Here is a 288358-nt window from a genome sequence, read left to right as displayed (position 1 = left end):
TATTTGGGGATGAGGACTGACAAGGATGAAGCTCAAATCTAGAATGACTAGAATAGTGCCTTATCCATTGGGCTATAGAGTCACCTAAGGGATCACATTGCAAAAGGGGGGAAACTAGCACCAAAAACTAGACACAACCAAAACTCCTAACTAGACTATATACAAGGCAAGTTTCCCTACCTCTAGTGACTCAGAATCTAATCATGCAATCCATTCATTGGTTGGGGGAAATAAATATCATGGTGTGCTAACATGTGGCAAATTTTAGGTTCCTATGGACTCAAGTATGAGGTTTCTCTTTGAATTCCAATTTTGAGATTCTTAGCATGCTTCACATCACTTGATAAAGGAATGTATCCAAATAACCATGTCTCATTAAAAATATCTAACTTCAAAATGAACTGAGCTTCTTGTTGCATGTCATTGATGAGTTCATTTTGAAAGAATTTGATGTAGAGTTAGCTTTTTGGAAGCACCAAACAAATCTAAGCACCTTGGAGCTATCAAGAAAAATCAAGTTGCTTATCCAAATTTCTCTAACACCACAGGGTTATTCAATGTTTGACTCACATCAAAAGGAACTATACTATTTTTTACCATTGTCCAACAAGTTTCACAACCTAATACTTCACACCAGGTTGAATCCCAACTTCTTCTCCCTTGTACCAATCAATACTCCCTACACACCCAACTTAAAACAAAGTGGTTTCAAATGCCTTCTAACATCAGCAAGGGCCTAGAAAACATCCAACACAATGCAAACTATACCAAAAAGTGGTCAGATTTATGAGCAGATTAACTATTATCAGCACCAATTAAGAATGCAGCATTTAGCCTTGTTTCACACAAAGTAACAAAAGTGGGATTTTGAGACTTCACGACTCCCAAACACCAGAGAAGGTTTAAGACATCTCCATAATGATCAAAACAAGGGATACCACTAATTAGAACCTCTTCAAATAGAAAATAATGAAAATTGGTACCACAGACCTAGTAGGTAATTAGGTCTCTCAACATTGTTTTTCACCACCAACTTAAATTTGTTACAAAGGAATTCAAAATCTAAGACCAGTTTCAAATACCCTTTTCAAAGTGCTAAAAGAGTCCAAAGTTTGAAAACCTGACTCCACTCCAACATGCCTCAACCTCAACCATGCACCCAAGCCTAATTAGCAATTTTAGGCTTGGTCTACAAGGAAATGGCCAAAGTATGGGTTCATGGATCAAACCTCCAACTTTAGAGTGTCCTCCTAGCCCAACTAAATATGCTTTGTCTTCACACCAAGTCCCAACTTCCCTCCTTCACTACAATTCATCAAATTGCAACAAGTAAGGTCTAATACATGGGAAATATTAGACCTAGGGCTTGCTCCTAAAAATATCTGTTGCAACCGCCTACTTCTAGGCCTTTTTAATATGAAATTACATTGACCTAGCTTGCCCCATACAAATTTGGAAGAATTTTGAACAGTAGGAGTTCAAACTAGGGCCATTTCTTTGGCCAAACCCTTGTTTTGAGGGTTTCACAGGGCAGTGAGAGAAAAAAATGTGTAACTTTCAAATGGAGATTCATCTCCCCTTCAAACCAATGCCAAAATTCCTTAAAATACAACCTCCAACTGATCAATGCAAAACAACAACCTTACAGCCAATAAAATCTGTACAATACGGAAAAATAGGATGAAAATGTTGTAATAGTAGGTTCTCTATTAGATTTTGGAAGCAAAATACATTTGAAACTTCTCTTCTTCCTCTCATTTGAGTGCATAGGCCCTATAAAGGAATTTTCAAATATTTTTAATTGACCAATGATAGTTTTATGGTTATTTGCAAAAAGTTGCTAATTTGTTGGAAAAATTGCTAATGCAATTTTGCAATTTTTTGGACTTTTTTGGACTTTCACTAACCTCCAACCTAAATGAGTTCTAACCATTCCAAGTGATTATTCTAAGACTCAAAACTACTAAACCAACCTAGAAAACAAAATCTAAATCAAATTCCACCTTTGGACCAATCGATGCCTAGGTTCATATTGTCACCTTGGGGTCTTGTGTCCATCACAAATGGTGGATGGCCTTGAGGAGATTTTTGTCAATCCTAAGGCCTTATTACATTGCATAAAAAAAACTAATTGATTAGGTTCTTTGCACTAGAATTGAAGGATAAGGCTCTATTGTTCCTGAATGCATTTATGATCTTTTTCTCTATTTGACAAGCCCTGTACTTGAAATTCTAGTGATTGGTCATCATGAATTCCTAAACTTATTTTTGACACCAGACACTCTTTTCCACAAGAATGATTTTGTTTGTATTCTCTATGAAATTAATCCAACATGAATGCACATTCTTGTCATATTGAATCTTCCCATAATGTATTTCTTCCTCTTCTCCCATCAGATTTCTCGAAGAAGAAAAATCATCTTTTCCATTTTGAAGTGCACATTCTCTAATGAGCCTATTTGATTAGGAGAATTAATCATCAGTTGATATTGATGTAAGGGAAATTATTTTAAAAGAGAATCATCATCTATGTCTTCGTCTTCACATTTTTCAATCATTAGATCACAACATATTTCTTCAAGGCCAAGCACTTCTTTAGTGTGAGATACCATCACAATGTTTTCTACATTGTAGTTTCCACTTGTGAACTTGAATGCTTCAAATTCAAGTTTCATGCATGAGGAAGAGTGAGAACTTGATATGTCATCTTCTCTTACTTGAAACTTATCTTTAATTTCCATGTCCATTATACTTGTAATTAAATATTTATCAATGTTTACACAAGCTTGGTTCATTAATTTTTCTCGATGACCATCTTCACAAAATGGGAAAACTTCATATTCCACTTTCATGTAACTTTGAATAGGATTTCTTGAGAATTCATCATCTTTCTCTTGATAAAGATCTTATACTCTTGTGATGATCATATCACTTCTTGAAAACTCTTCAACATCGTCAAAAGTAAAGACTTCCATCTCAAGAATTAATGGAGATGTCTACAGGATTCACTTGAGGTTATTTCTACATCAATGGTGTTAGAAGATTGCAAAAAATATTCTAAAGAGTTGACTTCATAAATAGAGTCTTCATCATTAATGATTAGGGGTAAATTAATAGGAAGGTCTTCTCCATAGAGAAAGTCATCATCTAAAGCATTTAGGCACCTAGTAGGAATAAAAGTAGTATAAAATTCATCTTAATCTGCATTTCCCTCATCTTTAATCATATCTTCTATAGTACCTTGAGAAATATTTGATATTTCTTTTTCTTTCTCATTAGGATTGAGATGATTTAATATGTTCTCTTGGGTTTTGGAGTTTTCACAATGATGCCTTAATTCATCAATAGACCCTTCTTCTTCCATAGACATCATTTCTTGACCATCTCCTTGATTAGACATAGAATCCCCATCTTCTTTCATGCATGAAGATTTAGATGAGACATTTGGATTTTGTGATGTTGTCTTATCAAGAAAATAATTCTTGCATGGGTTTTCTTTCTCAAGTTCTCACATTGTTTGAAGTAAAGAAGGATGTACATTGTCAAGATCTAGGCATGCATTTCCATAGAATCTTTTTAAAAATTCAACCTGATTAGGATCAATGGAAGCATGATTTTGATGAGCAATAGGTGCAAGAATTGAGGCACCTTTTTGACCACCATTGTCCATATTCAATTCACATGAATCACTTTTCTGATCAAGTTCTTCCTTATGCTGGCATGTGGAACTTCTTTTTGAAAATGATTTTGGCATGTGAGAGAAAAATTAATTATCTTTACCATCTTCTTCATCTATCTTTTGCAAAGCCCAAAGTAAATATGGATGAATCCCTCCTAGGTCTAGTTTTCTTCCACCATAGAAACTCTTCAAGAAGCTTGCCTACTTAGGATCAATATAAATTTGATTTTACTGAGATACTGGTGCATAAGAGACATTTTTAGTATTCTTCATTGTTGATTTAGATGAAGCACATTTTTCAGCAAAGCCTTATTTATCTTTATATGCTAAATCTTTTTCAAATAAAGCCTATTGATCATGAGAAAGAAACACATAATATTCTCCATCATCCTCTTTGATCCTTTGGAAAATTTGCACCAAGCAAGGATGAACCATTCTAGGATCTAGCCTCCTACTACCATAGAAATTCTTTAAGAATTCAACTTGTAGAGGCTCACTGGGAATCTATTTCTTTGAGTATAAAAATTATTCCTCATCACTATTGCTATCACTCTCACTTTCAACCTTTCCATTGTACCAAACCATGATTCTAAATTTTTTCCTTCCAATAGAGTCCCAAATAATCAATCTTTAAAATAGAGTCACCAACCTTCATTCCAAGAAAGGTACCTTTTATCAATCATGTTATTGATTAGTGTTCACTTGGTTTTGGATGTGACCAAGATTTTGCCTATTTCTCCTTGGGATAACTACTATTCTTTCAACAATTACAATGTTTTGACCAATAGGAGCTCTTTGCAAGATTTTCCCGAACTCTTCTTCTTCTTCAAGAACTTGATTTACTTGATGCTATTGATGTGCACTTCATCTACACCTCTAGGCTAGTGTTCAAGTCTGAAATAATATCCTCTTGGGTATCTTGGAAGCCAAGGTTTGGTTGGAGAATTGGAAAAATTTTCTCATGGGGTAGCACCATCCTGCTTCATTATAGGCAACTATTAATCTTTTCTCATTTAGTTTCCCAAGTAGAGTCACCAAAAATTTGTTGGTAAACAGATTTGTCACTATAAAATTTTCCCAACAGAGTGTGAGTGGCAAACCATTCACAACAATTTGATAGGCCCTTGGTATGTGGCCTTCCTCTGTGTTTAGAGGGGCAACTCCCTTGTATGATATGATTTTTAAAGGGTTTTTTGAATAAATAATCTAAAACTTCAAAAATTGAGAGAAAGCCATTCAAGACGAATACACCACATGGCCTCACAACTTTCTTGGGTAAACAAGAATGATAACAAAGGTGATCAAGAACTACGCTTGAAAATAACTAGTATTTCCATACAAATTCATGATTCATAAACACTCACAAAATACCATGAGAATGCTTACTACAACTATAACAATTTTGATTTTAGAACAAGAAATCAAAAGCACATCTCATTTCATTTCCTTGCACAAAGAACATAATAGAGATTTTTTATTTTAGAGATAAAAAATGTACATACTTTCCAAAATTTATCTCTTGATCAAAATTTCAGTATAGTGTTCCCTTATTTTAAAACCAAAAAGTCCCTTTACAAAGCCCAAAAGAGCCCTTATATAGACACAAAGGTTAATAACTACCCTTCTGTGGTTAATAACTATCTCCCAAATACATGAGTTGGGTGAGGTTAATTAACCTCAACAAAATTAAACAAGAATGACTTGAAACTTAGACCTTACACCTTTTGAGAGGAGGATTGAATAATTAATCCTTGCTAATCTCCTTTTGATATTTGAATGATTCATTCAACTTACATCACTTTATTAATAAATTCATATCCTCCTTCTTATGAAGAGATCAAGAGCATGTGGTGTTTACAAGTGCACTAAATACTAACTTAATGTTTATGATCTCTCTGATTGTGCTTATCTCTACCAAATGTGCTTTTCTTCCATGATATCTATTGAAGGGTTGGCCCTTGTATAGACACAAGCACCAAAATTCTCATCTGTCTTGCAATTATCACATATTATGTGAGAGTATCACATAGCATTCCATTGAAAAAATTAGGTACCCAGTCTATAATTTGATTCATGCCCCTACAAATATTTGATAAAAGTTGACAAACTTTATGATTCATGCAATTACTGCATCCCCAAGAGATAACATTTTATTGACTGATTCCAATGCATTGACTTCAGCTACTTGTGCATGTAAGAAATGTGCACTTCAAATATATGATGCTATAAATTATGATATATGTTTTTCGTTGACCTTCCTTAAGGTGGCTCTATTAACAAAATGTCCATCTTTCCAAGTCTTGTCTTCACCAAGATCCACAACTATAGTGGCAGCTAGCTTGAGTTCTCTGAGGTATGTCCCTCCTTCTACAGTTGCATTTGAGAGATCTCAATATCTATTCAAACATTCACATATCACTTCATTATAATATTTTAGGAGTCACTTTTTATTGGAGCATTTTGAAAAACAATTACTTGACGCATTTCTCTATCAACATGTTCACTGCTCCAATGAGGATGCTCCATCTACACTCACCAAAAAAGGAAGAATGATATGTATGAGTTGATCTTCTTTCAATGCCTAGGTTTCAAATTGCTCTGTAAATTTGGTGAAGGTGATTCTTCCTAACGGACATGGAGGGTCTATAAGATATTTTGAAAAGTAACAAAGCACAACTGGGAAAGCCCATTATTTATATAGTGGCTTGAGTACTTGAATCTTGTCCCAATAATATCTTGGGCTTCATCAATTTTGCACTATAGACTATAAGGAGTTAGAAAATTCTATAAAACACTTATTGTGCATCATCACCTTTGTTATATCAACTCTCAAGAACAACTTCCAAATGCTTGGGACAACAAATTCAATGCAAATATGAGTGATCAATCAACCAATATTCTTGGAGAAGACTTTTGATATAGTTCATGCAAGGCCTTGAAGATTCTATCCGCACATAGACATCAAGAGAAACACACCATATGCAACTTTGTTCTAATTTAGTGGACCAATAAACATTCTCTTTTTACACATGAGCTCTAATTCATCAAGAAATCTCATATCACTGGCTGGAGATAAGATGAGATCATTTGGCCATGAAGATTTTGAATCCCCCTATCACCTACTTTGGAACATTATATATTGGGTGAAATGCGATGAGAAAATGTTTTGGTTTGTCTTCTTTTCTCTTGCAATGTTATCCCAGCATTCACGAGTTCCAAGGATATGAAGCAATATGATAAAGGTGGTAGAGTGACATGTTTTACTTTGCATTTTATTAGACAATTTGAGAAACACTTCATTGTCTGTGCTTCCATGCTGCATTCAAATGGAATGGGTGATTCAACATCACCCATTTTATGCATTCAACACCCTCAAATGTCATGCTTTCCATATTCAAGTCCACAACTGCATTGTGAGCTCAAGTAGAGATGACATCTTTGTCAAATGAATCACAGAGAAAATATGTTGTGAATGTGCCATATATTTTCTAAAGCATCCATTTCTATAGAGAAGTTTTCACAACTGAAGTATCTCATTTCATCGTTTGGGGTAGTGCTACTACTAATGTCACATGCTTTCTCTTTCATGTTGAGGTAATATGTCATTCTAGGCATTGGTGAGAGAGAATAAGTGATTTTGGAGAGGTTAATTAACCTCCTCCAAAATATGTAATTTGAATCTTATCATTAACCTTTTTGTGAGGTTAATGGTTAATGATAAACTTGAAAACACATAATTTGGGTCTCTCCATTAACCTACAATAACTTGGGGCTCAGAAGCTAGATTTTGAAAATTTCATGTACTGGGCAGAGCTAGGAATGAACCGGAGATATGAAGATTCAAAAATTCACAAAAACTCAGAGATAAAATAATCATTTCAATGATTAAAAGTAGATATATTTCACAAATAACCATAGTATCAACAAGGTCAAAATTGAGACATTTTGATAACCAGGTAACAGATCTCAATGGGAAAAGTTGGTAAAAGAGTAAGGAAGGAAAAATATAGTTTAAAAGAAGAATTGATGAGTATCAAAGAGTCTATTTCATAATTGATAAAAAGTTTCAAAGAAGTTGGAAAACAAAACTATGAGTATTTATGTCAAGTTCATGATTTAGAAAAATAATTGATCAAAGTGAAAGAGAAAAATTAGAAGAAATGTTAAAGTTGTGTGATGATGTCAAATATAAAAATGAGAATTTAGAAGAGAGGTTAAAGTTGTTTAATAATATTGAGAAAAAGAACAACGTTTTAGAAAAAAAGATGAAGAAATTGGAAAAGGAGAATAGTATGTTGAAGAAGGAAATGTCTAATCTAAAACAAAAGAATGAATGTTTGAAGTAAAAATCATTTATATATGATGCATCATGTGACAAAAATGATTTGTGTGATTATTTAAATGAAAAATGTGATTCTATTGAAGCTACAAGTGTTTGTGATAAAGAGTGTAAGCAAGAAAATGACAAGGAGTTTGCATATTTTGTTTGTTATGATAATAAGAGTGTTGTCTTGAAGATAATGAAGAAGATGGGCTATGAAGGAAAAGAATTGGGAAAGTATGAATGAAGGAATGAGAGAGCCTATTGAGACCATTTGGAGAGAAAAAAATGTGGGTCTTGGATATAATAATGCTGATAATAATGCTCAATATGATGTATATGTGAAAAAATCAGCACAAGGAAAGAAAGAAATCAAATGTTCTCATTGTACTAGAGAAGGCCATAGTAAAGATATGTGTTGGGACTTGCACCCATGCAAAAATTATGGTTTGAAAAATCATTCTAAAAAGATGTGCTAGAATAGAGAATGGAAGAAAGAGTCAATGGAAGAGTGTGTAAAAATGAACTGTGGATGGATTGATGAATCTAATTGGACAAGGATTATAGAAAAGTTCAAAAGGTTATATAAATTTTCATGTGTGAAAAATGTCATCAATTATAAAAATTTTGAAGGACTACCACAACAATTGGAAGATTGGATGTTTTAAAAATGGAAGAAAAGATGATGGAAAATGAAGATACAATGATAGAAAATAAAGAAGTTTGTTTGGGTGCGTCAATGGTTGAGTGAGAAATGAAAAATTGTAAATGTACAATGTATAATGGATTAATAAAAAAAGGCTACAAAAATCTATGGAAGTGAGGTCATAGAAATGATAAGGTGCACGAAGAATGTGTCTAGAAAAAAAAAGTTGAAGAAGAAGAAGAAGAAAATATAGTGTATAAGATTATAAAGAAAAAATGGCAAGTGAAAGTGAAAGAATACAAAAGTAAAGAGAGAAAATATGACAAGGTGGATCAGAAAGGAGATATAGTAGAAGGATGTGATGACAAGAAAGAAATTGATGAAAATGGAAGAGGAAAAGAAAAATATATTTTTTAAATGATCAAGTAGATTGGTTTGATGATAAATAAGATGATATAGAATTTAATCAATACTATGATATTGGAGGAAATATATAAAAATACACAAATGGATGGAGAAGATGTTATTGAAGAAGATGAAAAAAATGAATCAAAGGTATGCTCATTGAATGGCTAAGAGAAAGAAAATGATTGTAGAAATAGAGAGAAAATCATTCATGTTTGCACCCTATAAAAATAAAAAAACAAGAGGATTTGGGTGAACCAATCACATTCCACCCTACAAAAAAAGAAGCTAGTGGATTTGGGAGAACTACTCATGTTCTACTCTACATATATAAAAAGGAGAATCATTTGCATTCTTCCTTGCACCAACAAAAGGAGAACCAATCATGTTCTACCTTGCTGATATAAAAGACGGTAAACTAGTCATGTTTACCATGCTGAGCCAAGAAAATACTATAGAAAAAAAATCAAAGTGGACACATCTCTCTCAGCAAAAAGGAAGCAATTGTTGACATTATGGTTAAATTTGTTTATTAGTGACTCACACTTAGTCAATTGGTTAAGCTACTACTAAGCTTATCTTTCAGTTTATAGTGTTAACTAAGTGCTACAGTTACTACTGAGCAATATAGTTGTTACCGAGTTATACAGTTGCTACTGAATTCCAAAATTAGTATTCAGTTTACACTGTGCAATATCTACTGATTTGATCAGTGACAGTGCAAACTAAGCATTACAGTATTAACCAAGTTGCACAGTGTCAATTATGGTCTCCAGTATCTACCAAGCTTGCAATGTCAATGATGTGAATCCAGTGTTGACCAAGCCAAGGAGGGTCAACCAAGTAATTTAGTTTATACTGAGCTCATAGTGTTAGTGTTAACTGAGCTATGGAATGTCAACCAAGTGATTTAGTTTATGTTGATTTTCACAGTGTTCACCAATTCACCAGTGCTAACCTAGTTTAGACTCTTTGAAGTGATTATTATGAATTGAGCTTCTACGTCTACCAAGTGCATAATGATGCTAAGTGTTGACAATAGTTTTCGATTATCAAAACCTCACTAAGTTTGTCTTCAAAACCCAAGTGCCAACAGTTGATCCAACTTTGTGATTTTATTGGAAATCTATGTTGTAGTCGACTTTGATGAATTGTGTTTTAGATTGGTATATATGAAATATATTGTATCATATCCATATAATATGTAATTATGAAGCGAATATAAAGAGAAGTGTGAGTCAAGAAGGCTACAAGTAGTATAAGGGACCACAAAGATTTATCCATCACAACAAGGTGATCATTACATTTCAAAGGAATCTCAAGCAGCAAATTAGAGTTGTCAATTAGAGATCAGCCACTAGTTCGTCCTAATAGGTGTATCAGTGAAATCCTTTAACAAGGTAGATTTAATATTCTTTTGCAAATCTCTTTACCGAGTGCATACTTCATTGTATATTTTGTAAATCCTTTAAGAAGGTGGACCTAGCAATCCTTATTGCTCCTAATAGGGTAGATCATCAAAAGTGATTTATTGTAAGCCTTAATTGGCCAACTTTATATTGTAGTACTAAAGCTTGTGGGTATCATCCCCACCCCCTTTTACTTTCTATTTGGAAGGTTTCTAGGTCATCGTATCTTGTGTCAAAGTGTTATGAATGTTTTACTACTCTCAGTCTTTCGTGCATGTAACTAGATCAGAATATACATGAAGGATTAATTGGTAAATTAAGATTAAGTTTTATTGGTTCCTAATTCACCCCTCCCCTCTTAATAACCTTTCCTATCTAATATTTCCAACAACAATATGGGATTGCAAAGTTTCAAGAAAAAGGAAGAAATTTTGAAAATGTAGCAACATTGGTGGAGTCAAAATTAAATGGGAGTGTTAGAAGTAATTATTGAATCCAACTGTCATTTGTTAGGTTGGTTAACCAATCATGTTAACCATACACAAAATAATTGTTACAGAATTTGAAATGAGGAAACTTCTAGATGATAGCACCTAGTTTTTATTTTGAAATAGAGCTTTGGCTCTCATCTTTATTGCCCTATTTTATATATATCTAATGTAACTCTTTAAATGATATGGTTCAATAGTTAAATACAATGAATATTTTCCTTCTTGTCTACTATGTTATGCTTTAGCATTCATGTTTTTTGTAACATGGTATCACGACATTCTAGATTTCTAACATGTTAACTTTAAAAGGGAGCCAATGTCATGGGTGGGCAGGTGGGGTATTTTAGACTTGATACAAGAATAAGAGGTTGTCCTACAAAAAGAGATTGGAATATGTTGTAGTGTTGAGAAAGTATCTGCTATATTCTATGAAGGTTGCATGTTATTTAAAGTACAACATGATCTTTTGGTGTATTTTTTTCTAGTGTTTTGTTTTGAATACTAATGGCAAAGTGATAGTTTCTCTTCATTCAAAGGTATGGAACTAAATTGGGTTCATGTCTCAAACAAAATAAGAAGAATTTCACAAAGTAGAGTCTATGAGTTAATCCAATAAATGGAACTCATATATACAAGGGATGTTTTATTGTTGCAGCAATTAAAGAATAATTATATCTTCTCATTGGATATTTTATCAATTCTTGGCAAAATGGTAATTTGAACTAGGTTCATAATATTGTTACCATATTACTAAATGGTGTGGGTAGGATCTATTTCAAGGATGATTGTAGGTAGTAATCCATTTTGTTGGAGTTTATTGATATTGTGGTTTTTACCCAAAAGGGTTACCATGAGACAATTTTTGTGTTCTTGTATTCCTTTCTTAACATTTAGTTATTTAACTATTTTAAAGTTGTTAAAATACTAATTCATCCCTCACCTCTTAGTATTTTTTAAAAATTTTAAATTGGTATCATAGCTAGGTTCTCTCTTTGTAAGGCTTAAAATCTTGAAATTAGGTTTGTTATGTGTCACCATGAGTGCCTTATAAGGTCTAGCCTCAAATTATGCTCCATATTTTGATGGGACTAACTATGCCTTTTGGAGTGTTTGTATGAAAACCTACATTATGTCATTAGGATTTGATGTGTACATGAGTGTAGTGAATGGATACATTGTTCTAGCTCAACTCCCTACTAGTTCTAATGCAAAAAAGGATTTTGAAAATAATAACAAAGCTATGAATGAATTATTGTGTGGTCTCTCTAAATCTAAATTTGTCAAAGTTATGCATTGTGACTTGGCCAGAAAACTATGGGATAAGTTTTTCAATGATTATCATGGTGATGATAAAGTTTGGAAGGAAAACATTCAAACTTATAGAACAATTTTTTAAGGCACCTACATGAAGGAGAATGAGAGTGTTGAAACCTACTTCTTAAGAGTTGATGAAGTTGTGAATGTATTAAAAGGTCTAAGTGAGACTATTGATGAGAATACTAATGTTGAAAATATTTTATGTACTCTTCCCATCAAATTTGATGCCAAGGTTTCATCTATTGAAGAAATGTCATATTTGGGCACTCATGCTATGGAAAAATTGCATGGTATTCTAATTACCTATGATATGAGAAATAATGTTGAAGGGACTTTTTAAAAGTGAGATGGAATTTAAGGCTACTAAGATTATTAAGTACAAGGAGAAAAGGAAAAGTGAACACTTAGATGAAGGTTCAAATGAGGAAATTGTTGGCCTTGTTAGGAAGCTAAAAAAGGGCCTTAGTAAGAGAAAATGCAAGATCAATTTGAAGTACTTCAATTGTGGAAAAATCAGTCATTTTGGATCAAAGTTTCCCTATGATAGAGAAGATGACAACCAAGATGAACAGAATACAAAACTACAAGGAAAATAATATTTTCCAAACATTATTGGAAAGTTGATAAATTAAAAAGAGTGTTGTGTTATAAAGATGGTAGAAAAGATACTTCCAGCAATGAGGATGATCTTCAAAATAATACAATTTTATTCATGGGTGTGTATTACGTAAACATAGAAGAGTGTGAAAATTGTGAGGTTCTCAAATTTAATAGCTTGAATTTCACTATTTCAATTTTTAGATTATTTGTATCAAGGATCTTGAACTTGATGTTTAGGAATGCATTTTAGTTGAATATGTTCCTCCCATTCATCTTCCAATTTCTAAAAAGGAAGTGACAACAAATGCAATGGCAATGATTTCCATCATAGTTTATTATCCAATTCTCACTATGGAAAAATCTACATCTCAATACAACTAAAGGAATTTGGGATTAATTACATGCTACATATGGAAAATATATTCAAAAGGATATGGATCGTATATGTTAATCTTAGATTGATTTTGACAAGACAATGACAAAACACTTAATCATTATCTAGCACTATTATAGGGCATGCTAAGTGATCAAAGAAAGCCAAGGAATTAGTGCAAGTTGAGTGATCAAATCATGTTGAGCATTAATTGTTAGAGTATACATGCTAAGAAATATACCTAGTATGTGTCAAGACACTAATGAGCCGAGCAGACTATACATGTTGAGTGATTGAGGAGTCAAGTAAACAATGTATGTCAAACCATTCAAAAGCCAAGTTACAGAATTGAGAATATAGCGATGGACAAGCATCAAAGCCTTTAGATTTCAAGTGAACAATTTTGGACATAGTTGTTTGTAATGGAACAAACTTCTATGTAAACCATTTTTGGGCCAACTTAATGATATTTTATGATTCTAGAAGATATGTATGGAGGTATTTTATGAATCCCTATGTAGTACATGCAACAATTAAAATTAAGGAATGTTTATGTGGCAATATGGATCAACCTTAGTCATTGATTCCTACCTAACTCTAGCCCACCTATGTTTTTTTAAGGAGGAAAACCCTAAGTAGTTTGTAAGTAAGAGTGCATGCATGGAAGGAGATGAATACTAAGTGAAGAGAGAGCATTCATGGTGGCTATGGAGGCCTTGGGGAGGTGGCATCCACATAGGTGCCACAAGGGAGACACATGGGCTAAGGAAACAAGCCATGCAAAGGTCAACATAATACTTTTTGGTGAAAGAGATGGCTCAAGGTTTGCTCACACATGTGAGTAACCATGGAGAAAGAAAAGGGGGAAAAGTGTGTAAGAGTGTAAGAATTTTTGGACAAATTAATAAAAAAGGGGGTTTCCTGGATCCTGAGTTGCTCACACATGTGTGAGAAAACACTTAGGAGCTAAAAAGTGTTTATGAAGGTGTTTAGGATAAATAAGTGGGATTAACTAGTGGATAGGCTTAGAAGGATGAGAGTGATGGGTTGTAGACTAGGTTTTAGGATTAACTTAAATAGGATTTAACTTAATCATAGGATTATAGAATTTAATAAAGTAGAGGGAATTAAATAAATTAGAATTTATTTAAAAGGGGATTTATGGAGCACTATGCATTAAATAAATTTAACACATTAGAGGGGAAATATTGAAATTAAATTTAAATACATTAGGGAAGTGACCCTATTTAATTAAATAAGTAGAAGAATGTGACAAATATAATTAATTAATAATTAATTAATTATAGTGTCAAGGGAGATATTAAATCAATTAATATAGTGTTTAGGATGATTTTAAGTGTCTATAAAGGGTTTCTGGGTAACAAATTTATTATGTTATGTGTTGTTTGTTTCATGCTATGGATGAACATGTGTAGTTAGCTATTTCAATTTACATGCTAAATTTTGAGATGGATGTGTGGTGAATGTTTTATGGTTAAAGTTTTGAAGTGTTGATTCACCCCCACCCCCACCCCCCCCCCCCCGCCCAACCCCAAGTTTAATTTCCCATTGTTATTTCCAACAATCGGTATCAGAGCCTTATTCTCTAACAAGAAATTTTTATAGCTTTGGAGGAAAGATCTTGAAGATGGAAGTCTACAAGTTGGGAAAGGTTATTGATAACTAGAAGCTTGAAGTAAAAATTTCCCTACACCAACTCAATGAAGCAAGAGATGAACTGCAACATTCATTGAAGAGAAGAAAGGAACTGTTTATTGACCTAAATGACACTCATTACCAAGAAGAAGACACTATTGAATTATTTAAGGATGGAAACTCAAGTGAGTTTGATGCAGTTGTTGCAGATCTGATGAAAAAGAATAATGCCCTAACTGAAGAGGTTAGAAATCTTAAAATAGAACAAGAAGTTCATTCAATATTACTATATGAGGGGACAAAATAGAAAAAGAAATTTGAGATAGGAAAAGTCATGATTAAAGATTAAAAAAGAACACTGACCAAAAAACTAGAACAAAAGATGTCAGATGTGCAAAAGCTTGCTAACATGCAACTGGATACAATGAATCAATTGATGATTGCATATAATAAATTGAATAGAAAGGACATTGAGATCACTATTGATCTCATATTGGTTTTGACTAATGAGTGTCTCTACACTTAAGTCATTTTCTTAGTTCATGTCAAACAAGTAGTACATGTCAAGCACAAAATGTATAAAATAGAGCATGTCAAGTCCATAGTGAGTGTCAAGTCACTCAAGTGTCAAGAAAATAGTGTATGCTGAGTGATATAGGAGCTGAGTAAGAAATGCATGCCAAGTCATTAAGATGCTAAGTCACAATACAAAAAATAGTAAATGCTAAGAATTACAATATTTTGATAATAAGGATGAATCTTAAGTTGGAATCCCTATGAACTGCATGCATCCAATTAGGAAAAGGGAAGATTTAAGTGGCAAAATAGATGAATCACAGCTATTGATTCATCCCTAACCCTAAGTCACCTAGATCTTCTTAAGGAGGACAAACCAAACTTCATATGCATGTAGAAGAAGTGAAGAGAGAAGTTTTCATGCACAAATAGAGCATTCATGGCGCCTAAGGAATTGTGAAGTGAAATTGCATTGCAAAATTAGTTAAAGGAGAACATAGGAAGGGAATAGTATACAATAGAGGGACATTTGATCAAGAAGGATCAAGACTATATCAGTTTAAAGGTGATCTATCATCAAGAAACAAAGTACCAACCACAAGATCAATGTTGAGTCATTCTAATAGGTGAATCAGTTAAATCTCTTAACAGAGTAGTCCTAATAGGTTGTATTGAAATCCTCTAATAAGGTTCTTACTTAATTGTGAGTTAAAGTTCTTTAACAAGGCACACTTCTAACAGGGTGTTGAAATCCTTTAATAGGGTAAGACCTAATAGTCTTTGTAAACCTTTAACAAGGTAGACCTTTCACTAGGTAGATCATGTTTCATGATCAAAAATTGTAACCTTCATTAGATACACTTTATTACTATAGTAGTGAAGATTTGTGGGTGTCATTCCCACCCTAGTTTTACCTTCTCATTGGAGGGTTTCTAGGAAATCATATATGTGTGAATTCTTACTTGTTTACATGACTTAGATGTACATACTTTACATGGTATTTCAATTTACTTATTGAATGTATGAGATGGATGTGTGGTGAATGTTTTATGGGTCAAAGTTTAAACTATTGGTTCACCCCCCCCCCCCGAAGTTTACCTTTCTTATTGTAATTCCAACAATTGGTATCAAAGCCTTGATCTCTAAAAGATAAGCTTTGCAAATTTCAGGAAAGATCTTGAAAATGGAAGTCTACAAGTTGGAAAAGATCATTGAGAATCAAGGAATTGAAATACAACTCATTCTACATCAACTGAATGAAGCAAGAGAAGATCTAAAGAAATATTTAAGGAGAAGGAAGGAAATTTCTATTGAGGAGAATGAAATAGAATATAGAGAGATGGAAACTACTAAGATATTTGCTAATAGAGACTTCAATGAATTTGATGCAGCTGATGCAAATCTAATGGAAAAGAACAGAGCCCAAGTTGAAGAAATTGGAAATCTCAAGTTAGAGAAAGAATCATAAGCCATACTACTATGTGAGGTGACTAAATAGAAAAAGAAAGATATGGAAGAAAAAGCCATGATTGAAGATTACAAAAGAATTTTGATCAATAGACTAGAGGAGAAATAATTAGAGCTAACTAAGATTTCTAACATGCAATTGGATACTTTGATTCAAATGATGAATGCCAACTATGAATTGAATGTCAAGGACATTGAGATAACAACATTGAAATTGTAGAATTAGCAATTGCATAATGAAATAAGAAGGGGAAAGGAATTTTTTGAAAGTTTCAATAAACCAAGTGAAGCCATGAAATACTTTCAGCAATTATTGAAATCCCCTAGATCCAATAATGATACATCTGGACTGGGATATACAAGTACTAAAGAAAGGAGCAAAAAAGGTAAGAATTTCAAGGCCACTTATCATAATTGTGGTAAGAGAGGACATACTGCTTGTAGAAGTTGAGAAAACCAACTTCATAATTCACCAAGAATACCTACATGCAAAAATAACCTGTTGCTGGAAGGAAACCAAAGAGGAAAAAGAAAAGCTTGAAAATCTCAATGGAGTGAGAGGAAAATGTATTCCAAGATTTCAAACAATAATTACAAGAGTTCAACCTTAAAGGTGAACAAAACCCTAAAGCCTAAAAAAGCTAGGTTGTACATTAATAATTAATAAAAGAATTATTTATCAATGCACCTAAGAGAAAGCTTAAGAACTAAAGAGTAATAACTTAACTAATTAAATCAATATGATTTAAATAGTAAGAAAACAAAATATTACTCTAACACCCCCCTTAAGCTAAGCACAGGGGTAAAGCTAACCTAGCACAATTATGAAAGCAAGAAATGGGTCATAAAAATAAGGCCTAGCCAGGTACCCAATATAAGGAAATCTCTATAAACTAGAGACGAAGGAAAAAACCCAGTGGGGAAAACTCCTCTCCAAAAAGAGATAGAAAAAAGCTAAAAAAGCAAATGGCTAAAGAGACTCTCTCAAAACCATAAGTACAACTAGCCTCCCCATGAGAGAGAGAAGAGACACCAAAGCCCCCCCTAGAATGATGGAGCCCTTGTAGAAATGATCGAACCAATGGAACTCCAATGCACAAGAAACAAAGGCACAGAACAAGGAAACCCTTGAATGAGAGGTGAAACTAGAAGGCCTAACTGATGCTCAAAGGAGAAAACATGAGGATCCTAAAATGGAATCCTCAATGTAGGTGGGGTGATAGGTGTGCTGACATTGTCATGAAAGAAGAGATGAATGTCCTCTTTAGAATCCTCAACAAGTGCACCTGGTGGCTTAATGAATGGAGCTGAAGGGTTAGGTAGAGCTGAAGAAGAATCATGCTAAGGAGAAAAGACCTCAATAGGATGTGGTGTGGTATTCAAATCGGTGATCTTGAGAACAATACAAAGGTTTAAGTGTCTTGACTATACCACATGATGCTCTCATGAAAGAGAAGAGCTATGATCTAACAATGGAGATGGTGGACCAAAGTGTGAGAAGGTGTAGAGATGGGTGGTATGATCAGTTGTCCCTTTAGCAATAAGGCCTCCTATTGCACTATCTCAAATGAAGATTGAATATGTAGTGAACTCAATTGTCTTCATTGTTCCACTGTGTGTAATTTGATAAATCAAGAGAAGGTTTATAGACAGAGATGGAACATATAATACATCATTGAACATACCATCCTAAATTCCTACTAAACCTTTCTCATAGATTTTTAGGGAAATGTTATTCCCCATGAGAATATGAGGAATGGGAGAAGCCTCAACAATAGAGAAGACCCCTTGAGAAGATGCCATATGGTGAGAAGCACCTGAATCCAATATCCAAGGGACCTAGGAAGGGGATGCAATGGATGCCTATAATGCATGAACCTATCCAAAATCCTTGATATCAAAGATATGGAAGAAAATTCAAAAGCAAACCCCTGTGAGGTAGAAGAGGATGGAGAGGAAATAGTGCTCTTCTGAAGAAGAGCTTGAAAATCTACAATCTATTTCTCATAGCCATCAAATCTCTTCCAAAAATAATGTGACTCATCATGAGGTCCCTTCCAACAATATGAACATGTAGGAATCTTAGTATTCTATTTCTCCTTATTAGAAGAAGATGATGGGCCAGTAGAGTGCTAAGAAGAGGAATCAGATATCTACTTCAGCTTTTGCTTCTATGCACCTTGAGGTGTCTTGGCAAGAAATGCCTATGACTATGAACCTATAAGTGAATCCATTTGAGTGAGCTTGGACTACTCACAAGTCAACCTATCACAAAATGTCTCAAAATATGGAACACCATGTCATGCACCTAGTGTTGTTGGAATTCTTTTAGAATAACTGAGAGGCGGGGGAGAATCAGTTATTCAAGGTCCAGATGTACAAATAATTTTTTTCACAATTTAGTGAACCCTTAAAACTTTCTCAACCATGCATGCATTCATTGTGTATTAAACAAAATTGATATGTTACTATAACATTAACATGTAGAAGTATAAAGCATAAAACACAACATATCCATCAACACACTTGTCACAATGATTTAATGTGGAAACTCTATTTGGGAAAAACCACCAGTAAAATGCTACTCATTTTTTACTCTTCTAAAGTGATGCCCTATTAAAGGCCAACCCTATTAAAGGTTACAAAATACACTATTAAATGTGACTCTATTAAGAGATTTCAATCACCCTATTAAAAGTGAGCCTTGTTAGAGGACTTTAGGCCATTCACTTGGAATGCCACCCTATTAAAGGATTTTCCAATGATTGTTAAGTCAACCTTTCTCCAAAGAATTTACCCTAATCTGATACAATTGTTAGAAAGTAATAGTAGAGATTTGATCTGATACAACTTACAACCTTACTTGTAAATTTTAGATCACTATTTAGGCCTCAACTCTACTTGGTTTCCAATTTTTGTAGTTCTGACAGCTTGTTCACCCTTCAAGCATTCATCCTCTTTAAGCCTTCTTGCTTAGTTTGTCATTGCAGACTTCTTTTCTTATGTCATTTGATGAATCAAGCCCTCTTCCTTCACCTTGTTAGATTTTTGCATCCAAAAACTCTCTAACCTCTATCCAACCTTACTTCAAGACCAAACATCCCTTCATATAGGAAATTAGAACTCTTTTCCCACTTATTATCCATCTCAAAAATGAGGGTTTTTGATGGATCAGGTAGGATACAATGTATCTACCCCATATCTTGTCGTCTCTAGAAACTTCTCCTAAAATCCATTTGAATTTGCCTCCAAAATAGTTTACATAAGATTTTGTGCCTCTAGCTCATTAATCTTATCTTCCTCCTGATTCACAAGTTCCAAGAAAACAAACTTGTCAGCTTTTATTTGGTGAATCTTTGATCTTTTCATAATGCAGTAGCTTGACATTATCAATTTATTGATGCTCGACACATACTGTGTTACTCAACTTCTACTTTAAAATCAATTGGCATCAACTAGATTTTACTGGTGCTCAGCATCAACTAAAAATCACTTAGCTTCAACTATCTTGTTCAACATCCACTAGAAATTGCTTTCGCTTGGCTCCAACTAAATTTTTGCTCATCTTGCACTACCTTTTCTCGACACCTTCCATCAACTTGGTCAAGCTTAACAAATGATCTTTGTCCAACCTTTTTCCTCTAAACTTTCAAAGTGTAGCCAATCATTTTGTAACCTCAAAGTAGATCATGAATATATTATGTTATCACCATCTTAACTAATTCATGCACTTCAATACATAATCATAACTCAACCTTTCCTCTACGTACTTTTTTTATATCTTGTTGATGAAATCCTCCTCATCAATCAACTAAGTGATAGTGATTGAAACATATAAGCAATTTTCTTACCAACATGTAGCAGGTTTGACATTAGTGACAAAAAAATGATTGAAAACACTTCTTCAATAGTTCTCTAGCTCAAATGATCTTTTCAATCATATATCAACAATCTCCCTCTTTGGCATTGATGGAAAACCAAACGGATCAACCAGTCAAAAAAATGATGAACATCTTGTTCTATCAAACTAACTAGGTTAAAATAGTAAGGCAATACCAAAAAGAAATCTTGTGAATAACACTTCTCCCTCTATCGGCAACTCCTTATGTTACAAAATATCCTTCTAATCTGATTCTCTTCTATCATGGATCAATAGAATATCAGAATATCTCCCTCTTTTATTTTCTACTTTCTCCCTTGTTATTGCTTTCAGTCTTCTGATCTTCTGATGATGAACTCTTCTTTACTCCTCTTGTGCATTGTACTTTATTTGTACTTTCTCCCTTGATTATCTACTTTGATCATCTCCCTCTTGCTTAATAAGCACTTGATTAGTTTATCTTCTTTGTCTCCCTCTTTGACAACAATGCCAAAGACATATACTCAATACTTGACATCTTAATATATGCAAATATAAGCCTTTGCAGGTTCGTCAATTTTACTCCCTCTGTCACCTTGCTTGTGACTAATTTGAAATTCTAGCTCTTTTGATTACTTTGGGCAATTTCCTAAAGTAAGATCCACTACATCAATGTATATGAAATGAATATCAGCTTGTTTGATATAAGGTACTCCCTCTATCTTTTAAATAGCCTTTGATAGGGGTATCACCCCTAATTTACCTCTTAGATACTCATAAGCATCCTTAGATAATGCTTTGGTGAAGATATCAGCAATTTGTTCCTTGGTGTTAATATATTCCATCTTCACGTCTTTGTCTTGAACCAACTCCCTTACATAATGATACTTTATTGCAATGTGCTTTGCCTTTGTATGCATTATAGGATTCTTTGATATATTTATAGCACTTGTATTATCACAATAAAGTGTCATTGGTTTAGTGATTTCTTCCTTCATTCTCTTTAGTAGCTATTTGATCCATACAATGTTTGTGCAATTGTTAGCAGCAACAACGTACTCTGCTTCAACAATAGATTGGAAAGTACAACTTTTATTTTTTCTTGTCCATGTAATAAGTCTTTTTCCTAAGAAAAATGCTCCTCCACTAGTGCTCTTTTTGTCATCAATATTTCTAGCCCAATTAGCATCAGTGTAGGCTTTCAGTTCAAACTTTTCATTCTTCTTATAGTATAAGCCATACTCTTCTATTCCTGCCATACTCTTCTATTCCTTTCAAGTATCTCATTATTCTTTTTACTGCCATCAAATGATTCTCTCTAGGATTAGTAGAGAATCTAACAACTATCCCCACATCTAATGCAATATCAGGTTTTTTGTGTACTACATATTGCAACTTTCCAATCATGGATCTGTATAATGTTTGATTGACCTCAGTTGATTCATCATTCTTTGATAGTGTGAGTTTTTTTACCATAGGTGTACTTACTGATTTTGAATCCTCAAGCCCACATGTCTTCAATATCTCTTTGACATACTTTGACTGAATGATATATACACCATATTTCATTTGATGGACTTGTAATCCCACAAAGAATTTGATCTCACAAAACATTGACATTTCAAACTCCTATTTCATCTAATTTGCAAAATCTTTACACAAAGCATATTGTCCTCCAAATATAATGTCATCAACAAATATTTTAGATAATAGTATACCTTTTTCTTCATTTGTCTTCATTTACAAATTGCTATTATCATCTATCCTTTCAAATCCAATCTTTACAAGATAAGTATGAAGTCTCTCATACCATGCTCTTGGTGCTTGTTTCAATCCATATAGGGCTTTGTGCAGTTTACATACCATGTTCTTATTGTTTTTATCCACAAATCCTTCTAGCTATTCTATGTAGACCTCTTCTTCTAATATTTCATTTAGAAATGTAGACTTAACATCCATTTGATAGACTTTAAAACTTTTGTATGCAGCATAAGCAAGCAGAATTCTTACTCCTTCCATTCTTGCAATAGGGGCAAATGTTTCACCATAGTCAATTCCTTCTTCTTGTGCATACCCTTTGCAAACTAGTCTTTCTTTGTTTCTTGTCACTTCACCATTCTCATCTAGCTTGTTCCTAAATACCCATTTTGTACCAATCACATTCTTATGTTTTGGTCTAGGAACTAGGCTCCAAGTCTTGTTCTTTTCTATCTGCTAAATTTCCTCTTCCATAGCCTAGTACCAACCATCATCTTCCAATGCATCTCTCACTATCTTAGGTTCCTTCATGCTTAACAAACATGCTTCACTTCTCAACCTATTTCTTGTTATTGGCCTTATATCTTTGTCTTCAATGATTTGATCTATAGGATGGTTTCTTTTAACTTATTTGGATAATCTTGGCTCAATTCTTGTTGTTGCATTCTATCTCTTAGCTTTAGTATCACTATGTGCATCTTTGTTAGGTGTTTCAACATTTCTTTCATGTATGCTAATCTTAGAGTTAGTTTGTGCATTCTCCTCATTTTTCAACTTGGCATCTAAATGAACTCAACATTCATAGGATGTGGCTTGGCAGTTGTTGAAACTTGCTATTGACTTGTTGCATGATTTGTAGCATCTTCTTTAGTAGGCATTCCTCCATAATAGTATGCAAATGTCTTGTAGTCTTCTGATTCTCTCATAGCTTCAGCCTCATGTGCTTTTATAATCTCATAAAAATTCATATTTGCACTTTCCACAATTTTTTTAATGTTAGTAATTAAATACTTATAATCTTTACTTCTTGTGAAGTAACCAAGGAATATACCTTCTTCACTCTTAGCATCAAACTTTCCACTCCTAACATCTTTAAGAATATAGCATTTGCTTCCAAATACTTTAAAATATTTCACATTAGGTGAATTACGATACCATAGTTCAAAAGGTGTTGAGTGAGTACCTTTCTTTACTTGTACACGGTTCAAAGTGTATACTACAGTACTTACAATTTGTCTCTAGTATTTTAGAGCAACATTTTTCTCTATCATCAGTGTTTTAGCACAATCCATTATTGACCTATTTCTTCTTTCAACAATTCCATTTTTTGGAGGGGTCCTAGGTGTTGATGTCTGTCTCTTGATTCCTCTATCATTGTAGAACATCTTAAATTCATGTGAAGTGAATTCACCTCCTCTATCTAATCTCAAACATTTCAAGCTCTTGCTTGTTTATTTCTCAACTCTTGCCAAGTACCATTTAAACATTTGAAAAGCATCTAATTCTTGTTTTAGAAATATGGCTGTCATCATTCTAGAGTAATCATCAACAAGTAACATAATATACCTGTCTCCTTTGTAGCTTTGCACTTCAATAGGTCTACACATGTCAGTATGAACAATTTCTAGTATTTTCTTAGAGGTATAAGCCTTACTTTTAAAGCTTGACTTTGTCATCTTTCCTAGTTGACATTGTTTGCACATTACATTTTTTGGTTTTTTCAACTTAGGCAAACCTCTAACTCTTTTCATGTTACTGATACTAATCAGATTATCAACGTTAACATGACATAATCTTTTGTGCTAAAGCCATACATCATCAAATTTTGCAATAAGACAAGTAGCATCTTCTATATCCAAATAGAACAAATTACTCCTAATTTGATCACCTTTTCCAATTAAATTTCTATTTGTATCATATATCTTGGCTGATTTGTTTTCAAACTCAACTTTACATCCCAAATTATTCAATTGTGACACACTTAACAAGTTAGAATTCAGTCCTTCAACATAGTAAGCATTGTCACATGAGATCCTATCTATAAGCTTAATAGACCCTTTTCCTTTTATTGAACATGGTGCATCATTACCAAATCTTACACTATTTCCATCATAACAAGTTAAGGTAATGGACTTACTTTTGTCTCCATTCATGTGATGCAAGCCTCCACTATCAATGATCCATTTGTCATTCTTGTTTGCACAAGTAATAAGTGCAGTAGCTTCATCCTCATCTGATTCATCCTTCATAGCAACATATACCACTTCATCATTATTTTCATCAGAGTTATGTTCATCAAAAATGTAGCATGACTTCTTACCTTTATCTTTGTAGTCTCTTCCATCATCTTCTCTTCTATTTTTGTGCTTGTTCCCTTCTCTAAAGTTTTTCTTCTATGTACATCTTGCTACAATATGATCAACTTCATTGCAATTAAAAAAAATGATAGGCAACTGACCTTTAAATTTACCTTTTCCTTTGTGAAATATTCTAGCCAAAAATGCTTCCAATTGTTCAATGTCCTCTTCATATGTATTTTTTTCATTGGATGCATATTTTATCTTTCTTTTCTTCTTCTTTGGCTTTACCTCCTCAAAATCCTTCAGTAGCAATTTTTCTTTGAAAGTTGATTCAATACTTTCTAGTCTACAGTTGTCAAAATTAGATAACTCAAAATTAGTAAGTCTTCCTACCAAAAATTTAAGCATTAGATCATTCCTTGGCATGCATCTTAACTCTTGGATTGCAAACACTCTAATTTCATACATAGGCAACAATGTTCTTAAGAATTTACTTAACATAGTATCATCATCTATTTTACTAGATGCATCTTTTATTGCACTAAAAACTTCTTTTATTCTAGCAACATATTGAGCAATATTTTCACCTTCTTCCATTCTCATGTCATCAAATTGACCTCTTAGGCTCTTTGACTTGGCTCTTTGAACATTTTTGTCTCCTCCATAGATTGTGGCTAGGGAATCCAACATCTACTTTACACTTTTAAGGTCTTTGATATCATCAAACTCAACATAGCTTAGGGCAAAGGAAATCTCCAACATTGTCTAATTGTGTTCTTTTTTTTCCTTCAAATATTTAGTAGTTAGGGTTCCTATTGGATCAACATATTCTACTATAATGCAAGTTTTTGCATAATCTCTGAGTCCTCTAAGGTGTAGCTTCATCAAACTTTTCCATGTAGAAAATTTATCTCTATTCAGCTTGGGTAATGCTCTTTTTGACATCTTGATCTTTGTGCTTTTAGTACCTTAAAACTAATCCTCTTAAGCAACTATGCTCTGATATGAATTTTTGGAATTCTTTTAGAATAACTAAGAGGAGGGGTGAATCGGCTATTCAAGTTCTAGATGTACAAATAAAAAATTTCACAATTTAGTGAACCTTTAAAACTTTCTCAACCATGCATGCATTCATTGTTTATTAACCAAAATTGATATGTTACTATAACATTAACATGCAAAAGTATAAAGTATAAAACACAACATATCCATCAACATACTTGACACAACAATTTAATGTGGAAACCCAATTTGGGAAAAATCACCAGTAACATGCTACTCATTTTTCACTCTTCTAAAGTGATGCCCTGTTAAAGGCCAACCATGTTAAAGGTTACAACACGCACTATTAAATGTGACCTTGTTAAGGGATTTCAATCACCCTATTAAAAGTAAGCTTTTTTAGAGGACTCTAGGCCATTCACTTGGAATGCCACCCTATTAAAGGATTTTCTAATGACTGTTAAGTCAACCTGTCCACAAAGGATTTACCCTAATATGATACAATTTTTAGAAAGTAACAGTAGAGCTTTGATCTAATGCAACTTATAACCTTACTTGTAGATTTTAGATCACTATTCAATCCCCAACTCTGCTTGGCTTCCAATCTTTGAAATTCTAATAGCTTGTTCACCCTTCAAGCATTCATCCTATTTAAGCCTTCTTGCTTAGTTCACCATTGCAGACTTCTTTTCTTGGGTCATTTGATGAAGCAAACCCTCTTCCTTCACCTTGCCAAATTTTTGCATCCAAAAATTCTCTGACCTCTATCCAACCTTTCTTCATGACCATAAATCCCTTCATATAGGAAATTAGAACTCTTTTCCTACTCATTATCCATCTCAAAAATTAGGATTTTTGATGGATTAGGTAGGATACAATGTATTTATCCCATATCTTGTCTTCTCTAGAAACTTCTCCTAAAATCCATTTGAATTTGCCTCCAAAATGGTTTACATAAGATTCTATGCCTCCAGCTCATCAATCTTATCTTCCTCCTGATTCACAAGTTCCAAGACAACAAACTTGTCAACTTTTATTTAGCAAATCTTTGATCTTTTCATAATGCAGTAGCTTGACATTATCAATTTACTGATGCTTGGCACATACTGTGTTACTTAGCTTCTACTGTAAAATCACTTAGCATCAACTAGATTTTATTGATGCTCGACATTAATTGAAAATCACTCGACTTCAACTATGTTGCTTGGCACCTATTAACTTGCTCAACATCCACTAGAAATTACTTTCACTTGGCTCCAACTGACTTTTTTCTTAGCTTGCACTACTTTTTCTCGACACCTTCTATCAACTTGGTCAAGCTTAACAAATGATCTTTGTCCAACCTTTTTCTTCTAAACTTTCAAAGTGTAGCCAATCATTTTGTAACCTCAAAGTAGATCATCAATACATTATGTTATCATTATTGATTCTTGCACTTCAATACATAATCATAACTCAACCTTTCCTCTATGTACTTTTGTTACATCTTGTTGATCAAATCCTCTTCATCAATCAACTAAGTGATAGTGCTTGAAACATATAAGCAATTTTCTTACTAACATGTAGCAGGTTTGACATCAATGATAAGTCAATGATTGAAAACACTTATTCAACAATTCTCTTACTCAAATGATCTTTTCAATCATATATCAACAAGTACATCCATAGTGGAGTAGAAGGTAGAAGTAAAAATCTGATAAGGACCTAAAATCTTTAAGAGTATCAAAAAGATACACTCATCATCTGACTTTGTCTTTCTAGCAACCTATAAAATAGATCGAAGGGACTTGAACTTCATCAAGAATCCCACAATGCTAGTGAATAATTCAAGTACCAAGGAGGTGAACTCTATATCTATCTATAGAACCCTAAATTGATTCATTGTGCCAAACAAGGTGGAAAACTTGTCCTGCATAGCCCCGGATGTGGTCAAACCATCCAAGTGAAATAGTAACCCATCTAAAATATTTAGTGCAATGAGGCCTATTGCCTCATCCATCTTATTTCTTTGCATAAGAATCTCATAAGGCCTCTGTAGAACTAGCAGAGCTACATCGAGGCATGGTCGTAACCCCTTTGCCATAAGTAATCTGGTCATCTGTCCTTTCCAAGTGTGGTAGTTGTAAGGTCTAAGGCAGGTGATAGAAGAGTCCACCATTGAGATAAAGTAGACAAAAGTAGAAGGATCTCTTTAAAATAAATGATAGAAAGAGAATTTTTACCCCCCACAAAATATTATAGTATCTCTCATAAACTAAAGAAACAACTAAGGAAAGCACAAGGAAAATTAGAAGAAAACCTAAACACTAGATGCAAAGATGTAGGAAACTAAAGCCTCTACTTCAACACAAAAAATAGGAGCTTAAATGGCCAAATAATAAAATAAAACTAGCATCATCATCTCCAACTTGGAAATAGCTTTCTGATGATATTTTTTTTCAAAAAATGGACATTGTATTCAAAAGATATGGCTAAAAAACCAAATACACCTCCAAACAATAAGCTTATTGGAAAAATACAAAGACAAGAAAAAATTTGACGGTCGCATGACTGTCAAATGACTGTCTACCAGAAAAATATTTTAGCTACCTGAAAAAAATTTTGATCACTAAAAAATTTCAAATATTGCCAATAAAATGACATCAGTAGCCAAATTGCTAATTTCACTTGTCAGCAATCGGTGGGCAGTGACTAGGTGACATTGGTAGATAGAGGTGGCACTCGGTTGGTGTTGTGGTGGCAATAATGGTGGGCACGACTAAGCAGTGGCATGTTAGTGGGGGTAGAGTGGGAGCTGGGCCACAATGTTGCACTGGTGCCACAATGGTGACGCGTTGACTACATGTTGTTGACATCCAAAAACTTAAAAAATGGTGCTTTTTTTTATTTTTTTCAATTTGTGTGTTGTACAGCCTAGGGTAGAGAATATTTTTATCCTATCAGTCACTATGGCCAAAAAATGCAAGTTTTATATGGATTTTGATTGTACTGGGCCTTCCGAGCATAATGGTGGCATCCATTTTTTCCTCAAAATGCACCAAAAATAGTGCCTCCTTCATATTGAAGAGAAACAACCATGAAAAGCTAGGTTTTTCATCTTCAAATCATGGTTTCAAGATCTCCAAACCAGGCAGCAATAGTAAGGCTCTAATACCATGTAAAAGTTGAGAAAACCAACTTCATAGTTTGCCAAGAACATTTGTACACAAAATAACCTATCACTAGAAGGAAACCAAAGACGAAAAAGAAAAGATTGGAAATCTCAGTGAAGTGAAAGAAAAATGTATTCCAAGATGTCAGACAATAATTACAAGAGTTCAACCTTAAAGGTGAACAAAACCCTAAAGCCTAAAAAAGCTATGTTGCACATTAATAATTAATAAAAGAATTAATTATTAATGTACCTAAGAGAAAGCTTAAGCACTAAAGAGTAATAACTTAACTAATTAAATCAATATGATTTAAGTAGTAAGAAAACAAAATATTACTCTAACACTACTAATGTGTGTAGGAGCAAGCCTGTAAATCAGAATGTCAAGCATAAGAGTATGATTCACTGTCATAAGTGCAACACACAAGGGCAACAGAAACATGAATGCATAAATAAGACCATGCACACTCAAAGATTTGAAGGATATTGGTATAACTACTAGAAGTATGGACATAGAATTTTGAGTACAGATCCAAACCCATGTGGTCATCAAATAGAAAAACAAAGGTAAAGAACAATGGCAACTCCTATGACTAGGATTATAATACAAGATATAACGATCATTATTGTCAAGATTGTGGACATTTTGTTTATAATTGTATTAGAACACACTTCATAAGTGACTACAAAAGGTGTTTGAGTCAAACCACATGTTTTAGTTGTTTGAAGATTGGTCACATCAGTTAATATTGTCCAACAAGGTCAAAGGCACCAAGTTGTGAGTTCAATCAAGATAAAGGCAAAGGCAAGGTAGATATTGAAAATGTCAAAAATGAAATGAACAAGACATGGAAGAAAAAGGAGGATTGCAGCACATCAAGTGGAGAAGGGATCACTTCACCCAATGGGTCAAGCAATCACACCTCATCAAACTAAGAAATCAAGAGGTATGTTGGACTAATATTCAAGAGTCATATCATACATCAGTTCCAAAGGATTTAGCACTAAAAATCCTACATAATCATGAACAAAGGTGAAAGAAGTTATTAGGAACCAAAAAAAATCTTAAAATTTTCATGTTACTGTAGACACCTAAATTTGATTACACTGCTTTGGTAATCTAATTTAGCCATCTCTAAAGGCATCATTAATTAAATTCTTATTTAATTAATCCTTTGCCATCCCTAGTTGATTAATTTAATTAATCATCTATAGTCCTAATTGATAAATCAAATAATCTATTATTTATCAATTAAATCCTATTCTTCTATCTAATTCCAAAAATCTCCATTTATTAAATAAATCTATTTGATAAATGAAATCCTCAAATTCAAAAACCCCTAACCTATCTCTAATCCTCCATTTAGCCTAATCCACCCCATCCACCCATACTAACCAAGCTTAGCCACTAACTCACCCACCCTCATTAATGCCATCCACTTGTACATCTCTAACATCCCTAATCTAATCCTAAACCCAAGCCTAATCCACCCCCTAATGTTGTCACATTCCCTAAACAAGTTTAAGACTTCCCTAATTCAAACCAAAGTCTCCCCTCAAAAATCCCAACCACTAAGTCATGAGTGCTCTTACAAAACATAAAAGACTCTTACAAGCCCACTCATGACTCTTACACCCATCTTCTACACTCTTTCCTCTTCCACACTCATTCCTCTTACATCCCTCTTACATACTCAACCCCACTCATCATGCCTTTAACCAACCCTTTACCCTACCCTCTCACACTCATCCTCCTTGTGACAAGTTTCACCTTCCCATTGGTGCTAAACAAGCACAATCCATGTGCTCCCCTTTGAGTGCATCTTAGCCCTCCTTAAGCCTTCATCCATCCTTGCATCTAAGCCCTCCATCCCTCTACCCCTTAGCCTATAAATTGAATCTCATCCCAAGCCATTTCATCAACAATCTTTGAGCTAAATTTACCATGCCCTTTTGAGAGAAAAAAGCCATACCCATACCCTTATAATGCCAAATTGAGAGCTCACAAAGCTACCAATTTTCCATTACCCATCTCCATTGAAGCAGCTTTTGAGCATCTTGAGCATACATCCACAGCAAAAGGACACATCTACAGAATCAAGAAAGCATGGAGTGTTTTCTCTTGTGAGGTTTGCACTTCTTGTTTTCTTTCTTTGTCTAAGCATATATGTGAATTTAGTTTTTGGTTTGTGAATGTTTACTTTATTTGTTAATGTTCTTTGCATACTAATTCTTGTTCTACATTTTGGCACGCCCGGTGGGACCCCACTATGGGTCATTTAATCATCTATTTTCATCTATATGTCATTTTTTCTAACCATCTAATGTTTGTTGTTGTTTGAGTGTGTTGTAGGGTGTTTTGCTTGTTTTTGCAGGTTAAAGAACGCACTTAGGAAGAAGAAATACCATCTAAAAATCCAAAATAAGCAAAAAAATTTAAAAATTCTGAAAAAAAAATTTGCATTTTTCAACTTTTTTTGCGCAGTGTTGTCTCTGTAGTTTTGGCGTCTGCGCCTGCAACCTGTTCTGTCGTCTCCGCCACCGCCAATCCAAATCGTCGTCTGTGAAAATTTGCATCTGCACAAATTGGCGTCTCTGCTTGTCACCTATTTTCTGCACCGCAAATCTGTTCTATCGTCTTCGAATACTAGTGTCTCTGTATTTCAGCGTCTTTGTATTTTGGCGTCTCCGCTTGATAGACTGTCATCTCTACCTGCTTATGTTTCATTTAGACCATTTTAAGCATTTTTACGCGTAGAAAAAATAGCAAAAAAAGTTTTTAAAAAAATTTCCATAGTTAAGCTCTCATTTTTGAAGATTTTGGCTAACTAACTAAATTGCTTTTTTTTTTTTGTCTCATTGCAGGTTGGAGCACATATGGAACAACTAACCATGTTTCTTGCAGGTTTTCATGTTGCTAAAAAATGAACTTGAATGTTTAACCATTTGTCTTTGAATGCATGTTGCTAAAAAAATGAACTTGAATGGTTAAACACATTTTCCATTGAATGAATGTTGCTCAAAACACACTCTTGAATGTCATGGATTAAAATCAACTTTCCTTGGAATGCATGCTTAAAACAACAAATCCAATCTTGAATGCCAAGGATCAATTAACCATTGCAATATCAAACACTTCATTTGGAGCTTCTAAAATTGAACAAAACAAATCTCTTTTCCACATGCAATCTAGGTAAAGTTTGATTTTTGGACATTTAAGAAACTTTGTTAAGTTAAAATACAAATTTAAAAAAATCAATTTGAGTAGTTCCTTGGACTCACCTCTTTTCTAATCACCCATCAAATATTAACCATTGGTTGCAATCTCAGTACCATTTATGGGGATTGGTCTACTTGAAAAAGGTGTTAAATGTTCCACAATCTAACTCACTCACTTGGTCTTTGAACGTTTTCTTTAACTTTATCAAAATTCTTAAATGGCCAAAACTCTAGATTAAATCGATCACAATTCAAGTTTGGGCACTAAAATTGAGCAACAACTGACGTGGAGAGCCTCTGGGTGCGCGCTTAAAATTTAATCTCACACACTTTGGTTTTGGGCTTAAAAAAAACTCACACTCAATCTTGAATGCCTTAAAGAAAATTAATCGATACTTGACGTGGAGGGCCTCCGAGCGCGCGAGTTTGATTTTGTTGACCCTAACTCTTCTTATTGTTTGCATTCTTCGATCGATTTACTTTTGTTGGCACTTCAAGTTGGAATTGAACATCGTCTCTTAAACATGAGTGCTTGCAAAGTCTAGATTAGCACACATAAGAGTCAGTTGGTAAAAGAACAAGCGTGTTTTTTAGCCCAAGGTCATCCAAGTCTTCTCTCCCCTTGTCATCTTTCGAGGCCATCTTGGGTGCATAAGATTAGGATCCAAAACCTTGTTTCTTTTTAGGAGGCCTGCTTGGGGATTTCATCACCCCTTGGATGACCTCAACTCCAGCGTTCCAGCGGAGTATAAGAATCGGGAGGTGAATCGAAAGACACCTCTCTTGGGATCAAGATTTTTTCATTCGGGCTAAGCCTCAAGGAACTTTATACCCTTGAGTAGTGAAAGAGGAGAAGTGGGTTACCACTCCTCTCGGCTGTGTGACATCCTTTTGGTCTCATCTATGGATTTGGGCCTCACGTACCTTGCATATATCAAGGACTCCCTAGCTAAACCAATTGTCAGCCTTGCAGAAAATCATCTAGGATGTTAATGTGTTTGGAGTGACTGATCGAAACATTTGTAGAACATACACACTCCTCGGCGCAGGTATCACATTCTGAGAACCACAAACTTCTATCTAGGTGTTCCTATCTATTGCTTGTTTTTATTTATTGAATGAATGTTTGCCAAACTTGGTCAATCCTAGCTTAGGGCACACTTAGCATAGTCACTGCCTATTTTAGAAGTTGAACAGGTTGAAGCAAAACAACCAGAATCTCCCAAAGCCAAGCAAATTCAGGAATTTATGTCAGAACAACCCAAACCCAAACAGAAGTTTCACAAAGTCAAACTCAAGCCATCTCTAGCATACCAAGAACTTTCAGCCAAGAGAAAAGAAATAACACCAAGCCCACGAATTTCCAAACTCCACAAAGCAAAAGAAAAAGCTACTGATGAAGCACTTCAAGAGGCCTAGTTAGAGCGCACCATCAAATTTAGCCAACATCCAAGAGTTAATACTACTTATGCCTTACCAACTAGGCATAATTTCTATGATTAGACACCCTTGTTTCTCCACATCTTCTTGGATAAGCTTCACTTTAGAGTCATCTTTGTAGAAAAGCCAGCCATCTTAGGTTATCCCCTTAAGCATTATTAGCTCATCCATCTCATTTAGAATCAAACCATCTAGCCAGCAATCAAAAATCTGCACATCTAAGCTTTCAAAATTGTTGTCACCTTGCTAAAAGTTTGCCATTCCTAAAATCTTCCAAATCCACCAATCTCACCAAGGTTATCCCTTTGACAGAGCTTTGTCTAGGGTAATCTAGCTTTGTCACTTGTTATCCCTCATCACCTTGAGCTAAAGGTTGGGATCCGCCTTAAGTTGACACAATCACCACCAAGCTTGCACATAGGAAAGTAGACCTTTTGTGCTTTGACAACATATCTTTGAAGTTAGAATCCCCAACCCAATCCTCCTTAGGTTTTTTCATATAGCTTTGCCTCAACCTAGGAAATCATTTGCATAGAAAAGCCTTCCCCCTTTTGCATCCATTAGCATTATTGCATCTCATCCCTAGGAGCATTTTTCATGCCACCTGTCACTCGCTTAGCCAAGAAGAAAGAAACAATGGAGCCCTATCATTTGGATCGAACAGCCTCACCCCCCTTGAGCACTTAGCCATCCTTCAGCCCAGAGCCAGCTATGCCATCACCTACTAAAATTGAAGCTTTCATGAACCAACCAGGAAATGCAGTATTGGTAAATGCCATTATAGACAAAAACAAAGAGACAATCATGGCTAATTTTCAAAGGGACAATGTAGGAACCTTTGACTTTGGAAGACCCCCTCCATTATCAGATCCATCTCACCCATTGTTTGGGCAACTGCCACCACCCATAGGCTCTTATGATCCAAATTATCCTCAATATATTCCAAAAGAAGAGCCTCCAGCCAATCCATATGACCCAACAGACCCAAACATACCATCATCCACCCAAGTTGAAATCTCCATGCCGCAAGCCAACCCAGCCACCACCACTCCATCCTTGGTTCATACCTCTCTGCTCTAAACCCCCTTTACCCAAAACATCTCACCGTTCACCCCCTTCACTATTGCTGCTGCTCCCCAACCCAGCCTTCCAAATCCACCCATCTCCCAAATCAGTGCTAGCATCTTTGGCCAACCTCAGCAATATACAACAGGGATGCCACCCATGGGGCCAAGTAATCAACCTTTCATCGCCCCCAACTTGTTCACCATAGCCCAAAGCACAATCCCATCATTTCCATTAGGTCTTGGGAGCTCAATACCACCAGCCACAAATCCACAAGCTACTACCTTCACTCCACAAAGCTATCAAATCCCACAAGCTACTGCCAATCTTCTACCAAGCTCCCAAGTGACCCCAGCTCCCGCCACCACTATACCAAGCTTCCAAATCCAGCCACCAAGCTATCAAACCCCATCAATTCCATTCCCAAGCTTTCAATTCCCACCACCTCCACCACCAACTAATCCATTACCTCCTATTACCAACTACTTTTCAATGCCATTTCTAGGAGGTAATCCACCACCCCAGCCAACCACCAATTATTTGCAGATACCATCCCAAATGGGGGCACAACCCACATATATTGGTCAAACCCCACAAGCCCCCTGATCCTTTCCTCAAGCCTCACAACCATCTTATACCTTACCTCCACAAAGAAATCCATTTATCCCATAGCCAGCTTATGTTCCTCAATCCCAACCTCAAATCCCATATCAACAGCAAGCCTCGCAGCACATGCAACAATATGTGCCACCTCCCCCTCAACAACCCATCATCCACCATGCAGCTGCCCAAACAATGTATAATCCCTATCAGCAAATCCCTCATAACCATCCATATTCAATGGCCCCATCTAGCACATACCTACCTCAAGGCACTCCTACATTGGGGGCACCCCAGCCATCACCTATTAATTCAGAATGGGAGCAAATGAAGACAGCTCTGAAAGCCATCCAAGAAGGGAATGATCCAAAGACATTCAAGTTTAAGAATGTGTGTCCTTACCCATTTGACAGAGCCATTACCATGACACCATTTCCCAAACACTTTGAGGTACCTAAATTTGACAAATTTAGAGGAAAAGGAGACCCTGTCACACATATCAAAGAATTTTACATGCACTGCAAGGACATGGCATACAATGATGTCTTCCTCTTGCGCCTTTTTCCCAAAAGCTTGGCTGGACCAGCTCTTGAATGGTTTTATAGAATCCCCTATGGCACAATTAAAAACTTTGCTGAATTATCTGAGGCATTTGTAGCCCAATATGCCCATCTTGTTGAAATAGAGCTATCAATAGTTGATCTTGTCCACACCAAGAAAAAAGGTGGAGAAAGCCTTGCCAAATACCTGCAAAGATGGCAAACCCTTACCACCCGCATATCCTACACCTTGCCAGAACGCCATGTGGTGAAAATGTTTATTGATAATGCACATCCCAGCTTGGCTCACCACATGACCATGAACTGTTTGCAGACCTATAAGGATATCAAAGAGAAAGGAATGATCCTTGAGCAAGGACTCATCAAAGATGGTGTGGTAAAAATTAACAAAGAGGCCAACCAAAATCAATCACATTCCAATGACAGGTCTAGGTATTGGAACAAAAACAAGCATGTTACAATAGATGGGGTTACTGACACCAGACATGTGAATATTGTTGGTCCTTCTCAAAACCAGTCTAACCCACCCTATCAAACAAACAACCAACAAGCTATCAATTACCAACAACGAAATAACCAAAGCTATCAAAACCACAATACAAGACCCAACTTTCAAGGGTCTAACAATCAAGCTAATGCCATCAATGTAGCTGCAGGGCAAAAGCCCAGATTCCAACCTGCACCTAGAAACTATACACCCCTTGGTGAGCCATTGGATGTTATTTTTGAGAAATTGGCTAAGGAAAACCTCATCAAATTTCCTCCTACCTAGCAAATTGATCCAAGCCAATCCAAAGCTGCATGGTACAAGGACAATGAGTATTGCAAGTTCCATAGGGTAAATGGTCACACCACCTTCAGATGCATGAAACTGAAAGACTATGTACAAGACTTTATTGATCGGAAGGAAATCACTGTTGGTGCCCAAACCTCTCCCAATGCAGGCTTACAGATTTATCAAAATGCTTTTCCTCCACACAACAACCAAAATCCTGGAAAAGCACCTATCCAAAACAACACCAACAACTGCCAGCCAAACCAACAGTATGGGAAGAACAATGACCACACTTCATCCTATATAGACTATGGTAGCTTGATAGGTTGTATATCTGAGAAAGAGCCTTCTGTCAATGTTATCAATATCCGAGGACCAGACAATGAGTGTGTGGTCACCACTCGAAGAGCGCAATTTAACATCGCAAGCCCACCAATTTCATCAGCACCATCAGCTCCATCAAAAAGCTGGTACAATATCTTGGAACACCTTGGGAACATGCCAGCCCAAATCTCCATTTTAGACCTTCTCCGGACTAGTCCTGTATACAAAGACATCCTTGATAGTGCTCTCATAGAATCCCGTTTCCCTTCTGATATCAATACTACTAATTTTCTTAATCTTGTTGGACACCTTTCATCCTCATGTGCCCTATCTTTCAAACCCATCGACATACCCACGGTTGAGCCAGATCACACCCTTCCGCTTCGCATAGCCATCATGGTATCCAATTTCACCGTGAAAAGAGTAATGATAGATAATGGATCAGCCTTGAACATTTGCACCCTAAAATTCATAAAACAAGCTGGGTATACTGAGGCAGATATGATCAGTGAAGTTATCACCATCAAAGCTTATGACAACTTGGAAAGAACCACAGAAGGAACTATTTTGCTACCAATCAAGGTTGGGCTAGTCATCCAAGAGACAGTTTGCCATGTTGTTGATCTAAACCTACCATTTAACATCCTCCTTGGTCACCCATGGATTCATGCTATGAAGGCCATTCCATCCACCTACCATCAGTGCATCAAATTTCTGCATCAGGGCACTGAGGTAACCATCCATGCCAATCCAGAACCCTTTGCTTACTACAATGCGGTTGAAGCTTCATATACAAACCATTGCCCTAGAATAGACATCGGCACATCCATCGCCAGCTCATCCCACACTTGTAATGATGTAGAAACCATCCTCGCCTCCACCCTATCTACCGTAAAGATCAACAACAAAGGTTGTGGAGAATATAGTCTGTCAGGTGCATTTGCTGTCAGAGCAATCCCACTTGATCCACATACCCATGGATGACCGACATATCACAAAGCTAGGGATATTCCACCTCCTCGATACAAACAGTTTGGCCCAACCACCTTTGTGTCCTCAAAAACCCCTCTTCATGAAGAGCTCACTCCAAATATCAACAATTGGTTACATAAGGATGCACCTCCAAAAAATCAAGCACACCTTGATCACTTCAGCCAAAAGTATCCCCAACAACATAAGCTCATCACTGAAAAATTGAACTATCAAGGAGGTGGACTAGGACCAGAAGAAAGGGGCATGCAATGTCCCATCGAAGCACATAATTGGGAAAAAAAGTCAGGACTTGGCTTTGGCATACCCACAACTGGGGGCACCAACGAGAATGGTCATGCTTTTTTGAACATCCACCGCAACCTTGTCGAAATCGAAGACATTCCTGAGGAAGTTGAAAAGAGAGCCTACGATGATATCCCAGACCAAATCTTCCTAGGAGACTCTGTTCTCCAAGAACTATCCATCCATCTCATTGACCTACCACTTGCTCATCCACAACTCATAGATTGGGACCAACCAAGTGTCATACATATTGATGAGTTTGCATCAGAGGAAGCGCTTCTAAGATTCATGGGAGCCGAAACTCCTCATAAGAAGACAAAGACAGATTTTTCCTACATCTACAAGCTAGATCCCAAGGGGTATTTTGGAGAAAATCCCCAACCTACTTCTGATACACCCAAAACTAGAACTAAGGTAAATTTGGGACTAGCTAAGGTAGCGAAGAGAACCCCTCGGCAAGAAAATCCAGAGCCACAAGTAGAACATGAGGATTTAGTATTGCCTCCTCAAGATAATCGACCAGAGGTGTCTTCTATTCTAATAGAGGATACTAGAGAAGTCAACATTGGTTCTTCAGAGATCCCTAGAATTGTTCACATTGCTGCATCCCTATCACAAGACCAAGCTGACCTCCTCTTTGAGGTTTTACGAGAGAACATTGGCCAATTTGCATGGTCATACCAGGACATGCCAGGACTTGATCCAAAGCTTGTAGTTCATCATCTTGCAGTTGATCTAAAGATCAAGCCCGTAAGACAAAAGCTTAGAAAAATGCACCCCAAGGTGGCCTTACTAGTCAAAGCTGAACTAGAAAGAATGTTAGCTGCTAGGGTTATCCAACCTATCGACTACTCAGAATGGATCTCCAACATGGTCCTTGTCAGTAAGCCTTCTGGTGACATCAGAATCTACACTGATTTTAGAGATCTTAACAAAGCTTGTTCAAAGGATGATTTTCCCTTGCCCAACATAGATATGATTGTAGATCTTATAGCTGGACATGAAATTCTGTCCCTTATGGATGGATTTTCCGGGTATAATCAGATCAAGATTGCAGAAGAGGACCAGCATAAGATAGCATTCACTACCCCTTGGGGAACCTTTTGCTACACCATGATGCCTTTTGGCCTAAAGAATGCTGGGGCTACCTATCAAAGAGCTATGACAGCCATTTTCCATGATCTTATCCATAGCATTTTGGAAGATTATGTGGATGATATCCTAGTCAAATCTCACACCTTCATGGATCATCTTGCTGACCTGGAAAAAGTCTTTGATAGGTTGGCCCAATATCATCTCATGCTAAATCCCAAGAAGTGTGTCTTTGGGGTCACATCTGGCAAGCTTCTAGGCTTCATAGTTTCTAAATGAGGTATAGAGATCGACCCCAAAAAGGTCAAGGCTATCTTAGACATGCCTCCTCCCCAAACACTGCGACAGCTTTGCTCTCTTTAGGGAAAACTTCAATCTGTCTGGCGCTTCATCTCCCAACTTTCAGATAAGTGTACACCATTTTCACACTTGCTAAAGAAGAATGAGAACTTCAAGTGGGATCTTTTGTGTCAGCGTAGCTTCGATCAGCTCAAGTAGTATCTCACCAATCCCCCTATCTTGGTTCCACCAGTTCCTGGTCGTCCCTTGATCTTGTATATATCAACAACACCTACTGCTCTAGGGGCACTTCTAGCACAACATGATGATTATAGTAGAGCGAGAGCCATCTACTATATCAGTAGAAGCCTAGTTGGTTATGAACTCAGTTACACTCCTATGGAAAAAGCTTGTTTGGCAGTTGTTTTCTCAACTAAAAAGCTTCGCCACTACATGCTAAGTCATACCATCCAACTAGTCTCTAAGATTGATCCTCTCAAGTATATGCTCTCTAGAACAGCACTCACAGGTCGGCTAGCAAAGTGGGTTATGCTACTAAGTGAGTTTGACATCCAGTATGTGGACAGAAAGGCAATCAAAGGGCAAGCTATAGCAGATCACCTAGCTGATGCACCTCTAGTAGATCCATATCCTTTGCTCACAAAATTTCTAGATGAGCATATCTGCCTAATTGAAGAATAGCCCCCATGGAAGCTTTATTTTGATGGCTCATACACCTCTCATGGATCAGGGGTAGGAATATTATTAGTTACACCTCAAGGAGATTACATTCCAAAAGCCTTCAAGCTACAATTCCCTAGCACCAACAATATAGCAGAATATGAAGCTCTTGTAGCAGGCTTAAAGATAGTTGCAGAATGGAATATCACTGAGTTAGAAATCTTTGACGATTCCCAGCTCATCATCAAACAAGTCTTAAATGAATATCGAACCAAAGATGAAAATCTATTACCCTACAAAGAGCTAGTTGATCAACTGACCCAGCATTTTACAAAGCTTCAGTTTACACAAGTGCCTCGAATGCATAATAAGGCAGCAGATGCCATGGCCACTATCGGCTCGCTCTTGGAAATTCCCCAAGAAGCTACGCAGTATGAATTTTTAGTTGAGCAGCTTCTCACACCCGCTTATGCGAATGAGGATTCAAACCGTGTTTGTATCTTGGTTGGTCCCCAATCACCTTGGTACCATGAAATTCATGCTTACCTTAATGATGGTATCATATCCCCTCACCTCACACGCACCCAATGCCAGAACCTTATTCAAAAATCATCTCGCTATGTTATCATAGCCAATACCCTATATCGTCGGGGTTATCATGATACCCTCTCTCGATGTTTAGATGAAAATGAGGCCGCGATGGCATTAAAAGAAGTACATTCCAGACTTTGCGATGCCCACACGAGTGGTATTGTCCTAGCACGACAAATCCTTAGAGTAGGCTACTATTGGCCTACCATTGAAGAAGACTCTTGTGACTTTGTCAGAAAGTGTCTCCCATGTCAGCAACATGCAAATCTTGTGCACGCTCCAGCACAGGATCTACAGCCTATTGCACCACCTTGGCCTTTTTCTTGTTGGGGCATTGATCTAGTTGGAACTATCACACCTCTCTCATCTGATGGACATAAATGGATAATAATAGCTACAGACTATTTCACTAAGTGGGTGGAAGCAGTCCCCCTAGTCTTAGCTACAGGAGTTCAAGTCTCCAAGTTCATCTTGTACCACATTGTTTGCCGCTTCGGCATCCCATCCACCATCTTCACTAACCACAGAGGTAACTTTGAAAATCTCAACATGGAAGAATTATGCACTTCCCTCCGCATCCATCACCGCTTTTCTAGCCCATATTTCCCACAAGGTAACGGCCAGGTAGAGGCAACTAATAAAACCCTCCTCAAAATCCTAAAGAAAGTTGTCAATGATTTCAGCCGTGATTGGCACCTCCAAATAAATCTGGCTCTATGGGCCTATCAAACTTCCTTTCATACATCCACAGACACAACTCCATACTCCCTAGTCTATGGTGTCGAAGCGGTATTACCTATAGAAGTTGAACTTCCCTCACTACGCATATCTTTGCGAGGGCAAATCTCAGATGAAGAATACAGAGTAGCTCGACTAACCCAACTAGATCTCTTAGACGAGAAGAGACAACAAGCCTATGACCATCTCACAGTCTATCAAACTCGTCTCAAAAGGAATTTCAACAAGAAGGTGCTCCCACGACACTTTCAGCCAGGTGACATGGTCCTCAAAGAAAATATGAAAGTCCAAGCAGATCGAGAAAAGAAAGGCAAGTTTGAACCTACATGGCTTGGTCCCTATGTGGTTACTGCCTCCTTTGGCTCTAGAGCCTATCAATTATCTACACCAGAAGGAGAACTCTTGAATGATCCCACTAACATCATTCATCTCAAGAAGTTCTATGCTTGAAGATCCTTGGTATACCCAACTTTTGAAAAATACAAAAAAAAAAATAGTCAAGAGAAATAAGCATCCAATGGTGAAAACTTGGCAATTCAAGCGCCTTGGACAGGTACCTTGGTGAAAACTTGGTAATTCAGGCGCCTTGTGCACTAAAGACTAATCCATTATCTACCACTATCCTATCTCTCATCCATCCACCCACCATCCCATAAAACACCTGCTTATTCCCTTGGTGTTCCAATCAAATATCCAAAATTTGATGGAGCTTGTCAATACCTCCTGTACAGCTTGTAAATCTTGTACTAAAGCTTGTATTATACCTTGTAAATCTTGTACCATACCTTGTATATATCCGAATCTTGTCCAAAGCTTGTACCATATTCTAGCTTGTAAATAATCTTGTATCCTAGCTTGTATCCTATCACATGCACACACAAAATCCCATTTTCCTTAAGCTTTTCACAAACCATCTACCTATCCACCTATCAACTATTATAGACATCCCATCCTTCACAAACATTTCCATCTCACAAAAAACCAAAACATGAACAAACTTGTACATTTGTAACATATCTTGGTCTGTCAGCTTGTACATCCTCTTTAGCTTAGTACCATTGTATCTATCTAGCGTTCGTGTCAGTTTGTCCTTGATCAACATCTTGCACACATCGCACACCTTGGTTAGCTATTCCAATGCATCCTTTAGCTATATCTCATGTCACCAAAGTGTTATCCTTCTTAGTTTAGCTTTCCAGACACATCACTCATCCAGATCCATCAGCTTAGGTGCTCTCTGATAGATCCTTGCAGGATATAGCTTTCCTCATGTCTGATCTTGGTCTGTTAGTACCTTGTCCTACCCATCTCGTTGGCAAACAGTTCTCTTTTAGATTTTTGCTTTCTTTTGATTTGGGATCTCCCCTTTTGGGTCTTGAAATATCTTTTCCAAGCAATCTCCTTGTTCCCTCCTCAAGGTTGCCACGATCTTCCATATCATGGTATGCTGCGAATGGGGCAATCAGAGCGTAAAGTCTGGATCAGGTCTTTTGCTCATTTTCTTTTTCTGCTTGTGGGTTACCTAGTGTCATTTCCATGCTACTTCCTCTGGGATTCATGTGTGATACTGGGGCAATCCTTGCGTGTTTGTTTCGAGTCAGTTCGTCAGTCCTCTGGACGGTTGGTGAAAAGGCCTTGATGTTCTTGGTAACCTTGGCAATTAACCAATAGTCCTATAGCAAATCTAGTGCTCAACTACATGGTGGTACTTCTCTTTGAAGTATCCCCCCGCTCAAAAAGCTCCAATGGATTCCCTTCATCTCCATTATCCCCCATCTATATCCTGCACCTCTCTCTCCTACCCTAGCTTATGCATCAGTATCTCTTTGAATCACTCCTCACGCTTAGCTTTAGGGATCCACAATCCTAGTCTTAGGGATCCACCAATCAAATCAATCCACCAAGCCTCATCTTTCGAGATCCACAATCCTAGTCCTAGGGATCTTCGAAACCCATCTTCCGCCAATCTGACTCTTTGAAATCCTATTGCATCAGCTTTATCATTCTGTCATCCATCTCCCTACCATGGATTCCTTTTATAGCTCTCTGCTCCTCCTCACCCCCCCCCCAATCCTGGAAAGTCTTAAGCTTGCTTTACTGTTGTGCCCTTGATTTCCCTTCATCATTCTCCCATAGTGAGAGTTTGAGCTGATTCAGCCCCTTCTCTTTTCCAATCTGTGTCTTAGCTCATCTCAAATTCTTGTACTTTTCAAGAAGTTGTCGAGCCTCATTTCTCTCCCCACCACCTTCTTGAGGGGGCATCATCTGAGTCTAGTCTCTCCTCTTCTTATCCAAGACTAGGGAAACCTTGTTGCTAAAACATCTTCTTTGTATCGTCTTCATTTGAACTTCTTTGAAATAGTGTTGTCTCAACACTATGTCAAAGAGGGGCAGAATGTAGACACCTAAATTTGATTACATTGCTTTGGTAATCTAATTTAGCCATCTCTAAAGGCATCATTAATTAAATTCTTATTTAATTAATCCTTTGCCATCCCTAGCTGATTAATTTAATTAATCATCTATAGTCCTAATTGATAAATCAAATAATCTATTATTTATCAATTAAATCCTATTCTTCTATCTAATTCCAAAAATCCCCATTTATTAAATAAATCTATTTGATAAATGAAATCCTCAAATTAAAAAACCCCTAACCTATCTCTAATCCTCCATTTAGCCTAATCCACCCCATCCACCCATACTAACCAAGCTTAGCCACTAACTCACCCACCCTCATTAATGCCATCCACTTGTACATCTCTAACATCCCTAATCTAATCCTAAACCCAAGCCTAATCCACCCCCTAATGTTGTCACATTCCCTAAACAAGTTTAAGACTTCCCTAATTCAAACCAAAGTCTCCCCTCAAAAAGCCCAACCACTAAGTCATGAGTGCTCTTACAAAACATAAAAGACTCTTACAAGCTCACTCATGACTCTTACACCCATCTTCCACACTCTTCCCTCTTCCACACTCATTCCTCTTACATCCCTCGTACATACTCAACCCCACTCATCATGCCTTTAACCAACCCTTTACCCTACCCTCTCACACTCATCCTCCTTGTGACAAGTGTCACCTTCCCATTGGTGCTAAATAAGCACAATCCATGTGCTCCCCTTTGAGTGCATCTTAGCCCTCCTTAAGCTTTCATCCATCCTTGCATCTAAGCCCTCCATCCCTCTACCCCTTAGCCTATAAATTGAATCTCATCCCAAGCCATTTCATCAACAATCTTTGAGCTAAAGTTACCATGCCCTTTTGAGAGCCAAAATCCATACCCATACCCTTATAATGCCAAATTGAGAGCTCACAAAGCTACCAGTTTGCCATTACCTATCTCCATTGAAGCAGCTTTTGAGCATCTTGAGCATACATCCACAGCAAAATGACACATCTACAGAATCAAGAAAGCATGGAGTGTTTTCTGTTGTGAGGTTTGCACTTCTTGTTTGCTTTCTTTGTCTAAGCATATATGTGGATTTAGTTTTTGGTTTGTGAATGTTTACTTTATTTGTTAATGTTCTTTGCATACTAATTCTTGTTCTACAGTTACTACCGAACATAAAAAGTTTCCTATGATTTCTAAGTGATATGCTAGAGGATGTCGAGCTAATAGATTGGCAAGTTGATGTTGAGCTCATAATGGTTGTTGAATGAATGAAAAGACTAATGGATGTTGAGTGAGCCTAAAATTAGTTAATGTTGATCTTATAGCTGTGTAAGCACTCAACATTAATTATAGTGCTTCAAAGGGTTATTTGATTGATTTCAACTCATTTTACATCATTTAAAAATCAAGAAAGAGCTAGAAGAGCAAGTGAAAACCAAGAAATTCATTTGAAGATACTATAGAAGATTTGAATATAAATCTTTACTCCATTTCATTAGATTTTGCAAGGTATTTATTGTGTGTCAAGCTATGTTGTTTCTATTTTCATGAACCCTAGCTTTGTAGAATGGCATCTAGTTCGAAAGGTGTAGATGGTAAAGAAATTTTGAATGTTCAACTAGTTAGCAATGAACTGAAACAACTTATTTTCAAAGCCATACCAAATATTAAATATAAATAAGATCCCTCTAGTTCATTATCCATGATACCACCAAAAGTTCTAATGGTTTAGGATGTTAAAAAATGTTACAACTATAAGATTGAGAGTATTGGAGACATGGAGATTAGACAAGCATATGATAGACTTTGTGAAAATGGGGTGTTAAGGGAAGAATTTGAGATTGTAGAGAAGAAAGGATTAACTCATGCCCTAGATTTCCCAAATGTTTTAAAAACTAAATGGATAAGGATTATATTGAGTAGGATTCATGATAGTCCACTTTGGTTAGATAATGGGCCTATCAAGATCACCAAAAGATTAATCCATGGGGTAACAAGGTATCCAACCCTAGATTGATCTAAGACTTTGAGGAGTGATTCGAAAGAGGTTATTGAAAAGAATACAAGAGCTATGTGGAATAAGAGAGGAATGACAATTGACACCATCACAGATCCATTGATAGATTTTGTAGTAAGGGTAATTGCACATAAGTTTTACCAATCAAGTAGACTGAACAATGTGCCCTATATTACAGTGGATGTGGGTTACAAGATTGTCAAGATGGATCACACATATGATCTTGCTGAGCTATAGTTATAGAAATTGATTGAAAACCTAGGAGCAATAAGGAAAAAAAAGAGTTCTCAATGCAAATTTGGATCTATCTTGATATGTATCTTCTTTTATGTTTAGAACACATTTCCTACATTTGGTACTATGGCATGGAAAACAAATAGGTCAGTAGTAGTACAAATATGAGAGTTCATTGAACAACTAGGTGAAATTTTGAGTTAGTAATGACAAGTTACTTTGAGTACTTCTAGAAATCTATTAAAAAGAGATTGAGGATTCCAGTATCATTAGTGGAAAAATATTATGATGATGCTTGTTTCCTAGTTGATGTTGATCATACATTTGTTCAAGTAGCAACTCCAAGGGTAATATGGATAAGGCCATTTGGCTATTAAATTAATGTAGATGAGGCCTCTACAACAATAACTACATTACTTACAAAATATATAAATAAGGATGCCAAAGAATTTGGTAATTATGAGATGGCCAGATCCGAGATCACTATGGAACTAATGACTGCCTCTATCATAAAAGAAAAAGGATAAATTAGTAAAGAATTGAAAGCTAAATTTGGTGAAGGTGTCAAGTAGGAAGAGGACAAAGAGGAAGAAGATAGTAAGATCCAAGCACCACTTGCATTAACAAAAGGAATAGGTGAAGATTAGCAAGAGGAAGAGACAAAAACTATAGAATGTGTTGAGAAAGAAGAAGCTAAGGAATCACCTACTCCTACTGATAAGAAGATGATAAAGGATAAGGCTCAACCAATGACAAGATCCATGAAGATTTTCAAACCAAGTCAACCCAAACCTATAGCACCTACCACAAGTGCTAGTGCATGTGTCACTGCACAAAAGGAAAAAGAGAAGATCAAACCTACAAAGCAAGAAGGAGGAGCATTGAAAAGATCAAGGAGAAAATACATTTCTCAAGCTGAATTTGATGAGTAAAGAATAGAATCAGATGACAATAGCCAATTCCAAGTGGTGAGTCACAAACTAGCTTCAGATTTAGACAACTTATGTGAGAATGTTAGAAATAATATAGATTTGTTAGGATTTTCTCATATTGATTTTGATAATCTTGGAAAAGTTGAGAAGATTCAAGTGGAGGAGGAAATATATGCCATGATGGAAAATTTTAAGAAATCCCCACTAGAGCTTGCAAACTCTATGCCTAAAAGTTTATATGAAAGAGTGGAGCAAAATGGTGTTATTGTTTGAACCTAGAAAGACAAATCAAGGAGACATCCCTTGCTCAAGTTATGCCTAAACTTAGTAAGGCACAAATTTCTAAAGCAATGAAGAAATATGTTGTTAGATTTGTTACCAAATATAGAGCCTTTAGCATATTGCAGAACAATATTAAAGATGTTGTGAAGAAGTCCACACAAATGTGGAAAATTACATATGGGTTAGCTATAATAAAAGGAGGAGAATAGCAGCCCATTGAGGTTAAAGATGATGAAGAAAATGACAACAATGAAGGCATAGTTGAGGATGTACTTAAATGCATATAGATGACAAAGAAATAGTTGAGGTAGAGCAGCAACAAGAACAGAGTGTACATGATACACAATTTCCTAATGTTAGCCCTCAACAAATATCAAGTGTAAATATTGAATCTATCATAGTTAAGGATTTTTGTTTATCTCACTACTCAGAACATCAACCCCCTAACAAAGGAAGATCTGAAAAGGATACTTGATTAATCTACACTATAGGATAAACTATGTGATACCCATTATTAGTTAGTGTAGATGAAATTTAGAAATTAATGAATGACACTACAAGGGAAGAGGTGAAAACACAAGAACCACCTACCATAACCCCTCAAGTAACTCATGTACAACCTTTAGATAAAGCACAAAAAGCTACATGAACAAAGGTTGATATAATTGGAAAGGATATAGTGGAAACCTAAGGCACTACTAAAACACAGAGTCAAATAGGTCAGATAGATTTATCTACACCTCTAGGACAGATTCAAGGTACAATTCAAGGTATTGTGGTAGAAAAGGACAAGCTTGAAGGGACCGAATTGACACCCAAGCTGAAGGAGGAAGCAACAATTCAAGCCCTAGTAACTTTACTAGAATCTGGCACTCCTTCTAGTTACACTCTTTAGAAGTCGAGCACAAATGCAACACCTTTGCAATTCTCAGTGTCTAGTCCAAGTTCATCAAAGGTAGAAGAGGTAATACAATATGGAGATCTAAGCCTTGATGAAGAAATTATTTTACCAAAATATGATTATGTCACAATGACAATAGAGCAGATCAACATACTCCAAGAAGCCCTAGCTAGAAAGAACCATCAAGAACTACTCATAAGGGAGCATAGGTAGAAGCAAGCACTGCTTGATATTAAAGACATCTTTCTAGATGCATTCTGCATACCTACTCTAGATGAAACCAAGCCACTTATTGAACAAGTGACAAATATAGTGGAAAAGGTAAGTGATGCAGACCTTGATACAATGCTAAATTATTAGAATGGTCTAAAAAAAAATTTCAAAGTAAAGTGAATGATAAAATATCAAGTAACATAGCACTTACACAAGTTGCATTGGCAACTAAGGTAGAGAGTGTGAAGAAGGTACTTGAGAACATTTTCTCACTCTACACCAAACTATGCCACCCCACTATTAGAAATTTGATTGAAAAGCTTATTGTTGAAGATCAAAGAGGGAGATTGTTGGAAAGAAGGAAGATTTTTGTTAAAAGAATGTTTTCAATCATTTTTTTTCACTAATGTCAAACCTGCTATTTGTAGGGATGATATTTGCTTATAAGATCCAAGTACTATCACTTAGTTGATTGATGAAGAGGATTTGATCAACAAGATGTAACAAGAGCACTTAACGGAAAGGTTGAGTTATGATGTTCTAATGAAGTGCAAGGATCAGTTAAGAAAATGGTTAAATGATGTATTGATAACATACTTAAGGATACAGAGGTTGGTCACACTTAGAAAAATTTGAAGGAAGAAGTTGTAAAAAGGTAGAATGAAAACTTAAACTAAGATCATTAGTGGGTGTCGAGCAAGTTAGTTGAAGCTGAGAAAATTTTTAGTTGGAGCCAAGTAAAGAAAATCTAGTGTGTGCCAAGTGATCTTCAGGTACTGAGTGATCTTTAGGTGCCGAGCATCAGGAAAAACACAATGAGTGTCGAGTAACATATTATGTGCCGAGCACTAGTATTTCAATAGTGTTGAGCTACTACATTATTTCAAATGATGAAGATTTACCAAATCTGAGCCAACATAATGGTTACATTGAATTTTTTGAATGAGTTAGAAGATAAGGATGATAAGCTGGTGGCACAAAATCTTATGTAAACCTTTTTTAGCTGAATTCTAAAGGATTATTCAAGAAGTTTCTAGAGGAAACAAAATATGGGTTAGATGCAATGAATCCTACCTAATCCATATGAATTAAAATTAAAGTGTGGAAGAATCAAGAAGGAAAAGGAACTCCAAGATTTTTATTTAAGAAGTCATAGACCAAGAAGCAAAAGAGTTGTTGATATTGTTGCTGCTAAAGAGCCAAATTTGAAAAGTGGTGAGAAGGGTGTCAAGGGGGAGACATCTAGGAGATGGAAGAGCATAGAAGCTTTGCTTCTATGAGTGGTCATGAATAGATGATTGCACTGGTACATTGAGCATGGAGACTCAAGGAGACTAAGCTTGAAAGGAGGGCAAGCTGTCAAAGTTGTAGAGACTGAAGGTTAGGCAAGGGTATGAGTTGAGAAGTGATCTAAGATCTACAAGATAAGTTGTATGTTGTAGTCAGGTCATGATTTTCTAATACTCTCTAGCAATTGTATTAGATCTAGAAATCCTATAGACTTAGGTTGGTTTAATAGCCATTTGTAAATCCTTTAACAAGGTGGCATTCCAAGTGAATGTTCTAAAGTCCTCTAACCAGGCCCACTTCTAATAGCATGGATAAATCCTCTAACAAGGTCACATTTAACAGTGTTATGTAAGCCTTTAACATAGCAAGCCTTTCATAGGGCATCACTTCAGAAGAGTGAGAATTGAGTAGCATGTTACTGGTGGTTTTTCCCAAATTGGGTTTCCATGTAAATCACTGTGTTATGTGTTGATTTCTTATGTGTTATACTTGCATGTTGATTTACAGTAACTTGCTAATTAGTAAAGTTAAAGCTTGGATGACTAAATGGTTGAATGAGCTCACTATACCTAGTGAAAAGTTTGAATAAGGACATTTGGACCTTGAATAACTGATTCACACCCCCCTCCCCTGCCCCTGTTATTCTAAAACATTTCTAACACCCACACTCTTCACACAAGAAATAAGGAGAGACATTTTGAGCTTGGAAAGTCAAGTTAATGCATCAAGTGCTAAATTATCAATAACTCTAGCTCAAAGTGAGAAGCATTTTACAACTTTGTTACAAACCCAAAGTTAATTAGCAGCATTATCTACAAAAAAAAACAACATAAGGGAAAAATTGATTAGCATCCAAACAAAATTGACTCTTCACATGGAGATTTTGCACAAGGAGTTAGGCTATGTAGAATCTCTTATGAAGAAAGACCCCAATCTTTCTATATTAGATGGCCTAGTCTACCTTGCTACTGAGTTGGCTATCCAAATTAAGTCTTTGTATGTAGCTTGTGAAAATTGGGATGTGGCTCTTAAGATTATACTAGAAGTCCATAAATATTTCTTGGACAAACACACTATTAGTGTATAGCCCATTGACATCAGTTTCAAAAAGGGGGAGAAAAAGTGAACTTAAAATAAAGGAGGAGAAAGAGAACTCACCAAAGGGGGAGAAAGTCATAATAAGAGCATGAAAGAGTATCAGTGAATAGCATAGACAACATGAAATGAAAGAGTATCAATTGAGGCATATCTACTTAGCAGGAGTAACATTTTGAGTACAAAACTAGATCTAATAACTTCGGGGGAGAACAAAATTTTAAGGTATAAGTTGTTGTAAAATTTTGAAATTTTGAAGTTTTGTATATAAGCCCAATAAAAGATATGTTATACTAATATTAATAGTGATATCAATGCATGACCAAGTGTTTTTGACACTCAAGTCAAGGGGGGAGATTGTTGATCTCATATTGGTTTTGAGTAATGATTACCTATACACTTAAGTCATTTTATTAGTTTATGTTGAGCACAACATGTACAAAATAGAGCATGCCAAGTCCATAGTGAGTGTCAAGTCACTCATGTGTTGAGTCACTCATATGATGAGTCACTCAAGTGTTGAGTAGACAATGTATGTTGAGTGATATAGGAGTCGAGTAAGTAGTGAATGCTGAGTCATTTAGATGCTGAGTAAGATAGTTTTGTCATAGTTGTTTGTAATGGCATAAAATACTATGCAAACCATTTTTTAGCTGATATAAAGATTGAATTATGATATTTTGATGATAAGTATGAATCTTAAGCTAGAATCCCTATGAATTGCATGCATCCAATCAAAAAAAGGGATGGTTTAAGTGGCAAAATGGATGAATCACGATCATTGATTCATACCTAACCCTAAGTCACCTAGATCTTCTTAAGGAGGAAAAATCCTAAAATTCATATACGTGTAGAAGAAGTGAAGAGAGAATTTTGCATGCACAAAAAAAGCATTCATGGTGCCTAAGGAATTGTGAAGTGAAATTGCATTGTAGAATCAGTTAAAGGAGAACAAAGGAAGGGAATAGTATACAACAGAGAGAAATATGATTAAGAAGGATTGAGAATATATTATTTTATAAGTCATTTTTCATCAAGAAATAAAGTACTAACTATAGGATCAATCTTGAGTCATTCTAACAGGTGAATCAGCTAAATCTCTTAAGAGAGTAGTCCTAATAGGTTATATTGAAATCCTCAAACAAGTTGCTTACTTAATAGTGAGTTAAATTCCTTTAACAAGCCACACTTCTAACATGGTGTTGAAAACCTTTAATGGGGTAAAACCTAATAGTCTTTGTAAGCTTTTAATAGGGAAAACCTTTCATGGGGTAGATCATGTCTTATGATCAAACATTGTAACCTTCATTGCATACACTTTATTACTACAATAGTGAAGATTTGTGGGTGTCATCCCCACCTCAGTTTCATTGGAGGGTTTTTGGGTAATCATATCTAGTGTCATATATGTGTGAATTCTTACTTGTTTACATGATTTTTATGTACATGCTTTACATGGTATTTCAGTTTACTTATTGAATGTATGAGATGGATGTGTAGTGAATGTTTAATGGGTCAAAGTTAAACTACTAATTCATCCCCCCCCCCCCCCCTTCAAAAGTCTACCTTTTATGTACATGCTTTACATGGTATTTCAGTTTACTTATTGAATGTATGAGATGGATGTGTAGTGAATGTTTAATGGGTCAAAGTTAAACTACTAATTCATCCCCCCCCCCCCCCTTCAAAAGTCTACCTTTCCTATTGTAATTCCAACATCACAACCCTAAAATTATAGAATGATCAACTAAGGAATGAACTAAGAGCAAAAAATGAATTTGCTGAAAGTTCCAATAAACCTAGTGAAGCCATCAAATACTTTGAGAAACTGATGAGATATTCAAGACCTAAAAATAATATTATTGGAATGGGGTACACTAGTACTAAGGAAGGGGAATTGTCTAAAAGTGATGAACAAAGAAACAACAAAGGTAAGAACTACAAAGCCACTTGTCATAATTGTGGAAAGCTAGGTCATACAAAAAATATTTGTAGGAGAAACAATGCAAATCAAAATCCTAAGCAAAAATACATGGGTTATTTTCATAAGTGGAACAAGAAAGGATGGCAGGCACATGAATGCAAAATCAAGACCATGAGAACTCACAGATTTGAAGGATACTATCATAATTGTTAGAAGTATGGACATAAAACAAATGAATGCAAATCTAATGCCAAGTGGACATCGAACAAGAAAACAAAGGTACAACAAAATGGAAAATCCTATGATTGTGATTACAATACAAGGTATAGTTGTCACTATTGTCAATAATATGGATTCCTAAGAATTGCATTAGAACACATTTTAGAGGAAACTACAATAGATGGTTGAGTGAGACTACATGCTTTAGTTATCTCAAGATTGGTCATGTCAGTAGAAACTATCAAACTAGGCCACCATCACTGAGTAATGGAAATAATAATGGCAAAGAAAAGTTCAATATAGAGAAGGTCAAAGTGTAGATGAGAAAGACATGGAAGAAGAAGGAATATTGCAACACATCAAGCTCAGATAAGGTCACTTCATCCAATGGATTAGGTGATCACATCACCCCCAACTAGGCAATTAAGAGGTATGTATAAGACTAATATATCAAAAGTTATATTATACATTAGTTCCAAGAATCTAAGATCTAAAAATATTATATATGTATGAATTAAGATGCAATGTATTGGTTAGAATACTGGAAGAAATATATAGTTTTGTTGTTTTCCATATTTTTTTCGAGCATGAAAAGTTTCAAAGTTATTGATGAATGATGGAATTTTGATTAGTATTGGCCAAGCTCTCTATGTTAGCGGAGCATACTTGAGATATATGTTATGAGATTTTCCATTTATGGCAATATATATTCAGCATTTCATTTATGCATTTAGAGATAGCAAATTGTCTAAGCAATAGACAGTTTGCAATAGCACAGAGAGCATTTGTGATGTGTACATATGACTCATTGAGAGTTAGCTTATGCATAGTTGAGGAAAGTTCTATGATAGTTTCATGTTGATGTACACTAGTGCGTAGGTGTGTATGAATAGTACAGTGTGAGATATGATTGAAATACCAGTACAAGTATTAAATAGTGCAAGATAAAGCATAGCAAAGAACTGAATTGTATGACTTGAGGAATTATTTTACTAACATAATAATTAATAAGCCATGATGAGCTGACTATGTGGATATTATTCCATAAGTTATTTTATATTTTTTCAAGCGTGTGAAAGCATTAAGGCCGACTAAGCAGAAAACTATGAATGCATGGAGTATAAGTAAAGATCTTATCTTGCGAAGATAAGTGTGTGACATATGTATGATCTATGTGGTATTTTTGATTGATGTGAATTCGATGAGATGATATGTGAGATCTGATGTATGATTATAGAAAATGCAAATTATAGTAGACAGAAAGTATTGTATGTATGTTTATTCTTGTGAAGAAATGAATTGTATAATTGCATGTTAGGGCAGTGGGCTCTTCTTGCATATTTTATATTTGATCTACCAACTCCTAATAGGATTAAAACAACTCCTAATAGGGTTGAGGCTTCTAACAAGGCCTATTCCTCTAATAAGGACTCAAGACACTATATGTACTTCTTAGACTCTTAACAGGCTCAATATTCGTAACAAGATCCTTTTGTTTAGTGAATCATCTTTTGGGTATCATCCCCACCAAGGTTTTCCCTTGGCTAGGGTTTCCCTAGTTAAAAAATAATAGTGTTATGAGTTCTCTATGTGTATGGTTATATTTATTGTTCAACATTGTTGGTTTACTTTCATATGCAAGTTATAAAATGATTAACAATATCCAGTTGTGGGAAAAAGTTTGTAGAATAATGATTCACCCCCCCTCTCAGTATTATCTACTTCTAACAATTTGAGCATATTGGAGATCATGTATAAGCTGAGTGATGGAAAGTCCTAAGATAGCCCAGCTTATAGTTGTGTAAGCACTAAGCATTTATTGTCAAATGTGAAGGGTTATTTGACTCATTTGCATTCATCAACAATTGAAGAGAGCACAAAGGGAAATTGGAAAAGGAGATTCTAGCATTTACGAATTAGATTTGACTGCTACTTGACAAAATTCATCAAATTGAAATGTATTTAACTATTGTCTAGTTACATTGTTTAAATTTTTGTAAACCCTAAGTAGTCAATACAACAACTAGCTCTTCTTCAAATGTAATGTTCAATTAATAATTAATGACATAAGACAACCAGCTTTCCATAAAATACCCAAAACAGCATATAAAGGTGATCTATCTAGTGTGTTATTAATGATACCACCAAAAGTTCTCATGATTCAAGATGTTAGGTGTTGCTACATGGGAAAGATAGGAGAAGTAGGTGACAAGGAGATGAGATATTCCTACAAAAAACTATGTGATAAAGGAGTCTTGAGGGAAGATTATAAAATTGTTGAACATAAAGGGTTAAACCATGACCTAGATTTTCCTCAAGTGTTTAAGACCAAATGAATACAAATTCTTTTGACCTATATACATGATAACTATATCTAGTTAGAAGGTGGACTAGTTAAGCTCACAAAGAGGATTATCAGCAAATTATTAGGGTACCCTACCCTTGATTAACCTAAGAGCATGAAAAGTGATGCAAAGGAGGTGATTAAGAAGAATATAGATGCAGTATGGAACAAAAGAGGGATGTTTATTGACACAATCTCATATCCCTTAATTTCCTTTGTGTTGAGAGTGATTTCTCACAAGTTCTTTCAGTCTAGCTGATTGAAAAGTGTATCATGTATGGCTATTGATTTGGGATACAAGATAGTAAAGAGAAACCATTCCTATGACCTTGCCAAGTTGCAACTACAGCAACTACCAACAAACTTGTAGGCCATTAGGAAAGAAAAAAGTGCATCATGAAAATTTGGTTCTTTACTTATTTGCATATTCTTTTATGTGAAAAACACCTTCCCCACCTTTGGTATAGTTGCTTGGGAGACCAAAAAGCCTATTGCACTATAGATTTTAGAATTCATAGAGAAAGTAGGTGATAATTTTGATTTAATAATGACAAGTTACTTTGAGGATATTATGAAATCCATGAAATAGTGGTTAAGGATCCCTGTATCACTTGTAGAGAAACATTATGATGATGTGTATTTCTTGGTAGATGCTGACTATACATATGTGCAAGTAGCTATACCTAGGGTCAAATGGTTGAAGCCCTTTCCATATGAGTTAAATGTAGATGATGCCTCTATAGCTATTACAAATTTATTAGCAAAATAAATTGACAAGAGTGCCACCTCATTTGGGAATAATGAGGAGGCCAAATCAAGGATTAAAATTGACTTGAAAATAGCTATTGTTCTTAGGAAGAAGAGCAAACTAGGGAAAAAATTGAAAGAAAGATTTGGTGAAGGAGATGAGGAGGAAGAAGAAGAAGAAGATTATGAAGAGGAAGAAAAAGGCCAAGCCCATTAGCATTAACTCAAGGTCAAGGAGAGGATCAAGAAGATGTAGAAGGTTTCGAGGGAGAAGAATTTGAGGAAGCACCAAAAGACATAAAGGCCAAGAATAGAAAGGCAAAACAAAAAATAGTGGAGAAACCTGAAAAGCCTATAAAGAAGCTACAACAAAAGCCTATAGTACCTACTACTAGTTTTCGCACAAAGGAAACCACTATTCATGCAAAAGAAGTTGCAAATCATAAAGGCAAGAGGACATATGAAATAGAAGAGTCAAGTGAGTATGTTAAGAAAACATGCAAGAGATTGAAGAAGAAGTTAGTACCTCAACCTGAGTCAAATGAGGATAAAATAGACTCAGATGACATGAGTCAATTTAAAGTGGTAAGCCACAATCCCCCCTCTGATTTTGACAATTTGTGTGATAATATCAAGTCAAATATAGATTTATCTAGTTTCACACATATTGAATTTGATTAGCTAGGGAAAGTTGAACAAAATACAATAAAGGAAGCCATATATGTCATAATGGCTACATTTAAATCAGCTCCTCTAGAAATTTCCAACTCACTACCCAAGAGTCTATATGACTGAGTTGAGTAGAACTCACAATATAGCTTGCAAACTAAAAGACAAATTAGGGAATCAAATTTAGCCCAAGTTATGCCAGAGTTAGATATAAGGAAGATTGCTAAAGCTACAAAAAAGCACAAGACTAAACTTTCCCCCAAATATAGAACTTTCCATATCTTGACAAAGAATATTGAGGATGTGGTTAACAAAAGAAAAACAATTTGGAGATCAGTATATGGGTCATCCACTCTAGAAATAAAAGAAAAAGGTGAAAAAGCAATGCAATATCCTAAGAAAAGTGAACAAGTAGTAGTAGAGACTACACAAGAGGTTCCAGTCAAGGATGGTAATGTAGAAGCTACTAAGGAGATAGTAGTAGAAGAGGCCACAATTGAGAAACAATAGAAAAATACATGTGATATTCAAGATGAAAAAGTTTCAAGTGCCATTCCTCCACATATAGACCAATTGAGTCCATAGGACTCATTAAAAATTAAGGAAGTTCTTCATTATTTAGTTGAGAAGATCAATCCTCTAATGGAAGAAGACTTGCAAAAGATATTGAAGGACTCCACCATGATAGCACAATTATGTAATAATCCTATACTAGTGTAAATAGATGAGATTGAGAACAAAAAACTTGCATATGTAGGGGAGAAACCATAAGAAACATCCAATGTGCCCCCTCAATCTACTAAGGTAAATAAGATCGATTCATGGAATAAACAAGCAAACCAAAGTGTAAACCAAGAATAGTAGGATGCAACACACTAGATACCATATGTTATGCCTACTATTATATTTACATTGAAAGAGGCAAAAGCACAAAACGTCACACCATCAATTCCAAGTCTCTATAGTTATGATTTACAAGATTTGGTAACAACTAAGAAAGATGGAAGTGAAGTGAAATTAGGTCAGGAAGCAAGTGTTTTACCTACTCCATAAGAATAAGGTGAAGCTCAGAAAGAAGAGAGTCAAGATGATAAACATGAAGAGTTGCAAGTGAATACTACACTAGAGGAAAAAATTTCCATACAGATTTTGGTTACACTACTAGTTTTTGTTACTCCTCCCAATAGTCAATCTCTTCAAAGGCTAAGCACACATGTTACACCCTTGCAAATATCACAACCAAGTGCAAATACATCAAGGAACATAGATGATACATATTTTGGAGATGTCAGTTTAGATGAGGTTATTGAGTTTCCCAATTTTGATCTGGCAAAAATCACAATTGAAGAGATGAGCATTCTTTAGGAAGCTCTACAAAGAAAGAAGACACAAGAAATATTGAGAAGGGAGTATAAGAAAAAAAAATTTCATGAGATAAAAGACATATTCTATTATTCTTATGTCTCCCTAAGATGAAAAAAGACAAGCCCATCATTTAACAACTTCTCACTATTGTTGAAAAAATAAAAGATGAAGACCTAGACACAAATGTTAAACTTTTAGAATGGTTTGAATGTAAATTTCTCACTAAGTTACTTGAGAAGATATCTAGTGCTATTGCACTAAGATAGGTTGATCTAGAAACCAAAATTGAGTGTGTGAAGAAGGTGTTAGAGAATATTTTCTCTCTATACACCAAGATATGTGATGTGAATCTATTCACACAAGAAGTTTAGAGGGCTATTGACCAACTACAAGGAGATTTAAAAAATATAAGTAGTACTAACATCATCAAATTTCCACAATCCATTTGTAAATAAAAAAATTCTAGATTCGATTGTGTGTGCTTTTTTACTATCGAATCTAGAAAACTTTTTATTATAGGTACTACTCTTAAGTTATCTCCTAGTCAAAGACAAGCTCATTTTTAGATATTATTGTCCACTCAAGGTACACTTGCTGAGCTAAAATCACAAGATGCAAATTTTTGAGCTACCTTGATAAGTATTCAATCCATGTTGACTCCACACACAGAAGTGGTGTATAAGGAACTAGCCTATGCTGAGACATTGATGAAGAAAGATAACCAACTTTCAACTCATGATGGCTTAGTTGACCTTGTTGCCTAGCTAGAAATTTAATATCAATCTCTAGAGATAGCATGCAACAACTCGAATGTAGCCCTAAAGATCATAATGGAGATCTATAAATCATTTTTGGATAAATAAACTATCAATGTACCAACCATGACATAAGTGTCAAAAAGGGAGGATTATGAAGTTTTGGGAGATTATGAAGTTTTGAGTAAGGGAGAGTAAAAATGTAGAAATAGGGAACAACAAATCTACTAAGCAAGAGTATCAAATTCTGATATAGAAACAAAATATTTACTCATGGGGAGTAATGGAGAAACAAACTATGACAATTAGTCATCCATTTTGCAAAATTTTTAAGTTTTGAAATTTTTTATGAGAGTCGAGTCAAAGATATATATTGTCTAAGTTATGCTCATAATAAGGATTGTATATACATGACAATGTGTTTTTTCCACTCATGTCAAAGGGGGAGATTTTTAATATCATATTAATTTTGACAAGGCAATGGCAAAACACTTAATCATTACCTATCAGTATTAAAGTGCACATTGAGTGATCAAAGCAAGATGAGCAATTAGTGTGAGCCAAATGATCAAAGCATGTCGAGCATCAGTTGTCAAATAATACATGTTGAGCAATATACCTAGTATATGTCAAATCACTAATGAGTTGAGTAGACTATATATGCTAATTAATTTAGGAGCTGAGTAAACAATGTATGCCAAGCCATTCAAAGTTGAGTTATAGCATTGAGAATATAGTGATGGCCGAGCATCAAAGCCTTTAGATGTCGAGTGAACAATTTTGGACATAGTTGTTTGTAATAGCACACACTTCTATGTAAACCATTTTTGGCCTGAATTATTGATTGTTTTACGATTCTAGAAGATATGTATGGAGGTATATTATGAATCCCTGTGCATTACATACAAACAATCAAACTAAGGGATGTTTAAATGGAAATATAGATCAACCTTTGTCATTGATTCCTAGATAACCCTAGCCCACCTATGGTTACTTAAGAAGGAAAACTCTAAAGATTTTGTAAGTAAGAGTGAATGCACGGAAGGAGATGAATACTAAGTATAGAGAGAGCATTCATGGTGGCTATGGAGGTTGTGACAATGATTTGAATTGTAGAACCAGTTAGAGAGAACGGAGGAAAGAAAAGAGAGGATAGAGGAGACATATCTAATCAGAAGGATCAAGGATTCATTAGGAAAGAGAAGATCTAATATCCAACAATAGAGTGTTAACCAAAGGATCATCGTGTTGAATCATTTTAACAAGTGATATAGAGTGAATCTCCTAATAGAGTAGCCTTAAAAGACTTGTGTAAATATCTTAACAGAGTACTTTCTTATTGTAAGTGTAAGTCCTCTAACAAGGCACACTTTTGGTAGGGTGTTGAAATCTTATAATAGGATGAGACCTAACAATATTTGTAATCCTTTAATAGGGTAGATCCCTCACAGGATAGATCATAGTTTATTGTCAAACTTATTGTAACCATAATTAGCTACACTTTATAGCTACAATAGTGAAGATTTGTGGGTGTCATCACTATTACCCATGAATGATCCACAATTTTTCTTACACATAATCATGGTAATATTTAAGCTTAGGTAAAAGGATGGTCTATTATGGAATTCCCATCATTAATCTTAAATTTTACAGCTTTCTTTGTTTTTAAGTCTCACAGTTGAACAAATCCTTGAACTTGAACATTAAACACTTTGTTCAATGTTTAAGTTTCATAAGTTCATCGGTTCTCTTGGTCGAGTTAGAAAAAATTAATCTCCCCATCGATATTGTTGCTCATCATTGATGTTGAACTTGAACATTGAAGACCTTGTTCAAAGTTCAAGTTCACAGTTTTACCTTTGTGTCTAGTCTATTGTCATGAGCATAGTTTCCAATATATTGCAACTATTGAACTTGAGCATTGAACTATTTTCTAGTTCAACTATTCATCTTCACCCAGTCATAAAGATTGATGCCTATGGTGCCAAGCATCCATACAAATAGCTCAATGGGAGTGTAATGTTTACCAAATCTATGAAAAATATTTGTATTAATTGAAAGTTAAAGGTAATGATGTTAAGGCATGTTGTGGCATGTGCAGATCTTGGGTGAGCTTTTAATGATTTAAATACTTGTCCCATCATCTACCTTATCACCCATACACATGCTTCAAGTCCAAGTTTCATTTCTTCTTTTGGTAAAGATTACTTTGTCTTATCTAGATGTATGTGGTGATAGCTTAATATTTTTGTCTCTACAAGTTTGCATGCACTTGGAAAGGTGAGTTTCTAGCATTTCATCTTTCAAGTTTCATTTCTTTATACATTTCTTAAGGTTGTTCATTTTTTCCAATTCTATTTTGTTCTAGTTAAACCCTTGTCATGGCCATTCAATTCTTCTTGAAACTACTTGATAAAGTTAGGGAGTCTATTATTTGTAGTATCCTACCTAATATGAAAGATACATTCCTTAGTAAAGAGGACATAAGAAAATTTCTAACTAGATTTGAAAACCCAAAATCTAGTTCAATATCTAAGAAAGCCTCAAATAGTGGTCTACTCCAAGCATCTTCTTTCCCAAAAGCTTTCCCTTGTCCTGAATTAGTCTTGGCATACAGAGATAGATATGATGTAGTCAAAAGTTGTATTCATGCTTGTAATGGAAAGGTCCTAGTGTATGTTAGTTGAGTTTCTATCATGGGCACTCTAAGCATTCCCTCACATGAAATTTATGAAGACTGGACTATCATTTCTTCTTATGCCCAATTTTCCACTGATGTCACAAAATTTAACAACATTGTGAAAAGTTGTCTTTTCAAATTTGAGAGAGGGGGTTCCTACCTTGCACACCCATTGACTAGAGAACACATGATCCCTAAAATTAAGGATGCCATCACATTGTTGAATAGGGTGAAGGGTAACCTACATGCTTTTCATTGGGAGAACTGGATGTACTTTTTCATTTAGACTATTCTGGGGGAAGATAAGTTCATTGATTAGGAAAACATAATAGCTTCTAGGCTATAGGAGGAACTCTTTCAAGCTTTTGGAATGTCTAGTTTCTATATGACCTCTTTTTTTTAATATCCTAGCCTGTAATAGGGAATGGAAAGTTTTACCACACTTAGACTAGAACCCAAGTATGCCTATCTATGAGATTTACCCTCTATTGCATAAGAGTAAAAACCTTGAAGGTTTCAAAATAGTCCAAGACACTTTATTAGCCAATTTGGTGTTTGAATTACAAGGAAAAGAAAATGTGAGATTAACAAAAGAAGCCACCTAGTTAATTGATATCTATGATAGTTTCTTTATCCAATTTCCCAAATTCACCTATCTAAGGATCAAGGGATGTGAAGGAAAGCTATTGAGGATACCTCAACATTTCCTAGACCATTTTATCTTTATTGAGATATGCAGACAAATGATAGAGTTTGAAAAGAGTTATAAAACAAGGAAAGGTAGGTTACACATTTCCAATCAATCTTGGACATTATAAATTCAAAACCATTCAAGACATCCTCAAGATCAAAGTTGAGATCAAATCCATGAGCTTACTAACTTACTCTGCTAAACCCAACTTTGACAGTAAGGAGTTCTCTCTAAAGTACTCAGAGCTAAGTTCCTCTGCTCTCCACATTCCCCATTTAGAGGATTTTTGGGCCGATTGTTAGGATGATTTTGGGGTTAGAAAGAAGCTTTAGTCTAGACTAACACTAACATAGATTAAAGACTTCAATATCTCATTTGATATCTTAGGAGTAACCGAAGAAGAATATAAGGAGATTGTTGACCCTTCTTATATTGAAAAAGTAGAAGCTTACCCATTTTTGGAGATTGATTGGACAATATCAGAGGAAGATGACTTGCATTCCTAAACTTGTCCTGTCCTAACCAGAACATGTCAATGGCTCATAAGAAAGAGGTAGTCAAGATCAGTGGCTTGTAATGTCCAAAGGGTTCATGTCTTTTCAATTTCACGTTTAGTTGTTCTAGGTTCTAATGAAGTTGTTAATTCTCTCACTGTAGGAAAGCCAAAGTCAAGTATTGAACCTAAACACTCCATTCAAGGTTTAGTTCATCTCCCTCCATCTATTAAGTGGACCCATTCTCATAGTAGGAAGAAGGAGCTTCAAAGAGATTGAACAAGACTTACGGAAAACTAGTAACAATAGAGCTTGACCTAAGAGAAGAGACAGAAGAAATCTGGAAATCTCTAATTGGTGAGATGGAACAAGGGTGTCAACAAGTGATGGAAGATGCTAACACTTTGAGTGCAATATCTCTCAATTCATCATTTGTGTTACAGACTCCTCCTCCCAAAGAAAATCCTCCCATCCCAAATTGGTTTGAGCTGTCAGTTAGTAAGAAAAGAAGTATAGTGCCAGTGACTCTCCCTATGGGTGACATGGTAAGTAAATGCCTTGAGAAGACTCAAGATCAAAAGGCCAAAGATTGAAACTATGTTGAAAATTGATGAGGAAACAAGGAATAAGTTGCAGATGTAATGAAGCCAATGACTGAGACTAGCATACATGAAATACAACCCCAAGATTATGTAGTGGAGAAGACTATTCTTGGCTCTACGTCAAGGGCCAATGATGTGAAAATATGGAATGTGGGGAACACAATAATTTGCTAGTTGATATGGAAGATTGGAGGGATAAATAAGATTTAAAGAAATCAATGCAAAAAATTGAAGAACACATTCATGAGTTGTAAAGCTCACATGTAGAAGCCCTGCCTACTGTCATTTTTTTTATTGATGTTGTGTCTCCCTTGAATAATAGATTTATCAAGTAGGTCAAGAAGGATCACTCCATTGCCCAACCTTATGGTGAGTGGTTGAACACTGTCCATGCTCAAGCAACTAGCTACTTCTCTTATTCCACTAATACTAGTGCAATAGTGGATAAATTGACTAGAGCTTTAGAATCATAAATGAATGCTTGGGAATCCAAGAAGATCAAATGGGATGAGTATATCATTGACAATTCTAAAGTTTAGGAATATGGCATAGAAAATTTTGTGAAAGAAAATCTAGAAGCCAAGTACAATTCTAATTTTTTGTTCCTTGTCTGAGCTAATCTAGAGTGGAGAAACATAGTGATGGAACACAGGTTAGAAGAATGCTCTAAACTACTATAGGAGGTAGGATGTCTGAAGGAATTCCTTGTTGCTGATATAAATTGCATTGATGCTAAGATTATGGGAAATGAGGATTGAGGTGAAAAGTCCCTTGGGGAGGTGGATACAACATTTTTCTCCAAAATTAAGCTACTAAAATAGATGAAAAAATTCTCATTCCAAGATTGAACTGTCATCGCCAGGGCAGATTCTATGATGATTATTTGTACTGATCACCTAGAGTTACAAGAAATTTTTTTGGATCATATCTATCAAATCATGCGGATGTGGAAACTTTGCATGGAACAATTAGGTTTCCCACAATAGAGGGAGTTGGTTGGTTCCTCATAGCACATAAAGTGTGGAAAGAAAAAAGTAGCAATTGCTCTGGTGCCCAAAAACCTCGTGCCAATACCAATGATATAGCCGAAGCCTAAAAGAGAATTGAGGGGTCACCCGCATCATTTTCTTAGTTTAGTTATTTATTTTTAAAACTATGTTGGTTTAAAGAATGTTTCCTTATGGGAGTTACTTTATGAAGGAATTTGGAAATCCATGATTGGCTATATATGTAATATTTTAATTGATCTAAAGGGTCATCTCTCTAGACTTAGTATTGTTTTTCTTTTTCTAGTAAGTTTTAGTTATTTCCTTTTGGTTGTTGTTAAAAAGTGAAGTTAATGATAATAGAAGTGATTGTATGGTTATTTTTGGTGTATCTATTTGAAAATCATGTGGATATCTTTCTAGTGGTGAAATTCATATGAAATTCATTTCTATTTCATTAGCAATGTTTGTGTCCTTTCTTGTTGTTGGTTTGGTGAGCTTGATCATAGTTTTGGAATTTTGAACTATCTATCATATGGCATATATATTGAATGTTAGTAATTAAATCTGCAACATTCTTTTATGGTTATGAGAGGATGTTTTCTTTTCAATTGAGTTCTTTCAGGTTAAAAGAAAAACTATTATAATCCATTGACAAAAAGAACTGCATTAATAATTTATTGTGGAAGGGAGTTGTGCCTTTAAACATAGAGAGTCTGTGAAAATCTTAAAAACCCATTTGTGGTAAAAATTATTTTTCTTGTCGATATAACTTTAAAGTAACTATGAGGAAAAACTATTCACTGATAGTTTTTAGTGACTCTGCTAGGGAAGGTGATGATATTTACTCAATAATGGTCTTACCTCATCAAGATATTTTCCTAGTTCTTTAACCTAATCTAGGGTTTGACAACACTCAAGAAGATATTATCTCTAATTTAAATACCCAAGCTTGGAATAGCAGGAATAGCAAAGAGCAATACCTATAATTTAGTCAAGTTCTTGAAGATGAAGAAGAAAGAGCTAAAATAATTTGAGTACCTATAGCTCAAGAAGAAGAAGAAGTAGGAATATTAGTTTGGCAAGCTCTGAACCTTGCCTAATAAGCCTAGTATCAAATCCTTGCTTTGTTAGGTTGGCTGGGAGAAAGTACACCAAGGGGATAAAAATAACAGCTCCATAGATGAATCATTTGAATGTTTAAAGTCCCTAAATTTTGCCCCTGATCATACTCTTAGGAGAAAGGGAATAATTGAGTGTAAAAGTAGCCCTGCATCTCCTACTAAGCCTAAACCAAATGTCACTTCCTTGGAAGATTTAGTTCTATCTAGGACCCACATCCCTATATACTTTAATATTCAACCAATCAACCTTTGAATACCATCCATGGCTATAAATCATCGGGGTGCCCAAGTGGGACCTTTAGCCCTAAGACCTAACCCTAATCCATTACCTAAAGGATCTCCAGAGATTCTTCCTAAGTTTAATGGAGATGGGAAGAAATCCACTGATGAACATCTTAATGCATTTAATATGGCTTGTGGGGTTATTCTTGTCAACTCTGAAAATAATGTAACCAATTTTTTTGTGCAAACCTAGACATAAGTCATTGCTAATTGGTTCCACCATCTTCCTAATGGGTCTATCACTGACTAGGCTTCCATGAGGACTTATTTTGAGTCTAGGTTCAATGTTTTTGATGATGAACATACTCTTTTGTTACAACTCTCGTAGCTCAAAAAGGAGGTTCAAGAACCCATTCATGATTTCATAGCCAAATACAACAAGATCTTGTACAAGATCCTTGCCACAAAGAGATCAAATAATGAGAAAAGAAAATATTTCTTTGTGAATTCCATACCTCATGACATAAGCTTTCACTTGAGAAGGAATGGAGTGGTAGATATTGATATAGCACAAAGGTTAGCCATGAAATTAGAAGATGATTATTTGGCTATAGGTAAATGGAGATGAGAGATGAAACATTCTCAAAATCAAGCATCCACTTCTAGTTCAACTGACTCTGTTGTTCAAAGATTATTGAATGATGTTTCAAATATGAAAAGGAAGATGCCTAGGATGAATTATTGTGATATCCCCATAAGTTTTAATCAACCAAGAACCCAAGGAAGACAACCACATATGTTGTTGGGAAATTAGAGATTAGAAATTGAAGGACCTTCCCCTAAGAAGGAAAGTATGTGTATTTTTCATTTGACTGATGAACATGATGGAGTACCTTTCCTAGAAATGATTTATTCTAGAGAAATGGGAGTTAACAAATAAGTTATAGAAGAAATACATGTGAGTAAGGAATCCCTTGGAGGACCTGGTGACTTTGAAAGTTACTAATTTGAATATGAATTTGACTTAGAATGAGGTGGTGATGTATATACTACTCTAGTGGATCCTTCCTATATAGTACTCACTAGGAGTAATCATAATGATAAGTCTCCTATTTCTTCATCCTCTTCTATACCAACTACTAAATGGCATGATCAGGCTAGAAAACATAAGGGAAAATTCAAAATCCAAAGGAATCTAGTTCAAGAAGAAAGGACACCTAAGGAAGTTGGTTCCAAGTCCAATTTTTGATATAGTGGAATTTTTTAAGTCCTCTTGAATTCAAGTTTCTCCTTTTGGTTACCTAAGATCCAATCCTGATGAATTGGATAGATTAGTTGAATGTGTTAAAAGTTCAATTCCATCAGATAGTTTAGGAAACAATTTTAAACCAAGTATTAATCCTACTATAGAAATCAATAATGGTGAAACATTTGTTCATGCTTAGACATCTCAAGTGTATGCTAAGTCTAAAAAACTTAACCCATTTTATGTATCCCTAATTTTCCATGGTCACAAAATGATCAATTGCATCATGGATGTTGGGGCCTTTGATAACATTATGCCTACTACATTAGCTAAATGCCTTGACCTACCTTTGACTAAAACCTTTAGTAAATACCATGCCATGGATTCCAAAAAAGTTCCTCTCATAGTACAAATAAAAGATGCATAGGTAGCTCTAGCTAAATTCCCTAAAAAATGACTCAAATTAACCATCTTAGTTGCAGATATCCCTGCCAGCTATAGGATGCTCTTAAGTAGAACCTTTTGCAAAGACTTGAGTGGAGAGGTAAGATTAGACTAGTCTCTGGATACTATTCTAGTTGGAGATAAAAAGGTTGTGCTTAAACCTAAAAGTAAAGAAAATCACACAATCCTAACCTTTGAAGACCCTAGATCCTAGATCTTCTACACAGAATCTAATTTTGCTAACTATTTTGTTTAATCTAAGGAGTCAACAGAATCTAGAAAGGTGCCTTAAGAGGGTTTGTGGACTTTGTAGTTTGGAAAAAGCTATACTTCAATTGGCATAGGTGCCAGAGTGGTTCTAATTTCACCCTCAAGTGAGATTATCCCTAAAGATTTCAAACTGGAGATTGAGAACACAAACAATATCACGAAATATGAAGCCTTACTTCTAGGTGTTGAGGAAGCTAAAAGGAACGGGATGAAGTTGTTAAGAGCTAAAGAGATGTCAAACCCATGTTTAAACAAGTGAAAAACATCTTCACTATAAAGAATCCCAAATTGAAGCACTATAAAAATTGGGTCTGGGATGAAATTGAAGATTTCAAAGCATTCTCCATAGAATCTATGCTCAAAGAGTACAATACCAAAGCTAATTCACAAGAGGGATCTGCATCCCTGACGATACCACATCAAGATTTTTAAAATGATGTTTATATGATTAAATTGGTTCATCATCCTAGTATACCTAATAATGCAAATTCCTAGAAATTTTTTGATAATGATGCTCACACTAATACATTCCTCCAAGGTCTAGACCATTTAAATATTTGCACTTTGAGGGTTCAGACTTTAAGAATTCTAAGATTCCTATGAATCTTGAAAAGGATTTTGTTCAATTGAAAGAAAACCACATCCCTAAAGGCTTAGTCACATTGGATTCACTCTTTGATCGAAGGGATTTTTTGTCATGTCCCCTTTTCAAATAATTAAAAATAATAAACTTTGCTAAGGCAGGTAGGCTCCAAAAAGGTGAAGTTTTGGCAAAAGGGGCTAATCTTTGGAAACCAATGAACTAATAAATAAAAATTATTATTAAATTATATTTTATTAACCCCTCTTGGACGTGAGTTAGGGTTATGCCCTCTTTTAAGGGGTTTGGAGGCATTTTGGGCTCATTCTAGAACTTGATTTTTGCTCATTTCTTTGTTATTCTTCAGAGGCTGCCAAACCTGTGGAGAAGGAGACTCAAGAATGGGAGTTTTTAGGTTTCTAGGAAGGCTAAGGATGGGATTTTGAATCCATTCCATGTGCATGCTCATGCAGAGTTTGCCTTTGTGCTAAACAGTGCAGATTTATGGTTTTTCGGGTGTGATTTTTTTAAGAGTTTGGTGTTTTTGGTTGAGTATTTCATATCAGTTTGGGTTTCTATTGTATGTCAGACATTTATATATTAAAATAGATCTAAATATATGTATTTTTTCATGATTATACTTCTATGATAGATTATCAGTGCTTTTGTGGTGTTTTCGGCTATTTTGTGTTGTCTTCGGGAGCTCGATGAGCATTGTTTTTGCCCTCCATTTGGGAGCTGTTGTGTAAATTTTATATAGAACTAGAAATTTAATTTTGTAGGCTTTTATGCTTCTGAAATTTCTATTAAAAATTTCCACTTTCAGATTTATTAATAATATGTGAAGCTGTGAAGTTTTTTGGCATTATTTTTGGCATACCCGATTTGGGGTTTATTGAGAAATTGGTAGATCTTTGAAATATTGGTTGTTTGATATTAAAGATCTGATTAGAGGTTTGAAATATCCTACAAAATCAGTAAAGGTACATTACAGTAGTATCAGAGCAATGATCTTGTCAGCCTGAGGGTTTGTAGAAGTTTGCATATCAATTTTGACAACTACCCAGATCTTGCATGTCAAAATTTATGGTTGCATGCTACTTCTAATCATTTGCATGTTAGTTATTGGTGAATTTGGTGGTTTCATGTTTCTTTTAATCAGTTGCATGTCAAAATTTATGGTCACATGAAACTAAGTGAAAGAGAAAAAAGATATTTACAGCGAGAAAACAATAAAGAAATTTTGATCAAACCTCCAGTTGAAAGTAAAAGTACAAAATCCAAGGAAGGGAAAAGTATGGATGATCCAGATGAGATGGCAAATAAATTCTTGTAAGACATCCAAAATACTCAGAAGCAAACAGTGGATAGTTTGGCAGAAACTAGAGAGGCTTTGTGAATATTGACAAAAAAACTACAAGGAGTTGCATATATTAATCAGAAAGGGAGCACTTCAGAGGAGCCAAGAAATTTGAAATCCACACCATCTAAATCAACCAAAACTATTTTCTTTCCTACAGATGAGCCACCAGTACCAAATTCAGCCATTAATCCCATGGAAGAGGTTACAGGTAACTTGATTGTATTAAGAGCTACTTACAATGGCTTAGATGATGACTTTCGTAGTTCGGTTCCTTTTAGAGAATATGTGGATATGATGAACACTTTGATGCCCAAGAAAGAGAATAGGAGGGAGCATGAAATAAGTGGAAGAGAGCTCAAAAATAAAATAAGCAAGTTTACAGCACCTACTTTTGATGGAACAAATAAAATTTCAGCTAGAGCATGGCTACAAAAATTACAAACTTTCTTCACACTTAACCCCATAAAGGAGAGTGATGTTGTTCAATTTGAAAGTCTACACTTGGAAGATGCAGCCTATGATTGGTGGTATCATGGAATGACTACTCAAGGTCATGATCAAGTAACTACATTTGATGATTTCAGTCAAAGAGTGATAGATAGATTTGACCTTAGGGATGATGAAGAGTACTTTAAATAATTGTCAAAGTTGAAGAAAACCAAATCAATTAATGAGTATATAGAAGAGTTTCAAAAAGTGGCTATTATGGTACCTGATATGAGTGAAAAGAGGATTGTTTATCTTTTTCTTAATGGTTTAGAAGATTCTGTTAAGGGTTTGGTTAAGGATTTCTCACCCTCAACCTTACAGGAAGCTATCGAAAGAAGCTTGCAACTTGAAACTTGCGTGCCTATGAAATCAGTCACTAATCAAAAGCCCCCAAATCTTTGGCAACATAAGGGAAACTTTCAAAAAAATACTTTCCCAACATGACCACCAAAAGATGTGATAAATGTGGCAAAAAAGAAGGTAGATGAAGATACTAGGAGTGAATTACGAAGGAAAAAGCTTTGTTTTACTTGTAGAGAACCATGGGTTCCAGGACACAGATGTTTGGGGAAAGGTCAAGTGCACTATATTGAAGTTGCTTCAAAATTTGATTCAGATGAGCATGAGGAATTTCATGACACTAAGGAGGAGGTAGAGGAAGAGAAAGAAAAAGAAATCAGCAAGGATGGCACTTTAGCAGCATTATCAGGAGTCCCAAGATACCATCCCTTTCAAATTCGAGGGGTACTAGTAGGGAAAAGGTTGACAGTTCTTCTTGATAGTGGGGCAACTCACAATTTTATTGATGAGGGATTTGTCATGAAAAGAGGGCTTAAAGCAAAATATTTTGAGGGATTCAATGTTATTGTAGCTGATAGATTCACTATGCCTTGCACACGGGTGGTGAAACAACTCAAGATGACCTTAGGAGATTATGAGTTATGCGATGACTTCTATGTGGTTGGTATTGGGGAGACAGATCTTGTATTGGGTGTTCAATGGTTGCACTCTATTGGAGTCTATTACATGAACCATCAAACTATGGAGTTTAAATTTCATTCCAATGGGAAAGAAGTCATATTGAGAGGCTTACCGAATGGAGCACCTAAGGCGGTCTCTACAAAGAGGATAGAGAGGACTTTTTGAAGAGGACAAGTAGCATGGGTAGTAGGAGTCATAATCCATCCAACAAGCTCTCCAAAGAATCAAGGTAATTTCCATTTTGAAATTCAAAATATTCTTGATAAGCATAGTATAGTTTTCAATGACTCCCCTCCAGGATTACCACTAGATAGAGGTTTTGAGCATGTTATAAAGTTAGAACAGGGTGCCAAACCAGTTATAACAACCCCATACTACCATCCAAGAGGTTATAAGGAAGAAATTGAAAAAACTATTAAAGAACTCTTAGACATGGGATTCATAAGGCCTAGCTCTAGTCCATTTGCATCATCTATGGTACTTGTCAAGAAAAAGGATGGTACAATGAGAATGTGTATAGACTACAGGGATCTAAACAAGAAGACCATAAAAAATAGGTATCACATACCATGCATAGATGAACTCATTGATGAGTTACATGGTGTTGTATACTTCTCAAAAATTGACTTAAGATCAGGGTACCATCAAATCTGAATGAGGAGTGAAGATGTAGAAAAGGCTACTTTTAGATGTCACTATGGGCACTTTGAATTTCTTTTTATGCCATTTGGCCTCACTAATGCACCTGCAACATTCCAATCTTGTATGAATAAGGTATTTAGCTAGTATCTTCAAAAATTTGTTTTGGTATTTTTTGATGATATCTTGATTTACAGTAAAACATGGGAAGAGCATCTAAAGCACATAGACACTGTTTTGGGAATCTTGGAGCAGCAATCCTTCTATGCTAAGCTATCTAAATGTGAGTTTGGTTTGACAGAGATCCTATATTTGGGACATATTATAAGTTCTAAAGGAGTACAGGTTGATCAACAAAAAATCTAAGCAATTTTGGATTGGCCTCCACCAACTAATCTTACACAGTTGAGAGGTTTCTTTGGGTTGTGTAGCTACTATAGGAGATTTGCCAAGGGATTTTCTCAGCTTGCTGCCCCCTTGACTGATTTGACAAAGAAAGGAGCTTTCATTTGGATAGAAGAGGCACAAAAAACATTTGATAAGCTTAAGGAGGTAATGAGTTCATGCCCTGTGCTTGCAATTCCAAATTTCTCTTTACTTTTTGTTGTTGAATGTGATACTTCTGGAGAAGGTATAGGGGCTGTCCTAACTCAAAGGAGACATCCAATAGCATTTGAGAGTAGAAAATTAAATCAATCAAAGAAAGGTTACTCCATCTATGATAAGGAAATGTTGGCAATCATGCATGCAGTTCATAAGTTTAGAAAATATTTGGTATGTGGGAGATTCATTGTAAAGACAGACCATAATAGCCTCAGGTTCTTCTTGAACCAAAGGGATTTGAATGATCATCAACAAAAATGGGTAAGAAAATTGCAAGCTTATGATTTTGATATTGAATACATGAAAGGAAAGAATAATGTGGTTGTTGATGCTTTCTCAAGAAAGCCCACTTTGTGTTCCTTAACATCTATCTCTGTTGATTGGAAACTCTCCATAATTTCAGAGTATGCTAAAGATTCCTTTGCCACCAGAATTTTGGATAAGTTACTGGATGATAACAAGTACAAGGTTGTTGATGAATTGATTTATTACAAGAACAGGATCTTCTTAGTGCCAGGATCAAAAACTAAGGAGAGGATATTGAGGGCCTTTCATGACAAACCTTTGGCTGGTCATTAGGGATACTTCAAGACATACAGGAAAATTTGAGAGCGGTTTTCATGGAAGGGTATGAAGGAGGATGTCCTTAAACACATTAAGGAATGTATGGTATGCCAATAAAGCAAGAGTGAGCAAAATTTTTCTGTAGGGTTGTTGCAGCCACTTCCTATTCCTGAACAAAAATGGGAAATTATTTCCATGGACTTCATCACTAGGTTGCCCAAGGTTCAAGGTAAGGATTGCATATATGTGGTGGTAGATAGACTAACTAAGTATGCACATTTCTGTCCTATCACATCTGATTTCAAGGCATCACAAGTGGCCGAATTGCTCTTCAAGGAAATTTTTAGATTACATGGCTTGCCTAGAAACATTGTTAGTGACCAGGACAATAGATTACTTAGCTATTTTTGGAAGGAGCTCTTTCATTTGGTAGGAACTGAACTCACTCCCAGTACTAGTTATCACCCTCAAACAGATGGACAAATAGAGATAGTTAATAAATGGATAGAGGGATATTTGAGGAACTATGTTTCAAATCAACAACATGCTTCGTTACACCTAGGGGAGTATTGTTACAATACATTTCATCACATGTCTATTGGTATGCCTCCTTTTTGTGCTCTTTATGGTTATGATGCCCTTTCCTTTGTTGATCTAATACTTTTCGATAGCAGAGTACCTACAGCAAGTGATTTTGTCAAGCAAAGCCAAGACATAATAAGGTCCCTCAAGGATTCACATGTCTATTGGTATGACTCCTTTTTGTGCTCTTTATGGTTATGATGCCCTTTCCTTTGTTGATCTAATACTTTTCGATAGCAGAGTACCTGTAGCAAGTGATTTTGTCAAGCAAAGCCAAGACATAATAAGGTCCCTCAAGGATAATCTACAACATGCACAGAACCAAAAAAAGTTATATGCTAATAGGAAAAGGATTGAAAGATCTTTTGAGGTGGGAGATTTGGTATTTGTTAGGTTGCAGCCATATAAGCAAAGCACCTTGAAGAGGAGTGGGGCAGAGAAACTCAAGCCAAGGTTCTATGGGCCTTATAAGATCATCAAGAAGGTAGGAGAGGTAGCTTATGAATTGGAGCTCCCACCAAATAGAAAAATACATAATATTGTCCATGTATCTTTCTTGAAGAAGGTTCTAGGCCAGAAAATCATAGTATTTACAGAATTACCACCTCTTGATGATGAAGGAAAATTAGTTTTGATACCAGAAAAGATTTTGGATACAAGAGAGAAAAGATTGAGAAACAGGAGCATCATAGAGCATTTGTTCAAATGGAAAGGATTACCACTAGAGGATGCAACTTGGGAAGGAGCACATATTCTTGAGAATTCCAACCTTCATTGCTTGAGGACAAGCAATATTTGAGAGGGGAGGACTTGTCATGTCCCCTTTTCAAATAATTAAAAATAATAAACTTTGCTAAGGCTGGCAGGCTCCAAAAAGGTGAAGTTTACTAATAAAAAAAAATTATTATTAAATTATATTTTATTAACCCCTCTTGGATGTGAGTTAGGGTTATGCCCTCTTTTAAGGGGTTTGGAGGCATTTTGGGCTCATTCTAGAACTTGATTTTTGCTCATTTCTTTGTTATTCTTCAGAGGCTGCCAAACCTATGGAGAAGGAGACCCAAGAATGGGAGTTTGCAGGTTTCTAGGAAGGTTAAGGATGGGAGTTTGAAGCCATTCCATGTGCATGCTCATGCAGAGTTTGCCTTTGTGTTGAACAGTGCAAATTTGTGGTTTTTTGGGTGTGATTTTTGTAAGAGTTTGGTGTTTTTGATTGAGTATTTCATATCAGTTTGGGTTGCTGCTGTAAATCAGACATTTAGATATTAAAATGGATTTAAATATATGTATTGGTTCATGATTATACTTCTATGATATATTATCAGTGTTTTTTTGGTGTTTCCGGCTATTTTGTGTTGTCTTCGGGAGCTCGATGAGCATTGTTTTTGCCCTCCATTTGGGAGTTCTTGTGTAAATGTTATATAGAACTGTAAATGTAATTTTGTAGGATATTATGCTGCTGAAATTTCTATAAAAAATTTTCACTTTCATATTTATTTATAATATGTGAAGCTGTGAAGTTTTTTGGCACTATTTCCGGCATACCCGATTTGGGGTTTATTGAGAAATTGGTAGATCTTTGAAATATTGGTTGTTTGATCTTAAAGATCTGATTAGAGGTTTGAAATATCCTAAAAAATAAGTAAAGGGACATTACATTTTTGTTTCAATAAAGATGTGAGAGAGGCGGAGGAGATTTCAGGTGAATGTGAAAATGTGAACATTGCTTCAAAAGATAATCCTAAGTGGGTCAACTTAGGAAAATGTTGTAATGAGTTTGAAAGAAATAGATTCATGGAGCTATTGAAGGAGTTAAATGATGTGCTTACTTGGTCCTATGAAGATCTAAAGGATTTTTGCCAAGGTAAATTCAAACATGAAATTCCCTTGAAGCTAAACATTGTCCCTTTCCCTTATAAGCTTAGAAATTACAACCTGAGGGTTACTGATGTGATTTTCAAAGAGGTGGAAAAGATGTTGAGAGCACATATAATCTATCCCATTCATCACTCCACATGGGTGGCCAATATAATACCTATTAGGAAGAAAAGTGGTGAGATTAGGATCTATGTCAACTTTAGGAATTTGAATCAAGCAAGCCTGAAAGATATTTTTTCTCTACCACACATGGATCACATCCTAAAAATGTTAGGTAGCTCAAAAATGATATCCACACTTGAAAGTTTTTCTAGATACAATCAAATAAGTGTAACCCCAAAAGACCAACATATAATTATTCTTACCATGGTGTGGTGAACCTTCACATATACTACGATGTCATTTGGGCTCATCAATGCAGGTGCCACCTTTCATAGAGTGATGAATTTTTCTTTTAGACACTTGTTGAATAAGATAATTGTCATTTACCTGGATGACATGATGGTTTTCTCAAGAAGGAGGAAGAAACATACATTTGATCTAAGGTTACTTCTACAAAGGTGTAGAGAACATGATATCTCCTTGAACCCTAAGAAGCCTATTTTCTGTGTCACTGAAGGAAAGCTCCTGGGACACCTAGTGTCAAGAGACAGGATCTAGATAGATATTGAGAAATTCAATACCATTCAATAATTGTGCCTCCCATCTAATCAGAATGGTATTTATTCTTTCTTTGGCCAAATTAATTTCTTGAGGAAGTTTGTACCTAATTTTGCTGAAACAACTAGGCCTATCATGAATTTTCTTAGTGAGAAATTGGTTTTCAAGTGGAGTGAAGAAGCAATAAAAGCATTTGAAGAAGTTAAATTTTCCAATGTTAAAGCACTAGTTCTTGCTCACCCAAATCATAAAAGAGATTTTTTTATCAACTATTATGCCAGTGAACACATTGCAAGAAGATGAAATAAGATCTAAAGTACCCATATCCTTTATGAGTGTACCATTGAAGAACTATGAGCTAAGATATTTGATGGCTGAAAAGAAAGCCTTCTCAATCATGAAAGTAGTAAAACACTTTCAGTATTATATCTTGCATTCACACTCAACTATTTTTATCTTGAGTTTAGCTGTAGAGGGTATCCTCACCCAACAAGAAGTGTCAAAAGCCTGGGAATCTGATCTTGAAATAAAACCTACCAAACTAATAAGAGGCTAGGGATTGTGTAAGTTAATGGTTGATGGTAAGGAGGAATTAGCTAAAGATAAATTGTGTGCACTACTGGTAGGCCTTAAAGATGATTGGTTCTCTGACATTGCTTATTTTCTTACCTATGGTGAATGCCCTAAATACCTCACTAGCAAGGTGAGAAGGAATCTAAAATTGAAAGTTGCCAAATATGTCATTTTTGATGATGTGTTGTATAAGAAAGGTATTTATGGTGCATTCATGAGATGTATAGACAAAGATCAACAAGAGAAATTACTTCATTCTCTTCATAATGAAGCTTGCAACAATCATTTCTCATCCACAGTGATAGCTTTCAAGATATTGAGAAATGAATTTTTGTGGCCTAGAATGTTTGTTGATGCATATAAGTGGGTTGGAAATGTGAGAAGTCTAAATTTTTTGTCGGAAAGCTTATACTAGCTACACTCCCTTTGAAGCTAGTAGTTGTTGAGGATCCTTTTAAATAATGGGGTTTAGATCTTATAGAACCTCTTAATCTAGCCTCAAGTGAAGGTCACACCCATATTCTAATAGCCACTAATTACTTCACCAAGTGGGTGGAGGAAATATTAGTTAGAAAGACTAACTTTGAAGTGGTGATCAAGTTCCTTATGGAAAACATTCTGGTCAGATTTGGAGTACCTAAGAAAATAGTAACGAGTAATGCCCAGAACTTCTCCTCAAGAGAATTTCAGTTGTTCTGCTATAATAATGAAGTTCTCCTCTCTCATTCTTTTGATTACTTGCTACAAGGGAATGGTCAAGTAGAGTCTTCCAACAAGAACATGATTTCAATCATGAGAAAATTGGTGAATGATAATATAAAATATTGGCATAAAAATCTTTTTGAAGCACAATGAGTTGATCGAACTACTCCTAAGAGAACCATCAAGATGTCTCCTTTTGAACTAGTATATAGTGTTTAAGCCCAAATGTCTCTACCACTAGAACTAGCTATAGTCAAGTTACAAAAGGTGATTGAAGATGAAATATTTTAAAATTCATTGAAGAAAAGAATTTGTTACCTCGTGAAGATTGAATAGGAGAGAGAGAAAGTGGTTGATCATATAACTGTCCATCAGGTGCGTGTTAAGAAGATTCTTGATAGGAAATCCAGGCCCAAAAATTTCATGAATATAATGTTCTACTTTGGGATAAAAGAAGAGAACTAAGGGGTACACACACAAAATTTGAAACACTTTAGAAGGGGCCCTTCAAAATCAGTAAACTTCTTAGACCAAATTCTCTTAGGCTCAAGTACTTAGATGACACTAATTTTCCCCTGTCTTATAATGGATGGGGACTTGAAGATTTTCCAGCTTTAGTGTTTCCACTTCTTCCCTATAGTTTTTTTGTGTCTTAGTGTATGTTTATTTCTATTTTTTTGTGTCTTAGAGTAGGTTATGTTTTGTTTATTGTCTTTTGTAAAACCAGAGATGTCTAAATTCATTTTTAGTCCCTTACAATATGAATCTCCAGTTAGAGCTAGCTATTACCCATGATTGGTCTATAATTTTTCTTACGCATAATTATGGTAATATTTAAGCCTTGGTAAAAGTATGGTCTATTATGTAATTCCCATCATGAATCTTAGCTTTTTTGACGTTCTTTGTTTTTAAGTCTCACTGTTAGTTGAACATTGAACACTTTGTTCAATATTCAAGGTTCATAAGTTCATTGGTTCTCCTGGTTGAGTTTAAAAAGTTTAATCACCCAACGGATACTACCACTCATCATCAACATTGAACTTGGACATTGAACACCTTGTTCAAAGTTCAAGTTCACAATTTCACCTTTGTGTCTAGTCTGTTGACATGAGTGCAATTTCCAATATATCATGACTATTGAACTTGAACATTGAATTATATTGCATTTCAAATGTTCATGTTCACCTAGTCATAAATATTGATACCTACAGTGTCACATCTCCATGCAGGGAGCTCAGTGGGAGCATAATGTTTACTGAATCTACAAAAAATATTTGTATTAATTGGAAGTTAAAGGTAATGATGTTAAGGCATGTTGCGGCACGTGTGATTCTCTAGTGAGCTTTTAATGATTTAAATACTTGTCTCATCATATGTCTTGTCACCCATCCACATGCTTCAAGTCTAGGTTTATGCTTTAAATGGAGGTCATGTAATGAAATAACTTGCACAATAGAAGAAATAATATGAAATATTATATAAATACTTGATAATAATTGAGAGTAATAGGCTAATTTGAGGGGACAACCTCCAAATGTCTCTAGTGAAAACACACTTCACAATATGATGTTGAAATAAGACTCACAACCTCCTATATATAGCTAATTATGCTTAGGTTGAATAGACACAACCCTACATAACACCTAGACCAACCTAACTACCTAAATAATAATATAATAATGATAATATGACTTAATTAAGGATTAATATAGCCACAAGTTAACTACTCACAACCCTATATACACCAATATTAAGGGCATAGCATGCCCCCTCTCTTGAAAGAAGCATTTTTCTCAATGCTAACCAAGTGTGGATTCTTTTTAATGAACTCCTCATCCTCCCATGTGACCTCTCCAACTAGTAAGTTATTCTATTGGATGAGATACTAAGTCAGGGTTCTATTCCTTAACTTCTTTGTGTGTGTTTAAGGAATACACTTTGGTTCCAAAATTATTCTTCCTTCTTCATCAAGTTCTAGTAGTACTATTTGAGTAGGAATATTCTTCCCAATTACCTTCTTCAAACAAGAAACATGAAAAATTGGATGTATCTTTGTTGTTGGTGGCAACTCAAGCTTGTAGGCAACACTACCAATATTTTACATGATTTTGTATAGTCCATAATATCTTGGAGACAACTTATTATTCTTTTTTTTGTTGCTTCATTGAGATTTGTCTATAAGGTTGCAATCTCGAGAAGACCTAGTCCCCAACTTCAAAATTTCTTTCACTACGATATTGGTCCACTTTTGTTGTTTTATTCAATTTTGTGTCATAGCTAAATTCTCCTTGAGTCTTGAAAATACCTATTGTTGATGAAGCAAGTGGTCCTCTACTACTTGAACTCTTGGTGACACCTTTAATGATAATGTGATGGAAGGAGGATGATATCCATAAAGTGCCAAAAATGGAGACATTTTTTATGAGCTATGAAAAGAAGTATTGTATCACCATTCTACAAGAGGTAGCCAATCTACCCATTGAGATTGTTTTATTGAAGGGAAAAAATGTAGATATCCTTCCAAAAAATTATTAACAACCTTTGCTTGCCCATCTAATTAGGGATGGTATGAAGAAATATGAGCCAATTGAGTACCCAAACATAAGAATAAATCTTTCCAAAAGTGACTAGTAAATGTAGGATCATGATCATTAACAATAACCTTAGGTGTACCACATAGCTTTCGGATATTCTCCAAGAAAACTTTTTCCACTATACTTACTATAAAAGGATGTGATAATGTAATGAAATGTACATATTTAGTGAGGTGATCAACTACTACCATGATGACATTATGACCTTTAGATTTGGGAAGCCTTGTGATGAAGTCCATGGATACCTCTTCCCAATGTTGGCTAGGAATAGATAAAGGCTACAAGAGACCTAGTGTCTTAATCATTTCTCCCTTATTTCTTTGGCAAACCAAACATTAAGCCACAAATTTTTGAACATCATCTTTTAGCCCTTCCAGAAAAATATTGCTTGACCTAATGATATGTCCTCAAAAATCCTGAATGACCACCAATTGGAGAATTATGTGGTTCTTTGAGAATCTTGTGTTTAAGAGTGGAATTATTGTAGAGGTATAAGTTCTCTTTATACTAAATAATATCCCCCTTTAAACAAAACTTATCTGAACTACTAGGTTCACTTTTTATTTGTTGGATGAGATTACTTGTTGCAACATCATTTTTCCACTCTTCTTTTGCTTCTACCACCCAATTTTCTTGTAATATTGAAAGGGCACACAATAAGGCTTCATCATTTTCATCCTTCCTAGAAAGTGCATTGGCCACAATATTTTCCTTCCCTTTCTTGTATACAATTTCAAATTCATATCCCAACATCTTAGTGACCCATTTTTGTTGCTCTTTTGACAATAGTCTTTGTTCCAAAAAAATATTTTAGTCTATCATGATCTTTCTTAACCTTGAACTATCAACCCACTAAGTAAGGCCTCCATTTTTTAACTACATGAAGGATTGCTAGAATTTCCTTCTCATAAATAGGTTTGAGTTGATTTTTACCTTTTAATTGATAACTCTCAAAAGTGATTGGTCAACATACTTGCATGAGAACTACTCCTATCCCATTTCGAGAACCGTTACATTCCATAATGATTTCCTTGGTGAAGTTTGGAGTGGCAAGCACTAGAGTTGTACACATAGCCTTCTTCAATTGCTCAAATGATACATTAGCATATTCATTCCAATGAAAATAATCCTTCTTCAATAGAGTGGTAAGGAGTGCTATTATATGATCATAATTCTTTACAAATCTCCTATAGTATCTTGTCAATCCCAAGAAACCCCTCAACTTCTTAATAGTTTTTGGAATAGGCCATTCCATGATAGCCTTAATTTTGTTAGAGTCCACCTTTACTCCTTCATGTGAAACTATGTGTCCCAAATACTCCACCTCCTTAAGACCAAAAGCACACTCAGATGACTTAGCATAGAGTTGAAGATCTTTGAGTAATTTTAATGCTTGATCTACATGTTGCAAATATTCTTCCCAGGTCTTGCTATAAATTAATATATCAAGAAACACTAACACTAACTTTCTCAAGAACTTCTTAAAAATAGAATTCATCAAACTTTGGAATGTAGATGGTGCATTGGTAAGACCAAATGGCATCACCAAAAATTCATAATGACCCTTATGAGTTTGAAATGTTGTCTTACAAATATCTCCCTCCTTAAACTAAATTTGGTGATAACCCAGTCTAAGATCTAACTTGGTAAAATACATAGCTCCATTTAATTCATCTAGAAGATCATCAATGACTGGAATAGGAAACTTATCTTTAATGGTCTACTTGATGAGCACTCTATAATATGGATACATGCACCAAGTTTCATCCTTCTTATGCACCAACACAATAGGTGAGGAGTAAGCACTTTGGCTATGCTTGATAATTCCTGCCTCTAGCATTTTCTCAACATTTTTTTCTATCTCACTTTTTTGTATATGTAGTTACCTATAAGGCCTAATGTTTGGTGGTTGGCTCCTTGGAACTAGTTGTATGGCATGCTTATGATCCCTCTTAGGAGGAATTCCTTTAGGCATATCTCCAAGAATCACTAAGTGATGATCAATTATTGCTTGTAAATCTAGATGAGTAAGAGAATTAGATTGAGAGACTTCTAATGAACATAAATAGGCCACAAATCTATCTACACCTTTCTTAAGAAACTTTTGCATTTGATGAGAGCTTACCATCTATGGGGATTTTTCCTTCAATCCCCTTAGCTCCACTACCTTTCCTTTTGATTGAAATTTCATGAATAGTACTTGAAATTTCATCTCAATTGTTCCCAATGTAGTAAGCCATTGTACTCCCAAAACAATATCTATTGCACCCATGGATATTGCATACATTTGGGTATCAAGTTGATAATCTCCCATGGATAATTTGGTGCTATGACACTTCCCTGAACAACTAATTGTGCCCCTATCTATAATCAAAACCTGAAACTCTAGGGTTGGATATATAAAACAATTTAGAAGAGTTTCCCTCATTTTGTTGATGAGATTATTGCTACCTAAGTCAATCAACATTGTTACTTTATTCTTCTTTAAGAAACCCACTACCTTGAGAGTTTGTGGTGCACTGAAACCTAAAAATACATGACAAAAAATAATTGGTTGAGAATTATGTGATTCCTCACCTAACTCCCTATCCTCCTCTGATATGGGCTCATCCTCTTCTTCCTCACTTGGACCTTCAATATAGAATAATTTCTTTTCACTACATTTATGTCCTTGACTATATTTGCTATCACAATTGAAACACAACTCCTTTTCTCATTTCTCCTCAATTTGTTTTGGAGTCAACCCAATACGTTGAGGAAGAAGGTGTTGAATATCCTTTTTCTCTTGTCACATTGGCCCCTTTATTTCTAGGAATCAAGAACTTCTCCTCTACCCTATGCACCAATATAAAAGACTCATTTACTGAGCTAGGGAAAAACATGTGTACCTCATGTTGAATGTGATCCTTGAGACCACCCAAGAATAAATCATTCAAGTTCTCCTTTGCAATTGTATCCACTCTTAAGGATTGATTTTTGAATTTTTGAATATAATCCTTAATTGATCTTGTTTGTTGAAGCTTAGCAAGTTGGATAAGGAAGTTTTTTGTCACACTATTGCTATATTGTGCTTGGAGTTCTTTTGTAAAAATTGACCATGATACAGTGAGACCCTTTTTCCTCCTATGAGTAAAAAGTTAATGATACCAAATGAATTAATCCAGTTCTAGATATAAGGAATCCATCGTGACCTTTTGTCCATATGGGATTTGATGTACTTCAAAACAAGATCCATTTTATCTATCCATGTTAGAGGATCCTTGCCATCAAATTTGCACATATTCACCTTTGGGAAAAAATCCTAGATCTCATAGTATTAATAAAATTTGTGTCATTATTAGTCAACTTGAAGGTTTCACCTTGATTGCTTGAGAGCTCCTTCCTTGTTTCATTCATATAGGTGCTTAACATGCTTTTTATATCTAATATATCTCCTCATAGGCCACACATATACCTCTTAACCTCTTCCTTGAACTTACTTAGTTCCTCAGTGGGATTATTATCCTTTTTTTTTTGCCAATCTTGATTTGAGGATTTCCCTGGTGTGCTGCATTCTTTTTGCCTCTTGTTGAAGGCCCCGTCATGATGGAAACCAATATTTTTGAAATAAATCACACAAATAAAATGTAAATTCTCTAATTTATTTATTTATTTCTTTAATATAACTTACTAGGTCCAAGATACCTTTACTTGAAAAAAAATCCAATTTTTTTAGCATATTTGCTCCCTTGAGAGAGAATTTTCCTAATTTTGCAATATCTTTCTTATTTTTTCTTTAATTTCTCCATGATTTGAAATTTAGGCTCCTCTAATATGTATTCAAAAACATAATACAAGTTATACTCCAATTCAGCAATATGTGAGAGATATGGAGATCTCAATAAATTGTGTAGAAATAGTAATTATGCAATAATTTTCTCAAATTTGCTCCAATTCCTTAGAATTTTGGAGTATACCTTATTTAATATGGTCTTCAAAACCCCTTCAAAAATATTTTAAAAACTCACTAAAATATGAAAGTTATGCTCTTCCCAAAATTGCCCCAATGTTGAAAAAAAATCTTACCTCTATGGTGCCAAGATCATGCTCTAATACCACTTGTAATGAAATAACTTGCACAATAGAAGAAATAATATGAAATATTATATAAATACATGATAATAACTAGGATTAATAGGCCACTTTGAGAAAGAAACCTCCAAATATCTCCAATGAGAACACACTTCACAATATGATGCTGAAATAAGACTCACAACCTCCTATATATACCTAATTATGCTTAGGTTGAATAAACATAAACCTACATAACACATAGGCTGACCTACCTACCTAAAGAATAATATAATAATGATAACATGACCTAATTAAGGATTAAGGATTAAGATAACCACAAGTTGACTATACATAACCCTATATACACCAATATTAAGGGTGTAGCAGGTCACCTTGTTTTCATTCCCCTGCCATTTATTCTTTTAGTAAAGATTACTTTGTCTTGTCTGGATGTATGTAGTAATAGCTTAAGATTTTTGTCTCTGAAAGTTTGCATGCATCCAACAAGGTGAGTTTCTAGTCTTTAATCTTTCAAGTATCATTTGTTTTTGCATTTCTTAAGGTTGTTCATTATATCCGTTTCTATTTTGTTTTTATTAAACCCTTATCATGGCCACCCCATTCCACTTGAAACTACCTAATAAAGTTAAGGAGTCTATTATTTGCAGTATCCTTCCTAATATGGAAGATATATTCCTTGCTAAAGAGGACATGAGCAAATTGCTAGCTAGATTTTAAAACCCAAAACCCAATTCAATATCTTAGGAAGTCATATAGTTTTTTGTTGCAAAAGTCTACTTTCCTAGAAGCTTTCCCTTGTCCTAAATTAGTCTTGGCATGCAGAGATAGATATGATGCAATTAAAAAGTGCATTCATGCTTTTAATGGCAAGGTCTTAGTGTATGTCAATTGAGTTACTATCATGGGCACTCTAAGAATTCCCCTGCATGAAATTTATGAAGACTAGACTATTAGTTCTTCCTATGCCCAATTTTCCACTAATGTCATAGAATTTAACAAAAACATTGTGAAAAGTTGTCTTTTCAAATCCAAGAGAGGGGGTTACCACCTTGCACACCCATTGAATAGAGAACACGTGGTCCCTAAAATTAAGGATGACATTACACTATTAAACAAGGTGACGCGTAACCCGCATGCTTTTCATTCGGAGAACTCAATGTACTTTTTCATTCAAACTATTCTTGGGGAAAATAATTTCATTGATTGCACAGACATAATAGCTACTAGGTTGTAGGAGGAACTTTCTCAAGCTTATGGAATGTCTAGTTTCTATATGACCTCTTATTTGTTTGATATCATAGCCTACGATAGAGAATGGAAAGTTTTGCCACACTCAGACTAGAACCCAAGCATGTTTATCTATGATTATTACCCTCTCTTGTAGAAGAGTAAAAAACCTGAAGGTTTCAAAATAGTCCTAGACAAATTAGTGTTTGAATTGCAAGGAAAATAAAATGCGAGATTAACACAAGAAGCCACCAAGTTAATTGATATCTATGAAGTTTCTTTACCCAATTTCCCAAATTCACCTATCTAAAGATTGGAGGATATGAAGGAAAGTTGTTGAGGCTACCTCAACATTTCCTTAGACCATTTTTTCTTGATTGAGATATGTAGACAATTGGCAGAGGTTGAAAAAATGCAAAACTATTCAAGACACCCTCAAGCTCAAAGCTGAGATCAAATCCATAAGCTTACTAAATTACTCTTCTAGACCCAACTTTGATAGTCCAGAGTTCACCCTAAATTACTTGGAGCTAAGTTCCTCTACTTTCTACATTCCCCATTTAGAGGATTTCTAGATTGATTGTCGAGATAATTTTTAGGTTAGAAAGAAGCTTTGGTCTAGACTAACACTAGCACTGATTAAAGACTTCAATCTCTCATTCAATATCTGATGAGTAATTAAAAAAGAAAATTAGGAGATTTTTGACCCTTCTTACATTGAGAAAGTAGAATCTTACCCATTTCCAAAGATTGATTGGACAATGCTAGAGGAAGATGACTTGCATTCAAGAACTTGACTCATCCTAACCAAAATAGAGTAATGGCTCATATAGAAGAGGCTATCAAGATCGATGGCTTGTAATGTCCAAAGGGTTCATGCTAGTTCAAGTTTTCCTTGGGTTGTTCTCAATTCTAATAAAGTTGTTACTTCTCCTATTGTAGGAAATCCACAGTCAAGTTTTGAACCTGAACACTCCATTCAAGGTTCAGTTCATCTCCCTCCATCTATTAAGTGGACCTATTCTTGTGGAAGGAGAATTAGGAGAAATAGAAGAGCTTGAAGACTCGTGACAAACCAACAACAATAGAGCTTGAACTAAGAGAAGAAATAGAAGAAATAGGTTAATCCATAATCAGTGAGATGGAACAGGGGTGTCAACAAGTGATGGAAGGTGCTAACACTTTGAGTGAAATGTCTCCTTAATTGGTTTGAGCTATTAGTGAGTAAGAAAAGAAGTATAGTGCCAATGACTCTCCCTAAGGGTGACATGGTAAGAAAATTCCTTGGGAAGATTCCTAAAATCAAAAGGACAAAGATTGAAACTATGTTGAAGACCAATGAGGAAATAGGGTAGTGAGTTAAAGATGTAATGAAGCCAATGATTGAGAAAAGCATACATGAAATACAACCCCAAGATTATGTGGTGGATAAGACTATTCTTAGCCCTACTTCAAGAGCCACTAAAATGAAAATATGGAATATAGGGAACACCAAAATTTTCCAGTGGATATGGAAGGATTAGAGGGATAAACAAGAGTTAAAGCAATCGATGTGGAAAATGGATGAATATATTCATGAGCTATAGAGGCCACATGTGGAAGCGTTTCCTACTACCATTTATACTATTGATGTTGAGTCTCCCTTGAACAAAGGCTTTATTAAGTAGGTCAAGAGGGATTGCTCCATTGCCCAAGCTTATAATGAGTGGTTGAAAATTGTCCATGCTCAGGCAACTGACTACTTCTCTCATTTCACTAATACCAATGCAAAAGCTAATAAATTTTCTATAGCTCTAGAATAAAAAATGAATGCTTAGGAATCCTTGAAAATCAAATGGGATAAGTATATCATCGACATTTATGAAGTTCAGCAATATGTCATAGAAAAATCTATGAAAGAAAATCTAGAAGCCAAGTTCAATGCTAACTTTCTATTCATTTCCCAAGCTAATCTAGAGTAGAGAAACATAGTGATGGAATAGGGGTCAGAAGAATGCTTTGAATTGCTATAGGAGGTGGGATGTCTAAAATAAATCCTTGTTGCTGATATAAAGTGCATCAATGTTAATATTATGGGAAATGAGGATCAAGATGAAAAGTCCCCTAGGGAGGTGGAAACAGCCTTTTTCTCCAAAATTAAGTTGTTGAAAGAGACAAGCAAAGTCTCATTCCAAGATCTCACCATTGTCACCAAGGAAAACTCCATGAGGATTATCTATACTGATCACTTGAAGGTATAATACAAAAATATGGATCATATATGTTGAATCATGAGGATGTGGAAACTTCACTAGGAGTAGTTAGGTGTCCTACAATAGAGGGAATTTATCAGTTTCCTTGCAACGCATTGAGTGTGGAAAGAAAAAAGTGGTGATTGCTCTGATGCCCAGGAACCTCATGCAAATACCAATGATACAACTAGAGTCTAAAAGAGAATTGAGGGATCACCCGCATCATTTTCTTTTTTCTTTTTTTAGTTTAAAAACTCTACTAGTTTAAAGAACATTTGAACTTCCTTATGAGAGTTGCTTTTTGAAGGAATTTGAAAAGCCCCACATGGCTATATATGTAATGTTTTAATCAATATAAAGGGTCAACTCTCTAGACTTATTACTATTTTTATTTTGTGAGTAATTTTTAGTTATTTCCTTTTGGTTGTTATTGAATAGTGAAAATGATAATAGAAGTGATCACATGGTTATTTTTGGTTTATCTATTTGTAATCATGTGATTATCTTACTAGTGGTGAAATTTGTGTGAAATTAATTTTTGTATAGATGTTGTTTCATTAGTGGTGTTGTTGTTCTTTTCCTTTTGTTGGTTTGGTGAGTTGACGATAGTTTTTGAATTCTAAATTATGTCGTATGGCATATATACTGAATGTTAGTAATTAAATCTACAACATTCTTTTATGGTTATGAGAGGATTTTTTCATTTCCCTTAAGTTATTTCAAGTTGAAAGAGCGATTGTTATAATCTATTTATAATAAGAATTGCTTTGATAAATTATTGTGGAAGGGAGATGTGCCTTTAAACATAAAGAGTCTATGCAAATCTTTCAAAATCATTTGTGGTGAATTTTCTTTTTCTTGTTGATATAACTTCGAAGTAATTAGGAGGAAAAACTATTCACTAACAATCCCCACCCCAATTTTACCTTCTTATTGGAGGGTTTCTAGGTAACAACTTTATTGTGTTATGTATTATTTGTTTCATGCTATGGGTGAACATGTGTAGTTAGCTATTTCAATTTACATGCTAAATTGTGAGATGGATGTGTGGTGAATGTTTTATGGTTAAAATTTTGAAGTGTTGATTCACTCCCCCTGGCTCAGAGTTTACTTTCCCATGAGTTAGTTTGTGGTGATTGATCAGGAAAGTACTATACATACTTCATAAATTTTTGGGCCCTATTTTACCAAGATTTTTTATCGACATGTAATTATTAATTATAACCCTAAAGTGGTTTAATACTTGTATAAAAGGGCTTAGGGATAGGGATTGTTTCATTGTGGTGATGCAAAAATTGGTTCTTGTGGCAGTATTGAGCTATAAGGGATTACAAATTGTAATCAGGTTGTAATCATTGGATCGTAATAATATCAAACTTGATTTTTGGTGGATGTAGCCTAAGGATTGGGAAAACCATGTTAAATCTTGGTGTCTTCTGTTCTTTTTTGAGTGATCTATTATTTTTTAATATTGTTTGTATTTGCATGTAATTGTTATTTATGTCTGTGGTTTAATCCTAACAACTAGTATTAGAGCGAGGTTGTTTTTTAGTTATCCTCTGCAGAAAAGTCTCAGGTTGAGTGGGAGTCTCATGGTTGAGTGGGAGCGATGGTAGACAAGGGTAAGCTAAGGGTTGATAGGTTTAATGGGCATAACTGTCAGTTATGGAATATGCAAATGGAAGACTATCTTTATTAGAAGGATTAATGGAAGTCATTGGAAGTAAAAATCAAGAATCAAGGATCTATGTCAAATGATGACTAGGATCTTCTAGATAGAAAGGCCCTTGAAATTATTCAATTATTGCTAGCACCATCGGTGGCATTTAGTACAAAAGAGAAGATGACAAAAGAGTTGATGCAAACCCTAGCGAAACTGTATGAAAAGCCCTTTCCTTCAAACAAGGTATTTCTCATGAAGCATTTATTTAATATGAAAATGACAGAAGGTGGATTTGTTGCAAATCATTTAAATGAGTTTAATACTATTACTAGTTAATTATCTTTTGTGGGTATCAATTTTGATGAAGAAATTAGGACTCTCTTGATTTTGTGTTCTTTGCCTGAAAGCTGGAATGGCTTGGTAATGGTTGTGATTAATTGCGTTCCTAGATCTAGTACCCTAAAATATGATGATGTGATCGGTGTTATTTTAAGTGAGGAAACTCATAGGGAAACCTCACATGGATCTACATTAGAGAGTGTTTTTGAACGCACAAAGTTGAGGTAGAATGACTGAGAGAGGAAGTAATTTTGGAAATCATGGGAAATCAAGAGGAAAGTCAAAGGGGAGGAGATCTCAATTGAGAGGACCGAACGACTATTAGTACTATGGGAAACCAGGGCATAAAAAGAAAGATTATTGGACTCGAAAGATAAATGAAGGAGATAAAGTAGATGGAGGAAAGGAGGCAAATGTGGTAATTAACAAATCCAAAGAGGATGCTTTGCTTTTGTCTTTAGAAAGTGTTGACGATTCATGGGTTTTAGATTTTGGTGTTTCATTTCATGCTACATCTCATAGAGGTTATTTCATTGATTATGTCTAAGGGGATTTTGGACTTATTTATTTGGGGCATAATGAACCCTGTCAGATTGTTGGAAGGGAAAAGTTAAGATTAAGTTGCAAAATGGGAATCATTGGCTACTACATGAAGTAAGACATATTCCAAGGCTGAGTAGGAATTTAATTTCAGTAGGGAAACTCGATGATGAGGGTTGTGTAGTTACTTTTAATGATAAAAATTAGAAGGTTTCAAAAAGTTCCCTTGTAGTAGCAAAAGTTGTGAAAGTAGGCACCTAATATCTTTGTAGAAGTCATATTGTTCCTTCTACTTTAATTGTTTTAGAGAAAAATGAATTTTTAGGAACAATTGTTGTAGTTGAGCAGGGAGAACAAATAGTTGCTATAGATTTTGATACAACATTATGGCACAACAGACTTGGGCACATGAGTGAGAAAGGTATGAAAGTACTTCATTCAAAGAAAATTTTACCAAGTCTAAAATGTGTTAATATGGATTTTTATGAAAGTTGTATATGGAAAACAAAAGAGAGTGAGTTTTGTGAAGACTGGGAAGGAAAATAAAAGAGAGAAATTAGAGCTTGTGCATATAGATGTATGGGGACTAGCTTAGGTATTTTCTCTTGGTGGCTCTCATTATTATGTTACATTTATTGATGATGCAACTAAAAAAGTATGGATTTATTTCCTTAGACAAAAATCTAATGTATTTCAAACTTTTCAAAAATGGAAATGCTTGGTTGAAAATGAGACTGGTAAGAAATTAAAATGTCTTAGATTTGATAATGGTGGTGAGTATTGTAGTCAAGAATTTGAAGATTATCACTCCACTAATGGTATTTATAGACAAAAAAAAATTCCAAGGACTCCACGGGAAAATGGAGTGGCTAAACGCATGAACAGGACTATAATGGAGTGTGTAAGGAGCATGAGGTTGCATGTTAGGTTGCCCTTACACATGTGGGTGGAGGTTGTCAATATTGTTGTATATTTGATTAATAAAGGTCCATCTACTCCTTTGGGTTGTGGTATTCCAAAGGAAGCATTGACTAATAAGAAGATGAGTTATTCTTTTCTCAAGACCTTTGATTGTGAAGCTTTTGCTCATATAGATTCTGAAAATAGAACCAAGCTTAACGCTAAGTCAAAGAAATGTGTGTTTGTCAGATATGGTATTAATAAATTTGGTTATAGGCTTTGGGATTTTGAAAATCATAAAATTGTAAGAAGCAGGGATGTCATATTTAATGAGAAAGTTTTGTACAAATATCTTTTGTAGCAACATTAGAAGAAAGAAGATGATTATGTAGTGTTGGATGATACTCCAAAAGATGATGTTCTAGTCATTCCTCATGATTTGCAACAACTGCAACAAAAAATACCACACACACCAGTGAATGTTAGACGGTCAACAAGGCTTGTTAGAGCTCCCAAAAGATTTTCTCCCTATTTGTATTTTATTTTACTTATTGGTGTTGGTGAACCTGAATTTTATGATGAAGTTATGTAGGTGGATACTAAGATTCAGTGGGAGTCTATAATGAAAGACAAAATGGACTCTTTGCTAAAAAATAAGACATGGGATTTATGCAAGTTGCCTACAAGTAAAAAGGCTTTATAGAATAAGTGGTTTTACAGGTTAAAAGAAGAGGATGGAAGTAAGAAAAAATTTAAAACCAGGTTACTTGTAAAAAGATTTGCACGGAAAAAGGGCATTTATTTTGATGAGATATTTTCTCCTATTGTTAAGATGACTTCTATCTGTATTGTTTTAAGTACTGTGGCTACTGAAGATTTTCATTTAGAGCAACTTGATGTTAAAATAGCCTTCCTTCATGGTGATTTGGATGAATAGATGTATATGGCTTAGCCACAGGGATTTGAGGTCAAAGATAAGTAGAACTTAGTGTGCAAATTTAAGAAAAGTTTATATGGCTTGAAGTAAGCACATCAGTAATGGTATCTAAAATCTGATAGTTTTATGCATTAGAATGGATACAATAGGTGTCATTTAGATCATTATGTTTATTTTAAGAGGTTGGATGATGATAGCTACATTATTTTATGTTCATATGTTGATGATATGCTTGTAGCTAGGTCTAACATGGATCACATTAAGGGGCTAAAACACCAATTAGCACATGCATTTGCTATGAAGGATTTGGGGGCAGCAAAACAAATCCTTGGTATGAAGATTTACAGAGATAGGAAGAATAGAAAATTGACACTATCTTAGGCTGATTATGTTGAGAAGGTGTTGCAACGTTTCTCTATCGAGAATGCTAAAGTTGTTAGCACACCTTTACCTGATCATTTGAAGTTGACTACGGAGATGTTTCCCAAGACATAAGAAGAAGAGGATAAGATGTAGCTGTAGGAAGCTTGATGTATGCTATGGTATGTACAAGGCCAGATATTGCACATGTAGTGGGAGTCATTAGTAGGTATATGAGTCATCCAAGAATTAAGCATTGGAATACAGTTAAATGGATTCTCAAATATCTGAGATGAACATCCAATAAGTGTTTACATTTTGGGGGCTCCACTACTGATTTACAAGGCTATGTTGACTCAGATTTGGTAGGAGATATTGATACCAAGCAGAGTACTATAAGTTATGTCTTTATTATTGGTGGGGCAGCCATGAGCTAGGTTTCTAGGTTACAGAAGGTTATTGCTTTATCCACTACAAAGGCAAAGTATGTTGCTACTACAGAGGTAGCAAAGGAGATGATATGGCTTTAGTTCTTCTTGGAAGAATTTGGACACCCTCAAAAGGATAATTATTTGTTTATAGATAGTCAGAGTGTCATTCATCTTACAAAGAATTCAGCTTTGCATTCAAAGACCAAACACATCCAATTGCAGTACCATTTCATTTGGTCAGTTTTGGATGATGGACATTAAAGCTAGACAAGATACATATAGATGAAAATCCAACAGATATATTTACAAAGTAGTAACAAGAGAGAAGTTGAACTCCTCTTTAGCTCTTCTAAACTGAACATGAATAAAAGAATAGCAGAGTCCAGGGTGGTTTGATCCAATTGGAGCCTCATGGAGTAGTGACATAGCTATAGGATCAATCTCCTAGTGGGAGATTGTTGTTTAGTGTGGAGCTTGATCAGCCCCCAAGTGGGAGATTATTAGTTTGTGGTGACTAATCAAGGAAAAAAATTTGGACCCTATTTTATCAGGACTTGGGCCAACATGTAATTATGAATTACAACCCTAAAGAAATTTAATACTTATATAAAAGGGCTTAGGGTTAGGGATTGTTTCATTGTGGTGATGAAAAAATTAGTTCTTGCAGTGGTATTGAGTTGTAAGGGATTATGAATTATAATCAAGTTGTAATCAGTGGATCGTAATAATATCAGACTTGTTGTTTGGTGGATGTAGCCTAGGGATTAGGGGAACCACGTTAAAGCTTGGTGTCTTGTGTTCTTTTTTGTGTGATCTATTATTTTTTGATATTGTTTGTATTTGCATGTAATTGTTATTTCTGTCTATGGTTTAATCCTAACAAAATATCCTAGATATCTATCAAATCTTGCTTCTTCCTTTACTCGTGTCTGAGTAGTTCTTGTTGTTTCTTCCTTGCAAGAGCATTCTAGAGTATGTTCATCTATTCAATAGTGATGGTTGTAAAATTGAACTTGGGCAACTCAATCACTTCATCCAAGTTCACATCAACATATGATGGAACTTTATCTACCTTAAATGTGCTTGGACTTAGCCTTGATGATTGTAGGCATATAGCTTCTATACTCGGCCTATTAAGAGCCTAACTAGTAAGAGTAGTAAATTCTACCAAATTTACCACTGTGTGTATTACAATTTTCTCCTTAGGTTTGGTAGTCATAACTAGATCTTTAGTCCTATCTTTGTTATTTTCATTTTCCTTTATATTGACTGAGACTTGAGTACCTTGTACCAATGCATTGACCATGAAAGTAGTTGTCTCCTTCCTTTGATATACCACAATGGGTAATATAGGTTGTAAAAATGTAAATTGAGGGGTTGTAGATGTTACTTGTTTCTATACTTCATCCCTTGCATATACCTTATTTGTCTTCTCAATTTCATCAACGCTCACTAGCATAGGATTTTTACATAGTTTGGCCTGGGTAGTGGATTCTATCAGTATCTTCTTCACATCTTCCTTTGTAAGTGGATTGATGTTCTAAGTGACAACATCAAAAACATCATTAACCTTTACAGTATCACTTTCTATATTCACATCATGTTGTGGACTGGCACTCAGCACTTGTGTATCTGGTATACTCTATTATATTTGTTGCTCATCCATAGCTGGTGCATATGTATCTTCATGTGTTTCAGTGCCTTCCACTTGTGTAATTGTGTCAGTGTCAATTGTGATCACCTCAGTGACCTATTGTTCATATTTTACCTCACCTACCTCAATAGGTGTCTATAGTACCACTTTGGATTTTGTCAAACCATATAATGATTTCCAAATCAGAGTGGTCTTTTGTACAACATCCTCAACATTGTTCTACAATATGTTGAATGCCCTATATTTTGGTAAAAAAAATTTTACATGCTTCTTTATTGCCTTAGACATTGTCACCCTACCCAATTTTGGCATAACTTGGGCTAATGTAGTCTCTCTAATTTGTCTTTTTATTGAGAGACTATATTGCCACTTTTGCTCAACTCTTTTGGATAATTCCTTTGGTAGAGAGTTGGCAATCTTAATTGGAGTTTGTTTGAATGTTTCCATCATGGCATATATTCAATCTTCCACTTGGTTCATCTCAACTTTTCCAAGTTTATCAAATTTAATATGTTTGAGACAAGATAAATCAACATTATTCCTTATGTTCTCACATATATTGTCTAATCTAAAGGATGTTGACTTACCACTTGAAATTGGCTATTGTCATAAAATTTAGTCTTCTCTTCATTACATTTAGCTAGAGCTATGTATTTTCTCCTTGGTCTCTTCTCAAGATCCTCTTCCTTGCTAGTTGATCTAGGCCTCTTCTCTTTTGGTTTATCTAATTCTTGAGCCTTCTTGGTAGTAGCCCTTGTTCTTGCTCTAGAAGAGGTAACTATAGGCTTAGGTTTTGCAACCTTCCTTAGTTTTCTAGTAGCTATGGTCTTAGCTTTCTTCTTCTTTGTCATAGGTGCTTCACTAGCTTCTTCTTCCTTGGTACCTTCTTCAATTTCTACTTCTTTTTCCTGATCTTCTCCTTGACCTTGAGTTTAGGCCAGTGGTTCTTGAGTAGGTATATCCTCTTCTTCTACTTCATCTTCTTCTTCATCATCATCTACTCCTTCACCAAATTTCTCTTTAAGTTCCTTCACAATCTTCTTCTTCTTCTTTATGACTGTGGCAGTCTTCAAATCCATTGTTATCTTAGATTTTTCCACGTCATAGTTTCCAAAGGTAGTAGCCTTGGCATCTAAATCTTCTACAAGTAACTTTGTTATTGTTGCAAAGGCCTCATCCAAATTTATTTCATAGTCTAGTGGCCTTAGCCACCTTACCCTTGGAACTATAGCTTGAACATATGTGAAATCAATGTCAACTAGAAAGAAAACATCATTGAAATTTTTGTCAACTAGTGAGACTAGTATCCGTAGTCTTTCCTTCATTGACTTCTTGAAATTTTCAAAGTAGCTAGTCATAACTGACTCAAAGTTGTTTCCAAGTTGCTCAATAAATTCACCTATTTTCACTTAAATAGATCTATTTTTTTTCCAGGCAACTTGACCAAAAGTAGGGAATGTATTATGTACATACAAGAATTGAACCAAATTTATATTTTGCAGTTTTGGTCTTCCTTATAGCTCCCAAATTTTCTAACAAATGTTGCATTTGTAACTCAATAAGGTCATATGTATGATCCTTCTTAACTATCTTATAACCCATGTCAACAACAAGACATGGCACATTGTTGAGCCTATTGGATTGATAGAACTTATGTGTTATAATCCTCACTATAAAAGTAATTAGGGGGATATGAGATTGTATTGATTGTCATGCATTGTTTGTTCCATACTTCCCATGTATTCTTCTCAATAACCTCTTTTGATTCACTCCTCATGGTTTTAGGTCAGTCAAGTGTTGGATACCCAATAACTATATGTTCAATTTTCTCATTATCCAACCATATAGAATTGTCATGAATTCTACTCAAAACTATCTTAATCCATTCAATTTTGAAGATATTGGGGAAATCTAGGGCACAGGTTAACCCTTTGCTCTCTACAATTTTGAATTCTTCTTTCAACACTCCATTTTCATATAATTTCCCAAAGGTTTTCCTTATCTCCGCGTCTCCTATGCTACCCACCTTGCATGTGTAGCAACATCTTACATCTTGAATCATCAAAACTTGAGGTGGTATCATTGACAATGCACCAAATGGATCTTACTTATAAGCAATATCAAGAATGGCTCTAAAATTAGGTTTTCTAATCTCAATGCTTATCAATTGCACATTCAAAACTTCTTTACCCTCTTTATCCTTAGGAGCTGAAGAACTGGATGCCATTCTGTAAACTAGGGTTTGCAAAAATTCAAACTGTGTAGCTAGACACGTGATAAATACCTTTGAAAATATGTTGTGATGTTGTCGAGCGATTGTTGAATCTTACTTGCAAATGCTTGGAATGATTTCTTCAATTCACCTGTTTCTCTTCATCCTCTCCTTCAAATTTGAATGATGTTAACTCAGTATAAATTGATCATATAGACCTTAAAACCTCACATTTAATGTGTAGTGCTTACACAGTTGTAAGCTTAGCTTTAATAGAGATTTTGACTCACTCAACTTCCATGAAGTTCCCTTTTTTCTTGAAAACTATGAGCTTGGTCAACACTATCACCTTGTGATAGCTTGGCATCAACTAACATTTCACTCTGCAACCATACTGAAACTTTTCATGCTTAATAGTAACATGAAAACTGACAAAACTTAAAGATTTCTTCTAAATTCCTAGCAACACTTTGCATCTTTCTTCATGCATATATAATCTATTCAAAACTATTTCCTTGGAACTAATGTATAGTATGTGTTTTAAATATTAGTCTCAACATACCTCTTGACTACTCAATTGGAGGTGTTGTGATCACCAAACCCATTAGGTGAAGTGATCCCATATGAAGTTGATGTGTTGCAATCTTCCTTTCTCTTCCATGTCTTGTTCATCTCATCTTTTAAATTCTCAGCATGCCTTTCCTTTTCCTTTTTTGAACTCACTACTTGGTGCATTTGACCTTGTTGGACAATTCCCACTTATGTGACCAGTCTTCAAATAGCTAAAACATGTGGTTTGACTCAACCATCTTTTGTAGACACTTCTAAAATGTGTTCTTATGCAATTTTCAGCAGCATGTCCATATTATTGACAACAGTGACATCTATACCTCGTATTATAATCCCAATTATAAGAGTTTTCATTGTGATTTACCTTTGTCTATTTGTTTGATGACCATTTAGGCTTGGATCTACACTCATATGCTCTATGTCCATAATTCTGACAGTTATAATAGTATCCTTCAAATATTTGTGTATTTGTGGTCTTGGTTCTACATTCATGTGCCTAATGACCTTGTTTGTTGCATTTGTAGCAATGATCCATCAACTTCTGCTTAGGATTTTGATTTACAATATTGCTCGTACAAACATTAGTAGTATGACCTATCTTACCACAATTATGACAAGTAGGTTTAAAGTTCTTACCTTTGTTACTTCTCTCTTCACCATTTTCTAATGATTCTCCTTTAGTACTAGTGTAACCCAATCCAAAAGTATCACTGTTGGAGCTAGGGGATCTCATCAATCGTTCAAAGTACTTGATGGCTTCGCTAGTTTTATTGAAACTTTCAGTAAACTCTTTTTTTCTTTTAGATCAATTCTCAATTGTTCACTCTGCAACTTCAATGTTGTGATCTCAATATCCTTTACATTCAGTTCATGATTTGCAATCATCATTTGACTCAAAGTTTCCAATTGCATGTTAGCGACCCTCCTTACCTTTGATTTTTTCTCTTCCAATCTATTGGTCAAAATCCTTTTTCATCTTCAATAATGGCTTTGTCTTCTTTAGCTTTCTTTTTTTTCTCGAACACTTCACATAGCAATATTGATTGGACTTCTTGTTCTCTTTTGAGATTTGTGACCTCTTCAATTAGGGTTCCATTCTTTTCCATCAGATCTGCAACTATTGCATCAAATTTATTGGTGTTTATATCTACAAATAATTCAATAGTGTCAATTTCTTTGTATTGTCTATCATTCTCTTCAATAGCTATTTCCTTGCTTCTTTTCAATGATTGCTTTAACTCATCTCTTGCTTCATTCAGCTGATGTAGAGCAAGCTGTATTTCAATTGTCTAATTCTCAATAGTCTTTTCCAAATTGTAAACTTTCATCTCTAAGATCTTTCCTCAAAGTTGCAACGCTTTAATTTCCAGACAACTAAGCTCTAATATCAATTGTTGGAAATACAATAGGGAAGTAAACTCTAAGAGGCGGGGTGAATCAACACTTAAAAATTTCAACCTAAAACCATTCACCACACATCCATCTCAGCATCTATGCATATAAACTAAAATACCAAATTAAACATATACATCTATAGCATGAAAGTAAAATATTTAACACATGTGTGACAAAAGATATTTGGTTACCCAAAAACCCTCCAAGGAGAAGGTGAAATTGGGGTGGGGATGACACCCACAAATCTTCACTACTACAATATTAAAGTGCATCCAATGAAGGTTATAATGTTTTGATCATGAGACATGATCTACCCTGTGAAAGGTCTACCCTATTACAGACTTACAAGATTGTTAGATCTTACTCTATTAAAGGATTTCAACACCCTACTAAAAGTGTACCTGGTAAGAGGATTTCAACTTACAATGAAATAAGCACCCTATTAAAGGATTTACAATAGCTTGTTAAGACTACTCTATTAAAAGATTTAACTAATTCACATATTAGAATGTCTTAGCAATGATCCTTCGGTTAGCACTTTGTTTCTTGATATTAGATCACCTCTATACTGATGTGCACTTGATCCTTTCTGATCAAATGTCTCTCTATTGTCTTAAGATTCCTTTCCTCTATTCTCATTTAATTAATTATGTAATGTAACTCAAATCATAACACCTTAGTCACCATGAATGCTCTATTTGTGCATGCAAACTCTCTTCAATTCTCCTTAAGCATTCTTGAAAAGCTTAGGGTTTTTCTTCCTTAAAAAGGCCTAGGTGACTTAGGATTAGGTATGATTAATGGTAGTGATTCACCCATCTAGTTGCTTAATCCTTCCCTTTTTCTAATTGGATGCATAGAGATTCACAATTAGGATTAATTTTTTATCATCAAAGATCATAAAACAATCCTTAAGTCAGCTCCAAAATGGTTTACATAGAAGTTTGTGCCACTACAAACAACTATGTCAAAACTATGTAACTTGGCACTTGAAGTCCCTAATACTCAGCATCAACTATAACTTCAATGTTGTAACTTGGCCTCTAAATAGCTCAACACATACTATCTATTTGGCACTTACTAGTTACTAGACTCATACTGAATATATGTCACTCGGCATATACTATCTAACAACTTATGCTTGACATGAATTACTTGTTCAGCATGAACTAAGTAAATAACTTAAGTATATTGTCACTCATATGTCAAAACCAACCTAAGATTAATAGTTAAAAGTGTTTAAAGCTTTATTTGAAAATGAAATGGACTTGAAGATTAGATAATTTTTTTTCTGATAATGGTGGAGAATTCACTTCTAATGAGTTTTTTGGTGTTTAAAACTATTGAATCAACAAAATATTCAATACCATAATCATAATACTCAAATAATCTAAAGCTTAGCCAATTCCTATAATAAATTACACAAGTAGATCATCTGGATCCAACTTCAACGAAACCAGGGATAGTTTCCTACTCTTTAGGCTATGCTAGACCAAGGTGGGTATACCCAGGGATAACTATAATGCAAACTAATGTATTACAACTATCTTAGTTTCATTCTGATTTTCATCCTTTATCCTCAAGCACATACACAATTTACCCATTTTTTGAATGCATGCAATAAGCAGATTTGGTCCTAATTCTCCTAGAATTGACAAGTGTTTCATGGAATAGTAGCTACCTATGACTCAGAAAACTAAATGTAAATGAGTGATAACCAACATTACAACCTTGTAAAAAATAGAATATAAATGATTTTGAATTTATAATAGTTTTAGCATGTAGAGGCAGAATTTATTCTCAATCATCTCTAATTTATAAGACTTGTGCCTTGTCCATTGGGCATAACGAATCACTTATTGGCAAAAGACCTTGTTCAATTTACTTGTAATTGAATCTATCAACTATAATCACCTATTTTCATTCTTACATGATATCCTCTTCATAAACTCATGAATTCTACTAATTTATTGAAGCATTTACATAATTCATTGAATTAAAAGCAACAATATAACTAGTACACAGCCTATCCAGAATGCATTCAATCAAATGAACATTATCCAAATGATCTCAAAACTAATAAACTCATGAAAAGGAGATAGAAAATAGTGACATGGATTTGGTGAAAGTATCCCTTTGTATTATCCTTTTTTGTTGACTAATACAATAACCAATAAGAACTTAGTAAACAGCCCAAAAGATCATTCTGGTTCTGCATTTCTATTTGTTATCAGAAGAATACACAACTAAAAATAAACTCAAAACAACTACATATAACTAGACTGAATGTACTTTCTTGAGAAACTGAAAACATACAAAAATGTTGGACCCTCACAATGCCTTGAAAACTCATTTATATAGGCATGAGTTGCAACAAGAAAAAGGCAAATGTGATTGACAGGCATCCTTTACAAAAGATATTTACATACACCTATCAGAAAAGAAAAAATTGTAAATAATAGAAAGACATGTAGATCAAATATTCTTTTGCAGGTCTCGCTCTATTACATCTCTTTACGCTGGTTTGGTTGTTACTCTGATTTCTCTATGTATGCAACTGCTAAGCCCACCAATGATGAAATATATTCTGACAATTGCAAACTAACCTCAACTTGCAAGTCTCACCATCATTATACTATACTATGAGAGTCACTTTTACCTTTTACTCTTCTCTAGTTATATCAGCATTCTAGGTTTATGGGATTATCACTTAATACGAAGCAGATGAGCTTGGAGGTGATGTGGCTATCAAATATAATAAAATGGGCATTTTTTGCTTCCTCAGTCATATTTGCATTCAAAACCATTCCTCTCCCAAAATCTGTCACCCCCTTAAATAGAAAGACGTGCATTAACAAAAAGTTAGAGCAATTATACACATGAAACTCATGGGTATAAAATCTTCTTCACCCTCTCCAAAAATTCTACATATGGCCCTATACATCTCTATTGCCCTAGCATTAAAGACTATTTTTTTGAAAATTTATTTAGAGAAAGATGTTATTGGTGACAAGGTTCTAATTTTTCCAAATTCACCCTTTTCTCTTCTCACTACCTTAATGGCTTGATCACAACTCTTTACCATAGTCTTAAGGAGATCATAATCCATAAAAATACTTGGGACTACTAGTCTTCCTTGGTCAAAATTCCATACACTAGCATGTGGAGCAAATAACTTCTTCTCTGCAAACCAACTTTTGAACAAAATTAAACCAGTTTGTGAGGTATTAGCATCTCGAACACAGTTACCTTCATTAATCAATCCCTCTACTATCCACAACCTAGGATTTATTGATTCCATTGGAGGCATTTTCTGACTATACTTTGCAGGACTAGAGCACAACAAAAATTATAGTATAGTTACTTACTTGAAATTCTTTCTTATTATTTTCTATAATTTTTCAACTTCTCCTCGAACAAATTGCTTCACACACTTGCCAAAATCAATACAATCTTCTTATTAATTGATTCTACTTAGAAAAGACTCAAAATCTTTGTTCGCACAAGGTGGAGCTAAGAAAATCTTCTGTGTATACTCTATTCTTTTACACACTAATAAATACTCAGAATGGCACCACCTTTTGTGTTTAAATCTGCACCATCGATCTTTACAAATCCTATGACCAAGGGATGCAGAAAAAGGTGAATAGTGTTCCACTTGACAAGTTGGCCAATCAATCCAATGAGAATTAACTATGTATACAACTCCTTCTCTAATGGTATTTCCATCTGAACCCATTGACAATTAAGGACACATGTCAACAGGTGGCTACCTCACTATACATGAAGAATGAGCACCTTACCATAGAAAATTAATGACAGCCTTTGATTCAATCTTGATCGTATGGTAGACACATTACTGCAATGCTTATAAGAATAGTGGTGGGCTCCCTATTTGGTATCTCATTGTACATATCCTCCAAGCAAATCTTCATAGCAAGATAGCGAGAATAGTTGATGTCATCTTGATCTGATGGCATGGAAATTGCATGAACTTCTTAAGGAGTAGTGGGTCCCATATTTGCTATCTCACATTGAGTAAATAGCGCACATCTTTTTTACAGCAAGATAGCGAGAATCATTGATCCCATTTTGATCTGACGATTAGAAAATGTCGTGTGTTTTATGAATGGGGCATGGGTCCAAGTTACTAATGACATGATAAATCTTGCATAGCTATCAAAAATAAAAACCATACTTTAATTCCAGACACCTTTCCACATTTCTTGGGTTCCACTATATGCTTATTTCAAGGCAACTTGCTATGTCACTAATGGTGAGATGCCTAGATTTTCTACTAGCAAGGTAGTGAGCTTTGGTGACTTAACAAAACTCAACATTGAAAAGTACAAGCATGTTAGATCACAATTACCCACTTCATCATTCTAACACGACAATGATATCATCATTTATTATGCCGCTTGGAACTCTTAATGACCATAGAGAAGTTTGACGATTGTCGTGACATGGGTTTCTGGGTTGATCACTACCTCGCTATCGATAAGAGACTTGAATTTCTTGATAGTGAGGATACAAGTACCGAAGCCTGAAATATTTTTAGGATCCCTAGTTACTTTTCTAGCTCAGCTAGAAAAAATAAAGTACACATGATCAAAAAAATAATGTGAAACTTTTTCAATCATTGCCTCCATTTATCTGGGCACCATAGCTTAGTTAATGGCAATCGCTATGTCACGATGGTCACTTCACTCATATCTTAACACAACAACAAAATGACAGCCCTCAATCTTGTCATGATCGAGCGATGCTCCTTAAAAGGAAAAGTAATGTAGGGTATGAAAGCTAAAGAACATAAGGGAATATTTAGAAACTTTAAAATGTTTGAGCCTGAGTTTAAAATAAACAAAGGAGACTTAGGGCTTACTTAGGGTATTATAATGGTTGTGTTTAGAGACAAACATTGAGAATTTAATAGATTTCAACAACACATGAATCAGGGCATGTCTAGGGTAACCTAAAATTATGAAAATTTTGAGGAATGAAACCCTAATCTGCAAAAATATGCAATGACCTAACTGATTTTTCACCAAAATTTCAAACCTTTTTTCTATACTATGAAAAATTAGACCAACAGTGGCTTTTTCTAAGGATGATAGGCTACTTGACTCTATGCAAGAATTCAAAATCTATGGAAGAGCAGACCACATACTTGACTTTCCAAATGACAACTTCTTTAGAGAGCATAGAGCAATACACAAAAACAAGAAACTAGACTATACAGAGCAATTTACAAGGATCTACAACATATACACAATGTACAAGAACACAAGGAAACCCTAAACTATTGTTCATGGAAAAGAGACTACCTTAAGAAAAGTATCTCTTCAAGAATTGTCCATGAACTGGCAATTCAAGAATATTTCCAGTTAGGTCTCTCAAGAAATATGAATCTTCTCCATTTGTATCACAAATGTTATATTGGCCAAGCCAGATTGGGTCAAATTTACCATGCTTTCCTTTATCTTCTAGCCTAGCATTCCATATCAGTACCATGTCACTTATTTCAAATTTCCTCTCAATGGCTCTTTTGTCATATAAATGCTTCATTTGTGATTGTAACTTGGCATTTTGAACAGAAGATTCTCTCCTTGTTTCCTCTAGTTGCAATATATCATCCATTCTAAGTTGCATTTCATTAATGATATCATCTTCATACAACTAAACAAATTTATACATCTCCTTTAGGTTATTCTAGGGAAGTCTAGCCTATATACCATAAACCAGGTCAAATGGAGCACATCCAATGGCCTTTTTCACTGTAACCCTATCAGCCCATAGGGCTAATGAAAATTTTGAATCCCAGGCTTTCTTATTTTCTCTTAAAATCCTCTTGATGATTTTTAATATACTCTTATTACTTGAATCTTCCTAACTGTTTCCTTGGGGATGATAGGGTGATGATGTGTACGCTATAATGCCATACTTGTTGCAAGAGTTTTTATATTCCTCTGATCTGAAACACATAGCATTATTGGTTAAAATTCTTTGTGGGCATCCAAATCTAGTCACAATATGATTTAGAATGAAATTAATCACTACCTTACTTGTTGCATTCTTAGTAGGGACTGCCTCAATCCATTTGGTGAAATAATCAATGGCTACTAAAATCCATGAATGTCCACCACTGGATTTATTTGTGATCTCACCTATAAAATCAATTCCCCATTGTTGAAATGGTGCCTGCACTTCAACTAGTCTTAATGGAAAATTCCCAAAGAATTTTAACTTTCCACTAAACCTTTGACAAGCATCACAAACTTTTACAAACTCATGAGTATCTCTGAAGAGTGTTGGCCACCAAAAACTAGCCCTAAGAATTTTATGAGTAGTGGTTTTAGCCATATAATGACCACCACAAACACCTTTATGCATATTTTTCAAAATTCTTTTAGACTCAATCTCATCCACACACTTTAAAAGTACCCCTTCCATACTTCTCCACCATTATTGACCTTGCAGTATAACATACCTTATGGCCTGTAACTTGAGGGATCTTTTCTGGCTATCTGTTAGCTCTAATGGAGATTTCATGTTTTGCAAATAATATATTACATCTTTGTACCAGTCAGAGATATCCATATCACAAAGATTATCCTTGCAACTATCATCAAGTTGATTACTTTGGTTTGCCTCTAGATTGGCTTATGTCATCAATTTGGCCAAACCCTGACCCCTAACCAATTTGGTAATCTGAATATCAATATTAAACTCTTGTATCCTATTAATCCATCTACACCTTCTACCAGATACCTCTTGTTGTGAAAACATGTCCTTCACAACAGCAATAGGAACAAAGGCAATGACAATAGCTCCTATTAAGTAACATCTAAAAGCCTTGACTCCTTTCACCAGTGCATATGCCTATTTTTCATTGGTGGCATACTTAAGTTCTGCTACTTGCAAAGACTTGCTAAAGAATGCAATGGGTTACTCATAACCTTCTTCATTTTTCTGTAACAATACTGTAGCAACAATGTGAAATGAGGCAAAAGAAAATATATGCATTGGTTTATCATAATTTGGAGCTCTAAGAATAGGGGCATCTTTAATAGCTTGCTTAATTTGTTGGAATGCAATACTAGGTTCACCATCCCATTTTATCTCAGATCCTTTCTTTAGCATCCTTGATATATGCCTACTAATTTCTCCAAAAAAATTCACAAATCTCCTAAGAAAGTTGATCTGTCCAAAGAATGACTGAATGCCTTTAGCATTTTTTGGTTTTTGAATCTTGTCTATTGCTTCTACCCTTTCAAGGTTAATCCTTACTCCATGCTTTCCAACTAAATGTCCTAACAACTTTCCTTCAGTAACAGCAAAGCTACATTTCCTTAGATTTAAAGATATTCCATATTTAAGGGCTCTGATAAATACCTTTTCAAGGTGCATGCAATGATCATTTTCATCCTTGGAATAAGCAGTGAGGCCATCTTAATAGACAACCAGAAATTTGTCAATAATATCAACAAAAGCCACATCCATAGCCCTTTGAAAATTAGCTCCAACATTAGTAACCCCAAAAGGCATCCTAAAATAAACATAAGTACCCCATGAAGTAGTAAAGGCAGTCTTGAATTATTCCGATTCTTTAACAACCACTTGATTATAGCATGAAAATCCATCCATCATAGACATTAGTTTAGATCTAGTAACCCTTTGCAACATGGCTTCCATATTTGGCAATCCATAATTATCCTTCAATGAGGATATATTAAGATTCCTAAAATCAACACATAACCTTATGTCTCCATTTTTCTTCCTAACAGGGACTCAATTGGATACCTAAGAGGAATGCTTGATAGGCTTTATAATCCCAGCATCTCTTAACTTGATCAATTCCTCTTGCACCTTGAGGGCTAGGGTAGGATTTATTGGCCTCTATTTTTGTCTAAATGGCTTAGCATCTGGTTTCAAAGGGATCTCATGTTGAAACAAATCTTCCCTATAGGTTTTTAAGTCATCATACGACCATGCAAACACATATTTATACTTCCTTAGTAGGTCTATTAGATCTTTCCTAATTTAAGAGGCAATTTCTTACCAATATATACTTTTTTAGGTGTTTCCTAAGTTCCTAATTTACCTCCTCTACATCTTTGGCATTATATTTCATTGGTATTTATTTGTGACCTATCATGGTTGTCAAAAATAGTTTCTAAAACAACTAGACCCTTTGGGATTTTATTTGTCTTCAACTGCACAACTTCCTACCCAAAAACATGATCCTTTCCATTTATATTTTCTACATAAGCAGCACAGTCAATTTCTTGTCTTGACAACATATTCTCACTGTTCAAAAACCTTAGAATATCCTTATCATCTTCAATCACTTGCCAATTTTGGACATTATCGGGAACAGAGGGTCTAGTTTGAGTCTCAACTTTGGAGACACCATCGAATGTGATATCATCAGGTTTTATTGCTATATTAGCTAGTAAGTCTGCCATTTTGTTGTTAGTTCTATTCTTCCAAATTATCCCAAGGGCATCCAAACATTCAATCATATCCCATATAGCATTTATATATTTTTTTAATCTTTTATTCTTTGAAACATAAGCATTCCTCACTTGGGATACAACCAATTTAGAATCTCTTATAACATGTAAACATTTTATCCCATGCTTATGAGCTAGTCTAAGGCCTAATAGTAAAGCCTCATATTCTACTATATAGTTGGTACAAGGGAAACTTAAAGTAAAAGAGAATTTGTATGTTACCCCTACCGGAGATATCAACAAAATACCTGCACCTGCTCCATCTTTGCAGCAAGCACCATCAAAGAATCTGAGATTTATGCTTCTCCTTCTTCAAAGTCAAAGCTTCTGCTTTGAATGCATTAACATCTGTATCCACAAAGTTTGTCATATCATCCTCAATATCTTCTTCTATCATATATATGCTTTTTGGTTCTCTTTTTATTTTTACCAAATTCCCATCAATGTTAAAAGTAGCAAATGATAGATCACATTGCAAAATTCCTCCCATGGCAGCACTCCATTTTTGAGATAATAATATACCATACTGAGGTGGAATATCAACAACCAACACACTCATAGTAAGTTCTTTGTCTGGACAAGCTATCTATCTATAGGGTAAAGCATTAATAGTACCTATGACTGTCACTTCTCTTTTATCCATGGCACAACATCTTCCCTGACTAGTATCAAAATTCAAACCTAGTTCCTTCATTATTTCAAAAGGTATAACAATGTTGGAAGCACCAGAATCAATCATGCATTTTTTTAATATTTTACCATTTACTATGATACTCAAGAAAAATGGATCAACACTTCCCAAACATTCATTAATAGAGCTATCCAAAAACATTTGAGGAATCTGAGACACAACTACTTCAGCTTCTTTATCTTTTTCCTTTTCTTTTCTTCCTTGTTTGGGATCATGACTTTTATTGCAATCTTGTGTTGTCTTTACATCGGTATTTCCCAACCATGCTATGGCTTTATTTCTGTGTTCAGGGATCCTTAACAATTCAAACAAGGGAACTTTAATAGTGATCTGTGATAGAACATTTAGCATATCTATAAAGGAACTTAAGGAATCATCAATAGTCATATCCCTCTTCACATGATGTATATTAGAGATACCTTGATGATTCTTATCACTTACAATGATTACTTTTGATACTTTATTATCAAACGTCTTAGGCAAATTATTTGAACATTCTAACTCCTTGAGATTTCCTCCTTTCTTTAGTTCCCACTTTTTACCTAAAATTTTGACCTTCACAACAGGAATTTCTTTAGACTTTACAATTTCCTTTCTCTTAGGGTCGGTTTTCTTGATAAATATACTAGCCACCTTACCATTATCAGCATTCTGAGCCATATGTATGGTCTGTACTTGAGCTACCATGCTAACAGTAATCTGATAAACCTCTTCTCTGGAAGGCTTCCTTAGTATCAACTCCTCTCTAGTAGATGCCATGTTACATACATTGTCCTCAGCATCATTCTCTTCATCAGAAAATACCTGTTGTTGCATATGACTTTGAAATTGTCTTTGTTCCACTACATCTCTATCAAGGTCATCACTGTCATAATGGTCAAAATGTGACTCAAACATATTACATCCTACATCATCACTGCTTTCTTCATGTTCTTGATTTTCTTCTAACTTAGTTTGATTTCTAGAAATGATAAAGCTACTACACAATAATCAGGAGCATGAGTTAACTGAAAAACAAAACACCATGTAGGTTTAGTAGTGGGTTTAGGGTCATCTACCACATTTATGGAATTTTTGGATAAAGGGTCAGGGGTAACCTTGTTATTGGTATTTTTAGGAGAAACATTGGGATGACCATCCTTCCAAGTAGTACTATAAGGGAAATTTTGCAGTCTATTATATCTACCAAAATTGGATCGATAAGGGACTTTATTTTCAGGGAAATTCCTATCATTTTTTTCTTAGGGAAGATTCAAACCTTTAATAGCATTCAAGACTTGACTAGTCTCACTAGGCTCTTTCCTTTTTCCTCCTATAGATTTGTGCTCTTCTTTTCTATTTCCCTTACTCCCAAATAACCTAGGTCATCTCTTTTGTTCTCCAATCTTCCTGAAATCCTCAAATTGTTTTCTATATTGATAGCAATTTTGAAAGCATCTCTCAAAGTCCTAGGCTCCTTATACCTAAGCTGATATGTCATTTTACCATCAAAGGCATTTAAATAAGTAATCATGCATACCTTATCATCAACTTGCATGGCTTGCATTATCTTATACATCCTCTTTTGGAACCTAGTGTTGAAATCAGTAACAGATTCATTATGCAACTTCTTAATATTATTGAACTCACTTGAATATAACTTGGGTTTTTTTTATCACCATATTGTTCTTTAAGGCAATACTCAATATCTTTCCAATTTTTAATGGATGACTCAGGAAGCCTCTTAAACCATTCTCTAGCATCTTCAATTAATGACTGAACAAATAACTTCATGATAACATCTTCAGCCTCAACCTCATAATCACTCATCATGTCAAGAAAATTTCTCAAGTGGTCCTCACAAGTAATACCATTATTTCCAGCAAACTTGGGCAATCTTTTCCTCATTTCTTGTGGAATAGGATTAGGAAAACTAGAAATTCCTTCAAAGCGTATTTGCCTATAGCCTTCTAACTGAATAGGTCTTCTTTGTAAATCAACCTTAGAAGCATTAACAACATTTCTTTCATTATTATTAAAAGCATTACTAGTACTAGGATCTGCAGTAGATTTATTGGGATTCATGTTTTGTGATGAAGAAGATAAGAAGGAAGTAGACAATTTAGTATTATTCTAATTTGCAATATTTGTTCTATCCTTATCTTTAGGGGAAAATATAGACTACTTCTTAGCATTTCCTATAAACTTAATTTATTTATTCATCTCAGCTATGGCTGCCTCATTTTATGCAATTTCCAATTTCTTAGCCAAAGCTTCCTTCTCCTTCCTTCTTTTTTCAAACTCAACATCGAAAGGTGAGCAAGCATCATGGATATGGATGGGCTTTGTTGGTTCATTTATCCTAATACCAACTTCCTTTTGTTTTCCCTTATCTTGAATGCCAATAGCATGTTCTACATCTTGTTTAACATCTAGGGTCTTATAACTCTTGATTTGTTGTATCATACAACCCTCTTTGTTTAGATCTTGATCCTATAACAAATTTTTCTCTCTTATTTTAAGTCGTTCTACTTGACCCACAATTTTAGGCTGCCAAGCACTAGCTGCTATCTCATTTTTCTTTTTCAAAGCAGCAATCCTTCTAAGTAATTCTTTCTTTTCTTCATAGACCTTCATGATTTTTTCCTCCCTTTCCTTTTGAAATTTCCTATCAATGGCTTCTTTCTCAGTGAGCTGCATTCTCAGCATTTCATTCTCATCAAGGTCAAGAATGGTAAACTCAGAACTAGAGGTCTTCTCATCATATAAACTTTCAGGATCTAAATGTTTTGGTCTTTCCTTTTCAGGGGAGTAATCTAACATGAAAGGGTTTGTGCTATGCTAGAAAAGATTGTTACTTGTCCTACCCTACAGACTAAGTGCATGTGGTTGGATATCCTTTTCTTGACATATCATTTTGGGAGTATTATAGAAATCATCATCAAACAAAATAGGATGGGATCTAGGCCCTTTGCAGAAAGGATCCTTTTCAATAGAAATGTAGGTATTATTCTCCCTTACCATTTTCTCCTGGGAGTAATTTCCCTTCTGAATCTGGGCTCCTTTCACAGCCCAATTTTTCTTTCCTCTAGGAGGAAGATCAATCTATAAGTTAATAGTTGGGTTCTTCTTCACATTTGCCCACGTATTTTTCACACTTCCCATGATACAAAATGTTCTTAGACTTGACACTAGTTAACACCTTTCTAAGTCACCACCCTCTTAGGGAAAAGTACTACAATAGTCTTACTGACCTAACAGATTATCACAAGATTATTATGAAAGAAAAGGACAAATAAAGTGCTCCCAATCAGAATTTGTTTTAGGACTATAACTATTTCCTAGTGGATAAGACACCTTTACAAGGATGATACATGTCAGTGTAGACCTACAAAATGGGGTTTTCGTTTCTCTTCTTGTTAAATTCTCAAAGTTTTTCACTAGAAAAGTCCACCAAAACCACAAGTAGTTAATATATTCTAACAATTGTAATACTGACATTTTTCCCTAGTAGAGTCACCATTTTGTTGGTGTTTAAAACTACTAAATCAACAAAATGTTCAATACCATAATGATAATAATCAAATAATCTAAATATTAGCCAATTCCTATAATCAATTACACAAGTAGATCATTTGGACCCAACTGAAATGAAACCAGGGATGGTTTCCTACTCTTTAGGCTATGCTAGACCAAGGTGGGTATACCCAGGGATAATTCTAATGAAAACTGATGTATTGCAACTATCTTAGTTTCATTCTAATTTTCATCCTTTATCCTCATGCACATACAAATTTTACCCATTTTTTGAATGCTTGCAAGTCTATATGTATCCCCTATAAGCATATCTAGTCCTAATTCTCCTAGAATTTACAAGTGTTTTTGGGAATAGTAGCTACCTATGACTCAGAAAACTAAATGTAAATGAGTGATGACCAGCATTACAACCTTGTAAAAAATAGAATATGAATTATTTTGAATTTATAATAGTTTTAGCATGTAGAGGTAGAATTTATTCTTAATCATCTCTGATTTATAATACCAGTGCCTTATCCATTGGGCATAAAGAATCACTTATTAGCAAGAGACCTTGTTCAATTAACTTGTAATTGAATATGTCAACTGTAATCAACTATTTCCATTCTTACATGATATCCTCTTCATAAACTCATGAATTCTAGTAATTTATTGAAGCATTTACATAATTCATTGAATTAAAAACAACAATATAACTAGTACACACCCCATCCAGAATGCATTCAATCAAATGAACATTATCCAAATGATCTTAAAACTAATAAACTCATGAAAAGGAGACAGAAAATAGTGACAGATTTGGTGAAAGTATCCCTTTGTATTATCTTTTTTTGCTAACTAATACAATAACCAATAAGAACTCAATAAACAACCCAAAAGATGATGATGGTTCTGCATTTCTATTTGTTATTAGATGAATACATCACTAAAAATAAACTCAAAACAACTACATATGACTGGACCAAATGTACTTTCTTGAGAAATTGAAAACATACAAAAATTTTGGACCCTTACAATGCCTTGAAAACTCATTTATATAGGCATGAGTCAACAAGCAAAAGGAAAATGTGATTGACAGGCATCCTTTACACAAGAGATTTACATACACCTATCAAAAAAGACAAAATTGTAAATAATAGAAAGACATGTAGATCAAATATTCTTTTGCGGGTCCCTTTTTGTTACATCTCTTTACACTGGTTTGGCTACTACTCTATTTTCTCTATGTATGCAACTGCTAAGCCCACCAATGATGAAATCTGTTTTGACGATTGCAAACTAACCTCAACCTATAGGTCTCACCATCATTATACTATACTATGAGAGTCACTTTTACCTTTTACTCTTCTCTAGTTATATCAGCATTCTAGGTTTATGGGATTATCACTTAATACGAAGCAACTGAGCTTGGAGGTGATGTGGCTATCAAATATAACAAAATGGATATTTTATGCTTCCTTGGTCATATTTGCATTCAAAACCATTCCTTTTCCAAAATGTGTCACCTCCTTAAACAGAAAGACATGCATTAACAAAAAGTTAGAGCAATTATACACATGAAACTCATGGGTATAAAATCCTCTTCACCCTCTCCAAAAATTCTACACAGGGCCCTATACATCTCTACTACCCTAGCATTAAAGAATGCTTTCTTGAAAATTTCTTTAGAGAAAGATGTTATTGCTGACAATGTTCTAATTTTTCCAAATTCACCCTTTTCTCTTCTCACTACCTTAGTGGCTTGATCACAACTCTTTAACATAGTCTTAAGGAGATCATAATCCATAAAAATACTTTGGACTACTAGTCTTCCTTGGTCAAAATTTCATACACTAGCATGTGGAGCAAATAACTTCTTCTCTGCAAACCAACTTTTGAACAAAATTAAACTAGTCTGTGAGGTATTAGCATCTTGGACACAGTTACCTTCATTGATCAATCCCTCTGTTATCCACAACCTAGGATTTACTGATTCTATTGTAGGCATTTTCTAACTATACTTTGCAGGACTGGAGCACAACACAAATTACAGTATAGTTACTTACTTGAAAATATTTCTTATTCTTTTCTATAATTTTGCAAGTTCTCCTCAAACAAACTGCTTCACACACTTGCCAAAATCAATACAATCTTCTTATTAATTGCTTCAACTTAGAAAAGAGTCAAAATCTTTGTTCACACAAGGTAGTGCTAAGAAAATCTTCTGTGTATACTTTGTTCTTTTACACATGCGAAGCTTTCATATCTAATAAATACTCAGAATGGCACCACCTTTTGTGTTTAAATGTGCACCATCGATCTTTACAAATCCTACGACCAAGGGATGCAAAAAAAGGTGACTAGCATTCCACTTGACAAGTTGGCCAATCAATCCAATGAGAATTAACCACGTATACAACTCCTTCTCTGATGGCATTTCCATTTGGACCCATTGACAACTGAGGACACGTGTCGACAGGTCGCTACCTCACTATACATAAAGAACAAGCACCTTATCATAGTGAAGTAATGAAAACCTTTGGTTCAATCTTGATCCTATGGTAGACATGTTACTACAATGCTTATAAGAATAGTGGTGGGCCCCCTATTCGCTATCTCATTGTACATATCCTCTAAGAAACTCTTCATAGTGAGATAGCGAGAATAGTTGATGTTAGCTTGATCTGATGGTGTGGAAATTGCATGAACTTCTTAAGGAGTAGTGGGTCCCATATTTGTTATCTCGCATAGAGTAAATAGTGCACATCTTTTTTATGGCGAGATAGCAAGAATTGTTGATCACATTTTGATCTGACGATTAGAAAATTTCATGTGTTTTATGAATGGGGTGTGGGTCTAAGTTATTGATGATGTGATAAATCCTACACAGCTGGCAAAAATAAAAACCACACTTTAATTCCAGTCACCTTTCCACGTTGCTTGGGTCCCACCTTATGCTCATTTCAAGAAAACTCGCTATGTCGCTAATGGTGAGATGCCTAGAAGCTCAGGTGACTTAAAAAAACTTAGCACTGGAAAGTACAAGAATGTCACATCATAATTACCCACTTCGTAGTTCTGACAAGGCAATGATATCATCATTTATTATGCCACTTGGAACTCTTAATGACCACTAGGAAGTTTGATGGCTACTGACATGAGTTTTTGGGTTGATTGTTACCTTGCTATCTGCAAGACACTTAAATTTCTCGACAAAAAGGATACGAGTACCAAAGTCTAAAATATTTTTGGGATCCCTGGTTACTTTTCCATCTTAGGTAGCAAAAACAAAGTACACATGATCAAAAGAACAACGCAAAACTTTTTTGGTCACTGCCTCCATTTATTTAGGCATCGTAGCTTAGTTAATGGAAATCGCTATGTCGTGATGGTCACTTCACTCACATCTTAACATGATGACAAAGCGACAGCCCTCAATCTTGTCACGATCGAGCGGTGCTCCTTAAAAGGAAAAGTGATGCAGGGCGTGAAAGCTAAAGAACATAAGGGAATATTCAAAAACTTTAAAATGTTTACGCCCCAGTTTAAAATAAACAAAGGAGACCTAGGGTTTACTTAGGGTATTATAATGGTTGTGTTGAGGGACAAACATTAAGAATTTAATAAATTTCAACAACACATGAATCAAGGCATGACTAGGGTAACCTAAAATTATGAAAATTATGAGGAATGAAACCCTAATCTACAAAAATATGCAATGATCTAACTAATTTTTCACCAAAATTTTAAACCTTTTTTCTATACTATGAAGAATCAAACCAACAGAGTTCATGAGCTTTTGTGAATATTATGGAATTAGGAGACAAGTTTTAGATCCTAAAACAACACAACAAAATTATTTTGTGGAAAAAAGAATACATCTATACAAGATATGGCACATTTTTTGATGAATGAAAGAAAGGTAAGTGACATGTTGTGGAGAAAGACTATCCATACAAAGGTATACATTCCAAATAGGACTTTATTGAGGTCCAAGTTTAACAAGATGCAATATGAACTATGGAAAGGTAAACTAACTATAGTTAAGTATTTTAAATAATTTGGCAGCCCATGTTATATTAGTAGAGATGAAGATAGCTTGGGTAAATTTGATTCTAGAGATGATGAAGGAATTTTTCTTGGTTACTCCTCTAAGAGTAAAGATTTCAAATGTTACAATAAGAGGTTACATAAATTGGTTGAAAGTGAAAATGTAAAAATTCATAGGCTTACTAACAAGTCTAGTGATATTGTGGATAAAATAGATGAAGAAAAGGTTCAAACCAATACTGTTGTACCTACATCTCCACTCACACAAGCTAGAACAACTAGCAAAGTTGAATTAAGTTTCAAAGAAAATTTGCAATCACTTAGTGAGACTGAAATCTCTTCCTTTGATGAGTTGAAATTTTACATGTACATTTGGAGCATGACATACAAGGTGAAATCAATGATCCTTCTTTTAAAACTCCTGTTAAGTTTGTTTAAAAGAGTCATAGATGAGAAATGAAGTAGGGCCACTAGAAAGAATGTTAGTTATTATAAGGGTGGTGATTTTGTATTAATGGATTTGTATGATCCAAAAGGTCTTGAAGAGACAAACAAGGATGAAAATTGGATTGTAGCTATGTAAGAAGAGTTGGAGAAAATTTTAAAAAGAAATGCTTGGGAGCTTATACCTAGACCCAAGGACAACAATGTGATTGGAACAAAATGGGTTTTTCACAATAAGATAAATGAAGAAGGTAAAATTATAAGGAATAAGGCATTATTGGTTTTCAAAGGGTACTCACAAGTTGAGGGCATTGATTTTGATGAAAATTTTGCACCCACGGCTAGACTAGAAACCCTTAGAATGCTTATGGTTTATGCTTCCTTCAAAGGTTTTAAAGTGTTTCAAATGGATGTTTGATCAGCATTTGTAAATGGTGATTTAAAAGATGAAATTTTTTTGAGAAGCCAGAAGGTTTTATGCTAACCAATAATATAGATTATGTGTGCATGTTGAAGAAAGAACTTTATGGACTTAAACAACCTCCTAGATGTTTGTATGGCAAGTTGGGCAACTATCTACAACAGTAAGGTTTCAAGAAAAGATATGTGGACAACAACTTGTATGTCAAAAATGAAGGTAACAACACTCATAGTTGTGGTATATGTTGATGATCTGATTTTTGGTAGTGATAGCTCTAAAATGACCAAGAACTTTTTTGATTGTATAAAAAATGAATCCAAAATATCCATAATGGGTGATTTATCTTATTTTCTTGGGCTACAAATTTGTCAATCTATTGAGGGTATTTTTATTTCTCAAGCTAAGTATGTTAGATGGCTTCTCAAAAGGTTCATGTTAGAAGATTGCAATCTAGCTAGTGCTCCTATGGAAACCAGATGCAAGTTAAGTAAGGATGATGTGTCTCTCATTGGTGATCAAACATTTATCAAATATCTAAGCTAGATGTAACTTGCTCATGTGTTGTGATGTGGAGACTAATCAAAATTGGAGGTCAATTATTCCAAACTTTATTCGATGTAGTTTCCCCTCAGATTTTACTATGGGGGTTTGGGGGTAGTGCCCCTTTCTAGGTCCTAGGGCATAGCCCCAAGTGCACTTCCTGACGTTGTATAGGGTGGGGTCAAGGACAACACCCTCATGACAGTTTTTGAGAATAGCATACCCAAAATCTCAACTGACTTTACTATTGTAAAAGGCCCTAGCTACTAGTTTTTTATTAGACAACTTATTATAACCCTAATTTTGTAAGTGGCAAAAAAAGGGTAGAAAGTGGCTTAATGTTAGGGGATAAGATTGTAGCTTCTTGCGACGGTATTGTAGCTACTTGCGGCAGTATTGTGCTGTAAGAAATTTAGATTGCAATCAAGTTGTAATCATTGGATTCACTATTTGCTAGACATATCCCATGGATTGGGTGAACCATGTTAAATCTTTGTGTTCTATGTTCTCTTCTATATGATTTATTATTTTTTGATATTGGTTATATTTACATATAATTGTTGTTTTTTGTCTCCTTAATCCTAACATCATGTGCCAGTTATGACTTTTGTTATCCACTTCCACAATAGATATTCCCTCTTCTTATGTCACTTCATGTTGCTCCACATGTCCATGTTCTTTAGGTATGATGTCAGAGTATGCCTATTTTGGATAGACATTTATGTGTTGATACTTGTAACTACAGTTAGTAGAGGTGTTTTTTCCATCTCAAACTATGTTACTTGTTTTATCTATAACTTATAATTAACTTCAGTTCTTGGTATACTCATGAGTAAGTAAGTTGGCTAGTATTACAAATGTTGGAAGGATGTCAGGAATATATTTTAATTGTTATATTCCCCTAGGCATCTGAAACACATATGGCATATTGAGAGGAGCACCTACAACCTACATCCAGGATAATTAACTTCATTTCTACCTTGTAACTATCAATTGTAATCAGTTTCAAACATTTTGTGTGAAGGCAAAGACGCATGTTTTGTATGGATCAAGATGAACAAATGAATTTGTCAAGTGTGTGCGACTGTGGTCATGATATTTATTTTATGCTATTGTAGTAAATATGTACATTTTTTGGGTGATGTTGTTTCATTTTTCTATGTAGAATGTTTTCTAAGACCATGTGGGAACTTTAAAAGGGAGGTAATGGTGGGAATATCTTGGACTTGATACAAGAACAGGAGTCTAGCCTGCAATTTTAAGCTTAAGCATGGGAGATAAGAGAATGATTGAAAGCCTGGTAGGTGCACTAAATATCATATGGATTTTAAAGCATTCTTGTGATGTGCTATGAAAAAGTTTTTGAAAAATGGTTTATTGGTAAGATGAAGTATAATGAGAGGGGAAATTATATTTTTGGTTGGAAGGTGATATGATTCATTTTGTCAAACAAATTAAAATAAATTTGGTGAAGTGGTTATTCCTAAATTTTAAATTTGCAAAATGCTTAATTTAAATTTTTGATTTAAGACAATTAAAAAATATTATTAAATTGAGTAAAAAAAATTATAAATTGAAATTATTTGTATTATTAGTAATTGTGGGTAGGCTAGGTACTATTGTTACACTTTTTGATTTACTCAAATGAACTCTCCTTACCAATTAAAATTATTTTTATTTAGTATTTTTCTATAAGTATTATGTTTCTTTAAAACTACTTGCTAATTTTTAACTCTAAATTTATGTGTGTGTGTGTGTGTGTGTGTGTTATTTTATTTTATTTTATTTTTTGATCAGATGAATGATTTAGACTCTTATATGTGGATTTTTTATAAAATATTTAAATTAATTCATCTTATCCTTAATTTTTAGCACATTTCTCCGAGCCATATTGTTTATTATCTATTTATTAAAAACTACATTAAAATTCTACGTTTACACTTTAATTGTTTTGCACTTAGATTTTTACAATAGTTTTGAAAATTCATATAGATATTTATTAAAACTATTTATTATAATACTGTAATTAATAATTTGACCTTGTTGCACATAGATTTTAAAAATAGTTTTAAAAAACTATATAAATAACTACTAAATTTAAACATTATAATAATATAATTAATATTTTATCTGTGTTATGTTTCCAGAACCATTGTAAATATGTTGAAAATATATTAGAATTAAATTAGTTATTAACATTAAATATCAAGAAATAATATAATATGGGTAAGTATATTCACCATATTCTAATAAATCAATTGATTTAAAGATCCCTAATACTAAACTATATGAAAATTAAATATGTAAGATCTTGAAAAAAACATATTTAGTCCATTAAAATATTTTTTGAAGACTCTATATTAAACATTAAACATTATAAAGGTATTATCATATATATTCACCTTATGTTATGACTTTTTATATTATATAAAGCTTTATAGTAACATATACCTTTTTTTATCTTCCTATATATAATACTAGCAATCGCATGTTTTTGTACATGCAATGAGTGCACCGATAGGAGATGAGATTTAAGAGAAAAATGTAGAATAAACATTAAATAACGCAAATACTAGTAGTTGCACACTTTTGTGCTTGCAATAATAAGTTGATAGGTGCTCGATAATAAAACTATTTTTAAAAATATAATTTGATGTGAGAAAATTTAATTATTAACAATTTTCAATTCAAACAACATAATATTTACTATTAAAAAAATTAAATAGATTAATAAATATTATTTATTTAAATTCAATTATTAAATATGAAAAAAATCATTAAAAAAATCCATCAAAATATCTATTATGAAAAATTAATAAGAGAAATACAAAAACATAATATGAAATAATAATGCCTTTAACAAATATTCTATTGACTAAATAAATTATAGAAACTTAAAAACAACATTTAAAGAAAAAACTAAACTAATATTAAAAAGTAAATTAAAATAATTTAAAAACTAAAATCTAAATCAATTTTAAAAATCAAAAGTTAAATAAATAGTGATTGCAAGATGAATTAATGTGGAGATCACAAGTAATTATTTTTTAAATAAATAAAAAAAGAAAAATAATAGTTAAAAGTGGAGATTTATAATATAATCTTATATGAACAAATTAGATTATTAATAATTTTCAATTTAAATAACATAATATTTATTAAAATCTTTTAAATAGATTAATAAATCTTATTTATTTCAATTTAATTTATCAAATATGAAAAACATAATCATTTAAAAAATAATATCAAAAAATCTATTATGAAAAATTAATAAGAGAAATACAAAATATATATATATATATATATATATATATATATATATATATATATATATATATATATATATATATATATATATATGAAAAAATAGCAACATCTCTAACAAATATTATCTTGGCTAAAAAAAATATAGAAACTAAAAAATAATTTATTTTTTTTAATAATATAAAAAATAATTCAAAAACTAAAATCTAAATCAATTTTAAAGTCAAAAGTTAAATAAATAATCACAATATGAGCTAATGTGGAGCACAACTAATTATTTTTTAAATAAATAGAAAAAGAAAAACAATAGTTAAAAGTGGAGATAACAACTAATAAAAATCAATTGAACAAGAGTTAAAAGTGGAGTGAGATTTTAAAAAACTAGCCAATAAATAATTAATGGAGAAAAATGTAGAATGAACATTAAATAATGTAAATATAAGTTTTTTTAAAATGAAAATACAAAAATAAAAAAAAGTTGAAGATTAAAACATAAATAAAAAAATTTATAATATTTAGAAAATTTGAATATTGCTTAAGAAAAGTGTTCAATAATTTCAGTATTTTACAATTTAACAAATATTCTATTGACTAAATAAATTATAGAAATTGAAAAAATAATATTTAGATAAAAAAACTAAATTAATATAAAAAAATAATTTAAAGTAATTTAAAAAATAAAACCTAAATCAATTTTAAAAATCAAAAGTTTAATAAATAGATATCACAACATAATCTAATATGGAGATCACAATTAATTATTTTTTAAATAAGAAGAGAAAAATAATAGTTAACAGTGGATATTTAAATATAATCTTATGTGAACAAATTAGATTATTAATAATTTTTAATTTAAATAACATAATATTTACTAAAATATTTTAAATAGATTAATAAATATTATTTATTTAAATAAATTTATCAAATATAGAAAAAAATCGTTTAAAAAAATCTATCAAAAATTCTGTTATGAAAAATTAGTAAGAGAAATATAAAAAAATAATATGTCTAATAAATATTCTATTGACTAAATAAAGTATATAAACTAAAAAATAGTATTTGAAGAAAAAATTAAACTAATATAAAAAAATAAATTCAAATAATTTAAAACTAAAATCTAAATCAATTTTAAAAATCAAAAGTTAATAGAATAGATACAACATGAGCTAATGTGGAGATCACAACTAATAAATAGAAAAAGAAAAACAATAGTTAAAAGTGGAGATAACAACTAATAAATATCAAAACAAGAGTTAAAAGTAGAGGGAAATAAAAACTAGCCAGTAAATAATTAATGGGAAGAATTTTTAATTTTCCAGCCAAACTCTTGCAATTTTTTCATGAAAAAATAAATTTTTTGGAACAAAGTTCCCACAAATAGCCTATCAGCTAAATAAAACATGTACCTTTTGCAGTATTGACATTAAAAGTTATAAACAAATATACATATAAAATTCAAAGCCACTACATGGCACTTGTTAAATTTCAAAAATATTTTCACATAGAAATAAATTTCACAATAGTATCAAAAACATTGAGTATTTATATAATTATAAATATGACACCGTATATTTATAAAATAAGAACTAATTCTTAAATATCAATAAATGTGTGCCTAGGTTATTTATTATTATTAAGATTCATTATTATTATGTGTTAATCGTGAGTAGATTTGAACCCAAGACCTCTCCAATGAGAGGCTCGCAATTTACCGATGCTCTTGCCTTTCTTGAGCCAATATTTGAAACTTAAAAAAAATATTTAAAAAATAATAAATAAAAAATAGAAGAGTAAAGAACATGAAAGTCCAAGTCCAAGAAGAAGATAGGAAATTAAAAAATTTAAAAGGAACGAAACTAATAAAATGTAATAAACAAAAATATGAAGCGAAAAAAAATAGAGAAAAAGAAATTTTAAAAAATCAATAAAATGATAATTTCTCTTTGTCTATTTATATACTTTTTGCTTCTTATTTTTTTTATTATCTTTCGTTCTTTTAATTCATTTTTCATTACTTTAATCATAATGTGGATTACGTTCCCTCTAAAAGTCTCCATTTTCCCCTAGCCTGTTCTTGGTGTTTGATCTTTACTATTTTTCTGTTCTGTTTGGATTGCTAGCTACTGGACATAATTTGCGTCGGTGTTTTTGGAAATCTTCTGCAGTCAATTTTGGATTGGGGTTTTATTGTTTGCATGGCAGGGCCTGAGATTTCTTCTTCGTTGGTGAGAACAGATGGTTCTTCTCCAACTATGCATGCAATGCGATCTGAATCGTTTTATTCAGGGGAGAGCTCCAAGTTGAAAAAAGTTAATGGTTGTTTTTCGCGTAGCCATGATCGCCCTATTCTGGTTATTCCTCCAACAGCTGTAATGGAGGACATTGATTATTGGACCAAGCATGCTTTGATATGCAAATTTCTTGGAATCCAGATTTCCCTATCCGCTCTTGAGGCATGGATCTGTCGCTCATGGCAGGTGGAAGGTGATATGGAGATTATGTTGGCGGGAAATAGTTATTTTTTTGTTGTATTCTCTTGCATGTCTGATCAGGATCGTGTTTTTGAAGGAGGCCCTTATTTCTACAACCATGTGGGGTTATTTGTCAAACCTTGGCATTCAGGTTTTAATTCTGCTGAGGATCTCCCTTCAACAGTGCCAGTTTGGGTTCGCTTGCCTCGTCTTCCCTTGGAATTTTGGCATGAAGACATCCTTCGACAAATTGCTGCTTTGTTGGGGAAGCCGGCTACGATCGCACATCAATCCCTCGATAAAAAGGTTATTTCTTATGCTAGAATTTGTGTTGAAATTAATTTGAATAACCCATTACCAGATTCTTTGGAAATTTGTATGGGGGATTTTTCTTGGGTGCAGCAGTTAGATTATGAATCTCTCCCTTTCCATTGCAGGATTTGTCATGAGTATGGTCATTTACTACGCCAGTGCCCCCGTAACTCAAGTTTCAAATGAGTGGATGGTTCTACAGCTGGCAATACTGGTGGTTTGGCAGATACTACAAGGAAAGGACAATCTCAAATGGCTAATACTACCAAGGGGATGAATCCGCAAGATGCTACAGGTAAGGGTAAGGCTCAAATGCAGGATAAGGATGGATTTACCCCTGTTCACCCTCGTGCTAAGGGTTGTGGTCAAAAGAGGCCTTTGAAAGAAAGATTATCTGATTCAGGTTTTAACCGCTTTGAGGTGCTGGATAGTATGGTTCTAGAGGAGGGTATTCCTCCTCCTATCTCTTCTGATCCAGTTTGCCCAGATGAGAGATATGTTCCTAATGATGCTTGTGGGGCATCCCAAGTTGTAGTATATCAGAACTGTGAGGGCCCTGTAGCTCCTGTGACAGAGGCTCTGGTGACTCCTGCAGTGTTGGAGGATAATGATGTTGTTTTAGCTGACTTCGTTAAGGATGTGCTACCATCAGGTAAGGGCAAGGGTTCTCCTCTCCCCTTGGGGTTGATGTCTCGACCCTTTAAGTGGGCTTCTTCTACTCCTCTAAGGAGTGGGCGCAAAACAGACCAAGAGAAGATTAAATTCACAGGCGATATATTGATTGAGTTTGGTTCAATGAAACCTTTGGATTCTCATTTTCCCAATTCTACCCAATGATGATTATTCTCTCATGGAATGTAAGGGGGTTGAATAGCATCCCTAGACAAAAGGCTATTCATAACTTGGTGGTTGATCATAGCCCTGATGTTTTTTGTATCCAAGAGACTAAGCTCTCTATGGAGTGTATGGTCCAACATGCCTCTAGTATTTGGTCTCGTGGCCAATGCCAATGTGTTGGGGCAACAGGTAGTGCGGGTGGTTTAGCTATATTTTGGGATCCTCAAAAAATTTCTCCTCTTGGTTGGATGTCTTCTCGCTCAGCTCTTTCTATGGTAGCTTCTGCTCTAGACTCAGGAGAGGTAATCATGGTTACTAATGTGTATGCACCTGTTGATCTTGTGGGAAAGGAGGAACTTTGGGAACATATTCAATATGTTAGAAACTGTCATCCTTATCATCCTTGGGTGTTAGCAGGGGACTTCAATTCAGTTTTAAGTCTGGAGGAGAAGCATGGTGGTTTGGCTAGATTGGGGCCTTCTTTTTCTCTTCTTCGGCAACATATATCTCTTTTGCATCTCTCTGATGTTAAGCCTTCTAATGGTCTCTATACCTGGAATAATTGCAAGACTGGTGTTGCTGCTATCTCAGAACGTCTGGATAGATTTCTTGTTTCTTGCTTCTGGGTTAGTGGCACCCTTACTATCTCTTCAGAAATCCTTGATTGGAGGGGTTCAGATCATTGGCCAAACAAATTTTCCGCTATAGGGGCTTATGTTCCGAAGCATCCTCCTTTTAAGTTCTAGTTGATGTGGCTTCGGGACTCCTCTCTTCATGATTGTGTTTTCTGTTGGTGGAAAGATGGTGCTCCTGCATATGGTACTGCAATGTTCTCATTTTCTAAAAGGCTTCAATATGTTAAAAGGCAGCTCAAGATATGGAATAGGGAATGCTTTGGGAACCTTCACTTTATGAAAAGGCTTGCTCAAGAAGATCTTGATGTCATCACAAGGGAGATTAGAGATTGAGGTTTCTCAGAGGCTCTTGGCAAGGCTGAATCCCTTGATTCTAGAGCTCTAGAAGAATGGGAACTTCGAGAGGAAATTTTTTGGAAGCAAAAGGCTAGAGTTGATCGGCTCCAGGAAGGTGATCGTAACACTGGCTTTTTCCATAAAACAATGCAATCTTGCCAGAATCAGAGCACTATCTCTTCTTTGGTTAATTCTCAAGGTATCCAACTGAATTCCTTGCTAGCTTTGTTCCAGGAGGCTATTTGGTACTTCTCTACCCTCTTCTCTGAGGACTCTCCTCCTGCTAATAATGAAGAAAATCTTATTTTGTCCTGTATTCATTCCCTTATCACTCAAGAAATGAATGATTATCTCATGCGTCCTATTTCTTTGGAAGAGCTGGAGGAGGTGGTCTTTGGCATGCCTAAGGGGAAGGCTCCTGGTCCTGATGGCTTTCCAGTTGAATTCTTTCAGGAATTTTGGGACATCATTAATCATGATTTGTTGGAGGTGGTTAAAGAATCCTATGCTAGCAAGAAGATGCTTCAAGCTTTGAACTCTACATTCTTGACTCTTATTCCTAAGAGAGAGGGTGCTAATCAATTGGAGTGTTTTAGACCAATTGACTTATATAATGTGGTTTACAAAGTTATTACTAAGTTGATTGCTGAGAGATTGAAAAGGTGGCTTCCCATTATTATCTCAGAAGAACAAGGTGGTTTTGTTGCTAGCAGACAAATTTTGGATGGGGTGGTTATTGCTACTGAGGCTATTCACTCTATGGCTACTTCCAGGGAGAGAGCCATGTTTGTTAAGCTGGATATGGCTAAGGCCTATGATAGAGTTAAATGGAGCTTCCTAAGGAGTATTCTTCTTTCTTTTGGATTTAGCTCTAACTGGGTGAGTTGGATTATGAGTTGTGTTACTTCTGCCTCTTTTTCAGTTCTTATTAATGGTCAACCTTCTCAACTATTTGGTGCTTCTAGAGGCCTCCGCCAGGGTGACCCTCTCTCCCCATATCTATTCATCATCATGGCTGAAGGCTTGGGCAGATTCATTAAGCATCAGGTGTCCCAAAATTCTATTCAAGGCTGGCGGTGGGGTAATGGCTTACCTTCTCTTTCCCATCTTCAATTTGTTGATGATTCTGCTCTTGTTGGTCTTTCTAGGATCAAGGAAGTTGAAGCCTTTCGACATGCTTTGGATGTTTATTTGGCAGCTTCAAGCCAGAAAGTTAATGAGCACAAATCTTCCATTTACTTTTTTAATACTCCTGATTCTATTCAGCATAGGATTGTTGGTATCCTACGGTTTCAGATAGGATCACTTCCTTTGACTTATCTTGGCATCCCTATTGCTATTTCCAAGCAACCACGTCTCTTTTGCAAAAATTTGATTAGCAAGCTTCAGGATAAGGTAAATCATTGGACTCATAGATGGCTTTCTACTGCTGCCCGGGTTACTCTTCTTCAATCTGTTATCCAAGCTCTTCCTACTTATCGAAGCATGGTTCACGCTGCACCTATTTACTTTCTCAAGGAGTTTGATGCTCTTTCTTGACAATTCCTTTGGAGTGGTAATTTGTGTAGTACTAAATGGAGCCTGGTTAATTGGGCAACTGTTTGTAGGCCTAAAAAGGAGGGTGGTCTTGGTCTTCGATCTGCTCTATTGAGTAGTCAAGCTTTGGCTACTAAACTTTATTGGCAATGGTGCTCTGGACAACATCAACTTTGGGCTCGTATTATCACTCATAAATATTTTCATGGTGCTGATCCTTGCTCTATTTCTGCACTTCCTCTTGTAGGTCTTGGCTTAATGGTTTGGCATACTTTGAAGATAGGTGCGATGTTGGTAAAGAGGGGTTTGTTTTGGATATGTAAAGGAGGTTCTCAGGCTTTGTTTTGGTCTGATGCTTCAGATGGATTCCCTTCCATTTTATCCATATACCCTCATCTTCAGCCTCTTTGTGACTCTTTTCTTGCCGCTAGATGGGATAAAGTGGCTCATTACAAGACTCCTTATCAATTGGGACATGTTGTTGGTTACAGATGGAAGCATTCTTCTTATTGGCCTCCTGGAGGTATAGACATGGATTGTCAGGAGCTTTCTCAAATTCTAGCCTCTAGAGAGTGTTCTTCTTTGCTTGGTCCAGATGTTTTGGCTTGGGGCGGTACCTTGTCTGGTAAATATCATGTCTCTGCTGGGTATCAGGAGATAACTAGACAATTATTTGGGGATGTTGAGGTCCCTTGGTGGAAGCAAGTTTGGAATAAAGTTTCTTGGTCCAAGTGCAATTTTTTCATGTGGCTAGTGGCTCACAACCGTTGTCTTACCTGGGATAATCTTTGTAAACGTGGATTTCAGGGCCCCTCTTATTGTGTTTTGTGTGGTAATGGAGAGGAGTTTGTCTCCCATTTGTTCTTCCATTGCTCCTATTCTACTCAAATATGGCACCTTTGGTGGAGCGCTTGGGGTTGCTCTTGTCGGCATGCTTCCTCTTTTCCTGAGTTTTGGGCCTGCTTGGGTACTGCTCCCTCCAAGTCTTCTTTTCTCCATGCTGCTTGGATTGCTGGCCCATCTTTCATGCTTTGGCATATCTGGTTGGAGAGGAATCGTTGCATATTCCAAGATGTTCGGCTTGGTGTTTTGCATCTTTGGTGGAAAATATCACATTCTCTTCAGGAAACTATTCTTGTGAAGTGTGAGCTTGATGGGGGTTTGGATCCGGTTGATCTTGCTATCTGTAATCGCCTCAATTTTCATCTGCAGGATGGGGCTGCAGCTCATAGGTTTCCTTCTATGTCCAGGCAGCTTCATCATCAGAGGAAGGGTCAGGTTAACCGGGATGGGCACTGGACTCCTCCTCCCTATGGAGTTCTAAAAATTAACACTGATGGTTCTTCCCATGGGAATCCTGGTCCAGCTGGTATTGGTGGAGTGGCTCGTTGTAGTTCTGGGGATGTTAAATTTTTCTTCTCAGTTCATAAGGGTGATTATACTAACAATCTTATGGAAGCTCAGGCTATTTTATATGCTGTGGAACAGTGTTGCTTGTGGGGATGGAGTAAGATTATCTGTGAGTTTGATTCCCAGGTGGTGGTGAACATGCTTTCTTCGCAAGAGCTTGAGGATGTTAGTTGGCAGCTGGCCACTGTTGTTAATCAGATTCTTTTCTTCTCTTCCTCTTTTCAGTTCATTAGGTTCACATATATTCCTCGTGAATGGAATAGAACTGCATTATATTATCTTAAAATATTATATAATATTTATAAGAATTATAGTTTATGCATAGTGTAAATAAAAAATTATATTAATTATTATATGTAATGAAGATTTGATCAATAAAACAAAATTAAGATTATTAATGTATTTTATAAAATAATTTAATGTATATTTTATTAATAAATATAATTAAAAATAAAATTATTGTTTTCACAATTTTAATCAAACATATAATTAAATCATTAAAATTTCATATTTGTTTAAAATTATAATTATAGCTAAAAGGGACACATAAGAATTTTAGGATTATATTAGCTTTATATTCTTAAAATTCACACTTAACTACCAATAGTTTTAATACTTTAATAATAATAAAAATTATTTATTTTAAAATTACATAAATAGTATAATTTAAAAAAATTGTATATTTAATACTTGTAATAAATAAAATAAAATTATAGATTGTAAAATTTAAATTATAGTTAATTACATATAGTGTGATTCAAAATGTTGACTTAAAAACTTTACACACAATCAAATTTGAGAAACAAAAAAATTGCTATTATAAATTTTAGAAGCATATTAACAATCTTAAATACCAATTAAAATGTATTTATTCACATGTTTCAGATGCATATACAAATTTTAAAAAAGAGATAGATGTTTTATTTTAGCCTTTGTGACACAAATAACTAACATGTAGAATCATCTTAAAACTTATGAAATTGACCTTGTTAATTGTGGATTTGTAAACCTTATTTTATTCTTAACTTTTATAACTACATTAGGTGAATCTTTTATATGAATATCTACATGAATACCTATGTGAGTTTATATTAAATTATAATCATATACAAATATTCAAAAAAGGGGGGACCACTAATTGAGAGACATGTGGTAGAGCCCCCAAAAGCAATAAATAAAAGACAAGCTAGTACATTAGAAAGGAAATAATGAAAATAACAATAAGATATTTTTTCAAAAGAAGACCTCTATCCATGCTTAACTGTCATAAATGAAAAATAAATCTATTACTAAACATTAATATTTATTATAGGCAACTTCATATTTTATTAAATAAGTGTAATTTTATAATATTTTTAAAATATGTGTATGATAAACATATATTATTTTACATTATATATGTTTCTATTATATAATTTTGTATTTTGGTAATTATATATATATATATATATATATATATATATATATATATATATATATATATATATATATATATATATATATATATATATATATATATATATATATATATATATATATATTTGTGTGTGTGTGTTAGCTAAAAGTTTGATGGCGCACAAGCAGCATAGGCATGGAGGGTACAAATTTTGAGGGTTCGCAAGTCAACCCAATGACAGAATGGTAGAAATGTACAATGGGTAGGGCCCTTGGCGTCCCTCAAGACCAAGAGAAATAGGTCAAGCAGTAGGAGAAGGTGCTCATAGAGAAGAGATTTCCAAGACTGTCAAGACCCAGAATTAGACATAAACAAATGGGGCTTTCTCAGAATTATTTATGGGATCAAAGGTGGTTTTCATCAAGTGGAGAAAAATGTGTGGAAACTAAGGGAAGAAACAAAGAAGGATCCAATCTTTAAGGAAAAACCCTAAATGTCAGATTCACGAGTCGTGGATATATGGATTGGTTCAAAGATTTGGAAAGACTTTGTAAGCCTGTTGTGATCAAGGGCTTTTTTAATGAAATCGGGAGGAGGATGGTCTGCTTTCTCAAGAATTCGGAGATGGGTAGAAGAAGAATGGGGGAACCATTTTACACTAAAAACCCTACCTAGTGGGTTTTTCTTGGTGATTGTAGTCGAGTCATGTTCAATGGACCCTTTCTGATGGGAGGTGTAGGGTTCTAAATCAAAGACTTGGTACCAAACTTTAATACTAAGTACGTGATGTTTGAGGAGATCTCGGTCTGGATTCGCCTATACAATCTTCCCTATATATATTGGAATGAGGATATTTTTCAAGCTATAGGGAACAAACTAGGAAAGTTCCTCAAGGTAGATGAAGCAATAATTAAGGAGGATTTCTACATGTATGTGTATATATACATCATGTGAAAGCCGTTACCCCCTTTACCCAAAGAAATAAAAATCAAAACCGCCAAAGGATGTTGATGGAAAAAAGTGGAAGTAGAGTGCAAGGCTTGCAGAGAATGGGAACATGCAGAAAAGGATTGTGTGGCCTAGCAAAAAGGAAAAGGTAAGGAGGATAGTGCTCTAGAAGACCAGATCAACATGACTTGAGCGTGGGAGGGAAATGAGATAACACAGGTGCAAATCATTGGATAGTCCTCTCATGAATAGGGTCACAACCCCTGTGTATGCCTAAATGTAAGCACACTTCTATGAGTCATTATATCCAAGATTGCTCAAAAATGAGGTCTCAAATAGCGGCTCATAGCTCTCTATTCATGGAGTGCAAGGGTTTGTAATGGAGGCCCTTAGTTTGACCTAGTTTGTGCCCATGAAAGTACACCATGAAACAAGAGATTCAAGGATCAAAATATGAATGCAAATGAAGATGCAAACTAATCTAAATGATGACAATGCAAAGCAATGCAAGAAAGGAAATCTAATCTATGAAAGGAAATAACAATGCAATATTAATCTATGAAAACAAATATGACTTTAAGGTAATATGAAAATGCAAGGATGAAACCTCATGACGGAAGCCATGGATGCAAGAGAGAATAAGACAAGAAGATAGAAGTTCTCTACAAAAAGCCTTGATGCTCAAACTCCTCCAAAAATTGCTTTGCATACCTGTTGCATAACAATACTATAGCAACAAGCTATTTTCTCTATATCTCTCTCTATTGCTCTATATTAACATAAGGAGAGGGCTCCTTATAAAGGAAAATGTGGTGGTGGGAGGCTTCTCACAACCAATATGGGATAACAAAGTTTGATCCATGTGAGACAAAATTTCACCAATGAGAAAAGAGGAGTGTTTTGTGAAGAAAGTGGAAAGAGGAAAAAGAGGAATCCCACTTCGAGATATGTGCATTTAAGTGTAGAGGGAAAAAAAAAAAAATTTAATATTTTATTTTTATTTATTTTATTTCCTTTTTAAGTGGGGATTTATTTAATTAAAAGAGAGCAAGTTCTTTTAATTAAATAGGAAATATTTAATTAAATTAAAAGAGAGGTTTTTCTCTTAATTAATTAAATGTGGATGAATTATTTAATTAAAAGAGAGGTTTTCTTTTAATTAAATGGAGACTTATTTTATTTAATTAAAAGGTAGATTTTCTTTTAATTAAATAAGACTAAGGATAAAATGATCAACCTTAGAAAATATTGAAATAATCAAATTTGATCAAAGAAATTGATTTGAATTGATTTATTAAAATATTGCAACCCATTGATTTAGGAAATTGATAAATTGATAAATTGAGTAATGGGGGCCCATAGTTTAGGTGACCATTTTAGGGTGCATACACCTTGAAGCAATCTGGATGGAGAAAAATTCCCTCCTATTGAGGAGGAGTCTAGATAGGATAAAGATAGTGGACAGGTTGCAAAGGAGTATGGGGTTGAACTTGAAGAAAACAAGGGTCAAGAATCAAATGTGATTCAAACCAAAGGTTGATGGAAGATGCGGAAAACATGAGAGGTCAAACCAAACTTTATTCCAGGAGATATATGTTCTATCATGAGAAGAAATGAAGCTCCTAGCGTGGAATGCTAGGGGTTGTAATGCTCTTGACAAGAGATGCCTGATCAAGAGAGGTTTTGATTAGGCGAGCCTGGATGTGATTTGTATCCAAGAAATGAAACTAGATGTGGAAGATATAGCAAGATATTTTGAGGTGACACAAAAGTGGTCTAGATTTTTCAGAGGTGGATGAGGTCTGGATTTTTGAAAGCAAGAAATCAGCAGTTGGTTAGGTTTAGTTCTTTGACGATCCATTTTGAAGGTTTTTTGATAAATGTATATAGTTCCACTAAAATAGAGGAGAAGATCTAGGTGTGGGAAGAAATTTATAATTTTTTGGCAAGTCTAGTTAATCACACATTCATTGTAGCAAGGGAATTCAATGCTAACTTCTCTCATGTAGACAAGAGGGGTGGTGGCATAGTGGCAAACCAGATGCAACAAGACTTTCACGACTTTTTTACATAGAATGGGTTGTGTGAAGTGGTGGCAAAGAGAGGAGACTACACCTAGAGTAGTAGGAGAAAAGGCTTCTCGAACATCACAGAAAAGTTGGATAGATTCTTCATGGATGGAAATTGGAGTCTCGAACCACTTCTCTACAAAGATAAGATTTTTGGGTTTGTCAAGATTGGATCATTTCTTGGTGGTTCTAAGTATTCAGAAGGACTCCATTCCCTTAAGGTGTCCATTTAAGTTCGAGAATATGTGGTTCAGATTGGATATATTTACTAATTTGGTTTCTCTTTGGTGGGGGACAACCCCAAGGGTAGAAGGTAATCTTTTCGTTCAATTTTTTAGAAAAAATGTTTACCTAAAGAGTAATCGCAAAGCTTGGAATAGGACGCATTTTGGTAACATTTTTTTAGGAGAAGACGCTCTTAGAAGGGCAAATGGTGGTGTTGAACAAGAAAGTGTTGGATGAGGGGATGGATGATGTGGATTTCTTAACTGGGACAGGGGGGGCTTGCTCAACCAATATGGTGAGGTTCTGTAGAGGGAAGTAGAAACACAAATCTCATGAAAATTGGTTGCGGGAGGGAGACACAAACATGAAGTTCTTTCATAGATCAATCAAGGAAAAGAGGAGCATCAACAAGATCTCTTACATAAAGTGCTCAGACGGGACTGTGATAGAGGATCAATAGTGGGTTGGACAACAGGTAGTGGATTTTTTTGACAAAATGTGGAGTCATGAAGGTGGGGGGATGACATTCAAAGGGACTTCCTAAATGTCATCGCTAAGATGGTAAGTAGGGAGGATAATTTGAGACTATTTGAACCATTCAAAATGAATGACCTAAAAGAAATGATTTTTGGGCTAGGAGGAGATAAGGCTTTGGAGTGTGATGGCTTTCAAGCTTTTTTCTACTAGAAGTTCTAGGAGGTGATTAAAGAGGAGCTTTTAGAGGTGGTGGAAGAGTCAAGGTCTAAGGATTTCATCTTGAGAGATTTCAATAACACACTAGTGGATCTAATCCCGAATAAGGATAAACCCTTGTCCTTTGATGAATGTAGACCAATCTTCTTGTACAATATGGTCTACAAGATAATCTCCAAGATGGAAACCAATAGATTAAGGCTTGTGTTGGACAAGCTTATGTTAATTGAGAAAAGTGGCTTCACACCTAAAAAAAGCATCATGGATGGGATAATTGTGGCTCGTGAGGCCATTCACTCAGCTAAGGAAAGCAAAGAAAGGAAGATGATAATTAAACTAAATATCTAGAAAAGCATACGACGAGGTAGACTAGGGATTCCTAATTAGTGTTTTAAAAGAATTTGGTTTCAAGGAGAATTGGATTAAGTGGGTAGGAAGCATTTTTTCATCCTATAAGGCATCAATCATGGTTAATGAAAGTCCACAGGGATTCTTTCCTATGATTCATGGTGTAATGCCTACCCCTACTTGACTTTCCTGATTTGTCTTGACTGGATTCTTTTAGGCCTATTCTATTATTATGTTTTATGATTAGTGGTGCTGGATTACTGGAATTGATTAGTTGTATTTCACATTCAGTTGATGTGTGTGTGTGTGTGTGTGTGTGTGTGTGTGTGTGTGTGTGTGTGTGTGTGTACTTAGTGCTAGTTATTTAAATTATTGAATGATATTAGTTAGACGAATGATTTTTATGCAGTTTCTAGGGATACTTACCCCATACTTGCATGTGTATGGAGTGCGTGTATGTTTTCTTTATGTTTGATGTTTCTGACATGGTTGAGGAAGAGAGTTGTAGTCACCTGCTAATCAGGATCTACACGATGAATCACTTCCTTCCATTGCCTGTTTAGTTTAGAATATTGTGTTTGTACATGCATGGATTTTATGTAGATTGCAAGTACCAAGTATCGACTTCTTTGTATTGCTAGGATGAGTGTACCCTATCGCAGTATTTCAATGGTATAGGTGGGGAGATAACTCTTGAGTCCAAATCCTAAACCCTAAGCCAATTGTCTTAGAAAATAGGATAAGTATATGAGTTAGTTTACCCTTTTGAATTTGTCAAGTGACGTTATTTTGTGATTTTGACCTTGGAGTTTGATTATGTTCTTTGCCTTCAATTCAATTTTCATGTTTGGTTTTGTGGGTATGTGGTGATTTTTTATTATAATTAAATCAAATTAAAAGATAATTTAATGGAAATTTTATAAAGAAATTTGATATTTAATTATATTTAATTAATTGAGAAATTAATTAAATAAAAAAATTAAATTTAAAGATTTTATTAAAGTCCTATTTTTTGACGTATTTATATTTATTTAATTTAATGATAATTATTTAGGAGTTTTATTTTTTTAAATAAACTCTAAATAATGTTATTAATTAAGTTAATAAATATATTATTAAAAATATCTCATGCATTAATTAAATAAAAGAATTTAACTTAAAGATAAAGGTTTTAGTTTTAATTTAGGCATAATTATATTTATTTAAATTAATAATTATTATTTAAGAGTTTTATTTTAAATAATAAAATCTAAATAATATTATTAGTTGAATTAATAAATATATTATTAAAACATCTTGTAATTAACTAGAGAGAGAAAACACAAGTTTAATTAAGTTATTTTAATTAAATTGCATGAAGTGTATGCATGAAATTAAAATATAATAAAATTAATAAGAGAGAGTAAGCAATTATTTAATAAAGTTTATTTTATTTAAATTGCATAAAGCTTATGCATGAAATTAAAATATAATAAATTACTTAAAGTGAGAAAGAAAACTAATTTAATAAATATATTTAAATTTAAATTGCTTAAAGTTGTTGCATGAAAATTGTATATAGAAAATTCAATATTTAATTAATTAAATAAAAGAATTAAATTTAAAAGATTAAATTAAATTTCTAATTTTAACATATTTATATTTATTTTATTTAATAATTATTATTTAAGAGTTTTATTTTAATAATAAACTCTAAATAATATTATTAGTTGAGTAATAAATATTATTTGATTTAAAAAGAAAATATGTGAATATGTGAATATTTGATTAATTAAAAACTATTTAAATTTATGCTTTAAATAAAAAGTCTAAAATTAGAGATCTAAATTTAGAAAAATTGGTTAAAGAAAGATTACAATATGATGTTATTTAAATTAATTAAATATTTACTTCAATTTAAAATATTTATTTTGAAAGTCTGATTTAAGAAGTTGGATAAAAATAGAATTAAAATATTAAAAGATTAAAGATTTAATATTATTTTATTATGATTATTTAATTAATAATTATTAAATTAGAATTGCATTTAAATAATGAGCTTTGATTATACTTATTAATTTAAATAATAAACTATGCTTTAAATAGTGCTTACACTACTTAATAAGTGGAAGAAAACAAAATATAAAAGAATATTTTAATTAAAAAGTTCTTTAAATGTGCATGAAAGAATTAAATTTAAAAATTTTGATTAAAGTTCTAATTTAGGCATATTTATATTTATTTAATTTAATAATAATTTATTTAGGAGTTTTATTTTTAATAAACTCCAAATAATATTATTAGTTAAATTAATAAATATTATATAAAAAATGTCACATGATTTAATAAGGGAGAGAAAGCTTTAATTTAATAAAGTTTATTTTAATTAAATTGCATAAAGTGTGTGTGAAAATTGAAATATAGTAATTAAAGACAAAATAAAATTGCATGATTATATGATCAAAGCCCTAATTTGGCGAAAAAAAAACTCTTTATTAAGAAAATCAGACCTCATTTCTAGATATACAGGTTTGGAGGAGCCAATTTTCGAAAATAGGGTTTTCAAAAGAAAAGGAAGATTCTTGCATGTTTGTGCGTTCATTGTTTTAGCATCACATCCAGGTAGGATCTTGTGTGTTTGTGTAGTAGTTGCTCGTTCTTCGAGTTCCTGTCTTCTTCATGTCTGTTGTGCTTATGTTTTCAAAAGTTCTCTGGGTTGAAACTCTTGTTTGAGAAAATTGATTTCCATTATAGAATTGTCTATAATTTAATCTGAAAGCTTTTAGTAAATATTGAACTTAAGGTTTTTCAAAACCTAATGAATTATGAAATTCACTTTTGTATGCACTTTATTTAACGTGTGATTTACTGGTGTTGGGGTTTTCAAGCTTGACTTAGTTTGGCCAGTCGAGATATTTACCAGAAGCTTGGAAATTTTGTCTATGATGTCATGATGATGCATTGTATATGATCTTTTATACTCAACCATGGTAATATGTTTGGTATGCTCTATGATGTGTGTTGATCTATTGTTTGTTATTGTTTTCTAGTGTTCTTCTGTGAAACTGAGGTGAATGGTGTGACCTATCTAATATAACCTTTGAGTCTTTGATCAATTGTATTTGGATTGTTTTTTTATCATTTTTATAGGACTAAGGTGTTTGTATGATTTTTTCTTGGTGATGTCATGTCATGACATGGATTGGTTTCTGTATACTTGATTTTGGGATCAGTCCTATTAGGATGATTATATTGGTGGAATCTGTGATTATGATCAATGTTTTTCAATACTTGACGATTGCTTGTTTAAGAAATGATGTATGGTATGTGGTCCTTTGTGATCTTTTGATCTACTATCTATATGTTAAGTTGGGAAATGGCTTGCAATGGAGGCAAGGGCCCAAAGTGGCTGCCAAGGTAACCCATTGTAGGTTATTTAATAAGTGATAACATTTCATTAAATGGGTTTAAAATGAATTAACAAGATATTGGTACCACAGAAAGCCACCAAGTGGCCAGAGGATTAAAAGACTAGCTTAGTAACCTTAGAGTTGACTCGTTGGTATGCCTTGTTAGTATGAAAGGATACTAGTGTCACATAGAGTCATTAGGGGTCTAGAGGATTAAAAGACTAGCCAGGTAACCCTAGAGTTGTTTCATGTGATGACACTTGCCCACTTGCATAGTAGATTTCCTACATTTCTGTGTTGCCCTTGGGATTAGTTGATACTTATGTCTTGGTACCCTTTGAGATAGTTTGCTTTCAGGTGATTCCTCGAACATAGATATTGGTTTTTGAATTTTGAGTTTGTTATCCTATTTGGGACTTGAGAATATCTCCTCAGCGTGGTGGGAGTGGACCATTTAGGTTCCATGAGGTCAGGTGGTAGTGCTTTTTCTTATATCATTGAGATCCGACCATCAAATATCACTGCTAGATGTGTTTGTGTAGATGTTTCGTTCTATCTATTCTTGTATTTCTATGATGGATGGTTGCACTATTGTATTGTATTTGATTTCATAAGATCTTAAGAGATGATGTAATTTATTTCATGATGTATATTATTTCAGCCTTTCATACCCTATGACCTGTACAGTGGCTGATTGTGCATTCTGTTTATTGCCAAATGACATCATATATAATTATATATTATTTAAATGGATTCATACCAGTATATTATTATTTGATTTGGATTTATTATATATTAAATTTATTATTAATTAAACTTAAATGTGATTCAAAGTCATGGGACCCTTAAGAATTGTAATCTATTTTATGGTATGTGTTTGCGTGAATGTTAATTGCTTCTGCTATGTTATAACTGTTGTTGTTAATTTATTATCTTTAACTCTAAAATTTGGGTCACATGGTGAGGCGTTACACATGCACTAAGGTAGGGTGACCCAATTTCACCCTTCCTCTTTATCTTGCTAGTTGAAGTTCTAAGAAGAACAATTTCCAAGAAGCGAAGGGCGAGGGCCTAGAAAGGTATCATAATAGCCAGAGGTGTCGACCCTACCACCCACTACCAATTTTTTCGTGATACATGCTTGTTGGGGATGGCCACCATGCAAGAAGCCATAGTTATGAAAAGTGTGTTGGATGATTACAGTTTGGCGATTAGACAAAGTATCAATTGGAAGAAGTCTAAAATCTTTTCCTTTAAGACAAAAGTCAATTCTCAAAGGGCGATTACCTTTCTTTTTGGTGTCAAGATAGGAAAATCACCAAGTAAATTCCTTAGTACCGCTTGTTTGTAGGTGCAGGGAAGGAAGGTTTGTTGAAAGGCCTCATATATGGTTGCATGGAAAAAATGGATAGGTGGAAGAGCAAATAGCCTACCTTGGGAGGTTGAATCCTAATGTTAAAGATAGAATTCAGTAGTGCCTTTGTACTCGATGTCATGTTTCAAGATCCCCAACAAAGTCATCAAAATCATACAACATAAAATGTGTAAGTTCCTCTAGAATGAAGCACATGAACAGGACAAGATACCTCTATTGGCATGGGAGAAGGTGTGTCATTTGAAAGCAAGTGGTGGGGTAGGGCTAAGAGATTGGAAGCTAATAAATGAAGCAATGGGTGCAAGATTAGTGTGGCAGATGTATCCATTTCCATAACAAAGATGGTTTTGTGTTTTGTAGGCTAAGTATTTGGATACCACGGATAGGGAAAGGATTCTTACTACCAAGAACCCCCAAACAAGGTCGACCTTATGGAATTTCATACTGGATTATCATGATGCTATGAAAAATCATATCATGTGGAAGATTAGCAATGGGCAAAAAGCCAACTTTTGGAGTGACTTGTGGGATGGTCAACCAAGTTTGGATCAGTGATGCAGGGTCTTAAACAAAGTGTTAGTGGGGGGGAAAGGTCACCAATGTTTTGGACTAGGATCAAGTTGTAGCAAGAGGAGTCCAATGGAAAGACCTTGATCTACTAGGACTTCAAGAGGCAAAGAAAGTGGAACAAAAAGAAATATTTTATGAGAGAACATTGATAGTTTTGAGGGAGTAGAATGATATTGTGTGGTGCAGAGCCAAGAGTGGAAGGTACTCTATTAAGTTAGGCTACAAGTTGTTGGAGTAGGATTTCTCCCAAGTAACATGGAGAATAACCTTTGTTAGCACAAAACATGCCTACCTAAAGCTTTAACTGTCCATTCTCCAAAACTGACTGAATGAAATGGTACTGCAACTATATGTGTTTTTTCTCTAAATGTAGAGCTGAATTCTTTGCAAGATGAATGGCACTCTGACTATCTATAAACAAATAATTATCCTTCTAAGGGTGGCCCAATTCTTCCATGAAGAATTGAAGCCATATAATCTCCTTAGTTGCCTCTGTAGTAGCAACATACTCTACCTCTGTAGTGGATAAAGCATTAACCTTCTGTAACTGAGAAACCCAACTCACAACTGCCCCACCAATAGTAAATACATAGCCTATAGTACTCAATCTAGTATCAATATCCCCTACCAAATCTAAGTCAACATAGCCCTGTAAATCAGTAGTAGAGCCCCCAAAGTGTAAGCACTTATTGGATGTTCCTCTCAAATTTCTAAGAATCCATTTGACTACATTCCAATGCTCAATTCATGGATGACTCATATACCTGCTGGCGACTCCCACTACATGTGCAATATCTGGCCTTGTACATACCATAGCATACATCAAGCTTCCTACAACTGAAGGATAGGATACCTTTTACATCTTCTCCTCATCTTCTTATGTCTTGGGAAATATCTCCTTAGTCAACTTCAAATGACCAAGTACAAGTGTGTTGACAGCTTTAGCATTCTCCTTAAAGAAATATTGCAACACCTTCTCAACATAATCAGCATGAGATAGCGTCAATTTCTTGTTCTTCCTATCTATATAAATTATCATACCAAGGATTTGTTTTTCTGCCCCCAAATGCTTCATAGCAAATGCATGTGCTAACTGGCGTTTTAGTCCCTTAATCTGATTCATGTTAGACCAAATACAAGCATATCATCAACATATATACATAAAATAACATAGCTATCATCATCCAACCTCTTAAAGTAAACACAATAATCTGAATGACACCTACGATATCCATGCTCATGCATAAAATTGTCAAATTTTAGATACCACTACCGAGGTGCTTGCTTCAAGCCATATAAACTTTTCTTCAATTTGTACACTAAGTTCTCCTTACCTTTGACCTCAAATCCCTATGGCTATGCCATATATATCTCTTCATCCAAATCACCATGAATGAAAGTTTTTTTAACATCAAGCTACTCTAAATGCAAATCTTTAGTAGCCATAATACTTAAAACAGTATGGATAAAAGTCATCTTCACAATAGGAGAAAATATCTCATCAAAATCAATGACCTTTTTCTGTGCAAATCATTTTACAACTAACCTGGCTTAAATCTTTTCTTACCTCCATCCTCTTCTTTCAACCTGTAAACCCACTTATTCTATAAATCCCTTTTACCTATAGGCAACTTACATAATAACCATGTCTTATTTTTTAGCAAAGAGTCCATTTCATCTTTCATTGCAGACTCCCACTGAATCTTAGTATCCACTTGCACAGCTTCATCATAACATTCAGGTTCACTAGCATTAGTAAGTAAAATAGAATACAAAGAGGGAGAAAAAAATTTTGGGGGTCTAATTAGCCTTGTTGATCATCTAACATTCACTGGTGTGTGTGGTATTTTTTGTTGCATTTTTTGCACATCATGAGGAATGGCTAGAACATCATCTTTTGGAGTATCATCCAGCACTACATAATCATCTTCTTTCTTCCCATGTTGCTACAACAAATATTTGTACAACACTTTCTCATTGAATATGACATCCCTACTTCTTAAAATTTTATGACTTTCAAAACTCCAAAGCATATAACCAAATTCATTAATGCCATATCCAAAAAATATGCATTTCTTTGACTTAGCTTCCATCTTGGTTCTATTTTCAGAATCTATGTGAGAAAATGCTTTACAACTGAAGGTTTTGAGAAAAGAATAACTCACCTTCTTACCAGTCCATGCATCCTCTGGAATACCACAACCTAAAGGAGTAGAGGGACCTCTATTAATCAAATATATAGTAGTATTGATAACATCCGACCACATGTGTAAGGACAACTCAGCATGCAGCCTCATGCTCCTTGCACACTCCATTATAGTCTTGTTCATGCATTCAGCTGCTCCATTTTCTTGTGGAGTCCTTGGAACAGTTTTATGTCTATGAATACCATTAGTGGAGCAATAATCTTCAAATTCATGACTACAATACTCACCACCATTATCAGATTTGAGACATTTTAATTTCTTACCAGCCTCATTTTCAACCAGGCATTTCCATTTCTTAAATGTTTGAAATACATCAAATATTTGTTTAAGAAAATAAACCCATACTTTTATAGTTGCATCATCAATGAATGTAACTTAATAATGAGATCCACCAAGGCAAGATACATGAGTTGGTCCCTATACATATGTATGCACAAGCTTCCTTCCCAATCTTCACAAAATTCACTCTCTTTTGTTTTCCATACACGCAACTTTCACAGAAATTCATATTAACACATTTCAGACCTAGTAAAACTTCCTTTGAATGAAGTATTTTCATACCTTTCTCACTCATGTGCCCAAGTCTATTGTACCACCGCGCTCTATCAAAATCTACAACAACTATTTGTTCTCTTTTCTCAATTGCAGCAACTATTCTTGAACATTCATTTTTCTCTGAAACAATTAAAGTAGAAGGAACAATATGACCTATACCAAGATATAAGGTGACTACTTTCACACCTTTTTTTTTTACAAGGGAACCTTTTGAAACCTTCCAATTTTTATCATTAAAAGTAACTACACAACCCTCATCACCAAGTTGTCGTACTGAAATTAAATTCCTACTCAGTCTTGGAACATGTCTTACCTCATGAAGTAGCCAATGATTCCCATTTTGCAACTTAATCTTAACTTTTCCCTTTCCAAAAATTTGAAAAGGTTCATTATCCCCCAAATAAACAAGTCCAAAATCTCCTTAAACATAATCAATGAAATAACCTCTATGAGGTGTAGCATGAAATGAAGCACCAGAATATAAAACCCATGAATCGTCAACACTTTCTAAAGATAGAAGTAAAGAATCCTCTTCGAATTTGTTACTTACCACATTTTCCTCCTTGTCTCTATCTGGCTTATCTCCTTCATTTTTCTTTTGAGTCCAACAATCTTTTTTTTTATGCCCTGGTTTCCCGCAGTACTAGCAGTCGTATAGTCCTCTTGATTGAGACCTTGTTCCCTTTGACTTTCCTCTTGATTTCCCATAATTTCCAAAATTACTTCCTCTCTTAATCATTCTACCTTGACTTTATGTGTTCAAAGCACTTCCAGATGTAGATCCACCTAAGGATTTCCTATAAGTTTCCTCGCTCAAAATAACACTGATCATATCATCATATTTTAGGGTTCTAGATCCAAGAACAGAATTACTCACAGCCATTACCAAGTCATTCCAGCTTTCAGGCAAAGAACACAAAATCAAGAGAGCCCTAATTTCTTTATCAAAATTGATACCCACAGAAGATAACTAACTAGTAATAGTATTAAACTCATTTAAATGATCTGCAAAAAATCCACCTTCTATCATTTTCATATTAAATAAACACTTCATGAGAAATACCTTGTTTGAAGAGGAGGGCTTTTCATACAGTTTTGCTAGGGTTTGCATCAATTCTTTTGTCGTCTTTTCTTTTGTAATATTAAATGCCACTAATGGTTCCAAGCATAATCAAATGCTTCCAAGTGCCCTTTTGTCCAAAAAATTCCAGTCATCATTTGACATAGATCCCTAGTTCTTGGTTTCGCCTTCCAATGGCTTCCATAAATCCTTTTGATAAAGATAGTCTTCCATTTGCATCTTCCATAATTGAAATTTTTTCCCATTAAACCTGTCAATCCTTAGCTTACCCTCATCTACCATCACTCCCACTTAACCATGAGACTTTTTTGCAAAGGATAACTGAAAAATAACTTTTCTCTAATACCACTTGTTAGGATTCAACCACAGATAGAAATAACAATTACATGCAAATATAAACAATATCAGAAGATAATAGATCACACAAAAAAGAACACAAGACACCAAGATTGAACATGGCTCACCAAATCCTTGGGTTATGTCCACCAAATAGCAAGTCTAATATTATTACGATCTAGTGATTACAACTTGATTACAATCTGTAATCCCTTATAGCTCAATACGGCTGCAAGAACCAATTTTTGCATCGCAACAATGAAACAATCCCTAACCTAAGCCCTTTTATACAAGTATTTTTACCATTTTAGGGTTATAATTAACAATTACATGTCAACCCAAAATCTCGAAAGAATTTATGAAGTATGTACAGTACTTTCCTAATCAATCACCACAAACTAACAGTGGCTTGTGATTCTTACGGGACCTTCATCGCGCCGGGAGAGAAGAGATTGCATAATGGAACAAACAACAAAGTTAAATGCAAGGCAACGGTAGGATGGCACAACGATTGGGAGCAAGGAAACTTCATGTAGAAGTTGACTAGCAACTAATTGTCAATAGCAACATCAAAGGAGCCATGGGTACGTGGTATCTCAATAAGCACATTAGGTGTATTTGGCATTTTCTAGAATCCTTTGAGGAATTCAAAGTCACGCATGTGTTGAGAAGGGAAAACATGATGGCAGACAAACTTTCAAACATAGATGCGAATAGGTCCCTAAAGGAAAAATATGAACTTTTTGAAGATCTTCACCTAAAGGTTCGAGTCAGCAAACTAGGAACCACATGTTGGTTGGGTGATTTTGTTCTATTTTGTGGCATGATGACAACCTTTATGGAAACAAAGGCAGGGGGTACTCTCTAAGGCATGCGATGTGACCTCAAATCTATGTGGATCAGGGAGGAGGTCAAGGCAATAATGACAGGGTACAAAGGGGCATTCCTGGCTTTGATTGACAATGACAGATTGCATGTGCCAACATTTTGGAAAGGGTTTAGCCTTGTCTTTAAATTGGCAAAGATGAGGGCCATTTTCACCTTGCAATCTTGCTTCTGAGTGTGTTTGGTGTTGTATCCTTTTGGTGCAACCATGGAAGGTAATTTTTCTTTGGAGACTTCTAGTTAGATCCCTACTTTCACTTGTCCTGTCTTAGTTCTCAGAATGAGGAATGTTTTCAAGTTTGACTAGTTGAAGTTATGGGAATCTATGGTTGAAATGTTGGAGATGATTTTTTGAACACGTACGATTGCCCCTGGAAAAACTTGGATATTTTGTCTTTGTTTCTAGGTTTTTCATTTTAGTCAGTGCTTTGCGAGATGAGGTGTTGAGGGTAGTCTGTGCATGCCTAGAACCAAAATGAGCACGTAGGCTTGAAAGGATTGTCAATCAGGCAGAGGTTGAGGTGGTTTTGCACATGTTCCAAAGGCCTTGGAGATTGATTGGTGGAAGCCATGATGAACTACAACTGCTAGTGATTTTTACCTCTTCTCGGCCTCGAGAGTTGCACTTGATGGACACTCAAAAGGGTGGTGGGGTCTACTTTTCTTCCTATAGGGAATTGAGAAAAACTAGGCAGTTGCGATGGTGGGTAGGAAGAAGCACAAAATTATGTATGTGAAGTCCAACCTCCTCATGGACTTGACAGTCAACCAATGTTGAGAAGGAAACTCAAGGTTGTGTGCTAAGGTGGCAGAGAGTGCAGTGGAGGTGGGAGGGAGTTGGGAGAGTCTAGTGGAACTGCTCAGGAGGAGGTCGCATTGGATGGTGGAGTTGAAGTTCTTCTTGGTGCCCAAGCTGGTGATCATGGTTGTGGCATGTTGGCAGTCAACTATCCTACAAACTTAAACTTCTCCAAGGAAGAAGTGGTTGATTGTTTCAAATAGCCAATCGACCAATGTTTTGGTGTCAATGTTAGTTTGGTAATGGTCTCTTCTTTTTTTCTCTATACAAGATGATTATATAGGTTTCGAAGGCTACCAGTTTAGTGGCATTTGTGTTTTTGCTATCTTTGGACATTGTAATGTAAAGGGTTTCAATCTCGGCCAGTCTAGTGGCCCGTTGTGTTTTGTTATCTATGTATAAGGAGTTGTAGTGGATGTCAATCTTTGCCAGTTTAATGACCCTTTGGTTGTGTTTGTCCTATCTTGCTCAAAAGTTTTTCTCTGTATGGTTTGGCTTGCAGAGGCAAATCTGTCAATCTAGTGGTCTTTTGTTTTGGCGATGCTTCAAATCTTCTAGCTATGGAGAACATAGAATGGCCTTATGTACTCTCGAAAGCTTTATCAATAAAATTGAATATTATCAATCAAAAAAGATTATATAATTTCTTTTAAAATAACATAATGAATTTAAAATTTTAAGCTTTTATTTTATATATATATATATATATATATATATATATATATATATATATATATATATATATATATATATATATATATATATATATATATGTTCTTCATAAAGACTTTTGCATATAGACTAGTTAATATTTTTTATTTTCTAATTTATAAAATATTTAAATTTAAAGTGATTTGTTAAATTTATTTATTTTTTAAATTGATAATTAGATTTAAGGCCCCCCCCCCTCTATCATCAAGTTTATCCCACATTTGTATTCTTTTCAATAAACCATTTGTTTAAATGATTAAACAATATTTAACAAATATAGATAAACAGTTATATATTACTGTGTATTTTATTAAATAATTTATCCTAATTTATGAAACATATATATGTAATATTTAAAAAATAAAAATAAATACTTGTAATGATTATGATATTGCTATGGGGATTTAATTGTGTAGTTTTTGAATTAAACTCACTAGTAGTGATTCACATGAATCCATCTTTCAATGAGTTTGACTCAAAAACTACTCACTTAAATCGTGATAGCAATATCATAATTTGACTTGCTATTAAAAGAAATTATCTCCATACTTATCAGATTTAATTATTGTGATAGTTATTGTTCACTTAATGTCCAATTTTTTTGAAAAAATTGTACCAATACTTGTGACTTTAAAGTTGTTAGTACAATGATGATTACCCAAAATTGAATGAAAATGTACCTTTTGTTTTAAAAAGTAACCAATGATGTGATGCCACATCAGTTGTTCAACTATGGGTACCCTTTATGTGCTATTATTGGTCTCACTTTTTTTTTGGCCTGTTTTGGACAACTTGGCAAAAAGCATGTTGATGTGGCATCATAACAGGTGACGTGGACTTGAAACCTTAGTTATAAGTAGGCGACTCGCCAAGTAAGCTACTGTAAAAAATTGGGAGCGATTTGAAATTTTTACGTAAGGTTTTGATAAGCGTGAAGTTAGGGTGTTCAACTACTGGGTCTGTCCACCTTGCAGAACACAGGATCTGATGGTAACAGGGTGGCAGAGAATCAGATAGTCAGGGCACCCGTAACAGCAGAACAGCAAACTAGTCTGGAAGAAGCTACGAAACACAATGATATCTATGGCAATAGTGGCTTGGTCCTGACATACAGGGATAGTTTAATGCACAACAGCATCATTAAGTGGAATCAAAGGAGCTTCCTCATTCTTCCAAGACCCTCAGCCGAACACACGAGTTCATTCAATCTTGGAGGGACAAATGGTAATTTACCCACAAACACTCTGAGCTTATCACAAGCCAACGGACCACCCACAGGAGGAAACTACATCTATGTGAATGCCAAACAATATAAAAGAATAATTAGGTGGAGAAAGATACGAAATTTTAAAAATGCAAAAAGAGGGAAGTTAGCAGCTTTACTTCCGAAACTGATTCCACAAACCCCAGACAGCGCAAGGGAGGGAGAACAAAGTCTGAGGTCGAATGAAATCTCTAAAACAATTAAGCAGTTTGATAATATCAGAGATATTAACGGTAAAGGGAAGCCATATAATTTTCAGGTGATAGACACAGTGGAGGATGGGCTACCGAATAATTATAGCCCCACAAGGACACCTATGACGTGGTATCCAGACATCTTTGTGAACGATTTAGTAGCTATGAAGGAAAGGGTGTGGGCACTTGAAGAGAGGAGCCAAATAGAAAGTATCACAATGAAAAGAGTTACTGAGTATAACTGGAAGCTGGTAGCAGAGGTCAAGTCACTTAGAGAACAAATTCAAAAATTGCAATTTAATATGGAAAAAAGAGAGTATGAATTAATATTGTTAAACAAAGAAGAAGGGCAAAAGAGGACAACAGCAAGTACAACGGGAGAAGGAGAGGCTACGGAAGCAAACAAAAACCTGCAAAAGAAAAATATACAAGATGCCATGGCCAATATGGAAATAAAAGAGAATCAACTCAGAGAACAGATCGAAGAAGTTAGATCATCGGCTAACATAGTAAAGGGGCCAGCAATCACTCCTATTGACAACATAGAAAACAAGTTCGGAGACAGATTAGAGAGGAAAAAGAAAGAAATGAGAAAGCAACAAATATCGTTGTCAAAGGGCTATGAGACTATGGAGAACAGGAGAAAACAACGGATTTAGTTAAAGACTTCTTTAAAGACCAATTAGACTAGCATGGAATAACCATACAAGCTCAAATAATCAGAAAATAGATTAGAGGAGGCAAAGATAGACATGTTAGAGTGACAATGAGGAATATAGGAGATAAAAATAACATTTTCAGCAAGAGGAAGTTTCTTAGAGGCACACACATATATCTTGATGATGACCTCACCGTAATTCAATAAGAAGCAAGGAGGAAGGAATGGAAAAAAGTGAAAACAGCAAGAGGAAACGGCAAGTGGGCGTGGCTACAAAATGGCAAAGCCCAAATCAGCAACAAAATCACACGCAATAAATAGGAACTCGAACCCACCCAGAAACATTTAACTATAGTTAGCTGGAACTGTAGAGGTTATCCTTGGAGAAGAGGACCTGGGTTAGGGCCGATAGCTAAAGATAATGACATCATTATGCTTACCGAGACTCATGAACATGATGGATGTAGGGTTCCAGATTTTGAAGGGTATAAGAAGGTATCACTGTGGAATGAAAAGATACATAATGGTAAGGGGCATGGAGGCATCACCGTTCTAATAAAAGAAACTTGGAGCATATTTGTAAACTTAGAGAAAGAAGATGTAAACAAGCAGTATATTTGGATAAAAATAACAGAGAATCAGATTTCTACAAGGATGGCTATATGTTACTTCACTCCAAAAGGCTCAAAAATATATAAAAAAAACATAGATTGGATCGAGAAGACCCGTTCGTTGCGCTAAAAAAAGACATAGCAGCCTTTAGCTCTTTAGGGGAAATAATGATAATAGGGGATTTCAATGCTAGAACAGCAAACAACCAAACTCTCAATCTTAAGGAGAGTTACAATGAAAGCAGAGATCCAGTTTGGCTTGAAGAAGAAGGGACACAAAAATGGGAAAGATCTTCACAGGATAGCATGGGAAAGATTAATCATTTTGGTGTTGAATTACTAGGCTTATGCTGCCTATACAACATGGTTATATGCAATGGTATGGAAAAGTGGCCTAAATAAAGTGGAATCACATGCAAAAGATACAATGGACAAAGTGTTGTTGATTATGTTATATGCTCACAAGACTATGTCGCAAAGATAATTAACTTTGAGATAGAAGATTGCCCCATAGAGTTAAAATCTGATCATAACCCCATCTTGATAAGGGTGGCCACTCACTTTAAAGATCAACATATTGTCCCAAAACCTTTACAGAAGAGGAAGATGATTCCGACTGGCAAAGTTTTAATGACACAAGAAAACCATGATACTTTTCAAGACTCTCTTTTGCGGCTGTATAGGGTTCCGGGAAACCATCTTGAGTCTGAAAAACAACATTTCATGGACAAGGATAATCTTGTTCTTACTATCATTAAAGCATTGGAGGAGTGTAAAAGATCTAGGGCCACAAAAGAAGCCAAGAACACTTTTCTGGCCAATCCTTGGTTTGATGAGGAGTGCAAAATGGCAAAAAGAAATTGGAAAAAGAACATGAACAAAGAAAGTAGAAAGGAGTATGATCAACTGATTAAAAAGAAGAAAGAAGAGTATGTGAACAAGAGAAGAATAAAGTTGATTAATCTTGGTAAAAACAACCCCAAAAAATTTTGGAAAGAGCTTCAGCAGAGAAAAACTCAGATAGAGAATAACATAACAGGAACCAAATGGCTGGAATATGCCAAGACTCTCTACAAATGTGATCTAAGAGAACGTAGTACCATGGAAACAGAGACTACATGGGAGTTATTCAGCGAAAATGATATTATTCAAGGCATAAGGAGGTTAGCTTCTGGTAAAGTGCAAGATATAGATGGGCTACAAGCGGAATACTTCAAATGGGGTGCTGAAATCCTCACACCACACATCACTTAGATTTTCAACAGTGTCAATAGAGAAGGTTTCCTTGTAAAATGGACTACAAGTGTGGTGATCCCACTCCACAAAAGTGAAGATATAAACAATCCTTCTAATTACCGAACCATCATGATCAATCCACTATTTGGCAAGTTATTTGGCAGCTTGGTAGAACAAAACATCAGCAACTGGGCTGAAACAGAAGGAAAACGTGCAAAAGGGCAAGCAGGCTTTAGACCAAAACACTCTACTATAGATCACGGCATCATTCTTAGACATTTGATAGAGAAAGTTTGGGACACTTCGGGGAACGAGGCTTTTTGTTGTTTCATGGACTTTAAAAAAGCTTTCGACACAGTACCACGTAATAAACTATGGGATAAAATGGTAGAGCTGGAAGTCCCTAAAGAACTTAGGTCAACGGTTTACAGATTATATGAGCAGGTCAAAGCTAAAATCAGAACGACAGAAGGGATATCAGAAGATTTTGACAGCAACATTGGGGTTAAGCAAGGGTGTCCGCTTTCTCCAACATTATTCGGGCTCTATATTGACAAGTTAGAAGAGTGGATAAACAAGACCAATGGTGAGGGGGTGTAGCTGGCCTACTTCATGATAAGATTGCTCTTATATGCAAATGATCTCATAATTCTTGCTAGAACAGCTAAAGGTTTGAAAGAGCACTTGAAAGCACTAGAAATTTTTTGTCATGATGTAGGAATGCAAGTTAACACTAGCAAAACCAAAATTATGATCTTCTCACTAAAGAAGAATAGGGGCATACAAGACAAGTTTCTGTTTGAAAATAGCCCCCTTGAGATTGTGGAAGAGTACAAATACTTGGGCATTGATTTTCATAACAAACTCAACTGGGATACTTGCAGATCGAAAAGGATCCAAGGGGGCTGGAAGGCGTTATACTCTTTACAAAACAAGTGCAGGAACGCAGAATTATGGGATTGGATGACCATGAAAACTTTGTTTGGTTTGCTGGTCACTCCGGTTATTCTATACGGATGTGAAGTGTGGGGCGGTAGTATGTCCAAACAGAAATGGCGGCAAGTAGAAAGAATTCAAAAACACTTCATCACATGCAATCTTAAAGTCAAGACCACAGTTCCGTATGAAATCTTTTTGGCGAAGGTGGGTTCCTTTCCATTAGAAGCCGTTGCATTGATCTGAATGCTAAGCTATTTAAAGAAAACCCAAGGTCTGGAAACACATCGTTGGCCCAAGTTGGTAATAGAGGAAAAACTTGTGAGGCGGAAAAGCACATGGATGAAACAAAATGACAAATGGATGCAAAAATGGGATATCAACATCCAAACTTGCCCGGATAACATTAAAGAAATAAAGAAGTTTGTCAATGAAAATTTTTGCAATATTCTGTGGACAAGACACATAGGGTGGAAAAAATCTTATTACATTAAAGAATTTAATCCCACTTCTAGTCATGATGAAAAGGCCTATATAAGGGCACCTATTAACTGGAAAGCAAAAATGTTGGTGGCACAAATTAGAACTAGTTCACATCAGCTACGATGTGAAACTGGTAGATGGCAAGTTCCAAAGGAAGAGTGGGCAGACAGAACATGTTTATTCTGCAATACGAGAATAGTTGAGACAGAGCAACACTTTGTCAAGAAATGCCTAACTTACAACGAAATCAGATCTGATTATACAAAAATTCTGCAGAACAAGGACTTCAACTATTTATTCGAGGAAGATCAAGTGAAGAGAACAGCGGATTTGATTATTAAAATTCAAAGAAGAAGAGACAAGTTAACCAAAACTTTGCAACTGACTAGTTTGGCTCCTGACTTGGGAGGGTGATTGCATGGGTCCCATAGACTACTTTAGTCTCGTGAACGTCATTAAAATCTATCATATCATATCATATCATCTCCCCTACTAGGCATTATTTTTAAAAACTTGCCCATTACATCACTTAAATTCAACCAATTGGGAGTGACAATGACATGGAGTGAGAAAATAAGACGTAGGTAGAGTTCACGGGCATAGACAACGACTCTGAAAAGGTTTCAAGTACAAAAATAGAGATAGATATTCAGTTGAGAATCTTTTCAATGCTTCATTATTTTTTTTAAGGATTTGTTGACACGCGGGTCTACGTCATTCATTTAAATAAAAAGAATGTTTAAATGCCCCGTTATTCTCCAAGCCAAGCTCTTATTTGGAGTGTTCGAAGTACATTCACACTAGGAATGATTTAAATTATTTTGCCTTGTATTTAAACTTTACAAACAATAGGGTACTACTTACTTGGACCAGGAATAAAGGCGCTCACAATGTGGTCGAGGTATTTTCTTTTGGAAAAAATAAAAATTATATTCTACAGTGTGGTAGAAGTTAATTTGTTATGGTTTTTTCATTCAATTTAGAGTTTCAATTATATTTTAGATTTTAATGGAAGTTTCATTAAATCGATCATGAAGTTAGTTAAATTTGTTATGTATAATTATTATTTGATTAAATGAATTTTTTTATATAGTATATGAGGTTCAGTTGTGTTTTATGTGTTGTACATATAACTATCAAATGGATAAGCATGTAAATTAAAAACAAAAAAAGTCAAAAAATGTGTTTACTAAATTTAGTTTCCCTTATGTGTCTTGGATCTTCTATAACATGAAACCTTTGTTATATTTTCTTCTTCATACAAACTACTCAAGGTATTCATGTCGTCGTGATGAAAAGACCTTTTGTGTCCACCACTTCTTGAGTGCAATCGTAATAACTTTTATGTACCATCCATATTCCCCTCAACTTAATGGTGTTTTAATTTTATAATGCTTCTAGAACCTTATTGATTATAAAAATAATGTTTTAAGTAACCAATAATATAATCTTGATGTAAAGACAAATAAGTCTCAATAATTATAATTACATGTATATGCACTGAAATGACACAAACAATCCCAATTTTCATATTAATGTTTGAATGGAATTCAAAAATCTTTTATGATTTTAAGCAATTAAATGTATTATAAATATTATAAGAAATGATTACTTAATTACTTAGTTGAAAGTTGATTTTAAATTATTGTTATTGAATTATGTTTTATCATGAATAGTAGTTATATGAAAACATATATCAAAATTATAAATGAATGAAATGGACATTAATTGGTATACTTTAAGTTATGATTTGGTCAGCTCATGATTTCATTTTACAAATGCAATGTATCATTGTAATTAATTGTTTCCACTATTTATATATACAGATTTTAGGGTGACATTTAATGTCTAATAAATATAGAGGTATTTATAGATTAATAGCAAAGGGAATGGGAGAGCCATGAAGGGCCCTAACCTGCCTTAGTTTACATGGTGAAGCAATGAGATTGCTTATAAGTAAACCTAGTGTAAGTCTTGTCTTGAAATGAGTAAATAAGACATTGTGTGTAAACCTTAAGAATTTTTAAATATTTGTATTTTAATTCAATGTCATTTTTATATTATAAACCTTGGGAATGATATTCCTCTAAATTATTTTATATTAAACTATCAATTTTAGATTTGTTTTTTTTCTTCATTATAAAAGCATCAAAAATATATTATTTATTTGTGTGGAATTCCAAGGGTCGGTATCTAGAAGTAGGGTTCCCTTTGGGATCTCTAATGTGAGGTAAATGATTATAGTACTCCTCTATTGTTGGAAAGATGATGTTGTACATAGGCATGGAGGGATTGTGTTCAATCCCTTTCCTCCAAGTTGTATAAGTGGAATACACTCTACTAGAATTGACCATACATTTGCAAGGTGTGCTTACATAGGTGCACAAACAAGGTACGATCTTGTATCTTATTTTTTAAGTTGGTTGAAGAGAATGAGGGTTTCATTTTAAAGTGCTCTGGCATCCTCCATTGTTATTCTCTTATTTTTATGTGCATTAGTATAGAATAAAGAATTATTGCTCCTTTTTATTTGATTTTTAAAGAACAATTACTTTCTCTTACATGTTCAATGTTGCTTTTTAAGTTTATACACATAATTGTTTATATTAAGAAGAAATCAAAGCAAGGGTGTTGATCCCTTAAGAATGACAGCACAAGGATTGGAGAGTGATCGACAACACGAAGGTTGTAAAGTGAACATCAATAGCATGAGGGATGTGTGCATGCATGTGTTCAAGAGTAAGATTGCTCTCGATTTGTTTATAAATTGTATTAGGATCAATCTCACTTTGTTTTATATATTGTGTATATATATCTAAATAGTTATGCATTGTCTTATTATTTTACTATTCTCATTTTAACCAATTCTCAGTTTATTACTTCAGTTTTATGGATAGCTAGTCTTATATGGCTTGATGATCTCAAATTTGATAGGGTGGGATACTTTCCTTATTAACATTAATACTAAAGTTTCCTGGAGCTTTGAAACTTTCTCTTCATTTGGAATGTCTATTATAAAGATATTATCAAATAAAAGAAGTTGACACATTTTCTTTCTTCTATGAGAAAGACATTATATAATATAAATTCATCTATTTCTTAAGAAAAAATATTTACTTGTTAAATTGAAAAATAAATGTGAACAAATATACTAGTTTTATTTTAAACTAGTTAAATTAATACTCATATTCATATTTAATTAATAATCTTAATTGTTAGTATACCAAACTAAATAAATGCTACACCACTTTCTGAAATCTTTGAAGTGGACCCTTCTACTACAAAGTACTAAAGATTGGATGATTACAATCATATACACTAAAAGAAACTGCGGTTACTAGTAATACACTCACTTTATAATTGACTGATGTGTGTCATGCTTGAAAATGTTGAAACTTCTCGAGGCGAACTCTCTAGCTATAAAGCAATATGGTGTTGGATGTTTACCCATACCAAACCAAAATACAGGGCATAGCCTTTGCCTACTTTTGGTTTCATCACTAGGAATGTGTCCCTACCGTGTAAACCAAGAAAAATGTCCTTTTGATGTCATGTCACTGACTGGGATACATCCCCTCGAACATGCCAAAAACATGCTTGAATCCCTAAGGATGTCCAAGAACCTTTGAGATGTCCCATGACCATCTTGGGTATGGCTAGATGTATCCATGGTCATCAACTTCTGCCCTACTTTTTTTTTGTAAGGTTAAACAAAAATCTCTGATGCCCAAGAACCTTTGAGATACCCCATGACCATCTTGGGGATGGCTAGATGTATCCATGGTCATCAACTTCTGCCCCATTTATTTTTTTGTAAGGCTAGACAAAAGAAAAGTGATAAGAGGCACAAGAGGAGGGAGCAACCAAAAGGCCCCTTAAACACCTCTTATAAAACCCTAACCTCTCGCTTTAACTAATCCTCACTCCCACTTACAACCCCTACCTATTTTCTTCACCACAATCAATTTGTAATTATCCTTGAATCGCTGAAAATTAAACCTTAAACGTTCAATTAAAGTAAACTTCTAAACTCTGTGTTGACTAATAATTCAGAGTTTCTCTAAATATGATTTTAAAAATTAACATCAAGCCATCCTTGCATCCCTATTCTGCAAATATAGTTGAATATTGCTTGGATAACATTTTGATTATTCACAACCTTTCAGAATTTTCATGCTTTAAGAGTATGAAAATCTAGCAAATTATGATGAAATGCATACATATGCCTGACGGCACACTCAGATCTTGAAAACACTAAACCATCCAGATATCAATGCCAAATCCTTTGACCCAAATATCCAGATATTTATTACCAAAATACAACAGAATCATAACATACAGTTTGTCAAAAGCAAGAAAAACCAGCTCCTCAAAAATGCAACCATACGTTATTGCATCATGGTCACCAAACAATAAGAAGAAAGAAGCACTGAAGCTGTTCAATTAACCCCAACAGATCACATTGCACGTGGACTTCCATGATTAATGCATGAAAATGAAAAAAGAGCATTTGAGATAATGTTTAAGACGGACAGAGTGAGAAGACAATGAACAGAAGAACTTATTTCCAATTCAATTAGTACAAGACGTTACTCACGTAATTGCATCAGAGTCACCGGCACTAAGCAGAAAGAAGCATTGAAGCAATTCAATTAAACCCCAACAGATCACAATGCACATGGACTTCCATGCTTAATGCTTAAAACTGAAAAATTAGCATTTGACATAATTTTTAAGAGAGACAAAGTGAACAAACAATGAACAGATATTGTTTCCAATGTAGAGTAGTACAAGACATCACTCACATCCTCCATCAATAACAAGAAAAAAAGTCTTTCTGGAAAGACACGCATGTACTTTTCCAGATTAATGGTTTTTATGAATATCGACACTAATGTACCTCATTCCCCTCATGCAAAACCTAAATCAGACAAGAAAAAATAGATATAAGATAAATGATGAATGCTCCATACAACAATGAAGCATATTCTGAAACAGTTAATACCTGAACGTTTGAAACAAACAGCAGGATAGACAATTCAAGACAATTCCATAATGCCAACAGCTTTTCATATTTATTCTCTAATCCATTATTCAACTCTGCATAATAGAAAGAACCAGATGATTTTTCAAATAAATGTAATACAATGGATTGTGAAATTTGATCTCTTTAACCAGATGCTTACCAACAGATTGAATGCAGAAAGGAGTTATCCAAGAAGACGGACACTTTTTAACTCAGTGTATCAAACCATATTATAACATATATTATTGTTCCAAACAGATAGGATACATAAGTTTGCAACAACATACTCTCATACTGATGAGATTTTTGTCCATGCTATGGAGTAACTTTATACAAAAGAAAGACAAGTTTGTTACATTGTCTTTATAATTATTAGCATAAGAACTTCACTCAATTCTATGGAAAACCACGCATGTATTTATCCAGATGTGACAGTCTGAATCAATTGTTCTGGACAAACAATTATTTAATAATTTATACTAGTATATGATCGAATTGTTTTAAAAAGAACCAGCCAAGAATGATTTGCCCTTGGAAATACCAGGTGAAATAGCTCAATCTCTTGAACAAAGCCCGGAGCAGAAAACAGTATTGATAACTTTTGACAGTTGCACCATCTCAGAAAAATGCTTTAATGCAACAGACTCCTCCATCTGGCTATCTCCATGAAAAGACTCTCAAATGCAGAAAGCATGCACCTCTGAGCTTAAGATAATGGGAAAAATAGAAACCCAATCTGTACATGAGCTTCATCTCTGTTCAAAAAGTTTCACTTTCCATAACCGTGGCAAATTTCTCCCATCATCTATAGACCCAAATTTAATGAAACACTTATCAATGCAAATGAGAGCCCAACCAACTTCTGTTATATCAGACTTTCATTGGATTGCAGCAACCCTGCTGCAATGCATTTCATTGGATATACCCCACCATGCCTGCTGACAACTTCATCATTCCCATCTGGAAGAGAATGGAAACCCAACAGATGGAAATGTGAGCTAGGTTGGTTATTAAGATACGATACACTTCCTTGTGAATAATGGTAACTTGTTCCATCAGTAGACGATTGTGACAAGCTCGTAACTTCTGAACCTGATAGTGCAGAACTACCTTGTACCTCCTGTGCCGAACTTGTATTCCCATTTTCAGAATTCAAAGCTTCAGAACCTGATGAACTAAGAGACTGTTCATGTAGTTCTGATAACTTTCCATTCACAGCATCGACTTTTGAATCTGACTTCTTTGTGTTAAGAAAGCGGCCACCACATCCCCTTGGGCGACGAGTTGCGTGAAGATGACGAGACTCATGTAGATATGGCTGTAATCAGACAACAAAAGTGAGACAAATAGAACAACTTTTGTTATTTCCCAAAAAGCAGAGCATATGCCATGCTATCAACAGCTAGCATTCATCCGTTCACTCCGGAGAATGAATCACCCCATTTTTGTTGACACATTAAGGAATTAACAAATGAAAATCTTTACATACATTTGATATGTAAATTGGCGATAATGATATATTAAGTGTTCCTCACCTTTCGGGTTTTAGCAAATTTATTTTCTGATTCTGATTTAGCACGAGATTTACGGCGCCGCAAAATTCCATGGTATTGTTTGGCATTAACATAAACTGGCTCATCTTCAATGACATCTGATGGCAAAGGTATGCGAGCTTGCTGCACCCCAAGTATCTGGGGATGAACCTGAAATAATAATGAAAAACTGTCATTTATAAGTGAAAAAAATAGAATGTTTCAAGACTGCATCCACAAAAACTGTCACCTTGTTCCTATTATAATACATCATCAGATTAGTGAAGCGTAAAATCATCTTATTCCTCTTGTTTACTTACCCGTTCACTTGGGTTTCGTAAAGCATGAATTGCAGCAAACATGGCACTCCAATATTTCTGCTTGACTTTTTGCAAAATATTCTTCATGTAATTTTTTTTAAGACATAAGCATAACAATTATTTAACAAGAGAAGGGCACAATGGACCCTCACGTTTAAGATTCAAAAGTGTAAGAAGATCACATAATGCTATGCTGTCAGTTTCTCAAAAAGCAAAACAATACAAAGATCCTATGAGTATTCTTCCCAAAGAATTAACCATTTATTATGAAGAGCAACATGTTATGACCAACAAAACAAGTCTGAGTAGCTCTCATAATATCCCAATTAGAACTTGAAGTCCTATTCTGTTCATTACAAAAAAGACTTCTTGTTTATTTGAAATCTATGTTCCACATCTTTTCGTGGATGGCAAGGGACACAATAGTTGAAAAACTTGAACTTGGCAATAACTCGGCCAACTCAAATTTTTTGAAAAACTTGGGACACCAAAAACTCAGCGAAAAAATTGGCACTTTTGTCAAACATTGAAAATATATAATTTCTTAGAATATATATATATATATATATACAAACACATTTGAAATACGATGTTTTTATATTTTATAAATTCAATGTATTGTTCATTTTAAATACAATGCACAATTTAGAGAATAAATATATCTTATAAATAGTAAAAACTAAATACAGTGTAAATATAATTTTATAAATTCAAATGATAAATATTCAATTCCTATCCCTACAATAAATAAGATTTTATAAATAGATTCATATTTTAAAAACAAACATGTATTTAAAGACGAATTGATAATAAATAAATATTTAAAAATAGGAGGCATAAAATTCTTCTGAAACAAACTTGGTGGCATATTTTTCAATCATTTGCGGTCATTTTCATCTGCTCCCAATCACCTGAATTTCTTAGGCTTCCAGATGAGTTACTTTCAGTGCAACGTGGATATGACTCAAATAAAGCCCCCAAAAAAACACTACTTTAGTGTAATTTTAACTTAAAACTTGTCACTTTGTTTGCAGATTTTTTCCCATTTTCGCTGTGTGATTTCGAAGTCTTTTCCAGTAAAAATTTCCACGTGAAAACCATTAACTCAGATGTGATTTTATGGGTGATTAAATTGCTGATCCTAAGGGTGCATGATATGTCACGCATTTTGTGATATATCACAGGTTTTTTTCCAACTATGAGGGGTACAATCCAGGGATGGCAGTCCAAGGGCCATATTTAGGGCATAATAGGGTGACAACAATATATATACACATACACGTATATATGTATATATGACCTTTTCAAACTATGTATACTAGAGGGAGGAGGAAAGAGAGATGTCAATAAATGCTAACAGTAATTTCAAAATATAAATAAATCATGGTAGAAATAGTATAACAGAATAATAAATTTCAATAGAGTATTATACTATTATAACAGCGGTATAAAACATAAGACAACAAAACAAAATCATGAGTTCCAGATCCTTAAATAGCAGTTTAGGAGTGGAGACCCTATTGGGTTTGAGGGGCAGCAATGATAAGCTGCCCAAGCTGTTAGATGTGAGAAAAATCTAATGATAGAAGAGGTGTGGACTCAAAGTAGAGTTATGGGGTTATGCCCCTGAAAAGAAAAAGTCTAAGTTGCCAAGTTGGGTTCGGGGATGGATTCGGGTTCGGGTTCGAGTTCGAGATCGTGGGCTCCAGGACGGATTCAGATTCTTGTTCGGGTTTGTGGGTTCAGGTGAAAAAAAAAAAAATTCCCATTTGGGTTCATGGGTTGGTTCGTGAGTATAAGATAAGATAAACTATTAATGTCCACCAAGAGACCACAAATAGGCCTAAGGGACTGAAGATTAAAAAAGAGACCACAAGGCAGCAGAACCACCAAACGATGTCCGAGAAAAAGGAAGCAAATAGAACAAGAACCAAACAAAGAGAAACAACACAACACAAGGGAGACTACGAGACTGCAAAACAACTAGCGGTTCACAGTCATCAAAAAGAAGCACAGAATTGAAGGATAACTATCCATGAGTGAAGAGATTTGAGCCCATCGCCAGAAAGAGGGGGACAATTGTCGCTGATGGTGTAAGTGCATAAGATCTCTATGCAATCTCACCAATCTAGTGTGAGTAACAATGGACGGGCTCCTAGCTTGCTTGGTTCCTTTGGGAGAGGTATATATGTATATATGCATTATATATACAAAAAAATAAGAGAAACGTGCATAATTATAAAACTAAGTCATTTCATAGTATGAATATATGTTGCCTGATCATTGATCAAAGCAAAATGTCAAAGATAAACATTAAATACTTGCTCATTAATCTATGTTTGTGATTGTAAAGAAAATCGTACACTGAATTACGAAATTGCAAAATGAAATTCTAAAGCATAGACTAGTTCATCAGATAATAAATTTTGAAACACAATGACAAATGTTTGATAGTTTATCAATGATCAATGATCATAGTATCAAAAGCCCTTCAAGGGTCAAATGGGTTATCAAAAAATGAGGGATCAATGGCTTCATCCCTACTGCAACTATATCTAGATCCTCATCAGTGGAACCCAAAACGGTTCCAGTAGCCCCAGATGCTTCCATATGCTCCTCTCCACAACATCTAGCAAGGTAATTCTATCTAGATCCTAGATAGTCATATCCAAGTCAGCAGAATCAAGTAATACATCCCACAACTTCTCTGGCCCCTTCTTTTATTTTGGATCCTTGTGTGACAAGAGGCTCAAGTTGTTGTGAATATATACCAAGTCTTTTTCTTTCTTGTAACCTAACCGGTTATGCTTCACTAAGTGGATAAAGGAGTATGTACTCCAATTCCACTCAATGGCAAAAGAGCTCGCAACCTAGAGAGACAAACAACAAAATCATAAAAAATCAAAATTGTAAATTGTAACACAATAGGAATTTAAGAGTGCTAATTCTACAAGCTAAGTGGCCATAAAAAAAAGAAAACAAAAAAACAAAAAAACTTGTGACAGGATCTCAATGGCTCTTAGGTTGGAGGTACACATAATCTTGCCCATTAAGTACCACCATCCAACAGCATCTGTTCTACTTTTGTCATTGATTGCATCAAGGTCTGCATTTTTTCCTAAGACAAACTCTGCAAGCTCTCTCCTAACATTCGATGCCACCTTAGGATCACTAAAGAACTTGCTCAATGTCTTCTTATACCCACCAGCAACCTCAAGATATCCCTATTGTGGCACTCTACCAGAAATAGCATCTCACCGCTATAATACCTAGGAGAAAGTGCATATGCCAGGAGATGTAAAGGTGTAGTCATCTTGTTCCAGTGATGTAGAACAATTGCCTCCACCTTGATGGAGCCCCAATTTATTGCAAAAACTTTGGGGCCTCCATTTGATAAACATTACTACTTGATGAAAATATCATTGATGTCAGATATTTTATATATTCAGATTAATTAAATGATATATGTGTTGTTTATCAGAATAAGAAAAGAAATATTACATATAAAAGATAAAGTTGCAATGACCATTCATACAGCAGATAGAGTCATGGTGACAAAACATGGAAAATCAGTATAAAACAGATAGACTCTAAAGTCTTGAATGAATTGATGATACATCTTCAAGAAACCTCAGAAGAGCAAATACATGTATTGAACCAGATCCATGCAGACACAGATATTAGTTGCATACTCTCCCCTATACTCAGATATGAAAGTTCATTTTCATTTCCATATGATTAAGTTCATGGTTGTGGACCAAACAGAGGACATGATTCTATGTGGGAGTGTGAAGCCTGTGATACAGGACGTCTGATGGCTAAGTCTCTTCAAGATTACCAGCTTCTGGACTTGCCGTTTCAATAGCTTTTTAACAAACTTGTCCTTGGAAAGGAGCTTGATATATATGATCTTTTGATGTTGAACTTTCAACAAACACTATAGTCAAAAAAGCAATACCCGACTCACTTGCAGAGAGAATCTGATAACCTGTGTTTGATTGTCTTTTCAATCTGGATTCGAGGCACATGATATCATATTCACAAAAGCAAACTGATCATATTCACAAGTGGCAGGCTTCATTATAAAACAATATATCTAACTTCAACAGAATCTACAACACCCTTTCAAGAGAACCTTTGTCTATGTTATCGAGGAAGTATTAAAGTTGTTCATTTCAATTTTGTATGCATGGCTGTTTATGTGTTACTACTTCCCGCGTGTGGCTTGGTATTGAGGTGGAGTTATTACAGTTATGGTACGACAAATTTTGCAAAGATTGGTGGAATGACAAGTTGCGAATGAATAGTAATGCAGCGCCAAATATATTACAAAGACGAAGAAGGCAATTATACATTCTTCAGCGTGAAGGATGAAGCTTGTTCAAGAGAAGCTGTTTGGTGACCATCTGAAGATTTATAGCAACGATTTCAATATACATCAGTCAACACTTGAGTTAGAAGAGGCCAAATCATTTGCATAAACCGCAACATCAATATATATTGAAGCAGCAATTGAGGAGTGTCAGGATAGGCTGTTGAGGACTTCATTGAAACACACCTAAGAGACTATGGGGATACGGTTATAATTGTTACTGAAGGTGCTGGGTGGAAACTTGAAGCCGAGTTCGACAAATACATATCTCTAATGCCACCCATCTCATTCATGATTACGCCTGCGTTCAGTTGTCGCTAGAGTATAAAAGGATATTTTCAAACTAATTATATTGGTTTCAATTCCTTTAGCAAGAATCAAATTGTAGGCATAATCATTATGAAGTGGTCAACTATATGAAGCAGAGTGTTAATTACAAACTAATGCTCAATTATATTCCCTTAGTTTGTAATTGTTAATTGCAAATTAATGCTCATGCTATATGAAGCGGTATATTATTTGAAAATAGTTTCACATCTCTTCATTAGGCTTGAATGTAGGATGCAAATACAAAGAGGACATCAATTACTTTGAAGAAGTCAAGTGTATAAAAGAGATATTCAGATTTTTTGCAAGGAGTATGGATAATTAAAAAGTATGACTTTGGTGCAAACTAATAAATATTATATTTTAATGATGAAAAAGAGCTCATTGTCTGTATTTATTTAAGGCAAAGAAATAAACTACAATTTGGATTTGTCCTTTAAGATCAGTAAAACAATTATTGAATTATTCTAGATAAGGCTCCTGTACTAGATTTTGTTGCTGCATTCTTTGTTCAACAAACAAGGATAGTGTGAAATATACATGTGTTTTCTCATCTCTGGGTAATCAGACTTCCCACCCAAGAAGTTAAATTCATTTTATATTAACATCGAATTGCATATGGAGATTTTTCTTTTGCAGAGCACAGGAGTAATTGATGATACTTTTATGAATATCATATCATAAGGTTGTACATAATTATCTCCAATAGTTGACTCTATTGCCCAGATAAGCAAAGGCTAGTCTTTATAAATCATTGAAATATAGTTATTGGATTTATAATTGAAGTCATAAATCTATATACTTCCTTCTTGCAATCATCTAATCAATTATTGATAAAGCTTACACAAACATTTAACCATTTCAAGCACTCATTTTACTTTATTTGATCAAGTTTGAGGATTTTGCCAACCGAAGAACTCAAAAATTTGCTATGTTAAAGCTTTGAACAAGGTGATCATGTTCAAGGTGAAAGTTTACTTGCCTAGGTGTAGCAAAGCCTAAAGTGCAAGGGAATTTGAATTATTCTTGTTCATTGGCCAAAACTGATTGAGGAATCCTATTGGAGAATTGGCAAAGCTCTTGGATTTCTAATCTGTGGTTTTGGGAACCAATACACAATTTTGTGCAAGGTGTCCTCGGGACCATTCTCTATCCTATGAACATGGGATGTCAAATGATGTTCGTGTAAGTTATCTTGATGTAGTGCTAATTAAAATTAAAAATCAAAATCTCTCAATAAACAAGGATACAGTATTGTAAAAAATTTAAACTTACCGTTTTCACTTTCTCTAGCATGGAGTCCATGGCATCATATATGTCCCCCAAACAAGGCTCATCAGTGTCGGCAAACCGAAGCATAGATATAATGGGCTCGGTGAATTCTAATACATAATCCACCCTGTTGATAAACACATTTGTCCTTCAAAAAGTGATTGAAAGAACAAACTCAAATTGCCTATAATGAACAAACCTCACCAACAACTGGAAAGGTTGTCATGAGATTGATAGCTTTCCTCTGAAATAAGAGGTATAGCTCCCTCCAAGAAAGATATTCAAAGAATTAGATAATGATTATGCTTTTAACCTAAAGACAAAAAGGCCTGTTGACATTCATTCACCACAATGAAATGAATGTGTTTAAAGAAGTATATAATCAAAGGGAAAACTCACAAATGACCACAAGATCGCTCACTAAATCTTCCCTATTGCAGAGAAATCAAAGGGATTTAAAGTTTAAACTTTAAATGCATCAACTCATCAGAATGTGAATACACAAACCAATAGGTTCATTTACTTGATATGACAATACAAGATCGTATCCAAAACATATAAGAAACAACCACATGATCAATTTCAATCGGAGAAATAGATCACCAAGCCTGACAAATGTATATTTCTCTTTATTTTGGACACATAACTAGAAAACCACAAGATTGATCAGTGCCTACAATTCCATCAAGCCATTCAAAAAATGAAAGTACATTAACTCCTCTCTATTCCCTGTCACTATTTACATCTTAGAAAATATTCCCCTCTTTCAGTAGCCACAAGACCATTGGAAAAAAGAAACTCTGCTTTTCGAAGATATTCCCATAAATAATCATCAGCTGACCCTTCGTTGTTCCCGTAACTTTACAATTTCTATTTGGATAACTGATTCTTTAAATTGAGATTTTTTCTTTTAAATATTCTACTTTTTCCCCATAGGTTATAACTTTATAAAATATGAGACTTTACTTCATATTCTGTTTTATATTGACAGCTGGACACAATGTTTTATAACACTACATCTCCTTTAGTTTGGATGTGTTCAACTCGAAATGGATGAGCCTAATAATGCTATTAAAATTTTGTTTCTCTTGTAAGAGGGTCATGGAGATATTGTCTAGGGACACCTCATCAAGTGTTCCTCTTCACAATACTTATAATCAAATTCTCGGTGATGGGTTCATGACCGACCACACATTCTATCACTTTGTTATTAAATTGTTTCACTAGCACATACTTGATTCAACTTTTACTTGTAATCGGTCTGACTGTCATTACCAAGCATATTACAAAGAGTCGAGCTCATTTCTAGCTTTGCATTCTATGAATCTGAATTTTTATTTGGTTCGATGAAAGTTTGGGCTTAGACTGTTAATGTCCATAATTTTCTAAACACCATTTTATCATTGTAGGCTGAGCAAAGATTGATGGTAGGTAATCTGAGAACCCACGACTGATAACCACAAAAGCTGCATTGACTTTCTATCAAACAGCATGTGTTTGTTCCTGTGTTTCCCAAACCCGAGCTATTTTCATTACCTTTTGAGAATTCATGCTCTCAAAACTTCGTTGGGGCCTTAGAACCACATTTCGATCTTTGATATATGTGTGTGTGTGTGTGTGTGTGTGTGTTTGATCCCTGTGTTTCCCAAACTCAAGCTATTTTCATTACCTTTTGAGAATTCATGCTCTCAAAACTTCGTTGGAGCCTTAGAACCACATTTTGATCTTTGATATATATATATATATATATATATCAGAGATCTTTCATACCATCAAATTATAGTGACTTGACACTATTGCACAAATCAATGAAGCCTTAATACCTTGTTGTGGGTTCAATTTCTTAGACATTAAGGATCTCACTTGCTAGGATGTTAGCAAAGCATTTTCGACATTCTAACAAACACTTTGTCGTCCTCCCATATTTATTTTGATGTGATGTCTTTGTTTCTTGCCACAAGCCTGCTTGCTATTTAAGTTCTTCATTCATTTCCCATTCCACTCGACTGTGATTTTCATGTGCTATGGATCCGCTTTCAAATGCAGTGATTGGGTTTTGCACACTCTTCAAATGTCATCGAAAACATGGACCATGCAACCCTTATAATATTTGATGAATTTTGGGATGTTTTCATATTAAGCAAGCTTGATAATTGGTCGATGGATTTGAGGTTCACCTACATGCTTACATGTCAGCTCCTTGTTGGATTGTGGAAATCGACCATGGATTAGCTCCCAATGATCGTGCCTTCTGCGTAGCCCTCCGAACTCTACCTTTGTGGCCCCACCATTCTATCAAATAATTTGCATGGATCACCGGCTCTATACAGACATTTCACATATAACATATAGAATTGTGGCTTTATTCTCGAGGACCTCTATGAGCCTATGCACTGTCACACTTCACTTATATTCGCCATATCCCGATAACTGTTGGCACCTTTCATGTTGCCATGCATGTCAGTGCTGGAATTAATTTCCTTCGTGCTACGAGTCACCACTTGGGTTATACGACTCCTAAGTCGTCATGTTCTTCAATTGCAACCCAAACTTTGGAGAAGTTAACTAAACTTAAAATTATTGAATTAGCTTGAGTGTTCTTCAAGTTCATGCCCCTCAATAAAATATTCGCCTCATCCAACTGGAAGGCAAACCCCATTTGATCACCATCTCTAAGCTAGAGGTTGTGCACAATAGCATTTATATCGTGCAATCCAATACGATTAAATGTCTTTTGTATATATACATATATATTGGACCGAATGGATTCAAGACTCCATATAATAAATTTCTAATGCCTGACAAATGGTGAATTAAGTTTGCATACTTCCTTTTCGATGACCAGTTGCTATAACTGGCAATAATAGTCATTCCCATGACTTTTGGCCTCTTTGATGTTTGTAATTGGATCTTTCACTATGAACCCACAGGCAATCTCTATGTTGCAAGGTTTTGAAGGAAATGTATTGTTCGTTCCATGGCCATTATTGATGTCTTAGCAATATCATCAACTTTTATAATCAAAATATTCGTCACACCCATTTCTAATTCAACACATCTTCTAACTACCTCAAATATTTTCAAAGAGCTCCTTAAGATGATTTGCAGATTGATTGAATAATATCAATTTGTTCCAAAGGAGATTTAAGAAGCTTATATTTATATCCACAATTACAAGTGTACAAAGGTTTCACCTTTGAATTGAACTTTCAAACCTTTGAAATTTGGGTTTCTCGTACCTGACTGGATCTTTGAACTTTGGATTGTTGAACCTGGGTGTACTTGCATAGACCTTCTCTTAAACTTGAACCTTGAGACTAACAACCTGCATTTTGAACTATGAGGTTCGAAGTTCTAGTTCAATTACTCTTGCCAACGTTGCCTTTTCACAAAATGTCAGCTTCATAACAACACTATTAAAGAAACTGATGTAAATACTGAGAAAATGGGGCAAACCCTTCTCTTGGGATTGAATTTTGAAATTTTAAAATTTGGGTGTTGAAAGCAAGCCAACACACCCTACCTCACCAATCATCATCCAAGATCATGCCCTTTACCTTTTAAGCCCTTGTTGTATTGGACTACTTCCATACACCCCATTGGTTGATAATAATCATTCGAGAAAATTCATCTTTCACCCTCACAAGTCGTCTAAGAACGATTGTGTGTGGAGCAAATCTTGTTTCAACAACCTATTACCATGTTAATTGTAATTTAATAACACATTTCAAATATGTAAACACAAAAAACATTTTATTCAATTATGTAAAGTATGACACAAAATGATAAATGAAACTAGATAAAGTTTAAAATTTACCTTCAATAATTCCAAGTGGGAGACAATTCTGAAAATTGCTTGTGACACATGGTGGTTTGTCACAAACATTTGGATCTCCTCACCCTCCCCATACACTTTTTTCACCCATTCAATTTGGGTACCATTTCATCACCAAGTTCAAGGAGTGGAAGGAACATGTGTGCAAAAGATATAATCATATCGTGCTTCTACCAAAGCACTTGCAGCCCTACAAACTTTAGCATTATTTGTTATTACTTGAACAACATTGTCAACTCCCAAGAACTCTATGGATTCAATGAGAATCCGAACAATGAAATTTTGCATCCTTTGCCTACCCTTCACAATCAACAGCCTTCAAAAACATTGACCTCTTGCGGGAGACAACAATCACATTTGTTAATGGACAATTTTTGCAATCTTTCCATCCATCAGAGACAATACTTACCCCTGTTTGGATCCAAAAATCTCTTAGGGTCCGTTTGGTAGCTAGAGTTAAAATGGAATTGGGATTCGAAATTCCAATTATTTTCTAATCCATTGTTTGGGTATGTAATAATAGAATTGGAATTGGGAAAAAGCGGAATCCCGTATGCCCATTTACCCCCCAAAACCAAGATTTGGTATTCCATCTAAATAGATGGAATTGGTTTAATCCTCATTTTAATTCCATTTTTTTTCAAAATGAGGATTACAAAAAAGTTAAAATGGAAACAATTTTGAGGTTCGGATGCCATTGCTGCCTCTGGATTTTCTTTTCTTGGCCTCTGTACAGGTGTGTTCTTCATTTTGGAGCTCTCATTTGCACCTAGGTTTTGCTCATATTAGTTTTTTGTTGCAGATTTCCACTTCGGTTTTGCTCATGTTAATTTCTTTTGCACAATACGGCAGGACCAGCAAAATATCAAGCGATGGTACTTCACGTGGGATCAGATTTCTTGGCATTCTAAATGTGTAGCATCAATGGATTCCAACGCACACTTTATGTCGACTCCCTCTACCAATTCTACTACAACTGTGATATCCACGGCACTATTGACTTCATATTTGGAAACGCGGCAGTGGTTCTTTAGAAATGTGATCTCATGGCACAAAGATTGGTAGCAAAGCGAAAAAATAGTGTATATTGCTCAAGGAAGAGAGGACCCAAATCAGAACACCAGCATATCCATTCACAACTGCAGGCTGTCTGCAGATCCTGGCTTTGCTGCCACGAAGAGGTCATTCCCGATTTATCTGGGAAGGCTATGGAGGAAGCATTCTCACACTGTCATTATGCAGCCTTACCTGGACGATTTGATTCAGCCCGCTGGCTAATATGAATGGGCCAGAAACTTTGCATTGGATATGCTCTATTATAAAGACATTTCATTGATGTTAAAAATTAAAAATTAAAAATAAATAAATTTTTCCATTGGTATTCCAATTTCAAATGTGCAACCAAACAGAGGAAACATGTATTCTTATAATGAATCCCTTGTGAACCAAACGGTCCCAAATCAAATTCCATACTGATAATCTAGATTACAAGTTCTAGAATCCCAAAAAAGGATATCGAATGCCAATCCTCAAATCATATTCCAGCAACCAAACGGAACCTTACTGGTTTGAGGATTTCTACATTCTTTCTCTCAATATGCAATATGGTGGTTCTCTTATTGGTTTGAGGAGGGTTTCTACATTCTCTCTCTCAACATGCGATATGGTGGTTCTCAACTTTTCATATCCAAGGCCTCAATAACCACGAGTTGCTTCATTTATTGCTTCCACCATCTCTCTCCAATAAGGTGATCTCACTAGATTGAATGGAAGAGAATTCGTAAAGAGGCAACGCCGAACCTTTATGTCAGCAATTTTTCTCAATTCATTTTGAAATGCCTTATCTAATGGGTCTCTCTTGCGGGTACTAGATCGAGGCGTTTCTACTTCTTCTTCATCCATAGAAGGGGTAGGTAGGAAGGGATGTTCTCTAGTGGTTGTTTGAGAGGGTTTTTTAGTGGACGGTGCATGGTATCTAAAAGATATGATCATATTGTGCTTCTACCAAAGCACCCACAGCCCTACAAACTTTAGCATTGCCTGTTATTATTTGGACAACATTGTCAACTCCCAAGAACTCTATGGATTCAATGAGAATCCGAGCAATAAAATATGCATCCTTTACCTACGTTTCACAATCAATGGCCTTCAAAAACATTGTCCCTTTAGGGGAGACAACAATCACATTTATTAATGGATGATTTTTGCAATCTTTCCATCCATCAGAGACAATACTCACCCCTGTTTGGATCCAAGAATCTCTTATTGGTTTGAGGAGGGTATCTACATTCTTTCTCTCAACATGCGATATGGTAGTTCTCAACTTTTCATATCCGGGGCCTCAGTAACCACGAGTTGCTTCATTTATTGCTTCCACCATCTCTCTCTAATAAGGTGATCTCACTAGATTAAATGGAAGACAATTCGTAAAGAGGAAACGCCCAACCTTTATGTCAGCAATTTCTCTCAACTCATTTTGAAATGCCATATCTAATACGCCGCTCTCGCAGGTAGTGGATTGGGTTGTTTCTACTTCATCCGTAGACGGGGTAGGTAGGAAGAGATGTTGTCTAGTGGTTATTTGAGAGGGTGGTGTTAGTGATTTGTGCTTTGATCTTTCTTGCTTCCCCCTTGACACTAACCTATCAGCATCTTCTTGTTCTTTTAACATGGCTTCTAGTTGAGCGGTCGGCAAACCCTTCTTATCTCCATCTGGGCCCTCGTCATGTGGAGCGTAATCAGAAAGAGGATAATTTTCCCCACTTTATTTGGCACAATTTCTCTCCTGATTATTACTACCGGGTCAAGGGGCTGCACTTGTAAGCCCTAATTTTGTAAGCAGCAAAAAGCTTGCATAAAATGGCTTAGGGTTAGGAATTTCATAATGTATCATGAGATTATAGCTTCTTGCGACAGTATTGAGTTGTAAAGGATTGCAGATTGTAATTAGGTTGTAATCACTAGATAATAAGAATATTGGACTCGCTATTTGATGGACGTAGCCCAAGGATTGGGTGAACCACGTTAAATCTTTGTGTATTATGTTCTCTTCTGTATGATTTATTATTTTCTAATACTAGTTATATTTGCATATGATTGTTATTTTTGTCTCATTAATCCTAACACCTCACACATGATGATCCCTTTACCCTCAAGGCCTATTATATAATGTTTAACTCGATAATAGGAGCTTCTATATAAGGTTTTGCAAAAACTGCATTTCAATAAATAACCCCCCTCCCCCCCTCCAACACATTGTTCAATTCTTGTTGTATACTTCCACAAATGATAAATTTTATCAATTTTAAATCTTTGGGGTCCCTCTCCACCAACTAAATTCTGATTACTCATTCTTGCAATCTATAACAAAAATAAAAAATGTATATTTCAAAACTTGTACAAAAACTTGATAAATTTCAGAACAATAAAAAAAAACTTAAAACAAACTATCAAAGAAGCAAAAGGAAGGATCAAATGCACACCTAGAGCACTCAACACTGATTATTGGAAGGATTTGAGACTCCACAAGCAATCTCTACATCCCTCTCTTCAAACTTGAAAAATGGGCCCACTAAAATGAGAGAGCAAATGAGTGAAATGTTTTTTATTAGGTTGCTTTTAGGGTTACAAAAAAAGCTATAAAAAATTTCTTTGTTTTAAGTGTTTTCTTTTACTTTATGGAGCATACTGTCGCAAGTCCCTACGGGTCTGTCATAGGTCTGCCCAAATTCACTCAGGTCCACAGCGAGTCCGACAATGTTCAAATTTCAAACTATGGATCTACCCAACCGGACACACAATCCAAAATCTGGACCCGCATTAGTCTCGGGCTCAAATCCAGACCCGTGCGAATCCAAACCCGGATCAGGCCTCCAAGATTCGAACCTAGTAACACAGGAAAAAGTTTGATGATAGAAAAATGTAGCAAAAACGGGGAAAAAAACATTTATACAGAAAACATTTTCTGTTATACTACCGTAAAGGACGCATGGGTATCCCCTCAGTCATTCCCAACCATCCTTGGAATGGCTAGGCGACCCTGTGCATTTGGAGACATTTTGGCCGTATGCTGGCAATTTCATGCAGCTTGTATGCAAGGGTATGTTTTAACCCTTTCATAGGAATGTTTCAAAATTCAAGTAAGTGTTTCTTGTTGCTGCAAGTAAGTAGTAGTTTAAATAATTGTCCAACTATTTCTGCCAAGATCAAGTGTAGAAGAATAAACTGTCAAAGAAAGGAGAGTGATCATTTCGTTTTTGTTCCTTGTGGTTTAATTTATGAGGCATATGTCATAGTGGATCATGTGAAGATCATTGTTTTTTTTCGTAAGTGTGATATTTTACTGAATTTATGTGGCATACAATGATTCTGGAATTTGCAGATTCTCTAGAAGACAACATCAAGCATAACTTTTTGAATCAGCTTCTCTCAATTGCTCTCACAGATTCTGTCTTACTATACACCATGGCTATACAACAGATCTAAAGTCATGACTTGATGCAGATCTTTCATCTATCAAATTTGCTGCATAATCTTTGTATGGTTCAGTTTCTCCCTCGTTTCCATTTTGTCTAAAATCTTCTCACTCCAGCTATGTGCATCATGGAGAAAGACATAATCTCTTTGTTATAATCTTATTGCAAGAAAAAAGAAACCTCGTTACTTTGGAAAAACAGAAAGAGTGGATACAATCAGAATTTGGGCATCTAAATTTAGTTGCAAAGGAAATAGCATTTGCAAACAAGAAAAAAAGTGGACTCACAAAGTATGTTGCCATCAAACAAAGAGTTGTAAGTGTTAGTGTTTTAATTAGATACACAAAAAGGAGCAGCATTTTAAAAATATCCCTTGCCAATTCTAACCTCAAAATGCTGATTAGAGGCTCAAGAAATTGTAGTGAGTTATTTACCCCATTGTAAATGGGGACCCCCTCTTTTTGCTAATATGTTTAGGTAGTAGAGCAATTTTGGCAACAATTCAAGAATTTTGCAAGCCTTCCAAAAGGTCAACTTGTTAAAATGGGAAAATATGGTAAAATTTGGCAAAGTAAAATTTGAGAAATTAATATTAAAATTAAGCCAAAAATACAAAATAACTGCCGAGGTGCATTTTGATTTCCACTTCGCTTCACATGTGCTTGCCCAAGTGCATGGTGACTTCCACTTCACTTTGCATGCACTCACCTTAGTCACCCTTGATTTTCACTACACATTGTTTGCACCTTACCTAAGTCCCCCTTCATTTCCACCAAATTATTGTGTAATTTTGCTAAAGTCAATGGTGGTTTCCACTTGACGTTTGATGGTTTTGCATATATAAGTAGTGGTTCCCTGTAATACCCCTTTCCAGATATTATACCAAAAACCCGTGATATATATTTGCAGAATTAAAATCCGAACAGTAAACCAATATTTGACACAAATTCCAGAACCTTAATCCGACTTGTAACCCGCAGATTTGCATACAAGGAAACTCAAAAAACTTGTTTTATTTCTCCAATATTCAGGAAGTACATGTATAAACCAGAAATTAACACAATTAACCACCAAATGTGTTACTGTATTATACAACAGCAATACAATAAAATGCAGTTATCCAAATGATCCAATCTTATAAACAGTAAAGACAGTCAGATAGGCAATATAGACAAAACTTGTAAGAAGGCTAGGTTTGCGTCCAACCTTCAATGCTTCTTCAAGGGTTTGCGTCCTCGAAGAAATAACCAGCAACTGTTTCCAGCTCCCAGATTAATATTTGTTTTTAAATATTATATTCTTCATATCCTCCCATGTGGAGCCTGTTGTACCTTTATCACTTTTCCCAATGTGATGCCCGCTCTTTTTAAGCAATGTGGGATAAAGCACCTTTTTGTCCTTTAGTCACTTAAGTGAACATAGTACCTTTTTAAAATAAAGTGATAAGTTAAATGAACTTTAAAAGTCACTTAGCCAATAAACCATATAATTGTCAGACATTAAAATAACTAACCAAACGAACTCGGATAAGCACATGCAATAGCTCATTGGAAAGCTCTTGGCAAGACGATTCCAAAGCAACATTGGGATATCAAGAATACTAAGCCCTATTTACTTACTAAAAATAGTAAGTATCCGAACAATCTGCCAAAATTGCTCTAATGGCTCTAAAACTAGAAATGTCTAGGCCAAGCCTCGCACTAAACCCCGTAAAGAACCTTTTCACCCCCGAAAACTAGGTGAAGTGAGCCGGCAACACAGAATTATAATGTCCCAGAAAAAAGGGACATTACAAAGCCTCCCTTCTCAAATATTGCTTGCCCTCAAGCAATCCGCTCATACTGCAGAAATCAAATGCCAAGATCCCATACTCGCCTTGAGAACGAGATTCTACCCCTTAGTCAATGTAACTCGGCATGCATCTTCCCAAATCCGGAGTGGAGAATAGTACAATAGGAATTGATGTGCCAAATAACTGGATGCCGGGATCCCACATCTCACCATAAAGGGACACCAACTGCCATGTGTTGCTGCCCTAAGTGCCAATACCCTCAGTCAAGATGAAAATCCCACTCCATGAGTGACCCTATGAGTCTCTACTGTCAAGTGAAGATGGGAGCCCAACAATATACCCATATCCACCCCAAGAAGATAGTAACCAAACTCTCCATCTAGCCTCCCAATAAAAGGCAATACCTAGGGATGCTCCGCCTGGATCCCAAGTGAGGACTCAAGCGCTGTCTGAGGTACCACTTACCAGTTCCTGTAATATCTGTACCACTATATCACTGTACCACTCTTGTAATATCTGTTCCAATGTCAATGATAAATCCAACCAATCCAACTCCACCACCATATCACTCTAGTGGAAAAGGAGTAATCCTAATCTCTAGAACTCTGATATGTTAGAAAGCTGAAACACACAGATCATAATCATGTGTCGTAGCGACACAGCATAATTCGCCAGATGTAAAATACTATTAACACCTAGATTCCCGACTACCCAATCAACATGATCCTGGGTAAATGAAAGAGTGTTTGGTGAATCACCAACATCAAGAGTGCTAACACTGTCTTCACTATCCCACTGGATAAAAAATGTAGACAGCTCATGTGGTACGTAGGGTAATGTATGTTCTCTCCACTCATCTGCAAATAACTCATTGATCCTTGGAGGCCAAATAGATTCAGCGAATATATTACCAATATACACAAGCAATTCACTAATAGCTGGAATATGCCAACAAGAAAAATCACCAATCAACAAGTAGGTCGTGGCCATCTCGTAAGAATTGGGTGATAAATCTCTGGGTAAGATGAACATCCCTTCAGAACAAGCCAAGGATAAATCTGAACTTCCTACTCCACCATAAGTATCCTCGCTCATGTCAAAATCTTCATAAAAGGAAGGTTCACCCTTAATTGAAATCTCTGAATTTTCCTCACTTGTGGTATCACTAACCATGTGCTTATATGAAAATGTACAGCTGCTGTCATAAAATTCAGAATTTCTAGACTCATCAACTTGCTGGTTCATAGAATTTTTCTCATCATGGAAAGTCTCAAATGGAAAACACATGATTGAATTACATTATTTGCCTTCACATCTACCCACATTATGAATTTCTTCAATGATTTGTGTGATTTATTGTGCCCTTGAACCACGGTTGTCTTCTTCATAAGTGGCTGCCCCACTCATTTGGTTTTCAGCTTGGTGGATGGTGTAATGTGTTAAGCTCAATTGAAGGCATAGCTCATCTACCTCACTCTCCTTGTCCCTTCCAAATTTTATTGCTAGATCTCTATCCATTAATAGTTGCAATTACTCATATTTTATCATTTTTAAAGTTTCAAAAATAGTATGTAAAAGAGGACTTGTGACACCACATACATTTCCATGCCTCTCTTCCATCACAACCTTCCGTATGAGATCCTCAATCACATTAGAAGAATCATCCATCCTCGTCAACACTTGGACAATCTTGTCCTCTTTAACCAAAAGCATATCCAATAAGTCAAGGAGTGATAATGGTTTTTGACCATCTCCTTCAAACGCAAGTGGGCTGTTCTCCATAGAATTTTCTAATTTTTCATCACTTAAAGGAACAACATTTTCATATATATCCTCTAACTCAACGTGTGTTAGATCATCTATCCCACCAACATTGCGGTCCATTTGTTCCTCCTCAAAATTTGACATAAGTTCCAACCTTGTATCACCGTAAAATTGATCCAAGTGAATTTCCATGTCACCAAATAAGATGCTGGTGTTTTCCATGTCTAAAGAAAATGGGGGGTGCCAACGTTAGCGGTTTGGTCAACTACTCTACCTAGGCCATCAAAATGCTCAGCTCCATAAGTTACCTCTGTCTCCCAATTACCCATCAGTATACTTGTGCCCTCATTAGTATTTTGTATATTATCATGTGAAGGTTGCTCTTCCTTTTTAGTACTATTATCAATTTGATTAGTATCTTCCTTATGCAGATTTCTGTAACTGTCCTCTACAAGGAGATCTCGAGCCAATTCATAGTATTTGTTTCTTATCATCTCCGTCTTGTTTTGCAGCTCTAGCTAAAAGTCCACATATTCCATGAAGGGTAATTCTTTCTGAATCTACGGAGGGAATTTGTTGCACTCATCATATATGCTCATTATTTCAGTCCTCATATCGGATTGGAAGTTTTGGGCTAACTGTTGTTGCAATTTAACAATGTCTTTCGGAGTTATATGATTAGGAACAGCTGCAATTATTTGTCACAATCTATAATGTAGGCTATATGACTCTGACCGTGCATATCATGACATCAATTTATGATTCACTAATGTCAAGAATAAGAAGTAGAATTGTACAGTGCTGTCATTCTTGATTGATGCTGACTGAAGTTCTGTAAAAGGAAGTCCCAAACCCCCATCTACAGGTATGATATCATTTGATAAACCAATCTTCTCAGAATTCCAGTAGCTCTCAGTGAATGGACTTTGATTGTGATGACTTGAGGAAGCTATGGCTGGGAAGTCCTTGTTACGATAACTGTAATCCCATGTCCAGCAAAAGCAACAATAATTATGGTCTAAACTCCTTTGGTTGTATACAAAAGATGTCACTTAGCATTTCAAGCACCCAAAAACCTGTCCAAAAATTCCTACACATCTGCACATAATATTCTAATGCCAGTACACATCCTTAGGGTGGCTATCACCAAAGCAATTCAGCTATTCCTTTACCATTTGTTGTTATTGCTGAGACACCTGAACTTGTTAATCTCAGTCCCCAAGTTATGCAGCCCTCATTGTTTGGGTTTCAATGAGTCACTTTGGTTGAATGTAAAATGGTGTTAATTCATTCCTTTGCAAGGGCAATTGCCTTCACCCTTATAAAGTAGGATTTGTCCTGGATGTGACTATCTCTGGAAGTAAAGTAATATGGGAAAATAACAACCTGTGATAGGGGTATCAAATCAAATGGCTCTCGATACTAATGAGGTGTAGGATATGTATCCTCTGTTGAAGAATATTTTTAATTTTTGTGCACAGCATGGCTATGAATCTGATCCTTGAAATCTGGTATGAAAGGTCCAATAAAATCTATATGCAATTGAACACCAGGAAAAAGAGCACATAACTCTGCAAAAACTGGAAGCTGATGAAATTTCCTCGTCAGGACCCAGTGGAGCAGTAAAGCTACTGGTGAATCAAGAGAGAGGCACCTCCAACTATAGTAATCAGCCCAATTCATCAGAATTGTCGATAAGGGACTTTCACGATCTGTGCAAGGGCACATTTCACTTCCTAAATTCCAACTGCCATTTATCCTAGAAGGAAAAAGGACGCATTGATGATTCTTCTCTTGTGCTTCTTTTTTCATGTACTGAAAGCATCAGAATATAATATTGGTTCTCCGCATCCACATTTAGATTCCCATAAACCAATTTGGTGAAGTCCTCGTCTTTCTAAGAAAGAACAATATCATACCTCTCTCATTTCCACCTTTCTCAGCCTTCCCATGGCCTAGAAATAACGAAAGAACTGCCCGATAATGTGTGACTGTCAGATGGAAAGAGAATCCCATACCAACCCTATATTCACTGTCTAGGTTGAATGCATGACTCCAGACTAGCATACATCTGCAGTCCAAACCAAATGTGTAGCCTGTGAAAGGAGGACACAGCTATCACAACGTTGCTATCATGCACAGAAGAGCCAAGGAGTTAGTGTGAACCCGTAAGATACTGTTCTGCCTGGGTGATGGGGCCAGAATGCTACCGCTGCAACTTTCCCATGGTTGATATCCTGTTTGAGCCGGCTGTTATATGCATTATATTTCCATACTCGAGTGCCTACTTGTTTACTATACTGTCAATGAAGAAACCGTGGCCATTAAAGAGTAGACATTATCCCTGTCACCGGCAACCCTAGGCGTGAGTTCCACGAACGGCAAGTTGTTGACTTCCTTACTTGCCCAGAAGAGTTCATTATGCCTTGCTTGATATCGTAGCTATCAACCGCACACCTTAGTCCAACCTACGGCTTCAATGGAGTTTAACGCTGTTAGACGTGTCCCTCTCCCTGCCAGTACTGTATGTTGCCAAAGGTAACAGACCAATAAGCTCAATCTTCATTGACAACACCCAATATTTTATTTATTGCCCGACGTGACACAAACTACCTGTTACCTTGCCTTTTTTGCATGCAATATAACTAGTCTGAACACGAAGAAGAGTCCTTGTCTACCGGCCAACCCAAGGAAGAACGATTGCATGCAATTTCACCCTATCCAAACTGAACGGCACTTGACCCAACTGGAAGTCTCACCTGTGTCGTTGCCTATTTATTAATGCCGCGGCTGCCCAACTTTGAAGTCGATAAACCAATAAGTGTACTACTTCCCAGGTCCCAGCGCTAAGTTTGCCACTGTAATGTTTCCTAATATATTTGCTACTCAGGCTTGATGTCGAGATTTCACCCTTGAAATACTTCCTACAGCTGGGTTATCTACACTATGGTTATGAGTTAAAACGTCCCAATTGAAGAATACTGTTTAGATTGAGAGCTTACCATCAAACTAGATGTCTCTTTGTCATTCCAACCAACTTCTGAAAACTCAATTCTTAGATGTCACATGAGAATAGTGGGGCTACGTCCAGCTTCCAATGGCCAAGCGATTTCGTCCTTGAGAAAAACTCAGTCCCCATTAATCACCATTAAGCAACCAGTAATTCGGATATTAAGTTCATAAATCCTTGTGTGTTGCGTGATTCCATAGGATGGCAGGTAACCTGGCTCTGATACCACTGTAATATCCCTTTCCAGATATTATACCAAAAACCTGTGATATATATTTGCAGATTTAAAATCCGAACAGTAAACCAATATTTGACACAAATTCCAGAACCTTAATCCGACTTGTAACCTACAGATTTGCATACAAGGAAACTCAAAAAACTTGTTTTATTTCTCCATTATTCAGGAAGTACATATATAAACCAGAAATTAACACAATTAACCACTAAATGCATTACTGTATTATACAACAGCAATAAAATAATATGCAATTATCCAAATGATCCAATCTTATAAATAGTAATAACAGTACCTGTAGGAAGGCTAGGTTTGTGTCCAACTTTCAATGCTGCTTCAAGGGTTTGCGTTGAAGAAATAACCAGCAACTGTTTCCAGCTCCCAAATTAATATTTGGTTTTAAATATTATATTCTTAATACCCTCCCATGTGGACCCTATTGTACCTTTATCACTTTTCCCAATGTGATGCCCACTCTTTTCAAGCAATGTGGGATAAAGCACCTTTTTGTCCTTTAGTCACTTAAGTGAACATAGTACCTTTTTAAAATAAAGTGACAAGTTAAATGAACTTTAAAAGTCACTTAGCCAATAAATCATATAATCGTCAGGCATTAAAATAACTGACCAAACGAACTCGGATAAGCACGTGCAATAGCTTGTTGAAAAGCTCTCGGCAAGACACTTCCAAACCAACATTGGGATATCAAGAATACTGAGCCCTGTTTACTTACTAAAAATAGTAAGTATCCAAACAACCTGCCAAAACTGCTCTAATGGGTCTGAAACTGGAAATGTTTAGGCCAAACCTCACACTGAACCCCGTAAAGAACCCTTTCACCCCCGAAACCTAGGCTAAGTGAGCCGGCAACACAAAATTATAATGTCCCAGAAAAAGGGGACTTTACATTCCCACTCCAAGCTTAATAAGCAATCCCAACCACAAAACCACCCTACCTCTCTTTGAGTTTAATGAAATACTTTTAGATCTTATAATTTATTTGGAGATTGTGAAACACGCTCAAATTTCAATGGTATGAATAACACCCCAAAAAAAAAAAAATTTGAAAAAATAAAAAAGTTGAAAGAAAATGACAAAAATGCAAAAAATAAAAATAAAAATGGCTTTTAAATAAAGAGGAGATTAAATTTACCTCAATTTTGCAAAACATAGATTGACTTTTAAAATGAATTAATTAATTATCCATTGTGGCATCAAATTAATCCAAATGGCATTAATGTTAACAAATGGGCAATTAAAATTAATGGAAAAATAAATCATATATGGAAATAAATTAAATATTTTCAAACCAATGTGAAGTTGTAAATGGGTCATTCAAATTGATTTATTCAAGGAGTCTTTTAATGTAAATAAGTAGCATCGACTTTAAACAATGAAAATACCATTTTTTTTAAAGATGTCGATTATTATTGGTTGCAGATCAATTCGAAGACTAGAGACAAAAATTTAATTTGCATTACTCAATTAAATTTTGTTATTAGAAATTAAAATAGCAAGGTTGTGATGATTTTCTAAGTCTTACTAATTGGATATGTTGAAACTATTACTTGAAATTTCCAATTATTTACAAGTGGTTGTTTGCATTGCAAGGTAAGGTGGTTGCATAATGGCTTTTTTTATTGATTCTTGGTTGCATTTGAATTTTCTCATTGTTCTACTAGGTGGTGGCTGCTTCTACAAGTGTTGCCTTCTCATTGGCCCATTTGTTGGTGCATCTTATTTGCATTACTCAATTAACTTTTGTTATTAGAAATTAAAATAGCAAGGTTGTGATGATTTTCTAAGTCTTACTAATTGGATATGTTGAAATTATCACTTGAAATTTCTAATTATTTACAAGTGGTTGTTTTCCTTGCAAAGTAAGGTGGTTGCATAATGGCTTTTTTTATTGATTCTTGGTTGCATTTGAATTTTCTCATTGGTCTACTAGCTGGTGGCTGCTTCTACAAGTGTTATCTTCTCATTGGCCCATTTCTTGGTGCATCTTATGAAGTGGTTATGCCTAATCTATTTTCCTATTGACCCAAGAAAGCAATATAACTTTCTAATTGGCCCACAAGGTGGTGCTTAATTCTAATTGGGTGGGAATTTAAAATTTGTAGCTATAATTATGGAAACCATAACTAGTGCTTATGTGGATTAATCTTGGCCCTTGATTTCAAATAAAAATATTGGCCATTCATTGTAATTGAGCTCCCTATATGAAGGCTTGCTTGCATAATTTGTAAGAGAGTGATGTTGGAGAATTGTTGTCAAAGCACTACCAAAAGTGTCCTTTATTCATTGTTGGTTTTCATGGTGGATATATATGATCATTTTTTAGTATTGCATGGTTCTTTGCATCTCTCACTTAGATTAGAATTGTATTTCATGTTGAAGTAGTTAGTTCTATAAAAGTAGATACGAATGTTTACTTGCATGAATTGCACAAATCCGAGTCACTAGCCTCTTGCTGATTGTAAGTGAGCCTTGTGTGCTAAGCTGATGCTCAAAATAACTTTAATTCATATTAAATCTTGTTTTTGCATCTATTTGGTGGGATTCAAGAGGAGATGTCAATGTGAAAACCATTTGAGTGTTCCTTACAAGCTTGCACTAGGTGGGTGGAGTCTCTAATTAATCTGCATCTAGTAGAATCCAAGTCCATCCATTATTCCTTCCATTCATAGTTAGGAGTAGAAGTAGTTAAAGTCAGCAAATTTTAGTTTAACTCGAACTGCAAGTCCAAAGATCAATACTATATTTTCATTACACATGAAGTTAAATCGTTAGAAGTGCAAGAAGTTGATCTTTGTTGAAAAAATAGCGCAAGCCCTCTAAGTGACTACCAGCAAATCACATTATTTCACTGAGTGAGTGTCCACAATTGAAGAGAAGCTTGAAGTCATTTCATGATCTTGCTTCGCAAGCTTAGCATGAGAGATGACCTTATATCAAGAAAGGATTGTATATTTGATGTTGCACTCTAAAATATTGAGTGTTCGATTATGTATGTTGTAGTAGAACAAAACTCACATCTACAAAAATTAGTGCTAGGAGGTCACGAAAAATGTTCATTCATGGGATGTCAATAGAATTGTACTTTCAAGTTATATTTGGGATAAAAGGTCTTTCTTAAAGTGAAAAAAATCCAAAAAAACTGAAAAAGGTTGAAAAATCCCCCAAAAAAATCAAAATAACCAAAAAATCAAGAAAAAGAAAAAAAGTTTCTCAATGAACAAGAAGGAGGATATTCTTCCAATTTGGACTCATTTGAATAAGTGATTGCATCCACATGGATTACCTCATCTTGCAACAATAGGGTAGTTTAGATTCCATGACACCACTGAACATGAGGAGATGCATTGTTTGGTATTTATTTTGAGGGTGGAGTTGGTATTGCAAGGAAGAATTTTTTAGCAAGAAACACTATTGAGACACTTTGTATGTTGTCATTGGTGGCAGCTATACATCATTCTCTTGATTACCCAACAAGTTTTTGAGTTACCAATTGGATACTTAAATAGAAGATGCTAAGTATGGATGAACAGACAATTTCCAGGCAAATACTTTGCATTGGCTTGAGAAAATATTTAAGAGTTATCTATTGCCCAGATAGGATATAATTCTACATGGTATGGAGATCATGATTCAATAGTCGCAAGTTTTTGTGATGTAGCATGATGGAATTTCGATACTCTTATCAAGCAGACAAACAAATATCTTATGCAGAGTTAGAGGTCTATTAGATCGATCAACAATCTTATCAGATCAGATCTAATCAAATTGATGATTTTATCAGTTTATTGGTTGTAAGTGATAGAGCTGACAGTATACTATCACAATTATCTTTAGGAAAGGGTAGCATGGAGGATTAACCGTCGTATGAACCACACTTTACATGCTACCTATTGGAGCCGACTAAGTAATATTTTTGGCTTATGATGAAGTATATAAGATCGAGATTTCAAGTTATTTGTGGAGCAAGGAGAAGCAATGTAATATGTGAACTTGATGATACATTGTTGACATGTTGAATGTGCAAAGAGGCATACTTATATGGTCAGATTGATCAAATTGCATCTACAGGGAACTATTCAAGCATAAGGTGACGTTATTATCCAATTCAATTTTTCAATTGTTGTCCATCTTGGGTTGTAACCCTATTTTGTAATCTATTGGGTTATAGGGTACTCTTTTTGTTATTTAGCAGTGTGCTCTAGGTTGTAAGCCTAAATGCTTTTGCACTCACCCCTTCTGTACAAAAACCTTTAATGAGTTAATTACTTCTATAGAGTAATATTTGTGGGTTTCATCCCCACCGTGATTTTCCTCTTAACCAAGTTTCCACACTAAAATCATGGAGTTATGAGTTTGTGGATGTTTACTTTGTGGTTTGCTAGATTTTTTCTTATTGTTATTTTTCACGGTTATGCAATCAGCTTAATGTGTTTGAAAAGTTTAGAACACTAATTCACACCGCCCCACTTCTCAATGTTCCTCAATCCTAACAGAATTTCTTTTTCAAATGTGCATGAGCCCTTGGTATTGACCAAATTCAAAAGCAAAGTTCCTTGAGTACAATGAAGATATCAATAGGAAACAAAGAAGTGCATATTGAGGACATACTTGGTGTATTTGTCATGTCCCCAAATTTGAATGTAATAATTTAATTTAATTAATTAATTAACTGGTCCCAGAATTTAAATAATATAATAAAAGGACCTTTAATTAGTTACTTTAATTAATTAATGTTATTATTTGTATTTGTGGTTCCGATTGATTTAATATATCTTGGACCCATTCTAATTTTTGTTTTCGTTGGTAAGTTTTGCCGTCGGCTATCTTTGTACACCCTCGGAAAGGTTTTCTCCAATGGGTATTTAAACACAGCTTGTATGTAGTTGTAGGTATGCATTCTGATTATTTATTTTGTACTATGAATTCTCGTTGGGATTCGCCATTTCAGAAGTGAAAGATCTTCCCTACTTGGCTTATTCAGTTTTAGTGGGATCAACCCTCGCCCTATTCTGTTGCTTGTAATACTTCACTCAGATCTGGCAAATCGAAGCACCATCTTCTGGCAAATCTAATTGAAGGTTATGTCTATTCTAATCTCCATTTTTGAGTCTTTATGTGAAATATCATTATTAATTGGTGCAAGTGTGTATCTAGCTGGTCTTTGGTTTCTTGCAAGGTGTTTGTGTTTAATGTATTGCATTTTGCATTGCGAAAGGCATTGCCAAACTTCTTTGTTTTCCTCCTTTCCATAATTACCTTTACGTCACTGTACAACCTCCTTTTGTATCACCGTACTGACATACAACCTCAACACACCATCTTTCCATACCTCCCTTTCGGCCTTCAATTTGTCCATACCATATGACTGTCCTTCCCATCATACAGCCTCATTATCTCCATCCCGCGTAATTGCCCCTCCACCTCCATTGTACAGCCACCTCTTCCCTTGTCACCATACAGCCCTTCAATCCACTACAGTATGATCACCCGAAGACTACCATACGATCACTTGTTCCTACACCGTATAGCTTATCACTCCCTACTCCTTGTCATATGGCCTCCTTGTGCTCCAACATTGCAATACGGCCTCACTCCATTGTGCATCGCCACCCAGAGGAACTACCTAAAGCACCGGCCACCTGAAGCACTGACCGAAGCACTAACTTGAACCACTGACCCGAAGCACTAAGGGAGAACTACCTGAAGCACTGGCCACTCGAAGCACTACTACTTGGAGCACACAACCAAATTAACTGAAGCACACGACAAGACTAACTAAAGCATACTACAGGACTTCATAAGGAAACTCTAGAACAGAACATTACAGTGGTATCAGAGTAGAAACCTTTCGTGAGCATCTCTGAAACTTTCAAGAACATTACCAAAACCGTTCGGAAGCATCTTCGGAACTTTTGGGAACATTACAATGTACCATGCATAGCCTTTCACATTCGGAATCTACTTGCCCATCTTGTCAAGACACCATTGACTTAATCAAGTTCCATATGGGTTGGTATGAGGAGGTACCAATGGAGGATGACAAGGATTTCTTTCAGCCTCCAAGTTGGATGTCAAACAAAGAGGATATCAATCATTAGAGTTGGGAACCAAAAGTTGACATCACAAGGAGAAGTTGATAAGAAAATCAAGAAAGCAGTAGATTTCATCCAAGGAAGAAAAAGCATGATAGGAAAAGACCAATATCATAAGGAACTACCAGAAGCACGTCAAAAATTTCAAGAAAGCATCCTTGGAGAAATTTCATTCATAACACAAATAGAGATTTTTGAGGGTGAATTACATGAGGTTTCAAGTATTCTTGGAAAGGAAGATAGTCAGATGGACTAATTGACGAAAGGGAACTACAGGTTACCATAAGTGACTCTAAATATGAAGAATAATTTGATGGACATTGCCACTACCATGTTCTTTTGGGGGATGCTAAAGAGCATCATGGAAAAAGTTGATTCGTTTGCCAATTATATTTCAAGATAAGCAAGTTGTTGCAAGTGGCATAATTTGCCATCACTTTCAACCTCCAGAGGAATTTCCATTTGAGATGGACTTGGATGAGCAATTCATTGAGATGTTTGAGGATCTTCCTATCGGATGTAAGGATAACGTGGTGAATGAGGCTCTACATGAAGAATTGCAAGATGTTCCTAAAGAAATTCCTGCATACAACTAAATGGGAGAAGATGAAAAACAATTCGGGTCTGCACTATAGTGGGACTTTGCATTTGAACAACTTAGACGATGAGGGAGAGATTATCAAAGAATCCTTGATTTTTGAGAACGCAGTTAGCGACGTTCACAAGGATGCAAGGTTTATGTTACACAAGGACAAGCCACCTAAGGTAGTACTCCAAGTGATTGACTTCAAGACTGGTCCTATTACGATAATAGATAGCTTCTGTTATTATCTAATGGTTATCTATTTGCAATCTATTGTAAATATTCGAATGTTTCTAATATTTAGTTAGTCTGTAGTTATCTGCTAGTTTTCTATTAGCTAGAATGAAATGTTTCTATTCTTTACGATCGTTTCCTAAGGAAACATCATTCATTCTTTTGTATAAATTGACCTCTTGGTCTTTGTTTTTATATTAAGCAAATATTTACCAATTACTTTGTAATATGGTATCAAAGCCATAGTACCTTTTTTGAAAAAAAATTCAAATAAAAATTCGAATGAATTTTTTTAGTATTTTCTGAAAATTTTCAGACTGTTGAAACTAGTTTGTTTTTCCAAAAAAAATTGTGCCCTGCTCAGCTGCATTCAGCCTTGTTATTCGGCCCTATTCAGTCGTGGTTATTTGCAAGAAGTTTTTTTACTTGTTTTTTTATATACACATGAACATGTTATTTCTACCATTTTTTCTTGAAACAAATGGTCATTTTTCACTTTTTTCAACTGGGAAGAAGAGGACATTGTGGTCACAACCCTCAAAAGTTTACCCAAATCCTACAAGCATTTTATTGAGACTCTCAATATCACTTATACTGGTGTTGATCTGAAGTTCACATATCTTTGCACACTTCTACTTCAACAAGATTGGTGGAAACAATAGTTCAATAGCATTTCTAGCTCCACCTCCACAGAGAAAGCCTTTGCTGTTAAATCCTTTTAGAAGGATAAAGGCAAGTCTCAACAGTCTTCTCAGTAGAAGTCCTCTACTCCAACTTCATAAGGCTCTAGGAAAAAGAACATTAAATGCAACCATTGCCACAAGTACGGTCACATGAAGGTTGAATGTCGGAAATGCTTAGTTGTCCAATCTAAGCAATCTAGTTCGCAGCCCAAAGTGAACATTGTAGAGCACACTAAGTAGACTAAATCTTCCTTTTATGCCTTCATGGCTAAAAGACCTGCAGATCATGTGAAGTCATCTGCCTAGTATATTGATCCAAGTGCCTCTCATCATTTCACCCACAGCAGAGATTGGTTCACTGACTACCAACCTTATTTTTTGTGGCAGAGAAGGGTACAACGTTGTTGGAAAAGGCAACATTCAAATTCAGTCTGCTAGGAGGAATCTCATTTTCCTCGATGTGTAATATGTGCTAAGGATGAAACTTAATCTCTCAGTCAGTCAGTTGCTACAACATTCTCCATAGTTGGATGTCACCTTCAATTCAAATAGGACGACTCAGTCTATTGTTGTAGTAGGTCTTGAGGATCATGGTCTTTTCAAACTTTCTAATTTTGGTGATTCTCAGGACTTAGCTATGACTACTTGGCAGTCTTTTGTTAGCACACTTTGGCATCAACAATATGGACTCTTAAATGTGCATTATCTCTCTCAACTTGCTCGAGAAGAGCTTGTCCTCGGATTGCCAGAGATTCAGACTCAACAGCTTGGAGTTTGTGATGCATGCTAAGTTGGGGAGCAAAATTGCACACCTTTCACCAACGATGATTCATGGTGAGCTTCTCAGATACACTTGTTCATGCCAATATCTGTGGCCCTATGGCCACTCCTTTGATTCTTGGGTCCAGGTATTTTCTGTTGTTTGTTGATGATTTTAATGAAAAGATGTGGATATATTTTCTTAAAAAGAAATCAAAAGCATTTATTGTATTTCATAAGTTTAAACCTTTAGTTGAAAAAGAGTTTGGGAAATCTATTATTACCGTTAGGTCAAACAATGAGGGGAATTTGTTCTAATGAATTCTCTGGCTTCTTGGATACTCATGGCATCAAACGCCAATTAATCACACTCCACACCACAACAGAACAGTGTAGTTGAATGTCGGAACAAAACAATCACCGAGATGGCTTGATCCATACTTGAACACGGATATGTTCCAAAGAAGTTTTGGGCAGAAGAACTTAACACTGCAGTTTACCTTTTGAACCAGTCACCCACAGTGATGGTCAAAGGTAAGACTCCGAAAGAGGCTTGGTCAGGTCACAAGCCCAGAATCAGTCACTTGAAGGCTTTTGGCTCTCTTGCTTTTGTTTGAATCCCTAATGCTTCACGCACCAAGTTGGATGCCAAGAGTCAGAAACTCGTGCTTACTAGATACAATAGTCTTCACAAAGCCTACCACTCGATCAACACTGAGACATCCCATCTCCTATACAGTCGTCACGTAGTCTTTAATGAGCAGCGAGGATTATTCATGCATGTTTCTTCTATTCCTAATGTAGCAAACCAACCTATGAAGGCTCATGATTTGGGAGTTAGGCTTCCATTAGGTCCACCTAATGGGAGGGGTCCAGCAACTCCAGTTATAGCAGTGATCCCTTTAAGACACCTCCAGCTTCTCCTGCGGGATCACCCAGATTTGTAGATGCTTCATCTATGTTTGATCCAGATTCTTCTAATGAGGAACCTGATCATAGAGCATACCCTGATCCTAATGTTGGTCATTCTCCTCTCTGACCTAAGTGGTGGGCTAAGACACTTGTTGATCTTTGTGATGATGAGCTCATTAATGGGAGAACTGCTCGAAAAAAAGAGCAAACCTATGGAGTCCGTTAAGTTCTCTCTCATGGCCAACATTCACAATGTGTTTGAACCTCAAACATATTCCAAGGCTAAAGCAATTCCATAGTGGGAACAGGCCATGACATCTAAACACCATAGCCTACTGAAGAATAACACTTGAGCCCTTTTTGATCTTCCATTAGGTAAGAAACCCATTGGATGCAAATGGGTTTACAAAATCAAATACAAATCTTATGGCACTTTGGATAAGTACAAAGCTCATTTAGTTGCAAAAGGCTTCTCTCAGCGTCAGGGCATTGATTATGAAGAGACCTTTGTTCCTACTGCAAAGATGAGCACAATCAAATTAGTCGTAGCTATGGCAACACAGTTTCGCTAGAAGGTGCATCAAATGGAAGTCAAGAGAGCTCTCCTGAAAGGTGACCTAAAAGAAGAGATCTACATGACACAACCTCTTGGCTTCAAGGTTGCTGGCAAAGAGCACCAAGTTCTTAGACTGGTGAAAGATCTCTATGGTCTGAAGCAGGCCCCTAGGTATGGTACATGAAAATTGATAAGTACCTCAGTGATCAAGGCTTCTAGAAGCGTTCTTAAGACTCAAATTTGTACATCAAGACTACTGACAGTGACATCATCCTTCTGCTCATTTGTGTGGATAATTTAATCATCACTAGCAGTTCGCCATCTTTGATTCAGAGAACCAAACAAAGTTTATGTCATTCTTTTGATATGTTTGACCTTGGGCTCACACATTATTGCCTAGGTGTTGAGGTTTGAAGGCACTCTTCTAGTATATTCATTTCTCAATCCAAATATGTCAGGGCTTTGTTACACAAATTTTGTATGCAGGCTATGTTCCCCTAAGTTTCCGGGATGGGGACAGCAGGACAAGTTTCCAGGACGGCAAATTCTTTTGGCGATTTTGGGGATGGAGGGGTGGGGGAGATGGCAAACGGGGACTGCTACATATATAGGGAAAATTTAAAATATAAACAGAAAATTGCAAATATACATGTCATTCATATGAAACTAAGCACAAAGCATGGTATTTAAACATTATAGAACCTTAACATACACCATTTGAATGCCATCTAGGAAATTATAACCAATTTCAGTACTTAATTGTCAATATGCATATCAATATGTGAACAAAAATATTTAAATATAAGTTTAGCAGTGAACAATATCATAAAAATCTGGAAATCTAAATATGCCCAAAGGCTAGAGGGTTGTCATAAAATTTCATCATCATGATCAAGTTCAACATAGAAAACAAAATATAGAAAAATGAAGTAGATTGCTGCTCAAGCTCTTGGAAGTAAAAAAATCACCTCTTCTTGAAAAATGAAAATCCCAGCCAACTACGACACACTCCAACTTCACAGGCAAAACCAAACAAATGATAATACAACTACAATGTGATCTTTCTTGACCTTTTAGGGCATTTGGAGAGGCAGAGCCGACTGGATGACCAAGTAAGGACAAACAAAATAAAGCTTTTTGCTTCTTCTTTTTTTAAATAAGCTTCACAAAAAATGGGGACGGTTGGTTGTCCCTAGTACGGTTAAAAGACTTCTGGACATCCCCTTTCCGTACAGACCAGAAGTACTCGAGTTTCGAAGACGTCCCCTAGTGATTTGCAAATTTTGGGGACAGCTAGGGAATGTCCCCATCTCAAAGACATGCGTTTTTTTGCCAGGGATGCATCCCCAGGGTACATAGTATGCAAGATTGCAAGCCTGCACCTACACCCAAGGAGAAAGGTCTCAAGTTATCAGCCAAGTTTGATTCTCCTCCCGTTGATGATACTACATACAGGCAACTAGCAGGCAACCTCATCTACCTTTCTACTACTAGACCTGATATCAACTTGTTAGCTACATCTAACGCTTTATGACAGTTCCCAAGGCTGATCATTGGATGGAAGCAAAGCGAGTGCTTCATTATTTGAAGGGCACTACAAATTATGGACTTCTTTACTCTCGGAGTTCTAATCCTAGATTCATTGGGTTCACAGATTCAAATTGGGCAAGCTCTCTTGACGATAAAAAGTCAACTTCTAGATATGTGTTTAGTTTAGAATCCCGTGTCGTCACATGGACTAGTAAGAAGAAGCAGGCAGCTTCTCTCTCCTCCGCAGAGGTTGAATACAAAGGGACTATTAAGGCAGATTGTGAAGTTGTTTGGCTTCATCAGATGCTTGGGGATATGCAGATGGTACCAGCATGACCGACCACTTTGTTTGTTGATAACGAAGGCGTTATCAAATTAGTATGGAATCTAGTCTTTCATGAATGAACCAAGAATGTGGATGTTCACTGTCACTACATACGATAGCTGGTTGAAGACGGGACAATAGACTTGCAATATGTTCCTACAACGGATCAAACTGCAGACATTCTCACCAAGCCTCTTGGTCTTGATAACTTTGTCAAGTTCAGAGGACAGCTTGGTGTCATGGATAGATTAACCATTAAGGGAGGATATTAAAATAATAGATAGCTTCTATTATTATCTATTATTATTTAATGGTTATCTATTTGTAATCTATTGTAAATATTACAATGTTTCTAATATTTAGTTAGCATGTAATTATACATTAGTTTTCTATTAGCTAGAATAGAATGTTTATATTCTTTACGATCATTTCCTAAGGAAACATTGTTCATTCTTTTGTATATATTGACTTCTCGATCTTTGCTAATATTTAGAAAAAATTTACCAATTACTTCGTAATACATCCCGCCTTGACCACCCATGAATTTGATGTTGACGACAATGGGATGATCCATCACCAACTTCAGTGTGCTAAACCTATGGAGAACTTGCAAATTTCGTGGCCATGTTGTACCTTTCCTTGCTTTTAATGTTGAAAGTCGTGAAAGTTACTATTTATGGATATCTAGGAAAGAGAACTTGCTTGTGGATTGCTCATGGTCATAATGAATTGCCCCAACTATTAATTTTACACGATGATTGTCCTAAACCCTAAACCATGAATTTTCCAAATTGAGAACCATCACCCGACCTTGTTACTTTTGAACATCCTAAGACACAATATTTGGTTGAGTGTGTATATAGCTCTTTTCCGTGTTGCAAATTTAAGCGTCTTGTACATAGTTAGAGTAGGTTGTCTAGAGCCATTTGGCTAAAGGGGGTGAATACAGATTTGCTTTCAGTTATTTTAGTTTAGGTGCTTTTGAAGTCAAGTGATCAATTTACCTTGGTCACTTGACTTAAGCTTTTTAAGTATCTCTCGTCTTAGTTTTAGAATTAGTTGTTTATTTTCTTTAGAGAATTTGGTCACAGGTTTCGCTTGAGTCATTTGACTCAAGTACTTTAATGATAGTTGCTAAGTTTTCTTTAGTTAAGGTGCCTACTTTGGTTAGTTTAGTTTGATGGATCCCAATTTGTGAGAAAGGTGATGTGTCATACAACACACTTTGACATCCACCCCGTAGATTTTTCTATTTATTTTTTTAATATCTCTTGCGAGGATACCTTGAACTAGAAATTGTTCTTAATAGCTGATCCATCGAAAAGGATTTGTAATAAATTTGGATTGAATTCATTCATTGCGTCTAAGGCACCTGAGTCTTTCAATTCTAACATTTTACTCACACTTAATTACTCTGAGTTCTTTAGGAGTTTTTGAAGTAAAGTTAGGATTAGTGAAAATCAAACACCTGCCTAAGTTCCATTGTTGTTTTTCCAAACCCTTTATGATCCTAACTGCTTGCAAGCCAAACAAAAGATTGAGAAAAAAAAAGCATCATCAAAAGAAAAGGAATATAAAAGAAAGAATGCAAAAAGAAAAAAGAATGAAAATGTTAAAAATGAAGCAATTTGGCTTTGGGTGTGCAAAAATTTCTATTGATGCTACTTAATAAAAATCACTAAAGGTAGAGCAATATTCATGGTTTACCATAGGGATAACCTCATTGGGGCTATGGATGCCTAACTAGCACGAGGCTCTATCTAAGATCTCTTGGAGTAAAGATATCAAAAATAGCTAAAGTCCAGTGGATGTAAGAAGCTTTCTAGGTTCTTGTCGAGCGAAGAATAAATCACTTGTACACGTGTGTAACTGGGGATTAAGGTTCTTAGCTCAATTTGTGGTTCCTCCCATTTCGAGTACATTTCCTAGTCAATGGATAGGTGAAAGGGGATTAATTGAAGGTTCTTGATCCAACTAAGTTCTATCCTTGAAAGTTCAGGAACATTTCTTTGAGTGGGTGATAGATGTTGTGAGGTTTTCACACCATCGCCCCATTGCAAATGGGGACCCCCTCTTTCTACTAATATGTTTAGAACCTGGATAGTAGAGCAATTTTGGCAAGAATTCAAGAATTTCACTAGCCTTTCAAAAAGTCAACTTGTTAAAATTGGGAAAATTTGGCAAAGTATGAAAAAAGTGAAAAATGGTAAATTTTGGTTGTGTCAAAAGAAAATGGGAAAAAATGGTAAAATTTGACAAAGTGTAAAAATTGAGAAATTAAAAATAAAATTGAGCCAAAAATACAAAAAATTGCCCAAGTGCATGGTGGTTTCCACTTCACTTTACATGTGTCTTCCTAAGTGCATGATGATTTCCACTTCACTTTGCATGCACTCGCCTAAGTCACCATTGATTTATACTGCATATTGGTTGCACCTTGCCTAAGTCACTCTTGATTTCTACAAAAATATTTGTGTAATTTTGCCCAAGTTAATAATGGTTTTCACTTGACCTTTGATGGTTTTGCCTAGCTAGGTAGTGGTTCCCACTACAAGATTAATAAGTAATCAAAACCACAAAATCACCCTACCTCTCCTCAAGTTTAATATATGCTTTAAAATCTTAAAATTTATTAGGAGATTGTCCAACATGCTCAAATTTCAATGGTATGAATAACACCAAAAAAAATGGAAAGGGAGAAGATGGCAAAAATGCAAAAAATTAAAATAGGTTTTAAATTGAGGGAGTTGTTTTGTAGCTTCTGTCAGATTAATCCTATGAGACTGAACTATTGGAGATATATATATATATATATATATATATAATACTATTAGGAGAAATTAATATAATAATGAAAAAAAGATATTATTTGTTTATACATATATAGTTACATAAACAATTGTTATTATATTAATCTCATTATAATGAATAGACATGTCTCATCACGTCCCATGAAGGTGAAGGGATGTATCTCTCGTTGCCTCATTCTCAATGTAAATGCCAAAGAGATTGTTGCATTTGAAACACAGAGAAATTGCAAAGAGTGCTATTACATTTGCAATTATCCCAAAATTTAACATGGTATCAAAGCCAAGTTGCAAATGTAAGAAGCATTGAGATCTATTCCTATCTGCATTCAAGCTAGTATATGTTGTGCAAATAAGTCAAAGATTACTTTAATAAAACCATACCAAGCCATCACAAAGTTCATATCCTTGTATTGGCGCTGAATGATATACACCATATTGTTATTGAAATGGTTAATATTTGAGTCAATAAAGCAGTGCATATTCAAACACAAGCAGATATTTCATAGTGGATCCGAAGATACATTTCAAAAACAGAGATGGAGGTTTACAGTCATGGGAGACATCTTCCATGGATCGTGCACTGTATGATTGCAACAAAGGCTTGACTAAAAACTAGCTTGGAGATTGTTGTCATCCATAAAAATTGTGTTCGATTGAGACTGCTGAGATAACCACGCACCTCACCCTAAAGCATCTCCACTATCTCAGCAGAAATGGTCTGGACTATTGCACGTAAATTATTTGGCAAAATGCGAGAAGGAATGAAGTTGGCTCGATGGTAGAGTAAAATGTTGAAATGCAATTAACAGGAGTATAGTCAGAAATAATGACAAATGATAAACCTTTGCCAATATTTCCTCCACTCATGTCAATAAGACCATTGGGACCAGTTGTGGAATATGTGCAAAATGTGTTTTGCTAGAAAGATCTCAAAATGCATGAATAAATGAAGCAATTCCATCGCATCCCGAGATGGTCAATATAAATTTGAGTTCCAGCAAGTAACACAGGTCATTCATTCTTTAATCACGTGATTTCTTCTGCAACCTTCGTACATGTAGCAACTTCTATAGGACGCATTTAAACTTTATTGCAGAGATGTAGATTGATAATCTTTACTTTGCGAACAACCTCTTTACTCAAGTTTTTGTGTCTCAGACTGATAATAATTGCTTGAAATGATGTCAAATGTAATTCAAATACCTCCAAATGGTTACTAAGATGTCTACACAAAGAATTATAGTGCAATTGCAATTCTTTTATTGTTTTGAATGCATATAGATGTCTCACACAATGTAAATATGCACCTACAACAGCTAGACATTAATGCAAATATTTGGAATGCAAACTAAATATGATAGAGACAACTCTTGGCATTCAACTGCTTGAGACTCTAATGATAGTAGAATGTAGTGAGATTTTTTACAAATTGAAAACTCAAGCAAAAAGGTCATCATTCTTAGCTTACTATAGTGTATCTAATGTAACTACTAAATTGATATAAATGTGCAGATCTGCTTAAGAACAACTACTAATATAACTGAAGATGATGCCAACTACACGAGAAATAAACATGAAAAAACTTGCTGCAAACAAATGCCTGAAGCCCTTGATGATTTCCTTCAATCCACTCGAACTTTAACAGCAAATGATGAATTTGATAAACTTCAATGAAATACTTCAGCTGATGTACTGTAGTGTTTCATTGTTCACGCACTAATGTAGCAGCAAGATTGAAGCTTGAAATCTGATCAACAATGGCTACCAATGATAACCCATGGGTCTGCAATGAATAAGCAAAAACTATACGCACAAACCCTTGCGATTTTTTTCACAAATCTGCACAATGTTGACTCTTGAATGAAGCCAATCTGAAAGGCAAGCCTTTGGAAGATCTCTAACAACCTCGAGTATGCAAATCAATGAGAGTTTCGTTCTCAATGATCAAAGAAGTGCAGAAACCCTAAGGTTTCTTTCTCCAAGAGAGGAGCTCTCCACATGCACGAATAGAATGAATCAACAATACATTTTTTCATTTCCTTGATGCTTTCTAAATTCCTCTCCAATTAGGATGGTTTCTCTTGAGGCCTTTAAACTACTTGAAAATCATTAAATGCTTTTAAAATTATTCACTTAAGTCATTTAAATGACCAGGTTAACCATAAAGTTATATATTATCATTGTGATGCATTAAATGACTTTTAAGTCATTAAGTGGCGCCATTCACATAAAGTGAAAATATAGCATTATAACTGCACTTTATAATTTATTAATAAAAATTTAATCACTTTATTGATAATTAAAATAACATAGCTCCATAAATAATAATTATTTCTCAGTTCCGACTGAACCTAGGCGTTAACCATTGTGTCCAATTTACATCCAACCGCCTTACTAAAAATAGCAACAATCCCTCTCTATCAACCACTGAGTTACTATAAATAGTAAGTCCCTCAAAACCAAGCCAAAGACCTCTGAAAATCAAATGCCTCAAAAACATACGAAGGGCCTGAAGATGAAAAACACCAACAACTATCCACCGAAACCAAAAACTCCACAACAGCGTCCTTTAATCACCAGTATTAGCCCACAAGGACCCAATGATAGGCTAAATCCATTAACGCTTACACCTGCTCAAAATGGGGACATTACACATTTAAGGTTCTTCAAATTACAATGGTAAGCTCCCCTAAAAACTAAATTAAATTCTAGCCTATAACTCTAAGTAGAACTAAAAAATAAATCCTAGCCTATAACCATAAGTAGAACTATAAACTAAATCCTAGCCTATAAATTATATTATAGTATAAACATCCTAGACTATAACTGTAAGGAGAAGTCACAGGTATGCACTTTCAATGGAGGTTTTGATTTAAATGTATATTGCTGATTGACTACGTTTTTGCCCCAAAAGCAGGCATAAGGGTATTAGCAGTAAAGCCCTTTACAAAGACTTAAATAATATTAGCACTTATAAGCTTTTCATGGTAGCTTCAAGGAATCTAAACACTAAAATAATAATAATGTATTTCAAATGAATACCATTAATTCTAAAACAATTAATAAATAAAAACCTACTAATCAGCTCAAACCAATCCACAACAAATAATTGTTATGACAACAATTACTGAATGTAACTACTTGTAAAGAATAGAGATTTTCAGAACTAATGTGATTTTTTAAAAATTGAAGTGTCTTTGTCATGAAACTTTTTCAAATCCTTTAAAACATGCTGAACTTTTCCTAGAGACTCTAAAATTCATTGAATAAACATCAAACTAGTTAGTACCTTTCCTGTGGCACTTAATGACCTAAATCTGGGAACGTCAACCTTGGGAATACTTCAATTGATTCTCCCATTTTGAAAATACAGTGAACATCTTGGTGACATGGAACACTTGGACAACAACAAATAAATGTACTTCGGGGATTGTATAAAATATGCAGCATTGTCGAAAAATAACTCGTAGAATATAATCTTTGCCAAATTATCATCCATATTGACCTTGAAGATGTCTTGGTATATATGTTGTTCAAAGAGGCTGATATGTTGCCATAGACAACAAAATTTGGCAAATATTTGTCATGCCCTCTTTAGAGATAGGATCTAATAATAAATCATATGATAAAATTTATATATAAAACTATCTATCTATCTATCTATACATATATATATATATATATATATATATATATATAACATAATTAAATTTAGTTATGATAATGAAGGGTCAAAAGGTGTAAAATGAAAAGTTGTGACTCCCTCAAACATGAGATAAAAAAGGAAGCAGAGAACTTCATTTGAAAGTGGGGAAGAAAAATGAAGAGAGAAGGAAAGGTGTGAAGCAAGTGAACATTAATAGAAGAGCAAAAAAGAAATCAGAAGAAAATAAGGAACTCCTTCAAAAGGCAAAAGTTATGTAGGGTTGTAACTCTTCAAAAAGGTGACACGAATAATGAATTAATAAAGTGTTCTTATTTATGTCATGTGTTGTTTCATTTGCATGCACAAGAAGAATTCATGCCAAATTTGTTAAATAAAGATAAAAACATAAAAGAATATAGAAACAAGAGTGTTACGATTATGTCATGTTAGTGACATGTATTGTACAGGAATAATGAATTAATGATCTTATTTATATCATGGGTTGTTTCATTTGCATGCACAAGAATTCATGCCAAATTTGTTAACGAAAGATAAAATTAGAAATGAACATATAAATGAGAGTGAGGCTATTCAGAGGGCATTATCATTACAACAGCATGTCGAACAAAGGCGATGATTGAAGGGACTCGCAGAGGGACTACCAAAAAAGGCGGTAAAGGAAAATAAAATTGGGTCACAGAAGACAAGGTGTTTGGTAGAGAACGTCATAAGCAGTTTGATAGAGAGGAACACAAGGAGAAGTTTGGCACAGAGGAACATCGTCGAGTGTACGAAGGGGAGGATTTGATTGAAGAGACTAGAATCGGGTACAGAAACTTAACTCTCACCCCACACACAAAGGCGAGGAAAGCCTGAAGGAACAAGGGAGAAGAGGTGCGAGGGATACTAATGTAGACATAAGTGTCGAAGGGAAACAAGGGCATGAGAACCAAAGCAATCTATCTGGCTTGAATACTTCCAATTTGAGGATTCCAAGCTTAAGGACACCAACACCGGTCGTAACCAAAACCATTGTAATGTCACAAAAGCAAAAGCTGCCTAAGTTTACAAGCAATAGGAAAGAGGACCCATACAACACTGTAAAACATGTGAAACCATTTAGATTTTCAACGAAGTAATTTATAATGATGAATCGACGAAGTAGCTTCTAGTAACATTACACAAAACGGTCATGGAATGGAACTCCAATGTTGATCAAACAAAAATTTCTACATGGAGGAATCTCAAAAAGAGATTTGAAACTGAAATCTAACTACTTTGGGACAATAATGAGATTGTGGCTAAAATCTACAACATGAAGAAGGCGAAGGATGAAACCATCTAAGCTTACTACCGATGGCTAAAAGAGTTGGTAGGAAAGATGAAGAGTCAGTCAAGGGATGACCTGAAAATACAAGCCCTACAAAAGGACATGCTACGAATGATGAGAGAGTTCATAAAAAGGAAGGGTAACACTAGTCGAAACGAGGATGGCAAATTATGGTGTATGGAATGCAAGGAGGGGGGCCACATTAATGGCGCATGCCCGATGAAAATGTTTTGCAACATTTGCCGAATGATGGGAAATTTCACCAAGGAATGCCCATATGCTATGAAGATACAAAGCCAACAAGTTTTGTTGATACAAGAACCATCCAACTCAATAGCAATGGTGAACACAACTAACACACACTATGGCATCATCAAGTGGCTATTGGAAAAACCAATAGGGAGGAAGGAGCAACAATAATAATATCAATAAAAACAATAATAGTGGTTGGAGTTGCATTCAATATGATGCTAAAGGACGATCAATGATACAATATCACAAATGTAGCCAATGAGGACATTTTGCTAGAGACTACCCGAGGGAGGAAACAACAAAATTTCTTTGTAGATGGTGTGGTTTAGGGGACCACAAGGATGCAAATTGTCTGAAGTCTGGTGTAAGTTTGTTAAACATTGAAAAAGATGGTACAGAGGAAGGGGTGTTGGTAGTCACCCATGGCCAAGCAAAGAAGGCCACATACCTGCAAAGGGTACGGGAAGCAAAGCGAATATTAAGGAAGAAATGATGGCCGAGAGGAGGGAGACACATGGCATGGCAAGTACTTCACTAAGGAGTCAAGCCAAGGAAAACATACTAAGGCAAATGACGCAAACAAAAATTCTAGTGAAAATTAAAGACATTGAAACCATGCCACAATTACGGACAGCTCTACTAAATATGATACTAGTCCCAAAAGTGCCAAACCATGTTGACTATATGGAAGACTTCGTTGGGTCTTTAGGGGACCCAATGTTGTTGGCAATTAACACAAATAGACATCAGTGGTGGTTGAGATGGGCATCCTCAGCACCATCATGATGGACACCATCGATGATGGAGGGTCAGTGTCAATGTACTACCCAAGGAGACATGGGAGAGGTTGGGACAACTTACATTGTGGTCGCCAACTTTTCAACTTGTGGGCACAGACCAACATGGCATTAAGCCTATCAGGACACTAATGGCGCAGAGTGATGATTGGGACTCAACCATACATTTAAGATTTTGTGGTAACCCTGCTTAAGAGAAGGGTATGATGCCATTCTCCGAAGAAGCTAGTTGGTGCAAGTGAAGGTGAATCACGATTAGAAGAGGAACACCCTATCAATAGAGAGGAGTGGCAAGAAATTCATAATTGACTTAAAGACACAAATGGTGAGTGAGGACTTGGAGTCTTCATCCGATGTCAGAATCCAAAGAAGGAATGGATGAGGGCAAGTAACGCATGGAGCCCAATGAGGAAGGCATTCTAGAGCGAGAGAGATGCTCTGAAAATGACTTTGACTTAATGAACAGACTATTCCATTGGCAGATGGAGAATGAACTATTCCAATGTAACATGCTCCAGGTGGAAGAAGGGACAGAGGACTTGTTCCCACCCGACTACAAATAATATAAGGAGGGTGAGGGTCGGGTAAGCAAAACTCCACCAAACCAGTTTGACAAAGAGAAACTAACCAAATATGAGGAGCCCTCACTAAAAACTGCAAACCTGAGATGAGACTAATCCCATAAACATCCTAGTGGGGGATGATTGGAACCATGTTTTGAAGGCAACTGCATTCAAAAAAAATGTAGGATATAAGGATGTTTTTGCCTGGATTATAAGGATTTGAAAGGTGTGCCACCAAAATTATGTGTCCATCCTATTTTGTTGATGCCAGGACCAATATCTGTACAGAAGCGACTGAACAGAATGAACAAGAATTACGTTGCACAAGTCAATGAAGAAATAGAATGCATGTTGGATACAGGCTTCATCTTTCGAGTAAAAACAAGCAAACGGGTGTCCCTCATTGTTATTTCCTTTAAGCAAGAGGCAACCCCAATCCGAATATATGTGGACTTTGTGTGATTAAACACGGTCACCATAAAAGATAGATTGTAAATACCTTTTACAAATAGCATCCTGGAGAAGGTAGCAAGGCATGAAATCTACTCCTTCATGGATGGATTTTTTGGGTACAACTAGATATCCATCGACAATATGACCTTTGTGGTGGAGGATGGGATGTACGCCTTTAATCGGATGCCATTCAGACTCTATAATGCTCCAGCAACATTTCAGAGGAAAATTTTGCACATCTTAAACTAAAATGTCCTTCATGAATTTTAGAGCCTTCTTGGATGACTGGTCCATTTTCATTGCAGAGAACACACATCTGGTAACCCTTTAGGAATGCACAGAGAGTTGTAGATGGGCAAGACTTGCACTCAACCCCAAGAAGTGCATGTTTACGGTGCCTCAGAGGAAAGTTGCTTGGCCACATTGTGTGCAAAGCCAAATTGAAGACAAGCCCTAACAAAGTAAGGGTGATCATGGAAATGGAACCACCCCATAAATTACTAGAGTTGAGTCATTTCTTGAACACATTGGATATTGTAGAAGATTCATCAAAAAAATTGCTTGTGTCCTATGCAATGGATAAGTTGCTAAGAAGGGTGAGCCCTACACTTGGGAAGCAAAGCAAGTGGAAGCATTTGAGGAGTTTAAGACAAGGTTAGTAGGTGTGCCCATTCTTGAATTAGGATAAAGAGTTTCATGTACACATCAATGCTCCAATTTTGCAATAGGAACTACACTAGCACAAGTTGGTGACCATGGGTTGGACCACCCGATATGCCTCGCCAACAGGTTATTCTCAAAGGCAAAGAAAAATTACAGTACAATAGAAAGGGAAGCCTTGGGGATGTTGTACGTGTTGCCCTACTTTTGCTTCTTCTTTTTTGTTGGCAAAAGTGAGTTCTACGTGGTTTAGTTGAAGTCAGTTTTGGTTCCCGTGAATGTTTGAGTCTAAGTCTAGATCCCTAAAGGCTAGGCAGTCTTTATCGGATTTTCCCAAAATGCCTTCTCTGTTTTCAAAGACGGGCGGATTGTTGTTGTTGTCTTGTAATTTATGGGGTAGGTATAGTACTCGATATGATAAAGATCATTTTTCACTCATTATAGATGAATCATACTCACTGCTTCATTCCCACGCTCTTGAAAGTTCTATAAAAATGAAAAATCACGTCTTTACAACACTAGCAATGTGAAAATCTATCACTATGATTTCAGCAAGAATTGGCGGTCGGGTGAAGCCACTTCATGTCATCAATGGCCAATAAAATAAGACATTGGGGAAAAATCTCATGTTGCCTTCTCCTCAACGGGTTTCCAACCCACGAAGGTGACTTTTCGTAGGAGCTCAATTGAAGACGCATATGGCTTAAAGATATTCAAAAGTCACGGATTCTTAAGTAAATTGATGTTTGAATCTGAGATCAGACTCCCAAGCATAATCTAGTTTCACTAGCACTCAAGTATGGAGTCTTGGCGGAAAACCTCGGTTTGTCTTCTCCTCGACAGGTTTTCGACCCATAAAGATGATTTTCTGCAAAATAGATAAAAGTGAAAGGCAAGATGCTAAGTGACATCTGAGTGGATCAATATACCTTAATTAAACATGCTAAACAATCATAAATGCATTTATCAAAGATTCAACCAATAAGGAAGCGTTGGCAAAAAAATGGAAAATGCCTTCTCCTCGACGAGCTTTTAACCCATGAAGGCAATTTTCCGACTATACAAAGAAATCAAGTTAACGGGAAAAATTTGGCTCCAATGTTGAATCTAGTACATGATAGGATGATATTGGAACGAAATGAACTATTTCAGAAAGATGTGATCAGGATCTCTCTTAGCGGCTTTTCATCAACGGAGTACTCCAGGGGCAATTTTCCAAAACTAAAAGGAAAATGGAAAAGTAAATAACGGGATAATATAAAGTTACCGTTACAACCAACGAAACGGTGAAAAGATTTTTAAATATTCGTTGAACCTTTGCATTTACTTTTAATGGGTATTTCCTTAAATTATCACTCGTGTAGCGCAAGTTATGAAGTTTAACGGATGAATCAAGGTCCTTATATAAAAACACACAGACAGTTGAATAAGTTACTTTGTTTCCTTGACTCCTCATTTTTATCAGTGCACATAGCTTTTGAAAGCCAATAATTGTAGAAGTCTATTGTCTTATTTGCCTTTGATTCAAAATCCTATTTGTAAGCTAAGGCCACTAAGTTCACGGGTTTTGACGGTTTGACTGGGATCAAGTCTCAACTGGAAGACTTTATAGACATGTCCCTCTGTTTCTATGATATGGCGGACTTTGAAAAGAGGGTAAAGGCAAAATGCATCCATCCTTTCACTGAGAAGCTTCGAGAATGTGGTTTGGTTGAAGTCATTGGTTTCTCGGTTGCAGTTCAAGCCCTAGAGCTCATTTATGAATGTGTCCACCATTACAATCCAAAAACAATGCAGATAGTTCTACCTGATGATACCATGTTGATTTTGATTAACAAACAAACGGTGGTGAATTGCATTTGTGTGCCAAAATGGGAGGAGTTTTCTGACCTAACTGTAAGCGAGGCCATTTCGAAATTCTCTGCAAAGAAGATGATCTGGAGGAAGGAGATCATGCGGACATGGTTCCAAAAGCCACGAAGCGACGAGCAAAGTCCCCAAAACCTTGTTCGGATCCAACCTCAAACTCGAGATAATAGACATTTTGGTTCTTTTGGACAAATTGAGAGGTGAGACCGAAGGCCTAAATTTTGTTGAACAATACTTCTTTTTGGTTCAAGTTATATGTTCGTATACGGAGTATATTGATTGGGTGCAAGAGGTAAGTGACATTTTGTCCAATGCCCTCCAAGCGACCAAGTTTTACAATTCATTCTATATGTCTTCTTTCCTGATATATATGCTCGCGTCTTTGCAATTATGGCCTGGCCTCCCATGTCTGGATGATTTACCAAACGATGTTAAGTCATATGAATTTTATCTGTGCCTTCAAATACAGAATAGCTACGCAGAATATGTAAGAATGAATGACGCATTTACTATGAGAATTTGCAAGGAATTGCAAGGGTGCCCACAAAGGAGATTCTCCCCTGAAGCTATGGCCACCATCAGTCAATTTGGTTGTGGTTATTTTATCCAATTTTCATCTTCTTCTTACCTGTGTCTTGCAACCTTCAACAATTCTCCTCTGAAGCTGCCAAGAAATCCAAATGACATTATAGTGTTAATTGAGATCATCCAACAAGCTTTGCAGGTGAATGTCCTGAGCAGGAGTCTGAGGAAGAAAGGGTATGAGTTCCCTATGAAGGTCGGAGCATTCAGTTGCGACACTCGGTCTAATGCTAAAAATATACTAAAGATTTTCAAGGAAAGTACAAGTTGGATATGTATGAGGTCTTGAGACCTATGTTCAATCCCAATGGATACGCTAAAGATGTCTTGCAAATTGGGAGTGTAATAAAGCATGTCAACACAATTGAAGACTATTGGGCTGACTACAAAGATGAATTTGAAAGCCGTGATCGTGCTTTTGCAAGGTTGATAGTAGATCAAATTAAGCTATACAAAGTGAACATAGATGTGGAGGGGGTTGAAGATGATGGTCAGAAAACAACACGACTTACTTGACCAAATTAAGAAATACCCCTATAAGCTCTGAACCGATCGAAGAGGTCGTAGAGGACCTGGACGTGATGATGGCAAGAATCTACAAGAAGATCAGGAAGTGGGTCGAGTGAACCATGGCGCAACGAAGAAGCAAAGGTGCATCCGCTCAACCTTCCCCAGATGTAGCAGCAACATCATCTTCCCCTAGCCGCGCGTCAAGCAGAATTCCATCTCTTGCTCAAGGACCTGCTCAACCAACCGGTGGAGGTGATCAGCCTCCTAATAAGAACATCCCATTAGAAAAATCTTGTCAATATGGTTCAGTACCTGTGATCAAGATAGAGGCAGAAGCTGAAAAGAAGGCAAAAGAACCAAAGGACACTACAGTTCTAGTGACTCTGCAATCCCAAAGCAGCCTAATCTCATCTACAAGAGCGACACTACTCTTACCAAGTAGTCCTCATATACAAGTGGTTGAGCTTGGAGATGGCGGGAGCAGCGAAAGTGAATCCACAGAGTCGGATGAAGCGGTGAAGAGAACATCCAAAGCAAGGAAGATTAGGGAGGCTTCGAAATTAATTTCCCCTGTTCTAGGAAATCATTTCTCCTCATCTTCGAAGGTCTTGACACCCGTTAGGAGAAAGATGTTTAGTGTGGATACACTAGGAGCTCCATCCAAAGTAATCGGCACCGAATCATGGCTCGAAAACACTTTGGACAAGAAGAGGAAGAGGATAGAAGATGGGGCTTTTAACAAAGAGACTTTATCTTTGGCCATCCACTTTGGGTCGACATTAAGCAAAGTGAAGAAGCCGAAGACTTTGTCTATCCTCGGCCGAGACCTGGACACGAGAGACCTCTCTATGGAGATCGCTGAACCCACCAAAGAAGGTAGCATCAAGGATCTACAGTCGACTTCGAATTATAGTCTCTGGGTCTAGGAGAGGTTAGGCATGACACCAAAGTGGGCTTATGGAAAGCAACTACCAAAGTGATAGAAGAACTTGAAGACCTCAAGCTTGCCAAGGTCAAGTTGAAGGCGGAGATCCATGAGCTCAATTGCTTCATCAGGCAATTAGTTGCCCCGTTAGCAAGCATTTTGGGTGTACCACCTACCAATGATCCGACAGCTATAGATATTCAAGCCATTATCTCTTAACTGCAAGAGGACAAACATTTTGGGCAAATTGGCAGAAGTTGGAGTGAAAACCTTAAGTCTGAAGGACTTGTAGTTATAGAACAACTTGGCAATACAGTGTTGAGGCTCGAGATAGAAAAGGATAACATCCTAGCTAACCAGACAACTCTATTAGCAGAAAAGGCAAAATGTGAAGATTGTGTCTCTCTCCTACATATGATCATCCAAATGAAGACCAAAGAAGCAGTTGAAGTGAAATTTTTTTATAGAAAGGAGACGAGCCTTTGTTTGAATGGCAACAGAGCTTGCAATTCAAAGCTGACATGATCTCTTCAGCAGAAGAAGGACTGCAGAAGACAGAAGGCAAAGTTAAAGAGGGGCAAGATAAGAATTACGAGTTGTTGAAAGGCCTACACACTAAATCCCAAACAAGTGGACAAGGAAAAGTAGGAGTCGTCGTTATGCAAAAGGCTTTCTCCGGCTACTTAGATAAATTATCAGAGAGATCTTCTAGCCATCAAGACAAAATGTCAAATCTCCAACAGCTCAGCGGATGCGTACACGTAGCAACAGAAGAAATGCAAGAGCGGTTGAGCGCAATCAAAGACTTGGCTAGAGAACACTCCAAGTGGCTTATTAGATACACCAACACCATGTCAACAAACACAAGGAGCTCATTCCAATCATCATTGTTGCCAAGGCCTATAAAGCGAAACTGGAAAAGGGAAAGAAAGAGAAATGATTTTGCTCTCACTCTTTCGTATTCTGATATGAAATTGTAACTAATAATTGGCTTCTTGCCATTTGTCATTTTTGAGAAGATGAACCAATTCAATTTCTTTTTGTAATGGTTCATCACGGAATTCCATATGTACTCAATTGAAAATTAATGAAAGGGTCGGCTAAATTTTGGTGTGAAATGCTTCAGATTGCAGAGACAACTTGAATGTGTTTCGTATCAATTATTTACTGTTCCATTGCATGTCTTAGTTAGAAACATCTCTTTAAGTTGAATTAAACTAATGAACAAACAGAGCTTTATTCCCCTATTTTAATACAACAAACTGAAGATAATCGTAGTATTGTTAGAGGTTAAAAGAGACTTTTTCAAGTATTATTTCTTAAGTTAGTTTCTTACGTTTTAGATTTAAAATCATTCTATTAAGCATCTTATTCATATAAATAGAATTCACTATTGCATCACCAGATTTTGCGAGTTCATAAGATGTGTGGATTCACAGATTTGGTTAGTATTAAGACCCAGATTCTAGCTTGAGTTAGTTCCTATCTAGGCCTAACTTGGTTTTCCTCTCCTGTTCTCTAGTCAAGAACAAACCCCATCTCAAAATTAGATACAAACAAATTCATTGCAAATCACAAACTCAAAGGGAGTTGTACCTATAAATTCAGAGGGAAATTAGTTGCTTAGTTACGTTTCCCAACTGTTGTAATCAGTCATTGTTCATAGATATTGGGCATTTAAAGAGATAATTGACAAGAAATAATCTATTTATCAACAGTACGTTGTGAGAAAATTCCAGCACTACTTGTTGGCTACTCCGTTTACATTTTATGTGGATCACTAGACATTCACGTGCTTGATGACCAAGCTGATTATTCAAGGAAGAGTGAGAAAATGGGTTGCTCTTGTTGCAAGAATTCACGTTCCCAATCATAGTGTGACCAGGGAAAAGCCATTTGATTGCAGATCAACTTTCCCGTTTCAAATTTGAAGAACCACCAAGAGAGAACAATGATTTTCCTGATGCCTACCTCTTCCATATTGCAATCCTATCGGCTTGGTATACACGCATTAGGGAATACCTCTCTATAGCCCAATTCCTAAGAGATATGCTACCGAGTGAAAGACAAAATCTCGTCCTAAGGAGCGGAACCTTCCAACTAATCAACGAGTTTCTTTACAAGATGGGACCAAATCAGGTGCTCCAACAATGTGTAATGGAGGAAGAGTTTCCAACTGTCCTAAGGGAGGATCACGAGGATCTAGCAGGAGGGCACATGGGATCGAACATGATTACACAAAAGGTCCTGCTTGCAAGACTGTAGTGACCCACATTGTACAACAATCCCAGAAAATGGGTTGTCAGGTGCGACACCTGCTAAAGGGTTGGGAGACTGTTGAAAATAGACTTCATGCCACTAAACCCCTCTCACGCACAGGAATAATTCGACTGATAGGGACTAGATTTTGTCGGACCACTAAAAGAAAGCAAAGCACGAGGGTGCAAATATATTGCCTTGGCGAATAAATACCTGACCAAGTGGGTCAAAGCATGGGCCCTGCTGGACAACTCAACCATGAGCACAACAAGGTTTACTTATTAGCAATTAATCACAAGGTATGGCATCCCAATCCAACTGGCAACAATATTTGGCTTGACAATGATGGTCCAAAATTCCATGATTTTCCTCCAAACCCTATGTTTGTGAGAGTTACAGGGCAGCTGAGAAAAACTTGTTTATTACTTATCTTCCCTGCATCTTCAGGACTCAAAACCAAAAGCAAAGCAAAGCTAGAACAAAGCACTTTCAATATCTATACATTAACCTTACCTGTCAATCCAATTACACACCAAATGAATAGGATTTTGCATGCAATTTCAAAGAATTATATTTTTTATTGCTCCAAACTCCTCAACAATTCATCAACCACCATCCTCAGACCATTACAGGTCTATTTCAAACCTTTTCCAATGGTTCCCAACCAATTTTAGAAGTTACATGATGGTTTGCAACTTTTTGCAACCATGCATTAAAAGTTGTCATGATACCTTTTGAGCAACTTTGCCTTCTACCCATTCTAGGACCTTGACCACTTGACATTTGAGTTAGAGAACATTAAAATGACTTAAAGAAATAGCCTAAGGGTTGTCTCATATGTTTGACCCCTTTGGCCTCAAAATACATCAAACTCCCTAAAAGGTCCTAAATGCACATTTCATGTCAACTTTGGCTTACAAATTTGATTACACATTACAACTTGGATCCAATTCGATTTTGGAACCTTATTACAATCCTACTACCCTACTCGAATCTCCCATGCATTAATTTGTCTTCATGATCTGAGGGTGCTCCTGCACCAACACTTCTTGCAGATCAACATACCAAGCACAAAGTTCACTCTTTTTGGCCTTATGAAGTGTAGTATTTAGTATTTCAAGTGTTATAGATAGCCAAGTCGGTGAATAGTTAAGGCATTGACTTCTAACATAGTATATCACAACTTAAAAGTCCAAAAGAATTAGAAAAATTGCAAGTTCACAGCCCTCATTTTTCGCATCTGCCCAAAACTCTCGTTCATAGTCTAATCTTATGGTAATAGGGTGACTAGTGAACTCATACATTTTTGTTCAATCCAAATCCAGTAAAACTACTAGTTGTTTATTCCATCATCTCCATTATAACTTTTAGTACATTTTGTAAATGAAAATGCTAATTGTCGTCATCAGTCCAATTTTGTTGAAATCCAACACCCCAATGTTTTTCTTTGTTAACTTACACATAGGCTTATTGATTTTCAATATCAATAATGTATCACTTTTGCACATTGGTTGTAATATTGGCACTTCATTACATCTAGAGTATAGGATCTATGGAGTCAATGAGTAGGTTAAAGGACCATTCGATCTCAAGTTAGCTCTACCTCAGAGATTGTGTGTATCACTTAGAAGGTAATTTGGTATAAATGAAAAAATTGTTCTACTTCTGATCTTCTCAATATCCTTGATAGAAAATTAGGCACTCACCTTGACACTCCCATAGATGTTGTAGCACAAGGACTGTACAACTATCCATTCACACAAATCTATGTACCAAGTTATCATGTTATGTATTCTACTTTTGTAAAGAGCTTATACTGATAAATCCAATTCATCTTTAAATTACACATTCTTTATTCTTGTCTACTTTGTTGCAATACTGCCATCTCTGCTGCTTTCAGTTCTGGTCTATTATTAGAATTGGTATCAATTTACAATTGCTACACTTCCATATCAATATGATAAATTTATCCAGCATGTTATGTGATGTTTGCACACAATAATTGGAACTGATACCAATATATGCTAGTAAGAGTAAGGTACCTAAAGCCATAAAAATTGGACATGGATGTAACCATCTTTTGAACATGCAAAGAAAAATTGCATATCCACCACTCCCCAACGCCCCACCCCCAAACACCCCCACCCCCCCCCCCCCCCCCCCGACACACACAAGAGATAAATCCACACAAAAGTTAGAATTCACGATTAAAACACTTTAAATAATAAAATCATAGCTTTGAAGAAAAATTAACTTACAAAAGTTTGTGTTGTGGACAAGGGTCAAATCAATATACAAACACGGATAAGAAAATATTGAAACTTTGAAATATAATGAAAAACGTCAAGCATGACCCAAAGAATGCAAAACAATTTTATATGCCTAAATAACATTTGAAAATTGAAACATCATTCATTTGAGGGAGTCACCGCCCACATTTTGATCAGGTAGAATTATTCAAATACAACAATTGGTATCAATTCATCTCTATTGGTCTGTTCCGTAATTACAATTGTTGTTAACTCGCAAATTGAAACCTTAAAAAGGAATCTCATCTCTATTGCTTACAGTTCTATATGACATTACAATTGGTACTAATTCATTATTCTCACACTTCCCTGTTAGCATAGCATATTTATCCAACACTCTATGTGATGTCCCTAAACTATTCTTCAAACCCAAATCAAAATATGATAGTGACAGGAAGGTATCTAAAGCTATGACAATGTGGATGTACTAATTTTTCAAACATCCAAAAAAATTGCGAAACCCTCCTGACAAGATAATTCAAAAAAAATCATGATTAAAATCCTTGAAAAGATGAAAGCATAGATTTGGAAAAGATTCTAGCTTAAAAAGTTTGTGCGGTGGACAATGCTCAAATCAATATAACATGCCAACATCGAGGAACTTCATATGCACTTGGGATTTCACGAACTTGTTTGTATCAGTGTATTAGCTGCAACAAAGTTATAACTAAGTTGCCACTTCAGATTCAAGTTCAGAGTCAAGTTCGAGACTCGAGTTTAAAATTCATTAATAAAATTGGGAGGTGGGTTTGGGTTCGTCCGTACAAAAACATATGTTTTATATATATATATATGTGTGTGTGTGCAACAACAACTAAGTTCATACACGACTATGCTAATAGTAAAGCAACATAGCAAAATACACCACCATATCTATGCTTCAACTCAATGATATATTAATTGCATCATTCAACCATACATATATCATGAAACGCTTGGTCACATGCATGGAACATATTTCCGGATAGTTTAAGAATGAAAGGAATGAGTAGAAGATAAGTGCAGTTTGATAAAATATTGTCATAGATGTCAAAAGTCAAAGGCACGAAGGAAGATACAGTGAATTATATAGCAAGCAATACACCATGGCATCAAAAGATACTTCAAGGATTGATGGGGTAGGAAACGAATAATATCATCTATCTTATAGAGAGAAGGAATAATGTTAAGAATGAATGCACTGTGAGATTTACTAAAACTGATACAAATACTATGACAGTGGCAGATAGTAAAATATAACATAACATAATTCAAGTACAACTATTGCTTACAAGTATTGAGAATCTTGTGATCATATAGATAGATACAATAATCAGTGATGGAATACGAAAGTGACAGGTGTATGATGGATCATAAAGCAATTTGAAAGCTGACCAAACTTCATATGCAGTGACTATCAAGAGTTCACGATAACCTGTTCTTGATAAAGAATACATTCAGTGACTCTGAAGAATGTGATGGCATCAAGAGCAGTTGAAAAGAATTGATAAGAGATCATATGTGAAGGATAGGAGCAAAGTCGCGATGATATCCTGAAGTATATTTGAGAAATATACTGAAACAATGCACACTTCACGATGATATTCAAAGCCCAAGATCTAATAAATATCTATCTGTTTGCATATGCAGGGGAGTAATGGGTAAAGAACATAGCATGCATGAACAGGAAAGGATGATGATTTAGCAAGCATATGAGTCCACGACAATTCAGAAACATCAAATAATTAGATTAAATACTATGTTAGAAAAAAAATACAATGAGATAACATGATATGCCCAGTAACAAGAAGATGATGATATGAAGTCAGAATTTTTAGAGAAAACATGAGGCTTCATTCGAACCATAAACAACTGGACATGAATATAGAACAAACGAAGTATGGTTAGCATATGGAAGTCTTTGAATAAAACAATACTCAGTAATCTCCGGTGAAGTGTATGGGTTCCGAATTGACCAAAAAAGAAAACTTATGAATTGCCAAGAACCATGTTAGCAGCGTTGCACAAAAATAATAAGGAAAAAAGTCAGGCCATCACTCAGAAAGATATAGTGATAAAGAATCCACTTCAGCACCAAGAACAATATTCACACAAACATTGCAGACAAAGATTTACGGCAGAAGTCAGTTCAATAAAACACTTGAAATATAATGAACCGTGATTACCTTTAAAATAAAGTCTTCAGCGGCAATGTTTATAACAGCAATTCAAAGATAAAAGGACATGCAGATGATGAATTTAGAATAAAATGAAAGTCTTAGCAATCATGATAAGTTTGAAGAACCAATAAATGAATAGAGATCATAAGACGACAACTTTATCGAGCAACAATTTAAACAGGGCAACTTCAGACCAAGACAAACAATGGAGATGGAAATTTATACATAATGATCAGACCACAAAGTTTGCACCATTAAAAATAATAATAATAAACTAAATCTGTAGTCTTGATATGGCCAAAAAGTGTGCTGCCGATAATTTCCAAGGAATATGTCATGCATGAAAGTATTGTGTGGAGACATCGTTTTAATTTGAAGAAATAAATCAATTCTAATATTCAGACAAGCAGCGATAAAGACATCAAGAGATTGGAGTTTCGAAACTATTACTTTCCATAAAAAGACTAAGGTTGAGATTTTCACTCTCACGTTGGGCTTAATAGTAATTTTGCTACAAATCTGGAATTACAGCTATGATGTAAGAAGACAATACTTGCGTATCAAATATAAGACAATACTCAATGTATCAAATATACATTAACAAGCAAATAGAAAGATTCGTTAAATATGTCAGAAGATATATATGAGACATAGGCAATTCCATTGTAGGTTTCGAGAGCCTTGAAAAACTGTTATTGATACATGGCAGGCAAGTTAATTTCTAAGTATTAAAATAGTTTAAACTAAAAATGCTGAGCGGTCATCATTAAAAGTTTAATGTGCCTCTTTGAAAAGTTACACCCTTTGAGTGAATGGAATATAAACAGAGGTTATTTTATTTTCGAAAAGTAGTGTGAAGTAGAAGATATAACCAGTGGACTTTAGTACAAGGGAGACAAAGAAAATATATATTCAGATTTACCAAATCTGATATATATGTGAATTGAAAGGATAAAGACTATATGTACAAAGGGCTTCCAATCAGCATAGAGATTATAGTATTGAATAAAATATGCGCATATGAAGAAGGATTTATAGAAGAACAGAAGTTTGTGAAAAGAAATTGTCCATCATCAGTTGAGTCAGCATTAGTGCAAAGCTGGAGAGAATTTTGTGTGCGGTGGGTTGGTGCTTCCAATAGGTCAGAGCCTGCAAAGTGTGGGAGTTGAAGCTTCGAGTGAGTGGGTGCTCATAGTAGGTCGAAGCCCACAAAACATTCTAAAAGAACAAAGTTTATATAAAAGCATTTATTTCGTGATTTTCTGCCACAATGAGTTTCCACGTTAAATCTTTGTGTCATTGTGTTCATATGCATAATTGTTGATTCCATCATTTGAAGTTAATTGTTTGGATAAAAGTTTTAAATTGGCAAATTTGTTATTATACTTATACAGCCCACCACATCCCCCCCCCGCCCCCCCACCCCCACCAATTTCTTAGTATAATCGTGTGCTCAACACAGTTATCTGAAACTTTATTTTGTATTGGTTAGATGATTTCTAACCAAGCTAGATCAAAAGTTAAGATTCAAACTTTAAGCCCTGATTTCAAAGATATCGTAGCTTTTCTAAATAAATTCCTCTAATCATCAATTTGGATTTCCAATATCAGCTTTCTTTTTCATTCACAAATGCACTAATGACATATAAACCATCCTTTTTGGCCTTTTCCGTTGTCAATTTTTAGGGTTGGGAGTCCAAATGGGACCAAATTCGGCCTGGGTTCGGCCGCTCGGCGGAAAAATCTTCCAAATTCTGTCTGTGTTTCTTTGACAGAGATTGCAGTGAGTTTGTGGTTCTGCAGACAAATTCGGGGCAAATTTGACAAGGACCAGACTTCATATAGAATCGAACCAGACTTTGAGGATTGCTGGAGAGAACCTAGTAACTTAGAGTTATAACATAAAATCCAAGGACACTGACGAGTCTCTCGTAGATTGAATATTTCATTGTTGACTATCACAATAAGAAGAATAACAACACTTAGATTCTCTGCACAATACATACTGGCCTGAAAGATATACCCCAAAATTGTTAAAGGAAGAGTTGCTGATGAAGAGAAATACTTACCATAGTCTGGCCTCCATAAGAAGTCAGAATACCCCCAGCAGTTAAAATACCCCCAAAGTAAGGATCTGCACATGGATATGCTGTGTGACCCTACAAAAATCAGAACGTATAGAAATTATTACTCTTGAACTTGGCATGCTCAACAAAGTTAAGCTGTGTGCCCAAGGAAAAATATCAATATCTAGAAAAGAAACGCTACAAGCATCACCAGTTCATTAAGAAATCACCAAATTGGTGGTTAAAATCCATGGATATTATAATCCTTACAATTGAATGACCAAGCTCCAATTGAGTATGTGGCACAAGGTATTCAGACGAAGCCAAATCAAGAATCGGTGTCACTGAATGCTGCTGATGTTGCTGATCATTCCCAGTGGTTCCATCATAACCTGGATAATATATCCCATTGAAACAGGGTGAATAAAATTTTGAACTCAATCGCCAAAGAAAAGTGTATTAATGGCACAGCGCTTATTACATGAAAGTTTGAAACCACCAAATGATCTCAAGGCATGAATAAGCAAATGAGACAGACATTTCAAAACAAAAAAACCTCATGACAGGAAAATTCAGGGAAATTGCAACTAATAAAATATTTGTACATCAACCAGACAAGTTTAATCCTTATAATCCTAGTCAACAAAAATATCAGGATGTGCAAGTTGACATTAATTCTCGTCTTCAAGGAGCTATAATCTGGCAATAAAGATGTAAACATGAGATAAACAAACCAAACTCATCATATAGAAATAGAAAACCATTTGTACATCAACCAGACAAGTTTAAACCTTATAATCCTAGTCAACAAAAATCTCAGGATATGCAAGTTGACATTTCTTGTCTTCAAGTAGCTATAATCTGGCAATAAAGATGTAAATATGAGATAAACAAACCAACTTCATCATATAGAAAAAGAAAACCATTTGAAATATGGATTTAGAAAAAATAAATTAGCCTATTAATTTAATTAAACAAAAAAAACATCTGCATAGGAGCTCAAATTAGTGCTAACATTTTAATTTGTCTATTTTGAGACAACTCAAACTAGAACAATATTTGAGATTAAAACCTCTCTTCAAATTTCAAAAGCTAGCTACATGAAAACTAAAACCATCCTAGACACTAAGATTGCATAAAATGAATGAAACCATCTGCCTAATCTTTTGGGTCAGGTAAAGCACAAAACCAGTAACAACTCTTTTCTCACAAGAAAAAAATTCAGATATTACCAAGGAAAACAGCCAATCTAAATGCACAAACACAACAAATTCCTGCTGGCTAAGTAAAGATCAGCAATCCAAATAAAACAAGATTTCAAAAACAGCTTCAGCAGCAGAACTGTAGTGTCAACTATTATTATTGATGTCTTGTGATCAAACACTTATTGTAGATTACAAAGAATACACACCTTTTTTTTTGGATTTATGCTGAGTATCATACAAAATTTATGCTTTAAAGCATAAATGCTTAAAACTCCTGAAAACAAGTTATTAAGGGCATGGTGTGATAGATAAAACTTGGCATTGTTGTTGTTGCCACCAAGGTTCAAACCCCCACCAGGCCATTAAGCTTGCAAGTTTAACCACTTGTGTAATGCAACAACAAAGGTCCCTATGTGACCTCCATTAATATAGGGTTGGTCAAAATAATATTGATGTCATCAACAAAAAAACATAAAAAGAAAATGAAAAAACTTTAAAGCAAAACGTACTCTCAAGAAAGAACAAAAATAAAAGCAAGCTGGAGTGACTAAATGGCCCACAATTCTCTAGCTAGAAATGGTACCTTTTGAAACAGCAATTGCCATAAATCACCATAGCCAATAATGCACACCCTCTATGATTCTAAACCTGTTGGACCCTCTGAGAGATCTGAAACCCTAACCATCAATATAGTAACATTTACATCAATCCTTCTTGATTATTCAAATTTGATGTCTTCTAGGATTTTGAAATGACTGTATAGTGAAAACTGAAAATGAAACCCTAGAATGACAATATGACCAAAATACTTGAATCTGAAACCTGAAGCACATTTAATGTTCCAAATAACAGGTGATAGGAAAACCATAATATAGTTCTGAAAACACACAAACCCTAGTCGTTGCAAGTACACCAAATTGACATTCTTTGTTCTTCTAAACCACTAGCATAAATAGTTGAATAGGGGTATATTGAAGTCTCATTGTGCATGATTTTAGTGTCACCAGCATAAACGACTGAAATATTGATTTCCATTGTTGTAGCAAATTGTAAACCTGGTCTAGCTTGTTTAGCACCCCATACTTTTCACTTCTTCAACCAATGTTTACTCAATTGTTTAATAAGGCATTCTTGAAGGTTCTGGTTCCATATTCATTCCCATTCCTAAATGTTCACACCTTGCATTTCTTGTAAAACATGATAGTTTGATATTTTGATTTATTTGAAACCATAGAAGCAAAAGACTGCAAACGAATGCCAATTATACTCCTTTAATCTTGGATCCTAAAGCTAGCTAATTTTTCCCTAAAAAAATCCCAGTTCATGAAAAAATCGATCACCAAACGTTGACCCCAATTTCAATGACCTTTTTGCATTTAAAGTGCATTAAAAACCAATTAAAATCCCAAGAAATAGTAAAAAAACCAAAAAAAAACATCGCAAGAAACTATGAAACCCTACAAAAAACTCAAAAAATTGATGAATCAATTAGAAATAATGTTGATTCCAAAACGAAATCGAAGTCAATGTGGAATCAGCATTGAAAAAGGTTGCAATTTGGTCCCTTTAGTTTTCAATCAGCCCTCTGGAAAACCCTAAATAAAGGAGTAGAGAAATTACAATCACAACAAAATTTGAAAGGGCCTGAATCATCCTGAAATGTGGGGAGCATGTGAGATAGTGTCAAAGATGCATACAAATTTGTTCTAAATCGCAATTCTAAGCTCTCTGCACACCTCGACCCATGGATTTTAAGGAGATCACGTATATACCTAAATATTATACACTAATTTTAAAATTATAACTATTATGCACTGTTATAGATGGTCATTTAAGAAGTAGCCAAACCCTAAAGTTTATAATTAAATTATGAAGTAATTTCAAAATATAAATTAATGTTGATTATTAATAGATGTGGATAACATATACGTAGAAGATGACAAAAAATAGTGGTTATTGAGTGATTAATCAAGAGTCGCAGCATGTGCAATGATTTATTCCCCAAAAAATTGGAATTTTTTGTTCAATTACTTCCACTGTTTTTTTGTGAGTTATCAAGTGAATAATCGGCAAAAGGTGATGGTTAAATGGATAAAAAAATTGTAGGACACTAGCAAAAACTCTAAAATCAACATTGATGAGAAAAAACCCAGAGCAATGTGATGTGATCCTTCATAAAAAATTGGAATTTTTTGGTCAATGACTTTCAACAAATTTTTTATGATTTATCAGACGATTAGTCAGCAAAAAGCGACAGCTGATTGGCAAAAAAATTGTGGGGAACTAGTATAAACCTAAAAGGGATAGTCATGAGAAAAATCCCACAAAAATGTGACGAGAATCTCTACCAAATCGATGTGGCACACTGAAGACACGGTTGGGAAAGTTGAGTTAAAAGTGTTTGAAAGTCCCTAAGTGCTGCAAAGTCAAGAAATAGCATGAGAGAGAGGCAATTACAAACAAAATTTTGCTCTCTTTCTACATTGTATATATTGCATAGCATGATTGATACTATTTCTTTTTTAACGTCAATTTTGTTTGCATAAATTTCAAATATTTAAATTGTTGAGATATGGAACAAAAGAAGACCATAACAAAGCTGCCTTATTTATTTGTTACACTATGATCTAAAAGAGCAAGGTAACAAAGTTTTGCCTTCTTCAGTTTGTTGAAGGCAAAGAACCATAAAATGATAATTATAATTAGTTGATGAGCTTAAGGGGCTTTTTAATGAATGGTTCATAAGGCACAACATTTGCAAAAGGTTTTGCAAATGGGGTTGCAAGCGAAGTGGGATTAAACTTGGAGGAAACTCTATGGTTAGGCACGTTTGAGATAGAGTTGTGGTGGCATGAATAACCTCCCACGAAGTCTCAGTGCTTCACCTCTATAAGCATCACCTAGATGCAATGAGTGCTAAGTGTTCCATTCATTTATTTTCATGAAAGATGGGCTCTTTTGAACCCCTAATTACGAAACATGGGTCAATGAGTTTGACTCAAAAGATGCACAGTTGAATCCCCACAGCAATATCACGACATTTTAGGCTTGTCAATTATGACATATATGTTCTCATGATCAATCAAATAGCAAGATATTTATAACTTTACTCAAAATTAATTAAATTAACCATGCAATTCAGTCTCTAACTTCAACATATATAAAGTTGATAAGTAGGAGAATATCTCCTACTTATCAATTGATGAGCTTAAGGGGCTTTCTAATGAATGGTTCATAAGGCACAACATTTGGTGAAGGTTTTGCAAATGGGCTTGCAAGCTTTGGGTTTAACTATAGAGGAAACTCTGTAGTTAAGCGCGCTCAGGCTGGAGTAGTACTAGGATGGGTGACCTCTCGGGAAGTCCCAGTGCTTCACCCCTATGAGCATCACCTAGATCTAATGAGTGCTAAGTGTTCCATTTATTCTCATGAGAGATGGATTCATGTTGAATCACTACTCATGAAACATGGGTCAAGGAGTTTGACTCAAAATCACATAGTTAAATCCTGATAGCAATATCACAATTTGACTTGCTATGGAAATTATCTCCTACTTATCAATTAATGAGCTTAAGGGGCTTTCTAATGAATGGTTCATAAGGCACAATACTTGGTGAAGGTTTTGCAAATGGGGTTGCAAGCTTTGGGTTTAAATATGGTGGAAACTTTGTAGTTAAGCATGCTCAGGCTAGAGTAGTACTGGGATGGGTGACATCCCAAGAAGTCTCGGTGCTTCACCCCTATGAGCATCACCTAGATCCAATGAGTGCTAAGTGTTCCATTTATTCTCATGAGAGATGGATTCATGTTGAATCACTACTCATGAAACATGGGTCAAGGAGTTTGACTCAAAATCACACAGTTAAATCCTGATAGCAATATCACAATATATAAAATTGTTTTCATATATACATGTGCATATATCACTCACATATGTGTATATCATGCCAACTTTTTATATAATTGTTTGTTGAGAAAATATAATGAAAATAACTTGAGAGAAAATATGGGGTTAATCCCATGTTTTTGTATAGAATTGTTCAGTGCTGGGGTGTTGTTGGGTCTGTTTTGGGGATTGGTATAGTTGATCTAGTTTAGTAAGAAGTGAATCTTTTTTGTATTTCAGATGTAATCAGCTTTATATTAATAAAATACCTATGTTACCAATCAATAAAAAAGAAAAAATTGAGAAAATTCTATAAAATGAGTTCTACTTATATGACTATGAAGACTTTCTTTTATTGACAATATTTTGTGAAGAAAGAGGTAAGAGCCTACAACACAATGGTAAATTGTGAGCCTCTTATCTAGGACGTTTGGAGTTCAAATAATAATAATTAATCACAACACAATAATACTTAATCTTGGCTTCAGCCTCTTACCAATCAAAAAAACTAATGTGAAGCAAGCTTCATTTGGATTTTGAAAAATAAGAAAACCCATATCATATTTTGGTGCTACTTCAAATCATGGCTTGATTGAAATTTATACAAACAAAATCAACGTTATGGCTTGAATGAAATTTATACAAACAAAATCAACATTAAAATTGAGTCTCCAAGTTAAAAATATATCAAGAGAGGGTTGTGCAAGTGATTTCAATCATTTGTATAAGTCCTTTATCAATTGTGCTATGGAGATGTTCGTTAATATGAATAAATGAAGTTATTGACCATTTTTCTTCATTTTCATTTCTTTTGTAAGTTCAATTTTTCCCCAATTTTTTTCTGATTTTTTCAAAAAAAACTTAATCCTTTGGTGTAACCCCTCCCGAGATTCTTAGTTCCAAACTCAGCATATCACTAATTTTACATTCCAAACATTTCACCAAACACTTTGCATTGAAGAAAATATTATTATAATTTATTTAGAACAATCTTTCTGAGATTCTACATCATTTGCTTATCTTAAACCCATACCAACATTCTTAGTTTAGCAAAGGCATTTTATCATACAATTGGCAGACATTCAAGAGTGCTAGTAAAAACATAAAATGAATAATATAATCTGCTGTTCCAGAAATCAGAGCCACGATTTCATAAATGTTTTTATTTCACCAACCTTCAAATTATGCCAATTACAATTGCAACTATGGATACAAAAAGTGCTAGACCAAGAGTAGATTGAACAACAAAGAACATTAAAGCAAACAATTGGCAGCTTTAATTTGGCAGTTGTTGATAAGATTGCTGATGATAAGTTTTATATAACATCCATCAATAAATCTGCAATAAAATTGAAACAAAATCTGACTTCAAGGACTGAAGATGCAATTAGTGGTAGATAAGGTTGAATGAAGCATCCAGCCAAATGAATTTATGTGATGCATTTACTTCCTCAGAAATCTGTTCCAGCTTGTATGTCAATGAAGTTTACTATGTGTTGTGAATGGATGTGAGATACTCAAGTTGCTGCCAACAGTCACTTTCAGACCAGGTAATTGGATAGTCTCAAACTGTGATCAGAAATATAACTCTAAACCTTTCATTACAGCCCGGTTCAATTATCTATCAAAATGTACATGCCGTCTCATATACTTGGACCTCCAAACATCCAATGCAACTCTAAAGAATGAGGACAAAAGTAAAGATTCAAAGCTTATTGTACTGGGAAGTCTGCCTGTAGCATGGGTTTGCTTCTTCAATCATTCATTCAACTGTGGAAACCAGAATTGACATCTCCTCTAGAATAGTACCTGCTTTTAGAGTGTCTGCAATCTCTGCTATTCAAGAATCCAACTTAAACATTGACTTGAATGGTAGATTCTGAAATAAATCTACTCACAAGGAATGTCTGGGCTTGCCTCCAACCTTCAATTTCCTAAGGGTTTTCATCCTTACAAATTAGTCTCTGAATTTCAGCAACAAGAAGAAATGGCTTTCATATACGATTCGCATAACATGCCCTTGAAGAAAGACAATGTTCGTTTAGAAAGACTCCTCAAACTCCAAGTGAACATCCATGATCAATGTGGGATAAATCATCCTTAACTTTTAATTCCTCCTTGAACGAACTTCCCAAACAACTTAGAGAGCTTTATTAATTAAAATGGCTTTATGCTGTCATTTTATTAAAGGAATTTATAGAAACAACTTAAATACTCTTTAACCCCCTTTAAGTCATCATATCATAAAGTCATTTTATATAATGAATATTACTGAAGTTAAACTTGATTTAACTTTTAAAACTTAACTTAAATCATTAAATCCATGATAATTGCCAATATCAACTCATGGGAATAATCCATCCACTTTTCAAATATAGATATGATGCCAACTGATCACCCTAGTGACTTATTATAAATATTAAATATGAGCAAAACATCCAAGTGACATGCTAAAGATAGACAGTGTGAATCAAAGTGTCATGAATGATCTCCCGAAGGCTCACCAAAAATAAGCACTAAAGTTTGGGGACATTACATTTAGTTTCTTGATTTATTCCAACGATTTATACTTCTATGTATTAAACAATGGAGATTTGATCATAAATAGAGAAATTACAAAGACTTTCTAAACCAGTAATAACCTAACAAAACGGAAACCACTTAACAACTAAATCTACAATGAACATTATAGAAAAATCACAATATTTAATACCTTCCCCTAATGGTCATCAGTCTAACTACCCTACCGAAGACAATTTACAGGTCTTTTGGTCACAAATGCATAGAAGGTTGCCTACCTCCTTCAGGTAACCAATGAATGAAATGCTCTACAAAATGAGAATGTTGCTAAGACCCTCCTTGGATCTGCAAAAATTTAATGACCAATGATCTGTTCAACTTGATGTTGGATAACAAAGCTATCCCTCTAACATCAGTTGTTGAAACCTGAAACCACAATTTTTTTGTAAAATTGGCAAATCCTTGTGTGCAGAGTCGGGCAGACCATTGCCCTAGCAACTCTGGGTGTGATCTACAACAGCTGCAATGAACCACAATTTTTGTGGAAAAAATCACCAAGCCCTAAATTGCGGTTTACAAAACATTGTTTTTTTTTGGAAAAAATGGTTTAAAAACTCCAAATGAGAATCCATGATTTCTAAGGACAAAATCATGCAAAACCCAAAAAATAATTTTCGAGGATAAATAGAAAAAACACAATTTTTGAGAAAAATAATCAAAACCATACATGATTTCTGAGGATTAAAATCAACAAAAACCCAAAAAAAGTTTGGAGACAGATCAGAATACAAAACTTTGTTTTTGAGGATAAAGGTAAAACCCCTTTTTGCCAAACGATTTTTGAGGCAAACAATGACACCAAAGCCACAATATTTTTTTATTTTGACAAAAATTATTAAAACCAAGCCACTAATTTTTTAAGGACAAAAGTTTGAAAGCCCAAGAGGTCACAAAACCACACATCACAAAAACCTTCACGTGCCAAAACACCAGACTGTGTGTGGTAAACTACCCAAAAATATGGCCAAAATTCAGTATGCAATAAAACAAGACAAGCAACATGCAAGTACATGCAACCAACGAAATTTGCAAACTTTTCTTCACCAGGAAATCATGCAGCCAAAGCCCTTGACTGGGCTTACAATTTCCAGCAAAAAATCTTCGAATCCACCAACAAATTTACAAAGTTGTTTTTCATTAAAAACAGATTATAAAAATTTCCAGAATAAATTCTAGGAAAAAAGGGCTACAAATTGTTCTTTTGAAAAATTGTCAAATCTTATAGAAGCCTATTGACCCACTTTAATACCATGTTATAAAACTTGATAGTTTCATATTTCGATTTCGTAAACTGTTGTTTATGATAGGTTCGGTCAGATTATTGCAGATCTATTTGCACATATATATGTGAATGTATGTTTCACATACATATCTCTATCATAACAAGTTTGAAAATATACTTGGAATTCGACCAGCTTCATGCCTAACTAAGATGAATCGTGTGATATATATATATAATTTATTTTTATGTTTTTTTCAATATCTTGTATATGAATCGATTATATTGGATTGAGTTAGTTAGTGAACACTAACTAATCATGACCTTTCACTATTAAGAGTCGTGACCGATCCTAAAGTTGCTATTGAATATAATATATATATATGCTTTTGGTGATGGGAATATACATATCGAAATCAATAAATGTGATATACTTCCTACAGTTCGAAGATCATCATATTTGCAGCACAATACTTATCATCGTAAAGAACTATCCTATATTAACACGGTATCAAAGCAAAATCTGGGAGAGATAAAAGTTATGGTAGGATAGTCAATTGGCAGGTGAAAAGGATTCGAGTTGTCCTATATAGAAATAACTTCATGAAGCAATAGTGGAAGAAGGGTGTTAATAATAGAGTAAGTATCTCAGCACCTTATTAAAATTGCAATATCAGAGCCACTCGATCTTAGGGGTCTTTCAAAGTACTAAAGTTGAATAAGGAATGGATTGCTGATAAACTTGACTATTTGGAGCACAGGTGGTGAGACAAAGAAGTGAGAGCACGTGTCCCGAGTCAAATCAATGTTTGGACGCGTACTTGTGTAGGTCACAGTATAGGATGGAAAGATTCAATGATGAATCAGATGTCTACGTCACTCGTGAATGTATATGCAATGCTTCTTCACTCTTTGCATGGATGTCTAATATCCTTATCATCTGCGGCACATTTTGGGACCACTTGTAGCTCCTACTCCATGTTCAGGTTGCTGAACACTACAAAACTCAGCAAGTTAGGCAATCAATTATCAATGTTGTGCTAGATGCAAAACATGCTCAACATTTTTGTTGTTTGCACTTAAATGTTGCTCAGCGTTGAAGGGATATATGATGGACAATGCCGAGAAGAGATATTGGAGAGTGTTCGATGTCAATGCTAATGGGCACCACGTCCTAGGAATGTCAGAATGTCGATGGTTGATTAATGTCAGTGCTCAAGTCAGCACCAAATGTGGGAAATGTCTATGTTTGATGTTTGTTCTTGCATTGCAGATTAATCAATGTTTGGATCAGATGGTTCTTGATTATGGTTGCTTCAAAGAAACATCTCATGATGTGCTTAATCTGCTGATGCAATGTTCTGGGAACATTCTGCACATCAAATGTTCAGTACAATCAACATCGAGTACAGGGATAGTCCCTACTTTTTCAAAATGATATTTAACTACAGTTTAAAAACGACCTACCGCAAATTATTAAAATGAGCATGACTAGGTCGTATGCAGGGTAACGCTTCTCATGCCTATACATTTTGTTCAACAAAAGTTGGTCAGAGGCATTTTGCAGATGATTAAAACCTCTACATTAATGATTCGAAGACTCCACATTTCAGATGATTGCTTTGAAGGCACACTAGAATATACTCAGCACTCCCTATTTAAAAATGAGGATAGGCAACAGACAGAGTAGATCCTTGCAGATGATGCAAATTTTTGAGAAATGCCCGTCTTCCCAAGTGCTTGTTGAGTAGACTTTAGAGATGACAGGACAGCGCTGAGCTGGAGATGCATCATTGGGTTTGATGGATCTATATGCTATTGGGGGATTGGGCTTGCCGGTTGGATGTGAAATGCTAGGACAAAGCTCTGCAATAATTGCCTACTCCAGTTTGAAGATAAAGATTCATGGTGGCTTGGTGCAGAGAGCTCAACCACGATATGAATGCTACCTATGTGACTCAGCTGATCATTTGGAGTAGATTGGGTGGTTGCCAGGAGAAATATACAGTAATAAGCTTTGTATCGAATCAACCGGAGCTCTTGATTAATATTTCTCCCATGATCTGATTGATTGCATTTGTACTAACTGAGAAATCACCATAATGTATGAGGCGACCATTTCTGGGTAGTGTGAAGCAGTCAACTAGACAATTATCATTATGCGAGATTACAAAATCATAATCAGAAGAAACAGTTTCATTGTTCAATATTGTTGTCCAATCTGCAAACTTAGTGTAAAAGAGGTCGCAGGGAAGGACTTCCATCAAGCCAGCTAGCTTGGAGGAGAGCGGGAAATGAAGCTGAGACAACCTCTCGAAGAAGTGTCAGAGGATAACTTTCTTTCAAAATCACAGGCTCTTGTGGCCAAGAATGAGAAATAAGTCACTACTGTAACTTCAGGGGGATCTGGGATCTTGCATTCTAACACCCTCGTTCGTTTGAAGGCCCAAAGAGAATTTTTTTTTTTACAGACACTGTACAAATGAGCCCTATGCCAAGTTCAAGAAGATGTGTCCAAAATTTGATAGTACAAAGGAAGTGGATGAGATCGGAAATGATGAGAATGGGCATCTAGAAAAGACTTTGAAGGGTTACTCGGCTTATTGTGGATTTGGACTCTTTTTCTTCACTATAAAAGTTCCAGCATTGGGAATCTTCTTCATTTTGTTTTATCAGTAATATCTACAAACTTGAGCTCACGTGCACTAATTGGGCTCCCCGAGGAAGGTACTGCAGAGCATGATAGCAGTAATAGGATAATGGATTATCTTAGTATTCCTCATCATGAGTACAGTACGGTATTCACTGTTAGTAGAGGCTCTGCTTTCAAACTTCTTGCAAAAGCCTATCCATTTCATCTAAATAAGGGATTGCTAACTATGTCTGACTATGAAAGTGAATCAATTAACTGGATGGCACAAACTGCATGGGAATGAGCCTCGTGATTATAGCATTTACACTGAAATAGAACTTGCTTCTTTACACTCAACTCTTCACTGAATTTATTCTTCCAGCAGTGAGAATAGCTGCTACAAATTCCCGGGAACCTAGGGACCCTAACCCTATGCTAAATTTTTTTGGAAACTTGGGAGAAATTGCTACCAACTTCAGTACTTGGTATCCAACCATTTTTTATAAGTTGGGGAATGTGCTTCATTCCTAGAATGCAAGTGAAGCATCTGCATATTCAATTTTATCACCTTGGAAAACTGTATTCGACCCTGCTAGCTGGGAGCAACTAATTGTCTATTTTATTGTAACTAATATGATGAAATTTTTATTTACAGGAATTCTTAATCAATCTAGCTAATCGGCAACTAGACCAATTCAACTGAGTTATGATTTGGGCATCTGTTATTTCCATATACCATATAGCGAAAATGTTGGAGGCTGCATCTTTCAAAGAGGCAGCAATCAGGATCTCGATCATATTGATTTAGAGGGAGCCTAAGTAGTAGAGAGAGAGAGACACACACACACACACAGAGAGAGAGAGAGAGAGAGAGAGAGAGAGAGAGAGAGAGAGAAGAGAGAGAGCAAACTCATGTAGTAGTGTGGCTGCTACAACTCCATGTTTGGTCATCATCGAAATCAACTCTACAAAATGGAATGACTGGGAATTTTACATTGCAGGGGAATAATAACAACTGTTCCATTCCCATTTGAACAATCTGTAGAAGGGAGATTTCAGAGAAAGGATACCCTCAGAGTTCAAATATGAACCATTTTAGATCTTATGCATATGGAGCTTCATTGGTGCAAGTGATATCAAGGATGTTGATGTGCAGGGATAAGAAAAGAATGATGCATTGAAAATGATATTGAGGCATTTTTGCAGATGATAACATCTAGGATTATATGAAATAAAGCCAAGGGGTTATTCCACTGAGAGGGAGCATTCTACAATTGAATTTTGTTCAAATATAAAATGGTCATAGTTCTTTGAAGAGGAAGAATCAACATTCAAAGGTAGTTTGAAAATTCATCACAGTCAACCTTGGACGAGAAGAACAAAAGGTTGATGCATGTACTTGGAGCTTTAAATAGAAGTCATACTATTATATATATATATTGGCTGATTACATTCACTCATGTTACTATGAAATCAGACAAGTACATATGTGTATGAGAAACTACTCCTATGAATAATGTTGTGATCATAACATAGAGAGTTGTCATAAGATCTGCCAAGTGGATCTTTGATCATAGTGATTCAGAGGAGTAGACCACAGAGATGGTTTCTAGAGAAGGTACATAACCACTAAAGTACGAATGGCTGATATTATCACCAAGTTTCATATCAAAGTAAAGTTTGTGCATTTGAAGACTAGTTTGAAGTTTTGAAGAATAAAGCCATTGCTAAGAGGGAGTCTTAGCATCAGTGATTTCTTGAAATATACTTTATTGGATTCTTCTCTGTGAGAGAGAAGTTTAAAGCCAAGCCCTTATTCTGCCCTCTTATAGTAGTTATGATGGATCCACCCTCTGATATGGTTCATGGTGGATGCCATGGTTGTAATTCCATGAAACACCACGTGAGAGAATCCGTGGTGACTTTATGTAAACATTTTGATGTCATGCATATGACTCCATGACTTTAATGGGCCTGCCCACTGTGTATATTACAAAAACGTGACGATCTTTCTGATAATATACACTTGTATTCAGCATTGTAAGGTGACGACTTTACAATGCTTACTATCACAACGAATATCATGCTGACTTAATATTCTTAGAAATGTCTTGATAGTTAATATCTCATGGACTTATTGATAGATATCATGCTGACTTGATATCGGTAGTGTATCAATTTTTTCTTTAAGAGATAATCATGGTGGATATTATGTGACATAATATCCATGGATATGCCATGATGAGTTATGGTAGACATCATGCAACATGATGTTAGTGCACATACCATAACCAGGATTTATAAATATCATGCTGACTTGATGTCTAATATACTCCTTGATATCACGAGTAAGGTGATACCTAAATCTGTTCATACTTAGTTAATCTTCCCTAGCTAAGAGGGAGTGTTGTTTATGATAGCTTCGGTCAGATTATTGCAGATCTATTTGCACATATATATGTGAATGTATGTTGCACATACATATCTCTATCATAACAAGTCAGAAAATATACTTGGAATTCGACCAGCTTCATGCCTAACTAAGATGAATCATGTGATATATATATATATATATATATATATATATATATATATATATATATATATATATATATATATATATATATATATATATATGGATCGATTATATTGGATAGAGTTAGTTAGAGAACATTAACTAATCATGACCCTTCACTATTAAGAATTATGACCGATCCTAAAGTTGCTATTGAATATAATATATATATGCTTTCGATGATGGGAATATACATATCGAAATCAATAAATGTGATATATTTCCTACAGTTTAAAGATCATCATATTTGCAGTACAATACCGTAATATTCCCACCCTTAATTTGGTTGAGAAAAGAAATTTATACTCAGGAAATTTTAACAAACAGTTGGTGTGCGAATTGAACATTGAATGTGTTAATACTACGGCAAAATTCTTTCCAAGATTAATATCCAAAGAATATTTTTTAAACAAGGTTATTCAAACACAACACATACTATCTCCAGAATGGCATTGATATAAGAAATTCAAGCCCAACGATAATATACTGTCCTAAACCAATATGCAGAAGAAACAATAGAGTTAATCTTCCACTTACAACGTAATTTGTCATCAACACTAGACAATGCAGTATACTAACCCCGTTTCACCACTGAAGAAAGTTGTAGTGGATGCTCAATTGTATGGGCTGCATTTACAAAGGTTCAACTCTGTAAGAATTTGGTATAGCTCTGATACCATGTAAGAATTTGCCTAAGGCAAGAATGAAATGCCAAGATCTAGAAGCTCAAGAGATAGCACAAGAGAGACAAGATGTGATCAAATGAGAATGGATTAATCAAATTATTGGATGTCAGATAGTTGGATGTCAGATAATTGGATATCAAATAATTGGATGAATACATTATAGAAGTGCCTTGTATATAAAGGCAACTGATATGACTAGGAGTTAGCAAAGAGATAAGCATAACAACTAAGCACATGTCCACCAAGAGTGGATTATCCTCCATTGTGCATGAATGTACGTGCAACAATGAGAGGATAAGAATGCAAAGGTGTATCTCATAAAGAAACGTAGTAGACAACATGTGCTCAATTAGAGTGCAAACTATTGTGTTGTCTACATGACAACTCATATAAATATGCAAACTCCTAGGTGTCTACATGATAACGAATATGAATAAGCATTATCCTAAGTAAACTTAAATAAAGTGTAATTAGTAAATACTTAATTACACCAACACCCCCCCTTAAGTGCAACTTAGGGAAATGTACTTAAGCTCACAAAAGCTAAATAATAATGCAAGATGGGTCCTGGCTACAAGGCCATGTTAGGTACCCATGTACAATATGAAAGTGCAAATGATATGCAATGCAATCTCTCATAAAGCGGAGAAAAAGGGAAGACTACATGGGAAAAACGCTCCCCCAAAAAGAGAGAAGAAAAATAAAGTAAGATGCATGGATGGATGGAGTAATCAAGACCCCCTATTATGACATACATCATGCATATACAATAGAGAATCCCTCCATAAGAAGGGAATAAGGAGAAATGAAATCCCTCCATAGTGAATAATCTCCTACAAGAATGATGAGTGCTTGAAGAGAAAAGAGAATCCAATGCCTACAAACAACATTTCTCCCCTTAGGAAGAAGATACACCAAATATAAATGCAAGAAGGCTTCCCATTGTGGATAGGAAGATGAAAAGGGAATCCATATGAAATATGTTGCCTCTGAAGTCTGAAGATGTGTCACCATGTCCTTGAATACTGAAGATGTCACGAACCAATCAAGATCAAGTCCAATAGAAGAAGGTGACAGACAAGGAACCAATAGTAAATGCTCTGTATAGGAATATGGATCAAACTCCACAGACCAAGATGCCTCCTCAACAAAAGTAGGAAGAGAAACAAAGAAGCCCCCCCTCAATGTAGAATCTACACCCATGAAATATGCTCCTGGATCAATATAGAAGTTGCACCATGAAAAATGATTGATATTTCTCCCTTGAGAAGAAATGGTAGCATGGGTGTACAAAAGAATCCTCCCCAATCAATAGGAAGAACTCTCGTAATGTAATTTGTCTCAAGAAAGTGCATAGGAATCTGCAACACATGAGTATGATCAACCATGCAATCTAACATCTCAAGTGAAGTTTGAGATTCATGTAAAGCAATGTCCAAAGACTCAAATGTCTTCTTTGTAAGTGAAAGGGACCTCCTGCAAATGTTGTAAGAAAGTATCCACAATCATGTCAAACTCAAAAGAAAGATCAAATGGAGAATCATGAGGGTTAGAGTGTTTCCTAGCAACAATTGAAGAAGGATCATCCTCAATAAAAAGAAGATGTATATCATCAATAGTGTCTCCCATATCCTCAATGTAGGACTCCACAAACAAACCTGCAATATCTGTCAAGAAGTAATCCCAAGTAACTGAGTTTGGAAGACAATGAATATCACGCAGCATTGAATCATGTGAATCCACGACTGTGTGAATATAAGCATCATCAGAAACAAAAGTAGATGTAATTATCTCAATAGGAGAATTAGTAGCTGCATCTGGAGGTAAAAGATCTTTTGGGAATGGAGGAACATGTGATGTAGTTATCTCAATAGGAGAATTAGTAGCTACATTTGGAGGTAAAAGATCTTTTGGGAATGGAGGAACATATGGATCTCCATACATCTTCCAAAGATAGATCCAAATATCATAAAAATCAGTTGACTTCATGTCATCAAGTGAATCCATAACCTCCATATCCATATGTAGAAAGAGTGCACAACAAATGATTGTAACAGTATCACCATTGTTTCACATATAGCAATGCATTATTCTCACTAAGATAAGTGAGAACTAATTCACTCCATTGCTTATAGTTTAGTGTTGTCAAGGTAATTAATTCTTCCTCATCCATGATGTACTAATCAATGCAACCCCCCCAAAATAGATGCTTTGGCACTTTATGCTTAGAGCAGCTACAATAGCCACTTGCCAATTTTGGGCCAAACTAAACTTCTGTTTTTGATAGTTACAACAACAAATATGAAGCTGTATATGACTCATAAAGATAAGACAGAAGACCTCTCAAGGATCTAATTAATTACAATTGCATAAATAGGCCAAAAATGACTAAATGCTGAAAGTACTATCTCCACTCAAAATTACTCCAAACTGATATCAGATTTGGAAAGTAGACAAAAAATCATGCACTTTCAAAAAAAATAACACCTAAATATGTGTCCATATAAGCACGAATGAAGCCTTTGAAGTTGTAGAAATCGGGATTGGCAATTTTCTGGAAAAATTCAGGAACAGAGATCACAAACAACCTGCACCAATGTGTAGATCACAAAATTCTACCCCAAAACAAAAAAAAAAATTGCTCGAAAAAAGGAGTCCGTATGGGGGAGATATTGTTGTTTGAAAATCACTTCTATAATTATTTTCCCTAAATGGCTACCATCACACCTCCAAGGAATCAAATGACTCTAGATTTCACCTCAAATGTCCAATTTTGATGAAACAAAAGTCGATTTGGGGGTTTTTTTGACCTTCTGAATGTCATACGAATATCTGATTTGCACCAACAAGCTCCAATATTGACCTGCAAAACAAATCTCTCCAATGGCTATGCAATAAAACAACTATGGCTCTGATAGCATGTAAGAATTTGGTATAGCTCTAATACCATGTAAGAATTTGCCTAAAGCAAGAATAAAATGCCAAGATCTAGAAGCTCAAGAGATAGCACAAGAGAGCCAAGATATGATGAAATGGGAATGGATTAATCAAATAATTGGATGTCAGATAATTGGATATCAAAGAATTGGATGAATACATTATAGAAGTGCCTTGTATATAAAGGCAACTAATATGACTAGGAGTCAGCAAAGAGAGAAGCATAACAACTAAGCACATGTCCACCAAAAGTGGATTATCCTCCATTGTGCATGAATGTACATGCAACAATGAGAGGATAAGAATGCAAAGGTGTATCTCATAAAGAGATGTAGTAGACAACATGTGCTCAATTGGAGTGCAAACTACTGTGTTGTCTACATGACAACTCATATGAATATGAAAACTCCTAGGTGTCTACATGACAATGAATATGAATATGCATTATCCTAAGTCACCTAGAGAGGACTGTAACTGCCCCGCATTACAATGCCAGTTTCAATCCGAACTGCCCTGGTTGGTTTATTGTCCCATAGCGGACTTTGTGATATGATGCGGAAGCACTACCATATGAGGAGCATGCGTCACTGGAATGTGGAGCCTCTGCCGTGAGTCCTGGACTGTGATTGTCTTCCGTCTGCTACCTCTTATTTCCAACGGATGCTTCTGCACCACCCGGCTTCACCTACAACTACCACCACCATACTCAAAGCCACTACTTCCTAACCACATAGAAAAGATGATAGCTGACCAAACCAAACTTCCCTACTATAGTTCTATAATTGATTTCACGAGTCCTAACTGATAATTATTACTATTGTAGTACTTATCTATCTATCGTAGGTCTTGTCTCCTATGATTTCCCACTTGCATATGAAGAGATATCTAATATCTGGACAAACCCAATTTGAAATGACATATCATTCTTCCGATACCTTTACCAACCTGTAAGTAATTCACTAAGAGTAGCTAGGTTTATGTCTAACTTTCCTTATTGTTTTAAGGGGTTTCATCCTTAAAACTGCCAGTCACATTAAAGCAACTGTCGGTAGCAATTTGCTAATATTTATCATATCTTCATTGTGTGAATCCCAATGCAAAAGGCTTCCTTTTATAACCTCTAAGTGTGGGGAGATACAAACAACTGAACAATGTGGGATAAAAGAATATTTCATCTTTTAGTCACTTAAGTCAATTTGTCCTAAAGTGACTTTAAATAATAAAGTACTTTACATTTCAATCGTCAACCTTAGGATTTCCCATTTAAATCTCCTCAACTGAAACTCAAACTCCTGTGACTAGCTGGCATCCTAAAACATATGCCGTCAACCTATCCGGATGGAAAGATAGACCAACTAAGCACCATTAAGGCTAGCGTGGAGAAGGGGGCATTAAAAATACTTATCATCTTAAAGAATTATCCTATATTAACATAAACAATGGAGATTCAATCTCCTTAAAATTTAAATAGAGAAATAACAGAGAGTTTCTAAAACAGAAACGAACAAACAAAATAGAAACTATCTAAACAACTAAAACTAAGATGACCATTACGAAAACATTATGATATTTAATAGCATTTCCTCATGCAAGATAAAATTAAAGCCATTCTTAATGAAATTTGCTTCTAGCTTTTGTACAAATTTGACCACATAGCATATGAATCTCCATATTTTCTAAATCATAGTGCTTTGCACAGATAATCACAAATTTATTATTTTGAGCAAATTAAGAAAAGATGTTGCTTCAACGAGCACTCAAACTCAACCTTATTGCCACTTTTGATTTTGTCTCCCAGAGTAACTTGTTGCACATTTATATGCCCTAAATCTTTGTCCTTGACATTAGAGCACTCACTTTACAAAACAAAAGCCTTTGTGATTTGGAAGTAGTATTTCATCAGTAAAGCCCCAAGTGTTGAATTAGAAAACTCTTTACCAAATCTAGAATCTCAGCTCCCCACTATCATTAAATTCCAAATTTAATGTTTGAAAAAACTCTAGATCAAGGAAACGTTGGCTTATTAATGCTTGAATATTCTAAAATATATAGAAAAATATGCCAATCAAGGAAACACTTCAAACCTATGTTCCACAAAGTTCCGGGGATGGGGACATATTTCTGATATGGATGCAATTTAGGGCCAAACTTTTAGGGGTCAATAGATGACTACTATTGAAAAAATAGGGGAATTTTATATAGAGAGATATTTCAAATATGCATATCATAATATTGATAAAACATTCATCATAGACATTTTAGAAGCTCAATACATAGCATTAGACTTGAATTGTGAGATTTCACATGTGAATTAATAAGCCAATTAACAAACGTCAAATGCTTTCACTCTCAATATATGTCATACATATAGCAAAATGCCCAAAGTCTCCAAATTTCAACCATGAAATGACATAAAATATCCAAATGTAAATACTACAACTAAACTACTAAACAATAAACATAGAAATCTGCAATAATATGTTGCTATCCCTAATCAGTAGATGGAAGATCTAAGAGTCTATAACCAAGTTAGATTTGATGCCTTGACCTCCCATTTTAACTGTTGTTTACTCCTTGAACAACTACTTCTTCTCTTGCTGATGTTCTCCTCTACGAATGTGAAAATGAATTTATTTTTCTTCTTTTTGGTTATTATATGCTCAGATTAGGTTTTGGTATTGTTAAATGTGGTTTGGGTGTCCTTGTGGGCCAGCCAACCTTTTTTTTAATTTTAAAAGTGTCTTTTTTTTAACACAAGTCTGGGCCTACTTCAAACCCCAGTAACTACAAGACTATCATGGTTAGTTATACATTTGCCAAACTTTAAACCACTGCTCTAAACACCATGTTATCTAGAGAGTTGGACAGGAGGGGTTGTAGGGCTAAAGGGAAGGTTGGTTTTTGTGCTGACTATCAAACTATGGATCACATCTTCACGATGAGCGCTATTATTGAGGAGGCTAGGCACCGCTCTGAGAAAGTCTACTGCTGTTTTGTGGATTTCTGTAAGGCTTTTGATTATGTTCCTAGGAATGCCTTATTTTAAAGACTTGGAGAGATTGTGATCTCAGATATGCTATTGACTGCTATTATGAGACTATATGAGGTGGTGACTAGTAAACTCAGATCTCCAGAGGGTTTTTCTAATCCGATTCAAAGCACCATTTGTGTGGAGCAGGGTTGTCTTCTTTCTCCTACTCTATTCGGATTGTATATTAACGAGTTCAAGGATTTTCTTGTGAACTACTCGCATCCTAGTGATGGGTGTTATTTGCATTAGGTTTTGATCTCCATTCTCCTTTTTGTTGATGATGTTGTTCTCCTGGCCTCTTCTCCTAATAGCTTAAAAAGACTCCTTAATGGTCTAGCCTCTTTTTGTGACCAGCGTCAACTTGTGGTCAATCTGGCTAAGACTCGTGTTATGATCTTTAACCGCTTAAAGACCTCTCATCTTCATTTCTTTTTCCAGGGGCAGGAGGTTTAGATTACTTCTTCATACATGTATCTTGGAGTTAAGATTTCGTGACCCCGCTTCAATTTGAGACCTGCTATTCAATCCAAAATTAGTAAGGGCATGGGATCTTTGGCCATGATTGAGAGACAGTGTTTCGGACATCATTTTCAAGACATTTCGTCCATGCTCTCCCTCTTGGACTCCTTGGTTAGACCAACCGTTCTTTATGGCTCAGTGGTTTGTAGGCCTTCTCTTCTTGCTTCTGATTGGGCCTCTATTGAGCGTGTTCCAACGTTTTTATGGCGCATCATTAGATGTCATAGACTCACCCCCCATAGCATTGTCCTAGTCAAGTTTGGAGCTCATCCTTTTAGGCTTGTGACTATTTTTTACTTGATCGGGTTTCTCCATCAACTTCGTGGTTTCATGGATTCTGATGTGGACCATCACAAATACTCTCATCTGGCATACTACTCTTTCGTTCAGATTATCAAATTTGACACTAGCACTAGATCTCACTGTTGGTACCCCCTAGCCACCTATTTGTTGGGTTCGATTGGGATTGACATTGATCGTCTCCCTCCATATCAGTTCTCGTTGGATGCTCCTGCTCATCTCCTCCCCTCTCGTTAGGAGTTGAATGAGTATGTTAGACAAGATATCTACAGGCAATACATTATCACTACTTGGTGTAATCCTTCTGGTGGATTATGTCCTAAGATGGCATTTTATGCAGAGCATTTTCTTGAGATTCAGAAAAGTATTATTGTGCGTCCTGCTTATCTATATCGGTGTTGGTGTCATGCCCTTTGATTCTCTTTGGGATCCTTCAAAGTTGGTTCTCATCATCTTTGGATTCGGACTAATCACCATTTAGATAGAGAGGATCGGGTTTGTACATTGTGTACTTTGGCGGAGGTCAAGACTGAGACCCATTTCTTATTTTGTTGCCTTATCTACTATGAGATCAGAGGGAGATTTTATTGTCTTTTCAGAGATTGTTTCTCTTTTGGAGTTCTTCAGATATGTTGATCTAAGGTGTCTTGCACTTCATTTTGTGAGCATACCCTTCAATCAACCACATCTCGGGACCATACCTCAGACTAACTCATCGCCGCCTTTTTCTCCCCCTTGTCTCAATCACGGGGCATGAAAAGGTCTTCCAAATCGGTCAGACATTATACCAATCTTTCCAGGCAATGGCACTCCTCTAGCGAGTCTCAGCAATGATCTATCACTTTGTATCGTCCACGATTATATCCTTCTGTGACTGACTACTTTGTACCAAGGAAGGATTCTTAGTCCTTACCTTTTGTTTCTTGGTCCTATGTTTTGTTTTCTTTCTTTTCTGTCACCATTTGGTGATCCTGATGTAGCTAGCTCTTCTGTTTGTATGCTCAGTCCCATAAACCTTTGTGGTATTTTGTTGGACATTAATATTATTATCTTATCTTATCTAACACAAGCAATTTGAAAATGGCTTGGGTCATAAGGGATAGCTAGACGCCCCCAAGACAAGTAGGGGAGTTGCAACCATCCCCGACCACTTTTAGAGCCATTTCGAAAACCATTTCCGCATTTGGAAAATAAGGGTAGGAGGGGGGAATAGGAAAATTTCATCCTCGTAACATACTAATGATAAGAGTGGGTCAAAAAGCCCAAGGGGTGTGTCCCTGTGGAACATAGCTTCAAACCCTACAAAGACAACTAAAGTATTATATAAACCTGCCTTGAAATGTTGCACATAACTAAAACTTAATTGAGTTGTTATAGATGAAGATTACCAGTAACATATCATTGTTGTCTTTTGTTCAAAAAATAAAAGCCTACAAGAAACAAACATTAACTTCTCTAGCATTCAAATGATGCAAAAGACCTTGTAACCTTGACAACACTATTGTAGACACGTATTGTCATGTGCAATGATAACTAATACATCTAAAAAATGAAATTATTGATTGTCTAACCCAAGGATGACAATAAAATGATTATCGAACTCCACAACCATACATTTTTTAAGGAATAAAACTGCTATTTTTAACATACTATTTTGTCAAGACTTAGAACATTACCAAGAGCATGTGTTTGGAAAAAGCAATGAGAGTGCTTGATGAATGCACATTTGAAGTTAAACAAACTTGGTTACACTTTTCAGGACTCAATAAGATTTTGTCCAAAGCAAGCCCAAGCACACACTTGGGGTATGTTGGACACCTTTTTTTATCCTTTTTGTCAAGGCACATTGTCATAGGCACTTAAAGAATTTTGTTTTTATAGCCCTTTTGGTTAAGCCACCCTTAAGAGCACATTATGAGATAGTTTGAACATTTAATTTTGTGAAGCTGAAACATTAATTAATGAGATAGATGCGGAAAATATTGATGAAGAGATTACCTTGGAGCATAAGGAACTTCAAGATGATTCTTTGGTTGCATGTATAGTTTTTAAGCATGAGGATAAAAATAATCAAATCGATAAAAGAACTTTTGGCACACATTCATGTTGATTTTCTGATTGTTTTTGTATATTCATTTGTTACCGAGACGAAGATTTGATCTTCCATTAAATATATTGGCGATGTCCCTTCACCAAGGGTCACCACTCTTGACCCATTAATTAATTCAACTAATTGTATAATAGTATATTTTATTATTATATAATATAATTATTTTATTATAATAATTATATCACAATAATATTAGAAGTATATTATCCCGCTAATAATATTATTAATATAATTATATATTATAACAATAAATATAATTGTTATATTATAATAATTATTTATTAACAATATAATTATTTTATTACCAGTATAATTATTTTATTATCAATAATTATATTTACACAACCTTTATATTTACCATGCTGGCCTGAAAGAATATGACCATAGCTACAATAACATTAACACTCCCTTTTAGCTAGGGAGAAATCCTTCTTGATAACAATTAGTTTGTCCTCCTAATGCTATCTTCAACACTCCCTCTTATTTAGGGAGGAATCCTTCTTATCATTTACAAGTTACATCACCTTATTGTAATAATTGACCAAAGTGGATACAACCATCTGTGGAAAGATATCACCTTTTGTGATATCAAACATTCTAACTTATCCATAGATATCACTTCATGTGATATCCACCATTATGGCTTTCCATAAAAATCACTTTATGTGCATCCACCATTAGGGATTTGCATAAATAGCACCTCACATGATATCAACACTATGGCTTTCCACAAATATAACTTTGTGTAATATCCACCGTTATGGATAAATATCACCTCATGCGATATCACCACTATGGCTTTCCACAAATATAACTTCATGTAATATCCACCATAATGGATTTGTAGACATCTCCAAAAGTAATATCCACTAATATGCATTTCAACAAATATCACCTTACCTGATATCCACCATTATGGCTTTCCATAAATACTACTTCATGAGATGTCAACCATCATTGTGAGATTGCCACCATACAATGATATTCACCATGGCTCATCCAGAGGGTAAACACAAAAGTACAAGAAAATCGCCACAGATTCTCCCATGTAGTGTTGTCATGGCATCACATACATGACATCTCAGCATGAACCATATTGGAGTGTGGTAATAAGGGCTTACACCTCAAGTCTCTCTTTAAGAGAAATGCATTAACCAGGGATTGCACCTCAAACTTCTCCCTCATGGAGAAGAATTCATCTCAAGGAATAACTAATGTTGACAATCCTGCTCAGCCAAGGCTTCGTACTCCACAAAACCAAGCCCATTTCAAAAAATGCACAAACTTCACTTTAGCAAGAACCTTGGTGAGAATATCAACCCTTTGTTCTTCAATATTGAAGTACCTCAACTAAATAGCATTCCTTTGCACCATATCTCTAATATAGTGATATTTAATCTCAACATGCTTTGTTTTGTCATGAAATACAGAGTAGGAACCTATATCATTCTTGCTAAATCGCAAGCTCACCAAGTATCTATCTATCCAGGAATGTCATACCTAGTTGTCTACATAAAAGCCTTTCATCCTACATAGATAGGACTGCATCCATGAATCATAGTCCTCTTGACTATTGATCACTATAGAAACCATCTCAACATGGTCTACTCCCTCTAAACCAATATGATCAAGATCCCCAAAAGTCAATTGAATCAGAGCCTCTAGTTGCTCCCTCTGAAGCTCAAGTTCTTACATCACCCTGCTGACTTCTTCATCCAAGGTTGCATCTAATGGATTGTCAAACTCCCTCTTTTGGAAAAACGTCTCCAGCTACCAACTCAATCTCATAGTACCAATTATCAAGTTCTTCCTTCCTTCAACGCAATCTCTTATGTTTCTTGGTCCATCCAGAAAGCATTAAAGAGATTATCTAATGCAAATGAAGCATACAAGATTCAATATCAAAGTTATAACATGAATTAATAGCTACATATAAAAATTCATGTGCATTAATCAAGCATTGAGAGCTTATCTTTTATTTGATAGATCTTAGAACCTTAGTCCATTTCCACTACGGAAGGGGTATGATAGGAGTGATCAAGCCAAGCTTTTGGCTTAGGCCGATAATCACATCACTATCTATTAGTGAACAGATTGTCTTTCCCTATTAAATTCAATAATTCAATCTATGCCCAAGGTAGAAAACCAATGATGCTCACAACAGTTGGGTTAATGTTATGTTAATCGTTTCCCTCTAAATTTTTATAGGTACAACTCCCTTTACAAAATATTATCAATGAATCTAAATTAACTAAAGAATAACAAAATGCACACTTTTGCCAGAAAGTGCTTAAGGGTCTCTCACGTACTCTTTAGGTATGGAGGTAAAGTTCACAAATCCAGAAATTAAACAAGTAACTGAAAAGTGCAGAGTCTTTCCACAATAGAACAAGATTTAAGAACAAGTTGAACCCTACAATAACATAAACTGATTTCTACTAATAAAGAGAGTTACAACAATCAGCAGAAACAGTAATAGATATTATCCACGCTTAATATCACAGTCCTCAAAGTAACTGCAAACAATTGAGCTCAAACTCCAAGTTTCAAACCATGGAAAACTACTAATAGATCTATATATTCAAGCGAATTTCTAAAGCACAAAATCTTTAAAGAAACAACATCTGCATATATCACCACCCTCTGTCTATTACTATCTCAGCAAAAAGCTTCTAACAATACTAAGCTGCGAGTGTTTTTCTATATAACTAAAAGCTAACCCTTTCTTAGTTTAATGCTCCAGCATTTATAGTCTTTTACAAACCCGAAAAAGTCTCCATCAAAACCTAGTCTTTCGGTTACAAACTGTTACAAACGAAAACAGCCTAAAACAATTTTTCAAAATCTAGAATCCAAAAGATAACTGACTATAACTAAATTTCCTCACTGGGCTTCTCTCCGTCCGCCACAGTTTGCTTGACCAACTTCCAACTCCTGAAGGTGCTTATAAATTCCTGTACTGCGTGAGAATGAGGGTTCTTTAGACTGATCAACTTCGATTTGCACGCATCCTTCTGCCACCTTAGTTCCCTGATCCTCTAAATCTGCCACTTCTGCTGTAACTTTACCCATTACAGGATCCTTGATTAACCGTGCATCGTTTTTCACCTTTTTATTCTTAGAGACGCGAGCCGCATACTTCGTGACTATGTCTTTAACAGATATGGACAAGGGTTGGAGACTGCATTTCTTACTCACTAAGTTAGATAGCCAGTGCGGAATGGTGGAAGTGGCCGCTATGCCTTGGTTATTTTTGGGAGGAGTCATGAAACCAAACTGCACTCTGTTTGGAGCTTCTATCAATTCCACATCACCATCTTGATTGTCTGACAGAGTAAGTTCCTCCCCTTTGTTTTGTTCCTGAGCCATGGTAGTTTCTCTTTGAACCTTTTCTTGAGCAAGCGCCATAGACCATGTTTTAGACCTGGTCCTAGGAGCGGTGAGTCGCTTAGGAGATGCCGCTTCTTTTTGCTTTTTAGGAGTCGAAGTGTCACCTGCAACATGAGATGAAAATGGGATGTCGTAGGTTAATGGTTTAGAGAAAGAAACTACCTTTGGAGATTTTGCAATTTGTTTCTCACTGACTGATCTCATACTCTTCCTCCTCAACCAGTTGTTTGTACAGGCTAAAATAGATCTAGTCCCAAGATGTATATCATCCTCTTCGGCTCTACTCCAATCTACTTCAAGCTGAATTTTCTCATTGGCTTCCTCCTTTCCTAGTTCAACAATTTCTAACTCATCTTCAGTCATCCCCTCCAACTTGAACTTTAGCTTTAATGAAGTAATCTGAGGGAGAGTCAACCACAAATGATCTCTCTTAACCACTTTATGCTCGTCGCCACAATTTTCCCACAAATCCTCTAGGTGAGGAATTGACAAAGACTGACTCTTTATTCCAGCACCGATGTTGCAAAACTTTTACTATCAAAATCCCTCCTCAATAAAATCTGAGGTTAAAACTGTCATGTCCCCATGTTTATAAGGTTTAATAATAAAGTTAAAATAACAATAGAATAAATAATAATTAATTATTATATATATTATAAATATAATGAGAAAATTAATATCATATATATTATCAATATAATCATATCATATATTATGTATGATTATAATGTAATTAAATAATGAATACAATAATATGATAATATAATCAATAAAGTGATATTATTATAGAAATGTATGAATAAAATATTATTCATTTTATAATACTATATTATAGAACTTATAATATACAAATCATGGCTTTTCAATGAACAGTCACGACCAAAGATGGTGACGGTTAGAGACCATCAAATGCCCTTGGAAAATGCCTATATAAGATTAAGGACTAGAGGAATGGAAGGAAAATAGAAGGCAGCAGTCTCCAACCGCATAGGAACAGGAGAGGGTGAGGAAAGAAAAATAAATAAAATACTGTAGCCAAGATATCGTTGAGAAAGAGCAAAAAAATAACTTCAAACAACAATCAGCGTAATAACATTATCGAGTGAGATTGATTGAAGTGTTTAGTCAATAGAGACGCCTATTTTATAATGTTGTGTGTACTTGGACTACCACAATACCATTACAGACCATACAAAGAGATTGCAGTCCTTATAAAATAGGGCGTGCTCTATCTAGGAAGGACACAGTTCATATAAAAGAGGTACGCATAATGAACCTTGCAGTTTATATACATAAGCGACACAATCATACTAATAGAGAGTAGTGAAGGGGATTGAATGGATATTACAGATCAGCATCATCCATGTTTCTAACAAACAAAGGCCAAACATTACTCCAGCCATGACTAATTACAAAGCGAGATTGGAAGGATGAACAACAATTAATATGTGAGTCATTATCAATGCATATATAAGAAGATGAATAAGGGATTATAACTAGCAATTGGTTGAGACAAAACCGATATATGCATCCAGAGCACCAATTGGAATCAACATATGAGAAATAATCAGAATACAAGCATCAACTGGAAGAGCTCACTTAATCATGCTAATCGAACAATATTGCGGCATATCCTTGGGCAGAAGTCTTTGCGGCATCGCACACACAATAACAACTTCTTGCAGACAAATATAATCTACTTTTCATAGGTAACATCAGAGGAACATATCGGGACTAATAGAAAAGGGAGGAGAATCGATAGATATATGCAGAAATGGCACTGGGATTGATGGAGGTTTGGTCATGTGTATCAAGTCAGAGAACTTGGGGATTAATTGGCTCAAAAAGAAGATATATATATATTGAAAGGCATCGTGTCTGGAAAAAAATAAAATAAGACTAGTGATAATAATATAGAAGTAGTTAAATAAAACATACAAGGCAAGATAGTATAAGAGGGCTCATTGGATAGATTCTACCATCATATTAGAGAAGCCAAAACAATTGAAGATTAGAGAGCATCAATAAACATATATCATTACTTGGGCAATAAGCAGAAAAGAATCACATTATAATTGAAAATATATATATGTTTGGAGAACTTATGAAGGATATTAATTGTCTTGATATAAGGAATAAACCATGTCGAGTATATACAACTATTTGCATTCATTACCCATCAATACATTACGATCTTAAATATATATTATCGAATTGTCATAAGGAAGCTCCATACGCTTTTTACTACTACCAATAACACTTATACAATTAAGGAAGAAGAAAAAAGTCATCAAATTATACAGATTGGATCAATAATTTGGTTCTTGCATACTACTAAAGGAATTTAGGTTATGTTCTAAAAGAATTTAGCAAAACAAAGTCTTCCATCATTGAGGTTACACGTATATATTTCTGAGATAATAAACAGGGACATTACAAAAACTAAGCAAGTTACTTCCAATTACGGAAGCATTAATCATAGTACTACAAGCCAGAGCGTCGAGTCTAATAGGGAAAATAGACTCCCATTTTTCTTGACGTAGATTATCTTTAATTACAGAAAACAATTATCTGCATATCTCCGTTATAACAAAGCAGTCTAAGGCATACCGAGGCAATTTCATAGGCTCTTCTTCAAATCCCCCCACTCCCAGGTATGTGAACCTTGGAAATTGGATGTCAAATCTCTCATAGGTTTGAATTAGCTTTTGGGCCTCTGGGATATTCTCGACATTGGGGTTTTTCTAAGATTCAGATGCACATTCCCTATCAAAACATCATGTACTTTTCTGAATTCTTCTAACACTTTGTCCTTCTACAACAAGTGGCAATATTGATAGACAATTATATCCTCGCTCCAAGGTTCATGAGGAATAGCGATAGTATTAATAACACATGCAATGTAATAAGTCAAGAGGAAATATAGAATTCTTCTCTTGAGATCTTCGAGTGTTTAAGTTGATTCCTTAGCGAGCTAGCTATCAACTCTGCCCAATCTAGAAACTGCTTCCCAGTTAGGATAATATCTATGCAGCGGTACATCCAGTCCTCAAAAAGTTAAGACATTAGTAAACCCTTTAGCTTGATGCAGAATAAACATCAGGCCATGGATATGAGGTTTCATGTGGTTCTTGGTAACTATTTTGGGTAGCCTCGAACATCCTTTATAATTTGTTTTTGTTTACTTTTGGGCCATAGGTTGCGATACTTAGCAAGGTTCTCTTGGTACTTGAACTAGGGATTGGGTAGGGCCAAAAGCAACAAAGGTGCATTCGGGTAAACACAAGACCAATGAAATGGTTTCCCTGGCAATTGACAATACTGGTTCCCCATTCTTATTCAAAATACTTCTGGTTCTTGCATCATAATGGTCAATACACAACAGAAGCAATTTTGGACTTAAAAGAGCAAGGGGGAAAGCGGCAGCATCAAGCAATCCACTCGTCAAAACATCTAAACATTTCTTTAACCTCATCAGCCTATTCAAGAAAATTCTCTTGTAACTTCTCAACCCTAACTCCCATTAGGTTGGTGTCGAAAATTACGAGCCTTTTACATTCAAGACTAGAAACATTCCCAAAAAAATGCAAAATAGACCTCATTCTAATCAAAAGGAAAGAAACACCCCAACACTACTCTTGTTTCTCAAAATAACAACACAGAAGAAGAGACGAGATTTTTCACATTCTCGCCTATAACCCACTGAAAGAAAAGCAGAAAATTTTCCTTCTTTCACTGTTGCTCCACCTTCAATTCACCTCAACGTAGGATAAAACAATTAAGTGGTAAACTTGGTACTTTTAGAGGTAAGATAACATACTTGCAAAAGTACTGCCTCATAATGAGGTATTTATGATGAGATCGTTGCGGCTTAGCACGCACAATTAAAACTGTGACGGGACTTCTTTATTAAATGATCACCTTAAGGAAACATCCTTGCCATAATTACAAACCTCTGACAACCAATCTAGCTCCAAAGTGAAAGATTTGCCCTTTTACCACTTGTGATGACAACTCAACGTCCACATCAAGTAATGATGAATTGGAATGGATGCCTTAATTATTATTTTGACGTCGTATCTAACATCTCAGGAACCGTCGCCTTTTCAAGAATCATTAATACTCATGTGCATAAACCCTTAGTAGTAGAACTACTTTGAATTGCTTTCAACCAAGGTTCAAAGAGGTTCAAAGTGGTTTGGACAAACATCTCCACTGCGCTTGATGGGTCCCACCTACAAAATCAAGAGTCAGTCTCAAAACTTGAGTTGAACTACTTTGAACTACTTTGAACCAAAGTTCAAAGAGGTTCAACGAGGTTCAAAGGAAAGACTCACAAAGAGATATTCACAAAACTCGACTTTTGAATGCAAGATAAGATGACGCTCGAACAGGAGGAAGTATTTTAAACTTGCTAACGTGGATTTTCAGAGTTAATCGAGAAAATGAAAAACCACAATGGCGACTCAAAACTAGGGCTAACACTATCATAATCAAAGTCATTTCCAACTGCGATCTAGCAGTGCTCGAACCACATTTTCCTTAAAAAGGTTTGTTACAACCTCTTCATATACATCAACTTAGATCCTTGTTGGACATTCTCTTTTAATCTGCTGATTACATGAAAAAATTCACATAACACCACATGTGACAGGCACAATGCCTACTTCATCCAGCTGCCTAGCCACTTTCTATACCATTTCATAGATTTTCTCTAAAAATGGGTTTGATATGTTGTCTCCAACAAATGCGTAGAGCATGTTTTGTACACGAGTCCCATGCCCATCATTTTCCTTGGGTTTGCTACACCTGCCTACCGATTCGCTGCAACATATGCTTTTGACAAAAACACATTGTAGAAGTAGAAGCAAAAATAGAGGTTAGAAGTTTAAGTTGAAGTGGAAAGATTGGAAGATCAAAATCATATTTTCATTACGCATTGTATAGCCAAATCTCTAGAGGTGCAGAATTTGATATCCACTGAATGAATAGCGTAAGTCCCTTTGTGATAACCAGCCGATCACATCATTTCCATTGAGTGAGAATCCATAGTAAAGGAACCTTAAGTCACTTTGTGATCTTACTTTGCAGGCTTAGCATAAGAAGTGACTTTATATCAAGAGAGGATTGGATGTTTGGAGTTTCAACCAAAACTGTAAGTATTTGAATCTGCATGCCAAAGTGGAATAAAACTCACATCAACAGAACCTTTGGGCTTGGAGACAATGGACGAAAACCCATTGTCTATTGGAGATATCACTCGAGTGACTCATGTGTGCTTCAAATCCATATTTTTGGTTATCCAATCTGACTGTAAGTTTTGTGACTATGATTGTATAATTTTGTTGTTGTTCTATTGAAGATTTAAATGCAATAGTCATCTATTTCAGCTGGATATTTTATAATTTTCAGTATAATGTGTTAGATAAATTGAAATCAATTGCATGCAAATTATTTGTTTGAATTTTGCGGTAAAAGTCCGAAATTAATATCCTAGGGGCATACGATAGTAAATTAGGTTGCTCTAATCAAACTTTATCTTTATTAATTAGAGTAGAAAAAAACTTTTTATACCCCAGTGGTTTATAACCTATTGATCCATTATTGATAACTTGGACCATCTCCTCATAGAAAGATGAATGAGCAACATTTGATGTTATTCCATTAGCATAAAAGAAGCATGTGATCATTGCATCAACTGCATCTTGACCTTGCACATAAAACAATTTCCCAATTGTGTTTGGGCTGCTAAAGTGTCATCTCTTGTGAGAAACCACAATTTCTAGTACCACATATCTAGAAGACACATCAATCTTTGATTCTCGATGTTGATTATGAGTTACCCTTGTTGTTGAAGGGTGAGAAATCAAAAGAGACACTTTCCAATTAGCCCATTCTTGACCCCTAATAGCTTCATACTATTTAGTTCAACCAACAAGGTTTCACACCATTTCCAATGGGTTCAAGAAAGTGCAGAGAAAGAGCTACTGGGAAAGTGTCTCAATGGGAAAGTGCCCTTTCGTACGACAAAATTTACACCTGCTAGTGGCAATTCCACTTGACCCCTTCAACTTGGAAACACTATCACAATATTCCAACAATGGGTATAAACCCTGCTTTCTTCCATCAGATACAAAAACTAAACAAAAAAATTAATAAAAAAACATTTTTAACTAAATAAGACTTACAATTTTAACTTTATTAAATTTTTAGCCAACTCGTATTCAAATACTCAATGTAATCCAATGTATTAAACCAAGGAGACCAAGGCTCCTTAAATAAAGATTACAAGACTAAAGCACTAAAGCTAGTGAGACTAAAAATAGTGACAACTTAAACTAAGATGATCGTTAATTGAGTAACTAAGAAATGCTATAAATACCAAACTAGCAAACTAAAAAACAGAATATACTAATACCCTCCCTTGATGGTCATTGTACTACCCTATAGAAGACTATACATGTCTTGTGGTTCGACACTCTTCAAAACATTTTGTTGTTGTTGAGACCCTCCCAAGACTACAAAATGTCAATGTATAAGAGTAGTCAAAAAAAAAAAAAAAGGTTGTCCCCTTCTTTAGAATGGTTTGCAATAAGAGACAACCTACCACTGAGATGAGTCTACCACTAATCCTCCCAAAATTTGCAAAACTTCTGACTAGAAATCATCACAAAACATCCAACCTAATGTTGGATAACAGAATTGTTCAACCCTGTAGACAAAAACATTAAGAAATAGCTGTCACAATTTTGAGGGAAAAGCATAAAACCCTCCAAGCTGTTGCAAATGAGCAAAATGCCCCAAAACTGACTAAAAACCATCAAGTTGCATTCCTCACTCCATGTTGAAGGCAGAATGACCATTTTCGGTACAGTTGTGATCTTGAGGAACAAGTGGGAATGTCCTTAGGATGAGTGCAAGTTATAAAATCATTGGTGTAGCTGGATGGTGAAGTGTGGAGGGTAGAATAGATATCCTCTTGAGATTAGGGTGACAAAGGGGAGTCCTAATAGGCTAGAAAAGAGCCTCGGTGAGTCCTTAGAGAAGGAAAGGACGTGTATGCAATCCAGCTTACATCAAATCCTATTTCCTTTACATGGTATCAAAGCCTAGTTGGAATTTAAACAAAGAGCATATACAACCTCAGAAAATCTAAAAACATCATAAAAAATAATTTAAAATTAAATTAGCAATCATGGTGAACAGAATTAGATTTGAAGATAGACTTGAGGGTGCTGCAAACTTTGTCCCATGGAAACTCAAACTTATGATTCCACTTAGAGATCTAGAATTAGATTCATATGTTAAAAATATTGTACCTATACTTGATGATGAAACTGAGAAAACTCAATGGGAAAGAACAACAACAGAGCACAAGAAAAATGGGGAAATCTGGATATGCGTAGATTTTCACAACCTCAACCAAGCTAGCCTTAAGGATAATTATGCCCTACCTGCCATGGAAGATATTCTCCGTAGAGGGTTCTAAAATGATGTCCATGTTGGACAGCTTTTCAGGGTACAATCAAATAAGTATAGCTGAGGAAGATCAATACAAAACAGCCTTCATAATACTCTAAGGAACCTATGTACAATAGGATGCCTTTCGACTTGATCAACACTGGAGCAACATTCCAAAGAGCTATGAACTCTTCATTTAGGGACTTAAGGAATAAGATTATAGTGGTGTACCTTGATGTTCTCACAGTTCTCCAAACGAAGGAAACATCATCTCAAAGATTTATGTGTGGTACTACAAAGGTGTAGAGAACATCACATATCCCTGAATCCCAAAAAGTCCATTTTCTTCGTTGAAGAAGGAAAATTCTTAGGGAAAAACATCTCAAAAGAAGGCGTAAGGATTGATCTAGAAAGGGTTAAAACCATCCAACAATTGAACTTACCTGCAAATAAAATGTAATGATCCCATCTTTTGGCCTTCACGTTCTCCAAAGTCTAAGTGGAGGATAAGAAGAAATTAAATTAATTTCTTATAAAGTCATTCAATTTAAAGGTGACTTTGTATTTAATTAATTTAATTATTAATTACAAGGGAGTAGCTTCTAGGGTATGTATTAATTATTGGAAGGATGGAAGCCTCTCAATTTAATTAATTATTGCCAGGGAGCAGTTTCTAGAGAATGCATTAATTATTGGAAGGAGGAAGCTTCTAGCTCTTGCAATTAATTAATGTTTTAGTTCCTTCCAGAAGGATGAAGAAAAGGATACATAAGGCTGAAAGTCTCATTGTTGAGCATCGGATTATTGCATCGGATGATTATAACTTGCATTTGATAAGAGCTTGGATGTGTGAATCACACTCTTTTTTGGCAATAGGGGACGTTCATTCTCTGTTGTAACATTCTAGACATCATTCCCTTAGGGTTTGGCCTTTGGAATACATCTCTTTGTACTTGATTGCAGCATTTTTAGAATTAATATAATTTCAATAGTTGGTTCAGCTTTTGGGCATTCCTGGGTGTCCATTACAGTGGTATTAGAGCTATAAGTCCTGCCATCCTGTGGAGATCATATTGATAGCCGAATAAAGATGTATATTAGTCCAGATCAAGATGTGATGTTCAGACAGTTATTGGGTACATTAGAGAAGGGGCAACGTATGCAACGGGAGCAGAATAGGATGCAACAGGAGCAGAATAGGCGAATGGATATGATGTTGCAACTTATGGCTAGACAGATTGGCATCAACATTGACGATTTGTATGTTGCTCCAGAGCAGAAGGTAGTCGATTTCTCAGGTGGGATCGAGACACGTATAGAGCCAGCCAGCTATGATGTTGGTGATGTGGGCATTTCGGCAGAGTCAGTAGAGACATGCGTGCAAAGTCAGGAGACCACATATGAAGCCTTGTCAGGGGATGATGACGTAGCAATAGCGGAATTAGGAGAATGCAAAGGAACTGTCATATCAACAACCACTTCTATGTCAGTTGAACCATCCAACGAGGAGTTTGGCAGTAAGCATGGGGTTGTAGATGTGTGCTCTGATGATAGTACACTTGTTATTGCTAATGAGGTGAGCAATATAGTGACAAAGTCATATTATACTATCGATCAACAAAATGTTAATGTTCACTCTTGGGATAGTACTATGTTCAACATGGATACAACATTGTCTTATGACAATTTGATGTTTGAGGCTGATCATTCGCCTGAGTGGAGTTGGGCTCAGTTTTCACCATCTACAAAGATTCAGTTTTGTGTTGCAGCAGTTGGGAGGAAGAGGTTTCATAGATCTTCTATGGAGCCGCCTTCTGGTGACATCGAGACTTATACTTCATTAGCACAAGTTTTGGGAGCTAATTTGCAAGACATGTGGTTGGTCTTAATGATGTTCATTTGTAGTTTGTTTAATATGGATATCACATATTACTTCAATTGGGATCCAGGTGGAGGTTGGAGTTCATTATGTTACTTAATTGCTTGAGGACAAGCAATTTCAAGGAGGGCGGATTTGTAATGATCCCATCTTTTGGCCTTCACGTTCTTCAAAGTCTAAGTGGACGATAAGAAGAAATTAAATTAATTTCTTATAAAGTCATTCAATTTAAAGGTGACTTTGTATTTAATTAATTTAATTATTAATTACAAGGGAGTAGCTTCTAGGGTATGTATTAATTATTGGAAGGATGGAAGCCTCTCGATTTAATTAATTATTGCCAGGGAGCAGTTTCTAGAGAATGCATTAATTATTGGAAGGAGGAAGCTTCTAGCCCTTACAATTAATTAATGTTTTAGTTCCTTCCAGAAGGATGAAGAAAAGGATAAATAAGGCTGAAAGTCTCATTGTTGAGCATCGGATTATTGCATCGGATGATTATAACTTGCATTTGATAAGAGCTTGGATGTGTGAATCACAATCTTTTTTGGCGATAGGGGACGTTCATTCTCTGTTGTAACATTCTAGACGTCATTCCCTTAGGGTTTGGCCTTTGGAATACATCTCTTTGTACTTGATTGCAGCATTTTTAGAATTAATATAATTTCAGTAGTTGGTTCAGCTTTTGGGCATTCCTAGGTGTCCATTACATAAAAGCGGAGTGAAGTCTTTCTTTAGCCAGGTAAATTTCTTTAGAGCATTTATACCTGAATTATCAGAGATTACAAAGCATATAATTAACATGATGAGTAAGAAACAACATTTCCAATGGAATGAAGAAGGCAAGAGGGCATTCGAGGAGATTAAAAATGCCATAGCTAAGGCCCCCATGTTGGTTAGCCCGAATTTTATGAAGGATTTCATCATATATTGTTACGCATCAAAATATACCCTTTTAGGTATCCTGACTCAAAAGAATGATCATGGAGATGAGGCTCACATAGCGTTCATGAGTACACCATTGAAGAAACATGAACTTAAGTATTCACTCGTAGAAAAGCATGCATATGTTGTGGTGAAGGCGGTCAAGCACTTCAGGTACTATATTCTACATTCTCATTCAACAATATATGTCCCTGGCACGGCAGTGAAAAGAATTTTGACTCAAAGAAATTGGGGTGAATAAGAGAGGAACCTGGGTGGTAAAGATACAGGAGTACGACCTTACTTTGTATCTTTACCACCTTACTTTGAAACCAACTAAATTGGTAAGAGGTCGGGGACTTTGTAAGCTGATTGCAAAAAATGTAAATTCATCTGGACATAACACTGAACAAGAACCTGTAGCCCTGTTAGTAAGTCTCAATGGTCCTTGGTTCTCAAATGTCGCACACTAACTTATGGAGAATCATCTGGAAATTCAACACCTCGTGAGAGAAGAAATCTGAGACTTAAAGCGAGCAAATATGTTGTTTCCCAAGGCGTTTTGTAAAAAAAAGGGATAGATGGGACCTTTTTAAGATGTGTTGACAAGGTTCAACAAAACAATTACTAAAAGCTTTCCATGATGAGTCTTGCGGAGGGCATTTCTCATCCACTGTAACAACATTCAAAAATCTAAGGAATTGCTTTTATTGGCCTGGGATGTTCAGGGATTATTACACATATGGTAAAGGATTATAAAAAGTGCAAACTTTTTTTGGGTAAAGCTCAGTTAGTTGCATTGCCTTTGAAACCAATCATAATTGATGAACCATTTAAACAATGGACTTTACATTTCATAGATCCATAAATTTGGCGTCAAGTGTGGGTCACTCATACATATTAATTGCAACCAACTATTTTACAAAGTGGGTCGAAGCAATACCCACCAGAAAAAGCAGCTCACAGGTTGTTTGTGACTTTCTTAAAGAATACATCCTACTCCGTTTTGAGGTACCCAAGAAAATAGTTGCAAATAACGCAACAACTTTTCATCGCAGGAGTTAGCCACTTTCTGCTATGACCATGGCATCTCTTTAGCCCACTCCTCAAATTACTTGCCCAAGGGAACGGACAGGCAGAGTCCAACAACAAGAATCTGGTGACCATCATGAAAAAGCTTGTTAATGAGAATGCTAAAGACTGGCATAAAAAGTTGTATGAGGCCCTATGGGTTGACTGAACCACACCAGAAAGGGCAATAGGAATGGCACCTTTTGTGTTGGTATATGGTGTCGGAGTACAAGTTTCTTTGCCCCTCGAGTTATCAGCTGCCAAATTGTAGTCAGAAATTGAGAATAAAAACTTTCAGAATGCACTGGAGAAGAGGGTATTGTACTTGAACAAACTGGAGGAAGAAAGAGAAAGGCTAGTAGACCATATAACGGAACATTAAATGAGGGTGAAAAAGGTATTTGACAAGAAGGCTAGACCGAGGAAATTCATGAAAGGTGATCAAATTCTACTCTAGGATAAACGAAAGGACCCCAAAGGAGCACATAGTAAATTCAAATTGCTTTGGAAAGGACCATTCATAATACAGGAAGAAATTGGTTCAAATGCATTTGAACTCATCTATCCAGTGGTCAAGTCTTACCGTTTACTTATAACGGGCAACATCTGAAACTCTTTAAATTATATTCCAGGTGATGCCTATTCTGTACATATTTTCTTTCTTGCTCTCCTTTGTTTTCTTTTGTGTTTTGCTTTCAGTAGTCTGATTTGTTTGCTTTGTTAGTCCCTGTTTCTTGTCTTCCCCTCTACCTTGTTTAAAGTTAACCTGAGTTTTGTGTTATGAGTTCTCTGTGCCTCGTTGAAACACAATCTCCAGTCAAAGCAAATGTTAGTTCAGTAATTCTTTTTTTTTAGTGTTGCCTTGTTTTTGGTTTTCGAAATTATTCAAAACCATTGGCTTTGGCTCTCCCATTGGATCATTTTGCCTAAGTCATCAATTTGCAAAGTCACCTAAAGATGATCTTATACCTTAACCAATCTTTTTGCCAAGCAAAGTCTTTATGTGTGACAGGTCTTGAACCTATGAACCTATTGTAACTTTGAACCTCTTTGAACTTTTGAACCATTTCAAACCTTCCGAACCATTTTGAACTAGGTTCAAAGTGGTTCAGAACAATTTGGTACCAGTAACGCATTTGTTTCAAGTGAAATGGTGGGACCTGAGGGTGTACGTGGTGACGTGGCGACAGTGTACTAAACTGAACATGATGAATATCAAGAACCCGAACACATCCTTCAATGATGTATGCAGAAAAGGAAGGTCGTTAATAAATGGTGTAATCATGACAGAAGTGGCCTGAATAAAATCATTAAATGGTAAGTATGCATAGGCAAGTAGGCAACTTAAAGCTTGTGAAACTGAGGAAGAGCAAACACGTGTGACAGTAATGATCATTAGGTAAAGGATGAGAAGTGAAAAGACATTCATTTATGGTAAATACCTCGAGTTGTCTTATCAGGTAGAGCTTCCAGGCAAGCAAATCATTCTAAATCTAACCTTAATACATCATTCGTAAGGTTTGGCCTTTATAAAAGAATTAGTTCTTAACAGTGATAAGTTCATTCTTACCTGCAGACTAAGTGCGGATAGCTTAAGATAGGAAATTCATAAGGTTCAAAAGGCATTTTCGCTGCGAATTCAAGGTAACTCTTTGACAAACCTTCACTCAAGTTTTCAGTCATCAGCAATTTCCTTCTAGGTTTTTGTCTACAATTGTGGATTTCTTACAAATTTGGAAAGCATGAAATCTTCTCTACATTTCTTTGGGAATAGTGTTAAGTATGCATTGCAGAAGTCCCTTACTCACTGATATAAGTTTAGAGGGTGTCAATGTAGATGCAATTTGTGATAAAATACAGTTCAATGTAGAAGAACAATGAGGAATTCATGGGTGAAATTATGGATAGGGCTGTTGTTAGCTGCAGCTTTTCCTCAAGCAGTGAAAGTCCTGAATTGGTTCAGAAGTGTGTTAGTCATTATGATAATAGGTCCCAGTGTATAAGGAAGAACAATGGCAGTGTCTTGCTTTTAGTAACCAAAGATAAAATAACGTCTGTTTTCAAATTGCCCACTGAAACCTTCGCTGAGTTCACCTCAACCTAGTCTTATGCCAAGTTCAGTGAGTCCTCTGATAAAAACTGCTCCCACATAGCCCATCTTTGTATTGAGAAGTTCTATAATGGTGATTCAGGACTCCCAAAGAGCCTAAACAAAGATCATATGAAACCCCATATCCACAGCTTGGTAGCTATGCTGCATAGGGTCAGGGGTTCACTAGAAGCATTATTATTTGAAGACTGAATGTTTATTTTATTGATATTATAATGGAGGGAAAGCAATACCTAGATTGGGCTGAAATCATAGTCGGTTCACTATGGGAACAATTGAATTTGACCCAAACAATCAAAAAGGATTTCTTCATGTCTTCCTTCCTCATTTACTGTCTGGCTTGTACCCAAGGCCTTTCCCTTGCGCCCCATGAACCCTGGGACAACGACATCCTTACATATAATTATTGTCTATCATTGCAAAAGAATCAAGTGCTAGCTGACTATAGGGAGGTTCGTGATGCATTTCTGGGTAAGTTGTGTTTTGAACTAGCAGGCAAAGGAAAACAAAGGGTCTCAGCCGAAGCCTTGCAACGAACCCAAGTCTATGGTAGCCTGTTGACCCAATTCCCCAGGTTCACGTATCTCAAGGTGGGTGGTTTTGATGAAGAACCTCTTAAACTGCTTAGGTTCACCTTGGATTGTTTCATATTAGCAGAAATTTGCTGTCAGCTTCTTGTTGTCACAAAAAGGTTCATGCCTGAAGACAAATGGGATAAGTCTGTTTCCCGTGGGGATTGGCAAACTCTCATACAAGACCCTGAAGGATGCCATTAATATTGGGACTGATCTTTGTGCCTTTGATTTTAAGTTTTGTCAAGCTAGACCGAGTTTTAATAACAAAGAGTTTGTTAGGAAGGCTTTGGAGGTTTGGGATCACTTTATACCCTTACCCCACATGGAAGATCACTAGGAGGACAGTATGACCAAGAGACAAATCCAAATGAAAGATGACTCTAGATTACACAGATTTATGCTTTCCAATTGAAATTAAATACCAGGAATTCAAGATGATCAGTCGGAAATTGTTAATGCTGAGTGTCTGAATATGGAAGAAACTCCCTTGCCTCCCATTGACTGGTCTGAACTAGAGAAGGATGATATAGTGCAGAGAACTGCCAATGTTATTAAATATACTAAAGCCTGGCTTCAAAACAAAAAGAAAAGGGGCATATCTCAAGCAACATCTGAAGATGTAGTTCCACAGACTTCCCCTTCTCCTCATGCTAACATTATCCGTTCCACTAGCCATGCAGAAGAGAAAAAGAGTCTAAAGACATCAACTACTGAACCCACTCAAAATCAAGCAGTTGTGCAAAGGACGAGATCTAAGACTAGGTTCAAGAAGCATAGTGAGATGGCAACATCTCAAGATAAGACTCAAATAGATCTTTTGATGTACATAAATAACAGGATACAAGTTCAACAGACATTGAACAACAGGTTCAAACCACTTCGGATAATGTTTCTCAGATTATAGATGCAATCAGCGCACCAGTAAAAGTTTCAGTGCCAGTTGAACCTTCCTTGTATGTGCCTAACTGGTTGACCAATTCAGTAAGTAAGAAGAGGAGCCTTGTGCCAGTATCTATGCCCGTGAATGATATGGCTACGAAATATACTACTAAAACCCCGAAGTCCAAGAGGATGAAGAATGTCACCCGATTGGTCATTGATGCTAAAATAGGTGAAGTTACAGCTGAAGTCACCCTGTACAAGCCTAAGGATACTTCTGTGGGACTAGGTGTTGGAGATTTGGAGATTACAAGGGTCGGGATAGGTATGTTGAACAAGGAGCAATATCTGGAGGAATAGGCTCAACATATGTTAGCCCAATTTCAAAACGATGCCAAAGAAAAAAGGGAGCTAAAGCAGGTAATCAATATGCTGGTTCAATGCATTGACTCTTTGGATGCTTGTGGTGTCCTACCTTTGGTTCAAGCTCACCAGAACTTTGACTCTACATCACCAGACAGCAAGCAACTGTTGAACCAAATCCAACGAGGCAAAGTTGTGGCCATAGCCATAGATGAATGGATTGATGGTGTAATTAAGAAAGGGAAAGAGTTCCTCCAACAAAGTGTCACCATTTTCAATGATGTTGATGCTCTGTTGAGTGAGGTTCAAATGCAAGTTCCCGCCTGGGAAACAGAGGAGAGTAAATGGTCGGTTGTAGTTGTGCAGATCATCGATGTAGAACTGTATGGTATGGACAAATACCTAGCCGAGAACCCACTCAAGACAATTGATCCTAGCATGTTGTATTTGATAAAGAAAAACATGAGTTGGAGATGTTCAATATATAGGTCAGCCATTACTAAGGCGCAGAGCATCAAAACAGAGATCAAGCACATGTACAATGGCTTCACCAAAGATATGCAGGTCATTTGTCCTAGCGGCATAGCTCAATTCGATGAAGGAAACCTTGACATTGAACCACTGGTCGAGTCCTTTGAAGAAGACTTGAAAGCACCAAAGATTTGGCCAATCCCACAGCTGCTGATCTCACGAATGTTGCCCAGATCAATGCTATGCTTCTCCTCTACATAGAACATCTTCCAGACTACACCTGGCAGATTACTAGGATGAAATGGGACAGGGAGGTATGGAAGATCTGACTGCTGAATCTGAGGAATGCCAGCTCTGACGCATTGCAGAAGTTTGTAGGCACGTATTGTGGAGGAAAATTGACATGTGGTGTGATTGGAGATGACGAACAGGCTGAAGATTAAAGACACAACTTGCCTACATGAAGCAAACTTTTATCTGTTTATTTTATGATATCTTGAACTCATCGGACATGTGTCCTTTCTTTTTCAAAATTAGAAAAAACATTATGTTATTATAACTACTCTTGTTAATTGTCGAGGGGGTAGGGTTTTCAAGGAGACCCCCTCTGACATTGAATACCATATAAGGTAGACTATTAAGCATTTCTATGGGTTAGAAGAGGAAATGGAAAGAAAAGACATTCTATTTTTTTTGCTCTTTGTTGGTAGAATACAGAGTGATATCTTTTTTTATATAATGATAAAACTGAATCGATACTTGATGTTCAAGAGTTTTTGGCTCTTATTGGACTTTGGATCAATATAAGTTGGATTAGTTTCATGACAACTGTGCAAATTTGTGTAGTTTAGCATGAGTTTTAAGGACATGACTTTGTGAGTGCTTCTTTTAAAGTTCACGTACTTTTCTAATCTCCGTGGATTGATGTTTTGATGTATTTCTATATTGCTATCATCTTCTAATGGAGTTCTGAATTATCATGATCTTGAAGAACTTTGTTATCTTCAGGTTCAATCTGTTATATTTGTAATTGTTTTATAATCACAGTGTCTCATCTGAGAATGAATTGCATAGCCTTATTGTTTTCTGGTTAAAAAGATATGTGTGAATTGTAATTTAGAGAATTCAATAAATATCCAACGAGGGAGTTGTACCTCATATAATTCAGAGGGTGGTTGGCTATGGAATGAACCCAATTGTTATGAACTCTTTTGATCTTCTGATAATAGGGTAATCGGGTTTATTGATAAATATCAAGGAGACAAATCTGTTCGCCAACACTATGTAATGTTCAAAACCAAGCCTCAATTCATGATGTTTCCAATACAAATGAAATTTAGCATAGAAGGCTACAACATCTTAATTTTGCGTGCCTTGCCTTCTATAGAAATTCTTGTTTTACAGAGCTACCTAAATTGAAACCTGAACATGATGAAATATGTAAGGTTGTGCATTAGGTAGAATTCTAAGGGAACCTTTCATTGTAGTGAACACAAATCTAAAAATGTACTTGAACTATTCACACTTATTTATGTGGACCAATGACATTACCTTTCTTAATTGAATTTTTGTGCTATATTATTTTTGTTGATCACTACTCCAAGACGACTTGGATTTATTTTCTAAAACTTAAAGAACCAAATGAAGTACTAGCAAAATTCAAAGAATTTTAAGCCTTCATTGAAAATATTTCTTGGAAAAGAATCAAAGCACTAAGGGCATTTGGTTTGTGGAAGATGACAAGAATTGGCCTTTTCATAATCCGAATTTGAAAAAAATTGTGTTTGTTTCAAAATTGGCAAAATGGAATTAGAATACCATACTTCTAATTTTGCCTCAAAACTAGGTTATCAAACTTCCCACTAGCAACTACGAATTGAAAATCAAAACCTAATTACAATTTTTGAGGAGTGTAAAAAAATTAGATTGTTTGAAATATTAGGAATCGTGGTTCCAGAGAATGTGTAAAATGGATTTCTCTAATTTTGAAGTTCATAGCTTTTTATAGTGCCAATTGCGATAGTAGTTTTGATCAAGGGTGCTCCCCTTAATATCACAAACACATAACAGAAAAAATTTAAAAACACTAAAAAAAATTTAAAAAACAGTAACTGACAAGAACAAAATATGGGTTTCTTATTATCATTGCAAATGCAGGATTACAAAATTTTGAAATACAATACGCAAACCCACATGGGTGCCTTCCTTACAATAATTTGCAACACAAAGCTGCGAACTATCACCTAGAGTTGTCCTAGACAATATACAGGCATTTCTTAAATAGGCATTTTTACACTGCTCGGAAAGTTTCTAGACATCAAACCATAACCCTTGAGATCGACTAACTCTAAAATTACATATAGAGTCAGCCCAATACACCTTTGACAATTATTTTGAAAATTTTGGTTGGCCCAACTTTGGAAGGCCATAACTTTTGAACAATTGCTCTAATTGGCTATGAACCACTTTTTGGAATCCTCAACTTCTCATCTACAAAGCCTAATTTGCGCAAGCTCTAGTCAACCCCATTTTAGAGCCCATCCGGGGCCTTTAAGGTCTTCAATGGCAAGCCTGAAGTTTTTATACCAAAATTGCACACCCAAAATCCACAATTAATCCACGAATACTCATGATATGGCACTGAGCCTCAACTAGTAGGTTGATATATCCTAGAGGAACATCCACCTCTAAAATTAGGACATTTCGACCTCATATGACTGACTTAGTAAGTAGCAAGCTGTAATGACCCTCTGTCCGGATCACAAGATTTGGAACTATTTTGATTACCCGGAGTGCCATTTCTACCCCTTTGTACCAAATTATTTATTTGATGACCACTTGGTCTTTAATCAGAAATGATGGCTAATAATTCTATAATGTATGACAAAAGGTTCGATGGAAAAAAATATTCCTTATGAATGAATACTTCAACTGGATGAATTGCTTCTATTTCTGATATGTCAAGTAAAATACATGAGAAGATTATGAGAGTGTTTGTGTAGATATTAGTCAATGCTATAACTTTATAATCTCTGAATATTATAAGAGTCACTGTTGAATGCAGATATACAGTTAAGCCCCTTAGGCCCCTTCTCGGAAAAGTCAATAACAAATGTGTAAAAAACCCTTTCCAATTCTGGTTTATAATCTATTTACTGTGAATGTCAGTTTGGGGACGTGGAGGATATATTGATAGGTTTGGCGATCTTAGTGAGTTTCTATATGAATGTTGCAATCTATGTATGTGAAGGAGATTTAAATGTTAAGTTCCTTTCTCTGATCTCTAACTCAATACTTGTTACTGAATTATATGTTCGTGTGTCTCCTTTTCCGCCTTGTTCGCTATGCTTCCTTCTCTTTTATGAATTCTACTTCAGAATTCTGTATCTCTGCAGACTCAAGCATATGCCAGTATGAGTATTTTGTTTTTCTTCCCTCCCTATTCTGAGGTGAATCAATATATATATATATATATATAACTCAACCTTCTGAAATTAATGGATGGAACCCAAATGGACACATCCTTTTATTTATGTTTATCTTAAAGGTCTCCTAAACTAATGACAAGTTAATATTATGAGCTTCTCGTGTCATATAATATTGGTTTTAACATTGACTAAACTTGACTAACACACCATTACTGATAGTATCACTGATGTACTTCTTATTCTTCTAATCTCCATTTCTAAGCACTGGTTTTGGATAATCCAATGAATTGACCGATCCTCTGTGCCATAGATTTCTGACCGGGTACTACTCTTCGTTTTCCTTCTATACTTACCTTTGTGATTGTAAAATTAATATTGATCTTCAATGCAGCATAGGTACTCTTCCATTATTGTGGTTGGTCTGCAATATACTGTGTTACTTGATCGTGATCAATTTGCCTTCAATATTGAAGACGTTGTTAATTCCGCATTTTATGATATCCATCTGTATGTCGCTAGTCTGAGACTTTTATAGCAATGATGATTTTTATGTCAAGGGTAGAGAATATGGTCTCCCTTGGTAATCTTCTAATATGCAATATCCATTAAGATTTGAATGGGTTATTACCAAATTTTTTATTTACTTAAAGTCTTATTATTATTATTACGAATCTCCATTCTAGGTATAAAGTATTAATTTGATATTATTTGTTTTTTTCGAAGAATAATGTGAGGAAATGGATATGTATTATCTCCTAGTATTACAAGAATCAATTAAGTTATAATTCAATATACTAATGCTTTATACGTTCTAGTATTATTTATTTAGAATACATTATAATCTTGTATGAAATTATATTCTTGTTATTCTATTATTATGTTTAATAATAATTATCATATTATAATTTTTTTTATTATTATTATTATTAATTCCCATTTAACAATGGGGACATGACACGAGCCTTCACAGACAACTCTGCACTGTGACAACCCTTATTCAAGAAACAAATCAAAAAAATTTGGGTGATGTGAGATTGCTCTTACACCCAGGATGCTCCTGCATCAAGTTCATTATTTGAAGAAGAGCACAGTAATGTCTTCCCACCATTTTGCAATTTCAGAAAATACCAAACAACATAATCGTTAAGAATTTTAACCTTCGAGGGGAACAACAATCAATATCAATAGCAAACAAAAATATTGCAAAATTATGGCAAAAATATTAAAATCAACTCAGTATTTAAGCCTGTGTTCAGCTCTCAACCAAACGCACAGACAGATAAGCTTTGTAACATTGTGTCAATAAAATAACAAAATTGTAAAGATGGTGACGGCAACATAATACTGCCAAGAGGAGAAGAACAAACTCAAATCAGCGGCTTCCCAAAATATTCAACGTACAACATTGTAAGCCATTTTTTCAATGAATTATGAATCCATTCTTAGAAATATTAGGAATCATGGTTGCTCAAAGCACATTATTAGGAATGATGTAGAGGAATCATGTAGAAAAAAGAGTTTAAATTTGAAAGATTCAAATCTGTGAGAGATATATTGTCTGATTTTGAATTTAAACTATTTCATGTGAATGATGTTAGAGATTAGATTCTAAATTTAAGCCATTGCATATGAATGATGTTACAGATCTGAGCTTTTATTTTGTTTTCAAACCATTGCATGATTCTGTGTTCTAATTCCAATTCCAATTTGAAGAACCAAACGCATAAAAATGTATCTTCCCACTAATCTTCCGAGTGAAACAATCGGTTCAAGTAAAACCCAAATAATAGGAATGAAGATTTGCAAAACCTTGATTTGGCTAAATCAAGATTTGTAGAAATCTCAATTTTTACAATTCCACAAACCAAACAAACCCCAAGGTCAGATAATGGGGAGAGTATATCTCCGAAAACTTTCAAGAATTTTACAATAATACTGGGATTAAGAGGGAGTAAAATGTTCCATATAATCCCCAACAAAATGGGATAGCAGACAAGAAGAACAAAACCATAGTAGAAGCTGCCAAAGCTATGATGCATGATTAGAATCTTCATTCCTCATTTTGGGCAGAAACCTCTAACGCTGCAGTCCACATACAAAACAGAGGGCCTCACTCTAGTCTTAAGAACATAACTCCTGAAGAAGCTTTTACTAGAAACAAGCTTGACTTAAGTCACTTAAGAATGTTTGGTTGCCCAGTCTATATTCACATTCCTAAGGAGAAAAGATCAAAATGATGCCCCTCAGGAAAGAGGGGATATTTTTTTGGATATAGTGAATCATCCAAAGCTTATCGGATATATGTTCCCAATCAGAAAATAATTGAACTAAGCAGAGATGTAAATTTTGAGGAGGAAATAGCATTCAAAACATCTAGAAACATTAGTGAGAAGATGATGAGTCGCCTCAAGAGATAGAACAGGATCCTGACACTTAACTTCAAAAGGAGACACTTGTGGAAAATTATGACATCACGAAGTCAAAAATTATAGTTGAAATCAATTTCAAATTGTCCACCAATTAAATATGATATAATTTAACACGTCCTCATCTCATAGGTTGTTAGATGCCATGAAGTTCATCAACAGTCAACTAATCAAGTTCCTTCATCTCTTCAACAGATGAAACCTTTGCATCAAAACACAAAGGAAGAGACCTTTAAAAAATTTGAACAACAATGGGCTCCTCAACCTTTTCTCCTAAACACTTAATAGAGTTAACAAATTCATCTAGTCAGAGAAAATAAGAAGCAAAAATTTCCTCTTCCTACAAATAAGAATTCCAAAATTTCCTCTGTGACTTTGAAGCTTTGCCTTCGTAACCTTGTCATCTCCTTCATAAGAATGTTTTCTGAAGTTTCTCCCAAGACTCATCAATTGTATCGCAATGCATAACTTTAACAAATTATGTCTAACAAACCACATAAGAATGCATTCATGGCTTTTGCATTTTTTTCAAATGCCTTCTTCTCATCAGCATCTATTGGAGGAGTTGAAGGAATTGTGTAAACAATCCTCGCGCCATTCTAACCATCAAAACCAAGACACATTAGATAAGTACGCATTCAAACACTCTAGAATGTATAATTGGAGTCATCAAATAAGGGTACTCCATTGTTACATCCCAATTTTCAGCCCAATTTAAAATGTTCATATTGCCATTGAGGTTCACATGAAGTCAGTTGACAGTTAAATTTCTTCTAATCCTGTGAAATGGTAATATGGTTAGTCATAATTCATATGAAGATAACATGTTAGTTAATTATTTATCATCAATTCATGGAACTGAAAAGTCGATTAGCCGTTATGATTATTTATGATTAATAACTTGTCATGGTAATATGATTTAACTACGGGGAATTTCCTTGTAGGGAGCACGTCAAAGGGGTGGAAGCATTGTCAGAAAAGAATTGGGTACAGGAGCATCACCATCACTGGGCAAATGAATATGAATCATGAATCACCGTGGTTGAGGACCAAGCAACTGCATAACAGGATACACACATTAGACACGCATGAGCTATTAAATAAACATTTAAAATATTAATTATTTTAATTAAAAATAATACGTACCTCAAAAGGTTTTTGATTGATTTTTCCACCACATCATTATAATGTATACTTATGTACGTACACATAGATATAGGAATAAAGTGACGCCATAATATTATTTTTATAAATAATATGATGCCACTTAATAAGTATATCTACGTGCAAGTAGAAAGATATAAATTATAATTATCCTCGATTTAAAACTTCAAATCTTTTTCCATATTTATTAATTTCTTCTTGCTAAAACCAAAATGAAAATTTGGCAAATTTTATTGGCGACCAAGAGCCAAGTCTCTTCTTTATGAGTTATGGCTTCTTCAAAGCCAAAGAGACTTCAAATACCTTCTTATATTATGAAGCCAAGAGAGACAGAGGGCATAATATACCACCCGACTTCTTCTTTCTAGCACTCGACTTTTTTCTATATTACAGATACCTCTGCAGATATCATACGATATCTCTACAATTTAACATTGTTAATCATTGCATATTCCTTCCACGAATTGCCATTGATAGTTCATTGAAGACGTGATTGTTAATCACACTGGAATTTGCGCTTCTTCTGTGAAGGATGGGGCTGATTAATAGCATCCAGCAAGACTCCATTCTATTTCCAATTTTTACCCGGTTATGTGGTGTTCATATTCCAAGAATTGCAATATGTTTAATTACTAGATATTGCTACATTCCAACTTACTTTAGCAGTAAGATACAGTCTTGTATCATGATGCAAATCATCTTGCTTAAATATCATTGGTTAGACCTTCTCTAAGATAGAGTTGTTTATCATAAATAAAGGCCAAGTATCCATGACATGCTATCATATTTTATTCATGCCACCAAAAGTAAGTCTTCAAAATTACACTTCTCAGATCATAGATTGTGATGAGCTACAAACATATAATATTCTTATATCAATTGAGGATCAACAGAAAGAGTTGGTTGCTCTGAGATTCAATCACCTGGGACTCACCCGGCTATATAGCCAAGGAAAAGGGTGAAGAGGTGAGAGTAAGGAATCTGCATTAGCATGAAAACAGAATTCAAATGTGACATAACAATTATTTATTATTCTAAAAGGAATCAATTTAATAGCTCATGCATGTCCAATACATTCTCTGTTGTCAAGTCAAGTGTTGTGATTAAGTACTAGGATATTCGGTGGCTGACAAGGTGTTCCATGTCTATTCTAGATAGGGAGGGTCTTTCTTGTTAGAGAAAGTGTGGGGATAAGTATGAGATCCGTGGTTGGGAGGTTAAGCCCCGGACAATGTTTCCCCTCTCGACAAGATGTCAGGGGGTGCATCAAATAAAGATAAGTTGAGCATTCAAACATTTATTGATAACAGTATTTATACTTTTATGATATTTATACAAGTAAAAGATATGATGGATTAATTTATATTGTCGAATTCAGATATTTCCTTTAATGAAAGCAACCTTTCTCGTCAATGTAATAGGTAACCATTTAGAACGGCTGACCTTCCAACTGAATATGGAATAAATCTATAGGATTGATGTTTCAATTTTTCATTTAAAAGAATAATGATTATGAGCATATCTTCTAATCTTATGTTATTGCCATTGTTAGCAATAGGAAGAAAAGGAAGGGAATAGAGGTATCTAACGCCCCAAATGATACAGTGATATTTGATGTCCTAAATGATACAGTGGCATCTGATGGCCTAAATGATATAGTGGTATATGACGCCCCAAATGTTACAATGGTATCTGATGCCCTAAATGATCCAATGGTAATTGATGCCCTAATTAACACAATGATATGCGATGCCCTAAATGATCCAATGATAATAGATGCCCTAATTGATACAGCGGTATGTGATGCCCTAATTGATATAGTGGTATTTGATGGTAATCGCCATTTGATCCTAAGTGTTATTTGTGGACTAACCAGGGTGTTTGCAGAAGCATCCCTAGATTGATTTCGGATTTGAATTCCATGGTATGTAGATTTCAATTTCCATAGTAAATTCATTGATGGTGTTTTTAATTGTTAGTTATCAAATTTCCGTTTAACTCACTGTAACCATTAATCTCATTAACTTGAACGTAACTAATATAATTGTCTTCCTAAGAAAATTTAGTAGTAACTGTATTTCCATTCATAGAAAGATCTTCATGGGAACTCATGTGTGCAATCAAGATCAACCTCCAAGCATTTAAGCTCTTTTTTCCGAAGGAACCCCACTCAGATACCAATTGAAGAGTGCACAAAAAACACCAAGGGAGGGGAAGAATTTGTATTTTAAACTTTTAAATGCACAAAACCACTTAAAAGAAAAAAATTAAATAGAGAGAACAAACATCAACAACGAGAACACCAAGTTTCACATGGAAAACCCTTACAACAAATCAATAGCTTTTGTTAAACAAATGGGCACCAACTAAGATTACATAAGTGAGATCCAACTCACTGAGAGCACCAACTCTAGTTTGAGAGCTGACTCAAATGCAAAACTCAATAATCATTGAAACTAAAATAACACCTTACATCATTAACTCAACACTTCAATCACAATTAAAAAATTACCAAATGCCCCTTTATATTAACCATTATAGAATTGAAGAATATTCTTATTCCCTCAGTATCCCACACATAGCAGTAGATAATAATAGAAACACTAATTCAATGAATACCTCCACATCTAATACATCAAACACTAGTAGCAAAGGTGAGGACCGTAAATAATAGAATAAAGAGAGTATTTCAAATAAATTTTCCTTTAATCCTCAAGCTCGACTCAATGCATATTTGACTTCTTAATTTCCTATACTTCCCTCAAAAGTTACATTGCACAGTGATTTCAAAAGTGATTAACACTACATGCTAAAAACAATGCAACGGATCTTTCCAAATTTACCATGATCAACCTGATTCCTCTTTAATTCATTACATATGATATTGAAACTTTAATCTCCCTTTTTTCAATAACTATAGCAAGGTATCTTCTAAACCAATGCCAACATTTTCTGCAATAAATATTTCTCAACCAGTCAATTGTCAAGACAATTAAACATTGCACTCTAAATACAATGCATCAACTTTTTCATTAAAGAACTATTCCATCATTAATTCCACTCAATCACTAAAACTAACTCTTTCCTAATGCACATACCTAAAACATATGTCCATCGAAAGGATTCAGCTAAAGTATTTATGTCTTTCTTTAGAATTCGAAAACAGTTCTTAAATGCCAAAGGATGTCACAAATTCATCACTATAACAGAGTCGTTACTTAGAAAAAAAGTTACAAGGAAATTTTAAGACATCGCCCCAAAATAGGAAGAATGAAGTAATGAATTTGTTCCAAAAGAAAACACCAAACAATAAATTCTGAAGCTGTCCAAACTATTGTGAATGCTCATTTAACTTGGCTGCCATATTTAAAATTTTGAAGCAGTTGACCTTTTGACAATTCAATGGTGACATGCCAATCAGCAAGCAAGTGAAGTATACAAGCAACCAGCTTAAGCAGACAACCAGGCAACTCACATAGACAACCAAGCAGCTCAAGCAGACAACCAAGTAGCTACAGAAAGTAACCAAGTAGCTCAAACAAAAAAACCAAGCAGTTGATAAATAATTAGCAGCTTGATAAGCATTTCGTTCAAATTCTCCATTACTTTGAGTAATCCTCTAAAATTTACACAACCTTGACTATCAACCTTCAACGTCAATGATAAAATATTCAATACAAAGAAGCTAAGGCTTAGAACACTTAAAGAATATCTCATTCAATGGAAGAATCTATAATTTTAAAAGGCCACATGGGAAGGTGAAGAGTTAATTCAAAAGACTTCTCATTTAGTTAGCATTGAGAACAATGATTCTCTAAAGAAGGGGGGCATGCTATGCCCACAATCTTAAGACTACACTTATGGTTGTGAACAATCAACTGATTGCTATGTTAACTCCTAATTGAGTCATTTTATCATTATCACATTGCTATTTTGTTAGTTGGATCTGTAAGGTCCTCTTTCTAGACTAGAATTGATAAAATATACTAATATAATGAGCCAATAAAAATAATATAATGTATTAATGTATTAATGTATTTTTAATATAATAATAATTATTATATTTTATTAATATAATAAAATAATATTAAATAACCCTTATAGTGTACAAAGGATTATATCATAATCGATATGGAAGAAGTTAATATTCAAAAAATCTATGTAGAAGGGAACATTATTTGATTAATTAATCACATGATAATCCTAAAGCATCATTGTGTTAAGATAGATAATGTCAACATCAATTAAGACAAATATCTTTATAACCAATTACAATTCTCATTAACACTATTAGTCTTACGTGTTATATATTACAATATTAGAGAATTTCTATGTTCTCTCTCTTCCGTCTTTTTCTAATGGTCACTCTTTTTGTAATGTTTCCATGAATTCCTTTTGTTCGTTATGGAAACTTTCTTTTTTACCCTACAAGAATGTTTCTATTTCCTCTCTCTTGTTCATCATAGAAATATTCTTTGGTATCTTGTATATATAGATCATTCGTGATCTTTCTTTAATTACACATTCATTATTTTACCATAATATTACATCAAAGCAAATTCCTAGCCTCTTCGACAAAAATTAATTTCTTTTTTGAAATTATTAGTTCAAAAATTTTGAAATATTTGCCCAAGTGAGTTCAAAATTTGCATCTTTTTTTTCCTCCAAGCCCGACTAGGGATTCGAAGTCCAATTATTTTCTACAATTTCGTGGCCTTCTTTTTAGGCATTTTCGAGTTGACTTTTTTTGCACATCTTCTGCAGAGGGCAACATCTAGGGTGTTTTAAACCCTCTATCTCTAATTTTCGCCTAGTGGTTTCATTTTCCACCATTTTTTTAACAATCAAATTTGTCTTTTTTTTGTTTTTTTAAAACGGTTAGGGTTTCTTTCGAAGCTCTCTTTTTCTATTTCGGTTTTAAAAACATTTTGTAGGTTTCTAATGGGTTTTTGCAGATCTCAACTAGATCAGTCTCTATTTTTCCTGGGTGCATCATTTTTCGTGCCTCAATTTTCGAGCCAGCGGAATCAAAATCTAATTTCAAATTCTTTGTGGGTTTTTTGAGCTCTTATCTTGATGTCTCTTTAAATTTTTTGGGTTTTCCGTCAATCTGTCTCAAAATTCTTGCCATCTCAGATTTTTCACACTTTTTCATTAAAAAAATGTGCAATGGCATCTCTAACCAGTCTCATGCTGGAACATAGTCAGCATTTCAATGGAAAGAACTAAAACATGTGGAAGCAGAGAATGATGACGATCTTCAAGTACTGCGATGCTTGAGGCACTTGTTCTCGGTACCAAGACTTGTCCTACCAAAATCAATGCTACCATAGACCAACATTGCAGAACATGTAGACTTCTCTCATCAACCCAAAGCTGCATTTTACGCTTTCTGAGAACATGCAAATTTCAGTATTTTTTTATCATAGATTGACCATTAAGGGAGAGTATAACGATATTAGACAGTTTCTATTTTCTTTCTTCCGTCTTACTAATGGTCACTCTTTTTGTAATGTTTCCATAAACTCCTGCTGTTCGTTATGGGAACTTTTTTTTTCACTCTACAAGAATGTTTCTATTTCCTCTCTCTTGTTCATTATAGAAACATTCTCTTGTATCTTGTATATAGAGATCATTCATGATCTTTGTTTAATAACACATTCATTATTTTACCATAATATTGTAAGGGAACATACATATCGTTTTGTGCATAGCCAAACAACACACTCAACGATACAAAAGAATCTTAAACAATATTAACATTGAAAAATGTTATACTGAGATCCCTGCAAAATTGATCGGTGGATAACTCAGGTTGACCTTTACAAATGACAACTTCAATCACATGGGTGCTAAAATAACGGAGTCAAAACACCATTAACGTACATGTTCAAATCTATTATCATCGTTGCTATACTAATCACTACCCTTGAAGGCATTAATACTTTCTGAGTAGAAACAATCAAGACAATAATATCAAATGCAATGAGGGAAATAAATTAATCAAATTTATCTCATATCAATCACAAATATTTTGAGTATCATTATTATTACGGGGGACTATGCATTAAAAGAAATCGATATCAAGCAATTGATTACTAATATTGATTAGATATGTTACAAATGGACGCAAACTTTAGAAACAAAAGACACTTCTCATGTACCCATTTGATATAAGCGGATATATAAAGAGGATGAGAATAAAAACAAAAGGGGGGAATGTGACAACATGCAAGAATCTTAATGAGTAGAAACACAAAGAGAAGATGCACTAGTTAAGGGGTCAGAATTTATACTTATCCATCTAGTAAGGATTGATTAAAAAAACATTGGTTTGTTTATATCTTCAAATTCTATCCTTTTAAGAAAATTATTAGTTTATTAATGTAGAAGATATAGGTGAATATGAAATTGCATCCAATTTTTGAAGCATTTTGTATAAGATATTTGTTGATCAAAGAAAATGTCCATCATATAATAATTATATCATTATCAACTCAATAAATCATGTAAGAATATAACCCTCGTGGATTAGACTCATCCACATTTAAATTGAAGGTATTTGCATAAATCAACATCTACATTGTCTAATGCAATAATTTAAAATTCATCAATATTATACACATTTACAAATCATATTTGAAACACATATTTGTGGCAAGTTAAGGAATAGTCAATAAGTTGTAGAAAGAAAGACATCTCTTGCAATTTAAGAAGTTAGACAAATGCCTAAGAGGTCCAAGAGGGGACATTAAAGGGAACTTACACCTATATATTCATATTAAGTTGGTCGTGGTGTTATATTAGGCATAAGAGGGTATATAAAGGAGGTAGCATGTCTTATTTTCACGTACTATTAAAGTCCTATTGAAGATTATTGGAGTTATCCCTCTTCAAGTGGATAACGAGGTTGCCCCGTTGAAGTGGCATATTATTATCAAATATTTGAAGCATATTTCATATTATATCTTCTACTATGCAAGTTATTTCATTAGAGCCCCCCTTCTAACCTACAAAAATTTCCTTTTCAATGCAACAACCCTACTATCTTCTTCTTGGCGCCTTGTTCTTGTCCTTATTCTATAACCAAAAAACTTTTTATATATATCTTTTTGGTTCTTTCCACCTCGCTCTTACTCTACATTTTTGTTTTTTCTACACCCTCTTACCTTTAATCATTGTTCTTGTTTTTCAACACTTGACTTCATATACTTTAATCTGCATTTTTTACTCCATTGCACCCTCTTCATTTTCTACTTTTGTATTTGTAACTAAAAACTTTGAGTCTTGTGCCTTTCCAAACTTCTTTCCATCTACCCTTTGTCTTTGTCTTATGTGAATTTCTTTTTGTTGTGGGGCTTTTCTTACGTGGTTTTTGCTATTAAACATAAACACTTATTTCACACTCCTTCCATCTCCAATACACAAATTGGCCAGCTGACAAATATGACTATTTCCAGTTTCAAAGGATTGAGTTCGACCAAACTATGGGTCACATATCAAAATAAACATTTTGTCACTAGAAATGACAACAATGTCAAGACTGAAACTATCACGCATTAACCAACCTCAAATCACATTGATTAAAACACTAAAATCGAAAACCAAAAACTGAATCAAACACAAAACATTTATGGATGATGCTGGTTTTCATTTACCAAAGATACTCTTGCATCACTTTGGGCCCATTTGGTTTCTGGTATAGGAATTGAAAATAAGAATAGAAAATGGGGATGGGAATGGAGATTGGGAATGAGAATTGCAAATTGTAATCCCAGTCCTGCTTGGTTCACCTTGAACAAGATTTGATGCCAATTTTCTGTGATGACTGCGTTGGCAGCCAAAATTGAGATTCACAGTAGACAAAAAACTTCTTGAACCATCTGAAACCTACCAACCTTCAGCTTAATGCCTAGAAAAAACATTTAAAAAACATAAACCAGTGGACGTAAACGTGGGTTGTAATGCAACATTGCCTCCATTGAAAACCTGGCACTAAAGCTGCCATGCTATTCTTCTAACAAGAATAAATATATGTCATTCTATTAGGAGATATAAAAATTAGACAGTTTGTAACCAAGAGACGAACTACATGTGCTTAAAGCCAGACTTGGAACAAGTTTAGCTCATCTACGTAATCTGTAAAACTAGCTAATGTCACAAAATATGCCACGATATCGTAAATGCTTTGAGCTTTTTAGTTTGCCATTTATGCTTGTGGCATTACATAAGTCCAAAGAGACTCAATGATGTCAGCTACGCTTTCTGCAGCACAAAGTTTGGTTTTTTCCCTGGATAATCCGTTAGTTGACACGAAACAAATTAGGCATGGCTGTGATGTCGGCCTCCTATTTCTACAGCAGAAGAATGATAGAGGCATTAAGGCTTAGTCTTGCATTTGTGCAGGGAAACCTGGCATCATATGATTGTGGGCTTTGGCGATTCAAGGCAGCAGGCAGAAGATTATATTCCAGTTGTACAAAGGCTCAGGTTGGGGCTCAGCTATAGATGGTGCCAGTTGAAGAGGCCTTAGCCATTACGAAAAAGGCTGCCAGTGGTTCTGTTGCCGGAAATAGACCAGAAAGAAGAATTGGTTTTGTCAACAAAGGTCAGTATTGAACTCACGAAAGGTGAGAGTGGTTCCATAGATCTCCTTTCGACCCATTAATATGAAGCGGATATGAACACTTCATCAAATAAGGAAAATTCAAAATGAGAATAGAAATAGGCTATTCCAATAACAGTTATTTTTTGGAATGGACGTATGCTCATTTTGGGGGCAAAATGGGAATATGTATTCCTATTCCCAATTCTGATTTGTTGCACCAAACAGAGAATACAAAACATATTCCTATTCGATCAACCAAACGGGCCCTTAAGGTCATGGGAGATGCTTGTGCATTTCCTCCAAGATCAAGACTCTTGGGCATCTCCTAGGTGTGTCAGGGACATCCTGAAGTCCCCATTTTTCATATGTAAAGTGGAGATGTCCCACAGACGTCCCTCTTAGAGGGAAACATCTTCAAAACAGCATAGGGGTCCAAGTGACAATGGAGGGATGGCAAAGGAACAACCCCTTGGTGTTACGACGTCCAAGGGACATCCCCAATTCAAAAACTCTGCGGGTTTTTTTAGGGGGGGACACATCCCTATGGAATAAGAATTTAAATATCAGATTAATTAAACCTAATTATTTCTTTTGATTTATGGATTATGTTATTTTATTTTTCTAATTCCTCAATAATAGCATTCTCCGTGCAATTGCTCCTAAAATCTGATAGTACAAAATCAATTGTCTATTTTATTCAAATAACATTTTTGAACATATTGTCCTGCATTTTGTCACCACAAAATGTAGGTAACAATATGAAACTTTTTCAAATTAATTTCGTATTTCTTTAAGCTTATTTCATTATTTAATTGGTTTGTATTGATCAATCAAATGAAACCAATTGATATAATAATCTTTTAACTGAAGGCTTTCGTCAAGTCTTTTTTGTTTTGCTTTCTGTCAAGCCTTTGCTTGATTTTTGAAGCCTTCATCGTCCTTTCCTTTGCTTTTGAGTTTGCGTTTGTTGGTTTTAGTCCTTTGGTTTTGCTCATGCCATGGCATTTGATTTTCCTTTCGATCTGGTCTAACCTAGGGCGTAATCGGAGTTGTCAATCAAAAGATATGGCCATCTTAGTGCCCAAAAAGTGGACCTTTTTGATGCAAGGGCACGAATTAAAAATATTATGTTATATTTCTAATTTGACATTCACTTTTTGAAAAATATAACTTAAATTCACTTTATGTTATGTTTTTAAGTTACTTTATCTTTTAAATTTTCACTTAAAGTAACTATAGTGCACTTTATGTTATAATTTTAAGTTGAGTTACTTTTTTATTTTTCACTTAAAGTGACTATATAAATTATATAGTTTCAATTTATTTTTTATTTTTAAATTAAATGCTCATTTTAATGTTACTTTTTAAATGATATTTATGTGTTGTATTTTTAAATATGATATATAAATGTTGTTTATGTCCCATTAAGTAACATTTTTATGAAATTAAGTTGATTAAATGACTTTAAGTTATCAAAAGTGGACCTTTTATATGCAATTACATGTAAAATCCATCAAATTAGACATTTTACATGTCATTGCATATAAAGTTCAACTTGAAAACATAAGTGGACCTTTTTTATGTCATTACATCAAAAGGCTATCAAAATTGGGCCTTTTTTATGTCATTACATCAAAAGGTAAGTTTTTGTGTCATTGCATCCAAAATGTGAGATACAACTTAAAATACGCATAGCACTTCGAAATGTGCGATTTTGACCATATGCATGTTTTGAAATTTGTTATGCACTCCAAAAGGTCCAAAAAAAATTTGTTGAGAGTTTTTAAAATATGCATGTCATCCCAAAAGGTCCGATTTTGATCAAAAGCGTATTTTAAAATATGCATATCACCCCAAAAGGTCCGATTTTGGAAAAACACATGCATTTGCTCTCCAAGAACCCAATTTTGCTCATTGTGAGAGATTTACTTGGTGGATTTGCATGAAATCTTTCCCAATAGGGTCGTTTTTCCTTGGCAATGGATTTTCCAAAATTGAAAATGGATTTATCTTGCTAAAAAATATTTTCCCAAACTCCTTCCAAGGGCACATTTTTGGAAAAATCTTCAAATAAATCCATTTTGAGTGATTTAAATCACGTTTTTGCAAGGTAAAGAGGCGTTTTGGTATATTCATTCATTGGCAATACATCAAGGGTCACATTTTTGCATTTGGAAGTGAAAAATGACTCATATTATGCCTTTTATGAATCACGTTTTTGCTAAAAAAGCCTAGAAAATTGAGGTTTTTATCCACTTTTATGCGTTTAAAGGTCACTTTTTTACATTTTTATACATGTATATGCATTTGGGGAAGTTGTTTTTGCATTCACAAATCAAAAATGACTCCAAAACATGCATTTTTTGCCACGTTTTTGCAAAAACAGCCCAGATTTTTGCATTAAAAAGTCATTTTTTTGTTCAAAAAACTCAAAAAATGGCATTTCAGCCCATACATTTGGATCAAGAGGGGGTTTTGAGTTTTAATGCATGCTCTTGTCTTTGGAGACCACGTTTTTGGCCTTCTCATGTTAAATTCAACCATTGAATGTCCATTACATGCAAGTATGGAAAAAAATCCGGATTTTAGGAAGAATTGGTCTTAAAGTCTATAAAACTTGTTATTTTGGCTCTTTAACCTCCAAGTAAGTGGAGATTTTCAAACTTGCATCAATTCATATACTTATCTTGCTATTTCCATGCATATTATGGCTTGTTATTGTACACTTGTCCATATATATGCCATGCAAAGTGCATTTTGCCTTTAAAAATCATAAAAACTCTCATTTTCACACTTCTGAAATTCCCCCGAATTCCAAATTCGAATTTGCACTTAAAAGTAACTTGCTTGTTGACATGTTTGAGTTTAAGACCAAAGGCATGTGTTTGTTTTGTGCTTGTTTTTCGTTTTTTTGCTTGCTTGCTTTTTCGTTTTTCTTCTTTTAGAAGAAATTGCAAGTTCTTTCCCAAGAACTTCTTGTTGCTTCACTTCATGCAAAAGCATCATCACGTGTCACTTCCATCTTCCATGTCACTACACTTTGCATCTCATCCGACAAATGTGATTACATGTTTTTCATCTCATTCACCATCCGCACATGCATGTAATCTCATTTTTCGCTTCCATTTTCACTCATCTCATTTTTCGCATCCACTTGCATGGCACGATTACACGAAATGCCTTACGTTTAATTGCATCTCAAAGGTTCGATTTTGATTAAAAGTCACTTTTTGAAAAGTCAAAAAGATATCATTTTCATCTTTCATGTATTTTGGCTTCACCTTTTCACCAAAGATGACTATAAAACTCATTATCCTACTTCCATTTTCCATTTCCATCCCTCCATATGCATTCATGCCTTCATGAGCAATTACATGTTTCCACATCTTTCCATGCTTTCCATCTTATCCGTCATCCGCACTTGCATGTAAAAGCTCATCCTCCATCTGCATTTGCATGTCATCTCATTTTCCATTCCTCATTACATGTTGCATTTACATGTAATCCATTTTTCATGCAATAACGTCTTGAAAACCCTAATTCACATTTGAAAATCAGCAATCTTCATTTGCACACATTCCCACGCATTTCACTTTCATGTTTCAAAGCATTTCCATCCTTCCAAGCACTTTGCTTAAAAAAAAAAAGGTGAAAGGTGTTGATGGAAAGTTGTCCTGAATTTACATCTGGACGCCATCGAGAAGTTTTTAAGAGTGTTAAAGACTCCATTTTGTGTTGATCAAAAAAGGAGAATTCACGACAACTTGAGCGAGAAATGCTGGATCACATCAAGTTTTCAAATACAATGGACAATTCATCAAAATCAGACGTTATCAAAAGACGCAACACCATGGTTATCAAGGTGAATGCAGTGGTACAAAATACAAGAACTCCCAATCCTATTACTATCCGGGATTGCATCGTCAAAGTACAAGGTCGTTCAAAACAATCCCTAGGATTGTTTCCTTCTTTTCTATCTTCTTTCTTCTTCTTTCATATTTGTAGTTCGAGAGGATGCATGGCATGAAAAAATGTAATTACATGTAATGCAAGTTACATGTATGTTAAAAGATGTAATGCGAGTTGCACGTGTAGTTGCATGTAACCCTAAAATTTCTCTTCTCATTAGACCGGGTCAAAGTTGGTTGAGTTGCTCCCACTTTTTCCTCCATCTTTTTCTCAACTCCTGTGCCTATATAAAGGAGTGCCCCCTCATTGTAAAAATCATCTTTTGTTGTATGCAAGAAAGCTCTGCCACATTTGTGCAAGCATAACTTTGATTGTGTAGTCAAAATTTGGGTGAAAAGTGAATAAAAGAAGCAATTGGATTCAAACCTTTGACTGGAAGCAATTGTGATAGAGCAAATTAGAAGCTTTGACTGTAATTTGTGCCGATTTTCTTGATCCATGTTATTATTGTGTGTTCAATAAAAAAGCATAGTGATTTAAGAAACAATCGAAGCCGAAGCTTTGACTAGGAGCGGTTGTGGATATATATAGCTAGAAGCTTTGTTTGTAGCTTATAATTCTTTCTTAAATTTGCAAAACAGTTAAGTTATTCTTACTTTTAGGAGTCTTTGTGCTCTAATTGTAAAGCTTTTTAATATAGAAGTACAACCAAACTTAAAGCCAAACCGGTACACTTTCAGCTAGCCTTTGAGTTAGTAAAGGTTTATCGGTATGATTGTTTCCAGCTCTTGATAGAAGTGTAGTTAGAGATTCACCCTGCCCATTACTCGCTCCACGAGTAAGTGGATTCTATCTTCAATGATAAGAAGAAAGGATATTGGTAACACCCATTTTATAAAATCTCTCGACTTCTTGCTTACCTTGAGTTAGTCCAAGAAACGGTGAGAAGAGGGAGTCTTACCTTCAAGGTAGGAGTGACTCTGTCTCATACGTTGTGGCTGGTCATCCTATTTTGTGACTGTATTTTTACCCAAAACTGTCAGTTGCAAAATATCCACCCAACACAACACACAAAGTAAAAGAAAGTCTCAAAACTTTCCTTGCAAGTTATGTATGCCAACACAAGCCCAATCCAAAAACAACCCTCACATAAGGCTTAACGCATTTCCTAATTCCTCATCCCTATTGGCTCCTCTTTGCCACATGGAATCAACTCTTAAGATTGTTTTTGTCATTTATCTGGTAAGTTAAATATATCGAACAGCACATAAGGTAATGACAATAACAGTTTTGACACACAGAAGCTGTGTTTGCATCATCAAGATTTCCAGAAAAGAGTGAGTGTGGCCTTATATATCAGAGATGGCTAGAGAAAGTTATCAAAACATCGCATTAATATTTGTCACGTTAGAATCAAGCGCAACATGTGATAAAATCCCAAGATAGCATCACTGAGCAACAAGAGACATAAAGAATTTATTTTGTTTTTTGAATAACTAAGCATCCATGGGTCCAATAGTCCATGCTCTTGAGAGGAAATTTGGAGGAAATGAGCAGCCCCAGAGACAGGAAAAAGAATTCATGGATGAAGAGTAGCATCCCAAGAAAGAAAAAGGCAACTATAAGGAAAAAGAGTTCAATAATCCGCATTTCAAAAACCTCAAGCAGAAGTTGAAATTGAGACATTTGAAGGGCAAGTAGATGCTTAATAATATATAAACAGTCGAAACAAATTGTGGTCTACATCAGCATCCACAAAGTAAGGCACAAAAGATCTCTTTCCTACATTTCAAAATGATGGATCACACTCTAATTTGGTGAAAGTTATTTTGTTTCTTCAGAAAAGAACAGGAAGCTAGTTATACAGTAGGGCTGAAGTCAAGAAACTATTCAGAATTATTCATGTGTAACCAGTGCATTTTCTATGGCTATATACTTGAAGAAACATTTCTGCCTAACACAAGAGTGCCTTTTCTTTCAGCAAACACAACAAAAAGAAGTGCAACTGCTTATCTTTCCAAGCTTAAACCAAAAGATGCACAAGAATGCTCTCTGAATAGTTGAAAAGAAAATAATTGGAAATCTAGAAAAACAAAATTTTCAGAGATGACAACATGCATAAAATCCATAAAAATGCTGCTGCATTAGAGAACCATACAATTGAGATACTTCAAAACACAATTTGTGTTACTAATGTGTTTGTGCGTATCATATTGTCAGTATGATACTCCTAAATCTCGTTGACAGTTGCTTTACCAAAATATGTACATGTTCACTGTCGTTCCTAAGCACAACCCAACGGTTAAAAAATAGGTCATACAATAGCTCCTGCTACATGATGCCTGATTTATAATTAAAATTAAAATCAAAAAGTTGGGACAAATTCAATTGCACTCCTCAATAAGATGAACTAAATAAGTTCCTAAACTTCAGAACTGCTAGTTAAAGAGTCTACTCATAGGTTGTTGAATATGTGATCCCAAGAACATGCCGCATTATGTGCTCCAAAAATAAATTCAACGTAGTCTTAAAATAATATCTTTCCGTACCCAAAGGTACATTGTGCACTCTCATATATTGACCAGGTTCTTACATTTAAATGTGGTAATGGAAATCTATAGAATATAAAAATATCACATGAGTGAAGAGAGATAACAAGGTGCTAGTTTAGCATAGGGAAACCATAGGTTGAAACCATACAAAAATGATTGGTCATGTTTATAAATATTGATTGTTGATAACTAATGACAATTTATTACATCAAATTGAGCTTTTGATGTGTTGGGTAGGTATATGGGAAACCTTGATGACCAACACTTTTATAGACATTTAACTCTTAACAATAAATGGGACATATATAATGTATGCAGCTGACATCTAAATCAAACTTTTCTAGGAAACTAGTACATTGAAAGATTTAAGGAAAGTCTAATTAGTAACATCAGCTACACGTTTGTATTATATTTGTGTCTGATGAATAATCATATCCATCCTAATATGTTACAGATGAAACCAAGACTTAATGGAATACAACAAGAGGTATCCAAAAGACTCGAGGTGACAACCCCACTACAATATAAATGTAAGAGCAAAGGGATTGGCAACTTAAATTATTTGGATAACTCTCAGTGCATATTTAAATTAATATCAACTTTGAAGTTGTCAGTCCTGATTATGATGACAAGTTAAATAATAAATATCCATTCTATGCCCCACCAAAATCATCCTTGAGTCATGCAATCTCATATGTATCATATTAACCAATTCTTAGTGGTTTATCCCTTTCGCAAACTATGGAAGGTTGCTAGAATGAGGATGTATCATTTTCTCTCCTATAGATTGCAATGTACTCCTTGTCAACATCTCTCCTCTTCATGTATTTGCACTCTTTATAGGTAATAAACCTCTTTCTGGTTCTTCTCTGGGACACAATTGTTATCATTCATATTTGTGAACGATGAGTTGTTTCATAACAGATCCACCAGGTCCAAGTGGTTGATAGTATGTATTCTTGAATTTTAGTTGACCAAACCCAGCCAGTTTACTTCTTGTCTCAGTAGATGTTTGTGATGAATAATAGTTGATTGCTATCATTTACACCAAAAAAGAATCATACGTGAAAACAAGGAGACCACTGATACAGGAAAAAATTCACTAGATCACAACTGTCTTATCCGATGATTAATCTTCTCATCGTGCATACATGATACTAACTACACCCACAATCTGGGAAGTGATAGATTAAGTTGCTAAGTGAACAGTGATAATTCAATGTCAAAATGATGTTGTTGGGTGGCAGTCCGACCAAATACAAAAAAAGACATGTTTCCAAAGTAGCTCTATGACTAACAGTACAAAATTTTATGATGAAGATAATATGCCTCTGTCGGCACAAACTGCTCGTGGTTAAGTTGCTAAATGACTTGTGAAAATTTGGTTTCAAAATAATGTAATTGGGTGGCAGACCTACCACCAGGCACTCCAAAAAAAGTATCATATTTCTATAATAGCTCTGCTACTAACAATACAGAATTCCATGATGAAGGATGGCTCTGCATGCACAAACAATTGGTCATTCCTAGATTATGTAGAATCGGGCACAATTAGATCCTCTTATTTCTTTTCAATGCTGAAGCTCCTTCGTGGCTCATTCTTGCTATTGTAAATAGCTATACTTTTGGGATACATTAACCTACTTTATCCATTTGTGGAAAGCTTCTTTCAATTTATTTTCTATGAACATAAATACATTAATGTATAAGACACCATGGAATTTTCAAATGTGGAGAACAACGAAACATATTACCATATTTTTTTGTCTTCAACAATATTTCACGAGGACTTCGCTCTACTAATTACAAAAGACTCTGGACGAGTTTCATGTTTAACATTTTTACATAACAATAAACTAGAAGTAAAATCCAAGATTTAATCATAACATGAATCTTGAATGAATGCGAGACTGCACCAAAAGTCATTGAATATTATCCGAAGTTTCAAGCATACCAGATTGAGTTGACAAGGACTGCAATCTCATCGGCCACATATTCAGACCTTCGTTCTCTGGCAGAGTTTTTCCCGGCACATGCAGCTGGTGACACAGGACAGCAGTTTCCTTCACAGGGGCAGGAAGGACATTAGAGTGGTCTACAAATAAAGTCTTGATTGAATTGCATGATCCCCCAATCATCATTTGAGACCCACCTCCAGTCCACCATGACATACCAGATGACTGTGGGAGGAAGCTGCCCTTCCCCCCAAATGCACCATCTTCTTTGTAGCTCACAGTCTGCATTGCCCCAGCACTCAAAAAAGCCAACACTGCTGACTTTCCCTTCACATACGAAACAAAACCAGCATGCTTACCATTGTTGTTATTCCCTAGAACTTGAAAGAATCAGAATCAAACCCCCGGTTTCCGAAAATACTGGTCAGGGTTCCAAATACCAGTCTTTTAGCAGTACTTCACCTCCACCTGAATCATACAAAATTAAAAAGAACCTTTGCATAAATACAGGGTACATGAACAGATAGATGCAGTCACGCCCAACTACCCAAATCACACGCTCAAACAAAATTATCAAATAGCTTACTTACAAATAACGTTATTTTCGTCTAAATTACACCACTACCCGAAACAATCCCAAGATTAGAAATCTCATTAATTTTACTGCTACTCATGTTGGTACAAATTACTAACATACCCACAATGTTCCCTAGCTTAGAAAATCTCATCAAGTCCACGGGTGCCTATGTTGGTATAAATTGCAAACATACCCACAATGATTCCCAGCTCAGAAACCAAGAACTTGATAGCTGCGTGTATTTGTCTTAATAAATGAGCTCTGTGTGCTCATAATTGATTACTTCGTGGACGCAAAGCCTAATTGGGGATAAATTAATTTAAACAAATTTAAATAGCTGAGTTTGGCATACATCACAAACTCAACAAAGCCACAACCTGTAATTCCATAAAAACATATATTCTTTGCAAATGCAATATGCGTCGAAAAGAACACCCATTGAAGAAATTGGATAGTTTCTACATACCTTGACCGAATCTATGGAAAGAAGATATGACATTAATGAGAACAACTGAGGTTTCAAAACAGTCTAATAAACTTGGTTGCTATCAAAGTTGGGTAACAATTCCAGATCGTATCCAAACTGAAACTCTCAACAATTCCCATGAGCTTGAGGCATATCCAATGGCTCTCGCCTACTTTTTTCAGCTAAGCAGACAAATGCAGACTCCGCGCACTAGATATCAAATGTGCTGCCCATTTTACTTTCAATCCCCTTCATCATTCCACGTATAGTGCCCCACGGCAAATTCTTTTTTCCCTTCATAAAGTAGACATCCACTCACACTAAGAACTGAGAAATCTTTTGGTGGGCTTTTACTGAATAAAATAAAAAATAAATATTCAAATATGCGTGAGAAAAGAATATAAGCACTCCTAAGATCTTCATGCCAAGCCCACTACAAACCCCAAGCCCAGGATAGATTGCACCCCATTAAGAAAGCAAAATTGCTTCGCTCATCCTTTCTCCTATTCCCTCATTTCCTCGGTGGGGATGGATTTAATTGGATTGCTAGGCTTGTGGAATTATAAGAAATAAGTAATTTTTAATAAGTGATTAAATCATGTAATTTCATCAATGTTATAAATTTAAAATAATATTTCAAAATTAGTTTTTTAAATATATTGATTTAAAAAAATAGATATGAATTGTTTTTGTAAAAGAAAGTATTGAAGTGATTATAATAGGTATCTTTGTTTAATTTGTAAAATTTGTGGTTTAATTGACTATTTTACAAAATTGTGGAATTTTTAAGAGCATAAGTAAATTGTTAGTTTACAATTTTAACCGTTAGGATTGGATTTATCAGAAAAAAAAAAAAAAAAAAATTGATGAATAATCCTTTTCTATTAATAAATAATATATTAAGATTACAATTCATAAAAAAGGGTTGGGAGATACAAGATCACCTCGCTAGAGTTCACACGGCCGAAGCAAGAATCAACAACTATTCATCAAAATATATATATATATATATATAAGGAGCAACCCTCAGGTAGCTAAAGCAATGCCAGTTGAGGGAGGTGGTTCATCCTGATTATGAAATTTCGAGTCATCCCTAGGATTGGTAGGCGGGCTAGGAACAGTCCAGCCGTCAGCAACATCATCAGGGGCCTGGTCAGCATCATTTGTATCAGGTCGCGGAGGTGAGATGGCCAATTCCAAGCGAAAGAGCCACTTTCCAGAAACCACACGCTGAGGACTAGGAGGAGGAGTCGGGGACCAGCCTGTGCCACCACATGGCAAGGAAACCGAGCAATGCTGCCAACCACCATCACTGGAAGCTTGCGAACACGGTGTGTACAAGCGGCGGCCTAAAGAATTGCGCTCCCGACAGCGACCTCTGGGCAGCATGGTATTAATTGAGGCATCTAGAGGTACTCTGGCAATAGTACAAGGGGCATTACCCTAGTGATTAAGAAGCTCTTGAAGGTGGGCCACCTTGTTTGCTTGCACTTGAATCTGCATCATTACATTATTACAAATGCACACTTTAGTGTACATAGCAATATTTATATCAAGAAAACTATGAGTGAAAAGAACTGTATTTCTATCTTTCCACAAAGTGAACAAAATCTCCATCCTGAAGGTATTCTAAATCTAGGTAAATTTTCTAGGGATCATGGGGGAATCACCCAAAATAACCATATGCCAAGAAAAGGGTTCAGGTCGAAATAGCTTAAAAAAATCATGAATCTAGTGCCAATAGTTTTGAGCACGTCTACAAAACTGAAAAATATGTAGGAAGGACTCTGGTTAGCCACAAAATGGACATCTAGGATCCGGAACCCCAATATGTTTAAGCTAAGGCCCAAGGGGAAGACCTTGAAAAGCCAATCACCAAGCAAAATGAGCAATCTTGGGTTCTGTAATGGCACTCCAAATAGTATCAAAGTGCTTTCTCCATTGAGAAAGGTAAGATTGTAAATGCCATCTCTAATTAAGTGTATCCACCATCGACAGATGGGGAGAAAGCCATCTATATCCCAAAATTGGCTAGTAGCTAGTGAAAGGAGTGGCAAGATACCACTTCCAATCAATCCACCAAGGTCAAATGGACTGGATATCCACTTTATGCATTAAGTGGCCTGGAATTGCAGAAAGCAATAAGTCAAAAGTCTGTCGATCTGAACGGGCAAGACGGTACTAGACTTGAATATCTTCCCAATATCTTAGACTCATGGAGACCCTAGAGAAAAGATCTTTAGGAGTCTTGATGCCTCATTTGAAAAAACACAGAGCACTAGCACCTTGAGTCTTGGCTAGGGGAATACCCTGGATGGAAAACAAACGAGACCACCGAATGTTCTAATGGTTCAAAGAGAATCAATCATGGAACTCATCACCAAACCAGCGAAGCCAAGGCTTAACAACTTCCCAAGCTTTCCATATGCTCTTGATAACAAAAGAGCCCTATATGTGCATGGGTTCTCACATGATGAGAAGGGTTTGAAAGCCAATCCCCTTCCATGTAGGTTTGTTAAGAGGAAACCCAAAGGAAATGCAATGCCAAACCAAAATCTTCCAAGCTTCATCTCCAATGATGGTACAAATAATACACTTGTCACAAAGAGCAAGGCTTTGCTTTTGTGTTGAGAGGAGGCCAAGGCCTCCAAACTCTTTAGGGAGACAACAAAAACCCCAAGCAGCTTTATGAAAGCCATGATGGTCGGGACTAGAAGCCCAAAGAAAATCACGGAGCAATCGCTCTAACTTCTGATAGGATGCTTTTGAAGGAGCCCAACAGGAAGACTAATAGACATGCATAGTTGTAAGAACTTTAGAGCAAATTTGAAATTTGCCCACAAGAGAAAATAGTTTCGTAAGCCAATAGTCTAGCTTCTTTGTAATCTTGGCAAGCACAACGTTCCACAAATCCACTAGCCTAAAAAGCAAAAAATATCTCTATGTGTGACTCATTGCATTCAAACTGGTTAAGCAAAGGCAGAGCTGGCAAAAAAGATTGGCGATAATAGAGCATTTTATGACATTGAATAGCAAAGCCAAAGGCTTGACAAAAAATGTCAAGGCAATTCAAGGCATTATTGATGTTTTCTTCATCCTCCCAAAGAGTGACAAAAGAATCATCAGTAAAATGACCATTGACCAACTGGAAGAGGATTCTAGTAAAGAAATGCCACGAACCAAACCTGAAGACACAGAGTGGGCTAACAAGTAGCCAAACCCTTCAGTAGCAAAAACATATAATGCCAGATTCAGAGGGCAACCCTGCCTGATGGAACGAAAAATCCCAAAGGCATCAGATTGGGAATTATTGATAGTAATGCAAGCATTAGCATATCTAAAGAGCATCTCCACAAATAGCAGAAAATTGGGACCAAAACCAAGAGCCTAGAGCATAGCCAAAATGAAAGGCCATTCAATCCAGTCATAGGCTTTAGCAAAATCTATTTTCAAGAAAATAGATCACTTATTAGACTTGTGAGCCCACTCCATACCTTCCTAGACAACAATAATATTGTTAAGAATACATCTAGATTTGATAAAGCCAGTTTGCTTGGGTTGCATAATTAAAGGAAGGAGATGGCAAATTTTAAGAGAAATTGCCTTAGCAATAATCTTATAGGACACATTAAGAAGGGTAATGGGCTACCAATTACAAATATCCTTAGGATCTCCAGCTTTAGGTATGAATTTGATGTTTCCTTTGTTGATAATAGCTCCTAGGCTTTTAGAGTAATAGGATTCAAGATAAACTTTGTACAAATCAAGACCAATATACTCCCAGAGGTGTTTGTAAAATTCACAAGGAAACCCATCACATTGAGGGGACTTGCCATTGGCCATGGAGAAAACTGCCTCTTTAAGGTCTCGGAGGGTAAGCACGTTGCTCAACTGTTAGGTAGTTTGGAGTAATAGAAATACACTTTCTGAGGCCTTCCTCCCAAGCAATTGAATTTCCCTATGAAGCAAAGACATTTTCATGGTGATGAACAAAAGCTTGCAGGATGTCAAGGAGACTAGAGAAAATAGAATGGCCTTGTTTGATTTTTTAATCCCAAAATTCGTATGACGGGCTCAAAGAGCCTGAAAGAATTCCTTCGAAGCTTTATCACCAACCTCCAACCAATGGAGGTGAGCTTTGATTTGGGCCCCTCGAGCAGCATAATTATCTGCAACCTATTTGTCATGGAAAAGTTTGGCAAGTTGAATTTACAAATCAACATCAAAAGGGTTAAGAATGAGAGCCTCAAAAGCTTTCTTGAGAGTAGTGGTAGTGGATTCATAAGACCACCTTCTAAAAATTGCCAACTACCGCCCATAGATGCATAAAAAGTGAGTGGTTTTGGTAATGGCATCATTCCACCGTTGAATCCACCTTGTTTAGGAATGTGGACATGGCTCCAAATTCTAGACATGTAGAATATGAGCAATAGTGGAAGCATGCATCAACACTGATGTGTTGAGGAAAAATTGAATCCTGACAACTCGCTAGATAGCTGTGTGCCACGAGATAGCAAAATAAATGGGATAGTGGTCTAATAGCGTCACATCTAGCAAGGGAATGACAGGTAAATCTCAATCCTCAGAAAAGGAGAAAAAAGATTGTGCAATAATCATGGCACGATTGAAACATTTTAAAATGCAATCAAAGCCAGCTCGAAAGTTGGACCAAGTGTGCCGAACCCCACTATATTGGTGGCAATTAGTATTGGGATAAAAAAGGCCCAATTTATTATGCATGTAGTACCAGGCTTCCCTTTCCCTAGCTATCCAGCGAAAAGACAAAATGACATCTTTGTCAAAGGCCAGCTCAACCATATTGAAGTCACCACACATAAATTAAGTAGTTGGAGGCAAGTTGTCAGCCAGCCAACCCCACAATTGAGATCTTTTCATAACATCATTGGGAGCATAAACATTAATAAATTCAAAAGAATGATTGTTAATAGAAAGCAAAAGCCAAAGGATTTTGTGCATGGGGTCAGAACTGTGCGAAATAATAGCAAAATGAAGATGAGGTGATAGAAGAGTAACTACACCACCCCTACCAGAATTGTACTAAAAGGAAAACATAATGTCATCTAGCCAAATGACACAACATGTAGAGGAAAGCATGAAACCAGAGATCTTAACTTCTTTCACATAGAGAAAATCTAAATTACCAAGTCTATCAGGGTATCCCTGACATAGTATTTTTTGGAGAGGTCTGTAAGACCTCACACATTCCATGATAAAAAAATTCATGAAAATTCTTCCATATCTTCCTTGTCCTGGAGAGAAGAGTATCTATTCTGCAAGAAAGTTGAAACTAGGTTAAAGCTAGAAGGAAAATCCTCTGGACTGATGGCTCAATGTTTCTCCTTTAGTTTCTCAGCACATCCGGGAGGACTGCAAGAATGTCACACATTCTGAGTTGTTATAGAAGAAACAGTAAGAGGGTTGTAAATCATAACCAAGGTGTTAGCCCTAGTGGCCACATTAATCCCATGTGAACCAGGGTTTGAAACCTATGAAACACCAAGGTTTGGTTCTGAAAAAATCGCTTGCATCCCTATAATGGTTGGAATTCACACTCCTATTGAGATAGGAGGAACTAAAACAAAAACCACATATGTATGTTTAGGAGCCAAGGGAGCCTTGCCCTTGTGCTCAATAGTAGTCCATTCTTCTTTTTGCTTCCCTTTTGCTAGTTTGACAGGAACCTCTTTAGGCGAGGGTTTAACCCTAGGCACAACCAAAGGGCAATCCCTAATCTTGTGTTCCGTTGACTGGCACCTATAATAGGTGTTAGGTAGGTTTAAATAAAGCACCTTTTAAGAGAAGGTTTGGGAACCAATGTATATCTCCACAAAATCCTTAAGATCCTTGGAGAGATCAACCTCAATGCAAACATGTTTCTGAGGATGAGCATTGAAAAAAAATCATGTTCCTTTGTAATAACTTTTCCAAGAGTATTGGTAATGGACTCAATAAAAGGCCAACATGACAAGGGTAAACCTGAGAACTCTACCCACACAAGAACGCTAAGCTTTTTGTTGTTAGAGATAGTGAAATCTCTCGATCACCTTTGAAAAACAAGTAGAGAAGAATGCAAAGACCAAGGACCATTGCTAAAAACTGCGTCTTGTTGTGACAGGTTGGCAAAGTGAAATAAAAAAAACCTTTGGTAAGGTTTTTCACAATGTCAAAGCAGACTCCATGAGGAGTCCAACTCTTGTTAATCCATTCTCAAAGCATGGCTTTAGGAGGAGTCTAACCCACAAAATACCCTATCAAGGTATGTTGTTCTAACCAATCACAAGCCACATCAAATTATTGCAAAGGAAGAATAATATCAGGATTACCTCGTGAAAAACCTTCAGGACAAACATTCGAGGATGTTTTTTCAATGGAGGTGCCATGGCTTTCTGAAGTAGCAGCGTGAACACCAATATCAACAATTGGGTCACCACTGGCCAAGGCCATTATAAACTAGCCTAAAAACTCTCACAATAAATGCAATTTGACAAATGGAAAACACAAAAGGAAAGCTCAGACAGAGAATCGTACACAAGGAAACTCAAAGATTGCATGAAACCCTGGCAGAGCAAAAACCTGTCTTCGATATTGAAATCTATTTTAGATCAACATTATTTTTGGCAAATTATGTGAAGTGGTTTTTTAGATGACTCGTTATGTGGAAGGATGGACATCAGATAAGGATAAGCATGACCAAACTTATTGGTTGATTAATTTTGGTATACAAATCAATGATTTTTTTTTTCTATAACGATGCCTCATTACACATGTAAATTTAGTTGGAATATGTAAAGACAAAATCATTACCTAATGCAGGCTTTTGAAACATATGCATCACATAGTGCAATGTTTTATCACATCATACTATAGCTATAGAATAAAATAGAGTCCAACTTGAATAAAATAATATGGAATGGAATGCAACCACAAGAGGCACTACATAGGCCCTCTAGTTCTCGCAATATCCTAGACTCTAAAACAAAGTAACTAATGTTATGGGTATAATTGGATCTGTAATAGATGTTTTGCACAACACATCTAAATATTAGTTCTTAGTTGAGTAGCTTCATGTGCCACTTATAACACTATGGATACAAAAATAATGTTTAAGCTTATCAACCCATGATCACCACTGTAGCATGACATTTATGCCTACCTTAAAAATAGTATCATTTCCCCCCACCTCACTTGAAACTAGCATAAAAAC

At 35.3% G+C, this 288358-nt stretch overlaps 1 pseudogene across 1 annotated transcript; it reads right to left on the bottom strand.

Annotated features, from left to right (window-relative positions):
- Nucleotides 1–155630: 155630 nt before the first annotated feature.
- LOC149541212 (nuclear transcription factor Y subunit A-1-like) lies at nt 155631–281317 on the bottom strand (annotated as a pseudogene). The gene is made up of 6 exons (XR_016356494.1): nt 281134–281317; nt 280090–280558; nt 213516–213637; nt 213249–213338; nt 156962–157129; nt 155631–156744 (listed from the first exon to the last, which is right to left on the bottom strand). The product of XR_016356494.1 is annotated as a nuclear transcription factor Y subunit A-1-like (transcript).
- Nucleotides 281318–288358: the final 7041 nt, after the last annotated feature.

The sequence above is a fragment of the Cupressus sempervirens genome, chromosome 9, assembly GCF_028749045.1.
Source record: "Cupressus sempervirens isolate cs-2001-9-10 chromosome 9, ASM2874904v1, whole genome shotgun sequence".
NCBI lineage: Eukaryota > Viridiplantae > Streptophyta > Pinopsida > Cupressales > Cupressaceae > Cupressus > Cupressus sempervirens.
This window is presented reverse-complemented; position numbering and strand designations above follow the sequence as displayed.